Here is a 249987-nt window from a genome sequence, read left to right as displayed (position 1 = left end):
ATGCTGGGAAGTGTAGTTCTGCAATATCTGGAGCTCCTTTGATTGATTGCTTCGGGGCTTCGGCTTCCTAGCTAAAGGAAGGTGAATGTCTAATCAGTGCTCAGTGCACGGTCTGCTAGCACAGATTTTTTCCCCCCGAAGTTGGCTACTTTTAAGCTGTGCGGGCTTCAACTCCCAGAATTCTCTAGTTGGTACACTGCATCCCAGTTTCTGGGAGTTCAAATCCAAAGTTGCCAACTTTGAAAAACTCAGCATTAGCACGTGACTTTGGGAGCTAACCATCCATTCAAATAAGAAGAAAAATAAAAGACAATCAAAAACAGCATAATGTGTTTGAGCGGTGAAATCATGGCTTACTAGAAAGACAATTTAAGAAACAGCCTGGCTTTAAGAAGGGGCTCAAATGACCATTCAGACTCTTTCTGAAAACCTCCCAGGACAAAGGATCTTTAGTTTGAAAGAAGGGTAAAAGAGTCCATCTAGGTCAAGGGTCTGCAACCTTAAATACTCAAAGAGCCATTTGGACCCGTTTCCCACAGAAAAGAAAACACCGGGAGCCACAAAACCTGGGTGGGCGTGGCCAACTCGATGTCACTCACTTCCACCAGTCACATGATGTCCCCCCAGCCACACCTACCCAGCCGGTCATTAGGGCAGAGAACCGGTTGTTAAAAAACACCACCGGGAACCACAAAATCCTTTTGACGTCTCTCTCCCGCGCTCTCTGTATCTCTCTGTCTCAGCCCTGGCCGCTTCTCCATCCACTTCTCCATCCCCCGCCGTCGCTCTTACCTTCTCAGGCCAGGCGAGGAGTGACTGGGAGGGGAGGGTGAGGGGGCGGGGCCAGCCAATGGTGGGATCACCCAACAGGGAGCCACAGCAGAGGTCCCAAAGAGCCACATGCAACTCTGGAGCCACAAGTTGCTGACCCCTGACCTAGGTTAAAATTGAAGAACCCTCCCTCAACAGAGGGGGGAGAATAAGACCCCACCTATCTCCTTTATACAATGCAACCCTTTCAGCAGTTCCACGAAGGTTCCTCCCCCGTTTGTACTCTGATTTAGGTGACCCTGAACCCCCAAGTGGCCTCAGTGACTCTCAGAGGGAGTACTAATGACCAGGTGACTGCAAAGAAATACAATCCTTTCATTTCCCCTCCACCCCCCCACTCCCAACCTTTCTGTGAGAACCTATCCTTCCATCACGACCACCACTCGGTCAGAAGTCATGAAGCTTCGTCTTGGATGAGAAGCAAAATGCCGTCTTCCTCAAGGAAAAGCAGTCCGGTTGACTTTTGAAAAAGCATCTTTTGAGACAACTTGACTGGGAATCTCCATAGAAACTCCCTGGATGAAGAACTCAAGTAGCAGCCAGTTCCACTGGCCAACAATCTAAACAGTGAAGCCATTCCTTCTGCTTCCTCTTTCCTTGTAACTTTAGCCCATTAGTTCTGGTGTTATTCTCTGAGTTAGCAGAGAATAAGTCCGCTTCTTCAGATATTTGGAGACTATTCTTACTATTGCCCACCTCTTTTAACCATTCCTTATCAGTCTTAGTTTCCAGAATTCATAAAAAAAAATGTTAAAGAGAGCCGTGTTAGTTTACAATAGCCAAAATCCAGGAGGCATTTGCAAGCCCTTCTTCTGACTAATAAAGTTGATTGGAAACCAGAAGCTTTTTAAAAAACGAAATATGCTGGTCAGAAACGGCGTATAAGAGTCCTTCCAAATTTGCCACCCATCGCTCCTTCCAACTGTATTCCGCAAACATTGATTCTGTTTGAGAGGGTGGGTTTTGCCAACACACTGGCAATGTGTGTTTTTCTCAGTTGGTAGCAATTGAGCCAAGAGGAGTCATTTGCCCTTCCTATCTCTTTGTCCAGATCTGTTGCTGACATGGCTTCCTTCCCTGAGAACATAAGAAGAAGAAAAAAGATGCCCTCAAAATCCTTGGGATGCAACGTTGCAGAAATATATTGCTAAAAACAGGCAATGCTCCCTAGAATGTAAGGAGGAGGGGCTGCTTTGATAAAAGATGAGAAAGGCTCAGAGGACAGGGAACGCAAAAATGGTACCCACCAAGAAAGCTTTGAAGGCACTATTGGCTCAAAAGCCATTGCATTGCATTGCGTTGCGTTGCAAGTGGTCCTTGATTTAACAACCGTAATTGAACCGGGAATTAGTGGAAAGTCATTGTGATTGTAAGTCAAGGCATCACAGGACCTGACCTAATAAACTCCAGAAGATAGGCTCAAGTTACAGAAAGATCTTGACAGACTTGAACATTGGGCGCTATCTAAAAAAATGAAATTCAACAGTGAAAAAAGTAAGATTCTACACTTAGGCAAAAAAACCAAAATGCACCGGTACCGTATATGTGGTACCTTGCTCAATAGTAGTACCTGTGAGAGGGATCTTGGAGTCCTAGTGGACAACCATTTAGATATGAGCCATCAGTGTGCAGCAGCTGCTAAAAAAGCCAACACAGTTCTGTGCTGCATAAACAGAGGGATTGAATCAAGATCACGTGAAGTGTTAGTGCCACTTTATAATGCCTTGGTAAGGCCACACTTGGAATATTGCATCCAGTTTTGGTCTCCACGATGTAAAAAAGATGTTGAGACTTTAGAAAGAGTGCAGAGAAGAGCAACAAAGATGATTAGAGGACTGGAGGCTAAAACATATGAAGAACGGTTGCAGGAACTGGGTATGTCTAGTTCAATAAAAAGAAGGACTAGGGGAGACATGATAGCTGTGTTCCAATATCTCAGGGGTTGCCACAAAGAAGAGGGAGTCGGGCTGTTCTCCAAAGCACCTGAAGGCAGGACAAGAAGCAATGGGTGGAAACTGATCAAAGAAAGAAGCAACTTAGAACTAAGGAGAAATTTCCTGACAGTTAGAACAATTAATAAGTGGAACGACTTGCCTGCAGAAGTTGTGAATGCTCCAACACTGGAAATTTTTAAGAAAATGTTGGATAACCATCTGACTGAGATGGTGTAGGGTTTCCTGCCTGGGCAGGGGGTTGGACTAGAAGGCCTCCAAGGTCCCTTCCAACTCTGTTGTTGTTATATTGTTAATTGCATATTGTTTTTGCTAAGTGAATGCCACAATCGTTATGAAAATGAGTCCATTTTCTCCCAACGATTGATTCGTGCTAGAACCAGAAAGCAAATGCCAGAAACTGGCAAAAAAAAACCAAACAAACTTCAAATTGAGGTCATGTGACTGCCAGAAGCTGCAAGCAGTAAAAGGCAGTTGCCAAGTGCACGAAATGCAACCACGTGACCTGGACTGGGTGTAACTTTAATCCAAAAATAGATCCTTAAGTAACTTCGGAGAGATCTGTTGTAACTTCAAACTGTCACACATACACAATTTGTACTGAAACTTTTTTAAAAAGTGGTCACGTGATTTACACTTAGGCATTTGGAAACTGACACACATTTATGACGGTTGCAGTGTCCCAGGGTCATGTGACACCCCTCCTTTTGCGACCTCCTGATAAGCAAGATCAACGCTTTACTGAAGTCCAAGTAAATTATATCGACAGCATTCCTCTGGTCTACTAATTTTGTCATTTTGTCAAAGAATGCAATAAGATTAGCCTGGCAGAATGGAGGAAGCCAGATTCACTTAACAACGGTGCTACTGATTTAACAACTGCAGTGATTCACTTAACAAATGTGACAGGAACAGTTGTAAAATGGGACAAAACTCACTCAACAAATTTCTCACATAGCAACAGAAATTTTGGCGTCAGTCGTGTTCGTAAGTTGAGAATTACCTGTAAATGAATGGTTTTAAGTCAAGGATTATCTATATTTACTCTGCTGGGCAGGTTTGGGATTTTTTTAAAAAAAAAACTTTCCTGGATTGGCTTTCCTGCATGCAGATGTTGGCTCAGAAACTCCATGCCAGAAGAAAAGCAAGACAGACAACACCTTTTGCTTCTGACCAACAGTAGCTCACCACAGCTGGCTTGTCAGGTAGCTCAGGTGGTCTTTCCAACTATCCTTGCCTGACCAGCAGAGCCCCTGAAAGAGAAAAAAAATCTGCCCTTGGGGCTCTTGAGGTCAAGAGAAAATATTTGCCCCTTCTGAATAACAGGTGGCCTGTTGAGGTCCTCTCAAACTGGATTCAACTTTTTTACATTTGCACACGCCATTTTTTAGGGGTGATGGTTTCCATCACCTTTCTGACATTCAACTCCAAGGGCAAATGTATCTATTATAGAATGTAAAAGTAGAAAGGGAATTTTGAGGTCATCTAGCCCAACTGCCTGCCCTGTACAAGAATCCATTACTTAGTGTCCATGAGAGATGGCTGCCCATTCAATCATGAGGAATTGTCACTGAATTTGCTGATGTCGCAGATGAATAGAATAGAATAGAATAGAATAGAATAGAATAGAATAGAATAGAATATAGACTAGACTAGACTAGACTAGACTAGACTAGACTAGACTAGAATAGAATAGAATAGAATAGAATAGAATAGAATAGAATAGAATTTTTTATTGGCCAAGTGTGATTGGACACACAAGGAATTTGTTTTGGTGCATATGCTCTCAGTGTACATAAAAGAAAAGAAAAAGAAAAAAAATACCTTCATCAAAGGTACAACATTTACAACACAAATGATGGTCATAGATTGCAATTTAACCCTTAATGATAGCAACAAAAAGTTACAGTCATACAGTCATAAGTGGAAAGAAATTGGTGATGAAAACAATGAGAAGATTAATAGTAGTACAGATTTAGTAAATAGTTTGACAGTGTTGAGGGAATTATTTGTTTAGCAGAGTGATGGTCTTTGGGGAAAAACAACTGTCTAGTTCTGGTGTGCAGTGCTCTATTGCGTCGTTTTGTGGGTAGCAGTTGAAACAGTTTATGTCCAGGATGCGAGAGATCTGTAAATATTTTCACGGCCCTCTTCTTGATTCGTGCAGTATACAGGTCCTCAATGGAAGGCAGGTTGGTAGCAATTATTTTTTCTGCAGTTCTAATTATTCTCTGAAGTCTGTGTCTTTCTTGTTGGGTTGCAGAACCGAACCAGACAGTTATAGAGGTGCAAATGACAGACTCAATAATTCCTCTGTAGAACTGAATCAGCAATTCCTTGGGCAGTTTGAGCTTTCTGAGTTGGCGCAGAAAGAACAGTCTTTGTTGTCCTTTTTTGATGATGTTTTTGATGTTAGCTGTCCATTTTAGATCTTGCGATATGATAGAACCTAGAAATTTGAAGGTTTCTACTGTTGATACTGTGTTGTCTAGTATTGTGAGAGGTGGAAGTATGGAAGGGTTTCTCCTAAAGTCTACCACCATTTCTACAGTTTTGAGTGTGTTCAGTTCCAGATTGTTACGGTCGCATCATAAGGCTAGTCTGCTTCAGATTCTCCAGATCTGCTTCCATATCATTTTAATACAGCAGTTGGAACGATGGCCCCTTTATGACTTGTAGACTTCAATTCCCAGAATTCCCGAGCCAGCCATGGGAGCAATTCTGGAAGCTGAAGTCCACAAGCCACAAAGGGGCTATCATTCCCAACTCTTGTTTTAATGCACAATGTCTTGTCTTGTCAACTTGGAATAAACCAGCTCTGTTTTTTTTGCCTCATGGTCTTTGCAGTCTTTTTGAAAGCGGCAATTCTGTCTTCTTGTGGTCTTCTTTTCTCCAAAGCTCAAGGTTTCAGCAGCTTTTCGTACAACGTTGGTTTGTTCTTTCAGGCAACTTCTAGTTTGTTTGATATCCCTAGCCGCTTCTTAACCCACCTTCCTGCTGGGTTGTTTCTCACATCCAGAAAGATACTAAGCTGTAATCGACTTTTAAAAATCCAAATTCTGCAGAACAGAAAGGCTGTTTCTTCAACTGCCCAGAGCAGGGGTCTCCAATCTTGGCAACTTTAAGACTTGTGGACTTCAACTCCCAGAATTCGCTGGATGAGAAACTTGCTTGAGAGAAGGAGAACAAGTTGGAGTCCAAGCATTTTAAAGCTGCTGAGGTTGAGAAATATTATTTTAAACCAGGGGTCTCCAACCTTGGCAATTTTAAGACTATTTATTTATTTATTTATTTTGTCACAACAGCATATATAAGCATAAGCATGAAATAACTATACAATATATAAGCATATATATAAGCATAAGTATGTAATAACTATATTAATTGGCTATAATGAAAGGAAACAATAGGACAGGAAGGCACGTTTGTGCTTTTATGCATACCCCTTACAGACCTCTTAGGAATGAGGTGAGGTCAATAGTAGACAGTTTTTGGTTAAAGCTTTGAGGATTTTGAGAAGAGACCACAGAGCCAGGTAGTGTGTTCCAAGTAATAATAACTCTGTTACAGAAGTCATATTTTCTGCAATCAAGATTGGAGCGGTCAACATTAAGCTTAAATCTATTGTGTGTTCTTGTGTTGTTGCAATTAAAGCTGAAGTAGTCTTCAACAGGAAGGACATTATAATAGATGATTCTATGAGTTAAACTTAGGTCATGTCATATATACATACACACTTAGGTCATATATACATACACACACACACAGAGTATATATATATACATATATATATACATATACATATATATATATATATATATATATATATATATATATATATATACACATACAGTATGTATGTGTATATGTGTTTGTGTGTGTGTGTGTGTGTGTGTGTATATATATATATATATATATATGTATATGTATATGTATATTTTTTTATTTTATTTATTTGTCACAACATCATACAAAAAGATTATGTAGTGGAGACGACTTCCGGTATCCAGCGGCAACGGACGCCTGGAAGGTTTCTCCTGCCTCAGCGCCCGAATCCGCCGCCGCCGAGGCTCAGGGGCCAGGTGTTCGAAAGGACACCTGCCGACGGACGGCTCGCCAGGGTCTCCCAGCCGATATACAGGACTGTGGGGACCGATGCTGGCGCGTCCTAGGCTTGGCGGGGTTCGAGGCCACAGGCCGCGCCATTATTTTGGTCGCCGCTGGGCCGCTGTGCCCGGTGATACCGGGGCATTGATTTATAACTGCAGCAGCCTGGTGGTGAACAGGGCACGGAGAAGAATTGAGGAGGAGAAGGGAAGGGAATATCGGTAAACGTGAGTGGAGTGCTCCGGAGTGCGGGGGGGTTTTTTCTCCCCTGCGGTTGGAAGGAGCACGAGTTATTCTGGAGAGGAGAACTTAAAATAAGAAGATTACCGGTTTTGTGGAGCTCTGGAGAGAAGAGGTGATGGAGAAATTTAGGAGGGAAGGTTTGAGGCCCCCCCTCCTTCTGGGGAACAGTGGTGGCGTCCAGCTTCCGCCTTCACTATGAGAATTTTGATGACATCACTTCCTTCGCTTCCTGGTTGACTAACTGTACTCTGGACTCGTTGCTCCTGTGAGTGCCCCCTGGTGGATCCGGAGGAAATTACAAGGATACTGTGCTTGCCTGAGGATTTTGAATACTTTTTTTTCAAATGGCAAAGGTTAGAGACCAACTGCTTGAGAGAAGGAGAACAAGTTGGAGTCCAAGCATTTTAAAGCTGCTGAGGTTGAGAAATATTATTTTAAACCAGGGGTCTCCAACCTTGGCAATTTTAAGACTATTTATTTATTTATTTATTTTGTCACAACAGCATATATAAGCATAAGCATGAAATAACTATACAATATATAAGCATATATATAAGCATAAGTATGTAATAACTATATTAATTGGCTATAATGAAAGGAAACAATAGGACAGGAAGGCACGTTTGTGCTTTTATGCATACCCCTTACAGACCTCTTAGGAATGAGGTGAGGTCAATAGTAGACAGTTTTTGGTTAAAGCTTTGAGGATTTTGAGAAGAGACCACAGAGCCAGGTAGTGTGTTCCAAGTAATAATAACTCTGTTACAGAAGTCATATTTTCTGCAATCAAGATTGGAGCGGTCAACATTAAGCTTAAATCTATTGTGTGTTCTTGTGTTGTTGCAATTAAAGCTGAAGTAGTCTTCAACAGGAAGGACATTATAATAGATGATTCTATGAGTTAAACTTAGGTCATGTCATATATACATACACACTTAGGTCATATATACATACACACACACACAGAGTATATATATATACACATATATATATACATACATACATACATACATATACATATATATATATATATATATATATATATATATATATACACATACAGTATGTATGTGTATATGTGTTTGTGTGTGTGTGTGTGTGTGTGTATATATATATATATATATATATGTATATGTATATGTATATTTTTTTTTATTTTATTTATTTGTCACAACATCATACAAAAAGATTATGTAGTGGAGACGACTTCCGGTATCCAGCGGCAACGGACGTCTGGAAGGTTTCTCCTGCCTCCAGCGCCCGAATCCGGCCGCCGCCGAGGCCCTCAGGGGCCAGGTGTTCCGAAAAGGACACCTGCCGTACGGACGGCTCGCCAGGGGCCTCCCAGCCGATATACAGGACTGTGGGGACCGATGCTGGCGCGTCCTAGGCTTGGCGGGGTCCGGAGGCCACAGGCCGCGGCCATTATTTTGGTCGTCGCCTGGGCCGCTGTGCCCGGTGATACCGGGGCATTGGATTTATAACTGCAGCAGCCTGGTGGTGAACAGGGCACGGAGAAGAATTGAGGAGGAGAAGGGAAGGGAATATCGGTAAACGTGAGTGGAGTGCTCCGGAGTGCGGGGGGGTTTTTTCTCCCCTGCGGTTGGAAGGAGCACGAGTTATTCTGGAGAGAGGAGAACTTAAAATAAGAAGATCCCGGGTTTTGTGGAGCTGAGGAGAGAAGAGGTGATGGAGAAATTTAGGAGGGAAGGTTTGAGGCCCCCCCTCCTTCTGGGGAACAGTGGTGGCGCCCAGCTTCCGCCTTCACTATGAGAATTTTGATGACATCACTTCCCTTCGGCTTCCTGGTTGACTAACTGTACTCTGGACTCGTTGCTCCTGTGAGTGCCCCCTGGTGGATCCGGAGGAAATTACAAGGATACTGTGCTTGCCTGAGGATTTTGAATACTTTTTTTTTCAAATGGCAAAAGGTTAGAGACCAACTGCTGGAGAGATGGAGAGAATTCTGGAAAAGTTATCCAATATGGACAAGAAATTGGATGATTTGCAAAGAGGCCAAACGGAAATAAGAGCAGAAATTGTGACTATCCAAAAGGATTTAAAGGATACTCAACAAGTCTCAGCAGAAAACAAGCAGAAAGTGGAAGCTCTGGAGGGTGAGATGCGGGCAGTGCAGAAAGAGAGGAGACGACAGGCAATGCTGTGCTTGGACTACAGATGGATAAAATGTCTTATTTCCTTAGGTTTCAAAATTTGGAAGAAGTGGACCAAGAAGACTTGAGAGATGTTGTGACTAAATTGTTGGGAGAATTTCTTGGGAGAGGTGTTGATTTCATGAATTGGGATGTGGATCGAGTTTATAGAGTTAATTCACATGCACGCACGCATGCAGTTCCCAGAGAGGTTCATGTCAAATTTGTGAGAAGAGAGACGAGAGATGAAATTCTTAGAAAACATAGGAGTGGGGCACTGATTTACAGGGGCAGGGAGATAGCCATTCTGAGGCAGATTCCCAGACAGGTACGTGAAAAAACAAAGAAATATTATTTTTTGTCAAGCAAATTGTACCAGAAGGGAGTGGGCTTCAGATGGCTGATGCCAGAGGGATTGATGATTTTCCGGGAGGGCATTACGAAAAAAATCAGTACAATTGTGGAGGCTACGGCCTATGTGGAGGAACACAAAGCCTTCCTGGAATCAGATGAGCCAGGGATTGAAGAAGGGGAGGTGATAGATCATGGGGCTGAGCGGCTGCCGCTGTTGCGGCCCTGGAGTTGGGTCAGGCTGAACCCAGAGTTCTGAGATCCAAAACTAGGAAGTGATAAAGATATTTGGGATTGTGTTGGTTTTCCTTATTCTCTTTTGTACGATATTCTGATTATTCTTGACTCTTCTTTATTACGTATTTAAAATTTGCAAACTTAGCTACTTCGTGTCACCTGCTTGCCTTATGGCTGTTGTATGTGTTAAAAAATTTGAGTAAAATTCTTATTTTAGATAAGAAAAATGAAAATTTACCATACTTGATATGTATTTGTATAAACCTTTTTTGACTAATAAAAACTTTTTGAATAAAAAAAAAAAAAAAAAAAAAAAAAGATTATGTAGTATATACACATATAAACATATATAGGAAGAAGAAAAGAAAAACAATAGGACAGGAACGGTAGGCACGTTTGTGCGCTTATGCACGCCCCTTATGGTCCTCTTAGGAATGGGGTGAGGTCAATAGTAGAAAGTTTTTGGTTAAAGCTTTTAGGATTATGGGAAGAGACCAGAGAGTCAGGTAAAGTATTCCAAGCACTGATGATTCTGTTGCAGAAGTCATATTTTCTGCAATCTAGATTAAAACGGTTTACATTAAGTTTAAATCTATTGGTTGCCCTTGTATTATTGCAATTAAAGCTGAAGTAGTCTTTGACAGGAAGGACATTACAATAGATGATTCTGTGAGTTAAACTTAGGTCTTGTCGAAGGCGACGGAGTTCCAAGTTTTCTAAGCCTAGGATTTCAAGTCTGGTGGGATAAGGTATTTTGTTGTTTTCAGAGGAATGGAGAACTCTTCTTGTAAAATATTTCTGGACACGCTCAATTGTATTGATGTCAGAGATGTGGTGAGGGTTCCAAACAGGTGAGCTGTATTCTAGAATTGGTCTAGCAAATGTTTTATATGCTCTGGTTAGTAGTGTGGTGTTTTTGGAAAAGAAGCTACGCAAAATTAGGTTTACAATTTTAAGAGCTTTTTTTGCTATGTAGTTGCAGTGGGCTTTGGCACTTAGATCATTTGACATGAAAACTCCAAGGTCTTTAACGGGATGGGGGTCGTCTGTAAGGTAATGTCCATCAAGTATGTACTTAGTTTTAGAGTTCTTTTTTCCTATATGTAAGACTGAGCATTTGCTGGTTGAAATTTGGAGCTGCCAATTTTTAGACCAAGCGGTTAGATGGTCAAGGTCGTTTTGAATGATAGAATATATATGATATATGTATATGTAGGTCTTTGGTTATTCGGGTTTTATCTACATATATATACTTTGCTCACATAAGAACAAAGCCAAAGCCTGAAGATGATGAGTGAGATCTCATCGAAACGTTGCCTAAATACTTCCAATCTTACACAGAAAAACACACACACACTTAGAGCATATGCACCAAGACAAATTCCTTGTGTAGCCAATCCCACTTGGCCAATAAAAAAAAAAATTCCATTCTATGAAGTTAAAATTGAATAAATCGGATTTTCAGTCTTAATCCCACCCACCCCATGCAGCAAAGGCGGGGTTAGGGGCATTATTGACAGCGCCCCAGCCAATAACCGAGACGGCCTCTTTTTCTCCTTTCGCTAATCTCCTCCCATCATCGGTGGCATAAGGGGCGGGGCTTCGCTCGCCGGCGCCATCTTGTGGGTGGCGTCACTCGGGCCGCTCTCCCTCTTTCCAGCGGGGAAAGTTTAGGAGGAGGGACGCGTAAGGAAGAAGAAGAAGAAGAAAAAAAAAAAAGGAGAGGAGAGGTGGACGGGCGGGGTGGGGAGGAGGCTAAGCTTCGAAGAGGGGGGGTGGGAGGCGCCGAGCCGGCGACCCGCTCAAGATGGCGCCCGCGGAGGCCCCGCCCCACCGCGGGGCGGGGCGGCGTGCCGTGCGCGTGACGTCACCGCGCCTGGGCAAGGGCAGGTGGGAAGCCAGACCGGGCGAAGTTTAGCCCCTGGCGAGGCGGGCGCTGCGGCTGTGCCCGGCCCAGCTTCTTCTTCTCCTTCTTCTCGCCGCCCCAGCTTCGGAGACGAGGCTGCCATGGCTGCGGAGGATTCCGGCTTGCTTCCCTGGTCCATCGACAGGGATGACTACGAGCTGGAGGAGGTGATCGGTGAGTTCTGGCTAGGCCCGGTGGGTGGGCGGGTGGGCAGAAGGAAGGGGGCGTGCGTGCCCGGTGCCCGGGGTGGCGGCAGGGACGGCTTTGCACTTGGGTGGGTGGGTGGGTGGGGGGAAGAGCTGGGGTCCCGGCGGGGTTGGGGGCGTCCTTTCTGCAGGCACCGCGCCTGGGTGCAAAAGAGGAGCAGCGCCCCCACCCCACCCCACCAACCACTTTTGCCTGCTGCCCTCCCAATAGTTGGGATGGGGTGGGGGGTAATAGAGAAGAGGAGGAAGACCCTTCCCATTCTGCCAGGTCGGAGGTTGCATGCCCGGGGTGGGAGTGGGTTAGGCGCTCTTGGCAGAGTCGAGGAAGGGAGCGAGGCCGGGGTGGGGGGAGAGAAGGTGGGGAGGTCTGAGGTTGCCATCGGACCCTCGGTGGAGCCAAGGTGACCTCGCTGGTCTGCTGTGTGCTTGGAGGGGTGGAGGTGGGGTGGGGTGGGGGGCTGCCTTTGGGAAGGCAGGGTGTACGGATTGCTACCGGAGAGAGGGATGTTCCTGGTCTTTGGAAAAGGGATTGGGGGTCAAACAGAGCTGGAAGGGGCCTTGGAGGTCTTCTAGTCCAGCCCTCCTCCCCTGCTCAAGCAGGAGGCCCTGTGCAATTTGAGACAAGTCTCTTCTTTTCCAGTCTCTTCTTAAAAAAGCCTCATGGAGCAAATCACAGCTTCTTCAGGCAAAGGCTGAGAGCGTATGCACCAAAGACAAATTCCTTGTGTGTCCAACCACACTTGGCCAATAAAGAATTCTATTCTATTCTATTCTATTCTATTCTATTCTATTCTATTCTATTCTATTCTAAGCCTTTCCAGTTAATTGTTCTCACAGTTAGGAAGTTTCTCTCCTTATTTCCAGGTTGCTTCTGTCCTTGCAGAAGGGTAAGGGGATATGGCAGCCCTGATGGCAGGAAGGGCTGAAATCTATCTGCTGGGAGGCTGGTGGGCTCCCTTGGGCAGTCGACGGGCTCCCGGGAGAAGAGACATCGGACTAAATATCCCATGGAGGTTCTCTGTCATCCAGGTCGTTGGCTGTCCCAAAGGTGCTTTTCCCCCCCAAAAAAAGGCAACTGAGATTTTGCTTTGTTTTTCCTTGAAGACATTTCTGAAGATTGAACCGCACCGAAGAAGCTTCTTGGGTGAGAAGCGAAACGTCTTCAAGGAAAAACAGAAGAGAGTCCAGTTGCCATCCTGGAAAAGCACCTTTGGGGCAGACATCGCAGGGGTGTCAAACTCAATTTCATTGAGAGCCACATCGGGGTTGTGTTTGGCTGCAGGGCGGGGGGTGGGGTGTTGGCATGGGCATGGGCATGGGCAGGGTGGGAATGGTCACTCATGTTGGGGGCGCCTGTGATGGCCCAGGTGGTGTGCCAGTGAAAACGGGCTCCCAGGCTCTGTTTTTGGCTGCACCAGCCTCCTGCAACCCTCTGCCAACGAAAACGGAGCTCGGGAGAGCCACCCGCGGCCCTCCCGAACTCCGTTTTCACTGGCAGAGGCACTGCAGACCGGTTCTCCGTTGTTTTAAGGGCATCCCCACAGACCAGATCTAAGCACCCTGTGGGCCACATCTGGCCCCGGGCCTTGAGTTTGACACCCCTGGACTAGATGGACCAGCGGCCTAATCCAGAGGTATGCCGCTTATGTTCTTCCTTTTTTTTACTCTGAAAGCAACCTGCTGGGAGACGCTCGAACTTCCTTTTGTTGGCCACCAGGGGTACAGGCTGCAAGGTTAGATGGGCCAGGGTCCCATCCAGAGACCCCACTTAGGTCCTGTTATTGCTTTTCTCCTTCACTTCTTCTCTGTTCTCCAGAGCCCATCTGCTGAGAGACAGGTGGGGCTTCCTTAGGAACGCGATTGGTTCTTGGGAGAACAGACGGCTCGGCTAGATGGGTCACGGGTCCCATCCAGCAAGGCGCAGCTTCTGTTCTAAAGTTCGGAGGGAGCAGGGGAAAACCTTGGAAGAAATGCTTTGAAGAGAAGGAATGATCCTCTGTCGTTGTAAATGATGCCTTTTCATCAGCTTCTTGTCCTTCCCTTGAAAGTGCCGTGCAAGAATTAAAAATCCTGCTCCTGGGAAATTTGTCATTGAAGGATTTGTGCTTGTGTTTTGAGATATGTGTGTCTGGTCTTAAACTGAAAGGCATACCAGCTCCGGTTTGTTTGTTTTATTCAAGTGCACATAGACTTTAATTCCATTCCCGAGGCAAGCACTGATAGTTACGATCATGAATGTGTTATGTTTCTAGGGGTGCTGGGATTCCTATAAAATTATGGCCATTTATGCTGGCTTGAGTATTCATTAGGGCAAAGAAAGAGCCTTGCATTTTTTGACCAACTCAGCTTGAAGTCTCTCTCTCTCTCTCTCTCTCCCCTCCCACCCCCCACTCCCCCAATTAATGCTTGAGGGATGAAAAAAAATTGAATACTTGTGGTTTAAAGGCTTTGAGGCTGGGGGTGTGGCTGTGCTCTAATTTTGTTTACAGTTAAGATTCATTGTCCTCAAAACTTTCTCCAGCTGCAATTTTAGAAATACTGCGCATAAGAAAGAATTTGCACTTTTTAAATTTTTTTTGGGGGGGAGCTAGCATGGAAACTGGGCATTTTGGTTGTGGGTATATTTCAATTCCCAGGAATGTCTTGAAGATCAAGGAGTAATGATGTGGAAGATGTGGCAACCTCCCAGAGGTTTGTTACCCAATTTTCAGGGACTGCAGGAAAGTGGGTGCTTGTTTATCTTTCCTAAGTGGAAACTGAGGCTCCTAAAAAGATATTTGGGTTGCTCATCGCACTAATCTGTTGTATAGCCCATTTTTATTGGCTTAGTCGTGTGTTCAAACTCATCTTATTTGGGTCCATTCAAGAAGGAAGTTGAATAAGCCCAGCTGGAGGGATCCTTTTGCAACTGACGTTGGGGAATATTGCGGTTCAAAGATTAGTTTATTAATAGATTATGATCAAATTCACGTTTCCTTAAAATCAGTGTTTCTCGACTTTGACAACTTGAAGATGTGTGGGCTTCAACTCCCAGAATTTCCCAGCCAGGGAAATTCTGGGAGTTGGAAGTCCACACATTTTCAACTTCTGATGCTTGAAAAACACTACCCTAGATCCACACATACCTTAATACCTGAAACCTTAATTTATAATCCATGGGGACCTGATTGTACATCATACTGAGCTGAGATCAAACCAACTTGTCACGGCATTGTGTAAATTGTCAAATTTTGGGCTTTCTCACTGTGGTCGCTACGTTCTGCTTTTGCACTCAAATCTAAGAAGCTATATCTTATTTGCTAGTTTTTGTTTTTTTTAATTTTCCACTTTACCCTTCATTACATGGCCTGCTATCTATCCTTAGCTCAGCATGTGAACTTGCCCATTGTGGCTTAGTGTGATTTGTGAATCAGACCATTATGACGATCTACAGATCCTGGTTTAACCCCTACATGATTTCAGCCATTTGTCTATCACTACCATATTTTTCAGAGTATAAGATGCACCTGAGTATAAGACGCACCTTAGTTTTTGGGGAGGAAAATAAAAAAAGCTGATTGGCAGGTAGATTGGCCTCCGTTTTAGCAACAGGTTCCTTGGGTGTGCCTTGCTTTTTTTTTCTGCCTCTGAAATAGTTTCAGAAAAAGCTTTTTTTCCTGCCTCTGAAAGCAGCTAAAACAGCTTCAGAAAAAAAGGCCTCTGAAGCTTTCTTTGGGGGCTTCTTTCCTGAAGCTTCATTTCTGATACTTTTTTCAGCCTCTGAAACCTCCATTTGAGAAGCTGGACGGGGCTACACCCGGAGTATAAGACGCACCCAGATTTTCACTCTCTATTTTGGGGGGAAAAAGATGTGTCTTATACTCTGAAAAATACGGTATTCACAATTCCTCGGTGTTTGCGGAAACTCAGTACCGTTATTGAGACTTTTAGAGAAATCTGAGAGGGGAAAAATTCAGAAAATGTAAGAAAAATTCAGCATAGGAACACTGTTTCTAAGCGTTACATTCTTGTGCTTCTATTTTTTATCTAGCTGGACAATTTACTGATATAACTTGGTATAACTAGTATAAACCCACCATGATGGTTTATCCAGCAAGCCTTGGATAAACATTAGCCTGATTTGAGAACATAAGCATTTCTTGGTACTATCAACGGGCTAAGACTGGATTAGATTTCTACATCACTGCACATCAAGGAACCTGTGTGTCTGTATAAGGGCACTGCACTGCAGAACAACTAGACACAAGGACAGTTTTCCCCCGAATGCCATCACTCTGCTAAACAACTAATTCCCACAACACTGTCAAACTATTCACTAAGACTGTATTACTATTATTCTTCTCATCCTTCCTATTGCCTATCTCCTCCCACTTATGACAAAAGAATAATATACATCGTTTTGTACATAATAACCGCAGCAATGCTGGAGAAATACAGATATTCTATTCTGGGACAGTTGCATAGGTATTCCATTTGTATTTCTACAAATATATAGACAGTCCTCGACTTACAACAGTCAGTCGTTTAGTGACCGTTCAAAGTTACAGTGCCACTGAAAAATGTGACTTATGATTGCTGTTCAGAGTTACGACTTTTGGAGCATCCACGTGATCGTGTGATCAAAATTCAGAGGCTTGGCAGCTGACTCACATTTATGACGCATGCAGTGTCCCAGGGTCATGTGATCCCCTTTTGTGACCTTCTGAACCAGCAGACGTCAATGGGGATGCCAGATTCACTTAACAACCGGGTTGCTAACTAATCAACTGCAGTGATTCACTTAACAACTGTGGCAAGGAAGGTCGTAAAATGGGACAAACCTCACTTAACAAATGTCGGTGGCGATGCCGAAGTGCCTTTGTAGGCAACTCTAAATCAAGATTTTTGGTGGATCTGTCTTTAAAGAGATCCATTGGGACGAGCGAGGCTTGACAGAACCTCGTCATTTTCTTTGTGGGTAAACTTCTTAAGTATCATTAGACTTGAATAGGAAAAAAAAGTCCTATCAATTCTCGTTCTTCTTCATCAGAACTCCTGACTGACCGGACAGTGTAAGTGAGGGGTGTCAAAACCAAGGCCTGGGGGCCACATCTGACCCATGGGGTGCTTAGATCTGGCGCGTGGGGCTGCCTTGGAAACAGGGAAGGACTCGCCCACAGTGCTTCTGAGAGTGAAAAGGGCAGTGTAATGGTTTCACTGGCGGAGGGCTGCAGGAGGCAGTCGCAGCCAAAAACAGAGCCCGTTTTCGCTGGCAGAGAGCTCGGGCTGCCACAGGCGCCCCCAACACGAGTGACGTCGAGCCACCCTGGCCCTCTGATGCCAAACACAACCCCTGATTCGAATGAAATCAAGTTTCACACTCCTGGTGTAAGTGCTGCCTGAAAACGTCCAGTGTCTTCTGTTGGAGGTGGTCCCCCTCCTGGCTTTGAACGCTGGACTATGCGGGTAGTCCTCAACTTGACAACAGTTCATTTAGTGAACAGATGTTTCACTTAGCAACAGGTTCCTTGGATGTGCCTTGCTTCTTTTTTTTTTTTTTTTTTGCTTTTTTTTTCTGCCTCTGAAATAGTTTCAGAAAAAGCTTTTTTTCCTGCCTCTGAAAGCAGCTAAAACAGCTTCAGAAAAAAAGGCCTCTGAAGCTTTCTTTGGGGGCTTCTTTCCTGAAGCTTCATTTCTGATACTTTTTTCAGCCTCTGAAACCTCCATTTGAGAAGCTGGACGGGGCTACACCCGGAGTATAAGACGCACCCAGATTTTCACTCTCTATTTTGGGGGGAAAAAGATGCGTCTTATACTCTGAAAAATACGGTATTCACAATTCCTCGGTGTTTGCGGAAACTCAGTACCGTTATTGAGACTTTTAGAGAGATCTGAGAGGGGAAAAATTCAGAAAATGTAAGAAAAATTCAGCATAGGAACACTGTTTCTAAGCGTTACATTCTTGTGCTTCTATTTTTTATCTAGCTGGACAATCTACTGATATAACTTGGTATAACTAGTATAAACCCACCATGATGGTTTATCCAGCAAGCCTTGGATAAACATTAGCCTGATTTGAGAACATAAGCATTTCTTGGTACTATCAACGGGGCTAAGACTGGATTAGATTTCTACATCACTGCACATCAAGGAACCTGTGTGTCTGTATAAGGGCACTGCACTGCAGAACAACTAGACACAAGGACAGTTTCCCCCCGAATGCCATCACTCTGCTAAACAACTAATTCCCACAATACTGTCAGACTATTCACTAAGACTGTATTACTATTATTCTTCTCATCCTTCCTATTGCCTATCTCCTCCCACTTATGACAAAAGAATAATATACATCGTTTTGTACATAATAACCGCAGCAATGCTGGAGAAATACAGATATTCTATTCTGGGACAGTTGCATAGGTATTCCATTTGTATTTCTACAAATATATAGACAGTCCTCGACTTACAACAGTCAGTCGTTTAGTGACCGTTCAAAGTTACAGTGCCACTGAAAAATGTGACTTATGATTGCTGTTCAGAGTTACGACTTTTGGAGCATCCACGTGATCGTGTGATCAAAATTCAGAGGCTTGGCAGCTGACTCACATTTATGACGCTTGCAGTGTCCCAGGGTCATGTGATCCCCTTTTGTGACCTTCTGAACCAGCAGACGTCAATGGGGAAGCCAGATTCACTTAACAACCGGGTTGCTAACTAATCAACTGCAGTGATTCACTTAACAACTGTGGCAAGGAAGGTCGTAAAATGGGACAAACCTCACTTAACAAATGTCGGTGGCGATGCCGAAGTGCCTTTGTAGGCAACTCTAAATCAAGATATTTGGTGGATCTGTCTTTAAAGAGATCCATTGGGACGAGCGAGGCTTGACAGAACCTCGTCATTTGCTTTGTGGGTAAACTTCTTAAGTATCATTAGACTTGAATAGAAAAAAAAAGTGCTGTTATTCCCGTTCTTCTTCATCAGAACTCCTGACTGACCGGACAGTGTAAGTGAGGGGTGTCAAAACCAAGGCCTGGGGGCCACATCTGACCCATGGAGTGCTTAGATCTGGCGCGTGGGGCTGCCTTGGAAACAGGGAAGGACTCGCCCATAGTGCCTCCGAGAGTGAAAAGGGCAGTGTAGTGGTTTCACTGGCAGAGGGCTGCAGGAGGCTGTTGCAGCCAAAAACAGAGCTTGGGAGCCCGTTTTCGCTGGCAGAGAGCTCGGGCTGCCACAGGCGCCCCCAACACGAGTGACATCGAGCCACCCTGGCCCTCTGATGCCAAACACAACCCCTGATTCAGCCCTCGAATGAAATCAAGTTTTACACTCCTGGTGTAAGAGCTGCCTGAAAACGTCCAGTGTCTTCTGTTGGAGGTGGTCCCCCTCCTGGCTTTGAACGCTGGACTATGCGGGTAGTCCTCAACTTGACAACAGTTCATTTAGTGAACAGATGTTTCACTTAGCAACAGAAATGTTGGGCTCAGTTGTGGTCATAAACTGAGGACTGCCTGTAATGGTTTTACCCAAGTTGAAGTCAAATCCTCCCAAACCATAGTGAACCCCTTGGTCCTGCAACATGTTTTGGTTTGGTTCTTAGAGACAAAGAAGTCCTTTTAAGATGACATTTGTTTCTATCTTAAGTTACCCTGTCTCCTCTTCCACAGCTACATTCAAATCTCCTTCCGCACAATATGAACAGCCTGGTTCTAATTTTTTTCTCCTTTCGGTTCCTTTAGAATTAGAACTCGGTCTGGTCTTCCAGCCCTTCCAGGAACTGGTAATGGAGTGATGGTTATTGGCAGTCTCCCGGAAAACAGAAATCTCACTGACAGACTGTCGTTCCTTGTTTTCATATGTTTCATATTTCTTTTCAAAGTGTCAGCGGATGAAATGCAAAGATTGGGTCTTTTCGCGTAGACCCTACCACCTCTGTTTCTTTCACCAGCAGTTTAGCTGCTCTTTTTGAAATTTCTCTTCCCCCCCCCCTTCATCCTTCCCCCTCAATTCCCAAATGCTTTTGAACAGCCAGGATGTGGCTAAAATCCTTGCAAAGAACACATGCCGTTCATAGGAAGACAGGCTAAATTACCTATAGATATTTGTATGCCCTTCCGTCCTATTTTAACAAACCACTGTTCTTCCATCTCTCTTTCTGCAATCCCATCTCTTTTCTGACCCTTCAAGAAAGAGGTGCAATTGAAAACGGGTTCGTTATTTTTCTCCTCACTCCTGTTTTCAATCTTGCAGCAGGATACAGGAGCAGGCAGTGAAAGTTACACATATTAATAGTCTCATGCTTTGCCAATAAAACAAAGTCTTGTATTTGTACCAGGAAATTGAGGAGAATATAAGGAAAAAAATGAGATCTGCATCCATAAGGCCATCACTCTGCTAAACAAATAATTCCCTCAACACTGTCAGACTATTTACTGAATCTGCACTACTATTAATCTTCTCATCGTTCCCATCGCCAATCTCTTTCCACTTATGACTGTATGATTGTAACTTTGTTGCTGGCAATCCTTATGATTTATATTGATATATTGACCATCATTTGTGTTGTAAATGTTGTACCTTGATGAACGTATCTTTTCTTTTATGTACACTGAGAGCATCTGCACCAAGACAAATTCCTTGTGTGTCCAATCACACTTGGCCAATAAAAAAATTCTATTCTAAAAGCATGATTATGGAAAGGTTCTTTACTTTGAATGGGCTCAAATCTCTCAAGACCCATTCAGTCACATCCAAGAACTAACTGAAGGTCTGGTTGAAACCTTACGTTTCATTTGTGAGACATCCGGGAAAATTGAGACGATGACTGAAGGAACATACATGCCTATTTTCTAAAGGGGGAGGAGAAAGCTCTAATGCACTGCTTTTCAACCCGTGGCACGCATACCACTGGTGGTATTTCAGAACCTGACAGGTGGTTCACGTACGACGGGTTAAAAAGCACTGTAAAAAAAAATAAGTGTTAAAAAAATTGTAAAAGTGTAGCACCACACAGGCCTGGGCTGGAGCTACGATGTTGCCGGGGCTCTGCTGAGTGTCCAGGATCGGTACACGCGGCTCCCCCCCCCCCCCCGATTGGCTCTTGGGGAGGAGTCAGCCTGAGGTGCGCCAAGGAGAAAAGGAGGAGGAGGGGGAAGAGAGGAGAGGATATAAAAGGAGGAGGTTTTGGGGAGAAAGGGAGAGGGAAAAAAGACGGGGAAAGAGAAGAGGATGGAGAAAGAGAGACGAAGAAGAAATTTCTTTGAGGCAAGCAGAGAGAGGGAGAGAAGAGAAGAGAACTCTGCAAAGATTAATGTGAGAGAAACAGACAAGTTTCCCATTAAAAGAGTGGTAAATGGGTGTACAGATAGTCCTCAACCTACAATTGAGCCCAAAATTTATGTTGCTAAGTGAGAAATTAGTTAAATGAGTGCTGTCCCATTTTACGACTTTTCTTGATGCATTTGTTAAGTGTACCACTGCAGTTGTTAAATTAGTAACACGGTTGTTAAGTGAATATGGTTTTCCTCCATGGACTTTGCTTGTCAGAAAGTCGCAAAAGGGGATTACATGACCTGAGGACACTGTGACCGTCATAAATATGAATCAGTTGCCAAGCATCTGAATGTAAATCACGTGACCCTGGGGATGCTGCAACGATCATAAAGACGAAAAATGATCATAAGTCAATTTAACAGTAATAGTGCGAAGTTTGGTCTACTGGTTAAGGCACCAGGCTAGAAACCAAGTCCCATCTTAGGTGTGAAAGCCAGCTGGGTGAGTTTGGGCCAATCACCCAGAGACCATGAGTTCTAGTCCCGCCTTAATCATAAAAGCCAGCAGGGTAACTTTGGGCCAGTCACTCTGTGTCAACCCAACCCGCATCACAGGGTTGTTGTTGTGAGGAAGATAGGATGAGGAAGATTGGATATGTTTCAGTGGTGGGTTGCTACCGGTTTGCCCCGGATCGGGCGAAGTGGTGGCGGTGGGAGGCTCCGCCCACCCACCTGGACACTTCTGCACATGTGAAGAAGGCTCTGCACATGCACCCACGCGCGCCCACGAGCAAAACGGTAGCGATGGGTTTTAAAACCTGCCCCTGATTATGTTTGTCACCCTGAATTAGTTGTAAAAACAATAATAGAGATAGTCCCTGACTTACAACAGTATATTTAGTGACAAGAGCAATGAAAAAAGTGACTTATAACAGTTTTTCACACTTATGACCGTTAAAGCATCCACATGGTCAAAATTCAGATGCTTGATTACTGACTCGTATTTATGACGGTTGCAGTGTCCCGGGGTCACGTGATCCCCTTTGGCGACCTTCTGACAAGCAAAGTCAATGAGGAAGCCAGATTCCCTTAATAAACATGTTATGTACTAACTTAATAGCTGCAGTGATTCACTTAACAAATGTGGCAGGACAGGTTGTAAAATGGGGCAAAGGTCACTAAACAAATTCCTCGCTTAGCAACATAAATTTTGGGCTCAATTGTCATACATCGAGGCCTACATTTACCGGGAAGGAGTACAGTTGTAAGTCAAGGATTACCTGTAATGGCAGGATGCAAATAAATAAGTAAAAATTTTAAAAATCAGATGCAGAGGTATAGGACGGGGTTATCTGGCTACATAATAGTGACCTAGCAAGATGATCTAGCTATAAAGAAAACAAAAGTATTCTGCTGTTATACTTAAGGTTGTAGTATTACAATGGCATTGACAGAGTATACTGTATTGTCCATATCCTAGAAAATAAAGGGCCCATTAAACAAGTAATCCTGACTTAGGTCCATAATGACAGTCGTAAAACTGATAGTTGTAAAACAGGACTCCGATGTGACTCAATTTTACAACCTTTTTGCAGAAGTCGTTAAGTGAATGCTGCAGACATTAAATGAACCAATTGTAGACTATGATTTTGTTTTCTTGGAAAATGGAAGTAAATGCTGGTGTTTGGTAAAACTGTTGTAAAATGCAAATGGTTGTCAATGCGGGCCACATGACCAGGGGAAAACCATTGTAACTTCGGAACCGGTTTGTAAGTAATCCTTGTGGGGGGCTGTAGTAATTTTAAACGGCACATTATTAAGGGACCGGTCGAAAGTCGAGGACTAGGCCAGTGCTGCTTTTGATCAACCCTGGCTCCATCTATTTCTGGATTCCAAAAGAGTTTGAAAGGGATTAAGATAAATTGGAACAGGGCAGAAGGAGAACAAGAAACTCAGCCCTCTGAAGAGAGATTGAAGGAGGTGAGTGGGTCTGGCCTTGAGAAGATGGCCAAAAAATTGGGGAGTAGGACAGTATTTTTTAAATCAGGGATGGGGAACTATGGCCCTTTTATGACTTACGGACTTCAGGTCCCAGAACTCCTGAGCCAGCCATGCAGCCATGATGGTTCAGGAATTCTGGGAGCTGAAGTCCACAAGTCATAAAAGAGCCATAGTTCCCTACCTCTGTCATAGAGGTGATAAATACCAAGACGTGTTCTCTCTTTTTCCTGATTTCCAGCTGAATCTTTAGAAAAATAATCCAGTGAAGAGCAGTTTAACAATGGAATCAAGTGACCCCAGCCAGGGAGGCCTTCGAGTGTTCAATTATAGTTAGTCCTTGACTTACAACCACAACCGGGCCCGAAGTTTCTGTTGCTCAGCAGGACATTTCTTAAGTGAGTTTTGTCCCATTTTACGACCTTCCTTGCCGTATCTGTCAAGTGAAACACTGCATTGTTAAAACTAGTAACATGGCTGTTAAGTGAATCTGGCTTCCCGGTGGACTTTTTGCATGTTAGCAAAAGATGATCACATAACCCCGGTAACACTGCAACCGTCTTAAATGTGAGTCAGCTGCCAAGCATCTGAATTTTGATCACGTGACCATGGGGATGCTGTAATGGTTGCAAGTGTGAAAACTTTTTTCCGGTGATGGTGTGACTTTGAGTGATCACTAAACAATAATGTTTAACAATTGTTGCAGCATTCCCATGGTCACGTGATCAAAATTCGGATGCTTGAGAACTGGCATGTACTTAGATGGTTGCGGTGTCATGTGATCCCCTTTTGTGACTTTCTAACAAACAAAAGTCTATGGAGAAGACTAACAGTTGCAGTGGTTCACTTAACAACAGTGGCAAGGAAGGTCGTAAAATAGGGCTAAAATTATTCACACGCTCAGTAATGGGCTCGATTGTGGTCGTAAGTTCAAGACTACCTGTACAAGTCAAACAGTAATTGGTTGTCAAGACTTGATTACAGCACTCCGGGAAGGGGAGGTGGGATTGGATGGCCTCAAAGGGATTCTCTGTTTAATAAAGCTTCCCACTTTGTGACTTTTCAGGCATGGGTTGCACTTGGTGTTACCAGAGTGGAAGGGACCTTGGAGGTCTTCTAGTCCAGTCTCCTTCTCAAGCGTCACCTCAGACAAATGGCTATCCAATCCCTTCTTTAAAACTTGCCGTGTTGGAGCATTCACAACTCCTAGAGGCAAGCTGTTCCACTGGTCAATCATTCTCACTGATGGGAAATTTTCTTCTTAGTTCTAGGTTGCTTCTTTCCTTGATGAGTTTCCATCCGTAGTTTCTTGTCTTGCTTTCTGGTGTTTTGGAAAATGGATTTACACACACATGCGCGCACACACACACACACACACACACACAAGGAAATCCCCTTGCAAAATGTCCTTGTGTTATCTAGAGCACAATTGAGGTGTGTATGTGTGTGTGAAACTATTACTCAGCATGATATCTGATTTAATTCCATTTCCAAAGACGGCAGTTATGTCCGTGTCATTAGATAGGATTAACCAAAGAGGCAAATTATGTCTGAGCCTCTGGGGGCTTAAAAGCTGCATGGCCCCCCACCCTTAGAGGCAGCCACTGGTTTAAATGGATTGCAGATTTCGTTCACTCCTAATTTTCTTCCATGCTTTCAGTCCCATGGAAAAGATAATAAATACACTGGACTTAATGACTACAATTGAGCCCAAAATTTATGTTGCTAAGTGAAACATTTGTTGAGTGAGTTCCCCCCCCCCATTATATGACCTTTCTTGCTATAGTTGTTAAGTGAATCACTGTAGTTGTTAAGTTAGTAACATGTTTGTTAATCTGGTTTCCCCATTGACTTAGCTTGTCAGAAGGTCGCAAAAGGGAATCACATATTTCAGGGACATTGCAACCATCGTAAATGTGAACCAGTTGCCAAGCATTTAAATTTTGATCATGTGACCAAGGGCGATGCTGCAATGGTTGTGTGAAAAATGGTCACAGGTCACTTTTTTTCAGTGTCATTGTAACTTTTGAATGGTCATGAAATGAACTGTTGTAAGTCAAGGAACACCTCTAGTGGTATGGGGTTGGCCCCAATCAAACTGTGGAATTTATGTCTATGGAGATTCTCAGTCATCTAGGTCAGGGGTCTCCAACCTTGGCAACCTTTAAGACTTGTGGACTTCAACTCCCAGAGGTCTTGGGAGCAGAGTTTTGCTGACTGAGGAGCTCTGGAGTTGAAGTCCACAAGTCTTAAAGTTGCCAAGGTTGGAGACCCCTGATCTAAGTCATGGTTGCCCCAAAGGTGCTTTTTCCAAAAGGTAGCTGGAGTTTCTTAGTTTTTGTCTCAGATTGTATAGGGTTTCCTGCTGAAGCAGGGGGTTGGACTAGAAGACCTTTAAGGTCCCTTCCAGCTGTGTTCTGACTGATTGATATTTCATGGATGAAGCCTCTCAAGTTGCCACAGAGAAGAGGGAGTCAAACTATTCTCCAAAGCACCTGAGGGTAGAACAAGAAGCAATGGGTGGAAACTAATCAAGGAGAGAAGCAACCTAGAACTAAGGAGAAATTTCCTGACAGAACAATTAATCAGTGGAACAACTTGTTTGCAGAAGTTGTAAATGCTCCAACACTGGAAATTTTTAAGAAAATGTTGGATAGCCATTTGTCTGAAATGGTGTAGGGTTTCCTGCCTGGGCAGGGGGTTGGACTAGAAGACCTCCAAGGTCCCTTCCAACTCTGATATTATTATTATTAAGTACTTTGGAATGTGATTGCCTTGTGAATTTGCCTTGAAATTGAAAAAAAAAATTTGCTACCAATCTGCCTTCCATTGACAGACCTGCACACGAGTCAAAAAGAGGGCTGTGAAAATATCTACAGACCCCTCGCATCCTGGACATAAACTGTTTCAACTCCTACCTTCAAAATGACGCTATAGGTCACTGCACACCAGAACATCTAACACAAGGACAGTTTTTCCCCGAATGCCATCACTCTGCTAAACAACTAATTCCCACAACACAGTCAAACTATTTATTAAGTCTGTATTACTTCCTATTCTTCTCATCCTTCCTATTACCTATTTCCTTCCACTTAAACTATAACCATATTGCTTGTATCTTTACGATTTATATTGTTTTATTTGTTTCCTAGTATGATTTGATTGCTTATTGGTAACTTATGACTTTCACTAAGTGTTGTATCTTATGATTCTTGATGAATGTATTTTGTTCATTTACATACACTGAGAGCATATGCACCAAATTCCTTGCGTGTCCGATCACATTTGTCCAATAAATAAAACAATAACAACAACAACAACAATAATAAAATGGGAGGCCTCTCTTGTCAATAAAAATGAGATTGGATGCCAGTCAAGATGTTATTAAGCCTGTTGGTTCTTCACGTTTGAATCTTTTCTCTGGACATTCAGGCTAGCTCACCATAGCCACAAAGATAATATCAGTAAAGCAGTTTAGGTAATAAAAGGCAGCTCCAATAACCGCAGCAGCAGTAGCAGTACATCTGTCAACAGCCTTCTAATAAACATCTATCTATCAAAACAATATTGTTTAATCTACTGGGTTGGTCCTTTGGTTGCCTCCGAATATGTGATTCATCCTTTCAAATCAATTTGTCTACCTGTCTCTTCGCTGCAAGAACAATTTAGGGATTATGTTAATAGAATCTCTTTTCGCGTGCAAACACATTTTTGGAAGGAGAAATCTACCCCTGATAGAAGGCAATTGATTCTTTTTGAAAAGTTCATTGTCAACCTTTGAATTGTGTAGTTTATGTTGTTGTTGTTTAAGGGCAATAAATGGGGAAGGAATAATATGATTGAGGAATACAGGTAGTCTTCGACTTACAACCACAACTGAGCCCAAAATTTCCACTGCTAAGCCGGATATTTGTTAAGTGAGTTTTGCCCAGTTTTTATAGCCTTTCTTGACGTAGTTCTTAAGTGAATCACTGCAGTTAAATTAGTAGCTTGGTTGTTAAGTGAATCTGGCTTCACCATTGACTTTGCTTGTCAGAAGATCACAAAAGGGGACCACGTGACCCCAGGACACTGAAACGGTCATAAATTTGAGTCAATTGCCAAGCGTCTGAATTTTGATCATGTGACCATTGTAAACATGTAAAATGGCCAAAGGTCACTTTTTTCTGTACTGTTGTAACTTCAGACGGTCACTAAATCAATGGTTGTAAGTCAAGGACTACCTGTATTTGAAAATGTGCTGCAACTTCTTTCCTCTGTTTTTGTGCCTATTCTCCATTTGTTCTTTCTGTCCCTGAGCAATTCTGGAACAACACAGCCACTTAAGAAATTATAGCGATGTCTATATTTACATTTTTCTTCTGCGTCTGTCTGCCTGCCTGCCTTGAGCTTGGAAGACGCATGATATATTTCAGGGGAAGGGAATATATGTGCCAAAGGGCCCCTGTTCATTTGTCTGTGACAGTGCAGAGTATTTTTAGTAAAGTATTTATAAGAGAAGCTTGCCTTTTAAAATTCGCTTTCTTTACAAATTTAATTGAAGGGCTGGCCAGGACAAAAATAAGTTGAAGAGGGAAGGGATGGAAAGATGAGGAAAGGAAAGGAGGGGAGGGAAGAGATGAGAAAGGAAGGGAAGGATGAAAAAAGGGAAGGATGAGGGAAGAGAAGGGGGAAGGAAAGAAGGAAAAAAGAGAGGGGGACGAAAGGAGGGAGGGAGGGAGAGTGGTGGGAGGAAGGGAGGAAGGATTGGACATGCCTACTCTAGGAAGACTGCAAATAGAAAATTAATTGTAATGGCAAAAGAACTTCAGTAATGTCAACATTTCTTTATTTAAGCAGAGAAATAGAATGACTTTGTATAGGCAAAAATGCAGTGGGAGTGGGACTGACTTGATTTCCTGCCGGCTTCACCATTGACTTTGCTTACGGGAAGCTGAATCTTGTGTTGGAAATCATGTGATTGCGGGATACCGCAATGTCCACAACTTTGCAAATGAAACAGAATTGAACATTGTAGGAATTTCAATTCCAGAGAAGTCCTGGATTTTTTTTTTTTATGCATTCTTTTAAGTTAGTGGCTTTTGGAGACCTTTCTGCAACGTGAAGGTACAACGTGAAGGACCGAACAGTTAAAGACAACGAGAGTTTTAATGATGGATGGATGGATTGGATAGATGGATGGACAGACAGACGCTTTTCCTGCTTTTTAACAATTTCGAAGTCAGCCAGTTTGGCCCTTTGGTTGGGAAAAATTGGTGTTAAGCTTGATGATGTATTGTCAAAGCGGGAATAGATTTCCCTTTGATCTATTGTACTGTGCTGATCCGCTTTGTTGAGGGTGTTGACACTGCTTCCCTTTGGTTGTTTCTGTTTCTGTTTTTTTAAGTTTGTTTATTAGCTTTATATTGTTTTGGTTAGCTGCACCAAGAACGATTTTGTAAACAAAGCAGTTCATGTTTAAAATGAAGGGCATTTGAGAGTCCCTTTATGGGAACAGTTGTTCTGCTCGAAAAATATCCTGGGGAAAGAGTCTTTAGTGTGTAAAATTAGTATGTAATTGAAATTTGCACGAGTGGTCAGTGTTTGTAGATGATGTTAAGCTGGCACATTTTGGTTAAGGGCTATGTTTGAATAACAAATAGGTACAGGTTGTCCTTCACTTATGACCAAAATTGGGAGTGGAATTGAATGAGTCATACCAGTTCTTAAGTGACTGTTAAACAAACTCTGTGGGCGCAAGTGCAAACCCATTTTTCCAATGACTGGTTTTTTTTTTTTGTTTTTTTGCTGGAAATGGGGAAAAAAGGTTCCATATCGGGAACCTTTGAAATTGTGCAGCAGGTGTCCAAATGAAGTCAGAGACACTGACACGAGCTTGTCGTTTTATATAAATTAGTATATTTTACATCGATATTTGCAGCAAACAAGATAGTCGGGCAAACAGGAGCATCGTGAGGTAAATCACAGAGCCCCTAATACTCCCCGGAAAAAAAAGGCGGGAAAAAAGGGAAACTCCCCCTCCACATCCACAGCAACCAATCACAGTGCAGATTGCCTCACGCAGGAGCCACCCCTCTCCCATCAATCAACTGTAACGGTCTGGCTGATTTGTACAACTCCATTGCTCCAGCTACAAAATTCAAATTCCAGCTACAAAATTCATTAGGCTGGCCTAATGATAAAGTTTTAATTGAGGGTTTTAGTGGGATTTTAAGGGGATTAATCTATGTTATAAATTTTACTTATTAATTACTTATTACTTATTTACTTATTAATTTTAAATTTTTCAGCTTATTGAATTAGATTTTTAAATCGTTTATTGTATTTTAAATTTTTGATATTTATGTTTTATTTCTGCTGTACACTGCCCTGAGTCTTTGGAGAAGGGCGGTATAAAAATATGAAAAATAAATAAATAAAATAAATAAATATCTTAACAATATCACAGTGATGTGACCACAGGAAGCTGCAACCAGTCATCAATGCGAGTTAGTTGCAAAGTGTCCAGATTGCGATCATGGGGATAGTGTAGTGGTCATACGTGTGAGGACTAGTCATAAGTGCGAGGACCTGGCTTTTTTTCCCCCCCAGCACTTCGAACAGTCACTAAATAAATAGCTGTAAATTAAGGACTCGATGTAATTGTTGCTAGTATTGTCTAACTCCTCCTCTTGGAGAAAATCCGCCTTCCTAATATTGTATTTGTGGTTCTTTTTCAGGGAGTGGAGCAACAGCTGTGGTCCAAGCGGCCTATTGTACCCCAAAGAAGGAAAAAGTGGCAATTAAGCGGATCAATCTTGAGAAATGCCAGACCAGCATGGATGAGCTCTTGGTACAAAAATTCCACCCATGTTCTTTCACACTTAATTTAGGGTCTGTAAATCACTATGATTTGGGGTTGATGGTAATAATTCTCCTTGAGGCAGGGATTGGTTGGAATTTTAGTGGGTCCCTTATAGGGTTTATTTTTTTAATTAATTAAACATTAGATGAGATAACGGTATTACTGCTGATTCACTCTTTTATTGCTTTATTGTTTTCTTATTGTTTGCAAGCTTCCAGTGGTAGCTATATAGACTTTTTGTTAGCTTTCTTGAGTGTTTTTTGTTTTAAATTGCCCAGAGTTAACTTGGTTGAATTTGTTACAGCCAGATAAATATTTTAAATAAAGGAACTAGTGTTCAATAAATTAGTCTCCTGTTTATCCTGTATGAAAAACAAAAAAGGTGAGAAGTATAAGTTCCCTTTTGAAAAAAGCTTGCTAGAGAACAATTAAAAAAAAAGGAAAGGTAGAAGTTCTCCACCTCCTGTGGCAATTAGGGATCCAAGTCAGCAGGCTTTGTGGTTTAGTTCAGACCTCAATGTGAATAAAGTTATTCCTGTTTAAGCCACAAGGAGGATTGTGATTCAGTTCATTTCTATTTTGAGACTGCATAAATGGGATTTGTGTTATCATTCAGGAATAACCATATCTGGCAATCCTGTTTTGCTAATACACCCAGGACAACGTTAGGACACCGGTGCTAGGCTATCTGGGTAACTGCCACCACTTCTGTTCCTTTTTTGCTAAAATAGTCAAAATTACTGGATTTCAAGATTTGCCAATTTAGGGCTGAAAGACTTATTCAACAAGCTCACTTGTTGAAAACGTAGATGGTTTAGAGCAGTGGTTCTGAGCCTTTATAGTGCTGCGACCCCTTTAATACAATTCCCCACGATGTGGCGACCCCTTTAATACAATTCCCCACAATGTGGTGACCCCAACCGTAAAATTATTTTCTTTTTGAATTTATCGCGCCTGAAGTCGTATTGGCTAGCAATCTGAACTGCTTGCGATTGCCTTGAGGATGGAGGCATTAAAGCGGAAACTCCTCCCCTATTAAGTTTATCGCGCCTGAAGCCAGATTAGGCTAGCGATTGGGAGTTGGATTGCAGCTGGCTTGAGAGGGAGACATCAAAGCAAAGATTTCTCTCTTTTTTAATTCATCGCGCCTCAAGCCGAATTCACGATTCTTCGACTCGCAAGTATACTTCCCATATTTCCGATGGTCTTAGGCGACCCCTGGCAAATCGTCATTCGACCCCCAACAGGGTTGCGACCCACAGGTTGAGAACCGCTGGTTTAGAGCAATTCAGTTCTGGGAGTTGAAGTCCTCCAGGCTTAAAGTTGCCAAGGTTGGAGACCCCTAGTTTAGAGCAGTGTATCTCAACCACAGAGATTTAGGATGTATGGATTTCAGCTCCCAGAATTTGGGAAGTTGAAGAGCACCCATTTTTAAAGTTGCTAAGCTGAGAAACGCTGGTTTGATACAGAGATCCAGACAGATCTCTTCATTGTGACAAACTGGACACCCACAATTAATTTTACTTTCTGGGATAAGATGTACCAAGCTTTGCTCAGTCTTGATTTGGCTTGCACAGCACGCTCTGCAAACCATTGATTACTGACCATAATGACTGGGCTCCTACAACGTAGTAAACCAGCGTTTATATCACATTTGGCAATTTTAAGATGTGCTGACTTTAAGTCTGGCTGGGGAATTCTGCGAGTTGAAATCTGCACATCCTAAAGTTGCCAAATTTAAGAAACACCGGTTTAGAATAAGTGGGGGAATAGACAGGATCAAGAAAAAACAAAATCCCTCAGTTTTACAATGTCAGGTGTCAAAAATTCCAGAGGAATTGGGAAAAAAATCCCCTTTCTCTTTTCTTAGAAAGAATTGTGCTCAAGAATATTTTTTTTTCAGGTCTCTGGAAAGCCTTGAAACGTAATCCTTCCTCAGGCTGAAAACTTTCTTAAGAACCAGCGTGACCTCCCCTGACTCAAAACCTTAGTGCTTCTTGAGTCTTCACAATGAGGATGTGTTTATAATTAGCAAGCAGAAATCTCAGGATGAATGCTGTGTTCAGACACACTGGCAGTGTTTTACATTTAAGTTTGGAAGGCTGTGTTTTATGTGTGCCAGGATGAACAAATAGAAATATGCTTGTATAACTGGAGGATGTTCATAAAATCAAGGCTGTTATCTTTGCAGATATATCTCCCCAAATTTGGGGTCTGGGCGACATCAGGTAATAGTTGGGTGTGAAGTTAGAAAACACAGGTAATCCCGAAGTCTTCGGGACTTCCGGTTTGGCACCGTAGGTGATGGCAGTGATCTTTATGATCACCAACCTCTGGATTATGTAGAATCGCGAGGACAGCTTAAATCTGCTGTCCAGCGGTTCGGAAAACCCCCTCTTCGGGAGAAGGAGAAGGTGGTGAGCTGAGGGCAGAGGTTGAATTTCCCTAAAGCCCCTGAGAAAAAAGGGGTTTGAAGGGTTAAGTTCCCTCCAGTAACCCGAAGTGCTCCAGATCCGAGGATTCTTCTGCTTTGGCGGAACCAATCACCACGACCAAACGCCGAGATTTATTTTGGACAATAAAGGATTATACCGGACAGAACGAAAGTGGGAGAACTTTATGCAAGTAGCTAAGCCGATTCCCCGATACTTTGTAACAAGCTTGAAAACAGCAAGAAAATGGAGTTAACGAGTGGAAAGCGAAAGTGATACTTTCAGCGTTCCGTCTGCAGTTGGTAATTTGCATGTTACTTGCTGCTTTAACTCTTTAACTCTTTGCTGCCTGCTGATAGAATCTAGGGAGATTTTTAAATATTGCTTTAAAAGACTGTGTTTCTTAGAAGTTAAGAAGATTTAAAGTGAATATTAAGTTGGAAATAAATAAATAAATAATTTTATAGAAGATGGCAGCCAAACAATTAAAGTCTACTGTAACAAAGAGCTCTGGAACTTTATCAGCTGGTGCCTCTCCAGCTCATACAGCAGAGACTAGAACATTGAATTTAGAGGCGTTACAAGAGAACTTAAAAGGCTTTATAGAAGAAAAATTTAAAGTAATAACTGATGAGATGTCTGAAATGAAAGAGCAGATATCAGAAATTCAAGTGGGAAATAAAGAAGTTAAAGAAGGATTTGTAATGGCAGTACAAAGTTTGGCAACGAATGTGATTTTATTAGAAGAGGAGGTTGAAGAAATTAAGCAACATAATTTAAAATTAGAAAATAAAATGGATGATTTTCAAAGTAAAATGGAAAAACAGAGGATGAAATAGTTTTGATACAATATAGAAATATGGAATTTGCTCTTAGAATTCGAGGTTTGAAAGAAAATAAGGAAGAGAATTTAAGGGAAATTTTTTTCTGAAGTATTTGCTGAGATATTAGCAGCTCGTCCAGCAGATGTGGCTTATCAAATTGATAAAATATATCGTGTGAATTCTTGGATAGCAAGGCAAAAAAAGTTGCCAAGGGATGTTGTTATTTATTTTACAAATAGAACAGTGAGAAATCAGATTTTGCAAGCCTCATATAAGGGGGAGAAGATTCAGATTGCTGGTCAAGATATTTTAATATTAAAGGAAATTCCACCAAAAATGTTAAGGGCTAGGAAGGAATTTGCCTTCCTGGTGAATGAACTTAAAAAACGTCAGATTGAATATAGATGGGATATTCCAACTGGTATAATAGTATATTATGCAGGGAAAGTACATCGTCTCAATACAGTTGGAAAAGGAAGAGAATTTTATGTTGAGGTATTAAAGTTGGAAGTCTTCCCCATTGGAAGCTAGAAGAAGGGAGGCTGAAGTGAAGGAAAGAGAAGTGAAGCAGGTACAAGAACAGATTGTGATGGAAGAAGATTTATTACAAGTGTTGGAAATACCTACGACGGGTTTAGATTCAAAAGAACAAAGGCTGACAAGAGCTGCTGCTAAACGCAAGGAACAAGAGATGAAGGCACAACAACAACTGGCAACTACTACAACGGAAACAGTGGGAGGAGCAAGGCCTAAAGCAAAATGTGATTTGCGGCTAGTGTTCCAAAAGTTTCCTTTGGCCGATAATGGCAATTAAACTATTATCTTGGAATGTTAATGGTTTGAATTCACCGCAGAAGAGAAGGAAAGTATTTCATTATTTGAAACAATTTAAAAATGACATTACTTGTTTACAAGAAACACATATTAGATCTTTAGACCAGAAATATTTGATAAACTCAAAACTGGGGGTACATTTTGTTGCCTCCTCTTTGGAAAAAAAAAATGGTTTAGTTATATATATAAAAAAGGATATATCAGCAAAATTAATTGAGGTGGATAAGCAAGGAAGATACATTGCTATTGAACTTTTGTTGGAGGGAAAGAAGGTATTATTAATAGGAGTTTATGCTCCGAATCAACAACAAGAAAATTTTTTCAAGTTTTTACATAAAAGAATAGTGTTTTGGGATTATAAATCATATATATTAATGGGTGATTGGAATGGTGTGTTGGATACTCAAAAAGATAAAAAAAGTTTAAGGAAGATGTCAAGTAGGGCGAAATTACCAAAGGCTTTTTTTGAAATGATGGAGGACTTGGAATTAAGAGATATTTGGAGAGAACATAATACAGAAGAGAGGGATTTTACCTTCTTTTCTGACAGGCATCAATCATTTTCGAGGATTGATTTTATTTTGATTTCTAATGATTTGTATTCTAGAGTGAAGAAGACTAAGATTTGTTCAAGAACTCTATCTGATCATAGTCCGGTTTGGATTGAATTTGATCGGGAAAAGGAGGCTAGGAGATCATGGAGGTTGAATGAGAATTTGTTTAAATATGAACAAAACGTAAATGAATGTAAAAAGCAAATGAAGGAATTTTTTATTATGAATATGAAAAAGAGACATCTATAGAGATGATTTGGGGGCCTTCAAGGCCTATATGAGAGGAAATCTTATACAAATGAATATTAAATACAAAAATAAATTGCAGAAAAAGAAAAAGGAATTGGAAGAGGAAATTAAAAAGAAAGAACAGTTATTGATAAATAGCCCAGGAAATAGTAAAATAAAAGAATCAATAAATATATTAAGAGGTCAGTTTAACATGTTGATGGCAGATCAAGTAGCAATTAATTTACAATATGTAAAACATGATACGTTTAATAATGCCAATAAGCCAGGAAGATGGCTTGCCTATTTAATAAGGAAAAAACAGAAATCACGAATGATTGATAAAATAGAATATAGGGGTAAGGAAGTTTATCAAAAGAATTTGATTAAAAAAGCATTTCTAGAGTATTATAGTAAGTTGTATACTAGGGATATGATTGATGATATAGAGATAGAAAGATATTTACAACAACAAAATATTTGTGAGCTTACAGAAAATCAAAGAGAAGAACTGAATCAATTAATTACTTCAGAGGAAATTTTGTTAGCAATTAAGCAACTTAAAATTGGTAAAGCACCAGGTACAGATGGCTTAACAGCTGTTTATTATAAAAATTTACAAAATGAGATGGTTGAACCACTTAAAGAGTTATTTAATAAAATTCAAATGGGAGGAGATGTTCCCCCTTCAATCAAAAGATGGAGGTAGTTACCTATAAAGAACTTCTTTGTATGGAAAAGGGGGAATTACAATTAAAATCCAGAGAAAAGATGGGGGAAGAAGGGAAAAATTATACATGGTTCCAATATGGACAATTACAAGCTAGATGGAAATTAGATCAAAAAATAGGTGTTAAGCAAACTGAGGATAATTTGTTAAAACAAATGAGAGATCAAGGCCAACAGCATATTAAGAGGTTGTATAATGTATTAGTAGAAATAGACTCAGAGTCCGAACTAGTTAAGGATTGTATGATTAAGTGGGCACAAAATTTTCAGCAACCAATAATGTTGGAAACTTGGGAAAGAATTTGGGTGAGGAATGTTAAATTTACACAAGCGCAAAATATGAGAGAAAATTTTTATAAGATGTTTTATAGATGGCATTTAGACCCCAAAAGTTGTCATGTATGTATCCTAATGTACAGGCTAAATGTTGGAGATGCGATTGTGAAGATGCCACTTATTACCATATATGGTGGACTTGTAAAAAGTTAAAGCATTTTGGATTAAAGTATGGTGGATCATGCAGAATATTTTGAAAAGAAGATTAAGTTTACTCCGCAGTTCTTTCTACTAGGAATTATTATGGACTGTACAGCTATAGAGACTAAATTGATTTTGAACTTAATAACAGCCGCAAGACTTTTGATTGCTCAGTATTGGAAGAAAGAAGAATTACCTACAATTGAAGAATGGACACTCAAAGTATCAAATCTGGCAGAGATGGCAAAAATCTCCGCTTACTTGAAAGACTATACACTAGAAAAATATATTTTAGAATGGAAAATGTGGATTGATTATATTCAAAATAAGTATCAGATAAAAATATCGAATAGCATATGAGTAAATTTAGGAAATATTTTGTATTAGATATATTTTGAAGGAGAGGGAATTGAGAGTGTGACTAAGTGTGGTGTGACTAGAGATTATAATTTAGGAATTATTTTAGATTATGATTGTTAGTTTTGATACCCTGCATTTTGTTCTGGGAAGTCGGGGTGGGGGTGGGGGTAAGGAGGAGGGAATTGGGGGTTTGGTAGAGATGGAGTGATGGTTAATGTACAGGGATTATTGAAGATGTATAAATATAATTAATGTAGGGTCGGGTCTGCCTAGTTACCATTTTAGAACGGTGGGAGGAGAAAAGAGAGTAGGAGGTAGGAAAGAGGAGAAGAGGAAGGAAGAGGGGTAGAAGAGGGAGAAGGAAGGTGTAGGGTGGAGGGAGGAGCGGATGTAGATAAGAGAAGGAGAGGAAGGTTTGGAAAGTAAAAGAAGGTAGAAGAGGGAAGAGTGTTAAAAAGGGGGGTGGTGACTGGGCAAGCCCGACTAATTGTATATAACTGTACATTGGATGAATTATTTGATATGATTGTAAAAATAAAACTTTTTTTAAAAAAAAGAAAAAAAAAGAAAACACAGGTAATCCTCGACTTACAATAGTTCATTTAGTGACCGTTCAAAGTTACAACGGCAGTGAAAAAAGTGATGTATGACCATTTTTCATATTTATGACCGTTGCAGCATCCCCATGGTCACATGACCAAAATTCAGATGCTTGTCAACTAGTTCCTATTTATGATAGTTGCAAAGTCCCTGTATCTTGAGATCAGTTTTTGTGACCTTCTGACAAGCAAAGTCAATGGGGAAGGCAGGTTCACTTAATCATTAATTAATGCACTAATTCACTTAACTGTGATTCATAAAATGGGGCAAAACTCACTTAAATGTTTCATTTAGCAACATAAATTTTGGGCTTAATTGTGGTCATAACTCGAGGACTACCTGTATAGGAAAGGGATGCAAGAAGAGTATTTTTTAAATCATAACCTACACAACCTTGTGCAACAATTTCATTACAGGTGCAACTTTCTGCAGGGCACTGCTTCGGATCTGAAAGGCCTTTTACAAAAATGTTGAAATTTTTAAATTGATATATACTCTTGACAAGCAGAGTGTGCCAGTTCTTGAATTTCTACTGAATAGTTCATTTGCTCTAGGCTTCAACCGGTCTCCTTGCTTAATCATTGGAAACGCCTCATGTACTTTTTCCTGAAATGAGAAAAACAACAACGAATTATTGCTTTTTAAAAGAAAGACCACAAGCTGTTTCTTTGTGATCTTCCCTCTCCTTTCCTTTCTCCTTCCCTTTCCCTTTCCCCTTCCCTTATTTTTCTCTTTCAAAATTTCTATTGTATTCGTTCTTTTAAAAATTTATTTAGGAACAATTATAATGTATATGTGTCCATGGATCTATAAGTCTGCTTGTTTGCAGCTTTGAATAAAAACATTCAGTTTTGCATCTTAGATGATATTTTTTTGGGCTGCATAAAATCAATTTTACATTACCTAGGAGGTGTGGTAGGTTACAGAGTTGAGCTATGGTTAAGTTCAGGTTCCAAAAATAGTGCCTAATTCAGTTTTTTAGCTTCTTGGCAAACTCCTTTGATTGTAGAGGCACTTGCCAGTTCCTGTTTTTGAGGCAGAGTATGTTTGGCAGCTTGTTAATTTCTGTTTTTTCCTATGTAATCTTTAAGCCTAATGGATCTGTGTCCTCTTTAAAGATTACTGTATTAAAAATCCTCATTTCATTTGTTTGTTTACTTGCGGGAAGTAGCTACTGAGGTTATTGTGTTTTGCATTGAGGTCTGTTTTCCAGGATTGGTGTATATTTTTAATAAATACAGAAAAAGAGGTTGGTTCTTGTTTTATAAATACAGATCAAGAGGTTGGTTCTTGTTTTATAAATACAGATCAAGAAGTTGGGCTTTGGCTTGGCATCTTGCACGAACCAAGTCCAATGAGGTTCATTTAGCCAACCATGGTTAAATAAACCATGATGATTATATTTCCCATATTTTCCAAGCTCTTAGTTCAGGAGAGAGGAGATACTTCTGTGTAGGTGCTGTGCTAGAGTTCAATGAGTTAGGAATAGCAAAAGCACTTATATTTATATATCGCTCCATGGTGCTTGACAAAATTATCTGGAACGTTTACAGAGATAGCATATTCCGCCCAACAATCTGGGTCCTCATTTTACCAATTTTCGGAAGGATGGAAGGCTGAGTCAACCTTGAGCTGGTGAGAATCGAACTGTTGTCAGTCAGCAGAATTAGCGTTGCAATACTGGAGTCTAACCACTGTGCCACCACAGCTCAGTGATGTTAACTAAATCCCATGTCATTAGGCAAGGCTTTCTACAACCAAGTCAGTTGGGAAGCCAGCAGGAAGTTGCAAGTCCTTTGATCTCAATTGGCTCCTTGGTTTTCCGAGGAGCTGAGGGAGATGAAACGCCGGAGAAGACGCCTAGAGAGCACCTGGAGGTCTAGCCATTCCGAGGCTGATCGGACACTAGTGAGGTCTTTCACTAAGGCCTATCTAGTGGCAATGAGGGAGGCGAAACGTTCCTACGTTTCCACCCTCATTGCATCGGCAGATAACCGCCCGGCCGCCTTGTTTCGGGTAACCCGTTCCCTCCTTCATCAGGAGGGACGGGATGACCCCTTACAGGGACGTGCTGAGGAGTTTAACGGTTATCTATACGATAAAATCGTTCAGCTTCGGGATAGTTTGGACCAAAATTGTGATGATCCAAGCGAGATGATGGAGACGCGTCTTTTGAGGTTGTTTGGGATGAGTTTGATTCTGTGGCTCTCGAGGACGTGGACAGGTTGCTGGGGAGGTTACATGCAACTACATGTTTACTGGATCCGTGTCCCTCCTGGTTAGTACTGGCTACTCAGGAAGTGACACGAGGCTGGCTCTGGGGAATTATAAAGGCTTCTTTGGTGGAAGGGGTTTTCCCCGCTGCCTTGAAAGAGGTGGTGTTGAGACCCCTCCTCAAGAAGCCTTCCCTGGATCCAGCTATTTTGGGGAATTACCGTCCAGTCTCCAACCTTCGCTTTGTGGCGAAGGTTGTAGAGAGTGTAGTTGCATGGCAGCTTCCCCAATACCTGGATGAAGCTGTCTATCTAGACCCGTTCCAGTCCGGCTTCCGGCCCGGTCATAGTACGGAGACAGCTCTGGTCACGTTGGTCGATGACCTCTGGAGGGCCAGGGATAGGGGTTGTTCCTCTGCCCTGGTCCTTTTAGATCTCTCAGCGGCCTTTGATACCATCGACCATGGTATCTTGCTGCACCGGTTGGAGAGTTTGGGAGTGGGAGGTGCCGTTTATCGGTGGTTCTCCTCCTATCTCTCTGACCGGTCGCAGATGGTGTTGACAGGGGGGCAGAGATCGTCCGCGAGGCGCCTTACTTGTGGGGTGCCTCAGAGGTCGATTCTCTCGCCTCTCCTGTTCAACATCTACATGAAGCCGCTGGGTGAGGTCATCAGTGGTTTCGGGGTGAGTTACCATCTGTACGCTGATGATACTCAGCTGTACTTTTCCACCCCGGACCACCCCAACGAAGCTGTCGAAGTGCTGTCCCGGTGCTTGGAAGCCGTACGGGTCTGGATGGGGAGAAACAGACTCAAGCTCAATCCCTCCAAGACGGAGTGGCTGTGGATGCCGGCACCCTGGTACAGTCAGCTGCAACCGCGGCTGACTGTTGGGGGCGAGTTATTGGCCCCAATGGAAGGGGTACGCAACTTGGGCGTCCTCCTGGATGGGCGGCTGTCGTTTGATGATCATTTGGCGGCCGTCTCCAGGAGGGCCTTTCACCAAGTACGCTTGGTCCGCCAGTTGCGCCCCTTCCTTGACTGGGATGCCTTATGCACGGTCACTCACGCTCTGGTCACTTCTCGTTTGGATTATTGCAATGCTCTCTACATGGGGCTGCCCTTGAAGTGCACCCGGAGGCTGCAGATAGTCCAGAATGCAGCTGTGCGAGTAGTAATGGGAGCCACTCGTTGCTCCCATGTAACACCACTACTGCGCAGTCTGCACTGGATCCCTGTGATCTTTCGGGTGCGCTTTAAGATTTTGGTTACCACCTTTAAAGCGCTCCATGGCTTAGGGCCCGGGTATTTACGGGCCCGCCTGCTGTTACCTTATGCCTCCCACCGACCCATAGGCTCACACAGGGTCTTCTCAGGGTGCCGTCCGCCAAACAATGTCGGCTAGCGGCCCCCAGGGGTAGGGCCTTCTCTGTTGGAGCTCCTACGCTTTGGAACGAACTTTCCCCTGGTCTACGCCAAGTGCCTGATCTTCGGACTTTTCGCCGTGAGCTGAAAACGCATTTATTTATTCAAGCGGGACTGGCTTAAAAGTTTTAGTAAATTTTAACTGGGGTTATTTATTAATTTTTAGGGTTTTAAACTTTTAAATGTAATAAGCTCGTTTTAATTTCTGTTTTAATCTGTGTATATTGTGGGTTTTATCTTCTGGCTGTACACCGCCCTGAGTCCTTCGGGAGAAGGGCAGTATAAAAATCTAATAAAATAAATAAATAAATAAAAATAAATAAGTAATTGGCAGTTGGCAGGTGAGGGAGGGCAAGTGGGGGAATCAAGGGTGTGAAAGGGGCATGGGGAAGGTCAAAGAGGATATTTAAGATGCATGAATGGTGGTGGTGGGGACACCACAGTCATTTTCAACCCACTGGCTTCCCCATTGACTTTCTAGGGAAGCCCTCAGGGGAGATTGCAAAAACTGTTCACATGATCACGGAGTGTTGCAATTAGTCATAAACGCAAACTGATAGCCAAGCGCCCATCTTGTAGTCGTGTGACTGTAGATCTGCTAGGACAATTCCAAGGACTTGTCGTAAGTGCAATTCATTCGGCACCATCATCCCTTGGAACGGTTGCTGAACAAATGGTTAAATCAAGGATTATGTGTATTCAGCATTGTCTGGTCAACAAGGACCCTCCTCGGAGCCAATTTTATATTTAGCCACAGTATGAATATTTTTCTTTTATGCTTGTGTTTTAGGATCCATAAGCAGATGCATGGTGGCCTTCTATGATTTTTTTTTTTAAAAAAACCCTCATCTCTCCCACCATTTAGAAAAAAAATTGCATGTCCAGTTTAAAAAATGTTTCTCAAACAGAGCTTAGGTACAGGTGGCCCTTGACTTACTACCACAATTGAGCCCAAAATCTCTGTTGCCAAGCAAGAAAATTTTAAATGAGTTTGGCCCCATTTTACAACCTTTCTGGCCACAGTTGTTAAGTGAATCGATGCAGTTGTTAAGTTAGAATAGGGTTGTTAAATGAATCTGGCTTCCCCATACATACACTTTGCTTGCCAGCAGGTCACAAAAAGTGATCACATTCCCTTAGAACACTGAAACTGCCATAATTATGAGCCAGACGCCCAAATTTTGATCATGTAACCATGGGGATGCTGCAATGGTCATACCCTGTTTCCCCGAAAATAAGACATTCCCTGATAATAAGCCCAATAGGGCTTTTGAGGTCATGTGCTAAAAAATAACCCCCCTCCTCTAAAACTAAGTCTTCCCCGAAAATATTTAACCGCATGTACAGCCTATCTGCACCATTTCGTCTGGTTAGGGTTAGGGAGACAGAGCTGGAAATCTGTAAGACAGCAAGAGGAGCCCCATCTTGCTCCACACGACCCAAAATAATAAAACCTCCCCAAAAATAAGGCCAAGCGCTTATTTCGGGGTTCAAAAAAAATATAAGACAGGGTCTTAGTTTCAGGGAAACACAGTAAGTGTGAAAACCAGTTACATTTTTTTTTCAGTGCTGTTGTAACTTTACACGGCCACTAAATGAAATGATGTAAGTCAAGGACTATTTGTATATCCATGTAGCTTGCTGGAAAACACAGTGGCAACATTTTCCAATTGCCTTTTTCCAGGATATTCTTCAATTCCTCAGTCGGTAGTCCTGCATCCCTATTGTTCCCTCTCTACATAACCATCAGGATTGAAGTTTTGGAGATTTGCCCAGGTAGCATGGTGCTTGGGAAAAGGGAATCTTTCCTTCAAGACAAACTCATGTAGCCTCTTCAAACAGCACACCAGCGGTTTATTATTATTTCTTTCCAGGGTATTTTTTAACTGCCCAGTCTAGCCTACAGCCCTAAACCTTTGCATGCTAACCGTAAACCAGATTAGACCCTGTTTATTTTCCCTGCCCAGGAAAAGTTGGCCAGTACTAGCACTTGCTGAGATAGCATTGTTTAGTGAAAGTAAAGAATATATAATAAAATAAACTGGAGAGCCAGTTTGGTTTAGTAGTTAGGGTACCAGGCTAGAAACCAGGAGATGGTGAGTTCTAGTCCCACCTTAGGCATGAAAGGCAGCTGGGTGACTTTGGACCAATCCCCAGGAAATGGTGAGTTCTAGTTCTACCTTAGGCGTGAAAACCGACTAGAAGACTTTGGGTCAATTCTCAAGAGAGGGTGAGTTCTAGTGCCATTTTAGGCATGGGTGACTTTGGGCCAGTTCTCAGGAGATGTTGAGTTCTAATCCTACCTTAGGTGTAAAAGCCGACTGGGAGTCTTTGGGCCAATTCCCAGGAGAGAGTGAGTTCTAGTCCTGCCTTAAGGCATGAAAGCAGCTGGGTGACTTGGGCCCAATCCTTAGGAGAAGTGAGTTCTAAGTGAGCCTTAGGCATAAAACCTGGCTGAGTGATTTTGGGCCAATCACCAGGTGACGGTGAGTTGTAGTTCTACCTTAGGCGTGAAAGCCCTGCTGAGTGACTTGAATCAGTCCCTCTCTCTCAGTCCAACCTAACTCAAAAGGTTTTTCTGTTGGGGAAACAAAGGAGAAGGAAGGAGTATAAGATACTGTTGCTATCTTGAATTAGTTATATAAGCAATAAAGCAGGGATTTTAAAAAAACCTAAAAGAAATGCCACTTCCTTTCTGCTTGGTATGCTGGATGCGGATGAGTTTTTTGCACATTGCACAATGGAGCAAACATCCTGAACCTTTTTGGGGACCTCAGTCAAGTTTGGTATTTGGGGAGCACGTTTTGGGGAACCGCACCTTGAGTGGCCGCAAGCCCTTATGGCTATCACAAAACACCCGTTGACCGGACACCAACCAAACTTTCTATTGCAGATTTCCAACAGGAACTTACTTACTTCCCCCAAGTCACTTTCTTAAGAGGATGGAAACAATATTAGGAACAGAGAGAAAGCAGGGGAGGCCCTAAGGAACATGGTTCCATCTTGGGAACTCAAATAATAATTTACTTATAAATTATTTACAAGTAATTTGTTTACAAATTTACTTGTAATTTATTTGTAAAATAATTTATGAATATGATTTGAAACAATCAATTTGATTTGCTGTCCTCCTGCATCTACAGGTAATTCTTGACTTAAGATCACAGTTGATACCAGAATCTCTTTTACTAGGCAAGATGGTTGTTAAGTGAGCTATACCCAACATTGCAACCTTTTTTTTTTTTGCTACACTTGTTAAACGATTTACTGCAGTTGTTCAGTGAATCACATGGTCGTTAAGCAAATCTGGTTTTTCCCCACTGACTTTGCACGTCAGAAGCTGCCTGGGAAGGTCACAAATGGTGATCACCTGATTTTGCAACTGTCATGAATACATACCAGTCGCCGAGCACCTGAAATTTGATCACTGACCCTGGGGATGTTGTGACAGTTGTAAGTGTGAGGATAGGCCCTAAGTTCCTTTTTTCAGTGCAGTTCTATAACTTTGAACAGTCACCAAATGAGTGATCATAAGTGGAGGATTACCTGTATATCGATCGGAATGCAGACCCATATTTTCCAACACCTGCTAGCAAAGGCTGCATCCCGTATGTTTATGGGAGTTGTAGTTTAATCTGCCTGGGATATCTTCGCAAAGGCTGGGCCTAGAATCCATTCCCAAATCCCACCTTTTAGCCAGGATTCAATTAAGCTGTTGTTCCTTATATATTAACGTCTCCCAACCTGGGTTGAATCCGGGTGGGTAGATTTCAGCTCCCAGAATTCTTAGCAATGACCATGCTGGCTGGTGGGATTCTGTGAATTAAAAAGTCCACACATTGGAAGCTCTGCAAATGAAGGTTTTTGTGTTGGTGTCCTGTTGTGTTGTCTTAGGATGGTTGTATTAAAAGAGAATAGTAACTGCAAGTTGATTTTCCTTTCTCTTTTATCCTCTCTTTCAGAAAGAAATTCAAGCAATGAGTCAGTGCCACCATCCAAATATTGTCTCTTACTATACTTCTTTCGTGGTGAAAGATGAACTTTGGTTAGTGATGAAGCTCCTAAGTGGAGGTAAGATTTTTGTGAATTCTGCTGCTGTTTGATTTGGTTTGTCACTATAAAAAGGGATTTTAAAATGCAGATCTATTTTTTATTTAAGTCAATAACAACACCTTTTCTGAAAGACACCTAAGTAGACTATGTTTTCAGGCTGATTAATTTTAAAGATTTTAATGTTATGCAATTTATAGATCAAACCGGGTATAAGAAAAACATCCAGCCTATTAGGGCAAATACAAAAAACATTCTCTCATGCAGGTATTTGATACATAGGAATATTAATTGGCTACATGAAAACGTAGACACAGCTACACCATAGTCCTCAACTTACAACCGATCAAAGTTATGACAGACCTTCCTGGGCGTACTTAGGGCCCAGTTCTGAAGATCCAACAGCTGTCTCATGCAATCACATGTTGGATACTTAGCAACAAATAGATTTACGTCCACTTGTAGTGTCTGACAGTTACATGACTGAATTTCATGATGGGTTTGCTAAAAACCAATGTTTACCTCTGTTTTTCAGCAAATCTGGACAGTTGGTTCATTAATGGCTGCAGAATTCACTTAACAATTATGGCAACTGCTTTAAATAGTCTCATTCACTTAAAGGCAACTGCAGCAAAGGTGATGAAAATAAATCGGTCATGTGGATGCCCCGATTTATGACCAACACCATCAGATTGTAAATAGAGGACTTCCTGTAAAAGTAATCTGGATTGCTGGGACTCAAACTGAATTTAGGAGATAGGTAGCAATTTATTTGCAGAAGTCTCTCTGACTTAGCAAAATGACCTCATTTTTTATTTTTATGATGGCTGTTAAAATAGAGTTAAAATGGATTCTGAATTTCAGACTTTTGATAATAACGTTATGATTTATTCCTGCGCTGCCCGGGCATTGTTCTTTGATAATTGCTGTTCTTCCTAAGCGTAGGCCTCAGAAGTCCTTTGAGACTGCAACAGAATTCAAATATAATAAGTAAATGGATAAATAATAGGGTATGTGTGTAGTTGTTAAAATTTCAGCTAATCTAAGTGGAGCACTGTGCTTTGAGAGTGGGATGAGGTAATCTCTAATCTCTGAGAATTGAATGGCGGGGAAAACATTTAAACATTAATGTTTTAAAATAAGACAGCTTTAAAACTATCCACAGGCTTGGGGACTAGTAGACTAGAAACAAATTTTGTAGTTAATGTACCAAATTGAATAGGAAAACATACAGGTAATCTTTGATTTACAACAGTTTTTTTTAGTGACCACTTGAAATGACAACGGCACTGAAAAAAGGGACTTATGTCCATTTCCCACACTTACAACCGTTGCAGCATCCCCATGGTCATGTGATCAGAATTCAGACACTTTCCAGCTGACTCATTTATGATGGTTGCAGGTTCCCGGGGTCATGTGATCCCCTTATACAATCTTCTCACAAGCTAAGTCAACGGGGAAGCCAGATCCACTTAACAACCGTGTTACTAATTTAACAACGGCAGTGATTCACTTAACAACTATTGCAAGAAAACGTAAAATGGGGCAAAACTGACTTAATAAATTTCTCACTTAGCAACATAAATGTTGGGCTCAATTGTGATCATATGTTGAGGACTAGCTATAATTCATTTTGTCTTGCTTGTGTCTTTAGATAAGACTATTTCCCCTAGATTCAGGTGCCTTTGCCTTTTATCAGGCACCCTGAATTTTGGAATGGCCATCCCAACAGTGGGTTTTTTTTCAAGAGGCAACTGGACTTTGTTTTTCAGTCAGTCAGAACTGAAGAAGCTTCTTGGATGAGAAGCAAAACGTCTTCAAGGAAAAACAAAGAAAGTCCATGACTTCTCAGCCGTGGAGATTCTCTGCATGACTGAGAATTTCCACAGACGTGCCTTGAAATGGAATGACTTCCCATGACTTCTCTCTGGGCTACTTTTCCTTCTTTCATCTTGTAATCATAGGCTGATTCTCCAGTTATCTGTTTAATCACTCTCTAAAATATTGGTAGACCTTGCAACATAGTTTTGAGTTACAGGTAGTCCACAATTTATAAACTTTCGTTTAGTGACTGTTCAAAGTTACAACAGCACTGAAAAAAGCAAATTATGACTGGTTTTTTTTTTTTTTTTATACTTACGACCATTGCAGCCTCCCTGTGATCATGTGATCAGAATTTGGCGACTTGGCAGCTGGCATGTATTTATATCGGTTGCTGTGTCCTGGGGTCACGTGATCCCCTTTCGGGACCTTCTGGCAAGCAAATCGACCATGGTATCCTGCTGCGCCGGTTGGAGGGATTGGGAGTGGGAGGCACCGTTTATCGGTGGTTCTCCTCCTATCTCTCCGATCGGTCACAGACGGTGTTGACAGGGGGGCAGAGGTCGGCTCCAAGGCGCCTCACTTGTGGGGTGCCGCAGGGTCGATTCTCTCGCCTTCTGTTCAACATCTATATGAAGCCGCTGGGTGAGATCATCAGTGGCTTCGTGTGAGGTACCAGCTATGCGGATGACACCCAGCTGTACTTTTCCACGGACCACCCCAACGAAGCTACCGAAGTGCTGCCCGGGGGTCTGGAAGCCGTAGGGGTCTGGATGGGGAGAAACAGGCTCAAGCCCAATCCCTCCAAGACAGAGTGGCGGTGGATGCCGGCATCCCGGTACAGTCAACTGAGTCCACGGCTGACTGTTGGAGGCGAGTCATTGGCCCCGATGGAGAGGTGCGCAACTTGGCGTCCTCCTGGATGACGGCTGTCTCTGGAAGATCATTTGACGGCCGCTCCAGGAGAGCGTTCTACCAGGTTCGCCTGGTGCGCCAGTTGCGCCTTTCTAGACCGGGATGCCTATGCACGGTCACTCACGCCCTCGTGACGTCTCGCCTGGATTACTGCAACGCTCTACATGGGGCTCCCTTGAAGGGCATCCGGAGGCTGCAGTTAGTCAGAATGCGGCTGCGCGGGTGATAGAGGAGCCTCGTGGCTCCCGTGTGACACCTATCCTGTGCAGACTGCACTGGCTACCTGTGGCCTTCGGGTGCGCTTCAAGGTGCTGGACAATCTTTAAAGCGCTCCATGGCATAGGGCCGGGTTATTTACGGGACCGCCTACTGCTGCAAATACCTCCCACCGACCCGTGCGCTCTCACAGAGGGACTCCTCAGGTGCCGTCAGCGAGGCAGTGTTGTCTGGCCCAGGAAGGGCCTTCTCTGCGGGGGCTCCCACCCTCTGGAACGAACTACCCCCAGGACTTCGTAAACTTCCGGACCTCCGAACCTTCCGTCGCGAGCTTAAAACACACTTATTCATCTGCGCAGGACTGGATTAGATTTTAAATTTATTGGTTTTAAATGGGTTTTATTTTTTTTATATTGTTTTTAAACATTCGGCCTTTTAGAATAAGTTTTTTTAATTGTTATTTTAATCTGTATTTATGTGTTTTTATTTGCCTGTGAACCGCCCTGAGTCCTTCGGGAGATAGGGCGGTATATAAATACGATTAATAAAATAAAATAAATAAAATAAAAGTCAGTGGGGAAACCAGGTTCCCTTAACAACCATGTTACTAACTTAATAACTGCTGTGATTCACTTGTGACAAGAAAAGTGGTGAAACAGGACAAAACTTGCTTAGCAAGTGTGTCACTTAGGCAATTGGACTGGTTCTGGGGTTTGTTTTTTGGCTTAGCAACAGAATTGTTGGGCTCAGCTATGGTTGTAAGTCAAGGACTACTTGCATTGTCGAAAAAGGGAATCAAAGCTCCACTTTTTAACATGGGAAATTCTGCAGTGCTAATCCCTGCGTTGTTTTTCTTTAAAAAAAAAAACTGAACAATTGTGTAATCCCCAGGTTAAATACAAGCCTTGAACAGATACATCTGCTGATAAGGAAGCTCGGTAGGAATTGGTTCTTTGCAGAAACTGGAAACTTTGTACAAAGAATCTGCTCACACCTTACATAGCAGGAAACATTTGACATACATGAGTTGTCATGTGGAAAAGTAATAGAAGGACTTTAAAAATGACAATTTTTGTTCAAAATAAGTGCAAGGAAGACATCTTGGGAAGAAATCCTAATAGAGGGGTATAGGTAATCCTCAAGTTAAGACTGTAAGGGAGAGTGCTCACTATGGTCCTAAGTTGTGACAGTCATAAAGTGAGTTGGACCAGATTTTACCCTCTTTTCTGCATCAGTCGTTAAGCAAAACCATGGTTCATGATAGCCTGATTTTGCCAAAAACTGAATGTGAAGTTTCCAAAAGATGCCCTAATTAATTCATGAGCCTCGAGCCAAAGACGCTGAAAGTAAATGCCATTTTTTTCACAAAACTATCTTAAAATGTGATCATGTGAAACAGGCATAACTGTCAAGCCCCCGAAGTACAATTATGTGACTCTGAGGGGGGAATAGCCGACAGGTTGCAAGTACCCCCTAGTACCCACCATAAGTACCCACCATAATTTCGAACAATCACTAAGCAATTGATCCTAATTCGAAGATTTAAAGGTCCGAAGATTCGGACCTTTAAACGTGAGCTCAAAACTTTCTTTTTTCATCAAGCAGGGCTGGCTTAACGTTTTTATTGAGGGTTTTTAGTGGGGCTTTTAGTATTTTTAGTATTTTATATCTTTATTTTAATTATTTAAAGCATTGAATCAGTTTTTTAACCAATTTTGTATTTTAACTTTTTTGGTATCTATGTTTTATTTGTGATGTACACCGCCCTGAGTCCTCGGAGAAGGGCAGTATAAAAATTTGAATAATAAATAAATAAATAAATAAATAAATAAATAAATAAATAAATAAATAAATAAATAAATAAATAAATAAATAAATAATAAATAGATTACCTACAGAAAGCAGGCAAAAACATTGGTATCAGACCGAAGGAAAAGCAACTGTAGATGTGAACTGTTACATTCACACATTGCTTTAGGAATGCTGGCTAGGGAATTCTGGGAGTTGGAGTCTACACATCTTAAATTAGCAAGTTTGAGAAACTCTGCTCGAGGCCACAAAACACTTTCTGTGATTTGAGGTTAAGAGTGCCAGGAGAACCGGCCATTGTGAACTAAAATCTATCATTTGTGGCTTCACTGATTTGGTAAATTGCAAAGTAAGTCACAATTAAAGAACCGATCCCTCACAGCAAGGCATGAACAAAGCCAAATTAGATTAATGGTTGTGCAGAAGAAGCAGACGAAAGGATATACATAAAAACTATTTGAGACACTGTGAAGCTAACTCGAGGGTGCCAAACTGTATGAGAGTGTTAATGTTGCGAGAATTTTTTCCTACGTTGAAATTGTTTTTTTTAAAAAAGGAAAATAAATGTCTACTGTCAAAGAAAAGGGGGGGGGGAATTTGCTTCTGGCTTACAAACTATCTTCATTAGAAACAAAACTGGTATTTGCTGTAGGACTCTCCCTAAATTCCTACAATGAAAAAAAAAAATCAGCACATATTGGCTGTTCTCTCATTTCTGAATCTCAAAAATCCAGCTCTTAAATCAACCCCTGTTTCCAAAACTGGACTTCCGTTCCATCGCCAGAAGCAACCTGGCTAACAACAGTTTGTACATTTCCAAAAAAACACACCCCCCCCCCCCCGATATATTCATATTTAATTTCATTTAGGCCACATTTTCTTTCCTTGAGCGAAAAGATTTCACCTTTCCTGCCCCCACAAAAGACTATTTGAAACAGCATTCTTGATTGAGCCAAGGAAGAGACACACCTTGAACACCCTGTGGGAAAAAAATTAATAGTAGTTTAACCAGATAAGATAAAAATGCAGTTCAGAGGCGGCAGGACTGAGAGACTAGCTTGGTTTAGAATTCCAGCAACTTGCCCCTTGTTACAAACTCATTCACCGGCTTGCAATCTCTGTGTTTCTATTTTTAAAACCTGCTTTTCAGTGGCACTGAAGATGCTCAGTTACAGAGAAGATGCCTAAAAGGATTTGGGAGACCACAGAAATAACTTTCTTCCAGATAAATAAGTGCCTAGAGAATGTGCTTTAATACGTTTGCTCTCCGAAACAACCCTGTTCTCCTATGCCGTTTCTTTATTTGCCGTCTTAATGGTTTTCAATACTTTTCAAATTTATTTCCAATAAAGCAATACCTGGATAATCAACACAGATGGAAAAATGACACAAGAATGATTGCCGCAAGGAAATACCACCCCTCACACCAATATTTATTTGATTTATATGCCAATTTTTTAAAAACTCAAGACAGCATACATAATATGGGTAGTCTTCAACTTACGACCATGATTGAGCGCAGAATTATGGTGGTAAGTTGTTGCAGTTGTTAAGCTGCTCACCAAGTAACAGCATTCGGTTTTTTCAATCTTTGTTGCAGTCATTCTGAATTCATCCACAGTTAAGCAATTTGATTTTATTCAATGGGTGTTTCTTGCCAAAAAACCGGAAGGAAAAATCAGAAACCAGCAAAACCAAAACAAAACAGAAAACCTCCCCATGCCAAAATTTGCAACCATGTGACTGTAGGACACTGCAAATGGCCATAAATGTGAGCTGGCATCCAAAATGAGATTACATGACCATGAGGTATGCAGGTTATGGTTGTGGAATTTCCAAAACAGGTTGTATTAGCTCTGGAGAGATCTGTCATAACTTCAAAGGGTCACTAAGCGAGGAAAATCTGTACTTCCCTTCTCTTTTTCCCAAAACCACCCTGTAAATGGATTGAGCTGAAACAGGTACTGATCCAAAATCACCCAGTTGATGCACTAATATTCATGGTCTTATATATATTATGTATTCATTGTAGATATATAGATATGACTATATGAGTTTACCACCCCACATAGCCTCCCCCATTAAAACTCTACCTCCTCGCCCTCCAATTCAAACACCACAATGTTTCTACAAGGCTCTACTACTAAGTTAAGTGCTAATTGCAAAACTACACACCACTCATCTTCAAGCTGGTACCTTTTGGTTGTGTTGGACGTCAATTCCCATAATCTTTAGCAGCTGGTGAGAGATTATGGGAATTGAAATTCAACCCATGCGTAAACTGTTCTTGCGTAAGCTGGGTCTTACCCCACTGAAACTGAATTTACCACATAGATTTTAAAGAGAGCTTCTTCAGTTAGCAGTTCTACTCCAGTGAGCAAATCCAGCATGGGTAGGAATATTTGTTGGTTTGTTTCTAATTTATTATCCTCCCATCTTACCATAAGGTCACTCTGGGTGGCTTGCAATCATAAAAATATGCCTGTAGATATATAATTAAAACATAAATAAATTATAACGAAAGTTTAAAATCTAAGGACACCTGGGGAGGGATGGGACGGAGTGGGGAGAGGTGGGATCTGTTGTTACTGGATCAGCCACCTCCACTGTACTGCTCCCCCAATGGAGCCCCAGGCCAAATGCCAGAGCCAGGTCCTGAGGCCCTTCCAGAAGGATAGGAAGGTTGCAGTCATCCTCGCATTGGAGGTGCAGGTGGGGGGCAAAATGTTCCAGAGAGCAGGAGCTACAGCAGAAAAGGCCCTCCTTCTGGGCACCGCCAGACAGAATATCAGGCTAAAGGACCCGCAGCATAGCCTCCTCTGTGGCATGAGTGGAGCGAGACCTTCATAAGAATGAGCCAGTGGCCAAGCATCTGAATTTTGATCAGGTGACCTGCATGGGAATCAGGTGACCTGCACGGGAATGCAAAGGCCATTCAGCCTGCAAGTTGGTCATAAGTCTCTTAATTTTTTCAGTGCCGCTGTAACTTTGAGCAGTCAGTAAACAAAAGATTGAAAGTCGAGGACTGCCCATATTCGTTTCTAAAATAAGATACAGGGCTTTTATCAGCGCAGATCAGAAATTACGTAGTTCTTAAAGTGCAAAAGCATGCAAATAGATAAATAGGTGCCACTTCGTTGGGAGGTGCGTCTCTGTCAGAGATGGGTTTCAGCAGGTTCTGACCAGTTCTGAAGAACCGGTAGCGGAAATTTTGAGTAGTTCGGAGAACCGGTAGTAAAAATTCTGACTGGCTCCGCCCCCATCTATTCTCCGCCTCCTGAGTCCCAGCTGATGGGGAAGAAATGGGGATTTTGCAGTATCCTTACCCTGGAATGGGGATTTTGCAGTATCCTTCCCCTGGAGTGGGGTAGGAATGGAGATTTTACAGCATCCTTCCCCTGCCATGCCACCAAGCCTACTTTTTACCTTTTTAATACAGAATTTTTACAGGTAGTAAAAAATTTTGAAACCCACTACTTATCTCTGTGTATAGCCATGCTGGCCACATGACCACAGAACCATCTTTAGACAATGCTCCTTAGCTCCTTCGGCTAAGAGACAGAGATGAGCTCTGCTCCCTAGAGGCTGGACTGGAGAAACCTTTTATCTTCCCCTTTTTTAAAAGCCTCGAGCCATTTCAAGACCAGATCTTCATGGGAGCTAATGAATAAATTATAATTTCAGTTAAAAATAAACTCTGGATAAGTGGGCTTTATGAAGTTGGATCAGGGGTTTTTGGAGAGAGAAAAGGCCGATGGGAGACAAACAGCGTGTACAGTGTGTTGCAGCTACGGAATTTATTCTCGTATAGCACACTAAGCTAATAAGCTTGATCAACGGAAGGTAAAGTAAAATTGCGACTTGGGATTTAGAAGTTGGATCGTGATGGGATTTTGGCTCTTGAAGCCCATCAAGAAGCTGTTTCAAAGTCTTGCTGGGAGGAGAGTAGAAACTGTCCTTCAGCGCAACCTTTACAATTGACAAGCAGGCTTTAGGGTTGAAAATGTGTTATCTACAATTGCATCTGAGGCAGTTGTTGATGTTTTTGGCCTTCTGACCCAATAGTTGCTGTTGTAAATACTGCCCCTGCTTTGCTTTCTTTCTAAAGCAGGAGTCCCCAAACTTGGCAGCTTTAAGACTTGTGGACTCCAACTCCCAGAATTCTCCAGCCAGTTCTGGGAGTTGAAGTCCACAAGTCTTAAAGTTGCCAAGTCTGTTCTAAAGTGATGCACAATTAGCTCTCCTGCCCCCCCACCTTTCAGAACTGAAGCCTAACTAGCAATTTTATTAATGCAAAGGTGAGCAAATGGGCCTTTTAGGGGATTTTGGAGTCAGAGGTGTAAACATTTCTCTTTTTTACAATGCTGGTTATTCACACAGCCTGTGAGAGAGAGAGAAGAGAAGAGAATAGAATAGAATAGAATAGAATAGAATAGAATAGAATAGAATTTTTTATTGGCCAAGTGTAATTGGACACACAAGGAATTTGTCTTGGTTCATATGCTCTCAGTGTACATAAAAGAAAAGATACCTTCATCAAGGTACAATATTTACAACACAATTGATGGTCAATATATCAATATAAATCATAAGGATTAGCCAGCAACAAAGTTACAGTCATAAGTGGAAAGAGATTGGTGATGGGAACAATGAGAAGATTAATAGTAGTGCAGATTTAGTAAATAGTTTGACAGTGTTGATGGAATTATTTGTTTAGCAGGGTGATGGCCTTCGGGAAAAAACTGTTCTTGTGTCTAGTTGTTCTGGTGTGCAATGCTCTATAGCGTCGTTTTGAGGGTAGGAGTTGAAACAGTTGTCCAGGATATGAGGGATCTGTAAATATTTTCACGGCCCTCTTCTTGATTCGTGCAGTATACAGGTCCTCAATGGAAGGCAGGTTGGGAGCAATTATTTTTTCTGCAGTTCTAATTATCCTCTGAAGTCTGTGTCTTTCTTGTTGGGTTGCAGAACCAAACCAGACAGTTATAGAGGTGCAAATGACAGACTCAATAATTCCTCTGTAGAACTGGATCAGCAGCTATCAACTGAATAGGCAGACAGACAGAAAAAGGGAGGGAGGGAGGAAGGAATTTTAACTGTCTTCTTTGTGGCAGCTTCAGAATATGTTCCATGCTTTGGAACCAATAATACCTTTAATTTATATATATGTACTGTAGGTCTTTGTATGTATACTAAAACCTCTCCTAAATAGCACATTTGCCACAGTTTCTGTTATTCCTCCAGCATCCTAAACTGGATGATTGAAAATATCTGGAAAAAAATATCTAGATTTAGTATTAACATATTAGCGATCCTGTTGGCAATTACTTTAGATACTTCATTTATTGTCTTTTAATACAGTACATAAATATTCACTCTAAATGGTTCTTGCCAGATTAAAACCTCTCCTCTCTCAGGCAAACTGTTTCTTTACTAGGATTTGTACGTTACTCTCATCCAGAGAGACTCAAGTCAGCTTGCATTCCCTCCTTAAGATACTTAAAATAGCAAAACTAAATTACAAAGAGCACCCATCAGCAGTAAAGAAAATTCTAAAGAAAACCAGGCACAATACCCATGCAGAGATAATGGCTGGGTTAAAAATATGTCTTCAACTCCCAGAATGCCCAGCAGCAAAGATTCTGGCTGGGGGATTCTGGGAGTTAAAAGTGTACACATTTAGAAGTGGCCAAATTGGGAAACACTGGATGGATAATCATATTCTTGCACAATAGAAGTGATGTGACTCTTTTAATGCTGATGCAAACCAGTATCTCAGCCATGGCAACTTTAACATGGATGGACATCTAACTCCCAGAATTTCTCAGCCAGAAACTTGTTGAGGAATTCCAGAAGATGAATGCCATACATCTTAAAATTGCCACGGTTGGTAATGCCTTTTTTCAAAAAACTGTTTTTTCCAGCTCCACTAAATTATTTTGAAGTTTGTAACAACTAGAAGCATGCATCAGATTCTAAGTCTGGTGTAATTGATACAATATGTTATATAAGGGGACACACTTTGCTGGCATTGTTATTTTCATCTCCCAAATAACCCTAAGGAGGAAATCAGCTACTCTTTATAGCAGCCACAAAGTACTATATACAAAGTCCTCATCTTTAACGACCATAATGGAGCAATTACAGTCATGATGGTCCTAGAGCAGATCATCCCCTGACTGAACTGATTTTTACAACCTTTTTTGCTGCTATTTTTAAGCAAACCCTGTGGTCATTACATAAACCCATTGATCCCTATTAGTTCAGTTTTTGCTGAAAACGGGGAGTAAATCTTGGTTTCTGATAAAAAAACATTGTAAATTTCAGTCATGGGACTTAGCTGTAAATGTGAGCCAGTTGCAGAACACCCAAAATACAGTCAAGTCGCCACAGAGAAGGCAGTTATTGGGATTTTGGGGCAGTCTGACATTACTTCAATCATTATGTGCTGAGGAGTTTAACGGTTATCTATACGATAAAATCGTTCAGCTTCGAGACGATCTAGACCAAAATTGTGACGATTCAGATGAGGCGTCTGAGGGTGCTCTTGGTGACATTTTCTGGGATGAGTTTGACCCTGTGGCTCCCGAGGACATGGACAGGTTGTTGGGTAGGCTGAATGCCACCACGTATTTACTGGACCCATGCCCCTCCTGGCTGGTGCTGGCCACTCAGGAGGTGACACGAGGCTGGCTCCAGGCGATTACGAGTGCCTCCTTGTTGGAGGGAGTCTTTCCGGCCGCCTTGAAAGAGGCGGTGGTGAGGCCCCTCCTCAAGAAGCCCTCCCTGGACCCGGCTGTTTTAGGTAATTATCGTCCGGTCTCCAACCTTCGCTTCGCAGCGAAGGTTGTAGAAAGTATGGTGGCATATCAGTTTCCCCTGCACCTGGATGAAACTGTCTATCTAGACCCGTTCCAGTCCGGTTTCCGGCCCGGCTACAGCACTGAGACGGCTTTGGTCGCGTTGGTGGATGATCTCTGGAGGGCCAGGGATAGGGTTGTTCCTCTGTCCTGGTCCTATTAGACCTCTCAGCGGCTTTCGATACCATCGACCATGGTATCCTGCTGCGCGGTTGGAGGGATTGGGAGTGGGAGGCACCGTTTATCGGTGGTTCTCCTCCTATCTCTCCGATCGGTCGCAGACGGTGTTGACAGGGGGCAGAGGTCGGCCCAGGCGCCTCACTTGTGGGGTGCCGCGGGGGTCGATTCTCTCGCCTTCTGTTCAACATCTATATGAAGCCGCTGGGTGAGATCATCAGTGGCTTGGTGTGAGGTACCAGCTGTCGCTGATGACACCCAGCTGTACTTTTCACACGGGCCACCCCAATGAAGCTATCGAGTGCTGTCCCGGTGTTTGGAAGCCGTCAGGTCTGGATGGGGAGAAACAGGCTCAAGCTCAATCCTTCCAAGACAGAGTGGCTGTGGATGCGGCATCCCGGTACAGTCAGCTGAGTCCTCGGCTGACTGTTGGGGCGAGTCACTGGCCCGATGGAGAGGGTGCGCAATCTGGGCGTTCTCCTGGATGAACGGCTGTCTTTTGAAGACCATTTGACGGCCGTCTCCAGGAGAGCTTTCCACCAGGTTCGCCTGGTGCACCAGTTGCGCCCCTTTCTAGACCGGGATGCCTTATGCACGGTCACTCACGCCCTCGTGACGTCTCGCCTGGATTACTGCAATGCTCTCTACATGGGGCTCCCCTTGAGGGGCATCCGGAAGCTTCAGTTAGTCCAGAATGCGGCTGCGCGGGTGATAGAGGGAGCCCCTCGTGGCTCCCGTGTTACACCTATCCTGCGCAGACTGCACTGGCTACCTGTGGCCTTCCGGGTGCGCTTCAAAGTGCTGGTGACAATCTTTAAAGCGCTCCATGGCATAGGGCCGGGCTATTTACGGGACCGCCTACTGCTACCAAATACCTCCCACCGACCCGTGCGCTCTCACAGAGAGGGACTCCTCAGGGTGCCGTCAGCTAGGCAGTGCCGTCTGGCGACACCCAGGGGAAGGGCCTTCTCTGTGGGGGCTCCCACCCTCTGGAACGAACTCCCTCCAGGACTTCGTCAACTTCCGGACCTCCGAACCTTTCGTCGCGAGCTTAAAACACACTTATTCATCTGCGCGGGACTGGATTAGATTTTAAAGTTATGGGTTTTAAGGGGTTTTTATTATTTATATTATTTTAAATTTGGGCAATAGAATAAGTTTTTTAATTGTTGTTTTTAATCTGTATTTATATGTATTTTAACTGTCTGTGAACCGCCCTGAGTCCTTAGGGAGATAGGGCGGTATATAAATTTGAAAAATAAATAAATAAATAAATAAATAAATAAATTATGTGACTGGTCATAAATCAAGGACTACCTGTGTCCTCAACTCACTTTCATACCTACTTTCGTTCCTTTAATAGAGATAATCCTCCTGTTGCGACCACAGTTGTGCCCAAAATTTATGTTGCTAAGTAAAACATTTATTAAGTGGACTTACCCCATTTTATGACTTTTCTTTCCACTGTTGTTAAGTGAATCCTGGAGTTATTAAGTTAATAACATCGTTGTTAGGTGACTCTGGCTTCCTCATTGGCTTTGCTTGTCATAAGGTTCGCAAAAGGGGAATGTCATGACCCTTAGGCACGGCAGCTGTCATAAATATGAACCGGATGTAGCATGTCTGAATTTTGATCATGTGACCATGGTCGTAAGTGTGAAAGTCACTTTTTTCAGTGCCTTTGTAATTTTGAATGGTCACTAAATGGATTGTTGTAAGTTCAGAACTACCTGTAATTGTGCGGTTTTTAGAGCTAATATACATCTTGTTTGTTTTGAGGGAGAAGTAGGTTAATTAACCTGGTCAGTGTTTTTACGAGCAAATTAATCTTTAGTGGAAAAGGTCTTAAAAGTAGTATTTCTGGAATGTAAGGCAGAAAACAATTTTAAACTGTGCAAAAATATCCCCTGTAATAGGTCTATTTTAAGTTGGCTATTCTTAGGCTGTCACTTGGGCTTAAGCAGCCATCAAGATAAATACTTTTAAATCTTAATTTTCAATAAGGCGTAGTTGAATGGATTTTAGCTGTCAGGTCACCTATAACAAGCCTGAACATGTTTCCTCCTGCACCCTATGGCTTTAATTGACTACCTCAATTCAGCCGTGGTTGCAAGTTTTCTGGGTTTTTTGTTCAGGGCTTTAATATAAAAAAAATTTAAAATAAACCAATTTTAAAGGTGATGATTCAGCTTCCAAAATCTTTCAGCAAACCTGTTCACTGTTACCAACGTTCGATTTAGGAGCAATAATGGTAGACTTATTATATCAAAATACACAGATTAGAGCTGCGGGATGTCTAAACAGTGCAAGCTGTGTTACCTTAAATGGTAGAAAAAGGTGAAAGGTTTAGTAGCTTAGTCAATGTTGCCTAATCTCTCTGCACGAGAAATTCTTAAATTTCACATTGAAAAGTTTAGGAGGATTGAGAAGGATATTTTTCTTTTTCAACCTGGAATTCCTCTAAAGCAGGGGTGTCAAACTCCAGGCCCAGGGGACAGATCCGTCCCATGGGGTGCTTAGATCTGGCTTGTGGGGCCACCCTGGAAACAGCAAAGGACCAGCCAACGGTGCTCCTGCAGCAAACATGGAGCTCAGGACTGCTGTGGAGAGCTCTCCCGAGCTCTGTTTTCACTGGCAGAGGGTTGCAGGAAGCCATTACAGCCATATTTGCTGGCAGAGTGCTCAGGCCACCACAGGCGCCCCACCAACACAAGTGAGGTCGAGCTGGCCACGCCCATTCCCCGTGCCCCCCCCCCGCCCCGAGGTCAAACACAATCCTGATGCGGCCCTCAATAAAATCAAGTTTGACACCCCTGCTCTAAAAGTTCCCTCCTCTTGTGCTGTCCAGCTGTTTGACGGTAAATGCTGTGTGAAGCCTCAACAATGCCATTTTTATATAGGGAGCACATGTTATGGATGCTCCATCAGTGGAGGATTTTAAGGAGAGATCAGACAGCCATTTGTCTGAAATGGTATGGGGTTTCCTCAGTGGTGAAATCTGAACTGGTTTACTACCAATTCGGTGGCTGCGCATGCGCTCTGTGTGCCAAACACACTGCGTGCGCGCATGCACAGTGCACACCACGCACCAAATGCGAGGTGCGCCCGTGCAGTGTACGCCAAAAGGAAGCATGGGAAAGAAGGTAAGTAGAATGGCACACGCAGGGTGTGTGTGTGTGATCAGCTGTGGCGCATGATCCTCGGAGCCTTTTTAAAAAACTTTTTTAAAGCATTTTTTTACTATCTATTCCGTAGTAAAAAAGCATTTTTTACTACCACGCAGCTCAGCTGTGATCATCGGGGCCCTTTTTTTAACCTTTTAAACACATTTTTTACAACCTATTCCTACCATTCGGGTGGGAAAAGCGAGTGAGCCGGAAAGAAGTGGAAAGTAGGCAACTGGGCGATTGGGTGGGCATGGGCCCAGGGATTTTTGCTACCGGTTCTCCAAACCACCTTCCACTATCGCTATCGGATCAGCAGAAATGGGAGCATTTCACCCCTGGGTTTCCTGCTTGAGCTGGGGGTTGGACTAGAAGACCTCCAAGGTCCCTTCCAACTCTGTTATTCTGTTAACTGAATCATAGGGCTATTAAGGGAATCCTTCTTCTTCCATTGACTTTGCTCATCAGAAGTTGGCTGAGAAGGTTGCAAATGACAACACATGCAGGACGCCATAACTAATAAATAGCAATAGCGCTTGGACTTACATTCACACTTTTCAGTGCTGTTGTAACTTCTAATGGCCGCTAAACAAGTTGAGGACTACCTGTAGTTTATAAACCACAGTTTGATTTTAGGGTTGTATGCAAGCAACCACCTGCTTCAACAAAAGTGATTAAAATCAAGACAAGGCGCAAACCTGTCGGTCTAGCAGCAGCAGTATCAAATTTGGTGTAAGTGGAGAAAAATTACCAGAAGAACCTTCTTTCTTTCGCTTAATAAAACCTTTCCTCCTTATTGACACAGGTTCTGTTTTGGATGTGATCAAGCACATTGTAGCCAAAGGAGAACATAAGAATGGAGTCCTGGATGAGCCTGTAATAGCCACAATCCTCAAGGAAGTTTTGGAAGGACTGGAGTACCTGCATAAAAATGGGCAAATCCACAGGTGGGTCTCAGATGCATGGCTTCAGATAGCTGATACTTCCATGTTTTCCCTATCAACGAAGAACCAGAGCTCTCAATTCTCAGCTGCAATCTCCCCCACTTTTTTGTCTGATGTTAATCCTTTCTTACCTGGGCATTGGCTTCTGGAAACAATGTGTTCTAGCCTTTTTTTGTTTCCTTCCTTGGTTTTTATTGTCTTTTTTGAATGGTGTTAAATGTGGTTTATCTCTTCGTGCTTATTGATGACTGAAGACATAGAATGACGTCTGCCACTAAGGAAACAGGCAAGATTTGACAGCTGCCAGGCATAGAGCCTTGTTAGTGTCTGGTTTCAAAAATGTCAGGAAGGATTTGGGGCAGCCTTTTTCCACTAACACTAGCATTAGTTGTATGAAAAGGGCAGACAATTTGTTGAGGTTGCAGCATCCTCCATCAGGTGCATCACTTTCTGATTGGCTGCCAGTTGTGGGATTCATGATTGACTTGTCAGGAAACACGTGGTCCCTTTTCATCAGATTTATGATTAGCCCCTGCATGGCTGAACCTTAATTCTGGCAAGCTTAAGGATGAGCAATGTTTAAAACTGCCTTGCAGTAGCCTCTCTCAATCTGAAAACGCTACATCAGGCCTGTCAAATTGGCGGCCCGCAGGCTGGATACAGCCCGTGCAAGCCATACCCAACCCAGCTCCGCAAAGGCAAAAAACATCGTGATACATCATGATCCGACCCGCCACACGATCGAGTTTGAACACCCCTGCCTCCTGCATGGTTTGGGTTTCCAGGAAGGCTGGGAAAATCTTGGAGCTTTGAGCTTCCTTCATTGGAAGAAGGAAAGTGATGGTTTAAACCAGGGGTCTCCAACCTTGGCAACTTTAAGACTTGTGGATTTCAACTCCCAATTCTGGGAATTGAAGTCCACAAGTCTTAAAGTTGCCAAGTTTGTAGACCCCTGGTTTAAAACAATATTTCTCAACCTCAGCAGCTTTAAAATGCTTGGACTCCAACTTCCTCTCCTCCTTTCAAGCAAGAGAACCTGTACCATTTCAGACAAATGGTTGTCCAATCTCTTCTTATGAACCTCCAGTGTTGGAGCTCCCATAGCTTCTGGAGACAAGTCGTTCCACTGATTAATTGAGGGGTCCTTGGTGCTCACTGAGCTTGCTTGTTCTCTTGCAGACATTTCATTACCCACACTAGGTAACATCATCAGTGTTATAGTAGGGAGTGCAGTTTGCTGTCAGTGTATATTCTATGTAGTGGCTTGCCATCAGTGTTGATGCCTCAGAGGCTTTTTGGTTGGGCTCTTGGATCTTTGGCAGTTTCTTGACTGGGATATTATTTACTTGACTGTTGGTCTAATGTTAACCTTGGAGTTAATTTATGCTGATCTGGGTGCTGATGGCTGGTGGAGAGGGCCTTTTGGTTTATTTGCTTTTGGGATCATAAAAGGAGAAATCCAGGACGAATAAAATGGGCCAAGAGAAGATTAAGACACCAGAACACAGACCTTCACTTGTGCTCTCTTGACGTTGATTTAAGACCACAACATGCTGAAACTGAATTGAAACCTGGTGTTGATTGACAGCTCTGCTGTTGCCAATTAAATGAAATCTAAATTGGCACAGTTAAATCACTTAATGTGATTATGAGGTTTAGAGGGACAAGGGATCACTTCTTTTCAAGCTGTGACCCTACAGCAGCAGGTTTTCCTGTTAGGTCAGGACCACAGTCTTCATCTCAGCTCTGAATTCCTTCTTTTCTTTTTTTGGAGTTGAACATTGAGCCCCTGTAACAGAATAACAGACTAACAAAGTTGGAAGGGACCTTGAAGGTCATCTAGTCCAACCCCCTGTTCAAACAGGAAACCATACACCATTTCACAAAAATGGTTGTTCAATCTCCTTAAAACTTCCAGGGTTGAAGCACTCACAACTTCTGGAAACAAGTCATTCCACTGATTAATTGTTCTCACTGTCAGGAAATTTCGTTTTAATTCCAAGTTGTTTCTCTCCTTGATTAGTTTCCAATATGTTGCTTCTTATACTGCCTTCAAGTGCTTTGGAAAATAGATTTGATCCCCTCTTCTTTGTGCCCCTGAGATATTGGAAAACTGCTATCATGTCTCCCCTACTCCTTTTTTCACCAAATTGGGCATACCCAATTCCTGCAACCGTTCTTCATAGGTTTCAGCCTCCAGTCCCTTAATTATCTTTGTTGCTCTTCTCTGCACAATTTCCAGAGTCTCAACATCTTTTTTACATTGTGGCGACCAAAGCTGAATGCAGTATTCCAAGTGTGGCCTTACCAAGGCATTAAAAAGTGGTATTAACACTTCACGTGATCTTGATTCTATCCCTCTGTATCTACAGCTCAGAACTGTGTTGGCTTTCTTGGCAGATGCGGCACACTGCTGGCTCACATTTAAGTGTCCACTAGGAGTGAAATCCTTTTCACAGTTACTACTTTTGAGCCAAGTATCACCTGTACTATACCAGTGCATTTGGGTTTTCTTGCCTAAACATAGAACCTTACTTTTTTCACCATTGAATTTCATTTTGCTAAGCAGGGCCCAGTTTTCAAGTCTGTCAAGATCCTTTTGGATCCTGAGCTTGTCTTTGGAATGTTGGCTGTTCCTGCCAAAAAAGGAACCAGCATTGTATTCCTTAGAGAAGCTTCAAAGATACACCCCAAGGGATGCCTCTTTAAAATATCACAGAAGTTGAGAAAGTCTGTCTTGAAAGTGTCCAATCAGCAAGGAGACCATTTTCACCAACAGTTCTAAGCCAACAACAGATTCTAACCCCACTTTGTGGAACAAGCCATAATGTCTTTTTTTTTTTTTAGGGCAAATTTTTTTTATTTTCCATAATAGTTCCCACAGTTTAACCAGTGTACAATACAATCACTTATACAACAATCGATCCTATACTCAAATTATGCTCAATCCGGGCTGCTCGACCGCCACTCCCTCCCTTAATCCTTTCTACCCTTCTCATCCTTCTTCAACTTTCCCCACCATCCTTCTCCTCGCTTTCCTACTTCCCCTCCTCTTCCCCACTTCTCACTACCATCCTTTCTAACCCTCTATCTTCTCCTTTTTCTTCTCCTCCTATCCTTTCTTCTCCCTCCCTTCTTTCCTACCTACCTACCTGCCTACCTACTTTCTTCCTTCTTTACTCCTCTTTCCTTACACTTTCCCTTCGGGAGTGGTTACCGAGCAGTCCCAACTTTACACCATTCCACCTTGTTTAATTCTACCATTATTCCTGTACAATGGCAATCAATCAATTTATAATCTTCCCTTCCCTCCCCATTTCCCCGAGACTTCCCAGAACAGAATACAGGGTATTGTAACTAACAAACATAATCTAAAATATAACATAAAACATATTCCATTTCACACCATCACACTATCAATTCCCTTCTTTCTTAAACTAATACATAGCAATTCCTAACTTCACTCAAAAACTAATTGATATTTTTTAATCTGATACTTATTTTGAATATAATCAATCCACTTTCTCCATTCCAAAATATATTTTTCTTGTGTACAGTCTTTCAAGTAGGCAGAAATTTTTGCCATTTCTGCTAAATTTGATACTTTACTAATCCATTCTCCAATTGTAGGTAAGTCTTCTTTCTTCCAATATTGTGCAATCAATAGTCTTGCAGCAGTTATTAAATTCAAAATCAGTTTTGTCTCTATAACAGTACAATCTGGAATTATTCCTAATAAAAAAAAACTGTGGAACAAACTTGATCTTCTTTTTCAAAATGTTCTGCATAATCCACCATATTTTAATCCAAAAGGCTTTAACTTTTTTGCAAGTCCACCATATATGATAATAGGTAGCATCCTCACAATCACATCTCCAACATTTTGCTTTCACATTTGGATACATACATGACAGTTTTTTAGGATCTAAATGCCATCTATAAAACATTTTATAAAATTTTCTCTTAAATTTTGTGCTTGCGTGAATTTAACATTCCTCACCCAAATTTTTTCCCATGTTTCTAACATTATAGGTTGTTGAAAATTTTGTGCCCATTTTACCATACAATCTTTAACCAACTCCATTTCTGAATCAATTTCAACCAATACATTATATAATCTCTTTATATGCTGTTGACCTTGATCTTTTATTTGTTTTACCAAATTATCATCACTTTGCCTTATACCAATTTTCTGATCTATTTTCCATCTAGATTGCAATTGTCCATACTGGAACCATGTATAATTTCTCCTTCATCCTCAATTTCTCCCTAGATTTTAACTGTAATTCCCCTTTTTCCATAGTCAAAAGCTCTTTGTAAGTGATAACCTCCATTTTTTGTAATATATTTATATTCTCTATCATATGTCTGGGGATAGTCCATATTGGTATCTTTCCATCTAATTTATATTGATATTTTTTCCAAACCCTAAACAATGCACTTCTGACCATATTATTCTTAAATGTCTTATCAATTTTCTTGTCATATATTACATATGCATGCCATCCATATAACAAACCATAATCTTCTATATTCAAAATCCTTTCCTCTGTTAAATTAATCCAATCAGAGATTAAAGCTAAAACAACTGCATCATAGTACAATTTCAAGTTAGGCATTTTTAAACCCCCTCTATCCCTAACATCTTGCATTATTTTTAACTTTATTCTCGGTTTTTTACCCTTCCATACAAAATTATTAATCCCTTTTTGCCATTCTTGTAAATTTGCATCTTTCTTCAATATTGGAATCATTTGAAACAAAAATAACAATCTAGGCAAAACATTAATTTTTATAGCTGCCACTCTTCCCAACAATGATAATTGTAACTTCTTCCAATTCTCCATTTCTTTAATTACTTTTCCCCATAATACCTCATAATTATTTTTATATAATTTTACATTCGATGTTGTAATATATACTTCTAGGTATTTAACCTTTTTAACTACTTCATATCCAGTTATTCTTTCTAGTTCTTCCCTCTGATGTGTATTCATATTTTTAATTATCATTTTTGTCTTCTGTTGATTCACTTTAAACCCAGATACCTTACTATACTGATCAATTGTCTCCTTTAGATATACAGCTGAATGTATTGGTTGAGATAAAGAAACAACCAGATCATCTGCAAACGCTCTTAATTTATAATCTTGATTTTTAATTCTAATTCCTTTTATTCGATCTAAACCACGATATTACTCAATAATATTTCCAAAGTTAGAATGAATAATAATGGTGACAAGGGACATCCTTGTCTAGTCCCTTTCTCAATCTTGAAAGATTCTGTTAATCCACCATTTACTATTATTTGAGCTGTTTGCTTTTGATATATAGCCTTAATTGCTTGAATAAAATAATCCCCAAATTGCATTTTTTCTATTACTTTAAACAAAAACTGCCAATCCAATCTATCAAAAGCTTTTTCCGCATCCAAAAAGAGGAATGCTGCTGAGACCTGGCTGTTTCTTTCCAAATATTCAAGTAAATTTACAATTTGTCTCATATTATATCTCATCTGTCTCCCCTTAATAAATCCTGTTTGATCATTATGAATTAATTGAGTCATCAGTGGCATCAATCTATTCGCTAATATCTTAGCAAATATCTTATAATCAATATTTAAAAGCGATATTGGCCTATAATTCTCTGGTTTAACACCATCTCGATCTTCTTTAGGTATTAATGAAATAAAAGCTGTCCTCCACGAGGGAGGAGCTTCTCCTCCCCTTTGTATTCTGTTAAATAACTCCTTAAGTGGTACAATCATCTCATTTTGTAAATTTTTATAAGTAGTTGTCAAACCATCTGTATCTGGTGCTTTATTCGCTTTAAGCTGCTTAATTGCAAACACTATTTCCTCTGAAGAGATTAATTGATTCAACTCTTCCCTTTGATCTACTGTAATTTCTAAAATACCATGGTCCTGTAAATATCTATCTATATCTTTATCATTAATCACATCTCTAGAATATAACTTAATATAATATTCTAAAAAAGCTTTTTTAATCAAATTTTGCTGATATACTTCCTTACCTCTATATTCTATTTTATCAATTATACATTGTTTCTGTTTCTTTCTTAATAAGTATGCTAACCACCTTCCAGGTTTATTAGAATTATTAAACAAATTGTGTTTTGCATATTGTAGATTAGTCGCCACCTGATCTGCCATTAACATATTAAATTGACCTCTTAATATATCTATTGACTCTTTTATTTTACTATCTCCTGGATTACATACCAATAACTGCTCCTTCCTTTTAATTTCCTCTTCTAATTCTTTTCGCCTTTTGTGCAATCTATTTCTATATTTATTATTCATATCTAATAAAATTCCCCTCATATATGCCTTGCTGGTGTCCCAAACTATCTCTATAGGTGTCCCTTTATCCATATTCAAAGAAAAAAATTCCTTCATTAGAATTTTACATTCATTTACATTTTGTTCATATTTAAACAAGTTCTCATTCATCCTCCACGACCTCCTGGCCTCTTTTTCCCGATCTAGCTCAATCCAAACCGGACTATGATCAGACAAAGTTCTAGAACAAATTTTGGTCTTCTTCACTCTGAAAAACAAATCATTAGTAATTAAAATAAAATCGATCCTAGAAAAGGATTGATGTCTGTCAGAAAAAAATGTAAAATCTCTCTCTTTTTCATTGCGTTCTCGCCATACATCTCTCAGTTCTAAATCTTCCATCAAATCAAAGAATGCCTTCGAAGGAAATATTTCTAAGACTTCTTTTATCTTTCTGGATATCCATCACTCCATTCCAATCACCCATTAATATATAAGTTTTATAATCCCAAGATGTTATTCTTTTATGTAAAAACTTATAAAATTTTTCTTGTTGTTGATTTGGTGCATAAACTCCTATTAAAAGTATTTTTCTCCCCTCCAATAAAAGTTCAATAGCAATATATCTTCCTTGATTATCCGCCTCAATTAATGTTGCAGATAAATTACTCTTTATATAAACAACTAGTCCATTCTTCTTTTCTGTAGCAGATGCAACAAAATGTATTCCCAATTTTGAATTTATCAAATATTTCTGGTCTAATGTTCTAATATGTGTTTCTTGTAAACATACAATGTCATTTTTAAATTGCTTCAAATAATGAAATATCTTTCTTCTCTTTTGTGGTGAGTTTAATCCATTAACATTCCAAGATAAAAGTCTAATTGCCATTATCAGCAATCGGAAATTTTTGAAGCACCAGCCGCAAATCATATCTTTCTTTGGGCCTTGCTCCTCCCACTGTTTCCGTCTTGGTAATAGCAGATTGAGCCTGTTGAGCCTTTTCTTCTTGTTCCTTGTGTTTGACAGCTGCTCTTGTCATCCTTGACTCTTTTGGAAGCTCTGATCCCATCTTAGATACATCCAACACTTGTAAAAGGTCTTCTTCCATTACTATCACTTCTTTTTCTTTAATTTCGCCTTCCTTTCTCCTACCATGCGGAGATGGTGGACTTCCAGCTTTAAGCACATAAGCATAAAACTCTCGTGCTTTACTAACTGTATTAAGACGATGTGCTTTCCCTTCATGATAAACTATTATACCAGTTGGGATGTCCCATCTATACTCAATCTGACGTTTTTTAAGTTCGTTCACCAAAAAAGCAAACTCCTTCCTATCTCTCAACATTTTGGGGGGAATTTCCTTTAGTATTAAAATATCTTGACCAGCTGCTTGAATCTTGTCTCCTTTAAAAGAAGCTTGTAAAATCTCATTTCTCACTGTTCTAGTAGTAAAATAAATAACAATGTCTCTCGGAAGATTTCTTTGTCTTGCTATCCAGGAATTCACACGGTAATTTTGTCAATATGAAAAGCCACATCTACTGGCCGAACTGCCAAAATCTCCGCAAAGGCCTCAGAAAAAAATTGCTTCAAATTCTCTTGTTTATGCTCTTTCATACCACGTATTCGTAAGGCATGTTCCATAGCTCTATATTGTACCAAAACAATTTCATCATCAACTTTATCCATTTTACTTTGAACTATCTCAATCTTATTTTCCAATTTTAAATTATCTTTCTTTATTTCTTCTACTTCCTGCTCCAGTAAAATCACATTTGATGCCAGACCCTGTACTGCTGACACCAAACCTTCTTTGACTTCTTTATTTCCAGTTTGGATCTCTAACATCTGTTTTTTCATCTCTGACATTTCTTCTGTAATTAATGTAAACTTTTCTTCTATCTGAGAAGTTTGCAAGTTCATAGCCTCATTAAGAGATTCTTTCATAAATTCTTTCAGGTTATCCTGAAGTGCTTCCAAATTTAGTGATTTTGTATCTGCAGTATGTGCTGGAGAAGCTCCCGGTGTTGATGTTCCTGGGGTTTTTGTAACAGTTGTCTTTAATTGTTTTGCTGCCATCTCTTAAAATTTCTCTTTAACTTAATATTACGTATAAATCTTCTAAGTCTTTTTTTTTTTTTAAAAAAACAAACAGTCTCAATATCTCTTCTCCCTTCTCATTACAATGTTAAAAAAAAAATCCCCAGCTGGTTTTCGGCAATAAACAGCAAGCACTAAGAGTTGTAATACTTTCGTTTTCAACTGCGTAGCTCATTAAAAAACAATCGCCATTTTCATTTTAAAGTCAACTCCAAAACTTTAAAAAAAAATAACAGGGAATTGATTTAATTACTTGCTTTAATCGTTAAAACTCTCCTGTTTCTGTAAGCCATAATGTCTTGATTTGCAGTGTTGTGCCAATTTCTAAAGAAGCTACGTCTTGAGTTGGAACGTAATTTGGATTGATGTAATGCATCATTTTGTGGCCTTTGGATGGGGGGGATCTTCTAAACAGCTTTGGATGTTCTTTCGATAATGGGAATCTTGACTCATTGATATGGACACTGTCTTGTCTTTAAAGCATGGAGAGGATAAAGGACTCCACCTCCAGGAATAGAATCTCTCTATGCTCTGAAGACAATTGTCCTCTATCCATCAACATCACCCTTGTCATTTGCAATATGAGATGGCACGGAAAAAGGCCATAAGCAGATTCATTCCACTTCTTTGTCAGTGTCAAACATAATCTGGCACAATCTACTAAAGGACCTTAAGGTGTGTTTTTACATGTAGTTGTTGTTGTTTCATGGTAAAAAGCAAATATAAGGAAGAACAAAAGTAGACCTGGAGCACTAATTGGTGGGCATTTTTTCATACTTTCCATTAGCTGGTTGAGAGGGACACTGGCCAAAACAAAGAATAGCAGTGGATTGTGGCACATAAAAGTTGCTAAGAATTTAAAACCAGTGATGGGAAGTGGCCCTATGAAGACTCCTATTTAGTTCTTTGGGTTCTTTTTTCTTCAGTTCACATTAATCCTCCACTTATTGTCAGATAACAGTAAAAAGACCAGGAATGACATGATAGCAGTGTTCCAGTATTTGAGGGGCTGCCACATAGATGAGGAGGTCCATCTGTTCTCCAAAGCACCTGAACATAGGACAAGAAACAGTGGATGGAAACTAATTAAGGAGACAAGCAACCTGGAATGAAGGAGAAACTTCTAATAGTGAGAACAATTAACCAGTGGAACAGCTTGCCACCAGAAGTTGTGGGTGCTCCAACACTGGAGGCTTTCAAGAAGACTGGATAGCCATTTGTCTGAAGTGGTACAGAGTCTCCTGCTCAAGGAGAGGGTTGGACTAGATCTTAATGGCCTCTTCCAGCTCTATTCTGATTGATTGATTGATTGATTGATTGATTGATTGATTGATTTCCTGGTAGTCTTTTATCCAAGTATTAACCAGCAGTTAATCCTGCTTAATTAAAAATTATCCAAGGTCAGCTAGATCCTGCCACTTGTTGAGAAGCCAGGTGCTGAGGTTAGCAATCTTCTTTGAAACCTCTGTTCTAGTAACATTGGGAAACACCAAGTGTATCATTAAATTCAGAGACAAAAATCCAGAATCTTTTGTGTTTTTTTAAAGCTTAAAACTGCCTCTAGTACAGGTAAGCCTCGACTTATGACAATCGAGTCTTAAGTTTCCATTGCTAAGTGAGAAAGTTGTTGAGCGAACTTTGCCCCCTTTTTACAACCTTTCTTGCCCCAATTGTTAAATGAATCACTGCAGTTGTCTAGCTAGTAACCCAGTTGTTAAGTGAATCTGGCTTCCCCATTGACTTTGCTTGTCCGAAGGTCACAAAAGGGGAATCATGTGACCCCCCTGGGACACTGCAACCATATGAGTCTGTTGCCAAGTATCTGATATTTGGTCACGTGACCCCAGGGATGCGGCAACGGTTGTAAGTGTGAAAAACAGCCATAGGTTACTTTTTTCAGTGTTGTTGTCACTTCAAATGGTCACTAAACGAACTGTTGTAAGTTGAGGATTACTTGTACTGTACATTGTTTCTCAACAACTCCCAGGATTCAATTCCCAGCATGTCCACTAGGGAATTTTGGGAATTGAAGTCCATAAGTCTTAAAGTTGCCAAGGTTGGAGACCCAAAGGAAACCAGAGCGCCAGGAAAACAAGAGGGAAGGAGTTCCCCCAGTTCAGCTTCAAAAATGGAATCGCTCTTTCGTTTGACAGCTCCTCTAATCTTTACCAGAAGAGGAAGTACGTTCAGTGACTCACTAGTTGTATGTGTTTCCTAACAGCTGTCTGCTACACAGATAGTCCTCGACTTACAATAGTTCGTTTAGTGACTTTGAAGCTACAGCGGCACTGAAAAAATGGACTTATGGCCATTTTTTACACTTATGATTGTTGCAGCACACACACACACACACACACACACTGTGGCCACATGACTTAGATTTCGATGCTTGACAAGTGATTCGTATTGATGATTACCACCTTTAAAGCGCTCCATGGCTTAGGGCCCGGGTACTTACGGGACCGCCTGCTGTTACCTTGTGCCTCCCACCGACCCGTACGCTCTCACAGAGAGGGTCTCCTCAGGGTGCCATCTGCCAAACAATGTCGGCTGGCGGCCCCCAGGGGAAGGGCCTTCTCTGTTGGAGCTCCTACGCTCTGGAATGAACTTCCCCCCGGTTTACGTCAATTGCCTGATCTTCGGACCTTTCGGTGTGAGCTGAAAACGCACCTATTTATTCAAGCGGGACTGGATTGAAATTTTATTAGGGTATTTATGTTTTAAGATTTTAAATGGTTTTAAAATTTCGGCCACATTATAATATTTCTTTTTAACTTCTTTTTAATGTTTATATATTGAATTTTTACTTGGCTGTACACCGCCCTGAGTCCTCCGGGAGAAGGGCGGTATAAAAATCGAAATAAATAAATAAATAAATAAATAAATAAATAAATAAATAAATAAATAAATAAATAAATAAATAAATAAATAATGAATGAATGAATGAATGAATGAATGAATGAATGAATGAATGAATGATGGTTGCGGTGTCCCAGAGTCACCGCACTGCGACCTTCTGAGTGGGGAAACCAGATTCACTTAATGACCGTGTTACTCATTTAACAACTGTAGCAAAAAAAAAAAAGGCTTAAAATGGGGGCAAAACTCACTTAATGAATTTCTCACGTAGGGACAGAAAATTTAGGCTCAATTGTGGTCGTAAGTAGCTTGTTTTAAAGATTGACCCCTCCAGCTTGCAACATGCAAACGTATTGGCAAACTTAGTTGTTAAGACAACTGACCCATTCAGCCATCGAACTCTGGACCTTGGCCTGACTTGGGTTTTCAAGCATAGCCTTTCCCAGGACAGCTTTCTGCCAAAGGCAGAGGGATGTTGCTTAATGCCTGGCGAACATTATGCTGAGATAATTTCCTGGTAGCAGCCAGAGAAGTCCTGGAGATTTTCTAAGGTGTAGAAACCTCCATTTGGCAGCTTCATCTTCGTCATGACTGATTTGCCCCAAATCCTTTTTTCCCTTTTTGTTGACTTGAAAGGTACAGCTAGCCCTCGACCACCATGCAACCCAAAGTTTCCGTTGCTAAGCGAGACAGTTGTTAAGTGACTTTAGCCCCATTGTACAACTTTTCTTGCCCCAATTGTGAAGTGAATCAAGGCAGTCGTTGCGTTAGTAACCCGGGTGTAAAATGAACCTTGTTAAGTGCTTGTATATTAGAGGTGGAAACCTTTTGAGAGCTGTATGCAATGAAATTTTATTTAATGTATGCCGGTTAGTGTACATTCAAAGTGACCATAAAGTTATTCTAAGTCTAAATCGGACTTCCCTATTGACATTTCTTGTCAGAAGGTCACAAAAGGGGATCGCGTGACCTGGAGATATGCAACCATCATAAATATGACTTTTTTCAGTGACAATGTAACTTCAAATGGTCACTAAACAAATGGTTGTAAGTTGAAGACTGCCTGTACATTGCCAGTTATCAAACACCCAAATTTTGATGCGGCAACGGTCATAAATGCATACCCAAATCCTAAGTCCTTTTTTGACTCTGCTTTAGGAATGCATTGGTTTTGACTGCCGCAATGGGAAGGAAACACAGAATCTGCATCCATACTCATGGCTATATTTTCTTTCTCTTTCTCTTTTTCTCTCCCTCTCCCTCTCCCTCTCCCTCTCTCCCTCTTTCTTTCTTTCTTTTCTTTCTCTTTCTCTTTTTCTCTCCCTCTCCCTCTCTCCCTCTTCCTTCCTTCCTTCCTTCCTTCCTTCCTTCCTTCCTTCCTTCCTTCCTTCCTTCCTTCCTTCCTTCCTTCCCTCCCTCCCTCCCTCCTTCCTTTCTTCCTTCCTTCCTCCCTTTTTCCTAGGGATGTGAAAGCTGGCAATATCCTATTGGGAGAAGATGGGTCAGTCCAGATTGCCGGTGAGTATCCATCAAACCTTTGGAGAGAATCCAAACAAAAGCACAGCTGCAAATTGTCTGACTAAGTAGATTCAACTGAACATGTGTCTCCTTTCCCAGTTCAGGGAGGGAAATTTATTGAGTGTTGGACGGCGTTTCTCCGTGTAAATATTCCCATTTGCTCAATCTGGATTGAGTGGTGGTTATTTTGAGACTGTGCTTTGTTATCAGGGACATCACTTAAATGCAAGGGTGGGGAACTCTATACCCTTTATGTCCTGTGGACTTCAACTCTCAGAATTCCTGAGCCAGCCCAGCCATTCTCAGAACTCTCAGGAATTCTGGGAATTGAAGTTCGCAGGTTATAAAGGGGCCATATTTCCCCACCGCTGATCCTAGAAGAAACATGTTTGCTGCAGCTTTCTTGTCTTTCCCCCTTTTTTACAGCCCATTTCTGCCTCAGTTTCCCTTTGATGAATTTGGAACAGGTTGAAGGATTTTGTGCAGTCATGTTTTCTTTGTCTGGAGTGGAGGACTGCGCTGCACTTCTTAGCTTCTGCTATAGTAATTTCCAGGCTACACTCAACTCTCTATTTCTAACAGCGCCTCATAGTTTCTAGACTTTCCTCTCTCTCACTCACTCTCTGTCATTTAAACAATGTTTGTTAGAGGAGGGAGCCCTGCTGATGTTTGGCTGTGTGGAAACGGGATGCTTGAGCAAAACCACAACTCGGCTGGAAAACGGTTTTAATGGAGGGCAGAAGTTTAGATTTTGTTTATCTCCTATCTCAAGGGAGGGCAAGGTAAGCTATGGGGAAAAGGAGAAAATGGGGGTCTGACGTTGGAATCCTGGATTCAAATCTTGCCTTTGCTAATGGCTCCAAGTGCTGGTGAACTGATACTGTTCCATGATCTAGGGCAGGGGTCTCCAACCTTTGCTGGCTGGGGAATTCTGGGAGTTGAAGTCCTCCAGGCTTAAAGTTGCCAAGGTTGGAGACCCCTGATCTAGGGTTCACTGTGATATTTGTGCCACACCCATTGTGGTCTGTTCAGCAAGCAATAAAGCAAACATCCAGTGATTTAATTGGATGGGTGAATAGTGCTTTAGTGCTTCTGACTTGAAGACTAGCTTTCCCCAATCAGAATTTTCCTGTTGGGTGGGGCTTTCCTTCCTTGCCTCCCTGCCTCTCTCTTCTTTCCTTTTCCTTTTCCTTTTCCCTTTCTTTTCCTATTTCCCTCTTCTCCCTCCTTCCCTCCTCTTTCTTTCCCTCCCTCCCTTCTTTCCCTTACTCCCTCCCTCCCAATCAAAACCAGCTTTGTACATTTCAGGTTTATAACAGAGTCCCTCCACAGATTCTTCATAATCAAGAGCGTATTTTTTTTTAATTGCCTTTCTTTCATTTTTAAACACCACAGTTTATCAACCTAACAGCCACAGGCCTAGGCTGCGGTATAAATTAAGACAGCTTGTCCCTTCAGTTTCATCTATTTCCAAACTTACTTAACTGCGTGAGCTCATCACAATAGGTATCCAAAGCCTTCCGGTTTTATCTTTTTAAGCTGACTCCTGAATGCTTAATGATGTCTTTGCTGGAAATCCATTGTCCCCAGCCTGGAGGGAGCCATGTTGTGTCCAGAATTAGCAACTTCGTCTGCATCTTTTCCTCCCATGCTTTGATATCGTTTCTAAAACCGTTGGGCAACCTCTGCGTGTTGCAGTCAGATAAAACAGGGATCTGTTCATGTTGGATTAATCAGTTGTGTGAAAACCACGATAGATACCAAAGGAGTTGTGAGTTTTATAGAGGTTTTTAGTTCGTCGTTTTAAAGATGGTCTTGATAAGTCTTGGAAGTCTTTCAGCATTGTGTGGTTGGAACATCTCTTGCAGAGTTCTTTTCCTTTTGACAGCGTGGGAAAAAAGGAGCAAAACCCTCTATAGAGGTAGTCCTCGACTTGCAACGGTTCATTTGGTGATTGTCCAAAGTTACAATGTCACTGAAAAAAGTGACGTGGCCGTTTTTCATACTTATGACCGTTGCAGCATCCCCATGATCAAAATTTAGACGCTTGGCAACTGGCAGGTATTTATGACGGTGGCAGTGTCTTGGGGTCATGTGATCACCTTTTGCGACCTAGTAACAAGCAAAGTCAATGAGGAAGCCAGATTCACTTAACAACCACGTTACTAATTTAACAACTACAATGGTTCACACTTAACAAGAAAAGTGGCAAGAAAAGTCATCAAATGGAGCAAAACTCACTTTTTAAAAATTATTTTTTACTAAATTTCTCATTTAGCAACATAAATTCTGGGCTCAGTTGTGACCATAAGTCTAAAACTACTTGTACTGAATTAAAAAGACCTTGCAAATGTGTTTTAACTTGCCCCAGATATTCAGATTTTGCTTTTTACTTGGCAGATCAGTGCTATTTTAATAGACTTATAAAATATGGCAAAATGCCCAGATGAAGACTTGGGGAGTTGTATTTAATATAAAATAAAATAAAGATCCTGTAGTACAAATGCACTTATGCATGATTCTTATTTTATTATTTCTGGAGGCAGGAAGATGGTGGAATGTGCTTCCAATAACCAAAATACAGGTAGTCCTCAACATATGATCGTAATGGAGTCTGCCTATTACAGTCATATATTGTGACTGTCATAAAAAAGGTCAGTCATATGATGACCCAGATTTACAACCTTGTTTGTGGTGGTCATTAGGTGAACTTACCAATTGTTGTTAAGCAAATACAGCAAGTAAAACTTATGACTCACCGTGGTCACAATTCTGCTGAAACCCAGAAATGATGTGTTCTTTTTTTAACAAAGTCGTTGAAAAAGCACAGTCGTGACTATGGGTATGCTGCAAACGGAGATAATTGTGGTTGTGAACTTTGGTCATGTGACTGTGGAGGAGCTTGAGTGTCAGAACCTCAGAACCAGATTGTAAATAGTCCCAAGGTAGATGAGTAAGAACTTTGAATGGTTACTAAGAGGCCAGGTGTAAGTCGAAGACTGCCTGGAGGAAAAACGCGTGTTGGACTTCTTCCTCTCCTCTGAAATGGTATAGGGTTTCCTACCTGGGCAAGGGGTTGGACTAGAAGGCCTCCAAGGTTCCTTCCAACTCTGTTGTTGTTGTTGTTGTTGTTGTTGTTATAAATGATCATATGTCATGCTCAAGTAGAAGTGCAAAATCACATGTTGCCTTAGAGTCATGTCATGTCTGAACTCAGTCATTGGGACTTGCAAACCATTGCTTGCAGTGTTCTGTTATATGTGAGCTGGACCCCTAGTGTTTCTCAGCCTGAACAATGTTAAGATGTGTGGGCTTCAATTCCCAGAATTCAACTCCCAGCAAGCTCTCTGCAGAATTCTGGGAATTGAAATCCACACATCTTGTGGCGGGCTGAGGTCGAGCAGCTTGGACTTAAAGCATGGGTGTCAAACTGGTGGTCTGCGGGCTGGATGGTCATGCGCAGGCCACGCCCACCCCAGCTCCACGAAGGGAAAAACAGTAATATGTCACATGACGGCAATGTGATGCATTGAGTTTAACACCTGTGATGCATCGAGTTAGATCCTTGTGGCTTATTCAACAAACTATATATATATATATATACTGAGGTTTTTGCGGGTGTTTGTATGTAGGTCTTTGGTTATTCAGGTTTTCTCCCGCGTAAAATTGGAAGTGTCTTGGCGACGTTTCGACAAAATCCCATTCGTCATCTTCAGGCTAGGTGTTACAGCTTCGTGCTTCTAGGAGAAATGTGTGATCGCAGCTGTTTCTTCCTTTTAGGAAGAAGTTAAAAGGAAGAAACAGCTGCGATCACACATTTCTCCTAGAAGCACGAAGCTGTAAACACCTAGCCTGAAGATGACGAATGGGATTTCGTCGAAATGTCGCCAAGACACTTCCAATTTTACGCAGGAGAAAACCCGAATAACCAAAGACGTACGTATACACACACACACACACACACACACACACACACACACACACACACCTATACCTATACCTAAACCTATACATATACATATATATATATACATATATACATACATACGTATATACATACATATGTATATACATACTTACATACAGATATATAGATATAATTTTATTTATGATTCTTTTCTTTAACATCCATAAGTACTTGGTAAACAATTTATTATCTGGGTCAATATATTTTGCATACAATTCTGATAATATTACCATTTAAGTATACATAATCATAATTTTTCAACTTCTAATATTTGTGTATATATGGTAATTATAATATATTCTATTTCAGTATACATAATACTGTTTTCCCAATTTCTATTTTCTACTGCTTGTTTCTAACACTTAATAAAATAACCACCATGTTAAAAAATGTTCTACATCTATCTCTTTGGAACAAACAATGGTTAAAACAGGTCAATTGTTCCGTTGTGTGTCTGAATATTCCATGGTATGCCTGTGCAAATTAAGAGAAGATAGGGTAAAACCCTGGTCTCCCTAAGGACATTCTGATCTCTGTTTCACTATCATTTTCCTGTTTTCTTGCACCTACTTGCCAGCCCCTATTTCAGATGGAACTGCATTTTTCCCCCCAAATAAAAAACTGTGAGGAATTTGTAAGATGACCAGGACAGCATATTGGCAGATGTAAAAACAAGCTTGGGAAGAGAAATACAATACTCACATTCCCTTCATATCTTGTGGTTTAGATTTCTGTCTTCCCATCAACAGGTGGCACAGATTCAACAACAGCTAAAGTAACACAAAAGATCCAGAACAGTGAAAATATTATTTTACTTTACTTTACTTTACTTTACTATTTTATTTTTCTATCCAGCCTTTATTATTTTTACAAATAACTGAAGGTGGTGAACATAGTTAATCCTTCTTCCTCCTGCTATTTTCCCTACAACAACCCGGTATGATGGGTTGGGCTAAAAGAGAAGCACTGCACAAAGTCATCCAGCCAGCTTTCATGCCTAGGTAGGACTAGAACTCACCATCTCAAAATCACCCAAATGGATTTTGTGCCTAAGGCAGGACTGGAACTCACCATCTCCTGGTGATTGGCCTAAAGTCATCCAGCCGGCTTTCATGCCTAAGGTGTGACATGAATGTATGTTTATCTCAACTAACTGATGGAAATTGCTGTAACAGGATGGCAGTCAGTGATGTGCTATTCCAACTTTTATATTAGAATCAATTCTAATCATGGCTAATGCCAGCCAAATTTTTAAAACTAATGTGGACAAATCTGTCTTTTATCTTGGCTTTTATGACTTACAGATCAAATATATTTCTGTCACTATATGTTTATAACAGTGCTTGAGCCAAGACAATTCTAAGCAGTAGATTAAATAAAAAAAAAAACCCACCATTTTTAACTGCAATTAAAACACTGTGGTTAAGTTCTTGATTTACAGCCAGTTGCTAAATACTGTCTGCAGTGTCCTGTAGTCACATGACTGCAATTTACAATTATTATTTATTTTTGCTGTAAACTGGCATTTATTTCTGGTTTCTGCAAAAAATTTCCATTGTCTAAAATGGGTTTGCTTAATGACTGATGGAAAGAAAAATTGGGTGACCTGCCTAACATTGGCACAACTTATAACCATAAATCCACACTCAATTATAGTTCTAAATCGAGGACCATGAATGTTTTCTTGACCTTGGCAGCTTGGAAGATTGGATGGATGGATGGATGGATGGATGGATGGATGGACGGATAGACGGACTGTGGGCCGACCTTCAGCCAAAGGAAGTGATTGTGGACCTTTGTCAGGCTATCTTTTACAGTTGGACCTTCAGGCCTGCCACATTTTCTACTGTAGGAAATTGGGAGGGAGGATTGTGTAGAGTATGGGTGATATGTAGTCAAAATAACATTCTTTTCTCAGAGACTCAAGGCCAAGGTACCCTGCAGCTGCATGAGGTGACTGGGAGGTATCTTCAGTTTTGGATGGTGCCTGATTTTTTTTTTTATTTACATTTATATCCCGCCCTTTTCCGAAGACTCAGGGCAGCTTACAGTGTATAAGGCAATAGTCTCATTCTAATTGTATATTTACAAAGTCAACTTATTGCCCCCCCAACAATCTGGGTCCTCATTTTACCTACCTTATAAAGGATGGAAGGCTGAGTCAACCTTGGGCTGGGCTTGAACCTGCAGTAATTGCAGGCAGCTGTGTTTTAATAACAGGCTCCTTATAGCCTGAGCTATCCACGGCCCTTGATTGGTCACATGATTGGTCATGTGATGGGTGCTAGGCAGGGACTTGAACTTTCTTTTGGGTGGGAAAAACCTGGAAGCTTTCAGATTCAGGTTTTCCCAGATGTGCCAATATGATATCTTCAATAAAATGGAACTTTGAGGAAATTCACGTCTCGGAGTCTTCTTTCGTTGGGGGTATTACTGGGAACCCTGACATTTCCCAATTTCCCACAATAGAAAATGTGGCAGGCCTGAAGTCCCTACTGTAAAAGATGGCTTCCAGGTCTGACACCTTTATCGATTAAATAGCACAAGTGATGAAATGCACCTGTTGGTAAACTTGTTAGAGATCCATGGTTTTATTTTAAAATGAAATTTAGTTACGTTCAAACTCTTAAGTGACGGATAAGCTTGTTAAAGATCCCTGGTTTTATTAAAAACGTGATTTAGCTGTGCTCCAGCCCTCAAAAAATACCCGGAGGTTCTCTTCTAAAAGAGATTTACCGCCCTTCACAATCACAAACTCTCTTTTGAGTTGTGGAGAAACAGCAAAGGTTGACAGGAAGGTATTTATCAATTTGTGTTGTATTTTCTTGCTTAAGATGAAGAAAAATAAAAGAAAACCCCAGAGGATTAATTGATGAAATTCAGAGGTCAGAAATACCCCGCATGCCTTTAGCCATTTTCAAGCATCCAGAATATGTTCTGGAATTTCCTCTCATTCCATGCTTGACCTTGCAAGAATTCAAGAAGCTGAAGTCCTCACATCTGATGTCATCCCCAAAGATCGGGGAGGGTGCGCTACGCTGCCCATCCTCGTGGCACAAGGAAGCTTAGCACTACATTTGAAAATTTGCCACGTTTTCCCATCAAAATCAGCCTGTTGTTTTGTTGTGGAAGGAAAATGGAAACGCAAACCTGGTTCTCTAGGAGCAAGGTTGAGATTTGTAAACCAAAAAAAAAGCACTTCAGGTAGTTCTTCACTTACAACCAGTCCTCATGCTTATGACCATCACAGCATTCCCAGGGTCATGTAACTCTAATTCGGGCACTTGGTAGCTGGCATGTAACTGGCCCAGTTGTAGCACCCTGGGTTCACGTGATCAAGATTTGCAACTTTCCCAGCTGGCGTCCAACAAGCAAAATTGACATGGGAACTCAGATTCGCTTAACAACCACATTTAACAGCTATGATTTGTTTAAGAGCTATGGTGTAAAAGGTCATAAAATTGGGTGTGATTCACTTAACAACTATTTTGCTTAGCAATGGAAATTCGTAGGTTACTTTTTTTAGTGTTGTTGTGACTTTGAATGGTCTCGAAAAGAATGGTCGTAAGTCAAGGATTGCCTGTATAGGTAATCCTTGATTTACAACCACAATTGAGTCCAAAATTTCTGTTGTTAAGCATGAGGCACTGGGGACAGATACAGGTAGTCCTCGACTTATGACCACAATTCACTTAACAAATGTGGCAAGAAAGGTTGTAAAATGGGGCAAAAATCACTTAACACAGGTCTCACTTAACAGAAATTTTGGGCTTCATTGTGGTTATAAGTATCTAAAGCTATTGCTCCAGGCTCCTGATAGAAGAGGCAGGATATAAATCTAGCCTATAAATACATAGGTAAATGTAGAAATAAACCTGACTTTAAGGCAGAGAACCCATCCTAATCTCTTCACACCAGTGGCCTGAAAGTGATAGTTGTGCTACAAAACATGGAAAGTGATGGGGGTTGTAGTTAAAAAAACTGGGAAATGATGGGAGTTGTACTCAAACAAATCTGGAAAGTAGCAGACCAAATTTTCAGTTCAGGTCATCTGAAATAAATCTCTGAGATTTCTCTAAATTCTGATATTTTTCTTCCCTCGAAATGTCTCTCTGCAAACTTTTATGCCATTCTTTTTCACAAGCATGTTCTTCATGTCACCTGCGATTTTATGCTTGCATGTACTTTGCTGCTGTGTGATGATAGACTGAGAAGGGGGAAGGAAAGGGGGAATATTTTGGGAAACGAAAGTAAGTGCTGTATCTCCTGGAGATGCTGCTTCAAGGTCACCCAGCTGGGAGAGGGAGGGGGCTGCATGCCAACCTGTGTTTGAATTAACCTTTAGGAGAACATTTTGCCTGAACCTGGTTGGGTACACTGGGGTGAACGATGAAAGATAGCTAAAGGAGGGGAAAATAAGGATTTTGATGCACAACTTTCAGTTCTGACTTTGTACTACCGCAATATATTTGATCTCTAATAAACTATACTTTTCTCAACAAATGCAGCCAAGGATCGTTTTTAACTTTTAGTTTTAAGTTGTGGCATTTCCGACACTTCGTCTATCTTCCTAAAATCCCGGAAAGGGAAATTGAATTTCATTGTAATTATGTTGTGCTGCAGTAATTTCACACGGTTATTTAACTGTATGCCTTGCATGCATGGCAGATAAGAGAGTTGTTTTTATCCTTCTGTTTTTAATCCTCCTTTCAACAATAGTGTCTTCATAATTTTGTACATGATCCGAGAAAATGTGACAGTGTAGAAATCTTGTGACTGGACCTTCGGAGGACATACATGATTCTGAACTAAGGGTAGAACTGAAAAACATGTAGAGACTTGCACCAATTTTGCAAATGTTGCTTAAAGCTTTCAGAAATTTTGTAGTATACAGGTAGTCCTCAACTTGCAACCACAGTTGAGCCCAAAATTTCCATTGCTAGGCGAGATGGTTGTTAACTGAGTTTTGCTACATTTTACCACCTTTCTTGTCATGGTGGTTCAGTGAATCATTGCAGCTGTTAAGTTATTAACATGAACTTGCAAACTTAAGTAAATCTGGCTTCCCCATTGACTTTACTTGTCAGAAGGTCACAAAAGGGGATCACATGAGCCCAGCGCAACCGACATAAATACCTGCCAGTTGCCAAGTGTTTGGATTTTGATCACTTCCCCGTAGAGATGCTGCAACAGTTGTTAAGTGTCAAAAAGGGTCATAAGTCACGTTCTTTTCTCCCAGTTGCTGATTTCAAATGTTCATTAAATGAATGGTTTTAAGATGAGGACTTTCTTTACTGAAATACTTTTCAAATACAGGTAGGCCCCAATTTATGATTACTTGCTCAGTGACCTTTCAAAGTTATTACCTACCTGAAAAAGGAGACTTACAAACTGGAACTGAAGTTCTAACACTCGCCTCCCTCTCCCCACAATGAGCCTTCACTGCAGTTGCAACTCAAGGATTACAGTACTTCTTGTTGGTTAAGCCTAGATAGGAACATGAAACGGTGCCCAGTGCAAAAAGCCTTACTTTTGGCCCCTGGATGCCTTCCAGCAAGCATTTAATCTTTGCAAGTCACAAGGACTTCTTCTCTGCATGTGGCATATGATATCAGCCTTGGCCTTAATGACTTGTACTATTTATTGTTTATTTTCTTAATTTTCATTTTTAGTTTCCATGATTCTAAGTCACAGGTGGATTTCGACTCCCAGAATCCCTGAGTCCACATGGCATGGCTGGCTCAGGAATTCTGGGGTTGGTCTGCAAGTCATAAAGAGGCCCTAGCCTAGCTCCTTACTTCTATTCTAAGTCATAGCTTTTGCTTTAAAAAAAAATGCACGAGAGAGAATGCTTTTTTTTTTTAACCCCTTCTTTTCCCTTTTTGTGTTTTGGCGTTCAGATTTCGGCGTAAGTGCTTTTTTAGCTACCGGTGGGGACATTACACGAAACAAAGTGAGGAAAACCTTTGTGGGCACCCCTTGCTGGATGGCTCCCGAAGTGATGGAGCAGGTAAGAATAAATTGGAACAGGCTTTCATTGAGCATTGAGATTTCAAATGCCAGTAGTCCTCAACTTACAACCTCAATTTGGACTGGAAACCTTTTTTGCTAAGCGAGGTGGTTGCTAAGTGAGCTCCTGATTTTATGACCTCCCCCCCCCCAAGTTATTAAGGGAATCACAGCAGATAAGCAAATCACACAGTTGTTAAGTGAACCTGACTTCCCCTGTTGACTTTGCTTGTCAGAAGGTCGCAAAAGGGGATCAGTGACCCTGGAACACTGCAACTGTCACAGGTACATGCCAGTTGCCAAGCATTCTAATTTTGATCATGTGACTACAGAGATGCTGCAACATTTGTAAGTGAAAATGGTCATAAGTTACTTTTTTCCATGCCGTTATAACGTCAAACAGTCACTAAATGAACTGTTATAATTCGAGGACTACCTGTAAAACTCTCCAGAACATTTATCTGTCTAAGAAACAACTTTCACTTTATTGAGAATGAGTTTCCTTTGCAAGCATTCGTTTACATTGTTCCAGATATATTTCTTCCCAGTCTTCCAGTGATGCCTGAAACAATAATCTATTGACCATTGTGAAGGCCAGGGCAGGGGTGGGATTGAGTTGTGAAACTGCTCGAGAAGGAGGTGGCTATTGTTTATTTTATTTTATTTTATTATTATTTTATTTTATTTTATTGTTATTGTCTATTGTTTAGCCATTAGCTTGGTGACCCGAGTGCATGTCACATCTTGCTCAGTTAACAAAGTATTGCTTCAGTTCATGTCAATGTCTGTGGATGCAAGAGGGGACGGAGACAGCTGGAATGCGAAGAGATAGTGGTCAGTTTAGAATGGAGGCATAAAAGCCACCACTCAAATGGGAAGGGATCAGTGGAACAGAAGTTGCCTTCAGAGGTTGTGGGAGCTTCATCACTAGAAGCTTTCAAGAAGAGTCTGGACTGCCATCTGCTGGAAACAGTGTAGGGCCTCCTGTTTGGGCGGGGTGGGGGCGGGGTTGGACTAGATCAGAGGTCTCCAACCATGGCAACTTTAAGACTTCAACTCCCAGAATTCCTGGGAGTTCCTCAGCAAAGCTGGCTGTGGAACTCTGGGAGTTGAAGTCCACAAGTCTTAATGTTGCCAAGGTTGGAGACCCCTAGCCTAGACCATCATGACAGTACAGGTAGTCCTCAACTTATGACTGGTTGCTTAGTGACCATTCAAAGTTACAATGGACCTCCCCACACTTGAAAGATACTTATGACCTGATTCAGATGAACTTCATACACACACAAACACACACATATACACACACGGACAGACGGACGGACGGTTTTGTGACTGCATTTCTGGTGCTCAGCAACTGGCCCACATTTATGCAGCTCACAGCATTCTGCTGTCTCAGGATCATGATTTATGGCATTTTGTCAAAAACCGGCAATTCCAATTTTCAGCGAAAACACCCCATAGCAAAAAAAGTAAGTTTGCTTAACAATCACAGATTCATGTCTCTGGAAATTCCCAGCAATCCAGTCATGGTTGTCCCAGTGTTGCTTTTTCTGAAAGTCCAGTTGCCTCGTGAAAAAGCACCTTTGGGAAAAATCACAGATTCACTTAATAACTGTGGTGATTTTCTTAGTGGCCACTACAAAACAGGTTGTAGAGTTGACCCATTTCACCACCATCATGGTCTTGAGTTCGGGACTGCCTGTAGAAAGTTTGTGGTTCAACTCTCTCAGTTGGATGCTTTCTGTATGCACAGATAGATACTCATCGATTTAACAGCAGTTCATTTAATTTTTTTTTTACTTGCATTTATATCCCGCCCTTCTCCGAAGACTCAGGGCGGCTTACACTATGTTAAGCAATAGTCTTCATCCATTTGTATATTTATATACAAAGTCAACTTAATTGCCCCCAACAATCTGGGTCCTCAGTTTACCTACCTTATAAAGGATGGAAGGCTGAGTCAACCTTGGGCCTGGTGGGGCTTGAACCTGCAGTAATTACAAGCAGCTGCTGTTAATAACAGACTGTCTTAGCAGTCTGAGCCACCAGAGGCCCATTCAAAGTTAATGACCATTCAAAGTTACAACGGCACTGAAAAATGGCACTGACCATGTTTTTACCCTTACGACCATTACAGCACCCTATGGTCATGTGATCAAAATTCAGAGGCTTGGCAACTGACTCATGTTTATGACAGGATCATGTGATCCACCTTTTGCGATCTTCTGACGAGCAAAGTCAATGGGGAAACCAGATTCGCTTAACAACAGCAGTGAGTCACTTAACAACTGTGGCAAGAAAGGTCGTAACATGGGGAAAAAGTTACTTAACAAATATCTCACTTAGCAGCAGAAATTTGGGGCTCAATTGTGGTCGTAAGTCGAGAACTACCTGTATTGGACCATAATTCTCATTGGGCTCAGCCACAGAGGTGCTGAATGTCTCAGCCATTACAGGAGGTTAGACAGCTTTGGAGACCCAGTCATGGGCTGTAATGAATCCACCCAGGCCAAGAGAGAAGCATATTTCAGACAACTGTTTGTGGTATCTTGCAATAAAATTGAATTTAGAATAAGATCATGTACTAAACGGGTTGTTGAATAGCTGTGTGAATTTTCCAACCAGCATTGTCATTCATTCACTATATATCTTAACTATTTCGGTGGGAATCAGTCCTAGAATTTGTTTAGAAAGTGTGGCAGTCTAACTTTATAATAAAGTTAGTGTATAATCATAATACCTTTATTTATACCTTTATTTATAATAAAGGTAAGTCTTTGATTCTTGGTTCCTCTCTGTTCAAAATGGAAATAATATTGACCTTTGCAGTTGCCAAGGAATTTTTATTATTGTTGTTGTTGTTGTTGTTGTTGTTGTTGTTGTTGTTGTTGTTGTTATTATTATTATTATTATTATTATTATTATTATTATTATTATTATTTGCATTTATATCCTGCCCTTCTCCGAAGACTCAGGACGGCTTACACTATGTTAAGCAATAGTCTTCATCCTATTTGTATATTATATACAAAGTCAACTTAATTGCCCCCAACAATCTGGGTCCTCGTTTTACCTACCTTATAAAGGATGGAAGGCTGAGTCAACATTGGGCCTGGTGGGACTTGAACCTGCAGTAATTGCAAGCAACTGCTATTAATAACAGACTGTCTTACCAGCCTGAGCCACAGAGGCTGTGGTCGTGTGACATCTCACTTTGCAACTGCTTCACTTAACGACTGAAACTATGGTCCCAGTTGTGACAATTGAGCACTACTTGTATTCTGGGAAGCTAACATCTCTTTGCTTTGGAAGAATTGCTTCAATATTCAAGAGCAATTCTGAGTTAACAAGACAGCAGAATTCAGCAATATTTGCAGAGAACATGATTTTCCAATATATCCAAAGGTTAATTTACTCCTCTCATTTGGCTAAAGTCTTTGTAATATTCTCAGTCTTGTGAAGAAGAATACAAATTGTGCTATTTTCAGGAGGCGGTTTGAACAATTAGAAGTCTGTTTTAGGTGCCAGATCATAAATGAACACCAAGAGGTGAAGGAAGGTTAGCTCCAAGTATGACTCAGGCAAGATACGCATGGAATTGAACAGTTACTGTAATAGAAAAGTCAAGTTTTGAAATAAACTTCTCTTGCAATGCAGGTTCGGGGGTATGATTTCAAAGCAGATATTTGGAGTTTTGGTATTACTGCAATCGAGCTGGCTACCGGAGCTGCTCCTTATCACAAATATCCACCCATGAAGGTAAGTTACAGATTTACTAGTTTAAATAATCCCTTTGATATGAAGCGCGTGCACACAGTCTGAAAAATTGGATTGACCCTCTTAAAGAAAACAGTATATCTGAAAAGTTGGTAAGTCCTCCTCCTGAAAACGTGCAAGAAAGTCTGGGGACTGTTTGGACGTTTAAGCATATAACAGAAGACAAAATCAATTGCGGTCGTAAGTCGAAGTGTACCTGTATGGCATTTTGTCCTCTACTGTGGACTTTCTAAAACAGGAACAGCACAATCCTTGGGATGCAGGGAAGCTATTTTGCCTCTTAAGAGCCTTTCCCCAGTGATGGTGGGAAGAGGGCAGGTGAGTTCTCTTCACAAACAACGGTTGTTGCTTATAAAGAACTGGTAGTTATCCATCAGATGCTGTAGGACTTTAGGCCAAAGAGCAGCTAGATCTCAAAAGTTGTTTTCAAATATTTTCATGACTTCACCATGACTTTTTTTTCATTAGCCAATTCATAACGTTCTTCAATGTTTTTAACGGAAGCCATTTTTTCAGGTCTTAATGTTGACACTACAAAACGATCCCCCCTCCCTGGAGACAGGGGTTCAAGACAAGGATATGCTTAAAAAATACGGGAAGTCGTTCAGGAAAATGATTTCATTGTGCCTGCAGAAAGACCCAGAAAAAAGGTAATAAGCACGGCCATCTTAACTTCCTCCTCCTCTCTCCCTCTCTCTCTTAAATTTATTTATATGACTCGCATCTCCCTTTTCTGCCCATGGACACATATAAATGCACATAAGTTGCCACACTTGAACACACATGTGCAAGTTTAAAATATTAGATTTTAAACTTCATTTAAACACTTATTTAAACATTTTTTAAATTTAAACATTTATTTAAAGATTTTAAACACTTCATTTAGTGACCATTCGAAGTTAAAACACCACTAAAGAATGTGACTTCTGATGATTTTTTGCACTTATGACCATTGGAGTGTCCCCACAATCACGTGATTTACATTCATATACTTGACAACTGATCACATTTATGACAGTTGCAATGTCCTGTGGTAATGTGATCACCTTTTGCAACCTGACAAGCAAAGTCAGTGGGGAAACCAGATTCGCTTAACAACCGTGCGGTTTCTGCTAGACAGGTCCAATAGGGAAATTGGAGGCAAACGAAGGTAGAGCTGGATGTTTGATAGCCTATCCAGTTTTAATCGCCAGAATATAAAATATTATATAGAATATAAAGATGTTGAGACTCTAAAAAGAGAAGAACAACAAAGGTCATTAGGGGCCTGGAGGCTAAAACATACAAAGAACGGTTGCAGGAATTCGGTCTCTCTAGTTTAATGAAAAGAAAGACTAGGAGGTGACATGAGAGCGATCTTCCAATATTTGAGGGGCTACCACGAGGAAGAGGGGGGCTCAACCTATTCTCCAAAGCATCTGAAGGCAGGACAAGAAGCAGTGGATGGAAACTAAGGAGAGAACCCATCTAGAACTAAGGAGGATCTAGAACAACAGTGAGAACAATTAATCAGTGGAATGACCTGCCTCCAGAAGCTGTGGGTGCTTCTGTGAACTCTCTTATTTGTTAGGCTGTGCTGTGTGAAGTTCAAAGAATAATGTCATTTTATAATGCACACCAGGTTTAAAAGCTGTTGCAGAATTTCTGTGGCTTCATAGAATAAGATTTTTTGTGTGCATTTTTGTAATCCGTTCAACCGCTTTTTGGTTGCATACAGTTCCGTAGTACAGTGTAAAAAGTTCAGGGAGATTTGCTTTTCAAATAAGTATAGCATTGTATTAGCCTTTCATAGTAAGCTAGGTAAGGAAGCAAAGGCCACGAGACGTATTGGAATTCTATGTTAATGATCTAAGTCAGTGTTTTTCACCCTTGGCCACCTGAAGCTGTGTGGAGTTCAACCCCCAGAATTCCCCAGCCAATATGAATTTGTCTACCGTATATACTCGAGTATAAGCCGAGTTTTTCAGCACGTTTTTTGTGCTGAAACGTCCTAAACTTATACCGGGTCTATCTGACTTATACTCAGTTGTTGTTTTTAAGCCCTCGGCTTATACTCGATATATCTGACTTATACTCGAGTTTTTTTTTTGTTTTTCACATTTTACCGGACGGCGCTGGGAAGCCCTGCGGTGCAGTGAGAGGCGGGCGGGGAGCCGCCAGCCTTCTCAGCTGAGGAGGAGGTTTCCCCAACCGGTAGGTGCCTCATTTCCCACCCTCGGCTTATACTCGAGTCCCCAGTTTACCCCAGTTTTTGGGGTAAAATTGGGGACCTCGGCTTATACTCGGATCGGCTTATATTCGAGTATATATGGTATTTGAAATTCACACAGCTTCCAATGGCCAAGATTGAGAAACCGATGAGGCTATAATAGCAGATATATTGACATCGATAGAAGAGAATGTTTGTAGCTCAGAGTTAAGCTAAGGTTGAACCGAAGATTAGCATTGATGATGTTACCTGGTTGGGTAATGAAACGTCTACAAGAAAATATCCAAGCTCACATATCAAAATATTGAAACTTGATAGCATTTCTCCGCTATGCTAGCATGTCTCTAATCCCAAAAAGATTCAGGAGGAAGAAGTTTTGAGTTTTTTTCTTTCTCCTTCCAGTTTTTCTGGAGTAAGATCATATTTTGCAAATAACTAACTACTCCAAATCATCATATCTATTACAAAACACATTTAAGCACAATCTAGATACAGTTAGTCCTCGACTTACAACACTTCAAAGTAACTGTTCAAAGTTACAGAGGCACTGAAAAATGTGGTTTGTGACTGTTTTTCACAATTATAATTATTGCAGCATCCCCATGGTCACATGATCAAAATCCAGCCGCTTGGCCACTGACCTATGACAGTTGCACTATCCGAGGGTCATCTTTTGAAACCTTCTGACAAGCAAAGTCAATAGGGAAGTCAGATTCACTTAACAACAGTGTTATTAACCACTGCGGTGATTCACTTAACAAGTGTGACAAAAAAGGTCGTAAAATGGGGCAAAACTCACTTAGCAAATTTCTCACTCAGCAACAGAAACTAGGGCCTCAATTGTGGTTGTAAGTTGAGCTCTATGGAAACAGAAATTCAAGAAGGGTAAGTAGATGCTACAAGCAAAGAACTCCAGAGGGTTATTGAATGGGAAAGCACTAAGACCAAACAAAGACAGTATGATTAGTCTTTGGAACTTCCTGCCACAGGATAATGCATCCGCGGATAACTGCCTTATTGATGTTTTAGCAAATGATAGTTTTTGATGCTTGTTTATCTCTGGTTCAGACTTTCTAAGAACTGGTGTTAAGAAGTAAAATAAGAGACCTTTATGAAATCAGTCTGGGCTATGTGATTAACCAGATTAAAACAAATTAAAGCAGGGGTCTCCAACCTTGGCAATTTTAAGACTTGTGGACTTCAATTCCCAGAATTGAATTGGGAGTTGAAGTCCACAAGTCTTAAAGTTGCCAAGGTTGGAGACCCCTGAACTAAAGCATTGTTCCCATCATACATTTAATACTCCTAAATATTTGCATCTGCTTCAGGTAAAATTCTGTGCAAATACATAAAATAAGAATGTGAATACTATGCAGGAAATGTGTATCTTACTGTTTCTGAGAGATCGCACAGGTTTGCTTATGGCCTCACTTTGCCAAAAAAAAACAACCCACCATTTTTATCCAGAATTAACATCTTCTTTGGTTCTTTTCTCTCTCTAATGTATGAATTAAAATGTACAACCTGTGAAAAGCAACCTCTGTTCTGATCTGTGTTCTTATTGTGGGCGATTCTCCTATATGAAATAGAAAAAGCTCTTTAAAAATTCCTGCAATATACCATAGGCTTAAGAAACTCCTTTTTTTCTGTCCATAGACCTACAGCAGCTGAACTTCTAAGGCACAAATTTTTCCAGAAAGCAAAGGTAGGATCAAGTGTTTTTTATCAGGGCAACCTAGTCTACCCCAATTATGGGATGGAGCATACTGCTCCACTTTTGAATCCCAGAAGGGTATGGCTAGCTGATGAGAGCTAAATAGCTTAAAATAGATCTATAGTAGTCTCCCTTTATTTCTTTGTCGGTAAAACATAAATTCAGCACAAAGGTAGGAGGATCTTTGATTGATGCAGTCGCCTACCAACTTGGATGTTGGAGAAATGTATTTATAGGCAAGGAATAAGTAATTTTTTTACATTGTTATAAGCTGCCCACAGTCACTTGATAGTTAGATGGGCGATATATAAATGTAATGATTTATCAGAGATTTTTCCCAACTTCCATCCACCCAGTGACACGTTTGCTTCTCATTTAAGATCTATTCTGATTTTGCCACCCACAATACTAGCAATCCTTTGAGTGTGAAACTGTTCGTGTGGCTTAATACCCTTGCGTTCGTCCTGATTCTTTTTGAGCCAGATTGACTGTTTAATCACTCCAAATACAACTGTCAGTTTTGTGCAACGTTAGTTTTTATCATGGTACCTAGTGGAGAAAGAAAATAGTTGCATATCTTTGCACCTGTCCAGTGACAGAGCATATTACTACTCGCCTGGAGATTGTTCCTCTTTAATACACTACTTTCTTAGCTCTTATGTCAAAGGCAATTTTATTCAGTGTCATATAACTAAAACTTTTCTCTCTCTCTCTCTCTCCCTCTCTTTCCCTCCTTCGCAAAAAGCTTTAGGGGAATATGCAGTTTGAGTGCCGTGGAGTTGGGTGGCTGATCAGTTCACTAACTAACGATAAACTGTAGCTTTCGAAGAGCAGATTTTAAGAACTGACGTTTTCGTTCCTTTTGCAGAATAAAGAATTTTTACAAGAAAAAATGTTGCAGAGAGCCCCAACTATCACTGAAAGAGCCAAGAAGGTATAAATTAATGTGGAAATCTGCATAAAAATGGTTCTGTAAAATTTCTTGCGTCTTTTAATGCATAGCTTCCCTGCAGCCTGAGAAACAGGGAAAATAATTCTGGCTGAGTTCACACATCTTAAAGAAGCTTACCGTAGTTCCTCCTGGTTTAAAAATAGCTAGCCAGCATCCTTGGTAGGTATACAGTTTTATCTAAGCTGACATGGCAGGTTTGTGTTTCTGGTAACAAGCCAGACAGGTGAGCTAAAAACAAAACAAAACATTGGCTTCTGTTTTTAACTTGTTAGTTGAATTGCAAACATTCAGTATTCTTCCAAAGGGAGGGGGGAGGGGATGGTTCCGTGTGAGTGGCAGGTAAGCATGCCTGCACAGTTCCATTTGCATGAGTGGCAGGCACGTGTGTGTGTTGCTGACAGAAATGGAACACACTCACCTGCTGCTCGTGCAAGTGGGGACATGCGGGTGTACACATCCCAGCATTTTTTCGGTACAGAACACCCCAGTAGTGGGTCATGGCCTGGGGGTTGGGGACCCCTGCTGTATGGCTGATAGTGAAACAGTTTCCTACATAAATCAAAGCAATTCCTTTGCTTGTTTTGTTGCGTGGCTTAATTTGCTGGCAGATGGGGTGACAGTCTGCCTGTCTGTGGATACATAAGTACATCTTTCATTGCAAAGACTAAAATATTCAAGCTGTGTATAAATTAGTTTTAAACAGAGGCTGTGACTGTTGATGGATTTCTCAATGTCAGTTTGTTTCTTCCTCTTCTTGCTTGGGTTGGATGGAAAGCATATATATACACACACACACACACACACACACAAAGGGAGGGAGGGAGGGAGGGAGAGGGAGAGAGAGCACAATGCTTTTATAGCCACATTGATTTCTGGATGGATAGTTGTGTCAGGCGCATCCTTTCTATTTTTGTTTCTGCACAAGATAGCAAAAATTGTAACAAGTGCATCTTTTAGGTTTATCAAAGCCTTGCAGGAGATGCTGTATAGATAGTCCTTGACTTATGACTGCTTGAAGTTACAATGATGCTGAGGTCCTCGTCCTTGCAATTGTTATAATGTTTCCATAGTCACATGATCAAAATTTGGGTGTTTGGCAACCAGCATGTACAGATAGTCCTCAATTTACGGACATAGTTGAGCCCAAAATTTATGTTGCTAAGTGAGACATTTATTGTGAGCTATACCCCATTTTATGACATATCTTGCGGCAGTCGTTAAGTGAATCGTTGCAGTTGTGAAATTAGTAATCTGATTGTCAAATGAATCTGGCTTCCCCATTGACTTTGCTTGTCAGAAGGTCGCAAAAGCTGATCACATGACTTTGGGACACAGCAAAAGTCATAAATATGAACCAGTTGCCAAGTTTCTGAATGTTGACCACATGATCATGGGGATGCTGCAGTGATCCTAAGTGTGAAAAATGGTTAAGCTTATAAATGAGTGCTGTAACTTTTTCAGTGCTGTTGTAACTTTGAACGGTCACTAAACGAACTGTTGTAAGTCGAGGATTACCTCTATTTACAAGGTTTACAGTATCTCAGGGTCGTGCGATCATCAATCTTTCCATGGTACTTCCAACAATCAAAGTCAATGGAGGAAACTGGACTCACTTAATGACCATGTGATTTGCTTAACAACCGTGACAAAAAAAGATCATAAAATCAGGTTTTGACTCCATTAACGACCACAGTGCTTGGTTGTTAGCAGTTGTTCCCAATTGTGGTCATAACTCAAGGGCTACCTGTACATACCCTGAGCAGAACTGCATCATTACCACATCTTTTTTTTTTTATTTGCATTTATATCCCGCCCTTCTCCGAAGACTCAGGGCGGCTTACACTGTGTTAAGCAATAGTCTTCATCCATCTGTATATTATATACAAAGTCAATTTATTGCCCCCAACAATCTGGGTCCTCATTTTACCTACCTTATAAAGGATGGAAGGCTGAGTCAACCTTGGGCCTGGTGGGACTTGAACCTGCAGTAATTGCAAGAAGCTGTGTTAATAACAGACTGTCTTAGCAGTCTAATCTTGCTCTTGTTGGAGTGCAGGTCAGGAGAGTCCCTGGTTCCAGCGGACGACTTCATAAGACTGAAGATGGCGGCTGGGAATGGAGCGATGATGAACTAGATGAAGAAAGTGAAGAGGGCAAAGCGGCAATTTCACAGCACAGGGTAGGAGTCAGTTTCACTTTTTAAAATATTCAAAGTACAGTTCCTCATTGAATTCATGCTTTGTGAAGAACTATGGAGTCCTAGGTGTTCTCTGAGCTTGGCTGTTTTCTTGCAGACATTTCATTACCCAACTAGGTAACATCATCAGTACTAAAAGTGCAAACCCCATTCCTTCCTAGCACTGATGATGTTATCTAATTGGGTGATGAAACAGCTGCAAGAAAACAAGCAAGCTAACAGAGCAACAAGGACTACATAGTTCTTGTTGTTCTCCCCCTCTTTCTCCCCTCACCCCCACTGCTGCTGCTGCTCCTCTGCACAAACTCCACTCCCTTGTAGCGCTGATGATACTACCTAGTTGGGTCACGAAATGTCTGCAAGCTCAGAGAGCACTCTCATTTCAACCCTGAACTACAAATATTTTCCTTTATTGAGGCTTTGTATTAGTCTCCTCCTGGTCTATCTTTTTGGCAATAGGAACAGTTAGAAACTGTAGGCAGGATTTATGCCAATTTACAGGCTCATCTTCTGAGTTATCTGTTCTTATCAATGATTGAGTCTGATTGCTGCAATATCTTAATATTACATGTAATATTATTTTCTTTAATATTTTATCGCATTTATTGTAATGTCTTTATATTATATGTTTATATTTGTGCTCATATGTATAATGCATTTTATTAGTGTTGTATATCAGTGATTGCATATTTCTGTAGATGCCATAGTAGGCTAAATAAACATACATTTGGGTCTCATACTTTTGCCAATGCAAAATACTGGCCATCTTCATTTTTTATGGAGATGCATGAAAATAATTTCTACGGCTCTAGAGATTCTTTGTGAATCTACTGCGCAAACTTTCCCTCTTTGATGCAATCTAGGACCAAAATGAAAGTTATTTTGAGAGATCAGGGGTTGCAGAGAATTTGTCCAATGTCCAATCTTTGCTGTGGGTTAGTTATCAGGATGTTGTACATATTACATACACAAAATTTTTCTCACACAATGCACATGTGGATTTCTTTTTCCTCAGCAGAAGTGCTTCTGACCGCAATATTATTCTCTAATCTTTTAAAACAAACCCTGAAATCTTCTAAAGGCAGCTGCCTCTTCTTTTTTAAACAACGGACTGATTTCTGTTTAGTATTCATAGACGTGGCATGCTTATCTTGCAAACTCTCATAATTAACTGTTAAAATTATTAATTATTGAAAGCAATTAGTAAGCCAGTTTATCTCTTTCTGCCCAGCTCCCCCATTATTTCCTGTATCTAAAGCTGTCAGAACTCAATCCTTTGAATCTCTTCTTGCCTCGGGAAGAAATAATGGATTTTAAATGCTTTTGCTAGCATGAGGAGGATATTCCTTTGTAAGGGTGTCTGGTGACTTTCTGTGCTCTGCTCAGGACTTCACCATATTTTAGTAAAAGTGATTGAGATACAGAATTACACCCCAGTAGACTCCATGTGTTGGCATCCACAGGATGAGATCCAAAAAGGCAAAATGGTGAGCATATTAGTGCCATGGAGGCCCATTGTTTTATGTCCATTGAACATAAACATAACGGCGCTATTTGTGGCTGCCATCTTGACTCTTTGTCCCATAATATGCTTATATCGCTGAGTCCACTTGACATCTTTCTTCCCTTATGAACAGTTGTGAACTTTAGGGAAACATCACCATTCTTGCTTCTTGCTGCTTTTATTTTAAGATATAATCATAACTGCCTATAATAAAGGTAGTCCTGGACTTGTGACTTAGTGACTTTCAAAGTTACTATGGACCCCTTGAAAGCTAGTTACGATCCAGATTTAAAGTTACGATGGTACGTCGCCAAGATACTCTCAACCTTACATGGAAAAAGACCTGAATACGCCAAGACATATTTGACAGACAGACAGACAGACAGATAGTCAGGCAAGGAGGAGCATCATGAGGTAAATCGCAGCTCCCACAGAAGAAAAAAGGCGGGGGGGGAGGGAGCCTCCCCCTCCGCACCCACAGCAACCAATCACAGCGCAGATTGCCTCACGCAAGAGCCAGCCCTATCCCATCAATCAACCACGACCGTGTGTTCAGATTTAAATCTCTTAACATATTGCCTGCACCTTTCCAACTTTCAGTAAACAAAAAATATCTGTATATCAGAGTTATTAGCAATCTTGTCTATCTTCAGATAACATGGTTTACCAGAATAAAGTATATTTAACCCCCATACATCATTTTCCAAGGCAGGTGAATAACTTAGGGGGTTTCTGTCCCCTCCAAAATACATTTAGCTTATTATAGAAACTGGACTGTAATATGCTACCTTAAACAGTTAACCATTGTATGCTAATCACAGGTCTCTTTTTCTCTCTTTTAGTCTCCCAGAGTGAAAGAATCCTTACAGAACTCTGAGGTAAATTGTGAATCATGTACATTATATTAGAAATTTTCATTAAAGCAGGGGCTCCTCATCTCGGCAACTTGAAGACGCATGGATTTCCACTCTGACTGGCGAATTGTGGGAGTTGAAGTCCATGCGTCGTAAAGTTGCCGAGGTTGGGGAAACCCCTGCATCTGTTTGCATAACAGAATAACTTGGAACTGAATTGTTTTCAAAATTGATTGATTGTGTGCCATTAAGTTGGTATCAAAGAGTAAGCAACACCATAAGGAGAACTTCTCCAGCATGATCTGCCTCTTAACTTGGTTCTTCAGATCTTTCCAGGACACCCCCAATGCTAATGAGTCCATCCGCCTTGCTGTTGATTTCCTTCCTTCCTTCCTTCCTTCCTCCCTCCCTCCCTCCCTCCCTCCCTCCCTCCCTCTCCTTCCTTCCTTCCCTCCCTCCCTCTCCTTCCTTCCTTTCCTTCCTTCCCTCCCTCTCCTTCCTTCCTTCCCTTCCTTCCCTCCCTCCCTCTCCTTCCTTCCTTCCCTCCCTCCCTCTCCTTCCTTCCTTTTCTTCCTTCCCTCCCTTCCTCTCCTTCCTTCCTTTCCTTCCTCCCTCCCTCCTTCCGTTTCCTTCCTTCCTTCCTCCTCCTCCCTCTCCTTCCTTCCTTCCTTCCTTCCTCCCTCCTCTCCTTCCTTCCTTCCTTTCTCCCTTCCCTCCTTCTCTTCCTTCCTCCCTCCTCCCTCCTTCCTTCCTTCCTTCCTTTCTCCCTTCCCTCCTTCTCTTCCTTCCTTCCTCCCTCTCCTCCTTCCTTTCCTTCTTTCCTCCTCCTCTCCTTCCTTCCTTCCTTCCTTCCTCCTCCCTCTCCTTCCTTCCTTCCTTCCTCCTCCCTCCTCTCCTTCCTTCCTCCTCCCTCCCTCCCTCCTCCTCTCCTTCCTTCCTTCCTTCCTTCCTTCCTTCCTTCCTCCCTCCTCTCCTTCCTTCCTTCCTTCCTTCCTCCTCCTCTCCTTCCTGCCTTCCTTTCTCCCTTCCTCCTCTCTTCCTTCCTCCCTCCCTCCCTCCCTTTCCTTCCTTCCTTCTTTCTCCCTTCCCTCCCTTCTCTTCCTTCCTTCCCTCCCTTCCTCTCCTTCCTTCCTTTCCTTCCTCCCTCCCTCTCCTTCCTTCCCTCCCTCCCTCCTTTCCCAGCATTATAGGCCTCTCCAGAGAGAGGCAGCTTTGCATTCGTTGATGGATCATGTGCTAGCAAATCAGGCTTAACTCTTAGTGACCAGATAGTTAGATGTTCTTTTCCTGGTCTGGTGTTTCAGATCTTCCAGTGATGCACCATGGCTGCTTTAACTGACTTTGTCTACCTTACTGTTGGTCATCTGTTTTCCCCTCCTCTTCTTTTCATTCCTGTCGTCTGTCTCCCACCCCCTCCACCCCCGTATGGTGGATTTTTCAAAAGTGATGGGTCTTTGGTGCATAGCCACATCTTAAGGATGCTTCACTGGTTTTCTAGCACATTTCAGAGGGCTGCAAATGTGGTCCCTTTGAATTCTGCAATTATGTGGTTCTGTGATAACACCCACACTTTTGCTGGTTGTACAAAGGCCATTTGGACTTCAGATTCGCTGATATGTTTTTTTCAGGTACTTGGTGAAGATCCACCATTTGTTCCCCTTACAGCTAATCCTTGACTTAGAACAGTTCATTTAGTGATGATTCAAAGTTACAACGGAACTGAAAAAAGTGACTTATGACTGTTTTTCACACTTAACAACCATTGCAGCCTCTCCACGGTCATGTAATTAAAATTCAGACGCTTGGCAACTGATTCATATTTAATGACGGTTGCAGTGTTCTGATGTTATGTGATCCCCTTTTGCAAGTTTCTTACGACCAAGTCAGTGGGGAAGCCAGATTCTCTTAACGACAGTGTGACTAACAACTGCAGTGATTCACTTAGTAACTGTGGCAAGAAAAGTCATAAAATGGGGCAAAACTCACTTAACAAATGTTTTGCTTACAACAGAAACGTTGGGCTCAGTTGTGATCGTAAGTCGAGGACTACCTGTACTGTGCTGTAGTATTTCAGTCATTCATTCATTCATTCATTCATTCATTTTATTACAGCTGTTTCCATCAGCAGAGCCAGCCGGCCCTTTACTCAACCTCCAAGACCAACCTGCTGCTCAACTACCTCAGCCTGCGGGTCAAATTCCTGCACAACCTCCTGTTGCTGCCTCCGGTCCAGCTTCTCAGACTCCAGCAGCAGCTCCTTCAGCAGCACAGGTAAGGCCCAATGGAGGAGCTTAAAAGGTAAAGGTAAAGTCCTAAGTCTTGTTTTCAGTGCCTTCATAACTTCAAACAGTTGCTAAATGAATGGTCATTAAACAAGGAACTACTTGTAGTAGTACAATAAATAAATTTGTCTATTCCAGACTCCTCCCAGATTCATAATGATTCATAATGCAATATAAAGGCAGTTCTTGATTTACTACAGTTGAGCCCAAAATTTCTTTTGTTAAGCAAGACAGTTTTTAAGTAAAATTTACCCCATTTCACAAACTTTCTGCCACAGTTGTTAACTGAATTGCTGCATTTGTTAAGTTAGTAACACGATTGTTAAGTAAATCTGGCTTCCATATTGATTTTGCTTGTCAGAAGTTCACAAAAAGTGATTACATGACCCCAGGATGCTGCAAACCGTCATAAAGCTATCGAAGTGCTGTCCCGGTGCCTGGAAGCCGTACGGGTCTGGATGGGGAGAAACAGGCTCAGGCTCAATCCCTCCAAGATAGAGTGGCTGTGGATGCCGGCATCCCGGTACAGTCAGCTGCAGCCACGGCTGACTGTTGGGGGCGAGTCATTGGCCCCAATGGAGAGGGTGCGCAACTTGGGCGTCCTCCTGGATGGACGGCTGTCTTTTGAAGATCACTTGACGGCCGTCGCCAGGAGAGCTTTCTACCAGGTTCGCCTGGTTCGCCAGTTGCGCCCCTTTCTAGACCAGGATGCCCTATGCACGGTCACTCATGCTCTCGTGACATCTCGTCTGGATTACTGCAATGCTCTCTACATGGGGCTCCCCTTGAGGAACCTCTAGTTAGTTCAGAATGCGGCTGCGCGGGTGATAGAGGGAGCCCCTCGTGGGAGACACCTCTCCTGCGCAGACTGCATTGGCTACCTCTGGCCTTTCGGGTGCGCTTCAAGGTTTTTGTAACTATCTTCAAAGCGCTCCATGGCATTGGGCCGGGTTACTTACGGGACCGCCTGCTGCCACCGATTGCCTCTCACCGACCCGTCCGCTCTCACAGAGAGGGACTCCTCAGGGTGTCGCCGGCCAGGCAGTGCCGACTGGCGACACCCAGGGGAAGGGCCTTTTCTGTGGGGGCTCCCACCCACTGGAACGAACTTCCCCCAGGACTTTGCCAACTTCCCGACCTTCGAACCTTCCGCCGCGAGCTTAAGACACATCTATTTATTTGTGCAGGACTGGACTAGAATTTTTAAATTTTGAATTTGATTTTTAATGGGGTTTTATTATTTGTATTTCCATTTTAAATATTCGGCCTTATTTAATAAGTTTTTTAATTGTGGTTTTATTCTGTATTTATATATATATATTTTATCTGGCTGTAAACCGCCCTGAGTCCCTAGGGAGATAGGGCGGTATAAAAATGCGAAAGATAAATAAATAAATAAATAAATGTGAGTCAGTTGCTAAGTGTCTGGTTTTGATTACATGACCATGGGGATGCTGCAGCGGTCATAAATATGAAAAGCAGTCATAGATCATTTTTTTCAGTTTTGTAAGTTTAAACAGTCAGTAAATGGTTAGTTATAAGTTGAGGACTACCTGAAATTTGTCCACAGTACTAAACTTGCAATCTATAAACCAACCTTCCAAATAACAATATCAGTAGCAAAAAATAATTATTTTGTATAAAGACTGGAAAGTTCTGATTACATGATATACAATTGCTACTCTTCCCCTCTTCTCCTGACCTTCTTTTTAGCATCACACCATTCAGTGTGTCTTAGCTGTTCTAGCAGGTTCCACTGATACCAGGATTCTAATTTCTATTATTCCCAGCTGACGCAGTGCTTTCTGGCCCAGCTTGACTATTATTTTGCTCTGCACTAGAGGATTCTGTGCAGCCGTGCTACTTTCTATTCACACTGAGTGGGCCTTCTGAAGGATCTGTTAAAAACCAAAATTAATAAAAAGAACATATCGAGGTTCTTCCTGTGCCAAAGGTTAGAATGTGTCAAATCACACACTGCAGCCAAAGAACAGAATAAATAAATCCTGTGTGCTAATAGGGCGCCAGGGTCAAAATCCAGGCAAGTTGAGAATGACGCAACAAGAAAATCCCTTCCTGAGTATTCTTCGAAATTTTATGGATTGACCAGATGCTGGGCAAAACATATTAAATGGGCAAAAAACATTAAAACCCAGGAAGTTTTCATTTGGGCCCAATTGAGAAACTCCTCAATTTATTTATTTCCCAGCCTGCCTTTGAAATGATCAACTTGGTCTCTTTAGTTTTTTGAGAAGGTAAATATATCATTTCAGGCAGTGGTGGGATTCAGCCAGTTCGCACCACTTCGGGAGAACCGGTTGTTAACTTTCTGAGCAGTTTGGCAAACTGGTGGTTGGAAGAAATCATTAGGGCAGAGAACCGGTTGTTAAATTACTTGAATCCCACCACTGATTACAGGTAATCCTTGACTATTTGTTTAGTGACTGTTCAAAATGGCACTGAAAAAAATGACTTATGAACAGTTTTTCACAGTTATTACTGTTGGAGCAGCCTCAGATGATCAGAATTCAGGCATTTGGAAAATAGCATGTACTTATGACAGTTATAATGTCCCAGGGTCATGTGATCATCATCCTCAACATTCCAACAAGCAAAGTCAATGAGGAAAGCCTGTTTCGTTGAGTAATCACATGATTCAGTCAACTGCAATATTCACTTAACAACTGTGGCAAAAAAGTCACAAAATTGGGCACAAATCACTCAACAATTGTCTTGCTTAGCAATGGAAATTTTGGGTTCAGTTGTAATCATAAGGTGAGGTAGTAACTCTTTGTTTTTATGGATTTTTTTAAACAAAATCTCCTTTTCTCTTTTGATAAGGCACCTCCTGCACCTACAGCACAAGAAGAGCCCAAAATTCCAATAAGTCTCGTTCTACGATTGAGGTAAGCAGGCTGGGTATGAGAGAAAGCTGAACTGGTCTGGGGGCAGGGATGCTGGACTTGGAGTGGGAAGATCCAGGTTCTTCTGATGATGTTATCCATTCAATCGTGTCTGACTCTTGGCAATTCAGTGGGCCCCTCTCTCCAATTGGCAGCTCCAAATTTCAACCAGCAAATGCTCAGTCTTACATATAGAAAAAAGAACCCAAAAACTAAGTACATACTAGATGGACATTACCTTACAGACGACCCCCATCCCGTCAAAGACCTTGGAGTTTTCATGTCAAATGATCTAAGTGCCAAAGCCCACTGCAACTACATAGCAAAAAAAGCTCTAAGAGTTGTAAACCTAATCTTGCGTAGCTTCTTTTCCAAAAACACCACACTACTAACCAGAACATATAAAACATTTGCTAGACCAATTCTAGAATACAGCTCGCCTGTTTGGAACCCTCACCACATCTCTGACATCAATACAATTGAACGTGTCCAGAAATATTTTACAAGAAGAGTTCTCCATTCCTCTGAAAACAATAGAATACCCTATCCCACCAGACTTGAAATCCTAGGCTTAGAAAACTTGGAACTCCGTCACCTTCGACAAGACCTAAGTTTAACTCACAGAATCATCTATTGTAATGTCCTTCCTGTTAAAGACTACTTCAGCTTTAATTGCAATAATACTAGAGCAACTAATAGATTTAAACTTAATGTCAACCGCTTTAATCTAGATTGCAGAAAATATGACTTCTGTAACAGAATCATCAGTGCTTGGAATACTTTACCTGACTCTGTGGTCTCTTCCCATAATCCTAAAAGCTTTAACCAAAAACTTTCTACTATTGACCTCACCCCATTCCTAAGAGGACCATAAGGGGCATGCATAAGCGCACAAACGTGCCTACCGTTCCTGTCCTATTGTTTTTTCTTTTCTTCTTCCTATATATATGCTTATACCTCCTTATATTTACTCATATATGTGTTTATATACTATATAATCTTTTTGTATGATACCTACATATATTGTTGTGACAAAATAAATAAAATAAAATAAAATAAAATAAATCTTCCAATCTTTCACGACTTCTTTGAGTTGTTCTGAGCTCTGGATGGTGTCAGCTTTGATGGTGTCCAGCCACCATGTTCTTGGGAGGCCTGGCTTCCTTTTACCACTAACTCTTCCAAACATAATTGCTTTCTCCAGTGAATTCCCCTGAATGACGTGGCCAAAGCAAGTGAGACACCATTTTGTGATTTTGCCTTCCAGTGACATGTCTGGTGTTATGTGCTCCAGGACTTGCTTGTTAGTCACATTTGCTGTCCAAGGAATACGTGGGAGCCTTCTCCAGCTAAAGCAAATCGATTTTCTTCCTGTCTTGATTTTTTAAGGTCCAACTTTCACAACCATAGGAAGCTGTGGTTCTTAGCCTCCCTGAACCATAAAAGCTCATTGGGTCACTCAGGACCAGGTCCCTCTCTTTTACAAAACTGGGAAATTTAAAAATAACAACATCAACCCTATTTACCAGTCTGTGCTGGACCAGGGACCACTTTGCAGTCAGATGATTTGGATTAATAAATTCTATTGATATTTTATTTTATTCACATGCAATAGATTTGCAGCACTCTGATTCTGGATAAGATGTCTAGCACCCAGAATGTCTGCTATGTGAATTCTGAGCCCAGAATAAGATCCCTTGGATTGTGTGGTTTCTTTATGAGCTCAGGATAAAACTAAATGTTTTGTTCCATGTGCCTCTGAATTCCTTGCTAGAGGGAACAATTATCCCTCCCACTGCCATCGTTCGTCCTGGATCACAAAGTGCTGGTAGTCCTTGACTTAAAATCACAATTCAACCCAAAATTTCTATTTCTGAATGAGTTGTTAAGTGAATTTTTCCCCACTTTTGAGGACTACCTACAGTGAATGGGTAGGAGAGTTTGGGCTGGATAAAATTAATTGTAGACTTTCCTCAGATACTGATTCAATAGGCCTGCCTCAGGAGTAAGCGTGGTTTTGTATTCCTTGCAGAATATGATTTAATGTTAGTCTGTAACACAGATGTTGATAATATCTAACTGTGCCTCTCCACCCTGACAGGAATTCAAAAAAGGAGCTGAATGACATCCGATTTGAATTCACACCTGGAAGAGGTGAGGAGGGATGAGAAAACCTGTCTTTTGCAGCCCGTTGGTGCCAGTATTTTGTTTGGTGGTCCTGTGCTGATTGGGTGGGTGAGGGTGAAGTAAATGCCAAATGTCCCAGCTGAAAAGAGCTTCCCTAAATATGGAGCAAAGATCGTGTCCCATGTTAGAGCAGATACGGAAATGTCCCAGATTTTTTGAAAAATGAATCCATAGGTTTGATGGCTCCCAAAATGTTTGAAAGATGGACTGTTGGCTTGAAAGTAAGAGTAAGTCAGCTTGTGCTTGTTATTTCATAACAAAGACATGCACTAAAATCTTCGTGATGTGCCTTTGATTTGGGATTTAATCTGAACGTGCAATTTCTCAGGGAGGCCAAGTGTCTTCCAGATGCCTTACTTGCATGATCGTTTCCCATCTTGGCTGAGGATGATGGGAATTACAAAGGGGGAACTGTTTATCTCAATCCTGCAAATGTTACCTGGTGCTGTGTAGCATCCAACTAATCAAACACAGCTCAGTCTCTCATGAAATACTGCAAACTTCTGCAGTTTCTCTGTTAAAAAAAGGAATATGTTCTCGCTTCCTGCCACAAGATGCCCGAAGTAGATTGTAATAAAATAAGGGCAAGGTGATATACAATATACAAGCAGTCCTCGTTCAGTGTCATTGTAAGTTTGAACAGCCACTGAATGAGTGATTATTAAGACCATTTGTTCAGCTGACTATTCAAATTTACAATGGGATTGAATAAAGAGACTTACAATCAGTCCTCAAAATTGCTACGGTGTGCTATTGTTGTGGTGTGCTTGTAGCCACATGATTGTGATTTGGGCACTTGGCAGCTGTTGTGCAATTTAGACAATCACAACACCCCATAGTCACTTGATGGCCAGATTGTGACCTTTGCTGCCATCCGCATGTCTCACTTAATGACAGCCATTAAAAGTACGGTTACAAGTCAGCAAAGTCCTGTGAATTCCATTCTGCCACTACATTGCTCAGCAACAGAATTGCCAGTCCCAATTACCATCATTAAATGAGGACTATAAGTAGTCCTTGATAACCATAAATTGAACTGAAAATTTATGTTTCTAAGCAAGGCGATTGTTGTGAGTTTTGCCCCATTTTATGGCCTTTTTTGCTACAGTTGTTAAGCAAATTACCGCAGTTGTTAAGCGAATCATGCAATCGTTAACCTAATCTGGCTCCCCCCATTGACTTTGCTTGTTGGAAGTCAGCTGGGAAGGTCACAAAAGGTGATCACATGACCCTGGGACAGTGCAACCGTCATAAATACATGCCAGTTGCCAAGCATCTGAATTTTGATCACATGACCATAGGGATGCTGCATCAGTCACACATGTGAAGACTGGTTAGAAGTCCCTTTTTTCAATGTCATTATAACTTCGAACAGTCACTAAATGAATGGTTGTAAGTTGAGGACTACCTGTAAAACAAAAAATTAGGTAGAATCAGATACCTCCAGTGTATAAATGCTGAAATCAAAGATAGCATCTAGATGACTTATCTGTGTATAAAACAAAGACTATTTCTTAATTATGGTCTTTCCAGACACTGCAGATGGAGTATCGCAAGAGCTCATCTCGGCTGGACTTGTGGATGGCAGAGATTTAGTCATAGGTAATGCAAGCCTTATGAGAAAAAAAAATCACTTATATTTTCAGCCCTGTGCTAGTTTCTGTTGCTTTATTTTGCTTGCATACACCGCAGGACAAGCTGACCTTCCTTTTGCCTGTATATTCTTGGCTAGTGCTGGAGAGAAATTTGTTCATGAAGCTTAGATGCCCAATACTATGTCTTCCCTATTGTTTCAGTTGCTGCGAACTTGCAAAAAATTGTGGAAGAGCCTCAGACGAACCGATCGGTCACTTTCAAGCTGGTATTTATATATTACTTACTATTCAAATCTTTCTAAAAAGTTGCTTCCGCTCTCAGCCTCTTTTGGGCAAAGGCTGCGTTTATTCAGCTCAACAAAAAAATGTTTGTCCTCTGCAAATATTAAGCACTGGATTAAAGCTGGTTTATTTCCGGATATCAAATGTGTTTGGATTTAGTTGAATGCCAGACATGTTTTTATATCTTTTTGTTGAGCTGGTTATTGTTTCTAGATTTGTAAATGTAGATCAGCTTTCCTTTATTGGATGCATTTCAGATTTGTGAACTTCATGCCCTAGGATATTTCAACCACCATTGTCACTGCTGGGGATTCAGTTTGCTGAAGTCCACAGATCTGGATAGTGCCCAAGATGGAGAAGACAGAATAACAGAGTTGGAAGGGACTTTGGAGGTCTTCTAGTCCGGTCTCCTGCTCAAAACAGGAAACCCTGCATCATTATGGACAGATGGCTGTCCAATCTCTCCTTGAAAACTTCCACAACTTGTGGAAACAAGCCATTCCACCAATTAATTATTCTCAATGTCAGAAAGTTTCTCCTTACTTCTAGGTTGCTTCTCTCTTTAATTGGTTTCCTTCCATTACTTCTTGTCCTGCCTTCAAGGGTTTTGGAGAATAGGTTGCTTCCCTTTTCTTTGTGGCAGCCCCTCAACTCTGCTCTCGTGTCTCCCCAGTCCTTCTTTTCATTAAGCTAGGCAAGCATACCCAATTGTTGCAATCGCTGTTCATATGTTTTAGCGTCCAGTCCCCTAATCATCTTTGTTGCTCTTCTCTGCACTCTTTCTAGAGTCTCCACATCTGTTTTATAAAGTGGCGACCAAAACTGGATGCAATATTCCAAGTGTGGTCTTACCAAGACATTATAAATTGGTGCTAACATGATCTTGATTCTATCCCTCTGTTCCTTGGCTTTTTTTGGCAGCTGCAGCACACTGCTGGCTCCTATTTAAGTGATTGTCCCCTTAAGACCCCTGTAGACCTTTTAAAAAAGCTTGTTGATAGAAAGGTCGGCAGCTCAGCGGTTCGAATCCCTGAGGCTGCCATGTAACGGGGTGAGCTCCCGTTACCTGTCCCAACTTCTGCCAACCTAGCAGTTTCGAAAGCACGTAAAAATGCAAGTAGAAAAAATAGGGACCACCTTGGTGAGAAAGTAGCAGTGTTCTGTGTGCCTTTGGCGTTGAGTCATGCCGGCCACATGACCATGGAGACGTCTTCGGACAGCGCTGGCTCTTCGGCTTTGAAACGGAGATAAGCACTGCCCCCTAGAGTCAGCAACGACCAGCACGTATGTGTGAGGGGAATCTTTACCTTTACCTAATATTGCTGTACTAAGTCTTTTCTAGCTAACCACCACTGACAGACTAAACAAAATCGCTGGCTACTTTTGAAGTGTGCTATAGGTAGTCCTCACTTAACACCCATACTTGGGACCAGAAGCTCCATCGCTAAGTGATGATGTCATTAAGTGCAATGTCACATGACTGCGCTACTTAATGATGACAGTTTCAATAATCGCAGTTGTCATTAAGTGAGGGTCTCATGTGACCATGACTTGGGACTTCCCCATTGATTTTGCTTATCGGAAGCTGGCAGGAAAGGTCACAAATTTCAGTTATGTGACTACTGTGGTCACGTTCAGGCACTCAGCAACCACCATGGCAACCACAACTACAAGGCTACCACTACAAGAGACCCCCTGGGAGGATGGGTTTATGAGGAATGAAAAAGGAATGAGGATTGGTCTGAAGCACTTGAACTGGGTTTAATTGGGAAACAGACTTAATGCACTAGAGCAGCCGTGCAAAATCCACAGCCAACAGAAATCGACATCCTCATATAAGAACCCACTGGTCAACAAAGGTTTTTGTTTTAAGTCATCCATTGTAGGAGAAGAGCAAGCAGAGATGAATGGTAGAGATCAGCACATCACCAGCTTAGAGTCGTTACTGTAGGAGACGACCAGGCTGAGCCCGAGGGAGGAGTCAAACATGTCCATCAGTCTCGTGTCCCTTCATGCCCATAAGAGATCTAAGTCCAGCCCATCTTGAATTCTGTTGACTCTTATCTACTGCCAATTTACTTTGATTGTTAATAGTTCAGTTTCTTGTAGTATTCGTTTGAACTGTCTGGACTTCCCGTATTTCCTGTGCTTGACAGTTACATCACCACAAATACAATCCTTGAAATTTCTTGACCTTAGCTGTCACCTATTTAATACTGAGCTTTAGTTGACTAGATTCTTGAGTGTTAAATCTTTGAACTGCAATTTACCATATGGTCATGATCCTTTGCATCTGACTTTAATTTAGTCCTTGGTGCTCTCTGAACTTGGTTGTTTTCTTGCAGATGTGATTTCTTGCAGCATCACTAGTGCTATGTCAGTGCTAACCTCCCTAGTGCTGATGATGTTACTTACATCTGCAAGAAAACAGCCAAGCTCACGTAGTACCAAGGACCCCTCATTTCAACCTTGAGTTACAAATATTCTCCTTTATTAATCTACTCAAATAATTCAAGATGAATATCAAGCACAAAGGATCAGGACCAGGGGTGAAATGCTCCCGGTTCGCACCGGCTCGCCCGATTAGGTAGCGATGGCAGCTGCTGGTTCGGAGGACCGGTAGCAAAAATCCCTGCCCCCCCCCCCCGCCTCTGCTGAGCCGCACCATCAGCAGAGGGTTTTTTTTAACTTTTAAAAGTTTTTCTTCAGCTGAAACATGCTTTGAAAAGGAAAAAAAACCCCTCTGATGATCGCGGGGCTGAGCAGAGATCATCAGAACACTTTAAAAGTTTTTTTTTAAAAACCCTCTTCAGCCGAAGGGGGAAAAAACAAGAAAAAAAACCACGAAGTTTTAAAAGCCTCCTCTGGCGATCCCAGAGGAGTTTCCTGATCCTCACAGGCTTTTAAACCCACTTTTTAACAGACCCCACTTACAAGAGCCCCCACCCATGCCCAGCCAATTCCCCCTCCTTACTTACCTATAATTACTGCTCTTTTGGGCTGGCCATGCTTTCTTCAGCTACTGAAGAAGAAAAAAAGCTTGCTTTGACTTCCTGCTTTGCTGGCTGAGGAACTCTGGGATTTGAAGTCCACAATAAAATAAAATAAAATAAAATAAAATAAAATAATAAAATATTTGTGCAGCTTTCTGAGATTTGGTGTGGTTATGTAGTGTTTCACTCTAACTACACAAACACACAAAATCTCAGAAAGCTGTATGTGGCATTGTGTGTGTGTGTGTGTGAGAGAGAGAGAGAGAGAGTTGTGTGTGTGTAAAGTGTGAAAGTTGGTTTTTGAGCTTTTTGTGGCTGTATGAAGTGTGAAGTGCAGCTGCTTTTACACTGTGTGTGAGTCAGTTGTGTTGTGTTGTGTGTGTGTAAAGTGTGAAAGTTGGTTTTTGATACCTCTTATAGTTTTTTATACTTTGTTTATTATTTTTATTATTTATTGTTATTGGCCACGCCCACCTAGTCAAATGACCCTCCCAAGCCACGCCCACCAATTAAGCCACGCCCACAGAACTGGTAGGGAAATTTTTTAGATTTCACCCCTGATCAGGACCGTACATTAAGTTGCAGTTCAGAAAGAATTTATTCGTCTAATTGAATCTAGTCAACTGAACTTCAGTACTAAACTGGCGCAGAGAAGAGTCAACTAAATTCAAGTTGGACTTAGACTGTATGTGGCAACATAACGATTCTAAGCTGATGACATGCTTAACTCCTCCTACCAGCTCTGTCTGCTGTTCTCCTAAATTCATTGTTTAGGGTGAACATACTCTTGTTAAGAGTATGTTTGAGCAGCTTGGGAAGATGTTCTGAAGATTAGGAAATATTAGTGATAAGACTGAGCCCTAGGGGAGTGCAGACATATTTCACCTAAAAAAAAAAAATCAAAATTTTACCAGGATCTTTGAAGCAAAGATTCGCGAAGGAATTAGTTCCCTGATTCACAAGATAGTTTATTCTTTCGAAGGTAACTCAGAATATCCACTTTAATGGAGACAAACATCACAGCCCGAGTGTAATTTTTCACTTACTATAAAACCTGGGGATTCTTTATTTGTACTTCCGTTATCCCACTGTCAGGATTGCAAAGTCATGTGAATCTGTGCTACTTTTATCTTAACGCAAGTCCTGGACTTACAACAGTTTGTTTAGTGACAGTTTGAGGTTACAATGGGATTTTCAAAAAGTGAATTATGGCTGTTTTTCACACTTAACAACCATTGCGGCATCCCCATGGTCATGTGATCAAAATTTGGATGCTTGGCAACTGACATGTATCTATGACAGTTGCAATGTCCTGGGGTCACGTGATCCCTTTTTGAGACCTTACAACCAATGTCATTGGGGAAACCTGGTTCACTTAACAACTGTGTTACTAACTTAACTACTGCAGTGATTCACTTCACAACTATGGCAAGAAAGTTGGCTTAACAACTGTCTCACTTAGCCACAGAAATTTTGGGCTCAAATTGTGGTCATAAGTTGACTGTAATTATGCAGTCTTGCAAACCTGGATGTGTGTCATCCCTCCCTCCCTTTATCTTTGTGAGAACTAGGCAAGATCTTGTCAGAGAGATTTTCTTAGTTTACATTCCTGACCTGGACTCATTTTCTCTTTTTTACCTGACTCTGGTCTTGATCGTAGCTTTGCCTCCTGTCCCTCAAGGCCATTCTCTCTGTCCTTTAAATGTCCCGGTAAAATAATGGATTCCGTCTCCTTGCCTTTCAGGCATCAGGCGTGGAAGCATCTGAAATCCCCGATGATGGCAAACTTATTGGATTTGCTCAGCTCAGCATCAACTAAAACAACACTCCCTGCTTATGGTCGCAACCCATAGGTGCAACGTACGAATACTCCTGTTGGCCAAAAAAAGCAAAACCACTCCTGCCAAAGAACCAAAACTACAGGCCCTTGTTCTTAGAAGCTTTAACTTTATTTGTTCCCAAGTAGCATCAAGGAGGTTTACAACACTATTGCCTTGGAGGCATTTGGCTTCTGTTCCACCCACACACTGTTTTTGCATTTCCTGCCTCTCAATTTTACCCCTCCCTCCCTTCTCTCCAACTGCCCCTCCCTTCCTTTTCTTCTTTCCTTCTTTCTGTCCTTTCTTCCCTCCCTCCCTTCTTTCCTTCCCTTCCTCCCTCCCTTGCTCTTCTTCCTTCCTTCTTTCCTCCTTCCTTTTTCTTCTTTCCTTCTTTCTGTCCTTCCCTTCTTCCCTTCCCTTCCTCTCTTGCTCCTCCCCTTCCTTCCTTCCTCCGTCCCTCCCTCCCTCCCTTCCCCTGCATGCTTGTACTTATTATTGCCTTAACTCAGCCTTCCCCAACTGAGTGCCCACCAATTAGGCTGTGCCTACAACTCTTGGTTTTATAGCCAAGAGGGCTGGGAATTCCAGGGGTTGTTGGGATATATACCAGAGGACATCTGGTTGGGAATGTCTGCCTTAACTATTTAAAAACTAAACAGAAATAGAAACATTACTACTGAGTACGAAAGAAGGGTTTCGCTGCTCTTAATACTTGTCCTGATGTGATGGGTTGGATCATTTCTGCCTGACTGGTAAACAGTAAAGACATTTTGATTTATGGTCCATCTAACTGGACAGGTATCTTAACAAAACAAAACAAAAAATAATGGAAGCCGTTGTGGAGTGTCAGAATACAGGTTGAATTTACTGTGGAAAACTGAGTGAAGTCTTGAATAAGTGAGATCCCTTGGTTTAAGCAACCTTTTCTATATTTGGGGCGCAGAAGGAATTGCTTGGCCTGAGATAAAACTAGCCTTAATTTTCCCCCTTCTATTTGCAAACATGTTATCGGTGAAGAAACATCATGTTTCTTTGTAGCTGTGTTTCCTCCATCCTCAATTGGCTGTCTCACTGGGCCTTCTTCCCACTCACCCTGTGCTTATAGACTTCCAATATACAGACACAATGGTTGAAACATCTGGTGCCAAAAATGTTTCTGTTCATCATAAACTAAGCAGCTTTGACAATTGCAGGATGGATAGACAGGAGCAATTCTGGTGCAAGAGGCAGAGACCATGCATAGAAACTGGCCGCCCATCAGGCCAAAAAGAGGATTTTGCATCATAGGAACTAAAAGATGTCCCATTCCAAATACCCATATTGTGTACGTTTCATCATCATCACTCTCTTATTTCATTCTGGAAGTTGCTTATGCTCAGTTGCTTATCTGGACAAAAATGGAGAGTGGCACAGCCAGCACCAATATTCCTGAACACGGAACTTTTCTCAGAAAATGAAATTTCAGTCTTTCAGTTTTATCATTTGGTTGTTGGGCTTCCACTCTCCTGCAAATATCCCTCAAAAATCCCTTGGTGGAAAACAATTTTCTCTTGTTTTCCCCCAAGAGAAATCCACCCTTAAATCTGAAGTAATTTCCGGCTTCCTTAAAACTGTTGCAATCTGATGATGAATCCTCAGAAAGTCTGAGGTTCTGACATCCCCCAGAGGTTCTGCAGAAGATTTAGGGTGCAGCCGATCTTATACCGACATCTTGCGGAAGTATCTCTATCGGTCATCATAATTTTCTCATCCTTGCGGTTGTCTCTGCAATTGGTTTTTGGTGAAGGGATTTCTGTGTAAGTAGCCTATTGAGATTGTCTCGCAAGTTGCTAGGAGTAGTTAAAGCTCACCAGATATGGTTTGCTGTGTGACCCTTCATAAAACCCAGATGTCCTTGGCATGTGGACGGAGCGGAAATTGATCGTATGGACTGGCCATTAGAAGGTCTGTAAACATGAGTCTGTCTAACACAGGGCCACTGCAGGTGGTTTCCCGATTCCCATTTTAATCTCCAAAAAATCCACATCCGTTACATTAAAAATCCTTTTACCTTTCTTACGTCCTTCTTCCTTCATTGACTGGTACATATGAAACTGCCCCCATTCGGTTTTTACAGCAATAAATGAAATTGCCAGTTAAAGACATACTTGGCAAATCAATGCTTGGCGCAGTTTTGTCTCTTTGCTGCACTGCTTGGAATCTGCCAATAGTAAAGTTTTGTTTTTAATACTCTTCTCACATATCAAAAGTTTGGTCAACATTAGGGTAACTGAAGCCACTATAACTCATATTTAGTGTTTGTTTTTTAAGACATTATTAGTATCTGGGGTTCTTTTTTTCTTTCCGTTGTTTTGGATTTTTAACCTATAAATTATATATTTAGTTTGGGAAAAAAGAAACATTTATAATGCACTATGTGAACAATAAAATGCTAATGGATTTTTCTCGCCATCCTATAGCAGCCATTTGCCCCCTCCAGCTTTTGTGTATCACTGCTTAGCTTTGAAGTGTTTTGTACATCCACATTGTTTTTGCCTTAATATTAATTTATGTAGCAAACCAATGGAATTAAGTCTCATCCCTGGCTGTAGCATTTCAGTAGGTAGGGTGTGGGCCCCAGTGAAGTGATTATGAACTGTTTTTTATAGCCCTTCCTCCTCCTCCTCCTCCTCTTGTTTCAAATACCGTGGTCGAACCACCATGACACTTAAGGTTCCAAACCTGGTTTCTAACTCAGGTTAAGGACAGTAATAAATGTCCTCATAACATGTTGTGGAAGAGTGGGATGGGAGCTGTTATACTCATTTGTGTCCACATTGAATCTCCCGAGAGGGTTGAAGTTAGCGCCCCACACTTGCTCTCTCAGGGTGAGTGGAAAACGTGGAGGTTGGGATTCTTAAGTCTTCTGATGCAATAAATTTTCCCCTCCAAGCAGCAATGAAAGCTCGATTTCCTTTATTGCTTAATGTATTTATTGTTCACCTCTAATTTTTGTTTTGGCTAGATCTGCTCGTAGGTCATTAGCAGAACTGCTCCAGATGTGGACATCTATTGAAGAAAAGATTTGAAAATGAGAAATGTTTAGACAGCAGTCATGGGGTGGGAAGGGGTAGAGATTGGGGGGGGGGAAGTACTGCTTGGGCTGTGTTACTGTGTCTGTGTGTGTCTATGTGGGACCTCCCAAAACTTCCATATTTTCCTATCCTTGCGCTTGGCAGCTTATAAGCAAGCAAGCTACGGTATATTCTTGAATGAACCTTGGAGGTCATTTTCTCAATTTAAAACCCTTTAGGAGGGGCAGAAGTCAATCATTCTTAGTCAGCTGTTTGGGATAGACCTCAACTGGATGAGGGAAGCGGCTCTCGGAGGCTCCACGAGACGATGGTCTCCCCAAACTTCTGCTTCTGGTTGGCCAGAAATTCTTTGGAGCCAGTGATGTTATTGTCACTACAGTGCACACAGCCCTAGTCCCAATATCCATGCCCAGGTATGATCATGTGGAAAGAGGATCTCTTGCTGAAATGGAGGGTGGCCCTGAATTGGGGTACCCGAGATGGCCGATGAGCAGCGTGAGGAAAAATGTAGCCGTCCATTTTATTTCATCCCATCTTCAGCTACAGAGACCAAATAATTCTGGTACAGTATTAAATCATTTGGCCTGCATGCTGTGCGTAACTTTGAATCCACTATATCTTGATGCAGTATCTTATCTATTTATTTATTCATTCCTTCATTCCTGCCTCTATCTAATCCAGGTCTAGCAGACAAGAGTATCCCTAATGACTGTTCCCGTGTATTATTATAATAATGATTCTTTTAGTGATCCAGAACTACTTTGCTACTAGATTTTTAGACTGATTGTCTCTTAATAATTAATAGTATTTCCTTTTTTTTTCTTCCCCCCACCCCTCTTTGGATACTAGAAATGCTAGACAACTATTTTATTCTTGAGGTTCAAAAGTGCCAATGATTTTTGTTGTTGTTGTTTGGTAGCTTAAAAATTAATTCTAACCTTTATACCCTCATGGATCAGAGGGTTTTTATTTTGGGTAAATTCTGAACTTGAACCTAGAAATCGGTTTGTATTTTTTTAAACTTAGTTAATAGCCTTGAGGAGGGTGGTGTATTAATATAAAAGGAACCTCTACACAATTTGGTGTATTGTAGATTTTAACGAAAGATGTAAAATATTCAGCCTTTTTTTCTCTTTGACTTTGTATTTTATTGCATGTCATTTCTCTAATTTTTAATCAATAAAAAAAACCTTGTCCATTATTTTTGAGAGTTGGTTTGTGTTAAAGTTCTGTTGTCCTTTTTCTACAGATATCACAAGTAATATACGACATAGCACACTCTCGCATGTGGCACCTTATTATAAATAGCTAAATTATAATTCTTTGTCCAAAAGTGCTGCTGTTCTGGTAAATAAGGCATTGGTTAAAATCAGAATATTTATAACTTTTTATTGCCTGTTTCTGCCAAGCAGGAACCATTTAAAAGTAGCCCTGAACTTAACAACCATTCTTTTAGTGACAGTTCGAGGTTACAATGACACTGAAAAAAGTGATATACTTTGTAAGTTTTTCATACTTAACAACCATTGCAGGATTCCCATTGTCACACAACCAAGCTTTGGATGCTTGGCAACTGGCATGTACTTGTGGTTGCATTGATCCAGGGTCACACTTTTGAGACCTTCTGACAAGCAAAATCAAAGTCTATATATACTATATTTTCTGCAAAAATAACACTTTGAATTGTACACATTCAATTACCTGACCTTTAGTTGCATTGATCCAAAATAATTACCACACATCATATCATCCCTGCAACCAAAGAGGCTGACCTACCAGGAGTGTAGGTTGGAGGAATGGCACCAATCATACTATCCTTCCCCAGATTTCCCAATTCGATAGATGTTTCTCAATCTTGGCTGTGGACTTCAACTCCCAGAATTGCCCAGTCACTATTGAAGTCCACACATCATCAACCGGCCAAGGTTGAGAAACAATGCATTAGAGAGCATGGATTGAAGGAGGATGGATGCTCGCAAAACATCTAGGACTGGAGAGAGACCGCTTTGCAAGTCTTTCTAGAGGACTTGCAACTCATTAGCCTCAGCTATTGTAACTGTGTCCTAAGTCTGAACACCCAAGTTTTTCTTGTCCAGGGTAAATAAGCTGAAAATTGCAATCAAGTGAGGGCCAAAGTATGGCATGGAAATTCGTTCTTAGATCATGCTGAAAATTAACAAATCATGGTTCAGACAGGATTGCTTGATGGATTGAGTGATCAAGGTGTCATCTCCAATCTGTCTCCTAACCTTTAAGATTGAAGTCTTCCAACAGTGCAGCCATCACATATATAATTCAATCCCTCCACTTTGCTGCCAATTGTCCCTTTCTTCCTTCTACCTATTTCAGTATCAGACTCCACCAGGTGTTTGCATTGATTGGTTGGTTTATTGATTACGTGCCATCAAGTTGGTGTTAACTCTTTTAAGAATCGCACTTTCTCCATAATGAAGTTTCCCTGGTCCTTCAGTTCTTCAATGGGCACACCCATTGACACTAACTAAGTCACACCCGTTGTCTTTTCCAGTACTATAGACTTCTCCAGAAAGCAGGATCTTCACATCAGTAGATTGATTGGCTGATTGACCATCATCAAGTTGGTGATCACTCTAGCGACATATCCATGTCTAGTCTAGTGAAAAGAAGAACTGGGGTGACATAATAGCAGTATTCCAGTATCTAAGAGGCTGTGTCAAAGAAGAGGGGGTAGACCTATTCCCCAAAGCACCTGAAGGCAGGAGAAGCAGCAATGGATAGAAACTAATCAAGGAGAGAAGCAATTTAGAACTAAAATTTCCTGACAGTGAAAACAATCAGTGGAATGACTGGTCTCCAGAAACTGTGGGTGCTCATTGAAGCATTGAAGGTTTTTATGAATTGATTGGACAGCCGTTCGTCCAAAATGGTATAAGGGTCTCCTGCTTGTTCAGGAAGTTGGACTAGCAGACCTCCAAGATCCCATCCAGTTCTGTTATTCTGGGTTTCTTTTTTTATTCTAGATATAACTTCTCCAGTATGATCTGTTGCCAACCTGATTTCTTCAGGTATTTCAATGGTGTACCAGTTGCTTTTGTAATTGACCCACCCCTCTTGATCCTGGTTGTCCTCTTCTACTTTTCCAGAGATCTAGCATGGTTTTGCAGATAGCCTTTAATATTCCTATCACATGATTTATAATTGAGGTGTGAACCTTGTGACCCCCATATACAGTAAATTGTCCCAGCTTAGTATCCCATCAATTATATTACATCATCAATTATATTACCCTACCACCACCAAAAAAATCCCATCATCCACTCTTCTGATTTCCTTGATTAAATTCTTCAGTCTTGAAAAAATTAAATTTTTCACCTCTGTGAAAAATAGACCTCTCTTCAAATAAATAATCTAATTAAAATTTCGGAAAGTGAGACTGACACCTCTGAGGCTGTCAATTTTTTCCAGTTCGCTTCACTTTTGACGGGTCCATATGAGCTTTGCTCTCTGGCTGTCCAAGCTGCAAAGTTGGCAATTATTCTTTTACACTTTAATCTTTGTGTAATCTTTGTAGTTGTTAAAGTGTAACATGTCATGTATTAAGACGATTAACAAAGAGCTCAATATCGTTCCTGAACTTCACTGAGTGCCATGTCAAAGTTTATTCTGAGTTTAACTATTAATTCCCGAGGCTATTGAATTCCAGAGGGCTATCTGGATAGCCAGTTTAGCCAGAGGATAGCCAGTAGCAGAGACAAAGGCAGAACGAAAACAGCCATGACCGATTTTGGGGAAATTATCAAAGCTCTTAATGATTTTGGCCGATTCCAGCATTGGCTGGTACTGATGATCACTATAGCCTCACCCTTTGCTGGTTTCCATATGTTCAGCCAATTATTCATGGTCATTCCAGTATCTCATCACTGCAACACTACTTGGCTGGACACCATCCACTTGAACTTGACCGAAGAGGAGAAGCTGAATTTAACCATTCCCCGAAATCCTGACGGGACCTTAGAACAATGTCTCATGTATACTCCTGTGGAAACTAACTTAGAGACCATCCTGCAATCTGGATTGAATTCAACAGAGAAGTGCCAAGATGGATGGGTTTATCCTTCCAAGCCACAGCCTTCTCTGGTTACCCAGGTTTGGGAATCTCATTTTCTTCCTGAATTAAATGTTTGGGGTTTTTTGTATAAAACTCAGAAAGTGTGCCAGGAGTTAAAGGCAAAAAAAAAAAAAAAAAGTGGGGAAAGAAAATAAAGCATGATATTTGCAACAGAATCTGTCCCTGGACAGTTGTCTGCAATGAATAAGGAAACTAAATTTCTTCCCACTCACAAGTAGCCCTTTAGAGTCTAAATGTGCCTCGTCTTTAAAGAGCTTCTTGTGATAACTAACAATTAGTGCAATTGATCAATACAATGTGATCTGTGTATCTGCGAACAAAAACCATGCAGCAATCTGAAAAAAACCTGAAGTTCTACAGAACCTGGATCTCAGAGTGACTTCCATCCAATAAAGGAGAATATTTGTAACTTAAGGGTTGAAATGAAGGGCCCTCTGAACTTGGTTGTTTTCTTGCAGATGTTTCATTACCCTAAGGACTGATGATGTCAGCTAGTTTGGTAATGAAACATCTGCAAGAAAACAACCAAGCTCAGAGAGCACCAAGGAATCTTAACTTCCATTCATATACCATTCAAATAGGTGGCTCAGTGGCTAAGACGCTGAGCTTGTCGATCAGAAAGGTCGGTAGTTCGGCGGTTCGAATCCCTAGTATGGGTCTCCTGCGTGAGCAGGGGGTTGGACTAGATGACCTCCAAGGTACCTTCCAACTCTGTTACTGTTAACTTCATCAGGTTTCACTAGATCCATCAACACTGTACTTTTGTCCAGGTTCCTTCGTAATGACTTGTAGAGAAGCCTAAAAAAATGATCTGGCCTGGGTCTTTTAATGTTTTCACATTTTCCTCCTGCATAGTTGCATTATATTAAATCTTGGCCATTTTAAAAGTGTTTGTACTTCAACTCCTAGAAGTCCCCAACCAGCATGTATTTTAAAGTGGTCAAAGTTGAGAACCACTGCATTGTATTTTGGTTCGGTAAAACCCTTCAGAGCAATTCATATTAGGGGATATATCAGTTTCCTAAAGATAAAAAGTTTAGACTATAAGAAAAAGATTCAAAATGGGAGTGCATTTTTTTTTTTTTTTGGCCAACTCAAGGTCACAAAATGGATGAGAAAGCTTTTAAACTGCCAAGAATTGTTAATCAGACACATTAAAAAAAACAAAAAACTATTTGTTGGGAGGTTTGAAAGTTTGCCAGTCAGAGACTGAGATAGCAAGTAAAAAGGGAGGCCTGGAAAGATTCATTGTCGGATAATTCTAGGATAATCAACTACAAGTTATGTTATACAGTTTGGCTGCCTACAAAAGATGTCAGTTTTAGAACTAATCCATCTGGGCCACTAAAATTCAGATGACCTGTAGATGTCAGCAAAGAGATGCAGAAAACATCTAATCCCTTGCTGCTATCTGTGCGTGTCTAGTAGGGGATCTATCTGAATGTTTGCTACCTAAATCTGGTAGCTTCTGCGAAGAAAAAAAAATCATGAAATCCAGCATTTAACTGCAAGCTGACTCCCAGCTTTCTAGAATGGTAGAAACCAAGAAATTCAACTAAAGCCACATGGGCACCTGGATAGCTACCTACATAGACCAGGTAGGGTCTCCGAATTTGACAGCTTTAAAACTTGTGGATCAGCCTGGCTGGCTGAGGAATTCTGGGAGTTGGAAGTCCACAAATCTTAAAGTTGCCAAGTTTGGAGACCCTCTCGCTAAATGCTGAAGAACCTGAATACATGCATCTCTGCTTTTTGCTACTTGCCACCCCAGTAAAAAGTCCTACGCTTGCTGGACATCAGGATATCAGCAGAGCCAGTCCGGTACAGTGATGAAGGTGCTGGACAAGAAACCAGGCGACTGTGAGTTCTAGTCCTCCCTTAGGGACAGAATGTCCATAGACAGTCCTCCCTTAGGCACACAAGCCAGCCAGGAGACCAGGGGTGGGATTCAGACAGTTTGGGTGAAAGGGATGCTAATTTTACATCTGGTTCACCGAACCAGTAGTTGCAAGGACTGGCTGGCCCCACCCACCCTACCCCTCCCCTCCCAGGAGTCTCCATGTGGCCCGTTTTGGATGCCAGCTAAGTGCAGGGTCCACATGGCACTCCGGGAACTCCGGGAACAGGCCCATTTCAGGCCTCTGGAAGGCCTCCAGAGCCCGTGGGAGACTGTTTTTGCCTTCCTGGAGGCTCGAGGAAGCCCACTGGAGCTTGGGGAGGGTAAAACACACACACACCTGCTGTGGTGCAGGAGGCCGACTATGCCACGCCCACCATGGCCACACGCACCCAGCAACCAGGCAGAGAACCGGTTGCTAAAAGTTTTGAATCCCACTCCTGCAGGAGACTTTGGGGCAGCCCCTCTCTCCACCTCCATCTATACTTTTTCAATGGGAACACTCTAGTCCTCCTCAAATTCAGAAGTACCCCGAGACAGGGATCCCCAATCTCTGGGCTGTGGCCCACCAGCAGGCCTCGAGCCTTTGGGAACTGGGCTACGGAAAGCGGCAGACGACCATGTGCGCGTGCATCCCCAATCCTGTGAGCAGTGGGTGACCCCACATGCATGCGCTCCATTTGTGTGAGCAAATGGTTGGAGACCCCAATGACTTTAGAAACTTCTTCCAGGTTAAAAAAAAACAAACCCAAAAAAACCCAAACTACAGAAAGAAAATTCTTACTGCTGAATGTTGGCTCACAACATTCGTGAATGTTGGCTCACGGGATTCTCTATGCATGGTCACTCATGCTCTCGTCACTTCCCGCCTGGACTACTGTAACACTCTCTACATAGGGCTCCCCTTGAAGAGCACCCGGAGACTCCAACTGGTTCAGAATGCGGCCGCACGGGTAATAGTGGGAGCAATTACGGCTCCCATGCACGAGCTGCACTGGCTTCCGGTGGTCTTCCGGGTGCAATTCAAGGTGTTGGTTATCACCTTTAAAGCGCTCCATGGCATAGGACCGGGTTATCTACGAGACCACCAGCTGCTACCAATAGCCTCCCATCGACCCTTGTGCTCCCATAGAGGAGGTCTCCTCAGGGTGCTGTCGGTCAAACAATGTCGACTGGCGACCCCCAAGGGGAGAGCCTTCTCTGTGGGGGCTCCTGCCCTCTGGAACAAACTGCCTCCGAGGATACGTCAACTTCCTGATCTCCGGACCTTTCGCCGTGAGCTAAAGACCTTTCTGTTCCATCGTGCAGGGCTGGCTTAATGAAGTTTTTTATTGGGGTTTTAATATAGTTTTATTATAATTCTTTCAGCCTTTAATTTAATTAGTTTTTTAAATGCTTTTTTAACTTTTTGATTTGTGCTTTTTACCATGGCTGTAAACCGCCCTGATTCCTTCGGGAGAAGGGCGGTATATAAATTAAATAAATAATAATAATAATAATAACAAGTCCAGTAGCACAACTCTTCCTACAGCTTACGTGACATAAAGGAAAAGAAACTTTTTGTAGGCGAGAAGATGCAAGGCGAATTTACTTGTCTCAGGATAATGTTGCAGAATCCAATCTGGGTCGCTCACCGAGACCAGAGACAGAAAACAGAGCACTAGACACTCTGTTAAAGAGAGGTTCCCTGGAGATGGGCTGCAGCACAAGTCTGAAAGCTCGGAAGACAAAACTTCTGGCCCCGCCGACCGACCCAGATTGGATCCCGCAAGAAGATGCAAGCTTACTGCTTAGTTATCTGTCAGAAATGGTGTAGGGTCTCCTGCTTGGGCGGGGGTTGGACTAGATGATCACCAAAGTCCCTTCCAGCTCTGTTAATCTGTTAGAAATCTGTGAGTGTTGCATGACTCCTGCCCTGCTCCCTTTCCATCAGTAGGTGGCACTGCAACGTAGCTGCCTATTCAAAAAGGCAATTATCCTCTTGCAATTTGAAATGCCCAGCCTAATGATTTAATATGGTTTTTCTGAACCTTTCCTTCCTTCCACAGAGTTCTGACTAAAGTCCAGCCTAAACTTCTTAACAGCATCCTCACAACAATCCTGTAAGGTATCAGGAGAGAGATGATGTGCAGAGGATACTAAGCTGGCAGGAATAGCTAACACTCTAGAAGATAGACTCAAGTTCCAGAAGGATCTTGACAGATGTGAATACTGGGCCCTATCTAATAAAATGAAATTCAATGTAGAGAAAAGTAAAGTCCTATACTTAGGTAAGAAAAACCAAAAGCACACGTATAAACTGGGGGAAACCAGGCTAAATACCAATGACTTTGAGGGGGATTTTGGAGTCTTAGTGGACAACCAGCTAAATATGAGCCATCACTGTGCAGCAGCAGCTAAAAAGGCCAACACAATCCTAAATTGCATTAAAAGAGGGATACAATCAAGATCAAGGGAGGTCCTAATACCACTCTATAAAGCCTTAGTAAGACCACACCTAGAGTTTTGGTCACCACACTATAAAAAACATGTTGAGACTCTAGAAAAAGTGCAGAGAAGAGCAACCAGGCTGGTTAGGGGACTGAAGGCTAAAACATATGAAGAATAGTTACAGGAACTGGGAATAGCTAGTTTAGTGATGAGAAGGACCAGAGGAGACATTATAGCATTGCTCCAATACTTGAAGGGCTGTCACAGAGAGGAAGAAGGGGGTCAAGCTGTTTTCCAAAACACCCAAAGGCCAGACAAAGAATAATGGATGCAAACTGACCAAGGAGAGATTCAACTTAGAAACGAGGAGGAACTTTCTAACAATGAGAACAATCAACCCGTGGAACAGGAGTTGCCTTCGGAAGTTTCATCACTTGAGACTTTCAAGAAAAGATTGGACTGCCATTTGTCAGAAATGGTGGTGGGTCTCCTGCTTGAGCAGGGGGTTGGACTAGATGACCTATTAGATCCCTTCCAACTCTGTTAATCTGTTAAATCTCAATTGCCCAAAGTCAACTAGGGTTCTTCTGCACATGAGATGTGATTTGAGAACTGGTTCAGTACAGTATTTCTGGCCCTTGACTCTGTGCCATCTTAATGCATCAGGGCTATTATTTTGGGAGAACTATACCTGAACTGCTCACCAGGATAAGAAGAAGGTTTGCTAGCTTACTTTTTTGCCTCGTCACCATCTTAGAATAGCATCTCTCTTATAGATCCAACAAAAATACAAATCAATATCAAAAGTAAGAAGAGATTGGACAGCCGTTGGCCCAGAACGGTATATGGGCTCTTGCTCAAGCAGTAGGTTGGACCAGAAGAACAAAGATGGTTAGGGGACTGGAGACTAAAATCAGGGGTGGGCTTCAAAAATTTTAGCAAGGGGTTCTCTGCCCGGTTGCTAGGTGGGCGTGGCCATGGTGGGCGTGGCCTAGTTGGCCTCCTGCACCAAGGTGGGGGGGCGGTGTTTTTGCTCTCAAGCCTCCGGGAGGAAAAAAACGGCCTCCCCAGGCTCTGGAGGCCCTCCGAAGGCCCGTTTCCAGCCTTCCCAAATTTCCAGTAGGCCTGTTTTTCATCCTACCTAAGCCTCCATGCGCACCCTGCACTTAACCTGCATCCAAAAATGGGTCACATGGGGACTTCTGGGAGGGGAGGGGTAGGCTGGATCACCCAGGAGTGGGATTTGGGGGTTCTCTGAACTACACAGAATCTTAGCTAGAGGTTCTCCCAAACCCCTGTGAACCCCCAAATGGCTAAAACATATAAAGAATGGTTGCTGGAATTGGGTATGTCTCATTTAATGAGAAGAAGGACTAGGGGTGACATGATAGCAGTGTTCCGATATCTAAGAGGCTGTCTCAAAGAAGAGGGAGTCTAGCTCTTTAAAGCACCTGAAGGCAGGATAAGAAGCAATGGGTGGACACTAATCAGGGAGGGAAGCAACCTGGAACTTAGGAGAAATTTCCTAACAGAATGATTAACCAATGGAACAACTTGCCTCCAGAAGTTGTGGGTGCTCCAACATTGGAGGGTTTTAAGAGGAGATTGGACAACCATTTATCTGAAATGTTATAGGGTTTACTGTTTGAGCAGGGGGTTGGACTAGAAGACCTCCAATGTCCCTTCTATCTCTATTATTCTGTTAAAACTGATGGCAGAAAAAGACCTAGTGGTTCACTTTTAAGGCTTTTTAAAAAAAATTTTTAAAATATTTGTCACATAATGGACGTGTGTTTACCCCAAGCATGTTTAAATTCAGTTAGTAATGATTGGTTCCAATCATCGCAAGTTGGTTCCAAGCTTCCACTATTTCTGGAGTGTAAGACTTTCTAACATTACTTTTGAGCTTCCTTCCTGTTTGAGGTTATGCTCTCGTGTTCTGGATATTTTCCTAACATTGAAAATGCCTTCTGGAACCTTATTCATACCTTTAATATACAGGTGATCCTTGAGTTATGACCACAATGGAGCCCAAAATTTATATTGCTAAGTGAAACATTTGTTAAGTGAGTTTTGCCCCATTTTTTTTGTTTTGTTTTTTTTTTGTTTACATTTATATCCCGCCCTTCTCCGAAGACTCAGGGCGGCTTACAGTGTATAAGGCAATAGTCTCATTCTATTTGTATATTTTTACAAAGTCAACTTATTGCCCCCCCCCAACAATCTGGGTCCTCATTTTACCTACCTTATAAAGGATGGAAGGCTGAGTCAACCTTTTACGACTTTTTACGACTTTTTACGACTTTTCTTGCCATAATGGTTAAGCGAATTCATTGCATTTGTTAAATTAGTAACACGGTTGTTAAGTGCATCTGGTTTTCCCCATTGACTTTGCTTGTCAGAAGGTCGCAAAAGGGGATCCCAGGACCCTGGGACACTGCAACCGTCATAAATATGAGTCAGTTGCCAAGCATCTAATTTTGATCATGTGACCATGGGGATGCTGCAATAGTCGTAAGTGTGAAAATCGGTCATAAGTCACCTTTTTAGTGCCGTTGTAACTTTGAACGGTCACTAAATGAACAGTTGTAAGTCGAGGACTAGCTGTATTTAAAGGTTTCAGTTGTGTCTCCTCTTTTCCTCAAATCCTCCAGGCTGTGTATATTCAGTTCCTTCCATTCTCTCCTGATCTTGAACCGTTTTTCTTGCTCGTCTCTGGACTCGCTCAACTTTATCAATGCCTTTTTTTAAGTGAGGTCTCCAGAACTGGACAGAACTTACAACAATTTGTTTAGTGACTTATGACTATTTTGCACACATTTTGTTTATGAACGTTGTAGCATCCCTACAGTGGCGTGATCAAAATTCTGACTTTTGGCAACTGACTCACATTTATGATGGCCGCAGTGTCTCCCTTCGCGACCTCCTGACAAGCAAAGTCAATGGGGAAGCTGGATTCACTTAACAACCGCGTTACTAATTGAACAACTGCAGTGATTCACTTAACAACTGTGGCAAGACAGGTTGTAAAAAAGGGGGGGGCAAAACCCACTCAACAAATTTCTCATTTAACATAAACGTTGGGCTCAGTTGTGGTCGTAAATCGAGGACTACCAAATGGGGTCTGTCTAAAGTCCTATGTAGCAGGGTTAGGCTCTCCTGTTTCCTGCTGGTGATCCTTCAAATTTATTAATTATTATTTATTAATTAGATTTTTATACCGCCCTTCTCCCGAAGGACTCAGGGCGGTGTACAGCCAAAAAGATAAAAACTCAGAATATATACAATTAAAACAAAAAATTTAAAACAGAACATATTAGAAAAAGGCCGACATTAAAAATTTAAAAATTTAAAAATTTAAAAACCCTAATACAATAAAACCCCAATTAAAATTAATAAAACTATTAAGCCAGTCCCGCTTGAATAAATAAGTATGTTTTTAGCTCACGGCGAAAGGTCGAAATGATGCGCCGTCACTAAAATATCTCGCGTGATCGTGGAATGAGTTATGGTTTCTTTTCATTAAAGTATTTTTCCTTTCCTCCTTTTAAGTTTTCCCTGGTATGTGATAGAAAGGATTTAATTGACATCTCCCAGTCCATCTTCATGTCGGGTCTCCTCGTTGGAGCAATGGTGTTAGGACCACTGAGTGACTGGTAAGACAACCAAAACCATTCCAGGAACTGAAAGGAAACTTATGGGTGACACTGGTTCAAAACACAGCAGTTCAACTCCTGTCCAGTGGTGGGTTGCTACAGGTTTGCACCAGTTCAGGAAAACTGGTAGCAGGGGCAGCGGGAGGCTCCGCCCACCCGCCTGACATCATCAAATATGATCTCGCGCATGCGTGAGCGAACCAGGAGCAAAAGTAAGTAGAACCCGCCCTTGCCCCTGTCGGATTGTAGAGGCAGGTTCCATAAACTAGGCAGCCTTTATGACCAGAGGCTTTGCACATCCAGGCGTGGAACCGAAGCTATCAACTTATAACCGTAACTGAGCCCCAAATTTCTGTTGCAAAGTGAGACAATTTGTTAAGCAAGTCTTGCCCCATTTATATCACCTTCCTTGCCAAAGTTGTTAAGTGAATTGCTGCAGTTGTTAGGTTAGTGACACGGTTGTTAAGTGGATCTGGCTTCCTCATTGACTTTGCTTGTCAGGGGGTCGCAATAGGGGACCACGTGACTCCGGGATAGTACAACCGTCATAAATATGAGACAATTGCCAAGCGTCTGAATTTTGATCATGTGACCAGGGGGATGCGGCAATGATCATAAGTGTGAAAAACGGTCATAAGTCACTTTTTGTCAGTGCCGTTGTAACTTCGAACGGTCACTGAGTGAACTGCTGTAAGTCGAGGACTACCTGTATTCTAAAAAAGGTTGGAGCAGTGTTGGCGAACCTTTCTGACACCGAGTGCTGAAACAGGAGCGCGCGTACACACATTCTGGTTTTCTGTGCGCACATGCGCATGCCTGCAAGAAACCAGAAGATCAGGTGGCTGGTGCGCATGCGCGCACAGAAAACCAGAATATCATCTTCCCAGCACACGCCTGCACACCGGACAGCTGTTCTTCCAGTTTCCAGCATTTCCCACATGCGCACCAGAACCTGGAAGAGCAACGGGTGATGGCTTGCCTGCCTGGAGAGATGGTCCTGTGTGCACACATGCCATAGATTTGCCATCACGGGTTAGAGCAAGTTGTTTGGAACCAGAGTGAATTTGATTTAAATCAAGCCAATTTAAAACACTATTTAGATCACTAATAAAAAGGCTTGATTTAAATCAACTCAATTTAAATCGTATTTTTTAAATTATTAAAATTACCTTTTAAAGAGCAGCTGTCATCTCTGCCCCACAGCAGCTCCTCCTCTCACCCGCTGTCGACCCACCGACTGTCTCATTCACTTTAAGTGACACAGCAAGGTGAGGGATGTGGATGCCCGCTAAGAGGCGCTGCCATGATGGATCTGGAATGACAGGCGCTCTTTAATATTATATTTATAAGCTGCTTAGAAGGTTTCACTTTCATTTTTTACTGCTTTCCCTTCCTCCTCACACTTAAGAGCCTGGTGGTATAGATGCATTTCTCTTCAAACAATCATACAGTTTGTAGTGTATAAAGATTTGCAATGGAATAAAGGAATACTCCTGAACTTCGTTTCATGATTTATCTCATGGTTACTGTGGAATTGTGTCAATGCATCAATGCAATGCAGGTTATCTCAGCTGGCAGAGCTCGGATTCATTGAATGAGTTTACCAAAAATGTAAATATTGCGGAATATACAGCCTCATGCTACATAACTAAGCTCCATTTCATGCTGAATAAACTAAACTATTAATGTATCTTAAATAGAAAATTGTCTTTAGATAGATTTTTTTTACTCCAAAAGCATTTTATTAAAATGAATTTGATAAAAATAAAAAAAAAAATCCAATTTAACATTGCCGTGGTCATGTGATTTATATTCGGATGCTTGGCAACTGACTCATATTTATGACGGTTGCAGTGTGCTGGCGTCACGTGTTCCCCCTTTGTGACCTTCTGACAAGCAAAGTCAATGGGGAAGCCAGATTCGCGTAACAACTAACTTAACAACTGCAGTGATTCACTTAGCAAATGTGGCAAGAAAAGTTATAAAACGGGGCAAGATTCACTTAACACATTCCTCACTTAACAACCCAAATGTTGGGCTCAGTTGTGGTTGTAAGTCGAGGACTATCTGTACAGGCTGGTTGCCAAGTATCTGAATTTTGATCATGTGACTGTAGGGATGATGTGTTGTTGCAGGGATGTTGTGCAAAAACTGTTGCAAGTCGGGTTTTTTCAGCGCTGTTATAACTCTGAACAGTTGCTGAACGGATGGTTGTAAGTGAAGGACCTCCTGTAATAGAGAACATAACACCACCTTCTTCTCCTTCAGGTATGGCCGAAGACCCATTGCTTTGTTATCTCTGTTCTTGGAAGGTGTGTCGGGAGTTGCAGTAGCTTTTGCCCCCAGCTTTTACCTCTACTGTGGACTTCGGTTTCTACTGGGAGCAGCTCTGTCTGGAATAACCATAAGCAGCACAGCTCTGTGTAAGACCTTGACTTAACCCTGGGATATGCATTTACGTACAGCGACTGTTAAGAGCCCTGGTGGCGCAGTGGTTGGAATGCGGTATTGCAGGCTGATTCACTGCTCACTGCCAGGAGTTCGATCCTGACGAAGTTTAACTCAGCCTTCTGTCCTTCTGAGAATGGATAAGGAGTCAACCAAGTGGCTGATTTGATTTTGCTGTCGCTCCCAAGCGGGACGTGAATGGAATTCATGGGTTTTTTTTTAATATAGGGCAGGTTTTTTTTTAAATGTTGTAAGGTGCCCAGAATCATTTAAGTGTGTGTTGGGTGGCTATATAAATTTGCTTAATAAATAATAAATAATATAAATAATATACATTTGACCACCTGCTCACTCGCTGTTTTTGGCAGAAGTATTTTAAAGGTATTGGCACATCATGCTAAGCAGTGTTTTACTTAAAAAAGCCACATGTAGCTTTTTGCAGAGCGCTGATGGCGCAGTGGTTAGGATTGCAGGCTGACTCTGCCGACTACCAGCAGTTCGATCCTGACCGGCTCAAGGTTGACTCGTCCTTCCGTCCTTCCAAGGTCGGTAAAATGAAGATTGTTGGGGGCAATAGGCTGACTCTGTAAACCGCTTAAGAGGGCTGTAAAGCACTGTGAAGCGGTATATAAGTCTGCCATTGTCTGTGATGATGATACTGATGTTGATGATTTGGTTATACCATGTCTTAAAACAGTTTAGATGAAAAGACAGAAGGGGACAGCTCATCAAATTTGCAGACCACACCAGGCCGGGAGGAATAGCAGACTGACCTCTGCATTTTTAGCCCCTCTGATTCAACCTTTCTTTCCAGGCACTGAGTGGGTTGGCATTGCCTATCGTCCACACACCATCATCACCGTTCATGTGACATTTGCTTTGGGACAGATGATCCTGGCGGGCTTAGCTTATGGTCTTCGGGACTGGCGGCATCTTCAGATTGCTGGTTCTGCCCCAATTTTTGTTTTCTTTTTCTACGTATGGTGAGTTCTGTGTTCAAGGAGCACCCTAGCTGTCAACTCCTTTTAAGATTTGGTTGAATGTATAAATGGATGTTTGCTACAATACTAAATATCTTCCAAGTGGTGTGACTAGGAAGCATTGTGTAAATATTATATACAGGTAGTCCTTATGACTACAGTGGAGCCCCAAATTTCTGTTGCTAATTGAGTTTGTTAAGCGAGTTTTACCCCATTTTATGACCTTTCTTGCCGCAGTTGTTAAGTGAATCACTGCAGTTGTTAATTAGTAACACTTGTTAAGTGAATCGGGCTACCCCATTGACTTTGCTTGGCAAAGGTGGCAAAAATGACCATGGGACACTGCGACCGTCATAAATATGAGCCAGTTGCCAAGCCACTGAATTCTGATTATGTGACCATGGGGATGCTGCAAGGGTCATGTGAAAAACAGTTATAGTCCCTTTTTTCAGTGCTGTTCTAACTTTGAACGGTCACTAAACAAACCATTGTACGTCAAGAACTACCTGTATTGACATACAGGTACTCCTTGCTTAATGACTTAACAACTGTTAATGCTTAACAACTGTTTGAAGTTATGACAGATTCAAAAAAGTTACTTGTGACCCATCTTCAAAGTTACAATTGTTGCATACAACTCCTTCAATCTCATGATTACATTTCAGGCACCGGGTTCAGATTTATAGTTGTGATTTGCAAAGTTTTTTTCCTTTTTCCAGCAGAAAACAGTAAAAAAAAAACTCTGCCCATATGCTGGATATGCTGGAGTTGCTTAAAGACCCCTTGGTTTGCTTAATGTCTGCATGATTTGCTTAATGACCATGGTAACTCACTTTACAATCACTGTAAAAATGGTTGTAAAATTGAGCCGGGTAACATGATGACCTGCATAACAACTTAGAATCAAAATTCCAGGTCTAATTGTGGTTGTTGAGCGAGGATTACTTGTATGTACATACATACATACATACATACATACATACATACATACATACATACATATATGTTGCTCTTGGCATATTCGGGTCTTTTCCCATGTAAGGTTAAGAGTATCTTGGCGATGTTTCAACGAGGTCTCCCTCATCATCTTCAGGCTGGTGCTTTCAGCTTCGTGCTTGTGCGATCAAAGCGTGGTCGGAGCTGCCGTCTATAAATACTGGTGTGGAGGTGGGGAGTGTTGCCGTGAGCAGGTTGGTTGGCTGTGTGGTTGCATCTTGATTGGTAGATGGAGTGGGTGTTTGCAGATTACAGGAGGTCACATTCCCAGAACTCAGAATGTTTCCACACAGCCCATTAACCAGGTCGTTACAACACAAAAGACTAGGACCACACCCACACAGGATGCTACGAAACAGCCAACTAATCTGCAAACACCCACTTCATCTACCAATCAAGATGCAACCACAAAGCCAACCCACCTGTTTATAGCAACACTCCCCACCTCCCCACCAGTATTTATAGAGAGACGGCAGCTCCGACCACGCTTTGCTCACAGAAGCACGAAGCCGAAAGCACCAGCCTGAAGATGATGAGGGAGACCTCATCGAAATGTTGCCAAGATACTCTCAACCTTACGCCGGAAAAGACCTGAATATGCCAAGACCTACATACCTATACCCGTGAAAACCATCTTTCTGCCAGGAAGAAAAGAAGGAAGGAAAAGAAAAAGAAGAAAAGCAACTCAGGAGATAGATAAACAACTGTTAATTAAAACTAATTTCATGTAAAACAACCACAATTTATTATTTTTGTGCTAGCCCTCTTCGATACGTCAAGAAAAAGTGGAGTGTCAATCAAAAAAATCAAGATGACAGCAACACAGCCAAGCCCTGCCTTTTTTTTACATGTATTGCATGTGGGCGCATAACAAAAAGGAGGGTCCACCTTTTGGGGTTGACCCCATCGTGACCCCTTTGACCCATTCTCCAAAGATAGCCCTGGAAAATGAAATTAGATCAGTTGGTTTTTCCTTGAGTGGACAGTTTGAGAGATATTTTGTGCCATTTGATAATAATAATAATAATAATAATAATAATAATAATAATAATAATAATAATAATGATGATGATGATGATGATGATGATGATGATGATGATGATGATGATAATAATAATGTTTTAATTTGTATACCGCCCTTCTCCCGAAGGACTCAGGGCGGTGAACAGCCAAATAAAATACAAACAGAAACATACACAATAATTAAAACAACCCTTAAAAAACTGATTCAAATTTGCCAGAAAATTTAAAATAACATTACACCCCATAAAAGTACAGAAATTTAAAACCCATCAAAATTCAATTAAAATTTAAAATTTAGAATTTAAAATCAGGCCAGTCCAGCCATACGAAATAAATAGGTTTTAAGTTCGCGGCGAAAGGTCCTAAGGTCAGGTAATTGTCGAAGTCCGAGGGGAAGCTCGTTCCACAGGGTAGGAGCCCCCACAGAGAAGGCCCTCCCCCTGGAGGCTGCCAGTCGACACTGTTTGGCTGACGGTACCCTGAGGAGTCCCTCTCTGTGGGAACGCACCGGACGCTGGGAGATAGAGGCTGGCAGTAGACGGTCCCGTAGGTAGCCCGGTCCTAAGCCATGGAGCGCTTTAAAGGTGGTAACCAATACCTTGAAGCGCACCCGGAAAACAACAGGTAGCCAGTGCAGTCTGCTCAGGATAGGTGTTACGTGGGAGCTCCGAATCGCTCCCTCAATTACCCGCGCAGCCGCATTCTGGACTAGCTGAAGTCTCTGGGTGCTCTTCAAGGGGAGCCCCATCCCCCTACCTCCCATTCAACCAACCATCTTACCAGCCATCCAACCAACAGCCATCCAACCAACAATCCAACCAGCCATCCAAACAACCATCCAAGCAGCCATCCAACCAGCCATCCAAGCAGCCATCCAAGCAGCCATCCAAACAGCCATCCAACCAGCCATCCAAACAGCCACCCAACAATCCACCCAACCAGCCATCCAAACAACCATCCATCCAAACACCCAAACTACCATCCAACCATCTATACAACCATCTATTGTACACAACCCCCAACCTACTAACACCCAAAACTAGGTATGCACGCCCCTTACCTCTTCAACACCAATCATATCAGATCTCAAATGCAAATTGATAAATGCAAGAAGCATAGTCAACAAATTACCTGAATTTATCCTCTTATTAAACAGTGGCACATTTGATATCATTTTTGTTTGTGAAACATGGCTGAATTCATCCCTTCCTGACTCCATTATCTCAAACAAAGAATATCAAGTCTATCGATCAGATCGGGAAAACCGAAGAGGTGGTGGAGTGGCTATCTTTTACAAAAAGACACTGAATCTAAAAAATATCCAAGTAGCACATAAACTCTCTCTTCCTGAAACTATAGTATGCGACCTATCCCTTGACACTACTCTTCGATTCTTACTATGCTACAGAGCCCCCGACTATGACATTACCCACGCAAATATGTTAACCTCAATGCTAACATGGGCTACCTCTTGCCCATACCCTCTCATCTTCCTAGGTGACTTAAATCTACCTCTCATTAACTGGACAACTAATGAATGTTCAACTGACCCAATCCATACTACACTATACAACGCTGTTACAAACCTAGGTCTTGAACAACTTGTAACTAACAATACAAGACTCAACAACTGCCTTGACTTCATCTTCTGCAACAATCCAAACTCAATTTACGGACTACAAATTAAAGAACCTTTTTCAAACAGTGACCACTGCATGATTGATTTTCGTCTCAATATACGTCCATACTTAAATAGTCATAACAACAGAACTCCCAAATACAACTTCAAGAAAGCCAATTACGACCTTATAAACAACGATCTTTCATTTCTGAACTGGCAAAATCTGTTTGCAACCTGCATAACCGCTGATGACCTCTATAGAGACTTCCTACTTGAAATCAATAGAGTCATTAAATTATATGTACCATGAATGACTACCATGTCCAAGAAAACAAACTACCCATATCAATAAAAAGCTTCAATCAAAAAAATCCTCTGGAAAAGAAACAAAAAGGCTATGTTACAAACTTCAGAAACCGTTACAGAAACATATGCAACCAAATAAAACTGAATGCACAAATTACCACACCAAGCAAGAAGAGAACCTTCACGCACAAATTCCAATCGTGCCTTTTATAATTTTGTCAACAGTAAACTTAAAGATTCAAGATCCATCCCACCACTAAAAGATTCTAACAACAAAGAATGCAATGACGAAACAGTCAAAGCAAACCTCTTCAACATTTTCTTTGGCTCAGTTTTTGTTAACTCCGATAACACATATCCAACATTCCACAAATGAACCAGCAATGACTATGATGATTTAACTCATATAGATTTCACAGAAGACAACGTTGGTAAAGCTCTTCACAACTTAAAACCATCGCTTTTTATTGGACCCGAAGGACTATGTGCATATTTCTTAAAAAAACTTTCCATTAATATAGCTGAACCCCTAAGTATTATCTTTGATAAAGTTTTCACTACCAGTTCTCTTCCCAAACTTTGGTCACTAGCCACAGTCATCCCCATCTTCAAAAAAGGAGACCCCAGCTTAGTCGAAAACTACAGACCGATCTCCCTTTGCTGCGTCACCTGCAAAGTCATGGAATCTATCATCAACCAATCCATTACCTCACACTTAGAAACTAACAACCTACTCTCCAACAAACAATTTGGTTTCAGGAAAAAGTTATCATGTAACTTACAACTTCTCCACTGCAAAAACATATGGACTTCAAATCTAGATCAAGGCAAATCAATAGATGCAATCTACATAGACTTCTGCAAAGCTTTTGACTCAGTAGTACACGATAAACTTCTCCTTAAACTAACATCCTATGGCATCTCAGGACCCCTCCACAAATGGATATCTGCTTTTCTGTCTAACAGACAACAAGTGGTCAAAATTGGCAATGCTTTATCAAATCCTGTTCCTGTCAAGAGTGGCGTTCCTCAAGGCAGCGTCCTTGGACCAACACTCTTTATTCTATACATTAATGATCTTTGTGACCATATCTCAAGTAATTGTGTTCTCTTTGCTGATGATGTCAAACTATTTAACACCACAGACAACACTTCTATCATTCAAAACGACCTTGACCATCTAACCGCTTGGTCTAAAAATTGGCAGCTCCAAATTTCAACCAGCAAATGCTCAGTCTTACATATAGGAAAAAAGAACCCTAAAACTAAGTACATACTAGATGGACATTACCTTACAGACGACCCCCATCCTGTTAAAGACCTTGGAGTTTTCATGTCAAATGATCTAAGTGCCAAAGCCCACTGCAACTACATAGCAAAAAAAGCTCTAAGAGTTGTAAACCTAATTTTGCATAGCTTCTTTTCCAAAAACACCACACTACTAACCAGAGCATATAAAACATTTGCTAGACCAATTCTAGAATACAGCTCACCTGTTTGGAACCCTCACCACATCTCTGACATCAATACAATTGAACGTGTCCAGAAATATTTTACAAGAAGAGTTCTCCATTCCTCTGAAAACAACAAAATACCTTATCCCACCAGACTTGAAATCCTAGGCTTAGAAAACTTGGAACTCCGTCGCCTTCGACAAGACCTAAGTTTAACTCACAGAATCATCTATTGTAATGTCCTTCCTGTCAAAGACTACTTCAGCTTTAATTGCAATAATACAAGGGCAACCAATAGATTTAAACTTAATGTAAACCGCTTTAATCTAGATTGCAGAAAATATGACTTCTGCAACAGAATCATCAGTGCTTGGAATACTTTACCTGACTCTGTGGTCTCTTCCCATAATCCTAAAAGCTTTAACCAAAAACTTTCTACTATTGACCTCACCCCATTCCTAAGAGGACCATAAGGGGCGTGCATAAGCGCACAAACGTGCCTACCGTTCCTGTCCTATTGTTTTTCTTTTCTTCTTCCTATATATGTTTATATGTGTATATACTATATAATCTTTTTGTATGATGTTGTGACAAAATAAATAAATAAATAAATAAGCATTGCAGTAGTCCAGGCGAGAGGTAACGAGAGCATGAGTGACCGTGCATAGCATGAGTGACCGTGATAGGGGCCTCATCTTTCCAAATTGAAATTGTTTGCTTGCTTGCCATCCCAATATTTTTCAGGGTCCTTCCTGAGTCCGCTCGGTGGCTTGTGATGAAAGGCAAAATAGGGGAAGCTAAAAAGCTACTCCTGAAAGCAGCCTCTGTGAACAAGCGAGCCATCCCTCCGAAACTGTTAGAGCAGGTAAGTTTTCGTTTTCTGTTCCTGTAAATTTGTTATTTGCAGAGATCGCTAAGAGTCAAAAATCAAATGTAGCTGGGAACAACTTGGGGATGAAGAAATTGTTAGATGAGGAACAGTGGTAAGTTTCAAAATTTTTTACTACCGGTTCTGTGGGTGTGGTTTTGTGGGCGTGCATGGCTTGGTGGGCGTGGCAGGGGAAAGATACTGCAAAATCTCCATTTCTGCCCAATCAGCTGGGAATTGGGAGGCAGACAATAGATGAGGGCTGGGCCAGTCAGAATTTTTACTACCGGTTCTCTGAACTACTCAAAATTTCTGCTACTGGTTCTCCAGAACTGGTCAGAACATGCTGAAACCCACCTCTAATAAGGAGAAGGTTTTAAGAAAAGACTGGACAACCATTTGAGCCAGCAGTGTGCAGCAACTGCTAAAAAAGCCAACACAGTTCTGGGCTGCATAAACAGAGGGATAGAATCAAGATCACGTGAAGTGTTAATACCACTTTATAAGGCCTTGGTAAGGCCACACTTGGAATACTGCATTCAGTTTTGGTCGCCACGATGTAAAAAAGATGTTGAGACTCTAGAAAGAGTGCAGAGAAGAGCAACAAAGATGATTAGGGGACTGGAGGCTAAAACATATGAAGAATGGTTGCAGGAACTGGGTATGTCTAGTTTAATAAAAAGAAGGACTAGGGGAGACAGGATAGCTGTGTTCCAATATCTCAGGGGTTGCCACAAAGAAGAGGGAGTCAAACTATTCTCCAAAGCACCTGAGGGTAGAACAAGAAGCTACGGGTGGAAACTAATCAAGGAGAGAAGCAACTTAGAACTAAGGAGAAATTTCCTGACAGAACAATCAATAAGTGGAACGACTTGCCTGCAGAAGTTGTAAATGCTCCAACACTGGAAATTTTAAAGAAAATGTTGGATAACCATTTGTTTGAAATTGTGTAGGGTTTCCTGCCTAACCAGGGGGTTGGACTAGAAGACCTCGGAGGTCCCTTCCAACACTGTTATTATTATTATTAAGGAAAAGTAGCAGAGAGAGGGGAAGTCATTTCATTTCAAGAGAATGGAATGCAGAGAATCTCCTTGACTGAGAAGTCATGGACTTTGTTTCTTCCTTTGTTATTTGTCTATGATAGATTAAAGACGCCTGCCTTGGTCAGTGCGTTGGATTAGAAGACCTCCAAGGTTTCCAGGAACCCTAGGATTCTATTTTTATTTATTAAGCCACTCTCAGACACGCATTGCATAAGCGACCTTGCATTATATCTTATGTATGTATTTATTTATTAAGAAATTTTATTATGGCTAGCCAACTTGCTCATGGTGACTCCAGGTGGCTTTCAGAAATAAAAGCCCTGAACAAAATTCACCTCCCTGGTGCCAACAATCAGATCAACACAGAATAGAATAGAATAGAATAGAATAGAATAGAATAGAATAGAATAGAATAGAATAGAATAGAATAGAATAGAATTTTATTGGCCAAGTGTGATTGGACACACAAGGAATTTGTTTTGGTGCATATGCTCTCAGTGTACATAAAATTAAAAAAAATACCTTCATCAAAGGTACAACATTTACAACACAAATGATGGTCATAGGTTGCAATTTAACCCTTAATGATAGCAACAAAAAGTTACAGTCATACAATCATAAGTGGAAAGAGATTGGTGATGAAAACGATGAGAAGATTAATAGTAGTGTAGATTTAGTAAATTGTTTGACAGTGTTGATGGAATTATTTGTTTAGCAGAGTGATGGCCTTCAGGAAAAAACTGTTCTTGTGTCTAATTGTTCTGGTGTGCAGTGCTCTATAGCGTTGTTTTGAGGGTAGGAGTTGAAACAGTTTCTGTCCAGGATGCGAGGGATCTGTAAATATTTTCACGGCCCTCTTCTTGATTCGTGCAGTATACAGGTCCTCAATGGAAGGCAGGTTGGTAGCAATTGTTTTTTCTGCAGTTCTAATTATCCTCTGAAGTCTGTGTTTTTCTTGTGGGTTGCAGAACCGAACCAGACAGTTATAGAGGTGGAAATGACAGATTTGCACCTCTATAATAAAAAAATAAAAAAATAAAAAATTCAAAAAAAGACGCTTCTTGGAAGAGAAGCGAAATGTCTTCAAAGAAAAACAAGAAAGTCCAGTAGCCTCTTGAAAAAAAAAGCACCTTTTGGGGACAACCATGACATGGATAACTGAGGATCTTCATAGAGAACCATAGAGAACCAGATCAACAACTTGATATCATCCTGAAGCCCCTAGGTCTGCTGGTTTTTGGGGGACTTTTCGGAATAAGGTCAAAGTGGGGACCATTCTTATCTCTTCAACACGGAAGGAGCCACCATGGAGAAGGCCTTTCTTCTTGGTCCCAGTAGATGGACCTCCTTAAGGGTGGGAACGTATAACATTCCCTGTTTCCCTGGTCTGGTGGTGGCCCTTCAGTAATTTTTGGCTTCTTTTTTGTATGACGATTCTAAGTCATCCAAGTATTGGTTGTCTCAAAGATGCTTTTTTTAAAAGGCAATTGGACCATATTTTTCCCTTGAGGAAAAAAGAAGACATTTTGTTTCTCACTTACTTTATTTATTTAAATAATTTATATAGCTGCCGACTCGCTCACAACAAATCTAGGCGGCTTATAGCCAATAAAAACACAATGCAGACAAAAATAAATATAATAATAATAATAAACCCCGCCCCTCGGCAATCACACACACTCAAATCAGCCATTTTTTTAAAAAATTTAATTTTGTCATAACAGTATACATAAACATTGTCATAAGTAATGAGCTCCATCTCACTCTGGGTTCTCCAGATGTATATGCAGTGAATTTTGCCCCATTTTCCTTGCCTCAGTTGTTAAGTGAATCACTGCAGTTGTTAGGTTAGTAAAACGGTTGTTAAGTGAATCTGGCTTCCCCATGGACTGGAGGGTAAAACATATGAAGAACGGTTGCAGGAACTCGGTATGTCTAATTTAATCAAAAGAAGGACTAGGGGAGACATGATAGCAGTCTTCCAATATCTCAGGGGCTGCCACAAAGAAGAGGGAGTCAAGCTATTCTCCAAAGCACCTGAGGATAGAACAAGAAGCAATGGGTGGAAACTGATCAAGGAGAGAAGCAACTTAGAACTAAGGAGAAATTTCCTGACAGTTAGAACAATCAATTGCCTGCAGAAGTTGTGAATGCTGCAACACTGGAAATTTTTAAGAAAATGTTGGATAGCCATTTGTCTGAAATGGTGTAAGGTTTCCTGCCTGGGCAGGGGGTTGGACTAGAAGACCTCCAAGGTCCCTTCCAACTCTGTTATTATGTTATGTTATGACTTTGCTTGTGAGAAGGTCTCAAAAGGGGATCACATGACCCTGGGACACTGCAACCGTCATAAATGTGAGTCAGATGCCAAACATCTGAATTTTGATCATGTGACCATGGGGATGCGGCAATGGTCATAAGTGTGAAAAATGGTCGTAAGTTGTTTTTTTTATTGGCCAAGTGTGATTGGACACACAAGGAATTTGTCTTGGTGCATATGCTCTCAGTGTACATAAAAGAAAAGATACCTTCATCAGGGTACAATATTTACAACACAATTGATGGTCAATATATCAATATAAATCATAAGGATTGCCAGCAACAAAGTTACAGTCATACAGTCATAAGTGGAAAGAGATGGGTGATGGGAACGATGAGAAGATTAATAGTAGTGCAGATTTAATAAATAGTTTGACAATGTTGAGGGAATTATTTGTTTAGCAGAGTGATGGCCTTCGGGAAAAAACTGTTCTTGTGTCTAGTTGTTCTGGTGTGCAGTGCTCTATAGCATCGTTTTGAGGGTAGGAGTTGAAACAGTTTATGTGCAGGATGTGAGGGAATGTGAGGATGTGTACTCTTTTCAGTGCTGTTGTATCTTTGAATGGTCACTAAATGAACTACTGTAAGTTGAGGACCATCCTTTAGGCAAAAAAAAAAACACAAAATGCACAGATACCATATATTTTGTACCTTGCTCAATAGTAGTACCTGTGAGAGGGATTTTGGAGTCCTAGTGGATAACCATTTAGATTTGAGCCAGCAGTGTGCAGCAGCTGCCAAAAAAGCCAACATAGTTCTGGGCTGCATAAACAGAGGGATAGAATCAAGATCACATGAAGTGTTAATACCACTTTATAATGAGGCCACACTTGGAATATTGCATTCAGTTTTGGTCACCACAATGTAAAAAAGATGTTGAGACTTTAGAAAGAGTGCAGAGAAGAGCAACAAAGATGATTAGGGGACTGGAGGTTAAAACATATGAAGAACAGTTGCAGGAACTGGGTATGAAAAGAAGGACTAGGGGAGACATGATAGCAGTGTTCCAATATCACAGGGGTTGCCACAAAGAAGAGGGAGTTACGCTATTCTCCAAAGTACCTAAGGGCAGGACAAGAAGCAATGGGTGGAAACTAATCAAGGAGAGAAGCAACTTAGAACTAAGGAGAAATTTCCTGACAGAACAATCAATAAGTGGAACAACTTGCCTGCAGAAGTTGTAAATGCTCCAACACTGGAAATTTTTAAGAAAATGTTGGATAACCATTTGTCTGAAATGGTGTAGGGTTTCCTGCCTAACCAGGGGGTTGGACTAGAAGACCTCGGAGGTCCCTTCCAACTCTGTTATTCTATTCTATTCTTAGTTGTGGTTCAACACATCTGGAGAATCCCACTAACCAGAAGCCTGTGTAGAAGAGGGAAAATAATAAAATAAATGAATAGTAAAAATGAAAAAGAGAAATTCTCCTCCTCACTTTTATTCTTTCAATTTCTCATCTTTTAATAAAGCTAAAGCCTGAACAGAAACCCAACTCTTCAGCGGTTTTGGATCTCGTTAGAAACTCCCAATTAGCAAAGGTGACCCTGGTCATTTCCCTAATCTGGTAAGTATGTTGTGTCTTTCCAGATGGAGTCAAACGCTTTGATAAGAATAACAATTTCCAACTCAAAAGGGCATTTAGAAGATTCGCCTTCCTGGGGGGAAAAACATGTTCATCTAAAGGGTCTAATCGTGCCCAATTCTCCACTCAATGAAAAAATCTAAAGTGACCTTGGATAAGGTATCAAAGGGTTGTTAAGAAGAAACTTGGATAAGAGACAACACCAGTCAGAAACAGGAAGGCAGTGTGAAAAACGAACTCAAAATAATTCCGCTATTTTGATAATGTAAAATGAGGAGGTGACTATCTCAGAGACATTGGTATTGTCCCTTTGATGCTGGCTAAATCAAGAAACGGATATGGGAAGATTTCCAGAAATGCTACATTATTGTTGTAGGGTGAAATAACTGAAAACTGAAAACCATCCTGGAGTTTAGAGATGCTCCTCTCGAAGACCCTCATTAATGCCCCCCCTTACTTCTTCCAGCTCTCTCTGTATACCTTTAACCAATTCCTGGAATTCCCAGGCATAAGTATCCCGTTTAAGTATTTCTAGCTGCCATTGCTTTTTGGCAGGAGAAGCAAATAAATTTGAGGGGTCCTTGGTGGGTCCTTGGTGGTCTTTGAGCTTGGCTGTTTTCTTGCAGACATTTTATTACCCAAATTAGATAATGTCATGGGTGCTAGTGAAGAATGGGGATAATGTTATTTAATTTAGGTAACAAAATGTCTACAAGAAAACAACCAAGCTCAGAGAGCACCAAGGACCCCTCATTTCAATCCTGATCTACAAATATTCTCCTTTTTAAAATAAATTTAAGGTGAAAGTAGATTGAGATAAAGAGAGATTTGCTTATCAAGCCTCCTAATTCATATCAGTAATCCTCAGTTTACGACCACATCTGAAACTGGAACATCTATCGCTAAGTGATGCAGTTGATAAATGAATGATACCTGATTTTACGAACTTTTTGCCGCAGTTGTTAAGTGAATCACTGCACTCGTTAAGTGAATCACATGGTCATTAAGTGAATCTGGCTTCCCTTATTGACTTTTCTTGTTGGAAGCCGGCTGGGATGGTTGCAGACAGCATTCCTATAATTCAAGGACATTGTAACTGTGATAAATACACGCCGGTTGCCAAATACACGCCGGTTGGATGGGGAAAAACAGGCTTTGACTCAACCCTTCCAAGACTGAGTGGCTGTGGATGCCGGCTTCCCGGTACAGTCAGCTGACTCCATTGCTGACTTTAGGGGGCGAGTCATTGGCCCCCACGGAAAGGGCTCGTAATCTGGGCATCCTCCTGGATGCTCGGCTGTTTTTAGAAAAGCATATGACAGCCGTCGCCAGGGGAGCTTTTTATCAGGTTCGCCTGATACGCCAGTTGAGTCCTTTCCTAGACCGGGATTCCTTATGCACGGTCACTCATGCCCTCGTCACTTCCCGCCTGGACTACTGCAATGCTGTCTACATGGGGCTCCCCTTGAAGAGCACCCGGAGGCTCCAACTGGTCCAGAATGCAGCTGCGCGGGTAGTAGAGGGAGCAACTCGAGGCTCCCATGTAACATCTCTCCTGCGCAAGCTGCACTGGTTGCTGGTGGTCTTCTGGGTGCAATTCAAGGTGCTGGTTACTACCTTTAAAGCGCTCCATGGCATAGGACCGGGTTATTTACGGGACCGCCTGCTGCCACCGATTGCCTCCCATCGACCAGTGCGCTCCCATAGGGAGGTTCTCCTCAGGGTGCCGTCGGTCAGACAATGTCGACTGGCGACCCCCAGGGAGAGGGCCTTCTCTGTGGGGGCTCCTGCCCTCTGGAACAAGCTACCTCCAGGGATACGTCGACTCCCTGACCTCCGGACCTTTCATCGCGAGCTCAAGACATTTCTGTTTCATCGCGCAGGGCTGGCCTAATAGTTTTAATGGGGGCTTTTATTAGAGTTTTAATCATTTCTAGCCAAATTGAATCAGTTTTTTAATAATGTTTTAATTTTTGTATTTTTGTTTTTTATTCGGCTGTAAGCCGCCCTGAATCCTTCGGGAGAAGGGCGGTATAGAAATCAAAATAATAAATAAATAAATAAATAAACAAACAAGTGCTTGAACTGCGATCGAGTGACCACAGAAATGCTACAATAGCCATAAGCGCGAGGAGAAGTCATAAGTTTCCCCTTTTCAGCATGGTCGTAACTTCAAACAGTTGCTAAAATGAATAGTTGTAAGTGTAGAACTATGTTTTTAACTATTTAAATGCCTCTCCCACAAGTTTTTCATATATCCCTGTAAAAATAGCATTAATTTGTGGAATAGGAAAAGAAAATGTAGCATTTATCAACTTTATGTTGTGCATTCTCCTTTTAATGGTAACAATTTCTCCCTTCCTTCCTTCCTTCCTTCCTTCCTTCCTTCCTTCCTTCCTTCCTTCCTTCCTTCCTTCCTTCCTTCCTTCCCTTTCTTTTCTTCTTCCCCTTCATTTCTTCCACCCTTCCTTTTATTTTTCTCTCTCTCCCCTCCCTCCCTCCATTACTCCTTCCTTCCTTTTTTTCCTCACTCCTTTTTCTCCTTCCTTCCATGTCTTTCCCCTCTCATTTCTTCCACCCTTCCTTACTTTTGTTCCTCTCTCTCTTTCTTCCCACCCCACCTTCCTCTTTCTTACATTCCTTCCTTCTCTTAGGTTTGTCAACAGTTTGGCCTACTATGGATTAAGTCTGAATGTTGGCAGCTTTGGTCTGGATATTTACCTGACGCAGGTCATCTTCGGAGCGGTTGAAATCCCTGCCCGGATCCTTTCCGTCTTCCTGATGCAGCGTTTGGGAAGGAAGAAGTGTCAGTCACTTTGCCTTCTTCTAGGGGGGGGCTTTTCCCTTCTGATCATTGCTGTCCCCAAAGGTGTGTTTTCAGTTAAGAACGTCCAGGGGTTCCCACATTCCCAGCTCGATTGGTTACCATAGCTGAGCCCAAAGGACCAGGGGAGACAGGATTGCAGTCTTCCAATATTTGAGGGGCTACCATAGAGAGGAGGGGGTGGGGGCAAGCTATTTTCCAAAGCACCTGAAGGCAGAATCAATGGGTAGAAAACTGACCAAGCAGAGATTCAACCTGGAAATAAGGAGAAATTTTCTAACAGTGAGAACAATCAACCAATGGAAGAGAAGTCGCCTTCAGAAGTTGTGGGAGCTTCATCACTGGAGGCTTTCAAGAAGAGACTGGACTTCCATCTGTCAGAAATGGTGTAGGGTCTCCTGCTTGGGCAGGTGGAGGGGTTGGACTAGATGACCTACAAGGTCCCTTCCAACTCTGTTAATCTGTAAATCTGAAATACTGAGATATAGGTAGTCCTCAGTTTACGACCAAAACTGGGCCCACAATTTCTGTAAAGCAAGACAGTTGTTAAGTGATCTTGCCCCATTTTATATATATATATATATTTTGGCCACAGCTGTTAAGTGAATCAGTGTAGTTGTTAAGTAAATCTGTCTTCCCCCATTGACTTTGCTTGTCCAAAGATGACTGGGAGGGTTACAAAAGATAATCTCGTGACCTTGGGACAGTGAAACTGTCATAAATACAAGCCAGTTGCCAAGCCTCTGAATTTTGATCACATGACCATGGAGATCCTGCAACCGTCATAAGTCTGTAAAACAGTCATAAGTCACTTTTTTCAGTACTCTTTGTAACTTCAAATGGTCCCTTTAAAAATAGTCGTAAGTCAAGGACTACCTGCATTTGTAGCCAATCGCTATGGGTCATATCTACTAGTAAACATAGAATGAAAAAGGGGCCCTCTTAAATTCAGAATATTTTGTTGTTATCTCCTCTTTTATTTCGGATTTTCTGTCTCTTCATCTCCGGTTTTCCTCTCCAGATTTACCTGTGATAACCACAATGCTGGCTGTCCTTGGAAAGTTTACCATGGCAGGATCGTTTTCCACATCCTATGTATATTCTGCAGAGCTGTTCCCAACTATTATCCGGTGAGGCTATGTAACAACAACAAGCAAAATTTAAAAATGCCTTAAGTCTAAAAGAATAACAGAGTTGGAAGAGACCTTGGAGGTCTTCTAGTCCAACCCCCTGCGTGAGCAGGAGACCTTCTACCATTCCAGACAAATGGCTGTCCAAACACTTCTTTAAAACTTCCAATGTTGGAGCACCTACAATTTCTGGAGGCAAATTGTTCCACTGATTAATTGTTCTCACTGTCAGGGAATTTCTCCTTAATTCTAGATTGGGTCTCTCTTAGAAAGGTTTCCATCTGTTGCTTCTTATCCTGCCCTCAGGTGCTTTGGAGAATAGGTGGAGCCCCTCTTCTTTGTGGCAGCCCCTCAAATATTGGAAGACTGCTATCATGTCACCCCCTTAAGCCTTTTCTTTGTTAGATTAGACATTCTAAGTTCCCTTAATTATTCACCATGAGGTTTAACCTCCAGCCCCCTAATCATCTTTCTTGCTCTTCTCTGCACGCTTTTCAGGGTCTCAACAGGTTTTTTTTGAATCATGGTGATCAAAACTGAATGCAGTATTACAAGTATGGTCTTACCAAAGCATTATAATTAAGTACTATCACATCACATGTATCTTGAAACTATCCCTTGTCTACCAAAGAGAAGAATTAGGGGTGAAATGATAACTGCCTTCCAGTAAGCAGTCACAAAAAAGTGAGGACTGACTGGTTACCCAAAGCACCTGTGGGCAATGAGTTAAAGAGCGAGCCAGCTTGGAATTAAGGAGAAATTTCCTGACAATGAGAACAATTAATCAGTGGAATGACTTGCCTCCAGAAGTTATGGGAGCTCGATCACTGGAGGTTTTCAAGAAGAGACTGGACAATCATTTGTCTGGGGTAGTATAAGCTCTCCTGCCTTGAGCAGGGGGTTAGACTAGAAGGCCTCCAAGGTCCCTTCCAGCTCTATGATTCTACATTGCATGCTTTATGTTCCATGCACTTTGTTTACTTCCACCAGTAATAAACACAGTTCTGTGGGGCTTTCTTCACATGGACCGAAGAACAATACAGGCAACAATTTCTTCATCTTATATTTTGCCCCAGACCCCTTTAAGGTGGTCTTTAATCTCTTAGGATGAATGTAATAAATTATTTCCCTCCTCAGGCTATATTTTAAGACCATACAGCATCTAGCTTTGGTCACCACCTCACAAAAATATGTTGAGTTTGGAAAAAATGCAGAGAAAAGTAACTAGGATGATTAAAGGGCTAGAGATTAAAAGATATGAAAGACGGTTGCAGGATTTGAGTTTGGCCAGTCTAGAGAAAAGAAGAATTAGGGGTGACATGATAGCAGTATTCCAGTATTTGAGGGGCTGCCACAAAGAAGAGGGGAGGTCAACTTATTTTCTAAAGCACCCGAAGGCAGGACAAGAAGGAATGGATAGAAATTAAGTAAGGAGAGAAGGCACCTGGAATTAAGGAGAAACTTTATGAGAAAATTAACCAGTGGAACAGCTTGCCTTCCGAAGTTGTGGGTGCTCCATCGCTGGAGGTTTTTTAAAAAAAGAGATTAGACAACCATTTGTCTGAAATGGTAGAGGCAGGGGTGGGGTTCAATAATTTAACAACCGGTTCTCTGCCCTAATGATTTCTTCCAACAAGCAGTTTGCCAAACTGCTCAGAAAGTTAACAACCGAAGTGGTGCGAACTGGCTGAATCCCACCACTGGGTAGAGGGTCTCCTGCTTGAGCACAGGGTTGGACTAGAAAACCTCCTAGATCCCTTCCAGCTCCATTCTAATTAAAATTGAAAAGCCAATTTTGCTCAGATGCCAAAAGGATGTGATTCACTGACCTTGATTCAGATGGTATAATCCAGCCAACTGGCCGGTTGCTACTGATCTGTGTAGGCTGCTGAAGAGCGGAATAATTATCTCTAACCTTGATGCGTCCGGGAAAACTAAAAGCATTAGAAAATTCAAATGGTATGTGGAAACAACTCTTGAGAAAAAAAGGGGCAGCCACAGGAATAAGCAGATAAAAACACAACAACAGAATTGTGTTTTTCAGACCTGCAAGATAACCGTTAATGAAACCTTTGTAGAGTTATGTTTCCTATCTGATCTGTCAAGCAACACAACACAGAAACTCCCGTTTCAACTCTATGGCCCCTCAAGAGGCCCAGGGAGAAATTAGGAAAAGACTTTCACATTTCTGCCACAATACCTGACCACAGTAAAGTGGCGCTCCTATAATCCCTGAATTGTGTATTTCTTGACCTGCTAACTGACACACAGGCACCTCCCCTACCTCCCCCTCTCTTTGGGCCTGATCCTGCAAATCATTTGACTTTTCCTACTGGGTTTTTTTAATCATCACTAATCTGAAGAGTAGCTGACCAGTGATGGCAATTGAGTTGGGGGTGAAGGGAGGGGCCCCTCTCTGGGCTTCACAGCACAGACCCCTCCCTCCTTCCCCAATTGGAGTTTTCAGCTACTGCTTGAGTTACCAGCTACTCAGGTTTTAGGGGAGGTAGGAAGAGAAAGTAGGGGGAATTTAGCTATTTGTCAAAACTGCAGAATGTTGCCGGTGCTGTGGTTTTCCAGGTGGTCCTCGATTTATGACCACAATTGAGCCCAAAATTTATGTTGTTTAGTGAGACATTTATTTATTCAGTCTTGCCTCCTTTTACAAACAGTTGCTAAGTGAATCACTGCGGGTGTTAAATTAGTAACACCGTGGTTAAGTGAATCTGGCGTTTCCATGACTTTGTTCATCTGAAGGTCGCAAAAGGGGACCCCGGGACACTGCAACTGTCATAAATATGAGTCAATTGCCCAAAGTCTGAATGTCGGTGGAGATGCTATAATGATTGTGTGAAAAACGATCATAAGTCACTTTTTCCAATGCCGTTAGAACGGTCACTAAATGAACTGTTGCAAGTCAAGGACCACCTGTATTACTTTGTATCCCGCCTTCATTATTTTTACAAATAACTCAAGGTAGAGAAAACATCCAACACACTTTCCTCATCTTAGTTTCCCCACAACAACAACCCTGTGAGGTGGATCGGGCTGAGAGAGAGGGACTCGGCTCAAAATCACTAGCCAGCTTTCATGGCTAAGGCAGGACTTGAACTCATGGCCTCCCACTTTCTGGCCTGGTGCCTTAAGCACTACACCAAACTAATGATGTTAAATAAGGGCAGACTTTCTGCCTTGAAGGCCTTGAAGGCCGCTGTCTCCCACGCAAACTAAGATTGACAAAGGGGAAACCAACATTTATGTTTGATACTTTTTCTGCTGGGGTTTAGATGTTGGATTCAGGAGGAGAACATTTATGGAGAAAAGCTTTTTTGCTGGGGCAGAGGTCAGGTGCAAAGAATCAGGACTATCTATTAAGTTGCAATTCAAAAGACTTATTGCTCAAGCCTATATATGGTCAGCTAAAGTTCAATACTAAATTGGCATCAAATAAGAGTCAAACAGAATTTAGGAACGGTTGGACCATTTGTGGCAATGCAATGACTCTAAGCTGATGACGCACTTAATTCTACCACCTGTTCTTCTTCACAAGATGCTTCTTGCAGCCATTTGTAGGTCATGTTACTCCTCTGCCCTGGTCCTATTAGATCTCTCAGCGGCTTTTGATACCATCGACCATGGTATCCTGCTGCGCCGGTTGGAGGGGCTGGGGGTGGGAGGCACCGTTTATCGGTGGTTCTCCTCCTACCTCTCTGACCGGACGCAGACGGTGTTGACAGGGGGGCAGAGATCACTCCGAGGTGCCTCATGTGTGGGGTGCTGCAGGGATCGATTCTCTCACCCCTCCTGTTCAACATCTATATGAAGCCGCTGGGTGAGATCATCAGTGGCTTTGGGGTGAGATACCAACTGTACGCTGATGACACTCAGCTGTACTTTTCCACCCCGGGCCACCCCAGCGAAGCTGTCGAAGTGCTGTCCTGGTGTTTGGAAGCCGTACGGGTCTGGATGGGGAGGAACAGGCTCAAACTTAATCCCTCCAAGACGGAGTGGCTGTGGATGCCGGCACCTCGGTACAGTCAGCTGCAGATGCGGCTGTCTGTCGGGGGCGAGTCATTGGCCCCGATGGAGAAGGTACGCAACTTGGGCGTGCTCCTGGATGGTCGGTTGTCTTTTGAAGATCATTTGGTGACCGTCTCCAGGAGAGCTTTTTATCAGGTTCGCCTGATCCGCCAGTTGCGTCCCGTCCTGGATGGGGATGCCCTATGCACGGTCACTCATGCTCTCGTTACTTCTCGCCTGGACTACTGCAATGCTCTCTACATGGGGCTCCCCTTGAAGAGCACCCGGAGACTTCAGCTAGTCCAGAATGTGGCTGCGCGGGTTATTGAGGAAGCGGTTCGGAGCTCCCACGTAACACCTATCCTGCGCAGACTGCACTGGCTACCTGTTGTTTTCCGGGTGCGCTTCAAGGTATTGGTTACCACCTTTAAAGCGCTCCATGGCTTAGGACCGGGCTACCTACGGGACCGTCTACTGCCGGCCTCTATCTCCCAGCGTCCGGTGCGTTCCCACAGAGAGGGACTCCTCAGGGTGCCGTCAGCCAAACAGTGTCGACTGGCGGCCCCCAGGGGGAGGGCCTTCTCTGTGGGGGTTCCTACCCTGTGGAACGAACTTCCCCTCGGGCTTCGACAACTACCTGACCTTAAGACCTTTCGCTGCGAACTTAAAACCTATTTATTTCATATGGCTGGACTGGCCTGATCTTAATTTTAAATTTTAATTGAATTGTGATGGGTTTTCAATTTCTGTAATTTTATGGGGTGTAATGTCATTTTAAATTTTCTGGCAAATTTGAATCAGTTTTTTAAGGGTTGTTTTAATTATTGTGTATGTTTGCTTGTATTTTATTTGCCTGTTCACCGCCCTGAGTCCTTCGGGAGAAGGGCAGTATACAAATTAAAACATTATTATTATTATTATTATTATTATTATTATTATTATTATTATTATTATTATTATTATTATTATTATTATTATTATTATTATTATTATTATTATTATTATGTTCCTTTACAGTGGCAAAAGTCAGGAGGAAGCTAGTAGCAACCAAGGTTGACTCAGCCTTCCGTCCTTCCGAGGTCAGTAAAATGAGGACCCAGATTGTTGGGGTCAAAAGGCTGACTCTGTAAACGGCTTAGAGAGGGCTGTAAAAGCACTGTGAAACAGTATATAAATCTAAGCTAGCACATTTTCCATATCTATTTTATTAAAAGGCAGAAGTTTTTGTGAGCTGCAGCTCCTTTTAATGAAATGAGCAGAAAATGTGCTATGGGATTCGTGAACTTAAGACTTTCAAGAAGAGATTGGACTGCCATTTGTCAGAGATGGTGTATGGTCTCCTGCTTGAGCGGGGTGGGTTGGATTAGATGACCTACGAGGTCCCTTCCAACTCTGTTAATCTGTAATCTGTAATTTTGGGATTTTCAGGAAACCCAGAAAAATAACCGTTCACCCCGTTGGATGAAACCATTTCCACTTTCCTTGGTTTCATCTATCCTCTCTTTTGCTTCCATACCAGGCAGTCTGGACTCGGATTATGTCAGATGACAGCCAGAGTAGCTGGAATCATCTCCCCACTGGTTGGTCTCCTGGGGAAATATAACACCTCGCTGCCTGTGGCGGTCTTCGGAAGTGCAGCTGCCCTTGGTGGGGTCTTTTCTCTCCTTCTTCCGGAGACACTCGGCAAGGAACTGCCCGATTGTGTAGACGACCTGACCCACAAACGAAGGCAAGATCCGTGGGAAAGTCTGGCGTTTGCGGTGACACTTTATGCCTGCCTGATCCAGGAGAAAGAAACCTGGGCTGAGATTGTAGGATCCTTGGCGCTCACTGGGCTTGGTTGTTCTCTTGCATACATTTTGTTGCCCAAATATCATCACCATTCCTTACTAGCATTGATGATGTTATCAGTTTTGGTAATAAAACGTCTGCAAGAAAACAGCTAAGCTCAGAGAGCATTAAGGAGCCCAAAGGAGTGGAAGTTTTGAAGATCTTCACAGCTTCTCCTTTGCAGAGAGCCCAGACTATGCCTGTTAGACAATGCCATCTTCAGCTGGCACAATGCATGCAGGGATTAAGCCAGAGGTGGGTTTCAGCAGGTTCTGACCAGTTCTGGAGAATCGGTAGCAGAAATTTTGAGTAGTTCGGAGAACTGGTAGTAAAAATTCTGACTGGCCCCGCCCCCATTTATTCTCTGCCTCCCGAGTTCCAGCTGATCGGGAGGAAATGGGAATTTGGCACTAAACTTCGCCTGGACTGGGGTGGGAATGGATATTTTACAGTATCCTTCCCCTGCCATGCCCACCGAGCCATGCCATGCCACGCCCACCAAGCCACACCCACAGAACCGATAATAAAAAAATTTGAAACCCACCACTGGATTAAGCGTTTTGCATCCGGTGATATCCGCGGGATCGATGCTTTCATCATAACATCAGGCAAAAACCGTCACTGTGTAAACTCTGCACCTACAAAGTTTGAATTGACATGACACACATCTGATTGCAGCATCAGAGAAAAAGCTGGTGCATCTTCCTACTTTTCAGGGGAAAATTTACACATTTAACTTCCAGGCAAGCAGCAGTCCTGCGATGGATATAAATTGTGCCTTAAAAATTAGCAGTGGATTTACATATGTTTAGGCACTGCAGTTATCTAAGGATGAACATGTAGCCCTTGACATATGACGAGAATTGGGTTCTGTTGCTAAGCAAGGCAATTCTTAAGTGACTTGTACCCAATGTTACGACCTTTTTGCCACAGTTGTGAAGTGAATCTTGTGGTCATTAACTGAATCCAGCTTCATCCATTGACTTTGCTTGTCGGAAACCAGCTGAAAAAAAAATGTAAAACATGGAAGCTGCAACTATTGTAAATATACATGCTAGTTTTGCTAAGTGTGTACACTTTGATAACAAGACTTTACGGATACCGTCACAGTTGTGAGGACTGGTTGTTGGTCACCTTTTTCAGTGCTGTTGGAACGTCAAGCATTGTATGGGTAGTCCTTGACTTATGACCATAATTCAGTTCAAAATTTCTGTTGCTAAGGGAGACATTTATTAAGTGAGTTTTGCCCCATTTAATGACTTTTCTTGACATGGTTATTAAGTGAATTACTGCAGTTGTTAAGTTAACAAAGCAAAATCCGGCTTCCCCATTGACTTTGCTTGTCAGGTGGTTGCAAGAGGGGTTCATGGGACCCCAGGATACGGCAACCGTCATAAATGTGAGTCAATGGCCATGCTTCTGAATTTTGAACCCATGACCATGGGGATGCTGCAATGGTCATAAGTGTGAAATATGGTCATAAGTCGCTTTTTTCAGTGCCGTTGTAACTTTGAACGGCCACTAAATGAACTGTTGTAAGTCGAGGACCATCTGTATTATGTATAATGAAATCTAACTGTTTTTAATTTTTCTCATTTTTAGGAAGAGCAAGGACACCAATGACAGTGTGGAAAATGGATGCACCAAACCAAATAAAGACAGTTGTGTTAGTGACAGGATAACAACCACACATTTCTAAGTCAATGATGGATTGACTCAGCATTTCAAGGATACAGATTGGAATAAAAATGGTAGATTTCTCTGTATTGTGAGCAGAGCAGGTAGAGAGTAAATTTTCACACATTAGGCTACAACATAACACAATTCATGGCTTAGTGTGATCCAGGCCATAAAGTGATGGATAAAGTCAGCTGCTGCTGGTTTAAACAAGAAACCACGGTTTATCATAATGTATACATTGAGTACTTTCAATGGGACTTCTTACTTACTTTCAGTGGGACTTCTTTTGTTAATAATGATTAATCTATTCTTACTGTAATTGCCAATTCAGTGATTTTATTTAAAGTACTTTTTTTAGTTAGAATTGTTAGCTTTTTTTTTTTTAAAGGAAATCAGTTTAAACAGTAGTTTATCATTCGCGGCTTAATTCTGTAACGACATGCAAAGCAGAGGGGGGAAAAAAATAAAAACAAACCAAGTTTAAATCTATCCAAACACAGCCAGCAATTCTTCCGAATTCAGAAACCCTTTTTCTATTTTGGAGATTAAACCTGGTGTTTTGGCATGAAGTCTTTCAACTTTACCTTTAAAATCTGCACCTCATGAAACCAAATAGGCAATTAGCAATTGCAGAGGTAGTTTTCTTCTTCTTCTTCTTCTTCTTTTTTTTTTTTTTTTAGGAAAATTGTAGGTCAGGACCTCCCATTTTGAAACGGGACCATGAGTTTCTATGTTGCTCATTCTTCCCAGATATTCCCAATCCAAATTATCTACCCTTTGTTCCAGTCTTTGGCTCTCTCTTTTTTTTTTTAAAGGAAGCAACTGTTCATATTCTTCAGGTCCAAATCTCTGGAATTGTTTGATTCTCTTTTGTCTGAATCAGTGGTGAAATTCAATTTTTTTTTACTACCGGTTCTGTGGGCGTGGCTTGGTGGGTTTGGCAGGGGAAGGATACTGCAAAATCCCCATTCCCACCCCACTCTGGGGCCAGCCAGAGGTGGTCTTTGCCAGTTTTCCGAACTGTTCAAAATTTCCACTACTGGTTCTCCAGAACCTATCAGAACCTGCTGGATTTCACCCCTGGTTTTAATGTCACCAATAACAAAAAACATTAAAACATTTTACTACTACAACTACTTCATTTTAAAACATTTTACTACTATTACTACTACTACTACTACATAAAGGTTCCTTTAGGGGGGAAATGTTTCTTTAAAAAGAAAAACAGATGGTGAATCCCAACAAAAATGAAGCTAAGAAATGCAGGTTTGGTGGTGGAGGAGGAGAAGTAGAACAGAAATATCAAAACAATACAGAAATATTGGTTGTCCCAAGCTGATGGGGAAACCTGCATAAAACACCCCATGGGAAGTTAAACATGATCAGTAGCTCACGAATGAAGGCAAATATACCTGTCCTAGGATAATGTTGCAGGATCCAATCTGGGTCGATCCCTGCGTCCAGAGGCTTTGTCTCCTGATCAAATGATCAATAGCTGTCATTTAAGACAGCAGAGGGACAAGAATGAGTTGGGGAATGGTCTTGAATGGGACAATTGTAAGACCAAAAAAAACTTAGCAAAGTGTAGATTGTTCAGTTGAGAGGTCAAGTTCTCAGAGCAGGTCTTTAAGGAGGCAAGCACAATTGCTTTAGCGTGTCAACAGTTCTGTCTATGGATGAGGAACAATAAAGAAAATTGCTCAGAAATTGTGTCTCTTTCTTGTTTTTTTGGGGCGGGGGAAGGGGGCTGACAATAATAAGAATATAAGTATACAGCTGTGTTGATGGTCATCCGTGAGTCACTAGCCAGGAGGACATCTACAATGTAAGGTGAATCCTGATGGACACCACTGGCAATATAAGAACAACTCATAACCTGAGGAGCCACAGAGAGCTCTTATAAGCTTACTGCTTGGTCTGGATAGATCTTATCTTTTATTGAATTGTTCCCATGAACATATTATTGCCATAGCTTTCACTACTATGACTGTGCATCCACCATAGTGAGGTTTCCAAGAACTTCTCAACCAGCTACTGGATCAGGGTTACGTGGTGATGAATTAGATTCAACAGATCTACATCTGGGCTAGAGTCCTTTTGAGTCATTGTCCATCCTTCCATAAATGGTATCGTACAAGTACATTTTGAATTGATCCCCAAGAATAGGACTGGTTGTATGATGGAAACTGCTTCTGAATTACATCCAAGACTGTTTAGAAGAACATCAAAAGCTTTTGAGAAATAGAATCACTAAGATCTAGTTTGGTTCAGTGGTTAAAGCTGAAAGTCAACCCAGGCAGCTTTTATGCCTATGGTGGGACTAGAACTCACAGTCTCTCCTAATTTTTAGGCCAGCACTTTAACCACGGCACCAAACTTGCTCTCATTTCATGTCACATCTTCAGCATGGCATGTGGAGATATACCAAGGTGAAGCCTTAAAGGTCTTGCCAAGAATTTCCTTGCACCCTTAAGTTGTACAAATAGAACAATATTCAGCGTATCTGGCAAGAAGTTCTCCAAGTTACATCAGTTGGACTTGGAACCAATTATTATATCCATATTGTCATGGAAGTGATACAAGCAATTCCATCTATTGGAATTCTGGGAATTGAAGTCCACAAGTCTTAAAGTTGCCAAGGTTGGAGACCCCTGATCAAGATGACTGTATGATGGCTTTGCAACCTTCTGAATCATTGTTCTGTTTTCGAATGGACTCTGAACTGTATCCCAAATATTCGCCCAGCTAATTATGGTGACTAGTTGACAAAGGGAAAGGGTTTTTAGTGACATTTGTTTGTCTAACCTGGTTTAGGAGGCAGAAGAGTGAAGGCCCCCTCCCAAGATGCCTTCAAAAACACAACATTGACTATTTTGACCAAAATAGCCTGCTATTCTCCCTTTCTCAAATGCATGAGCTAATAGTGGCATACCCAAGATAGCTTCCATTAATATCCCAGCTCTAGATATAAAAGTAGTCTTCCACTTATAACAGTTCATTTACTGACCATTCAATGTTACAACCATGCTGAAAAAAGCGACTTAACCATTTTTCACACAACTGTTGCAGTATCCCCATGGTCACGCGACCAGTATTCAGCTCAGAGGTGGGTTTCAGCCGGTTCTGACCAGTTCTGGAGAACCAGTAGCGGAAATTTTGAGTAGTTCGGAGAACCGGTAGTAAAAATCCTCACTGGCCCCTCCCCCATCTATTCTCTGCCTCCCAAGTCCCAGCTGATCGGGAGGAAATGGAGATTTTGCAGTTACCTTTCCCTGCCACACCCACCAAGCCACGCCCTCCAAGCCACGCCACGCCACGCCAACCAAGCCACACTCACAGAACTGGTAGTAAAAAAATTTGAAACCCACCACTGATTCAGATGTTTGGCAACTGGCTCATATTTATGATGGTTGCAGTGTCCCAGGGTCATCCCTTTTGTGACCGTCTGACAAGCAAAGTCAATGGGGAAGCCAGATTCACTTAACAAACTAAGTTAACAACTGCAGTGATTCACTTAATAACTATGGCAAGAAAAGTTGTAAAATGGAGCAAAACTCACTTAACCAACATCTCAGCTTAGCCACAGATATTCTGGTCTCAGTTGTGGTCAAGGACTACCTATATTAGACCATTTCTGTAGGAGTTTCTTTTAGGAATGAGAAAAAACAAAACAAAATCATGATTCTGAAAAGCAACCTCCTTCAGAAGTTACGGGTTTGCTAGTAAGGCAAAGGCAATCTGTATTACTCTGAAGTAAATATCACCAAAGCATTTGGTTCAACCAGTACTTTGTTCTAATTAACAGCGGAACCTCTTAATTTCTCAAGGACAGGCTTAATTCAGGGTGTGTTGCCTTCTTACTTACTCCATTTCAATTAAAACTGTTTTTTGCAAACTAAGTTAGCTACTTCTCAAAAGCAGCTTTCTTTTGAGTAGCTTTGTATAGCTTTCTTTCCCCCTGTTGTTTTTATTATGGTATCAAGAGAGAATGAATGAACAGTGATAAGATATTAGGTTGGAAAAGTTCATCTCGTGGCTAATGCAACATGTGTGGGTGGGTGTGTGTGCATAGGCGGGACTGAGTCTGCGCACACAGGTGTTTGCAACTGAATCAGAGGCAGCTAATTAATTGAGGAGCTATAAAAGTGCTGGGAGGGGCGTTTTTCTCTTCACTTTTGAGCGTATGGTGAAACTCTTCCAGCGGCGAGCAGGTAAACTTTTATGGCTTGTGTTACAATTTTTCTTAGGAAGTTAAGTTTCTTCACGTTATTTCTTTGAGAAAATAGTTTGAAGGTGGTTTCGTGAATTGACTTACTTTTTTTTTCTTTGCCTTTATCAAGTTTAGTTCTCATTTTTACAAATGTCCCATGTTTTCTTCGTTTCTCATTTTTGCAGATGGGGGGAATTAATTTCTTTTTTTTAAAAAAAGCATTTTTAACAACGTTTGTATTCCTCTTGCTCTTTATGTCTTCAAATTTATTTTAAAATGCTACCTAATATATAGTCTTTGCAACCATTTTCTGTGATAAATTTTACATGTTACTTTTAAGAATATTTGTATTTTTGCACAGACTTTTCTCCTATCTCGCTTTGTCAACTGAAATGCAAAATTTGGATTATTGCATATTCCGAGAAATGTTTTTATTCACTTAGCTGTACAAGTAAAACAGATTCGTTTCTCCTGCGAAATTTGCTGAAGTCCGTTTGTTTTTTCAGTGCCTTTTCTGGTAATTTAAGAACATACGGGACTTTCTTAAATTATTTAAATTTAATTAATCTTAATTTCCAAACCAGGTTAATCTCCTTTTGTGTAGATATTTTATCAAACATGCAATTTATATGTCTAATATGAAGCCCAATTGTTTTACCGCTTGCTCTTCGCTACGGGTTCATTTGATTTGATTTGAAGCCCTTTAAATTAAAAGCCGCTCATAGGTAAAGGAGCATTTCTCACGTTCGGCGACTTTAAAACGCGCGGACTTCAACACTCCGAAGTTGCGTCTAATTTAAAGAGCTTAGTCAAACAAGTTAAAGCTGCGTTTCTCACGTTCGGCGACTTTAAAACCAGCGAAATTCGATGCTCGGAATGTCACAGCGGAGAAATTTAAATCCGCTCGTTTCAAAGTTGCCGGGCGTGGGTGGGAAAAAAGCGCCGCTTTAGCGCTGAGGTAGGAGTCGCGCGCGTAATTTAAAGGTGCTTATTCAGACAACAAGCGAAAGCAGCGTTTTTCAACCCTGGCAGCTTTGAGTGGACTTCGGTGTCCGCAATTTTAAAGCCATGGAATTGAAGTCCACTCACTTTAAATTTTTGGCGAGGTAGAAAAACGCTGCTTTTGCGGCTATGCTAAAAACTGCGTGCAATTTAAAGCGCTTGGTTCAGACAACCAATTAAAGCCGCCTTTCTCAATTTTAGCAACTGTAAAATGAGCGGAGTTGGAATTTCATAGCTATGGGATTGAATTCCACCCATTTTTCTATCTTGCTTTCTTGCTCTCTCTTTCCCTTACGTATTGCTTTATTATTATTGCTGATTTTGTTTAAATTTTATTTTCAGGCTTTCAATTAAATCTCCTACATCGAATCTGACATTGAAGCTCACAATGTCGGGTTTTGGGGAAATTCTGAAAGTCATCGGCGAGTTTGGAGCGTTTCAGAAATATTTGATCCTGTTACTTTGCATCCCGAGCTTCTTAACTCCTTTCCATATGTTTGGCCAGATTTTTGTCAGTATTGAGGTGCCTCACCATTGTAATACTAGTTGGATCCGGGCAATTAGCCCCAATCTAACTATTGAAGAGGAGCTGAATCTGACCATTCCCAGAAAACCTGATGATTCTCTGGAGGAATGTTCTAGATTCACTCCAGTAGATTTGGACATCCAATCGATCAGAAAATATGGCCTCAATTCCACCCAGGGCTGTGAACAGGGATGGGTGTATCCAACCACAAAAGTTCCAACACTCGTTACCGAGGTACGTGCTTCACCGCGTTCTTTTTAAGTGCAAAACGATTCTGTTTTGAAATCTTGCACCACCCCATTGAAAGCAATTGACGGAATTGGTGCAGCTTTCCTGTTATCCTAGAATGGTGGTGGGTGGTGGTGGTGGGGATTCAGGAAGTTAACTAAAACAGAATTTATCTTTCTTTCTTTCCGCCCCCCGCCCCCACCTTTAGTTTGATCTGGTCTGCGAACGAAGATACTTAAATGACATCGCCCAAACCATTTTCATGGGTGGCCTTTTGGCTGGATCACTGATCTTCGGCTCACTGAGTGACAGGTAAAGTAAATCTCACACACAAGCTGTGGCTAGAGGGGGGGGATGACGGGGGGGGGCGTTCCTGGAATCCACGTCCTGCCTCTTTTTACACAGGTTGAACTTCTGTTCCCCACCTAGCCATTCACCTTTTGCAAAAGTAAACCCATTACTACTTTAATGAGTCCATTCTGCTTTGTTGCTGGTGGTTCTCTTTCCTTCAGTTTTTCCAGCATGGTGGAGACCTATGTCTTTACATCATGTGCCCCACATTTGACCATCAAGAGGGTTGTATCCACATCCATGGGGTTAAAGCACTGTCTGTATATTCAGGATAGAGCTTTAATCCTGTGTTCATGGTTACCATCTTGGCTTCTTTTGAACCAACTTCCTCTGGCCCAGATTTATTTGCTAGGGGAAAAAAAAACCCAGCTTTGTTTTACTCTAGGAAAAACAGCTGGTAGATTTTTTTTTTTTAAAAAATGTGTGCATTTTCATTCTGAGTGTTACAATGGAGTCTTCTTGTTTTCTCCAGGGTTGGAAGTCAAATGTCCATTCTAGTTGCCTTGTTCATAATAGGATTCATCGGCACGGGTGTAAGTCTGGCTGAGCACTTCTACATGTATATTGCCCTGAGATTTATCGTGGGAACAGCTCTGGCTGGTATTAACATCAGCGTGGCGACTTTGAGTAAGTCCTAGAACCCCAAACTTCAGCCTCTAAGAGATTGCAGCCTTTGCTTTTCATACAAATGTTCCATAAATTGATTTTTTAAAAAAAGATTTCAGGAAGTTCTCTGTATATTTCTTAAGACTTGGAGAAACTGTGAAACATCAAAATGTAAAGATGCCGAGTGCAGACTTTTTTAATCGCAGACTGTAAAATGGGCCATTTATTCAACGCCCATGGATGGGAAAGGATTTCTGAATGGAAAATGGAAAAGTTTCTTTGTGAATTGAGTTTTGAGAGTTTTCCATTTCTCTTTAGGTTCAGAGTGGGTTGGCCCGGCTTACCGTCCACAGGCACTGATCACCATCCATTGTGCCAATGCGGTGGGTCAGATGGCTCTAGCTGGCATGGCATATTATATCCGTGATTGGCGTCTGTTTCAGATCATGTCCTCTGGCCCTGCCTTTCTCATATTTTTCTATGCATGGTAAGTCTCCTGCATTTATGCTAGAAGGAATTTGCATCTTCAGCTTTTTGTGGGCATCCAAAGCCTGATTCTGGGATTTGAATTTGACTTGATTCAGGTCAGTTTGATTTTTTAAAAAATGCTTTTATCTGTTGCAGGGTCCTTCCAAGCTCTGCCCGATGGCTGATAACCAAAGAGAGAATAAACGAAGCGAAAAATGTAATTCGAAGAGCAGCTGAAATCAACAAACGAACTGTGTCGGATGCTGTCCTTAATCGGGTACCAAATGCATAATTATTTTAAGGCTCTTTTTGAGGAACATTTTAGAATGGAACACTTTAAAGAAGGAGATTAAAATTGGCTTTATTACTCCTTTCCAATGCTATAACTTCTAGTTTCCCCCCCCCTTCTTGGGTCCTTTACTTCTTTTTCTCCCTAAAGAGGTCTTTTGAACAAAACTTCTGCCTTTTGTCCTCCCTGCTTCTTTTTATATAGTCATGACTAAAACTTCTGCCCAGCTTTACAAAAACAAGGCTCAAAAGCTGTTTTTTTATCCAAAAAGCGCACAGGTATTCCTCCACTTGCAGGCATCCCTGTAGTGACTATTCAAAGTTACAACAACCCTGGAAAAAAAAAGTGACTTACTACTTGCACTTAGGACTGCCACAGGATCCTAACCAAAATTTGGGAACTTGGTAGCCGGCATATATTTACAAAACAGTAACCATGGAATGTTCTGCCTTCCATTTTATGCTCATTCCAGTTGGCTCCGGAAAGCACAGTGCCACGTCGATACCTCCTGGACTTTTTTAGACAATCGTACCTGAGGAACAAGACTTTGATCATGGCTTGGATGTGGTAAGTCTTTTTTAAAAAGCATTTTAAGAAAGCCCCACAAAGCAGATGTATTTTCAGTGTAATGTACGCGAAACCGATGCAATTTCTCAGCGGAGCCTCGTCTTCTGGTTCTATCTTCAGGTTTGTGGACAGTTTGGTGTATTACGAAGTGAGTCTCCATGTTGGGGATTTCGGATTGAACATCTACTTGACCCAATTCATCTTCGGACTCGTGGAAATCCCATCTCGCATCCTCTCCATTTTTCTGCTGGAATGGATCGGAAGGAAGAAGTGTCAGTCTATTTGGTTCACCCTGGGCGGAATCGTGTGTATTATCATCTGCGTGATTCCCAAAGGTACATTAGATATTTGGGACCCAAAAATAGCAAAAAAATGATCTTGGGAGTTCAAAAGATGGTGGGTGATTTAATTTTAGCAGGATTGATTGTCGAGGAGCCGTAAAAGCTGTTTTTGACTCTTAACAGTCACATCAATTGTTTTTTCCTCCTCCAAGATCTGTCCTTCAAAGATCTGTCCAAGACCTGGTCCTTCAAAGATGCAAGACTTTTTAACCAGTTTTTCTCTTTCCTTCCATCTTTTCCAGCATTAGAGCCTTTTTTTCAGAGGAAAAGTGAGAAGTGCAGGCCCTGACTCAAACTCTTAAATTTATGTTTTCCAATTTTGTATTTTCTCCTCCGTGGCATCTCATGGGTGACTAAGCCTTCGCGATTAGTGCAGGAATTCAGTAAGTGACTAAAACTTTCTCCTGAAAGGGTCACAGAAACCAACCTAAATCCACTCATGGATTTGTGTGAACCTAGAACCCAGGTTTGAAGCTTTCAAATGTTTTGTAACCTCTCAAGATTCTTCTGTGCTCATTCTCACCTCTTTGGTTTTTCTCCTCCCCCAGAATTTCCTCTGATTGTGTCTGTGTTAGCCATAATTGGAAAATCTGCCATGGCTGCCTCCTTTTCGACCACCTATCTGTTTTCTGCTGAATTATTTCCCACCGTTGTAAGGTAAAGATATTATCTATGTATTTATATTGTTTATTTACTTACTAATTTGATTTATAAAGGCATCCAGATCGAGCATTGTGACTCTGGGCAGCACAAAACAACAGAATAACCAAGAAGTGTGCCAGTCGCAGATTTAAAATGAATGCAATGTATAATTTAATGGTTAGCAGTGTTTTTCAAACTTGGCAACTTTTAAGGTATGTGGACTTCTTCAGCTTCCAGGATTCCCGGAAGAGAAGAAGTTCATATTATTTGCTTTCTCATTTATTTTAATCTGAAAACTTTTTAGGTTGAGTGACTCAATTTCTTTTATTCTATTTCTTCCACCAGACAATTCGGACTTGGCTTGTGTTCCATGTCTGCTCGTGTCGCGGGCATCCTTGCACCACTGCTTGGCATGTTGGCCACCTACCACCTTGCTATTCCTATGTTCATCTGTGGAAGTTCATCTCTGGTTGCTGGTATCTTGTGCTGTTTCCTTCCTGAGACACGCAACAAAGACCTTCTGGATGTGAGCCCTGAGCTTGAAGCCCCAGCAACTCGGGAGTGAGTTTATTTAAATTTATTTGTTTCTTGAATTTATATGGCTGCCAAACTCTCAACCTGCTGGGCAGCTGACCATATTAATGTGTTTATGGTTGTCCCAAAGATGCTTTTTCAAGAGGCAACCGGACTTCCTTTGTTTTTCCTTGAAAACATTTTGCTTCTCATTCCAGAAGTTACTGCTCCTTCTTTCCTTCTTCCTTCCTTCCAACTCTGTTATTCTCTGAAGCTTCTCAAATAAGAAACAAAATGTTTTCGAAGAAAGACAAAGACAGTTGCCTTTTGAAAAAGCACCTTGGGGACAGAGAGAAAGAGAGAGAAGAATTCAAGTGAAGACTCCAACTTTCTTTAAGATGGGGACTGCTCCAAAGATTTAGTGAAGTCTGTCTATTGCTCTGTTTCTCAATCTTTGCCCTTCACCCTTTTAGATGGGTGGACTTCAACTTACTGTTTCTTTCTTTCTTTCTTTTTTAGGATCGTGGCGATTTACCATATTGAACGTGATCTGGAAACCATTCCAGAAGAAGAGGAAATCGTGGATGAACGATTTGTCAGGAAAAGTTATGTGTAGAAGCAAGAGGTTTGCCATCTTGGCCTTGCACTCCCTCAAGTTGTGCAACTCCTTTCTATCTTCTTCAGAATTATTCTAATCATAGTTATAGCATTGACATAATATTTTCACATTGGGGTATTATTTTAGATTTGGGGTGCACAGAACCTTTGACTAATGGGCTAAAACCGCCCTCCAAGGTTCAGTGGGATTAAATAGTGACTTTCATGTCTTTGTATCTGCATATCAATAAAAACTGCATATAAAAATTGCTGCTGCCTAATGTTTTATTTTTAAATTTTCTATTTATTAAAATATTGCGTTCATTACTTGGTGTGTTGTGTCTGCGCCCCCCGAGCCGGGCCCCCTGCCAGAAAAAATGGCTTGGAAAGTGAGGGGACAGAACATGGTAGATGCTTGGGGTTGGAAACTCAGTGGATCAGAATTATTTCATATTTGGTTTCCAGAAATCTCGAAACAATCAGAACATCCTGGAACACGGTTGGCTAACAGGATTTTATTGACACTGCCAAATCTTTGTGTGGATGATGCTGAAAGGCACACGTGGACACATACATAGTCCTCAGTTTAAAAACAGCAAAGCTGGCTGGGGAATTCTGGGAGTTGAAGTCCGCCAGGCTTAAAGTTGCCAAGGTTGGAGACCCCTAATTTAGAACGTTCCTTTAGTGATTGTTCCAAGTTACAAAGGTGCTGGAAAAAGTGACTCACTGGCACTTAGGGTGTCTATGGAGAATCACCAAGGTCATAGAACATAGAATAAGAGAGCTGGAAGGGGCCTCAGAGGTCTTCTAGTCCAACCCCCTGCTTGAGCACAGACCCTATACTCTTTCAGACAAATGGTTGTCCAATCTCTTTTTGAAAGCTTCTAGTGAGGCAGTTCCACAGCTGCTGAAGTTTTTCCAGTGGTGCTTTGCAGACTTCATGGTTTTCAAACATCAAACCATCTTTCCAAGCTTCATGGTTGTCCCAAAATTGCTTTTCAAAAGGCAACTGGACTTTTATTTTTTTCCTTAAACATTTCGCTTCTTACCCAAGAAGCTTCAGAGAATAACATAATAACAGAGTTGGGAAGGGACCTTGGAAGTCTTCTAATCCAGGGGTCCCCAACCTTTCGGACCTCAGGGACTACTAAATTCATAATTTTAAATCCCAGGGACCACTAATATGAACTGCCTAATTACCAGCTGGGTGGGGGTGGCTAGGTGAGCATGCGACTGGGTGGGCGTGGCCAACTAGATGTCACCCACATCAAGGGGTGCCTCACCGGCCTCTACTCACCCCTCCCCTCCCAGCCCCTCCTCCCCTCTCCACCTGGGCTCCGTAGGGCCCCAACAGGAGGCAGTTGCTGGAGCTAAGCAGCCACCATGAGAAAGAGTTTCCAAAAATGCTCAGCTCAAATTGGATCTGACTGGGAAGGAGGCTCAGCAGAAGCACCTCACTGAGGACTAGGAGCATAGGGAAGACCTGAGGGAGTGCAAGGCCAGGTACAGATGCCTGGAGGCTCAGCGGGCTGAGATGGTAGCCAGTTCCAGGCCATGATGCAGTCCCACTGGAACAAGGTTCTGGCTCTGGCTCCTTGCCACCAGCGGCACTTCCCTCCAGCCTTCACCCAAAGCCCCACAGCAGGAGGCTGAAGCAGACCCAAGTCAGAATTTCTGTCCCCCTTCAACCCACACAAAAAGACCCTGAAGGGGGAGACTCTTTGCAGCAACACAAATGTTCATTGCATGTATCCAACCCAGGGGCTGTAGTTTGAGGACTCCTGATCTAGTGCAATATATATAAAAAGTGCAGATAATTTTTCTGCGTGTTGGAAGAAATATCCATCTGGGTTCAGTTCCAAGTGGGGACAAAGACACTGGAAACATGGAGGCTGCTTGGAAAGATGGTTTAATGGTGGTCAGGATCACATGGCTTGAGTTTCTGAACAGAAAAGGACTGTACACTCCCTGGCTTTATGCTTTCTCTGAGCTTTGAATTTCCTGGGGCACAAGAAGAGTATCCTGATTGGCTGTCAGACTCCCAGGGGGTGGGGGTCTTAGCTAGCCTTGCTGGCTGATGTAATCTTCCCAGGTGTCATGTGGTGAGTTTCTGTTGCTAGATGGGTCCTATTATGTTGCAGATGATGATGGCCTATTGACATAGGTGGGGAGAATGAGTTTCTGTCTCTGACCCATTGACAAAGGTGGGGGGAGTCAGGAAGCTGTTTTGTCTTTAAAACATGTTTCTCCATTTCTCATCCAGGGAAATATATTCTGCCTTTTAAATATTTTCTAAAATGTTTCATTCTGCTAGGAGGGGGGTGGGTGCTAAATTCCTACATGCGGACCACCAAAATTTTCTCAGGGACCACCAGGGGTCCACGGGCCACCAGTTGGTGATCACTGTTCTAGTCCAACTCCCTGCCAGGAAGGAAACCTGATACGATTTCAGAAAAATGGCTGCCCAATCTCTTCTTAAAAAGCTTCAGCCTTGAGTTTTCAAGGTAAAAAATCAAAACAAATAAGGAAGTCCAGTTGCCTTTTGAAAAGGACTTTTGGCATTTAGTGACCATTGCAACTTCCTTGCAGTCACATTATTGTTGGTTTGGATGCTTGGAAACTGGCATTTATGCCATATTTAGCATCTGGGGAGGTGTGTGTGTCTTGTGATTGCCATTGTAACCTTCCCAGGAGGCTTCTGATATGCAAGGCATACAGGAATTTATTTATTTAACCAGGGTAAAAAAAAAAAAAAGTCTTAAATCAAGCACAATCACATGGTGATTCACCTAATGACTGCATCACATGGTGACAGAGGTTCTGGTCCCAATTGTAGTCATATGCTGAGGAATATATAATCATAATAACAGAATTGGAAGGGACCTTGGCGGTCTTTTAATCCAACTCACTGACCAAGGCAGGCGTCTTTAATCTATCATAGACAAATAACAAAGGAAGAAACAAAGAAAGTCCATAACTTCTCAGTCAAGGAGATTCTCTGCATTCCATTCTCTTGAAATGAAATGACTTCCCCTCTCTCTGCTACTTTTCCTTAATAATAATAATAACAGAGTTGGAAGGGACCTTGGAGGCTTCTAGTCTAACTCCCTGCCCAGGCAGGAAACCCTACACAATTTCAAACAAATGGTTATCCAACATTTTCTTAAAAATTTCCAGTGTTGGAGCATTCACAACTTCTGCAGGCAAGTTGTTCCACTGATTAATTGTTCTGTCAGGAAATTTCTCCTTAGTTCTAGGTTGCTTCTCTCCTTGATTAGTTTCCACCTGTTGCTTCTTGTTCTACCCTCAGGTGCTTTGGGGAATAGTTTGACTCCTTCTTCTTTGTGGCAGCCCCTGAGTTGTCTATGGCGATTCTCAGTCATCCAGGTCATGATTATCCCAAAGGTGCTCTTTCAAGATGCAACTTTCTGTTTTTTCTTTGAAGATGTTCTCATCCAAGAAGCTCCAACTCAGAGCTGAGGAAGCTTCTTGGATGAGAAGCAAAATGTCTTTTAAGAAAAACCAGAAAGTCCAGCTGCATCTTGAAAAGGCACCTTTGAGACTGAGGATTATTTCTACATGTACACTGGGGGAAGAGAACTTTAAGACAAACTTGCTGACAACTTTTAGGTGAGTGGAAGACATGGATGCAATGTTCCCAGTGAACTAGACCCAGGGTCTCCAACCTTAGCAACTTTAAGACATGTGGACTTCAACTCCCAGAGTTCCTCAGCTAGCTTTGCTGAAGTCCACAAGTCTTAAAGTTGCCAAGGTTGGAGACCCCTGAACTAGACAGTCTTGCACAGGTAGTCCTCGACAGGTAGTCCTCGAGGGTGTGGCCATGGTGGACGTGGCACTATGGCAAAGGGGGTGTTTTTTCCCTTCCTGGGCTCCGGAGGCTTTCCTCGAGCCTCTAGGAGGGTGAAAACAGACTCCCCAGGCTCCATAGGCCCTGGGGAGCTCGGAAACGGGCCCGTTTCCTGAAGTTCCGGTAGGCCCGTTTTTCACCCTCCCCAAGCCTCTGCCCACGGAGCCTCATGGGGACTCCTGAGAGGGGTCGGCTGGACCAGCCAGGAGTGGGATTTGGGGGTTTTCCGAACTGCACAGAATCTTAGCTGGAGGTTCTCCTGAACTCCTGCGAACCCCCAGCAGCCCCAACCCTGGGTCTAGGGAAAATGTGGCCTGGTAGAGTGTCCCATAGAGACCTTGAAGATGGCTGTCAAATTAAAAGAGCAGCATTCCAGCTGCAAAATAATAATAACAATAAAACAGCCTGCAAGAAGGAGTAAGCTTTTGGAAATAGTGGGGAGAAAGAGGAGCTCGTTGGCCGTTTCTGAAGTTAATTTTGCACAGTGCAGACGGCAACACAATACGTGTGAAGCCGGAGGAGGAAACTTGCAATTTGCAGCAAACGGGCTGGTGCAAACGATGGATGTTTGGGGAAATTCAATCAGAGATCAGATATGGCAGTTAGAGGAGGACGCTGAGCAACAGAATATAGGTAGTCCTTGAATTATGACCACAACTGAGCCCAACATTTATGTTGCTAAGTGAAACATTTGTTGTCAGTTTTGCCCTGCTTTACAACCTTTCCTGCAACAGTTGGTAAGTGAACCACTGCAGCTGTTAAGTTGTTAAGTGAATCTGGTTTCCACCGTTGACTTTGCTTGTAGAAGGTTGCAAAATGGAATCACATGATCTTCAGGATATGCAACGGTCATAAATATGAGTCAGTCGCCAAGCACCTGAATTTTGATCACATGATAACGAGGGTGCCGCAGCGGTCGTTAAGTGTGAAAAATGTCAGTCACTGTTCTCAGTGCCATTGTAACTTTGGCCACTAAGTGAACTCATTCATTTTGTTGTTATTAATTGCGAAGTCGTGTCCGACCCATCGCGACCCCATGGACAACGTTCCTCCAGGCCTTCCTGTCCCCTACCATCCTCTGGAGTCAAAATAATAAATATTATAAATTATTATAAATATTATAAATAATTCATTTAGTAACAGAATAATGCTGGAATTCCTAAAGGAGTTATTTTTATCTCTTTCCATTTTCCTTTCTAGGGTTTTACAAGGATAGGGTCAAAAAAGTCAAGATGGTAACCACAATTATGAAACTTTTCCTTCCCACCCCAAAGGCAGGATTTGAATTCATGCTTCCGTTTTGAGTTTTTTGACTCTATCCCTACAGACACTCCTGCTAGGATTGAAAAAAAGCACAGAAGTGAAGACACAGGAAGAAGCTACAGGTGAAACAATGGGAGGATTATGGATTATGGATTATGGATTACAATGGATTATGCAGAATGTTTTGAAGAAGAAGATAAAGTTCCTGCCACAATTTTTTTTTTTTTTTGGGAATGATAACAGATTGTACAGTGAATGAGACTAAATTGATTTTGAATTTAATAACAGCAGCAAGACTGTTGATTGGACAATACTGAGGAAAAAAAGAAGTACCCACAATTGAAGAATGGATATTGAAAGTTTCTAATTTGGTTGAATGGCTAAAATCTCAGCCTTCTTGAAAGACAGTACTCAAGAAAAATATCTAAATGAATGGAAGAATTGGATTGACTATATTCAAAATAGATATCAGATTAAGAGATTTCAGATTGCCTTTGAAAGAAGGATGTTGTTTTTGATTTTAATGGAAGAAGTCAGGTTATGTGAAAGAGAAGGATTATAATTGTGTTAGATTCCAAAAATTTAATGTATGAATGTTTGTTTATTGAACTATACCTTGTGTTTGCTCCGGGAAGTCGGGGAGGAGTCGGGGGTAAGTCGGGGGGGGGGAAGTCAGGGGGGTTCTGGAGGGAGGGGGAAAGGGGGATGGGAGGGGAAAATTTATTTGGTTTTGTAAAAATTTTTCAATTAAAAAAAAAAAAAGAGACGCTGATTCTTCTTTAAAACCAATACCAGGGGGAGATTTTTTTTATAATAATTCCTTTATTAAAGCATTGAAATAAAGAGAATAAAAACTTATGTAAATGAAGAAGATGAAAGGAACACTGCGGATAAAAGATTACACATCACTAAATGACCAAAGCATTTGCAAGTATGATAACATTTGAAGTTCTACCCTTTCCTGATTTGTATTTGTTAAATTTACAAAACTCGGTTCATCCATTCATCATAAGAAATCACCAGCAATCTCTATAAAACACTAACCATAATATTTTGATATATGGTTATTTTGTGATTATGATTAAAAATCAAAAGCAGTGGAAAAGGAAGAAAAGGGGAGGAAGGGGAAAAATTCAGAGAAAGAGGGGGAAAAGGAAAGTAACAATTAAAAAAGAAGAAAGCAATAAAATCAATATTAAAATCCCTTAGTGGGAACTTCTTCCAAATAGCCATGCATTGTTTCCTGGAGAGAAATAGCACAGGTGCGACATATGCTATTTGGGCCAGCACTTTTTAACCCATCAACTTAACGATGGAAAATCTTGTCTGTCTTCCAGGATTCAAATTCGACTTACAGCCACAGTTGAGCCCCAACATTTCTGTTGCTAACTGAGACAGCTGTTAAATGAATTTTGACCCATTTCTTGCCACAATTGTTAAGTGAATCCAGGTGTTGGGGCTGCTGTGGGGTTCGGGAGAACCTCTAGCTAAGATTATGTGCGGTTAGAAGAACCCCCAAATCCCACTCCTAGATGGCCCCTCCCGCCCCGCCCCTCCCTGGAGTCCCCACGCGGATGCTAGTAAGTCCAGGGCACATGTGGAGGCTCGGGGAGGGCGAAAAACGGGCCTACCGGAAGTTCAGGAAGGCCAGAAATGGCCCGTTTCTGGTCTCCAGAGGGCCTCCGGAGCTTGGCTTTGGAGCCCAGGGAGGGCAAAAAGACCATCTCTGCTGTGGTGCAGGAGACTGAGTAGGCCATGCCCATCATGGCCACGCCCACCCAGCAACCAGGCAGAAACCCCCTTGCTTAAATTTTTGAAGCCCATCCCTGAGTGAATTCAGTGCAGTTGTTCAGTTAGTCAACACAGCTGTGAAGTGAATTTGGCTTCCCCATCGACTTTGCTTGTCAGAAAATCACATCGAAAAAGGGGATCCCATGACCCCGTTATATTTCAGTGGCCAAGCGTGTGAATTTTGATCATGGGACCCTGAGGATCAGTGGTGGGTTTCAAAATTCTTTACTATCGGTTCTGTGGGCGTGGCTTGGTGGGCGTGGCTTGGTGGGCGTGGCAGGGGAAGGATACTCTAAAATCTCCATTCCCACCCCACTCCAGGGGAGAATACTGCAAAATCTCCATTTCCCCCAATTAGCTGGGACTCGGGAGGCAGAGAATAGATGGGGGGACGGGGCCAGTCAGAATTTTTACTACCGGTTCTCCGAACTACTCAAAATTTCCGCTACCGGTTCGTCAGAACTGGTCAGAACCTGCTGAAACCCACCTCTGCTGAGGATGCTGCAACTGCCATGAGTGTGAAAAGGGGTCATAAGTCACTTTTTTTCCGTGCGGTCATAACTTTGAATAGTCACTGAATGAACTGTTGTAAGTGGAGGACTAGCTGTAAAGGAAAAATAACTGTATACAGCCCCGACGGCATCTCCCCAAAGGATACTGGAGAGATAGAAAATATTATCTCTGCATCCTTCATGTGTGTAGAATTATGTCCCAGGTATTCTCTTTTTTTTCCTGTGTCTATTAAGGCAAGATGGGAGAACATATTGTTCCTAGTTTCTCAGCATACAATCATTTTCTTCATTTTAATTGACCCCCTTTTCATTTTTATTTTATGCCCAGGGAAAAAGGAGGAAATTGAATGGTGGTGTGATTTCCTGGGGTTAGTAAAAGCAATTTCCTTTCTTCAGAATAATGACAGTTCAGGGTTTTTTCCCTACCCTATAAAGAGGAAAAACAACTGAAATGGATGAAACAACCTGCAGTTGGGCAGTAGTCTAAATAAAAGTGGATGCTATTTTCAATCTTTTTCAGGTTTTTTTATGGGCTAAGAAGGAATGTGGATAACACAAGTGAGGTTTTAAGAGAGAGGTAGTTAGACTAGTTCTTGTTTAATGTCACCACCTATCATGCCACTAGGCCCAAGTGAGGACTGGAGGATTAAAATATATAGGTAGTCCTGGATATATGGCCACATATCTGGGGGTGTTCCTTGGAACCCTGACAACTTGTTTAATGACAGTTCAAAGTTATGTCAAGTATAGGTAACCCTTGACTTACAACAGTTCGTTTAATGACTATTCAAAGTTTCTATAGCGTTGGATGACCGTTTTTCCCACTGCAACATCCCCATGGTCACATGATCAGAATTCAGATGTTTGGCCACGGACTCGTATTTGTGATGGTTGCAGTGTCCCAGGGTCATGTGATCTCCTTTTGCAGTCTTCTGCCAAGCAAAGTCAATTTAACTTTATAGGTTATCTAGTCCAACCTCCCACCCAAGCAGAAGACCCTACACCAGGGGTCTGCAAATTTGGCTCTTTTAAGACTTGTGGACTTCAACTTCAAGACTTGAAGCTGACTTCAAGCTAGCTCTGCTGGCTGAGGAACTCTGGGAGTTGAAGTCCACAAGTCTTAAAAGAGCCAAGTTTCCAGACCCCTGCCCTACACCATTCCTGACAGATGGCAGTCCAGTCCCTTCTTGAAAGCTTCCAGTGATGAAGCTCCCACGACTTCTGAAGGCAATTTTCTGTTCCGTTGGTTGATTGTTCTCGCTGTCAGGAAATTTCTCTTTATTTTTCAGGTTGAATCTCTCCTTGGTCAGTTTCCATCCATTATTCCTTGTCTGGCCTTCAGGGGCCTTGGAAAACAGCTTGAACGCTTCCTCTATGTGGCAGCCCCTCAAGTATTGGAACCCTGCTATCCTGTCTCCTCTGGTCCTTTTCTTCACTAGACTAGCGAAGCCCAATTCCTGCAACTGTTCATCGCATGTTTTAGACTCCAGTCCCCTCATCATCCTGATTGCTCTTCTCTGCACTCAATGGAGAAGCCAGAAACACTTAACAACCGTGTGACTTACTTAAAAACTGCACTGATTCGCTTAGCAACTGTGACAAGAAAGAAAGTAAAAACAGGGCAAAACTCACTTAACACATGTCTCACTTAGTAACAGAAATTTTGGGCTCAAAAGTCAAGGGGGAAGCTGGCAAATCACAATTACATGACATGTCTTGCAAAAGTCGCAAATTGTGATGACCCGCTATGACCATGGCAAAAAAGTTTATAAAATCAGATATTGATGCCTTGCTTAAGAACCATGTTGCTTAACGATGAATTTTCTGGTCCCAATTGTGGTCATAAGTTGAGGACTAGCTGAAGTCTGATCCACATCTCCTAGCTAAGTAATGTGGGTCTCTCTTGGAGTCCCCCCCCCACTTACTACAACTACCTCATTTAATTCAATGGATTTTATCTCGGACTGCAAGTTTATGACTCAATGACCATTGCACCATGTACCATGGTCATGGGATCAAAATTTGGACACATGCCAACAGGTTCATATTTATGACGGTTGAAGTGTCCCAGGGTCATGTGATCCCTTTTTGTAACCTTCTAACAAGCAAAGTTAATAGGGAAGCCAGATTCACTTAATAACCGAGTTACTAACTCTACAACTGCAGTGGTTAATAACTGTGACAAAAAAGGTCGTAACATGCGGCAAAACTCATTAACAACTATCTTTTTTTTTTAGGATAACAGAGTTGCCAGGGGCCTTGGAGATCTTCTAGTCCAACCCCCTACTTCGTGCCTACACCACTTCAGACAAATGGTTATCCAACCTCTTCTTAAAAACTTCCAGTGTTGGAGCATTCACAACTTCTGGAGGCAAGTTGTTCCACTGATTAATTGTTCTGTCAGGAAATTTCTCCTTAGTTCTAAGTTCTCTCTTTGATTAGTTTCCACCCATTGCTTCTTGTCCTGCCTTCAGGTGCTTTGGAGAATAGCTTGACTCCCTCTTCTTTGTGGCAGCCCCTGAGATATCGGAAGGCTGCTATCATGTCTCCCCTAGTCCTTCTTTTCATTAAACTAGACATACCCAGTTCCTGCAGCCGTTCTTCTTATGTTTTAGCCTCCAGTCCCCTAATCATCTTTGTTGCTCTTCTCTGCACTCTTTCTAGAGTCTCCACTTTTTTTTTTACATTGTGGCGACCTCTCTTAGCAACAGATTCAATTGTGGGCCAAAGTCAAGAGCTACCTGTATTTCTTCAGTTACCTTGGTTTGATTTCTGTTGGGTTCAGCATTGAGCCGTAAGCCACAAGAGAGACAACTGCAATAGAAATAATTGCATCCAATCTAAGCTCTCTTATGATTGCAGGAAGAAAGTTCTGATAAAAATTTATGGTTCTCTATTTGCAACTGCAACTGTGACCAAGTTTCCCCCCACCCCCCTAAAGAAGGGGTTATTAAGTTAATTGCGTTAGATTTTTCATTTTTTTTTTGCCATGGTTGTTAAGCAAATCACTGGAGTTGTTAAGTGAATCATGTGATTATTAAACAAATCTTGCCTCATCCATTGACTGTTGGAAACTGGATCGGAAGATCACCAATGGAAGATCACATAACTCTGGCACACTGCTATCATCGGAAAACACAAGCTAGTTGTTCAGTGTCCAACTTTTGATCATGTGATCATGGCGTCGTAAATGTGAGGATCAGTCATGAGTCACCTTTTTTTTAGTGCTGTTGTAACTTAGAACGGCACTAATCGAATAGTTATACCTGTGTTTGGGTGTCTACAGAGTGGTTTTCCATCAGTTTGGTTTAGATTTAATTGCAGTTGTTTTTAAACCCAGTAAGCCTCTATAGGCACCAGGTTTCAAAGGTTATAGCAATTGTTCTTGTAGATATCTACTCTCCGACACTTATATTTGGTCCTCTGGTGGACTTGTAACTTCAGCTGATCTTCCTGTAGCCTTGCTCTGGAGGGTGTCTCGAAGGAGCTCGGGCATGGATTGAGATGGAATAAGCACTGGGTGGAAGTGGTCCTCTTTAATGGAGTAATTCTCATTTGTGGTTTGTTCAACGTGCAGAGTTAGTTCAAAAGGATGATCTGAATTAGACTCCAGTGCCTGGAAATTTCCACTTTCTGGAAGCTGACTGTTCTCTTTGATCATCATATTTGGCTCCAACTCTGTAAATTGTGGATGGCTGAGCCCCAGAAAGTTTTCTGAAGACCCTGAGCAAAAATGACCTATCATGGGTACAAGTCCTGTATCTGATCCAGGTGAGGATTCTACATTCTCTTCTTCCGTCCTTGCTGATACTTCCGTCCCCTTAAAAGTTGAAAGCCTATCAGGGACCCAATTTTCCTCATCTAATGCCTGGGTTTCACCTTTTGCCAAAGGATCTAATAATGAAACATTTCTTGCCTTTAGCTCTAAATCCTGACTATTCACATTGTCCAATTCCTGCTCAGAAAGGATATTTCTGCAAGAAACACTTGTCTCCACTGAAGTATTTGCAGAACATTGTGACATGTTCTCTGTAGATATCTCACAACTCTGAGAACTAGTTAGTGGCAATGATTTTTCAGGTTCCTCAGCTGCGTGTTTTGTATTTGATTGCCTGGGAACATCAAGGCACTTTGATCTAGACTGCATTCTTGTGGGGCTTGAAATCTCTCTTCCCAACTCCAAAGAAACTGTCAAACTGTCCAAGGGTGGAGAATTCCTGCTTTGATTTCCTTTTGAGCCAATTCTATGTGTCACCTCTGATACTTGTGGGCCTGCCTCTGAATTCCTTGTCTGGAGAACTACTCCAGAGTTCTTGTCTTTCTTGGGAAAATCGGGTTTTGATAGGCTTGAGAAATGTGTAGATTGTAAATTTACTTTTCCTGAAAGTTCTCCTAAATCTTTTCTTGGCCATTCCTTTTGACTCTTGTCTTTATTCACTGAATGTCCAAAGAGTGTGAGCAGAGCAGACTGAGCCTTGGGTGTTTTCTTGGTTCCTGAAATTGGCTTTTGGCTGGGAATACTTCTTTGTGTTTTGGATGCAAAAAACTGAGCAAAAGGGTCGTTGTTTTTTTTTAACAGTTGTTTTCTGGAAGACTTTGCTATAATATCTTGACTTGTCTTTATAGCTGGGACACTTTCATGTTCAGCTTTGATTTCCATAGTTACATGTCCTGTCTCCTGTTTTTCTATCAAATGTGGGACTTCACAGGAGGGAAGTATTTCTGGATCTTTGGCAGAAGACAGAAGACTGATATCTCTAGAGGTGTCTTCTTGGAATGGAAGTTCTAGGTTAGGTCCACTGCTGGCTTTTGCTTGTAGCTTTTCGTTTGTGTTTTTGATTTCAGGTTCTGTGTTGCGGGTCAAAGTGGCGTGTTCTTGTAGGCTGTTTCTTGATAGAACTTCCCCATTTTCAACATCATCTGCTTGTGAATTGGATAATGAGCTGCCATCTTCTATGTTCCCATCAGTGGCTGAAGAACTGGTTCTACCTATAGCTTCAGTGTCCAGAGACACTGAAAAGCATGTTAGAGTCACAAACTTGTCTGAAATTCCTCTTGGGCTCATTTCATTCTTTTTATCTTCTTCATTTAAAGGGAGGGTTTCAGGAGAGAGTTGATAGTCCATACTTGGTCGCTCTTCAGGTGGCAATATTTCAGTCACTTCTCCAAGGAACTCATTCCTGCTCATCCAAGATGCCTTTGGTTTCTGATTAGTTTTTAGGCAGGGCTTCTCGCAATGTTCTGTTTGATCGTTTTTCTTTTCTTCATGCCCAGGAGAAGATACCAAACCTTCAGGCATAGATTGGGAGGTTTCCGTATTTTTCAATGGTGCCACCATGGTGTTATAATTTGGTTCATCTACATCTTTAGTTTCTAGCATGTCCAGTGTATTTTCCTGGCTGGTTTTTTGGAGTTTCTTCTTTGATCTCTGCTCCAGTGGTGGCACCAAAGCTGGTAACATTGTCCTGCCTTTAGGAAGAGGTATGGCCACCTGCCTTGGATTCTTTCCATCAGATGTGATCTTCCAGGAGGAATCTTCACCAGGTTTCTTTCCCTGGGAATGATTTTTTGCAAGTTGAGGAGCACACAGTGTTGCAGCTGCAGGTGTTACTGTGGTATGTCTAAGTGCTCCTTCAGAAGATAGAAATGGACCACCAAGGGAAGACCTTTGAAGGTTTAGCGATAAAGGCGTGACCTTGGAAGTGCTTCTTTCAACTTCAGATGTGTTCGATTGGAATCTCCTGGCCTTTTCTAATATTCTGGATCCTATTTTTGTTCCTACTTGAATGCCTACAATTCTTTCATCCCCAAACAATTGTCTGCTTTCCAATGCTTCCTGTTCTTGACTTCCATATATTTTTTTAATCCAATGCAAAACTTGGTCTCCACATTTTGGGCCAATGACTCTTGGAAGTTGGCTCTTCTTCTGTTCCCCAAAACTTTCTGATGTTGAATTATCCACCCAGGTCTTGTGACAACTCCTATCTGACCTTTGCAGAACTATTGGCAAATCTTGTGGCTGTGTTTCCTTTGTTCCACATCGCTCATGTTTTCTGCAGATGTAATTTTTAGCACCTTTCTTTAAAGGCGAGCAGATGGTTTTTAACTTGTCTTGTGAGGTCACAGTGCTCTGGTTATCCTGGAGGTGTAAATTGGAAGGTCTCTGTGGCATTTTCTCTCGGGCCAAAATCCTTCCAGTGGGTCCACTCTTAGTTTTAGATTCTTGTCTTGGATTTGGCTGAGTGCCTTTCAGCAGGAGTTGCTGATGGTTTGGGCTGAGGGTGGTGTTGGGAGTTCTTTTTCCTATAACTTCAGCAAGCAGCTTGGAACAAACTTTGCAATAGAAAGCTCCTTGGAAGACTGAATAGTTGAGCAAGCTGCAAAAAAACACATGGAGATACATGATTATTTCTATTATTTTGACAGCTTAAATACCATCATTTGAAACAAGAATACCACAGCAAGAATAATAATATGCAGTTCACTAGGTGAGGATGAAAGGGACGCAGTGGCTCAGGGGCTAAGACGCTGAGCTTGTCGATCAAAAGGTCGGCAGTTCAGCGGTTCGAATCCCTAGTGCTGCTGTGTAATGGAGTGAGCTCCTGTTACTTGTCCCAGCTTCTGCCAACCTAGCAGTTCGAAAGCACGTAAAAAATGCAAGTAGAAAAATAGGGACCACTTTTGGTGGGAAGGTAACAGCATTCCGTGCGCCTTTGGCATTTAGTCATGCTGGCCACATGACCACGGAGACGTCTACGGACAGTGCTGGCTCTTCGGCTTTGAAACGGAGATGAGCACCGCCCCCTAGAGTCGGGAACGACTAGCACATATGTGCGAGGGGAACCTTTACCTTTAAGTGAGGATGAGCAGACAAGGATTAAGTACTTTATCAATATCAAAGGTTGCTTTTTTTTTGGAAAGGCAACCAATGTGATTTTTTTAAGGAAGAAATTGCCATTTCAAAAATAAAACCCACTTTTGATATCACTATGTCCTGTCCTGGATGACTGCGAATTTTCATAGACATTTACTTTATCAATAACGCCCTGTGTTTCTTGGAGACAAAACCAATAATCTAAACACTTGTGGATAAATGTCAATGGAGATTCTCCATCATCCAGGTCATGGTTGTCCCAAAAGTGCCTTTTCAAGAGGCAACTGGACTTTCTGGTTTTTTTTCTTTGAAGATGTTTCGCTTCTTATCCAAGAAGCATCTTCGGCTCTGATTGAGAATGGAGAGAGAGGACTGCTGGTTTGAAAGAAGGGTGAAAAGAGGCCATCTATGTCAAAACTGAACTGCACCCTCTCAACAGAGGGAGAGGGATACGACATCATCTGTCTCCAATGGACAACACAGATCCTTTCAACAGTACCAAAAAAGACTCCACCCCCATTTGCACCACTCAGGTGACTCTGAGGACACAGGTAAACCTCCAGGTAGCCTCAATGACTCGCTAAAACCATAACCATATAATAAATAATATTTATTTTTAATATAATATTTATTTTTATTTAATAAATATAATATTTATTATATAATAAAATATAACGCGAGCATACAAAACATTTGCTAGGCCAATTCTCGAGTACAGCTCATCTGTCTGGAACCCTCACTGCATATCGGACATTAATACAATTGAGCACGTCCAGAAATATTTCACAAGAGGAGTCCTCCACTCCTCCGCTCACAACAAAATACCTTATGCCACCAGACTTGAAATCCTGGGTTTATAAAATTTAGAACTACGCCGCCTTCGGTATGACCTGAGCATCGCTCATAAAATCATCTGCTACCATGTCCTACCTGTCAATGACTACTTCAGCTCCAACCACAACAATACAGGAACACGCAATAGATACAAACTTAAAGTGAACCGCTCCAACTCGATTGCAGAAAATATGACTTCAGTAACAGAATTGTTAATGCCTGGAATGCACTACCTAATTCTGTGGTCTCTTCCCAAATTCCTCAAAGCTTTAACCAAAGACTATCTACTATGACCTCACCCATTCCTAAGAGGTCTGTAAGGGGTGTGCATAAGAGCACCAGCGTGCCTACCGTCCCTGTCCTAATGTTCCCTTTGACTGTATCCAATTCGTATGGTTTATTTCATGCTTATACTCAGTGGTGGGACTCAGCCAGTTCGCATCACTTCGGGAGAACCGGTTGTTAACTTTCTGAGCAGTTTGGCAAACTGGTTGTTGGAAGAAATCAATAGGGCAGAGAACCGGTTGTTAAATTACTTGAATCCCACCACTGCTTATACTTATATATATTGTTGTGTTTGACAAATAAATAAACAAATGAATGAATAAAAGTAGAAATAAATAAATAAAAATAAAAGAATGCAAATGACCAGCTGTCTGCAAGGAATGTAAATCCTTCCATTCCCCACCATCCAGTCAGAACTGAAGAAGCTTCTTGGATGAAGAAGTGAAACATCTTTTAAAAAAAAAACATCAGAAAGTCCAGTTGCCTCTTGAAAAAGCACCTTTGGGACAACCTGCTGATGAAAAGAAAAAAAAAAAACCTCCCTGAAAGATTTACTAGCCTTGAATGTTAACCAGTTGCCCTCTCCTGATTCTATAGTTAGTTTTGCAAGCCCAACTTTACTATGGACACTGATCATGATCTTTCTATTTGAAAAAGTTGACACCATAACGTGACTCTCCACCTCTTTGAAGGAAGTTGAGGAAATTCTTTCAAATTTTCCAAAAATGGACAAACAACTTCATGGTCAGTTCCCCCTCCAATCATATATCAGTGAGGTCAGCAATCGTTTTATTTATTTATTCATACCCCAGCTTTATTATTATTTTTTGTAAATAATTCAAGGTGGTAAACATCTGTAATACTTTTCCTCTCGTTCTTCCCATGTTCCTTTCTATCCTCGTGAATTGGGCTGAGAGAGGGGGACTGGCCCAAAGTCACCCATATCTAAAGTAGGACTAAAATCCAGAGCTTCCTGGTAATTGGGCTCAACGTCATCCAGCTGGTTTTCATGGCTAAAGCAGGATTATAACTTGCAATCTGCTTGTGATTGGTCCAGAGTCTGCGTACATGGCTAAGGCAGGACTGGAACTCACAGTCGGCTAGTGATTGGGTCAAAGTCACCATGGTGGTTTTCATGATTAAGGTGGGGCTAGAACTCAGATCTCTTGGTGACTGGCCCGAAGTCCCTTAGTCAGCTTACATGGCTAAGGCAGGACTAGAACTCACAGTCTCCTACCTTCTAGATAGCAGTCCTCATGTTGTGACTGTACATTCAGCCACTATGTAAAATTACAGCGATGGTGAATGAGGAAACTTACTAGTGGCCCCATCAGCTGTAGCATCCCCACGTTTGAATTGATTGCAAACGCCTGGCTTGCAATTATAACGTCACAGTGAATCATGGTCACATAATCACAATTTCTGATGTTCTGTGCAGACTTCCGGCAAGTAAAGTCAATGGGGCAGCCAGCAGGAAGTTTGAATTCATGCCACTTTCTCACCACCCCAAAAGCCTGCACTCAGTAGCACCTGCCCATAGCTCTCAACCACAGTTGCTGGGATTCCTGCCTCTTCCCATGTGAGGTCCTCCTTTAATGACTTGCACAATCCTGGCGTTTAAATCAACAACCAGGACTGCTGGAATTGCTATTGCTAACCGATATGGTCACATGACCTCAAACTCTACAATTGCAATGCTTAGGAATGGAAATTCCAGTCCCAACTACCGTTGTAACTTGAGGACTACTGTACTTATATCATTTCTCACCCCCCGCCCCAAAGTTGGCTAATGATGATGTCAACTTTAAAATGTTGTGACTCACCTTAGATTCCTTCTACAGTGCTGGCAGCAGAAACACGTCTGGTGCATAGGAATATTTTGGATAACCAGGCGCTGTGTTGAATAGATCGGCATGCAACATAATGCACATATTTCCTGTGGTTCTACCTGAAACAAGAAGGCAGCAGCAAATCCGGATGTTCAATAAACGATTGGAATTTTTATTGGGCTGATCCATTAAGAATAGGGCTGATAAATTGCACCGCCACCAAAACTGGTGGGGCAAACCACTGTATGTAAACAGGAAGCAAACTCCACACCTATTTGCATTGGTGATGTTACTTATATGGGTAATGAAATGTCTTTAAGAACAACCAAGCTCAGAATCACTGACTCATCAGTAGTGACTCGATCTGTAGATTTACGGAATGCAAAGGGAATAAGGATAGGAAATACAGCTGCTATCAAGGCAATGTTCAGATAAGAGGGTCTTGAACCCCGGTCGCTAAAGTAACTCAGACCCCTCCTGGTTCACCAAAGATAAAGGGAGGGAAAAACACATTCAGATTCCCAAAATTCTGTTTTTTCAACTGTTACAATAAGAGAGACCTATACAGGAAATCCTCAACTCAACTCATCTTATTTAAGACCACAGTTTTGGCCATTTTGTGATCGTCATATAATGAGTCATCACACGGACACACCCAATTGTACAATTTGTTTGCAGCAGTTGTTAAGTGAATGCAGTGGCCATAAAGTGATCGTGGCAGTTGTTAAGTGAGTCCATTATTGGCTATGGGGTGTTTCCCCTCCCCACCCCAAAAACTGGAAGTAAATGTTGGTTTCCAGAAAAAAAAAATTAATTAGTGATATAATGTCAGTGTGGAATCCAGATTCACTTAACACCCTTGTTCTTGACTTAACAACTGCAGTGATTCACTTAACGACTCTGGCAAGAAAGGGAGCAAAAATCACTTAACAAATGTCTCACTTAACAACAGAAATTTGGGGTTCAGTTGGGATGGTGCTGGTAAGTTGAGAACTTCCTGTATAAAGAGGGGCTGGTTGCAGAATGCCCAAATGTGATCATGCAATTATGGGCACGAGGCGAGGAATGCGAACGCTGGATCTTTGAATTTGAATTGTAAGCCCCCTTTTCCAGGGTCTGTAATTTCAGAAAAATAGCTAAGAAACAGCTTGTAAGTCAGGGACTACCTGTATGGCATTTAGTCTTGTTTATCTTGTAGAGAAAAATCACATTTCACTTATTTTGGCCATGTCATGCAGGGGAATCCATTGGAGAAAGGAATTGTGCTTAGAAGAATTAATGGTACAGTTAGTCCTTGACTTACAACATTTTTTTTTACTGACCTTTCAAAGTTGCAACAGCACTGAAAAAAATGACTTATGCCCGTTTCTCACACTTATAACCATTGCAGCATCCCCAGGGTCACATGATCAAAATTCAGCTGCTTGGCAGCTGGCTGACATTTATGATGGTTGCCGGGTCCCAGGGTCAAGTGATCCCCTTTTGTGACCTTCTGACATGCAAAGTCAATGGGGAAATCAGGTTCACTTAATGACCGTGTTACTAATTTAACTGCAGCGATGCACTTAAAAACTGTGGCAAGGAAGGTTGTAAAACAGGGCAAAATTCACTTAACAACTGTCTCACTTAGCAACAGAAATTTTGGGCTCAATTATGGTCATACGTCGAGGTCTACCTAGTGAAAGGAAAACAGGCCATCAAAGAACACAGTGACTGGACACCATCAAAGCTGACCCCAGCCAGATCATTGAGCAACTCAAAGAAGCATGGCAAGATCTGGAGTTCTGGAGAGACGGGGCCTATCTAATTGCCAAAGAATTGGACATAACTGAATGGATAATGTCGTTATCATTACTACTTTGTAGAGCTGACATCAAGAGAGGCACGGACATAAAAGTCGGGATAATGGCTGGAACAGTGCAATTGAAGTTCCTGCTGTTTTTTTATGTGCAGCACAATGCACAAAGGAGAGCTGGAGATCACAGGGCTGGGTTAGCGCCCTGAAATTGGGATCTCCCACAAAGGCAGACGGCCAAATTTCCATGACTTTCCGTCAAATTTGGACAATTCAAGAGTGAATAATGGATTGTCAGTCATGTTAGCTAGGAAGTAGATGCATGTATCATGATGTTTCAGAGCAGGAGTTGGACTGGTCTAAGCCACCTGAGGTCCTTGGGCCAATCATTAGGAAACAGTGAGTTCTAGTCCCGCCTTTGGCATTAATGATTTTGGGACAATCAATAGGAGATGGTAAATTCTAGTCCTGCCTTAGGCATGAAAGCTGGCTGGGTGACTTTGGGCCAATCACCAGGAGACTGGGAGTTCTAGTCCCATTTTAGGCATGAAAGCCGGCTGGGTGACTTTGGGCCAATCACCAGGAGACTGGGAGTTCTAGTCTCACCTTAGATATGAAAGCCAATTAGGTGACTTTGGGCCAGTTGTTCTTTCTAAGTCCAACCCACCTCACAGAATTATTGTTTGTGGGGAAAATAGGAGGAGGAAGGAGTATTATTTACAGATCCCTCACATCCAGGACATAAATTGTTTCAACTCCTACCCTCAAAACGATGCTATAGAGCACTGCACATCAGAACAACTAGACACAAGAACAGTTTTTTCCCGAAGGCCATCACTCTGCTAAACAAATAATTCCCTCAACACTGTCAAACTATTTACTAAATCTGCACTACTATTAATCTTCTCATCGTTCCCATCACCCATCTCCTCCCACTTATGACTCTATGACTGTAACTTTGTTGTTGGCAATCCTTATGATTTATATTGATATATTGACCATCATTTGTGTTGTAAATGTTGTACTTTGATGAAGGTATCTTTTCTTTTATGTACACTGAGAGCCTATGCACCAAGACAAATTCCTTGTGTGTCCAATCACACTTGGCCAATAAAAAAATTCTATTCTATTCTATTCTATTCTATTCTATTCTATTCTATTCTATTCTATTCTATTCTATTCTATTCTGTTCTATTCTGTTCTATTCTGTTCTGAGGACTCAGATTGTTGGGGGAAATATGCTGACTCTGTAAACTGCTTAGCGAGGGCTGTAAAGCACTGTAAAGCGGTATATAAGTCTATGTGCTACTGCTATTATGCATTTTTATTGCCTCAAGCTACCTATAAAGTGAAGGCAGAATTCTTTTTTTGTTTGTTTGTTTACATTTATATCCCGCCCTTCTCCGAAGACTCAGGGCGGCTTACAATTCTTCCCCTACTCTTGGCCCTATTGAACTGCGGGTGAGTCCCATGCAAATCAAAGGCTCTAGCCTGTTTTCAGATTCCCGGTCCCGCAGGAGGCAGCAATGGGCCTGGTTATCATTCCTATCTTTTGACTGGAGATACTTGGTCCCCATCAGTGCTCCTTTCCTCCTCACGTCTCCCCTCTCTTCACGTTCATGGATTTTTTGGGGAGGGGAAAAAAAGCAACTCTTATACAGGTAGTCCTTGATATACAACAGTTCATTCATCGACTCATATTTATGACAGTTGCAGTATCTCAGCGTTACGCAATTCGCTTTTGTGACCTTCTGACAAGCAAAGTCAATGGGGAAGCCAGATTCTCTTAATAAGTGTTACTAAGTTACCGACTCCAGTGATTCACTTAGCAACTGTAAAGTGATGGGAAGGTTGTAAAAGAAGAAAGGTTGTAAAATGGGGCAAAACTCGCTTAAGAAACGGGGCAAAACACTGCTTAAGCTGCAAAATGTGCCAATGCTATTAAAATACTTCTGGTGAACAGCAAGTGAGCAGATAGTCAAATATAAACCTTTTATTTATTATCTAGTAAGCAAATTTATATTGCCACCCAACTCATACTTAAATGACTCCGGGCAGCTTACAGCATTTCAAAAAATCCACCATATAATTAAAAAAACCATAAATTCCACCCCGATCCCCCAGGAGGCGCAACAGTGTGGGAGCCAACCGTGCCTCAGCGAGAATGGCGTTCCATAAAGAAGGAGCCACAGCTAAGAAGGTCCTTTTTCGTGGTCCCACCATATATAACTCCCTAATCAATAGCACCCCTTAACATGCCCTGACTTCCCATCCTGGTTAAGGTAGATAAGGTGGATCTAATAGGGGAGAGACAGTCCTTCAAATAGAACTGATCCACTCCAAGTCGTGGAGGCTTTAAAGGCGATAATTCAGCTCCTTGAATTGTAGCCAGAAATACAGCATATCAATAGCAAGGGCCTCTGTGGCTCAGACTAGTAAGACAGTCTGTTATTAACAGCAGCTGCTTGCAATTACTGCAGGTTCAAGCCCCACCAGGCCCAAGGTTGACTCAGCCTTCCATCCTTTATAAGGTAGGTAAAATGAGGACCCAGATTGTTGGGGGCAATAAAAGTTGACTTTGTATATAAATATACAAATAGGATGAAGACTATTGCTAACATAGTGTAAGCCGCCCTGAGTCTTCGGAGAAGGGCGGGATATAAATGCAAATAAAAAAAAAATCCATCAACTTGATCTTGAGATTCATGGAAAACAGCTCAGGATATAGAAAATGGGGGTGGGGGGGCGGGGAATTGGTTCTATCTTTTTTTTTTTTTTTTGACTTCTGGCTCCAGTTAACTTCGTCTATGGTTCTCATGTACTTTGCAAAATCAACCCTGAATATAATGTGGGTGACTTCAATTTTCTGGAAGAAGATTTACTGTATGAAAACAGAAAAACCTGCTTTATTTTATTTTTGCTTTATTTTACTGGCTCGTAACATGCCCCGGCATGTTTCCTGGCATTTCTAAACCAGTGCTTCTCGAAGCTTTTGACTTCATTATCGTAAACCACTTATCAGAAAGACCTGTCGTAAGTCCTTTCCTCAGCAGCATCATAAAATTGAACAGTCGCTAAATGAAGGGCCCAGTTGCATTATAAAAAACATCATGGAACGATCTTTATGTGATTTCAATGGCCCGGTCATAAGCCATTTCTTTCAATGCCATTGTAAGAACACAATAGTACACAACAGTAGCAATGTTTCTCTGCCTTTGTCACTTTAAGATATGTGGACTTCAACACCCAAAATTCTCCAGTCATTTATGCCGAAGAGAAACTTCTGGGAGCTGAGATCCACCTATCTTAAAGTTGCCAATGGTAAGAAATGGTATTCTACAGTAGGTGATCACTGATAACTTTTTATTGCCAAATGCCAGGAAAAACATTTTTTCTGTGTGCTAAAATTTACATAAAAGAAAAAGGATGGGTAGAGGCAGTGGTGGGATTCAAGTAATTTAACAACCGGTTCTCTTCCCTAATGATTTCTTCCAACAACCAGTTTGCCAAACTGCTCAGAAAGTTAACAACCGGTTCTCCTGAACTGGTGCGAACTGGATGAATCCCACCACTGGGTAGAGGGATTAGTACCATAATTGTTGGTTTTGCTATTAACTATTGGCTTTGTTTGAATGGATATACCCAGCCATATTTTATTCAAGAAGTGTTATTACCAGTCTGAACCAATTCATGAAGATAAAAGGAGAATTCAGAGGAATCTGAACCCTTCCAGCCAAAATACAGCAAATAATCAACACAAGAAAAACAACTACAGACTAATTTTCAGAAGTCATTGTTTATCTTCATATGGGGGTTAAAAAAATACCCCACAGGATATCTAAAATGTTTGGTTGAGAATATACAAAAAAGGCATAATAAAATTTATATAATTGATTTAAACATGGTTGCAAGAGGTAAAGGAAGCAATGCCTCTAGAATAAAATACATACTAACATTCAATTAATTACAATCCTAAAATAAAAAAGAGGATAATAAAATCATAAATATGTTTAACTGCCTTCCTCATTTAATTAGACAAAATGTTCCCTGTTTTTCATCGGGGGAACTGCAATGAGGAAAATTCTTAAAATTCTGTAATTACCCCTAATATGTAACTCTTGCTAAATAGTGCTAACAAATCTGCCCCCCCAAAAAGTGTAATAAAACTAAAAAGGGATAAACTCTCTACTTTCATTTGGGGAATATCCCCCACACTCATTTTGTGATGTATCTCTATCAGAGAAAGAATTTGGGAAGAGAAAACTCCCTGGACATACAAAAAGGGAAACAGAGAAAGAAGCAAATTGTCAGGCTAATAATAAAATGGGCCAGAAAATTAGTATACTTCTCAAAATGACAGCCAGTTTGGTGTAATAGTTGAGGCAAAAGGCTAGAAACCAGGAAACCATGAGTTCTAGTCCCACCTCAGGCATGAATTCAGCTGGGTGATTTTGGGCCAGTCTATCTCTCTCAGCCCTGGGAAAGAGGCAATGGCAAACCACTTCCAAAAATGTTGCCTAGAAAAATTCAGTGACTAATCCAGGCAATTGCCAGGAATTGAGACTGACCTAAAGACACACATTTAAAAAAAAATCAAAACAATCTTCAAAATATTGCTTGAGGACTCTAATTTGCCACTGATCAGATGAATGCCCTAAGGCAAACATCTTCAGCTGCGATGATTGGTGTTGAAAGAACCCAATCTTGTATTTGTATTTTTATTTTGTAGTTTTGGCTATTTCTTTTCTCTCTGGAACTGAAAACTTGGATTTCTACTGAAATGGAAGTCCTTTTAATCTTCAAGAACCAGCTTTGAAGGGATATCTTCTCGCCTCTCATGTCCAACGTTAAGACTATTATTCAGAGGGCAAAGAGAGGTGGGTTGTTGGTTTTTTTGTTCTTTCTTTAAAAAAACAGTAATGGCCACAAGAACAATAACACTGCTTATGGGTTTCAGTCCTTTTAAAATCCAATCAAAGTGGTTGAACGCTGAATTGTCAACATCAACGATCTTGTTGACGTCAACAGCTCTGCTCAAGGACGTTTGCTTATTTCTTCACTGGCTTAGAGTTGCTAAAGGTGACAAAAACCACTCCTGTTTCTTGGTGACCATCATCTGAAGGGAAATTCACTGGGCTGTTGAGATATTGGCGAAGTATCGGAGAAGCTGTCACTTCATATCTGGTTGGGCAAGACGCCATGCCGCAAGTTGAGGAAGTCTGAGTCTCTGATTGCTTGGTGACGGTTGTGGATGATGTGATGATTTTGTTTCCAAATTCATCTACCTCCTCGTACTGCTCAGTCACTGTCCGGGTAGCCCCATAGAGTTTGGATCCATCATGGCTCGTTTGCAATTCTAGAATACTTTTCTGTCTCCTAGGATTGGAGGGACTTAAAGCACTTAAAGAAGTCTTGGAGTTGTAATCAGAAGCTCCCTCTTGGACTGCGTCCTTCTCCTTGGTACCATTACTATTGAGGTGTTGAGCCAACTGCCTAGGGCTGCTGAGCTGTTGTTGTTTAATCAAGCTTCCTCCTTTTTTAATTTGGATGACCTCCTGATCCCCTTCACCAAAAGTCCTTTCGTAGCCATCGGATCTCATTGGTTTACTTGGCAAGGAGCTGAAAAGATTTGGGGAGAATGCCTCTCTTTCAGTGGCCACTTCCATAGGGTGGGATGAAACTAAAGGCACAATCTGCGGCGACTCTGTATTTTTCCGTGCAGCAGATTGAATGGAGATGTAGGACGGAGAAGAAGGAGAACTTGACCGAGGCTGAATCACATGTGGAACTACTAGGGACAGTTTGGGTACCTCGTGCTGATCAGCCACCTTGTCTCCTTCCCATGATGGATTTAGTGTCCCTTTTTCTTGTTTGGCTTTGCTGGATATAATACTGATTTTGCGTATATTGTTCCCTGCTGCAAGGCTTTGAGAACTTCCAAGAGATTCCTTTAGAAGACCTGAAAGTCCAGCTATGTCTGATTCAGACTTGAGGTTAGAAATGGAATATAGGGCTTTCTTAATGGCGTCTTCGATATCCAGAAGTCTGCTTAGGGTCTGCTCCTTCAGATGAACAATCTCAGCACTGGCTCGCTCCAGATCTTCAAAAGCTAACTCCACCGATGAGACACTCTCTGAATCTTCTTTAGGTTCCTTCAGCTGTTCAGGTTTCTCTACTTTGGGCTGTCTTGTCTGCTGAGGCTTTTCATCTACCACCCAATCGGCCACATTCTCAAAGAGATTTCTCAAGGCTTTGACGTCCACCTTTGAGGTCTCCTCTTCAAACTCCTTTACTTGTGTTAAGATTTCTTCAAGAGCCTCCTGTTTCCGTAAGTTTTCAAATATCTCCATGGCTTCCTCGACATTTCCTTTCATGATCTCCTCTTTATGGACGGATAATCTCTTGCGACGTTCTTCTTCAGTTTCTTTGCCAGCCTTTTCCCTCATGACCACCCCAAGATTTCTCTTCTCTGTATCCCAGTCATTCTTCGTTTCTGGATCTCTTGAGCCACCACTGTGTGCAATCTGATGTCCTGTAAAGACCTGTTTGGCTTCTAAGTCTGAAGAAAGAGCAGGTGCTGATCTGTCTGCCTGCAATTCTATGCTTGTTTTTTCTGACTTTGATGATGGGACATGTGTCACAACAGCTCCTTTCCTCAGGACATTGGCATGGCATTTTGCAGACAGATATGGCTTTCTCTGAACTTCTACATTAGGAAGATTCATTTGGCATTCAAAAGGTGTGAGAGAATCTTGCTTCTCAGGTAAGGAACATCGAGTTTCTTCTTGGAGTGTCTCCTGGAGCCCTTGAAGGTCTTTGGTTAGATGACAATTTCCTCCTTCAGGGCTATCCAGTCCAGTTTTTATTGCCTCTAACAAAGAGCTGTGGCTAATCAAATCCACTCTGGCCCTCTCCTCTTTCCTGGCCTTAGATTTCTCTTCTTCATCCTGCACAGGCAATTTGATGGCATCTTTTATTGACTTCTTCCCAACACTGATGTCCTCAACATCGGTCACTTTGGGTGAAGGACACATAGTGGAATCCCCTCTACATTCCAAATGTCCCCATATCTCAGCTCCACATGCTTGGTTTATTGTAGGCGAAGTGTTTGGCTTGTTCTGTTCAATCAAGATGGGAGACTTGGAAGGAGAAGGAAGTGGGGGTGCTTTTCCTGGTTGTCCTCTGTTGACACCAGCAGGTTGGGGGAGTCCCTCCTTCAAAAGGAATTCTGGTTTTGGGGGGATAACAGGCTTTTTCCTTGGTGGGGTGATCACATCAGGCTTGGGTGGCAGTTGGGGCTTCTCTGATGGTCTCTGGTGGCCTGTTTTGGTTGGGGAAGACAAGGGAGTTTTGAGGTCACATGGCTGCATGGATGGGGAACAGCACTGAACTTCAGCCTGTCTTGGTTGGGATGAGGCTGCGTGGACATCAGGTCTCATCAATGAAGCTGGAGGAAGAGGAGGAGGAGGAGGAAAGTCATTAACACCTAGTGAGTTTGTAGGTGCCATAGCTACAGTAACTGCCTGGCCACTAAGACACTCAACCTCCTGTTTCTTTTTACCCATGGAATGTGACTGCCCTGCGTTTCTGTATATCATGGCTGCCTTAAAGTCCCCTTGGGACACATTAACGTTAGACTTCTCCAGAGACTCGAGCGCGGCTTTTAAGTTGCCACGGACCACGTCCTCTTTCTCGACTTGTCTCTGCTCAGTTGCAGCATTCTGCAGAGCTCTGATCGCTGTCTTTACATCCCCTCTGATTATAACGTCTTGCTCACGTTCTTCAGGAACGGAGTGCTCTTGGTAGTCCGATTCAAGGAATGGATTTACATAGGACATCACGGGCTTGGCTGTGTAAAGGCCATCTTTAATACTAAGATCTGTCCTAGGTAACACTTGGCCAGCTTGGTGGGCCACAAAAGGCTCTGTCCCTCCCTGTCTTTCCTCAGGGTCACTGACCTTTAGGGGCAAGGACGCCGGGCTCTTCTGAGATAGATTGACACCAGGCTCGAACACCTCCTGCGATCTAGAAGAGGGCACTTTGCTACTCGGCAGTCGCTTGCTGGGCTCACAGCCTTCTTTGGGCACTGGGCTTTGCATCATTGCATCGCAGGGTTGGGTGCCGCCCGGTTGCGTGTTGTCAGTCATCTTTTGCAGCTTACTCTGCACTTGCTGCTGCAGAGTTTTGGCTTCTGCTGTGGCTTTCCTTAGGCTGTGCATTGCAGCTTGAAGATCGTTCCCAGGAACCTGCGTTGGGGATTGAACTGTTGTTGAGTTGGCTTCTCCTGCCTTGAAGCTGTGGAGAACTTCAACTATCTTCTGATCTGCCACTTGCATGGATGTTCTTCCCTTCCCATCTTCCAGGATTATTTGTTGTCCTGGTGTTCTTTGGCTACTATTTTGGGCTCCTTCCACCCAGTGGAAGGGCAATGTGACAGCTGGAGGAACTATGCTTTCTTTGGATGAGGATGAGGTCCCACATTGTGCCGAATGAAAGGGAGTACAACCTTGATGATTTGTGTGGGGGACTTCTCTTACTGACATACCTTCTTTGGTCTTCCACAAGAATGCTTGCTCAGAGCAGTCATGATTCCCTTGGACCACATCTGCGGTCATCACACCTTCCTTGTTCTGCACCATGGTTGGTGCCACGACCTCTTGCCCGATTTTTGGCGGTTCTTCTTTTGCTTGTGTAGAAACCAGCGATTCTATCTCTGACTCCCTCTGGAGGTTCTTTAAGTAGTCAAGATCTCCCTTCTCAATGCAGCGAGTATACAGTTGGACGTTCCCCTTCTCATTGTCCTCTCGTCTGATGGTTGCTGTGGTTCTCTGCTCTTGTGAAGAAGTCAGAAGATTCCCGATCACTGACTTTACATCGCCTTTCACAAATGTAGGCTGTTCAGCCACCCACTGACGGAGGGAATAAATAATCACCTTTGTTGATCCTTTGTCTGTCTCCTGCATAACTATTCCTTTCTTAACTGAGATCTCTTGGTTAAGAAGTTCTTGAAGATTCCTTGCTATGTTGTTCCTCATCTCCTCTTTGCTCTTCTCAGCTTTGTCAAAGTCCAACAGCTGTATGGGATTAATTTTGATACCGCCATTCTCCTCTTCTTGCACTAGCAACCCCCAGGCCTCCACGTTAGTATTCTGAAGGAGTTGTAACAAGACCATTTGCAAATTGTCTTCTACAACCAATTCCTTTTGAACTTTGGGAGTTTCCTGGTTACTAAAGTGGTATGCCGCCATCTTGATGCCCTTGGTATTATTGGCTTCAATAAGGATGCCATTTTTTTGGATCAGTTGATGGGAGAATAACAGTTCCAAAGTATCTGATGATGTCCTCTCTTTTGCCTCTGTCTCTCTGCTGCATTGAAGAGAGCTGAATTTATCCAGAGGGGTACTTTCAAACAACCATGTAGTGCTTTTTACACAGGCCTGAGGAATTCCTTCCAGGGACTCTGTGCTTGCTGAAGCCTCTGTGTCTTTGAGACTGTCCATTGGTTGAGTCTCAAAGAGCCAAGTGCAGCGTTTGACGGCTCCTTTCTGGATATCTTCTCTCTGGACTGTGGTCAAGCTACAGGCACTTTCAGAATCTCCTTTTAAGGAATCCATGGGTTGATTTTCAAAAAGCCAGGTGGACGTCCTTACATCTCCTTGCTGGACATCACTGACGCTAACCATCCTCACGTACTTCTTTTGGCTGAGTTGTTCTGACTCGAAAAGTTGCTTGTTAGATTGGACATCTCCCTTCTGTACATCCTCAACACTCTTCAAGGTAGGCCTCGTTTCTTCAGCAATGGAATCGAGAGGCTCTGTTTCAAATCTCCATCTAGCTGACTGGACATCTCCCCTCTTGAAATCTTGTTGCGTTACAGCTCGGATCACAAAAACCTCTTCATCTTTCTTGATTTTATCCAATGGTTTCGTCTCAAATTGCCATCGGGCACCTTTCACATCACCTTTTATGACTTCTTCCTTTTTCACCGAGGTGACTTCATGGTATCCCCCGTCTTTGTCCTGAATAGCATAGAGGGGCTGGGTCTCGAACAGCATAATGCATGAGTTGACATTGGCTTTTCTTGATGTTTCCTCACAGACTTTTTGGATTTGCGCCTCATTCTCTTTTTCGTGGATCTGATCAAGAGAGAAGGTTTCAAAAATGAATCTTTTGCCCCCAACATCTCCACCTTGAATGTTCTTTTCCAGAGTGGCCTCTTGGAGACCCTCGACATTGCTCTTCAAAGTATCCATGGGGCAGTTTTCAAAGAGCCAAGTGAACTTGGGCACAGCCCCAGGTTCAATGCTTCCATCTACTGGGCTTTCTTTCATGACTGCCCTTGATTTAGCTGCTGTATCCAAAGGTTTGGCTTCAAAGAATTCTTTTACTCTGGACACCTCTCCAGACTGTATCTCCACCCTGCTGGAGCATCTGATAATTTTCTGACTATTTCCAGGGATATTACTGGACAGAGGTTCAGTAATTTCAAAGAGGTGCCGGACAGTTTTCACGTCTACCCCTTGTAATTCTTCCTGGTGGAAGGTCTTTCTGACTTGTAAGTGTTGTTCTTCTTGACCTTTCAGGCTATCCAGAGGTTGAGTTTCAAACATCCATGTATATGATTTGACATCAGCTTGAGGCACAGGCTCTTCTGGGCTCTCCTTCATTTCATCTTTTTCACATAGGGCATCAATCGGTTGTGTCTCAAACAACCATCGACAAGTCTTGACATCTCCTCCTTGAGAAACTTCCCTTTTCTGCTCTGCTTGGTTGACTTGGCTGTGGATGACATCAATGGGTTGGGTTTCAAAGAGCCACTTGCCTGTCTGAACATCTCCAGCCATTATCTCTTGCTTAGTGATGCCCTTGATCACATCCACTTTTTGGATGCTCCCATCAAACTCATCTAAAGGTTTGGTTTCAAACATCCATTTGTAGTTCTTCACACCTCCGCTGGTCACTTCCTCGTCTCTACTCACAGATGTGACCTGGTGGAAGTGGCCAAAGCAGTCCTTAATGGCATACAAAGGTGTTGTTTCCAACAGGAGTTGATTATTTTTCACCTGCCCAGAAGGGATGTCTTCTTCTCCCTTGGTGACCTCCTCAGTGCTGACTTGCCTGATGCAATCCAGAGGAAGTGTCTCAAAGAGGCTCTTGAATGCTTTCACATCCCCTTTCTCTACCTCTTGGACAGGTGTAGTAGAGCAATCTTCAGCTGGAGCTTTTGAGATGCTTCCGAAAGGGCAGGTCTCAAAAAGATGCTTTGTTTGCTTCACAGCTCCTTTCTCATCTTTTGAAAGCTCTACTCTTTTTAAATGCCCAACTTCAAAATGGTCCCTCAGGGTTTCCATAGGTTGGGTTTCAAATAACCAGAGAGTTGATTTCACGTCCCCTTTGATAACTTCTTCCTTAGCTGGAGGGCTGTTGGAGGATTCACCTTTCAGACTGTCAAGAGGTTGAGTCTCAAAAAGTAGGCACTGTTTGCTGACATCAGCTCCCTGGATAAGATCTGGAGAAGCTTTGAAATCTTCTTCGGACACTGTGAATTCCTTTATGGCATCTAGAGGCTGAGTTTCAAACACCCATTTTGTTCCGCTGACATTTCCCTTGGCAGCTTCCTCTAGAGATATTCCACGAATAACCTGTACTTTGGAAGTATCTTTGTTGATGGTATCCAATGGCTGGGTTTCAAACAGCCACCGAGCCGTCTTCACAGAGTTGGTGTGTATTTCTTCTCTGCAGATGGATTTGATCTCATGAATGCTTCCTGTCTTATCCTGGAGAGCACAGATGGGTTCAGTCTGGAAAAGCTTGATGGTTTTCTTGATGCCCCCTTTGAGTTCCTGAATTTCTGACTTGAGCTGTAAGATGTTCTCCTCTTCCACAGAGTTGCAGTGACCCAAAGCTTCTAAGGAATGAGTTTCAAAGAGTTGTGCTGCTCCTTTCACATCCCCTCTCTCAACAGGTTCTTTCAAGAGTACTTCTTGCACATCTGTCTCATCCAGGTACATTTTTTTTAAAGAATCTAAAGGTTGAGTTTCAAATAACCACCGAGCTGTATGTACGACTCCTTTCATTTCTTGTAGCTCCGATGCTTTGGCCGAAGTGAGCAGCCCGTCTCCGTTGGAAGGCTGGCTTTCAAACCTCATGGACCTGTTCTTTACATCTCCACTTGGGATGGCTTCCTCCTCAGACATCTTTTTAGCAGCTTGGCGTTCCCCAATGGAGTCCAGGGACCAGTTCTCAAAGATCCAACGCATGGATTGAACTTCGCCTGGAACCACCGCATCTGGAGTAGCCGTGACTGGCTCATTAGGGTCATCTGGACTCAAAATTTCTGCCAGGTCTTCTGACACAGCCTCTTCCAGATTTTTCCTTAGCTCAGGATGCATGTGGCGGTAAAGTCTTTTCAACTCATTCACTTGGCGTTGCTGGTAGAACTTGGAGAAAGATTCTTTAGGCGGAGGTAAAGGAAGAGAACTGGAATCCTGTGTCACAGGGACAGCGGGAGAGTCCTGGAGGTGAGGAAGAGGAGGAGGAGGAGGTGATGATGGCAGATCTTCCACTGCTTTCTTCATATCTGCACTGGAAGTCCTTTCACTCTGAGTGTCTGCCATCTCTAAGGAAACAGGGTTTTCAGCATCAGTATTATGCCACCATCAACCACCCTGTTAGTGTCCAAACTCATGCAACAGCTTGGGTTAATATTGAAAAGAGGTCTCTTCATTTCAGACTTCTCACACATACACACACACTGCATCCTACACCACCAATTCCACCATCAATACTACAGGTAATCCTCGACTTGTCATTACAATAGAGCCTGGGATTCGAGTTGTAAGTCATTGAAGTTGTAAGTCGAGGCACCACTTAACGGGAGTTGATGTTTTATGACTGTCATAAAGCAAGTCACCATGGTCGTTAAGTGAATAACAGGGTCATTAAGTGAATCTCGCACATCCAATGTACGTTTTTGCCGTTTTCTGCTGGAAAACACAATTGTAAATTGTGATTGCGTAGGCGTGGGACTCTGTAACGGGTCGTAACAGAGATCTGGTTGCCCACCACTCAAAATGCAGTCACATGACTATAGGGCTGTGTATGTCCGCCGCAACTTTGAGGATAGGTAGCAAGAAGCTTTTTCGAAATACATTTTAATTTTGAATAGTCATTAAGCAATTGGCTGCTAAGCAAGGACTACCTGTACTATGTATGTGTCAGGCCTTGCTATGCGTCAGGCCTGGAAACCATACTAGGCCATAGGTTTCCAGATGCTGCCACATTTTTCCCCTGAGGGGAAGAAGGGGGGTTGAGGGGTACGGTAACATTCTTCAAGCGGTCAAGGTCAGATGGTGTTCACATCTGCAGAAGGAGTGGCATGAGGAGGTTTCGAATAAAGTGGAAGAACGTTGGACCATGTGACCGGCAAAGGGGTTAGTGGGGTGGACTCTTGGGTTTGTATAACTGGGAAAAGAATCCGGAAGTTTCAGTTTTGGAATAATGTCAAGGTTCCAGAAAAACCTCTTCTGCATAAAAAAAAACCTCAGAAGCCATTGTCTTTCAAAGTTCTTTACTAGCATGAGGAAACTGGCACACGATGAGTGAAATTCCAAAACCGAAACTTCCGGATTCTTTTCCCAGTTATACAAACCCCAAGAGTCCCACCTCTCTAGCCCCTTTGCTGGTCCAACGTCCTTCCACTTTATTCGAAACCTCTTCCTGCCACTCCTTCTGCAGATGTGAACATAATCCGACCTTGACCGCTTGAAGAATGTTACCGTACCCATCAACCCTGATTTTTTAGATTTTTTAAATTTCTAAATTTTAAATTTTAAATTTTTAAATCTTCTGTAATTTTATATGGGGTATTTTAGGTTGGTCAATTTGACGGTTTTAATTCGGCCACTATTGAATAGGTATTTTAAACTGATTTTTAACTTTGTATACTTATTGCTTTTTATCTTGGCTGTACACCGCCCTGAGTCCTTCGGGAGAAGGGCGGTATAAAAGTTTAATAAATAAATAAATAAATAAACCCTTCTTCTTCCCCTCAGGGGAAAAATATGGCAGCGTCTGGAAACCTACGGCCTAGTATGGTTTCCAGGCCTGATACTGTGTTAATGAGTGGGGTGAAGATATGTCTAACTTGACACTGAAAGTCAAGGTGGTACCCTGGTGTTTAATGCCTTATTCAGATATCCCAGAAGGTAACAAGGGTCATCTAATCTGGTTGGCATCAGATATGGGTAGCAGGGACAGAGGTGGCAAGGAGAGGGCAGTCTCATAGTACATAACTGCTTGCATTCGCCATCTGTTCCTTCCTTGTGAATGTATAAATCCCCTTTCTCAAGAACCTCTTCTGCTACAGGCTCAGATATCCCCTATCCTAGCTCTATTGATGCTACATGATAGCTGAAAAAACAGAATTCATAATGTTCAGCGAGTAGCTATAGCAAATGAACTATTTACATGCTATAGATCTGGCTCAAGATGAAGCATTATACCCAAAAGCTTGGAATGAATGGTGTCTATTCTTTTGTGGGGAATTTGGAAGAGACGTTCTACCGTAGTGTCTAAAGATGCCCTGTTTGACATTATTTATTGGCTTCCTCTAGTGAGCACATCTGAAAAGAAGAATTAAGGGTGACATGAAAACCTTTGATCGCCGTAATGTAAAAAAGATGTTGAGACTCTAGAAAGAGTGCAGAGAAGAGCAACAAAGATGATTAGGGGACTGGAGGCTAAAACATACGAAGAACGGTTGCAGGAACTGGGTATGTCTAGTTTATTGAAAAGAAGGACTAGGGGAGACATGATAGCAGTGTTCCAATATCTCAGGGGTTGCCACAAAGAAGAGGGAGTCGGGCTGTTCTCCAAAGCACCTGAGGGTAGAACAAGAAGCAATGGGTGGAAACTAATCAAGGAGAGAAGCAACCTAGAACTAAGGAGAAATTTCCTGACAGTTAGAACAATTAATCCATAGAAAGAGCTTGCCTGCAGAAGTTGTGAATGCTCCACCACTGGAAGTTTTTAAGAAGATGTTGGATAACCGTTTGTCTGAAGTGGTGTAGGGTTTCCTGCCTGGGCAGGGGGTTGGACTAGAAGGCCTCCAAGGTCCCTTCCAACTCTGTTGTTATATTATATTATTATAACCACCTTTCAATATCTGAGAGGCTGCCACAAAGAAGAATGGGTCAACCTATTCCCCAAAGGAAGGCAAGATGGAAACTAATCAAGGAGAGATCCAACCTAGAAATAAGGGAAAACTTCCTGACAGTGAGAACAATCAACCAGTGGAATAGCTTTTGCCTTCAGAAATCGTGGGTGCCCCATCCCTGGAGATTTTTAAGAAGACATTGAAAAACCATCAGTCTAGAATGGTATAGGGCCTCCTGCTTCAGCAGGGGGGTTGGAATAGAAGATCTTAAAGGTCCCTTCCAACTCTGTTATCCTGTTATTTTTGCATGTTTGAAAATTTCTGATCATTTTCATTTTTTTCATGACTCAGGAAAACCAAGAAATAAGAGCGTGAAGCAACTCCAAAGATTAGAAATCTTCCAAAACCATCCCTTACGTTTCAATCCATTGTGTTAAAATGATCGATCGATTGATTGATTCATTGTGACCCAACAAATCAGCATCAAGAAGATCTTGTCTAGAAAGAATCATTTGGGCATCCTATTGTTCAATGGTTTTAGCTGGAGAGTTGGAATCTCAGTGGTTCCAATATTTCCAGCAACAATCTCAACGTTCTAATATTTGAGAGGTTCCTACAAAGATGAGGGAGTCAAACTATTTTCCAAAGCCCCTGAAGGCAGGACAAGAAGCAGTGGATGGAAACTAACTAAGGAGAATTTGTATTAGATATATTTTTGAAGGAGAGGGGAATTGTTTTATTTTTTTATTTTATTTATTTTGTCACAACATCATACAAAAAGATTATATAGTATATACACATATAAACATATATAGGAAGAAGAAAAGAAAAACAATAGGACAGGAACGGTAGGCACGTTTGTGCGCTTATGCACGCCCCTTATGGTCCTCTTAGGAATGGGGTGAGGTCAATAGTAGAAAGTTTTTGGTTAAAGCTTTTAGGATTATGGGAAGAGACCACAGAGTCAGGTAAAGTATTCCAAGCACTGATGATTCTGTTGCAGAAGTCATATTTTCTGCAATCTAGATTAAAGCGGTTTACATTAAGTTTAAATCTATTGGTTGCCCTTGTATTATTGCAATTAAAGCTGAAGTAGTCTTTGACAGGAAGGACATTACAATAGAGATTCTGTCTCTTGAAGTTTTTCTATCACTTCTATTTCGACTTTCAAAACTGTAGAAAGAAAATCCTTTGCCTTTAAAACCGTGTCAATTCTATATCTCCTTCCTTGATAGAATAGTGTCAGTCCAACTGGCACCTCCCATCTGAATTGAATCTGATGTTTTTTAAGTTCTTGTGTAAAAAAAGCAAATTGCTTCCTGTCTCTTAACATCTTTGAAGGAATCTCTTTCAACACCTTCAACTCCTGTTCTCCAATTTTTAAAGTTGTCTGATATGAAACTTGCAGAATTTGATTTCTCATAGTCCTTTTCACAAAATAAACCACAATGTCCCGAGGAAGCTTTCTCTGTCTTGCAATCCAAGAATTAACTCTATATATTTTATCAATTTGGTAAGCTACCTCTTGGGGGTCCGCTTCAATAAATTCAGCCAATGCTTCTGATATAATTTTTCTTAAGTCTTCTCCACGCTCTTCTCGCATACCACGAATTCTAAGAGCTCCTTCCATAAGTTTATATTGTAATATCACAACCTGATCTTCATTTTGATCCACTTTTTTCTGAACACCTTTCATTTCATCTTCTAAATACTTATTTGACTGAGAGATCTGTTGCATTTCCAACTTCAAGAGACTCAAGAAGGCGTGGTGACCCAAGAGCCTTTATTGCTGCCAGTATTAGAGGAACCACAAGAGCAAAGGGTGACAAGAGGAGCCCTTAAGCGTAAAGAAGAGCAACAGTCTCAAAGTAAAAGTCAGGATCCCATTATGGAAGCTGTGGGAGGAGCTAGACGGAAGATACCGGAGGAGGAGCTTCCGTTGTCTGCTTCAAAGCTTCAGGAGGCCAGTAATGGCAAATAGAATCTTGTCATGGAATGTTAATGGCTTGAATTCAGCTCAGAAAAGAAGGAAAATATTTCACTACTTGAAACAATTTAAAAATGATGTGATTTGTTTGCAAGAGACACATATAAAATTATCAGACCAAAAATATTTAGTTAATTCAAAATTGGGTAACCATTTTGTTGCATCAGCTTTGGAAAAGAAGCATGGAATTGTTGTATATATCAGGAAGGATATACCAGCTAAGCTAATTGAGGCAGATATTCAAGGAAGATTTATTGCTATTGAACTGGTGATAGATGCAAAAGACTTTGTTGATAGGTATTTACGCACCTAATCAGCAACAAGAAAAGTTTTACAAAATGTTACATGAGAGGTTGACCCTCTGGGATTATAGTTCGTTTATTTTATTAGGAGACTGGAATGGAGTAATTGATACAAGAAAGAGAACTTCCTCCAAGAAGATACCTATACATGCAAAATTACCAAAATCTTTTTTTGAAATGATGGAAGACTTTGAGTTTAGAGATATATGGAGGTTACGGAATCCAGATGAGAGAGATTTTACTTTTTTCTGATAGGCATCAATCTTTTTCACGCATTGATTTTATTTTAATTTCTAATGACTTGCTTTCTAGGGTGAAGAAAACGAAGATATTTTCGAGGTGTTTAACTGACCATAGCCCAGTATGGATGGAATTATTACAAGGGAAAAAAGGTGGTAGAACATGGAGGTTGAATGAAAATCTGTTTAGATATGAGGATAATGTAACTTATTGTAAGAAACAGTTAAAAGAATTTTTTGATTTTAATATGTACAAAGGGACACCTATAGGAACTGTGTGGGAAGCGAGCAAAGCGTTTATTAGAGTGATATTGATTTTATTTGGACAACAGGCAAAGGAATAATAAACAAAAGCAGCGTAGATATTTGGAAGAAGAAATTCAAAGGAAGCAACAGTTATTAATTCAAAACCCACAAGATCATAAACTTAAAGAGGCTATAAAAATATTACAGAGTCAATTTAATATGTTAATGGCAGACCAGGTGGCAACGAATATACAATATGCTAAACATAATACTTTTGTAATGCAAATAAACCTGGGAGATGGTTGGCATATAATTTAAGGAAGAAACAGAAAGCACGTGTCATACAAAAATAGAATATAAAGGTAAAGAGACATATCAACAGGATAAAATTAAAAGGCATTCTCAGAATTTTATACTGCACTATATGCAAAAGACAAAATATTGGATAGGGATATTTATGATTATTTGAAAGATTATAAGGTGAATATTCTAACATTAGAACAGAGGAGGAGCTGAACCGCCGATAGCTACTGGAGAAATAGTGGAGGCAATTAAACAATTAAAATGGGAAAACCCTGGTACAGATGGTCTTACAGCAACTTATTATAAAAAACACAGGATGAAATATTAGGCCCACTTAAAGAATTATTTAATCAGATACAATTAGGGTGGAATACCCCGTCATGGAAAACATCTTTTATTTCACTGATACCGAAGAGGAGCAAGACTGCTCTAAACCTGGTAACTATAGGCCGATTTCACTTTTAAATAATGATTATAAGATTTTTGTAAAAATAATAGCAAATAGATTAATGTTAGTTTTACAACAAAGAATTCATACTGATCAATCTGGTTTCATAAAAGGGAGGCAGATGAGGAATAATGTTAGACAGATTATTAATATATTGGAATATTTGGAAAAGAAGAATACTTCAAGCGGCACTTATTTTTTGGATGCAGAGAAAGCCTTTGATCGATTGCATTGGGATTTTTTATTTAAATTAATAGAGAAAATGCAATTTGGAGACTGTTTTATTAGAATAATTAAAGCGATTTATGGAGAGCAAACAGCACAGATTATAGTAAATGGTAGTTTGACAGAAGTTATTAAGATTGCGAAAGGAACAAGACAGGGATGTCCCTTATCACCATTATTGTTTGTTTTGACTCTGGAACCATTATTAGATAAAATACGAGAATTAATGAAAATAGAGGAATTAAGATTAGACAATATGAGTACAAAGTTAGAGCTTTTGCAGATGATGTAGTGGTTACGTTAATGAATCCTATAAATTCAAGTAGATTTTTGTTGGAAGTAATTGATAAATATGGAAAGGTATCAGGATTTAAAATAAATCAGAAAAAAACAAAAGTGATAATTAAAAATATGTCTATACAACAGAAACAAAAACTAGAGGAAATGACAGGATTTGAGGTAGTAAAAAAGGTTAAATATTTAGGGGTCTATATTAGCTCATCGAACAAGAAACTTTATAAGAATAATTATGACTTGCTATGGCAAAAAGTTCAGAATGATATGAATGGCTGGAAGAAATTGCAGTTATCCCTATTGGGAAGGATTGCGGCTATTAAAATGAATGTGTTACCTAGATTTTTGTTTCTGTTCCAGATGATACCTATAATTAAAAAGGATAAAAATTTGGAAGATTGGCAGAGTGGGATTAATAAATTTATATGGCAGGGTAAAAAGGCGAGGGTTAAAATGAAAATAATACAGGATTCACGGGAAAGAGGTGGTTTAAGAATGCCTAATTTTAAACTATATTATGAAGCAGTAACCCTCTCAGTAATAAGTGACTGGTTTAACTTAACAGAGGAAAGAATTTTGAATATAGAAGGTTATGACTTGTTATATGGATGGCATGCGTACTTATTTTATGGAAAAAGTGGATAGGGCTTTTAAGAATCATGTGTTGAGAAGTGCTCTTTTGGGTCTGGAATAAATATTCCTATAAATTAGATTATAAGATTCCTATATGGGCGAGCCCTAGACATGCAATAGAGAATATAAATATAGAACAGAAACAGGAAATGATTACATATAAAGAACTTTTGTATGCTGAAGGAGGTAGATTGCAATTAAAATCATTACAGGTATTAAATGAAGAAGGGAGGAATTATACTTGGTTTCAATATGGGCAAATAAGTGCTAGATGGAAAGAAGATCAAAAATTGGTATAATGCAAAGGAGGAAAATTTAATAAAGCAAATTAGAAATCAGACCCACGAGCATATAAAGAGATTGTATAATGTGTTGCTTGAAATAGATTCGAAAAGGATTTGGTAAAGGATTGTATGATAAAATGGGCACAGAATATTCAGGAACCAATAATGTTGGAAACATGGGAGAAAATTTGGGTTAGAAATGTTAAGTTTACACAAGCACAGAATTTAAGGGAAAATTTTTATAAGATGTTTTATAGATGGCATTTAGATCCCAAAAAATTATCATGTATGTATCCTAATATCCAAGCGAAATGTTGGAGGTGTGATTGTGATGATGCTACATATTTTCATATTTGGTGGACTTGCAAGAAAATTAAGGTCTTTTGGATAAGAATTTGGTGGATTATTCAAAATGTACTGAAGAAGAAGATAAAGTTCCTGCCACAATTTTTCCTTTTGGGAATTATAATGGATTGTACAGGGATTGAGACTAAACTGATTTTGAACTTAATAACAGCAGCAAGACTGTTGATTGGACAATACTGGAAGAAAGAAGAGATACCTACAATAGAAGAATGGATATTGAAAGTTATTAACTTGGCTGAGATGGCTAAAATCTCAGCGTTTTTAAAAGACAATACGCAGGAAAGATATTTAATTGAATGGAAAAAATGGATTGATTATCTACAAAACAGATATCAGATTAAGAAATATCAGATTGCCTTTGAATAATTAGAAAGTTATTTTATGTAATGGGGAGGGGGTTGGGAGACGAAAAGCTTTGGATGTGGTTATTTGGATTGGACTTTACCTTGTGATTGACCCGGAAGCCGGGGTGGGGAGGAGGGGATGTTTTGTTTTTTTTTTTTTTTTGGGAGGGAGGGGGAAAAAAAGGGGGAAAATGTTTTTGTTTTTTTTAAAACTCTTTCAATAAAAAAAAAAAAAAAAAAAAAAAAAACAATAGAGATTCTGTGAGTTAAACTTAGGTCTTGTCGAAGGCGACGGAATTCCAAGTTTTCTAAGCCTAGGATTTCAAGTCTGGTGGGATAAGGTATTTTGTTGTTTTCAGAGGACTGGAGAACTCTTCTTGTAAAATATTTCTGGACACGTTCAATTGTATTGATGTCAGAGATGTGGTGAGGGTTCCAAACAGGTGAGCTGTATTCTAGAATTGGTCTAGCAAATGTTTTATATGCTCTGGTTAGTAGTGTGGTGTTTTTGGAAAAGAAGCTACGCAAAATTAGGTTTACAACTATTTTGTGATTATGTGTGGAGTGACTGGAGATTATAATTTAGGATTTATTTTGGATTATGATTGTTAGTTTTGATACCCTGCATTTTGTTCTGGGAAGTTGTGGGGGCTAAGGGGAGGGAATTGTGTGGGGGGGTTGAGGGTAGAGGATGGAGTGATGGTTAATGTACAGGGATTATTGAAGATGTATAAATATAATTAATGTAGGGTCGGGTCTGCCCAACTACCATTTTAGAATGGTGGGGAGGGAGAAAAGAGGAGAGAGTAAGGAGGTAGGAAAGAGGAGAAGAGGGGGAGAAGAGGGAGAAGAGGAAGGAAGAGGGGTAGAAGAGGGAGAAGGAAGGTGTAGGGTGGAGGGAGGAGAGGACGTAGATAAGAGAAGGGGAGGAAGGTCTGGAAAGTAGAAGAGGGAAGAGAGTTAAAAGGAGGGGGTGGTGACTGGGCAAGCCTGACTAATCGTATATGACTGTACATTGGATGAGTTGTTGGATATGAATGTAAAAATAAAACTTTTTTATAAATAAAAAAGGAGAGAAGGAGAGAAGAAACCTAGAACTAAGGAGAAATGTCCTAACAGTGAGAGCAATCAACCGACAGAACGGATTACCTTCAGAAATCGTGGGTGGTCCATCAAAAAGAGACTGGACCGCCTTTTATCTGAAATGGTATAGAGTCTCTTGCTTGAGCAGGGGGTTGGACTAGAAGATCTCCGAGATCCCTTCCAAATTTGTTATTCTATATTCTATGTTGTTGAAGTAATTAATATTGAAAGAATTATAGGCCCTTGGGGTCTGTGTGGTGCCTTATGGTTTTCATATAGGTAGTCCTCAACTTATGACTAGCCACTTAGTGGCTGACTGAAGTTCTGACAGATCCTCCTATGGGATACTTATGACCTGAATTTGAAGTTCTGACGGTCAAACTGTCCCCTCTTTGGGGGCTCAGCAACCGAGTCACATTGATGGACATTTGCAACTGAATCTCAGTCTCAGGTTTCAGAAGTATGGACTTCAATTCCCATGACTGGCTGGGGAATTCTGGGAGTTGAAGTCCACACGTCTGAAAGCTGCCAAGATCGGACTTTTCAATCTCACAGTTTAGTCTATAGCTCTATGATTCGCTGGTATACAGGTCGTCCTTGACTTACCACAGTTCATTTAGTGACTTCACACTTACAACGGTACTGAAAAAGGTGACTTACAACTGTTTTCCACACTTTCTAGCATCCCCACTGTCATGTAATCAAAAATTCCCCTGCTTGGCGACTGATTCATATTTATGACGGTTGCGGTGTCCCAGGTCATGGAATCACCTTTTGCAAACTTTGGATAAACAGAGTCAATGGGGAAGCCAGATTCACTTAACAACCTTGTGATTAACTTAACAACTGTGGTGAGAAAGGTTGTAAAATTGGGTAAAATTCACTTAACAAGTATCTCACTTAGCAACAAAAAAATTGAGCTCGATGGCCATAAGTCGAGGATTACTTGTATCTCTCATGCAGGTATTAATAGGCCCGATCCGCCTTAGCTTCATAACCCAAAGAAGGTAAGAGATGTCAGCTTCTATAGCAGGCAAAACTACAGGAGGAATAGAGTGGAGGATCGCTGAATTATTTGCCTTTTATTCCTTGTTCTCAGGACCTGATGGATCATGAATGGACTTGCGTAATGTACAGAATCAAAGAGATCCCTGAATTAAAACATATGAATCCACTCGCATCTCCTGCACATTTTTAACACGGTGAGTTCCTCAGTTATATGCATGAATGTATTGTTTTAATAAGCAAGAAGCTACTATGTGAGTAAAGCTGGAAGAAGTAGAAATGAAACAGCATTTGCAAACTAGTTTGGTATTAGTGGAGTTCCAAAAAATGCGATTATTTTGCACATCCTGAATCACACAACTGCAGGCAGTTGACTGCAGAAATTGGGTTAGGCAACCATAGTCTAAGAATTTCCTACCTGCTTACTTACTGGTTATCAAGAGTATTATAAGGAATCTGGTGTATGAAATTCTGAATAGAACATAGAAAAACAGAAAAGAAGTTTAGATGGTGCATGATTTATACACGGGTAGTATATGATATAAATTGAACAATAATTTCTTTCTTTCTTTCTTTCTTTCTTTCTTTCTTTCTTTCTTTCTTTCTTTCTTTCTTTCTTTCTTTCTTTCTTTCTTTCTTTCTTTTTTCTCTCTCTCTCTCTCTTTCGTTCAGACACTTGATAACTGACTCATATTTTTGACGGTTGCAATGTCCCGAATCATATGAATCCCTTTTGCAACCTTATTTATTTTTTATTTTTTATTTCATTTTGTCACAACAGTATATACAATCATCAACATAAACAATAACCAATCATAAGAGAAAAAGTATATATAAGTAAAAGTAAAAGTAAAAGTAGGCATATAATACTATAATGAAGGAAACAATAGGACAGGAACGGTAGGCACTTTTGTGCTCTTCTGACAAGCTAAGTCAATGGAGAAACCAGATTCACTTAACAACTGTGTTACTAACTGAACAACTGCAGTGGGGGGGAGGAGGAAGGAGAAAGGGCGGGGGAAAAGGGAAGATTATAAATTGATTGATTGCCATTGTACAGGAATAATGGTAGAATTAAACAAGTTGGAATGGTGTAAAGTCGGGGCTGCTCGGTAACCACTCTGGATGGGAAAGGGTAAGGAAAGAGGAGTAAAGAAGGAAGAAAGTAGGTAGGCCGGTAGGTAGGTAGGAAAGAAGGGAAGGAGAAGAAAGGATAGGAGGAGAAGAAAAAGGAGAAGATAGAGGGTTAGAAAGGATGGCAGTGAGAAGTGGGGAAGAGGAGGGGAAGTAGGAAAGCGAGGAGAAGGATGGTGGGGAAAGTCGAAGAAGGATGAGAAGGGTAGAAAGGATTAAGGGAGGGAGTGGCGGTCGAGCAGCCCTGATGGAGTATAATTTGAGTATAGGATTGATTGTTGGATAAGTGATTGTATTGTACACTGGTCAAATTGTGGGAATTATTATGGAAAATAAAATAAAAATTAATTTTTAAAAAAACCTGCAGTGATTCACTTAACCAATGTGGCAAGAAAGGTTGTACAATGAAACATCTTACTTAACATAACTTATTTCTTTAGCAATGGACATCTTGGGCTTAATTGTGGCCCTAAGTTGAGGACTGCCCATATTTGCTTGTTCATTATGATGCAGACTCCCCCTTATGCCAAACCATAATGCAAACACACTGTATTTGGTTCACTTTTCTGTTGTTTCCCTCTGGTGCAGTGTTCGCCAATCTTAGCCATGTTAAGATGTCTGGACCTACAGAACACAGCAGGCAGCATTGCTGGCTGGGATATTCTGGGAGTTGAAGTCCACACAGCTTAACATGGCTAAGATTGGCGAACGCTGCTTTGCTGGGTCCTTCGTCTCCTCCCCAACTTAAGAGTGAGTCAATCTTAAGTGGTCATTAGTTGGATCGACATTACAGTGGCATTTTTCTCCTTTCCCCCCCATTATTGAGAAAACACAGCATCAAAGTATATAAAATATTTCGGTTTTATCACCCATTCATCTGGGGGAAAGTCATGTTAAAAAGGCAGAGAAAACAACAATGGGGTCGTAACGATGTAGTTTTCTGTCAAATCAAGTTCAGTCACTAAGAAATGAGTAAATGTCATAATTAATTTCAGGCCGCAGAATTAAATGAATCGTAACTGGGTATCTAGGAATAAATGGAGGTTAGACTTCTAAGTGAGAATCTGTATTTCCCTCTTTCCTTCTTTCCTTCCTCCCTCCCTCCTTCCCTCTCTTTCTTTCTTTCTTTCTTTCTTTCCTTCCTTCCTTCCTTCCTTCTTTCCTTCCTTCCTTCCTTCCTTCCTTCTTTCTTTCTTTCTTTTCTTTCTTTCTGTATTTCCCTCTTTCCTTCCTTCCTCCCTCCTTCCCTCTCTTTCTTTCTTTCTTTCTTTCCTTCCTTCCTCCCTCCTTCCCTCTCTTTCTTTCTTTCTTTCCTTCCTTCCTTCCTTCCTTCCTTTCTTTCTTTTTCTTTCTTTCTCTTCCTTCTTTCTGTATTTCCTCTTTCCTCTTTCCTTCCTTCCTCCCTCCTTCTCTCTCTCTCTCTCTCTCTCTCTCTCTCTCTCTCTTCTTTCTTTCTTCCTTCCTTCCTTCCTTCCTTCCTTCCTTCCTTCCTTCCTTCCTTCTTTCTTTCTTTCTTTCTTTCTTTCTCTTTCTTTCTCCTTCCTTCCTTCCTTCCTTCCTTCCTTCCTTCCTTCCTTCCTTCCTTCCTTCCTTCCTTCTTCCCTCTCTCCCTCCCTCCTTCTCTCTCTTCTTTAGTTACTTACTTACTATAGCTGCTGATTTCATCCAAACGATTCTGAACGACTTACAAATCTAATACCCATCTGATTGTCAGCTGGTTATAATGATCGTTCCCTTGGACAGTAACATCACCCATTTGTAGTAAAGTTCACTTTTTCTAGCTCAAGGCTTTGGGGATCCATATCCCATGTTTCTCAGCCAATATGGCAAGGAACTACGAGCAGTGAAATCTACCATTTTTGACCTGCAATTGAAAAGCTGGTATAGACATGCCTCTAAAACCCTCCTTTATATATTTTGATGCCACCTGAACCCAGGATTTCTATTTTTGGCACTTGGGAGTCTGCAAATTTTTACAAAATCCCTTGCCCATTTCTGCTTCCTATAGCATTCAGATACATGAAATATGCAGTTAGTGACACAAGGGGCAGTTTTGCCACTAAAGAGCATCATGGCACTGAACAGTAAATATATGTATATATATAATTTCCATCCAAATGAACATTTGCTGGAGAAGGACATTGCTAAAATAGTTCTAGAGAGGCAGAAACATGGCAGAAATGCAAAACATGGGACACTCACCCGCTCTGTCCGACGGTTGGTGGAATAAACAGCAGCAGCTGCTACTCGGGAGAGATAGAGAGCAGAGCGTTCCTTGGTGGAGAGAGATGGAGAAAATCCCACTCCTTGAGGAAGCGCGTGACTTCTTTTATCAGATGCAGCTAAAACCCCTGGGAATTTTTCATCTGAAAGAGAAACAGAAAGAGATTCCAAAAATTAAGAGACATCTCAGGACACCAGCCAGCATCAGTAGGCCAAGGTTTACTCCTGGGTGGCGAAGAACAGTTTTAAGATGCAATTCTGAGTCATGCTGGAGGACAGCGATTCTGGCAGAATGAGAATGTTGGACTCACAGTAAGGATACCCCAGCTCAAGTTTATCATTAGCTGTGGGGGTGCTTGGAGAACTTTGGGCCAGTACTTGTCTTTTTGACCAACCTACATCGCAGCACTGATGATGTTACCTTGTTGGGTAATGAAATGTCTACAAAGAATAGAATAGAATAGAATAGAATAGAATAGAATAGAATAGAATAGAATAGAATAGAATTTTTTATTGGCCAGGTGTGATTGGACACACAAGGAATTTGTTTTGGTGCATATGCTCTCAGTGTACATAAAAGAAAAGATACCTTCATCAAGAAACTAGCCATGAAAGAAACTAGCCATGAAAGCCAGCTGGCTGACCTTGGGCCAGTCAGTCTTTCTCAGCCCAACCCAGCAACTGAAACCAGAATTATGGTTGTAAGTTAGTGCTGGTCATTAAACAGGTCATCAGGTGACCCTGACTGATTTTATAATTTTTAGTGCAACAGTTCTTAAGCAAACGCTGCATTAAGTGATTCCATCGTTTGCAATGGGTGTTTTTGGGGTGGAAACCAGAAATAAATGCAAGTTTTCCACACACACACATACACACACACATACACACACAAAACCCCATTGTAAATTGTGGTCACGTGACTGCAACATGCTGCAAATCAGTGGAAGGACTTGCCTCCAGAAGTTGTGGGTGCTCCATAACTGGAGGTTTTTAAGAAGAGATTGGACAACCCTTTGTCTGAACTATCATAAGGCCTGAGCAGGGGGTTTGACTAGAAGACCTCCAAGGTCCCTTCCAACTTTGTTATTCTGTTCTGTTACAAACAGCCATGAATGCTGGCCAGTTTCCAAGCATCCAAAATGCAGTTGGATGACTTCAGGAAAAGGGGCTGGCCTTCAGAACTTCAGAACCAGGTCATCAGTAGCTCTTTGGAGGGGTCTGTCATAAATTTGACCAGTTGCTAAGTGACTGGTCGTTAAGTAAGGACTATCTGTGGCGGGATTCGCAGTGGGGAAAACCAGGGTGAAGTCTACTTTTAATCATGGAATCCTCATTGAGGATTCTGGTCAGTCTTTCCCTTTCAGATCAACAGCCAGGATAGTCTAGTCCAGGGGTGTCAAACTCAAGGCCCATGGGCTGGATCTGGCCCGCAGGGTTCTTAGATCCAGCCCGCGGGGCCACCCTGGAAACAGCAAAGAACTGCCCCATGGTGCCTCTGCCAGCAAAAAGGGAGCTCGGGAGGGCTGCACGCGGCCCTCATGAGCTCCATTTTTGTTGGCAGAAGATTGCAGGAGGCAGTCGCAGCCAGAAATGGAGCTCGGGAACCTGTTTTCACTGGCAGAGCGTTTGGGCCGCCACAGGCGCCCCTGACACGAGTGACGTCAAGCTGACCACGCCCACCTGGCCACACCCCTCCAAGGTCAAACACAACCCTGATGCAGCCCTCAATGAAATTGAGTTTGACACCCCTGCACTAGTAGAAAAGATGCTAGACTTAAAACAGGAAGATTCAGGTTCCAGTTTTCCTTTAGCCATGAAATCTCACGGGCTGGTTTGGGCCGGTCCTCCTCCTTATCCCAACAGCTAAAATAGAATAGTGGTGAAGGTGGCAGACTAGGAGCAAGGAGATCTGAGTTCTAATCCCTCCTCAGCCACAAAAGCGCCTTCTGAGACATTGTCCCGTGCACTCTCGCACATCTGACCTCCCAAAGTTATTGTGATATTGAACGTGGGACTGACTTTCTTTGATTAGAGAAAAGACTACATTTACTGGTGACCCCTGATGGACATTTTGCACAAAAACAAATCAGATGTGATTTAAGGTTTTGAGGATAGATTATAGACAGAAAGACAGTTGTGATGTAATTTTAAAGGTAAAGGTAAAGGTTCCCCTCACACATACGTGCTAGTCGTTGCCGACTCTAGGGGGCAGTGCTCATCTCCGTTTCAAAGCCGAAGAGCCAGCGCTGTCCGAAGATGTCTCCGTGGTCATGTGGCCGGCATGACTCAACACCAAAGGCGCACGGAACGCTGTTACCTTCCCACCAAAGGTGGTCCCTATTTTTTCTACTTGCATTTTTACGTGCTTTCGAAACTGCTAGGTTGGCAGAAGCTGGGACAAGTAACGGGAGCTCACCCCGTTACACGGCAGCACTAGGGATTCGAACCGCTGAGCTGCCGACCTTTCGATCTACAAGCTCAACGTCCTAGCCCCTGAGCCACCACGTCCCTTTGTAATTTTAGAGATAGGTTAATATATAATCGTACATGTAGTCCTTGACTTACAGTACAACAGTTCATTTAGTGACCTGATTCAGTTCAAAGTTACAGCGGCACTGAAAAAAATGAGTTATGACCATTTTTCACCCTTAGGACTGCTGCAGCATCCCCATAATCACGTGATTTAAATTCAGATGCTTGATAACGGATTCACATTTAGGACGATTGCAGTGTCCTGGGGTCACATGATCCCCTTTTTGGGACCCTCTGACAAGGAAAGTCAATAGGAAAGCCAGATTCACTTAACAGTTGGATTACTAATTTATCAGTTGCAATGATTCACTTAACAACTGTGGCAAGGAAGGTTGTAAAATGGGGCAAAACCCACTTAACAAATGTCTCACTTAACAGAAATTTTGGGCTCAAGTGTGATCATCGGTTGAGGACTAACCAGTGGTGAAATCCAATTTTTTTTACTACCAGTTCTGTGGGCGTGGCTTGGTGGGCGTGGCAGGGGAAGGATGTTGCAAAATCCCCATTCCCACCCCACTCTGGGGCCAGCCAGAGGTAGCATTTGCCGGTTCTCCGAACTACTCAAAATTTCCACTACCGGTTCTCCAGAACCTGTCAGAACCTGCTGGATTTCACCCCTGCTTAGAAATGTTGTGAAGAAAATTAGAAGCCCCTTTTAACGTAGTATTTATTTATTAAATTTGTTTGCCACCGATCTGGCTGCAACTCTGTGATTCTGCGTGGCTGACAAATGAAAAGTAATAAAGCTATACAAAAAGTACACACTTCTTTATGTCGTGATGTTTTTCTCTATATCTTGGTCTTTCTTTTGTATTTTCGTTTCTTATTGGACTTTTAGCCTTTTGTAGAGAGGGAATCCTTGACCCATATAAACCCCGTTCTGTACAGAGTCCCACGCTCACATGGTTGGGTTTTACAATGTTTTTGCCAAAAACCATTATTTAGTTCCAGTTTTTGGCAAAATAAAGAACAATTGTTTAACCACTGCAGTGTTCATTTAATAATCACCACAAAAAAGGTCATAAAATCAGATTGGTTTCATGGATGATTAGCTTTACAACCAGCCTGACTTATGGGCATGCTACATTGTTGTAACTTGAGGACTAGCTATATCTACTGTATCAGTGGTGGGTTTCAATTTTTTTTTACTACTGGTTCTGTGAGCGTGGCTTGGTGGGTGTGGCAGGGGAAAGATACTGTAAAATCTCCATTCCCACCCCACTCCAGGGGAAGGATACTGCAAAATCCCCATTTCTTCCCAATCAGCTGGGACTTGGGACGCAGAGAACAGATGTGGGGTGAAGCCAGTCAGAATTTTTACTACCGGTTCTCCGAACTACTCAAAATTTCCGCTACTGGTTCTCCAGAACTGGTCAGAACTTGCTGAAACCCATCTCTGTACTGTATATAAAAATGAGGCTCTTTGAACACAAGATACTTGCTCATCCATCTGCACCCCATTCCATCCTAATATAGTTTGCTCTGAGTAAGGCTTCTGAAAATAATCCAGGAAAAGCAACTAAAATTCAAGTCTAAAAAAAAAAAAAAAGAACCGCAAAACTAGAGAAGAAGAAATTCATTTCACCACAAAATCTATGAAGAAAAATATTTCCATAGAAACATTGATGGCAGAAAAAGAATTCGTGGTCCATTGAATCTACTCTTTGAATCGGTTTTGGTTTTGGTTTTAATTAATTAATGTTCTTTTTTTTTAAAAAAAATTGTCGGATGATGGTTGTGTTTATCCCAAGCATGTTTAAACTCAGCTATTGATGATTGAGTCACTACCTTGAGATCAATAGGGCTCTTTCTGTGAGGTAAGACTTTCTAATATGACTTTGAATTCTCTAAATTCCATGCTGCTTACGAACCCATTTTGAGAAAAAAAATGAGAGAGGAAAAATTGGAGTATATGTATCTATCTATCTATCTATCTATCTATCTATCTATCTATCTATCTATCTATCTATCTACCTACCTATCATCTATCTATCTATCTATCTATCTATCTATCTATCTATCTATCTATCTATCTATCTATCTATCATCTATCTACCTACCCACCTACCCACCTACCCACCCACCTACCTACCTATCTATCTATCTATCATTCATTCATTCTATCTATCTATCTATCTATCTATCTATCTATCTATCTATCTATCTTCTATATCTCTATATCATATCTACTATTTAATATCTATATCACTATATTTGTATACTTTATCGTCTATCTACCTCTACCTATCATCCATCCATCGATCTATCAGCTATCTATCTATCTATCTATCTATCTATCTATCTATCTATCTATCTATCTATCTATCTATCTATCTATCTATCTATCTATCTATCTATCTATCTATCATCTACCTCTATATCATATCTACTATTTAATCTCTATATCACTATATTTGTATACTTTATCGCTCATCTACCTCTACCTATCATCCATCCATCGATCTATCAGCTATCTATCTATCTATTCATCTATCTATCTATCTATCATTCATCTATCTATCTATCTATCTATCTATCTATCTATCTATCTATCTATCTATCTATCTATCATCTACCTCTATATCATATCTACTATTTAATCTCTATATCACTATATTTGTATACTTTATCGTCTATCTACCTCTACCTATCATCCATCCATCTATCTATCATCTATCTATCTATCTATCTATCTATCTATCTATCTATCTATCTATCTATCTATCTATCTATCTATCTATCCATCCAGTGGTGGGATTCAGCCAGTTCGCACCACTTCGGGAGAACTGGTTGTTAACTTTCTGCGCAGTTTGGCAAACTGGTTGTTGGAAGAAATCATTAGGGCAGAGAACCGGTTGTTAAATTACTTGAATCCCACCATTGTATCTATCTATCTATCTATCTATCTATCTATCTATCTATCTATCTATCTATCTATCTATCTATCTATCTATCTATCTAAGCATCCATACTTACCTACCTACCTACCTACCTACCTACCTATCTATCTATCTATCTATCTATCTATCTATCTATCTATCTATCTATCTATCTATCTCTATATCATTTCTACTATTCAATCTCTATATCACTATATTTGTATACTTTATTGTCTATCTACCTCTACCTATCATCCATCCATCGATCTATCTATCTATCATCTATCTATCTATCTACACATACACACACAGCCATTTTTGACACCATCCAATTCTGGAGACAGATAGACAGACAGACAATATATATATTAACATTCCTCTCTGGAATATACTTACAAAACTTGTATGGCTTACATACTGTATATATATATATAGCCTCTACAAGTTTTGTAAGTAGAAGCCAGAGCATCTGAACTAAAGCAAGGCAGAAAAAATATTTAATTGTTTTAAATATTGCTGAATATTTAAAATTGCTGATCCTGTTTTCCCTCCTATCTCTAATAGCTATAGTTGGCTTTTGCATGTGCTTGCTTTTATCTGCACTTCCACAGTCACAATTATGGAAACAAACACAACTGCTAGATAGTAGGACAATTTGAGCAATGCACACATTCAGGAAGGCTGAAAAAATATCATACAGATCTGGTTTAAAATGGAAAGGGGGATAAACCGTAGTTCTTAACTAAATTGTTCATAAAGGATAAATCTTGAGTCAGGAGAAAAATATACAGGTAGTCCTCAACTTACGACCACAACGGAGCCCAAGATTTATGTTGTTAAATGAGAAATTTGTGGGGTTTATCCCATTTTACAACTTTTCTTGCCACATACGTTAAGTGGATCACTGCAGATGATAAGTTAGTAACACAGTCATTAAGTGGATCTGGCTTCCCCATTGACTTTGTTTGTCAGAAGGTCACAAAAAAGGATCACGTGACCCTGGAGCACTGCAACCGTCATAGATTTGAACCAGTTGCCAAGCATCCAAATTATGATCGCGTCACCCTGCAGATGCGGCGATGGTCATAAGTGTGAAAAACGGTCATAAGTCACTTTTTCCAGCGCCGTTGCAACAGCACTGAACGGTCACTAAACGAACTGTAATTCAGTACAAGGACTAGCTGCAAAGGGAAAATAACTGTATACACCAGTTCGCTTGTGGGCACTCGTGTGCTCACACACACACACACACACACACACACAACACTTCTGAACATGCAGAGAAGCATCTGGGCGGGTGGGCGGAGCCTCCCACTGCTGCTGCTACTGGTTCGCCTGATCCGCGGCGAACTGGTAGCAACCCACCACTGCTGGAGGGACAGAAAACATCATCCCCAAATTAGTTTGACGTGGTATCTTCATGATCAAATCCCCCCTTTTTACATCTTTTGCCTGTGTTGCTAGTTAATATACTCCTGATTTCTCACGAAGGGATTATTCACCCCTGAAAGCCAGCTGGGATAATGCCAGAAGATGGAAAACACTACAGGTCGTCCTCAACTTGCAACCATTCGCTTAGTGCCCGTTCCAAGTTACAACCGCATTGAGAAAAGTCACGACCGTTTCCCATACTTACAACCGCCACGGCATTCCCCAGAGTCATGAGATCATGTGACCGGTATGTATTCACAATGGTTGCAGGATCCTGGGGTCACGTGATCACCTTCCCAGCCAACTTCTAACAGGCAAAGTCAATGGGGGAAGGCCTTTTATCTGAAATAGTATAGAGCCTCCTGCTTGAGCAGGCGGTTGGACTAGAAAATCTGCAGGATTCACTTAACAACTGCTGCAGTTCCCTTAACAGCCATGGCAAAAAAAAAAGTTTGTAAAATCAGGTGTGACTCATTAAAACAATTGCCTTGCTCTTCGTTAATCGATTGCATGAATACTGCAGGGGCTCCTTGGAGACCAAAGGGCATGACTTTGAAGTGAAGCTACCTAATGGGCAGTTGAAAGCAGTCTTCCATTCAATACCTTCCTTGGAAACTCTGTTCCCAATTGTGGTCGTAAATCGAGGACTCCCTGTACTTCAATCCTGTCACGGTTAAAGAGGACAAGAAGCTCATGGGTGGTGAATGGGATAAAGACAACATTGTGGAGACAAAGTTTTCACTAGGCGTGGACGTGGCCAAAGCCTTCCCTGTGACTCCCGATGACCCTATGAACATGTCTGTATCTTCCTCGTAGCAATATACATAGTCCTCGACTTATAACAGTCCATTTAGTGACTGTTCAAAGCTACAGCGCCACTGAAAAAGTGACCAATGACCAGTCTTCATACTTTTGACCGTTGCATTATCCCCATGATCACATGATCAAATTTCAGACGCTTGGCAATTGGTTCATATTTAGGACAGTTGCCGTACCTCGGGGTCATGCGCTCACTTTTTGCGAACCTCTGACAAGCAGAGTCCATGTGGAAGCCAGATTCACTTAATAACCACGATACTAACCTAACGCCTGCAGTGATACACTTAAAAACAGTGGCAAGAAAAGTCGTAAAACGGGGCACAATTCACTTAACAACTGCAATGCTTAGCCACACCGATTTTGGTCTCGGTTGCTACACAAATGGTCCGCCATTGCTCTCCTAGGTTCTTCCACAGCTCTCAATCTTGTGGTTAGATCTGAGAGTGAATTTTAATTACGTCCAGATGCGTTCTGTAACATCCAAAGGTGCTTTTTTTCCAAGAGGCAACTGGACTTTCTTCGTGTTTCTCTTTGAAGGCGTTTCGCTTCTCCTCCAAGAAGCTTCTTCAGTTCTGGAGATGAAGAAGCTGCTTGGGTGGGAAGCGAAACATCTTCAAAGAGAAACACGAAGAAAGTCCAGTTGCCTCTTGGGAAAAAAGCATGACCTGGATGATTGAGAATCTCCATTCTGTAAGACCCTTTGCAGCTTTTCTCCTCCCCACCCTCTCCCCTCCCCTCGCCCTACAACACAGCACGACTTAAGAAAAGGAAACCGGCAGAAAGAGAAGAGAGCTAACCCATCTGAATTAAGGCTGTTTTAATGCACCCCTTCTTAAGGCAGCTCTGACGCTCTCCCCCTTCTCTCCACCCACCCTCCCGACTTTGGCTACTGGTGACTCAGGCCTCAAACAATGCGACCCACCTGTTCAGAGCCATCTTCTCCTGCCCCAAGAGTGGCGAGCTGTTGCATTCACCCAGTTGCTATCATCGGGGAAAGAACTTTTCGAAAAAGTTGCAGCCGACTCGCCTCAGTGTTGGAAGTGCCCAAGAGCATTTCGTCCACTTTAAAAGGGACATACTCTGCCCTAAACAAATATGCTTCCCTAAGCAAAACGTCTATTGTGTCCCTGTGTAAGCTTGGTGTCAGCCCGGTGCCAATTCCATGATAGTAGAAATATGCGGTGCAGGACAGCGAGTAAGTCCCTTTCTGTCCTCTCCTTCCTCCTCTTCCTCCTCCTCCTCCTTTGACATCTTTCTCCCTTAGATCTCAGAAGCCGTGGATTTCCACATGACTTAAAATCATCTGAGTTCTAAACGCTTCACTCCATCTTTATCGTTGCTATAGGCAGGCACCCTGCAAGTCTATGGAAATTCTCCTGGTTGCCTCAAAGGTGTTTTTCCAAAAGACAAACAGAATTCCACACACACCCCTCCACTTTGAATTTTTTTTTTTTTTTTTGCATTTATATCCTGCCCTTCTCCGAAGACTCAGGGCGGCTTACACTATATCAAGCAATAATCTTCATCTATTTGTATATTATATACAAAGTCAACTTATTGCCCCCAACAATCTGGGTCCTCATTTTACCTACCTTATAAAGGATGGAAGGCTGAGTCAACCTTGGCTTGAGTCAACCTTTTTAGAACTGAAGAAGCTTCTTTTATTTTATTTATGTATTTAGTTATTTAGTCGAGTACATATTAGATAATATATATAAGTATAAGCATGAATTGAATGCATAAAGTGAATACAATCAAAGGGAACATTAGGACAAGAACGGTAGGCACGCTGGTGCTGTTATGCACGCCCCTTACAGACCTCTTAGGAATGGGGTGAGGTCAACAGTAGGTGGTCTTAGTTTAAAATTTTGGGGGTTTGGGGATGAGACCACAGAGTCTGGTAGTGCATTCCAGGCAGGGACGAGAAATGAAATGTTTTCAAAGGAAAAAAAAACCAAGAAAGTCTAGTTGAGAAATTCCAGCAACCTCATCAAAACTCTTTTTAGATCTTTTAAAACAGTGTTTCTCAACCTTAGCAACTTTAAGATGTGTGAACTTCAACTCCCAGAATTCCTCAGCTAGCCTGTTGGTTGGGGACTTCTGGGAATTGAAGTCCATGACAGTAGCTGGCAAATTCTGGGAGGTTTTTATTTTATTTTATTGGCATCTACAGAGGTCATGCAATTACTGATATACAACACTAATAAACGCATTATACACACAAACAGAAATACAATAGACAAGATAAAATATTAAATTAGGGTAAAGCCATAATAGGGCAACATTGAGTTGCAATAGGATAGATGTCATAGTTCAACATCTAAAGAAGCTAACCATCTAACTTAGAGGTGGATTTCAGCAGGTTCTGACCAGTTCTGGAGAACCGGTAGTGGAAATTTTCAGTAGTTCGGAGAACCAGTAGTAAAAATTCTGACTGGCTCCGCCCCCATCTATTCTCTGCCTCCCAAGTCCCAGCTGATTGGGAGGAAATGGGGATTTTGCAGTAATTTTCCCCTGGAATGGGGTGGGAATGGAGATTTTGCAGTATCCTTCCCCTGCCATGCCCACCGAGTCACACCCACAGAACCAGTAGTAAAAAATGTTGAAACCCACACTGATCTCACTGCTTGTGGTGTGGCTGTGATGAGGTCATCCCAGGGGCCTTAAATTTCCTGAGGAGACATTCTCTTCCACCTAAAAGTGTTATAGTTTGTTCCAGAGCATCACAGTTGCATTGCGGGCTCTCAGCCATTCCCCACTTAAAAAGCTGTGGCCAGTTCTGTTTCTATTCAGCTGTCTCCATATTTTTTGGGGCAGCTGCGTTTCTGCTGGTGGTTTTGTTGGATTTGTTTGGCTGCGTGGTTATTAAAGATTGCCCATTTTGATCGCCATTCCTCACGTAGATCGTAAGACTGTGGTCTGTTATCCCAAGTCTGGGAGTTGAAATCCATACATTTGAAAGCCCCTGGGGCTGAAAACATTGAATAGAAATAGAATAGCAGAGTTGGAAGGGACCTTGGAGGTCTTCTAGTCCGACCTCCTGCTTAGGCAGGAAACCCTACACCACTTCAGACCGATGGTTATCCAAATCTCTTCTTAAAAACTTCCAGTGTTTGGAGCATTTACAACTATTGGAGGCAAGTTGTTCCACACGGGTTAATTGTTCTAACATTGCTTTACAGTTTTTCTGGTGGTATTTGTGCCAAGAATATTGTTTATTGAACAAATGAACTGGATGAGACCACTTAAGGAATGTCTGTGGAGATTCTCAGTCATCCAGATAGTCTTTTCCCCTGTTGGCACAAATTCAGCTTGGCAACCTCTTTGTTCTTCTGTGTTCCATGTTGCTCTTTACCTCATCCCCAACCCTTCCGGCTCTGTCCCCAATTATCTTGGGGAGGGGTGAATTATGGAGACTGGCGGGGCAGGGAAAAGGGACAACAGAGGCAGGAGAGGAACCAGCCATGAGGTTGGCACAACCATACCAGTCTCTATTGACTGAAGATGGGTGAGGGACACTAGATGCCTTTTCCCACTGTATCTGTCCGCTGCATCTATCACTTCTACCTCTCCTCTGCATGGTCTCTTAACCTCTTTCTTGGTGCCACGTTCCCATGATATCCTTCCGCTCACCCCCACCCTGGCCAACCAGCCTCGGTTCTTCCGGTGTGAAAGTGGTGTCTTTTTGGACATTTGTCGTTGCCAAGTGTCGAAGACTACCTGTGACTTTAGTTCCTACTCTGATCTATCTCGAAGGAGTGGCTTATTTTAAGGTGGCCTTGAAGTTCACACACAAGTTGGAAAACAGAACCGGCTTTGATTCTTCCAGTTGTGCTTGCTCTTCAGACAAACTAGATCTTTAACAACTAGCTCGGCTCTGCCCTTGCCACAAGGCATGCTGGCCTCTTGACCGATGACCCTTCCAGCACCATCCCGGTCTTTAAATGGCCTGGGGAATCTGTTGCTGGAAGGTAAGGAATTCACTTGTGTGGCCTGTCCCTTAATCCTTTTGCCGTTGCTTGCCTGGTGGATAATTTGAGCCCGACACAAACCCACTGACTGCTGGCGCCGTTTATGCGCCTGGTGTTGTTGACTTCTCATAGATGGATAAGCAGTAATAATAGCTGGAGGAGAAGCCAATGTGGCAGCCGAAGGGAGGTGGGGAGAGGGCTGGCTGTCTGCAGGCCCCATTCATTTAAGGACTATAAGCTCAATTGCCTTTTTCCCATCCTGTCCTTTCTGCACGCGAGTTGCCTATTGTTTGCGGCTTCCAAGCCCTAATCCTGTCTACATTCCTGGTCCAGCAAGTCCTCGCCTCTTCCTGACCACCAGTCATGGTTAGGAACAGATGGCAAAAAATTACAGGCCGGTAAAAAAGAGATGGGTTGACTTGAAACATCTCATGGAACCGTGGTGGCGAACCTATGACACGTGTGCCACAGCTGGCGTGCAGAGGCGTCGCCCAGCTCAGCTCCACAACATATGCGTGCGCCTCCTGCCAGCCAGCTTATTTTCTTGATGCGCAGGAAGCAGGGCGCATGTGGGAGAAGCGTATGCATGTGCAGGAGGTCGGGGTCGGAGTGGGGGAGGTGCCCCCCCAGTCTGTTTTTGGGCCCAGGAAGCTGCAGGGAAGCCTGCTAGGCCAAAAATGGGGGGGGGGTGTTTTATACATGCATGCACAGGGTGGCACAGGGGAGCATGGGGAGTCATGCGTGTGTGCGCAGGGGGGCACACACATTCCATTATGGGCAGTGGTGGGATTCAGCCAGTTCGCACCACTTCGGGAGAACCGGTTGTTAACTTTTTGAGCAGTTTGATGAACTGGTTGTTGGAAGAAATCATTAGGGCAGAGAACCGGTTGTTAAATTACTTGAATCCCACCACTGATTACGGGTGACGGCACACACGTGTGCTGTTGCATGTGCACTTGCACGCTTTTGGCACACGACAAGAAAAGTTTAGCCATCACTGTCATAGAACGTAGAATAACAGAATTGGAAAGGAGCCTTGGGGGGCTTCTAGTCGAACCCCCTGATCAATTTCAGACGTCTAGTCTCTGTTTTTTCAAAAGCCTCCAGTGATGATCTCAACCAGCTTTCTCCACCAGGTGTTCCTTTCAGCGCTTTTGAAATAGCAGCCTTGGGAATTCTCCTCCCAGCCCAGCCTTTGATTGAGACTCAGTTTTTGGACCTCGCAGGTCCAAAACTCCCTTGGAGGCCATGGGTCCAGGTACAATTCGAATGTAAGGTTTGGACCTAAGTAAGGAGAACTTCCTAATGGTGAGAACAATCAACCAATGGAATGACTTGCCTTCAGAACTTGTGGGTGATCCATCAAGCCTATCAAGAAAAGATTGGATAGCTATTTGTCAGGAATGGTGTAAATTCTCCTTCTCAAGCAAGGGGTTGGACTAGATGAACTCCAAAGCCCCTTCCAAATCTGTTACTCTATGCTCTTTATTCTTTTCTGATCTTTGGAATAAAAGAGCTTTGCATGTTGATGTGTAGCTGCGTAGCTCTAAATGACAAGAATAACAGAGTTGAAAAGGTCATTGGAGGTCTTCTAATCCAACCCCTGCTCAGGCATGATCTATCTTGTCTATAGGCCTATGGCTGATTCTTATACAAGTAGTCCCCGACTTACGACCATTCCTTTAACAACCACTCAAGGTTATGACAGCCCTAAAGAGTGATTTACTACAGGTCCTCCCACTTACTTTATTTGTTGATTAAATTTATATGCTGCCCATCTCACTACCCAAAGCAACTCACTTAAAACCATTGCAGCTTTATGAGATCAAAATTCGGGCACTCAGCAACTGGCATGTATATATATGATAGTTGTGGTGTCTCAGGGTTATGTGATTGCAAATTCCCAGGGAGCTTATGACAAGCAAATTCAGTGGGGGAAGCCAGATTCACTTAACAACTGCAGCAAGAAAAGTCATAAAATAAGACACAACTCTCTTAACAATTGCTCCGCTTAGTAATGGAAGTTCCCAGTGCCAATTGTGGTCACGTGCTGCAGCATCCCACAATGGGGGGGTAGGAGCTTAGCAGTTCCCAGTTCACGCTTGTACAGATAGTCCTCAACATATGACAGCAATTGGGACCAATATTTCAGTTGTTAAGTGAGTCACACCTGATTTTATGGCTGTTTTTTTTGCCAAGGTAGTTAAGCAATTCAGTGCAGTCATTAAGAGAATCATGTGGTCAGGAAGCGAATCTGGTTTGCGCTGTTGACTGTTTTTTGGAATCCAGCTGGAAAGTCACAAATGGTGATCACATGACCCTGGGATGCCGCAGCTGTCATAAATAGGTGCTGCCAAATGCTCGAATTTTGATCACATAAACATATGGATGCTGCAATGGCTGTAAGTCTGAGGATAAGTCATAAGTCACTTTTTTCAGTGGCATTTTAACGTCGAATGGTCACTCAGTGAACGGTTGTAAATCGAGGACTACCTGAGACTGCAATCCCAATTGCAACATAAAAATGATACATTGCAGTTTTGTATTTCGGAAGTTTAAAAGGACATCACTTCCTCTTGATGTCAAAATTATGGGTGATTATTCAACTATATTTCAGATCCCGGAATTAATTTTAATTTTTCTTTTCTCAAAGGCATGAGGTTCTTTTGATCCCAAATATCAGAGAAGGCATGTACACATTGCGTATCCATAGCAAATATTGAGACCACATATAAATTTCAGCAATGTATCATTTTTATGTGTATTTTTGCAAATTTTTCAATGTGAAAAGGCATTTGGCCCAAGGTTTCCATTATTTATTTATTTTTTAATCATTGTTTTCAATCAAACTCTTTTTCAATCTTATTTTCTGCAATGCTAAATTTGGAAAGAAACCAAGATGCTTATCTTGGTTTTAGCTCCATTCCCCATTCGGCTGCAGCAGGGACCTCCCAAATAGCAGTGGATAAATATAGACGTAACCATCCGACACATCAATTTTATCAATTTACGTGAGAGGAATTGATCACGCAGGAAAATTGTGCACCCAGATCAGGAAATGTTTGATCAAGGCAATAAAAAGACCACGATTGCCAGACTGAACAAATTTGAAGGGAGGATTAAATCCAGTGGTGGGATTCAAATAATTTAACAACCGGTTCTCTGCCCTAATGATTTCTTCCAACAACCATTTCACCAACTGCTCAGAAAATTAACAACCGGTTCTCCTGAAGTGGTGCGAACTGGCTGAATCCCACCACTGATTAAATCCATTCTGCATTTGGGAGGTCATTTAATCTTGGACTCCATTTAGAATGGACTTCGCAATGAATGAAATTTTGGTTGTGCATTTGAAGTTGAGAAGGGCCTGGAGAGAGTTGAAGTCAAAACAACCTTCTCTGATATTTGGGATCAAAAGAACCTCATGCCTTTGAGAAAAGAAAAATTAAAATTAATTCCGGGATCTGAAATATAGTTGAATAATCACCCATAATTTTGACATCAAGAGGAAGTGATGTCCTTTTAAACTTCCGAAATACAAAACTGCTTTGTATTTGAGGCATTTTCATTGGGCAAGTTATCTTTGAACCAAAGAGAATAAGAGCAAGTTTGAAATAACACAGCCCTTCTATTTCTGACTCAAAAATTCAAGGGTAGCTCTGCCAATGACAGCTGCTTCTGGCATTTGGAGTAGGGGGAAGGATACTGTCTTTCAGCGGGCAGCTGGTGGTGAGTGAAGGCCACTCGTGGGGGCTTCATTCCCAAGGACTTCTGTGAGCGCTCCAACTTTTTGGAATAGCAAAAGAATGAATGCAAACTCAAGGAATGGCCACCTCAAAGGACAGGTGGGGACACAAATGACTTCCCTGAAACTGTTATACATTATGCAAATTCCTTGTGTGTCCAATCACACTTGGCCAATAAAATTCTATTCTATTCTAGCAGTTAAAAGGAAGAAACAGCTGCGATCGCACATTGCTCCCAGAAGCACGAAGCTGAAGCCTGAAGATGACGAATGAGACTTCGTCGAAACGTCGCCAAGACACTTCCAATTTTACGCGGGAGATTTGCTCAATATAGGTAGTCCTCGACCACAACTGAGCCCAAAATTTCTGGTGCTAAGTGAGACAGTTGTTAAGTAGTTTTGACTGATTTTATGACCTTTCTTGCCAGAGTTGTTAAGTGAATCACTACATTGGCTTTGCTTGTTAGAAGGCCGCAAAAGGGGATCACATGATCCCGGGTTATTCTGCAACCGTCATAAATAGGAGCCAAAGTAAAGTGTCTAAATTTTGATCATGTAACCCTGGGGATGCTGTAGTGGTCCTAAGTGTCACTTTTCTCAGCGCCTTTCTAATTACAAATAATCATTAAATGAATAATTATAAATCACAGATTATCTGTAATCTTGCTATCCTTTATGGTGCACAATTGATCTTACATTTAAGGTAAAGGTAAAGGTTCCCCTCGCACATAAGTGCTAGTCGTTCCCGACTCTAGGGACAGTCCGTTTCAAAGCCGAAGAGCTAGCGCTGTCCAAAGACGTCTCTGTGGTCATGTGGCCTGCATGATTAAAGGCCAAAGGCGCACAGAACGCTGTTCCCTTCCCACCAAAAGTGGTCCCTAATTTTCTACTTGCATTTTTTAGGTGCTTTCGAACTGCTAGGTTGGCAGAAGCTGGGACAAGTAACGGGAGCTCACCCTGTTACATGGCACTAGGGATTCGAACTGCTGAACTGCCGACTTTTCGATTGACAAGCTCAGCGCCTTAGCCACTGAGCCACTGCGTCCCAATCTTACATTTAGAATGTGGCTAAATATCATCATTTGATCCAAGCAAAGTGGTAAATACCTTAGCCTCTCTTGATTGATAAGTTTCAAAATGTTTAAAATAGCTCCTCCCAAGGCAAGCAAACCCCCCCCTACAGTTCCAATAATACAGATCCAATAATAAAGAATAATAATAATAATAATCATGGAACCAAACTGAAACATTTTTTTCAAAAGTATTCCAATTAATATGCAGCAGAAACCCTTGTTTTTATACGACAAACTCAAGTCACCCCCAGGATTGGCTTACAAAAAACCAAAAATTCACCACTTCACTTTGGATTATGAAGTTGTGCCAAGAAACTCCAATCTTCATATATACAGATAGTCCTCGATTTATAACTATTTGTTTAGTAACTATTTGTTTACTAAACAAATAATTATAAATCGAGGACTATCTGTATATATGAAGATTGGAGTTACAACAGCACTGAAAAAAAGAGACTTATGACTATTTTCATACTTAAGACCATAGCAGCATTCCCATGGTCATGTGATCAAAATTCAGACATTTGTCAACTGACTCATATTTATGACGGTTGCAGTGTCCCAGGGTCTTGTGATCACCTGTTGTGACCTTCTGAAAAGTAAAATCAATGGGAAAGCCAGATTCACTTAATAACATATTACTAACTTTACAACTGAAGCGATTCACTTAACAACTGCTACAAGAAAGGTCATAAAATTGGGGGAAACTTACTTAGCAGCCATGTTTTCTTAGCAACAGAAATTTTGGGCTCAGTTGTGGTCTTAAATTAAGGACAATCTGTATTTAAAATTAATCTGTAGGTTTAAATTTGTAAGCCTGGCTCCACACTGGACAGAAGATCCTAGAATTTCCTAGACAACAATATTTTCAATTTTTTTTCAAAGAAACAAATGCTATAATACTGGGTTAATAATAATAATAATAATGGAAGGGACCTTGGAGGTCTTCTAGTCCAACCACCTGCCCAGGCAGGAAACTCTATACCATTTCAGACAAATGATTATCTAACATCTTCTTAAAAATTTCCAGTTTTGGAGCATTCACAACTTCTGCATGCAAGTTGTTCCACTGATTAATTGTTCTAACTGTCAGGAAATTCCTCCTTAGTTCTAAGTCGCTTCTCTCCATGATCAGACCCATTGCTTCTTGTTCTACCCTCAGGTGCTTTGCAGAATAGTTTGACTCCCTCTTCTTTGTGGCAACCCCTGAGATATATTTGAGAATATTTTCATGCCCCTGGAAGGATGTTCTGTTTAATCTCAGCCACACTTCTTGAGATAAGAAACTCCATAGACAAGCAACTATTGATTAATTGAAACGGGGAAAATATCTGATCTCAAATTCCAATCTCAGATGTCCTCTTTCTACCAGAATGTTCTTTTCAGCCTGTTATTTCAATGTTAAAGGAGAAACAAGCGGTTTGCTGCTCTGTGTAGATGTATATATAGCAATGGGGGAGCCACAATCTAAATTTCAATTCCGTATGAGTGGAACAACTTCCCTCCAGAAGTTGTGAATGCTCCAACACTGAAAGTTTTTAAGAAGAAGTTGGATAATCATCTGTCTGAAGTGGTGCAGAGTTTCTTGCCTGGGCAGGGGGTTGGACTAGAAGACCTCCAAGGTCCCTTCCAACTCTGTTATTATTATTATTATATTTTAGTCTTTCATTCCTATAATGTTTTGGTGACCTCTGTCACTTGGAAGTCATTCCCAGATATGCCTCTGAAAATCCACAGAAGAGTTTCACCAATTTTTAAGACCAGAAATCACAAATCATGTGGGGGGGGGAGGGAAAGCCTATCACCTACCCACCTACCCCCAAGCTGGGGGAAAAACAACCAGACCGACCCTCCATAGCCTTCCATCAACCACCTCTTTTGCATCATCACTTTTCCCAATGCAACCTTCAACATGCTAAAAAGGGAGAGTCTTTTAGACAGCCAAAGTTGCCTACAGGGTGGGAGCAATGCTCCACTTTGCCAACTACCTCACTTTCCAAGTCTAGATAGTCCTTGACGTACAACCATTCATTTAGTGACCATTTGAAGTTACAATGTCATTGAAAAAAGTGATTTATCACTGTTTTTCACAGTTACGAACTTTTGCACCATCCCGATAATCGGTGTGGTCAAAATTCAGACACTTGGCCACTGACTCAAATTTATAGTTGCAGTGTCCCCTTTCATGTGTGACCTTCCGACGAGCAAAGTCAATGGGGAAGCCAGATTCACTTAACAACCATGTTCCTAACTTAACAACTGCAGTGGTTCACTTAACGACTGTGGTAAAAAGAGGGCAAAACCCACAATTAACAATTGCCTTGCTTAGATTACAACCAAACTCAAAAGTTGTTCAAGAGTTGTGTGCATTACAAAACTAGTTCAGGGAAAAAAAAATATGCCAGTGAAGACTGATTCTCAGTCTTCCAGGTAGAAATTGCCTGTAAGTTGAGTCATAGCAATTAGACTTATCTTCTTACTGATTTGGAACGTTCTACTGTTCTCAGAGCAAGTTAGTTAGCGGAGAGTTGTTGGAATGTACTGATTCCTCCTTCTCCTCCTACAACAAAGCAGCTTTCTCAGTCAGAGCCAGTTACATAGGCAGAGAGATTTTGGGATGTCTCAACCCCTCCTCCACCAAACCGCAAGATTTCTTCTCCAAAGTGTGCAGCAATAAGTATAAGAAAATAAGCCCAGTTGCCATGGCTCAGCTTACAGATGCCTCTATATCAGGGGTGTCAAACTCAAAGCTGGGGGGGGGGGAGAATCTGGCACACAGGGTGCGTAGATCTGGCCCGTGGGACTGCCCTGGAAACAGCGAAGGACTGGCCCATGTCGCCTCTGCCAGCGATAACAGAGCTCGTGAGGGCCATAGGCACAGCCAGAAATGGGGCCCGGGAGCCCGTTTTCACTGGCATAGCGCTCGGGCCACCACAGGCGGCCCTGACACGAGTGACGCGGAACTGGCCATGCCCCACCCCGGCCACGTCCCACCCCCCGATATGGCCCTCAATGAAATCGAGTTTGTATGGATGACTGAGAATCTGCATCGACCTATTGCCATATATATGTGAAATGAGTACATTTCGACAACTCTGCTATTCTATTCAGCTGGCTTCGACTGAGGAAGCGGCTTGAATGAGCAACTAAGCGATTAAAATCAACAAAAAGAGAAGTCCAGTTGCCATAACTCAACTTACAGATAGTTCAGGAAAAGTTCATCCGTGCAAGTAGTCAGACATTTAAGACTGTCCACGTGTACAGAAGGTCTCTTGGCTATGTAGGGCCACTTGCTCTTTTTTTCAGCTGAGATCTGACTGGGTTATAATATGGGGGTAGAAATGGAGAAAGAACTGCTATGTACGATGCCTGGAGCTCCAATCTGAAAGCAGGATACTGGTAGGATACTTGACTTACAACCATTTGTTTAGCAACCATTGGAAGGATGGAAACCAGAGTTGGGTTTCAGCAGGTTCTGACCAGTTCTGGAGAACTGGTAGTGGAAATTTTGAGTAGTTTGGAGAACCGGTAGTAAAAATTCTGACTGGCCCCACCCCCATCTATTTTCTGCCTCCCAAGTCCCAACTGATCGGGAGGAAATGGGGATTTTCAGTAACCTTCCCCTGCCATGCCCACCAAGCCACACCCACAGAACCAGTAAGTAAAAATTTTTGAAACCCACCACTGATGGAAACTAATGCTTCTAATCAACTAATCAAATACTAATCCAGGACTAATCAACTAATCAAGGAAACTAATCAAGAAGAAAACCAACCTGGAATGAAGGAGAAACTTCCTAACAGCGAGAACAATTAACCAATGGAACAGCTTGCCTCAAGAAGTTGTGGGTGTTCCATCCAGTGGTGGGCTACTGCCGGTTCGGACAAGTTCAGGTGAACCGGTAGCTCCGACGATCAGCTGGCCCTGCCCACCTGCCCTCAGCCTATCCTGTTCTATATTTCCCCTTTCTGGCTCAGTTGATTCACAAGCCTCCACTGTTCCACTTACCTGGGCTGCCTTAGAATGTAAGTGAACTGAGCTTCAAATTGCTGTATTTTGAAAGCTGTGCACAAGTGTGTTAGGCGCACACACACACACGTGAAGTTGCGTGTGCACGCAATATGCGCACTCACAGAAACAGTTGTTAAACTGGTTGTAGCCTACCACTGGTCCTATCACTGGAGGTGTTTAAGAAGAGGCTGGACAGCCACTTGCCTGGAATGGTATAGGGTTTCCTACTTGATCAGGGACTGGACTAGAAGACCTCCAAGGTCCCTTCCAGCTCTATTCTGAATTTGAATTTGAAAGTTAACAAATGCACTAAAATAAATGAGTTTTGACCAGTCCTCGCATGTACAACCATCGCAGCGTTCCAAAGGTCACAGGATTAAAATTCAGGTGGTTGGCAACCTACATGTATTTATGATGATTGCAGCAGGTGGATCCCTATTTATGATCTACCCAGACCAGCGAAGTCAATGGGGAGAGCCAAGTTTGTTTAATGATTGCAATGATTCAGTTAACAGTTACTGTGATTCATTTAACAACAAAACAGGTTGTAAATTAGGACGTGACTCACTTTGCAACCAGATTGTTTAACAATGAAAATACAAGTCCCAATTGTAATCGTAAATTGAGAACTACCTATCTACAACTCACAACCGGTTCACACCAATTGCTTCAAAGCCATAATGGATCTTTTAACATCTGAATAGCAAAGTTGAATTACAGTCAGGAAGTGAGCTGAGCTCACTTCATTGGGGCCAAAGGATATTTCATGCATGTCCATCAAATCCTCATAGTTCAACAATTGGAAGATTGAATATCTTAAACCAGCATTACAAAGTGAGATTTTTTTCAGCAATCCGCAACTCTGGCTTTGATTTGGCTCAGCGAGCATGCAGTTCAGTACAGGTAGTCCTCGACTTACAACTTAGAGACCGTTCAAAGTTACCACGACACTGAAAAATGTGACCTATGACTGTTTCTCAAACTTATGACTGTTGCAGCATCTTCATGGTCACATGATCAAAATCCAGAGGCTTGGCAACTGACTCAAAATTATGACGGCTGCAGCGTCACAGGATGTCATGTGATTCCCTTTTGTGACCTTTTGACAGGCAAAGTCAACGGGAACTAGCATGGCTTCCAAAGCTGACAGCCAGATTCACTTAACAGACATGCTACTAACTTAGCAGCTGCAGTGATTCACTTAACAACTCTGGCAAGAAAGATCGAAAAATGGAGCAAAAAATCACTTAACAAATGTATCACTTAACAGAAATTTTAGAATCAATTGTGGTCGTAAGTCGAGGATTGCCTATACTGAGAGAGTTTTTTTTTTAAAAAAAAAAATCTGGCTCCAATTTAACCACCCTTTCCACCATCACACCCTGAAAACTGACTTACAGAGGGGACCCAGAAATCTGGAACGGAGTCGCTTAGTCCCAAATCCCAGCCTGGCTCTTCTGATGGTCTTGTTCTCAGCGTCTCTCTAAAGAGGAGTCCTGCTCCACTCTTCTATATCTTCAGCCTGGCTCAAATCTCTTGCTGGCCCCTTGCAAGCGGATTATATCTGGGAGCCCTGAGCTATGTTGGGAGAATGAAAAATGTGGTCTATTTTTAGAGGATAACTGAGTTGCTATTTCACCAGGCTGAGTCAATCATAGCTCCTTGTAACCTTGATGGGAAAAAGGAGAAGATATTTTGGAGATATACCGGGAGCAGAAGCCCACCCAGGAAGCTTGCAATACCCCCAAAAAATTAAGTCATGTGAAAGCCCCATAGGGAAAGGGGCCAAATTTCAAAGTAATCAGTCCGGGGAAAGAAACCCTGAGTCACTTGAGAAGGATTCACGGTCATGGTGACATACCGTGATTGTTGGATGATGGTTGCTATGATGTGATCTAAAGCTAATAACGGGCCTGTCTCTTGTTCCATGAAAATCCTTGGGCTTCCTCCAGCTCATCCCATTGACATACGACGCTGAATGGTGGGCGTATCGTATCTGTATTCGTGCTTTTCTATTTCTGTCTGTCTGAGTCTACTCACCTTCTTACATTTCTCTCTAAGCTAGTCAACCTGTCTCTCTCGCCCACCTATTAAGTCATTGCTGACTCTTAGTAACCACAGTTTTCTCAGGTATCTATAAATCTGCTTAGCTTACAAATCTAGAAATCTTTTCTTTGTATAAGTGGGGCATAATATCCTCCCCTCAGTGTGACTGCAGGGTCTCACATCAAACTATACAGTATGTCACATTGTGACGAGCTGTAAACTGAGAGAATATAATAATATAATATAATATAATATAATATAATATAATATAATATAATATAATATAATATAATATAATATAATATAATATAATATAATATAATATAATATAATATAATATAATATAATATAATATAATATAATATAATATAATATAATATAATATAATATAATATAACAACAGAGTTGGAAGGGACCTTGGAGGCCTTCTAGTCCAACCCCCTGCCCAGGCAGGAAACCCTACACCATCTCAGTCAGATGGTTATCCAACATTTTCTTAAAAATTTCCAGTGTTGGAGCATTCACAACTTCTGCAGGCAAGTCGTTCCACTTATTAATTGTTCTAACTGTCAGGAAATTTCTCCTTAGTTCTAAGTTGCTTCTTTCCTTGATCAGTTTCCACCCATTGCTTCTTGTTCTACCCTCAGGTGCTTTGGAGAATAGCTTGACTCCCTCTTCTTTGTGGCAACCCCTGAGATATTGGAACACTGCTATCATGTCTCCCCTAGTCCTTTTTTTTATTAAACTAGACATACCCAGTTCCTGCAACCGTTCTTCATATGTTTTAGCCTCCAGTCCCCTAATCATCTTTGTTGCTCTTCTCTGCACTCTTTCTAGAGTCTCAACATCCTTTTTACATTGTGGCGACCAAAACTGGATGCAATATTCCAAGTGTGGCCTTACCAAGGCATTATAAAGTGGTACTAACAATTCACGTGATCTTGATTCTATCCCTCTGTTTATGCAGCCCAGAACTGTGTTGGCTTTTTTAGCAGCTGCTGCACACTGCTGGCTCATATCTAAATGGTTATCCACTAGGACTCCAAGATCCCTCTCACAGGTACTACTATTGAGCAAGGTACCACATATACGGTACCTGTGCATTTTGGGTTTTTTGCCTAAATGTAGAACCTTACTTTTTTCACTGTTGAATTTCATTTTGTTAGATAGCGCCCAATGTTCAAGTCTATCAAGATCTTTCTGTAACTTGAGCCTATCTTCTGGAGTGTTGGCTATTCCTGCCAGCTTGGTGTCATCTGCAAATTTGATGAGTTCCCCATCTATCCCCTCGTCCAAGTCGTTGATGAAGAGGTTGAAGAGTACTGGGTGTAAAACAGAGCCTTGGGGTATTCCACTGCATACTTCCCTCCATGTGGATGTAGTTCCGTTGAGGACTACACGTTGAGTGCGATTGGTCAGCCAGTTATGAATCCATCTGGTGGTGGTGCTGTCTAACCCACATTTTTCTACTTTATCTAGTAGTAGGTTATGGTCTACTTTATCAAATGCTTTACTGAAGTCCAAGTAAATTATATCTGGTCTACTAATTTTGTCATTTTGTCAAAGAATGCAATAAGATTAGTCTGGCATGATCTGTTTTTGACAAACCCATGTTGGCTTTTGGTTATTTCTTTGTTTGCTTCTAGGTGTTCGGTGATTTGTTGCTTGATTATCTTTTCCAGAATCTTCCTCGGTATTGAGGTCAGGCTGATAGGTCTGATATACTGCCCAGTATTTGATTTTTAATATAAACGATGCTATGCTTCAATAGTTAGATGGCTTAGACATCGGCATTTGAACATAGATGTTTTAAACACTTGTATTTTATCGTGTTTTACTGATCTAGTTGAAATGTTAATATATATTGCTAGTCCATGAACGATGTGCCATATGTAGGACAAATAAATAAATCTGCCTAGCTATTTAAACACTTATAATATTTTTTAAAAAACACAATTGTAAAGTTTTTAAATAACAAAACCAACTTTGTCCGATTTGCTCCGGTTTTTTCCCCCCAACCATTCTGCATATACAGGTCATCGTTGACTTACAACAGTTCATTTAGTGACCATTCGAAGTTACAATGGTGCTGAAAAAAGTGACTTATGACCAGTTTTCACATTTACGACCATTGTGGCATCTCCATGGTCATGTGATCAAAATTCAGATACTTGGCATTTACTTATGATAGTTTCAGTGTTTACTTACGATAGTTTTAGTGTCCCTGGGTCATGTGATCACCTTTTGTGACCTTCTGACCACCAAAGTCAAAGGGAAATTCACTTAACAACTATGTTATTAACTTAACAATTGCAATGTTTCGCTTAACAACTGTGGCAAGAAAGGTAAAATGAGGCAAAACTCACTTAACAACTGTCTCACTTAGCAAACAGAAATTTTGGGGCCAGTTGTAATCGTAAGTCAAGGACTACCTGTTAATTCCTATCAGTTTAGTTCTTAAGATGGCTTTGTCAGGTATTAATCCAGGCCAAAATGACCTTGCAGATTCATTGGGTTGTGGACAACCCAACTTTTGATTTTGTAATGAAGAAGTTCATCCCATTACATCATCATTTGTTTGGACATCAGATGTGTTGCAAACAAAAGCATTGCTTTTTGCTAACCTAGATTTAAGGTTCAGGAGCTGGAGCCTTCAAGTTCTTGGATCAGTTCCTGAAGTAGCTTTGATCACATCAAGACTGGAAATGCCCTTTTGTTAGAAACGCAATAGTCATTAGCTGGTGAGACTCCCACTTCCCTACCAAAGATCCTAATCTTCAGGTAGATTCAAGGAGCTCAAAGATATATTACATCAGTATCAAAAATACCAGATGAAACTTGTTGTTGTTAGTTGCGAAGTCGTGTCCGACCCATCATGACCCCATGGATAACGTTCCTCCAGGCCTTCCTATCCTCTACCATCCTCTGGAGTCCATTTAAACCCCCTTTCATGGATTACTGCCTTGTTGTGGCGAAGGGTCTTGCGGAGCTCAATGAAGCTATGAGCTATGCCGTGCAGGGGCACCCAAGACGGACAGGTCATAGCAGAGAGTTCTGACAAAACGTAATCCACTGGAGAAGGAAATGGCAACCCACTCCAATATCTTTGTCATGAAAACCCCATGGAAAGATGAAGCTAGCCTGATCTTTATTCTTCTCTATTTATACGTATACTTTATTTACTTGGTCAAGAGTGATTAGACACACAACAAATTTGTCTCCAATATGGAAACACTCAGTGTACTTGCAAAAGAATATAATAATACTAAAGTGTAGAGCCAATAGCAATAGCATTTAGACTTATATACCACTTTACAGTGCTTTACAGCCCTCTCTAAGCGGTTTACAGAGTCATCTTATTGCGCCCAACAATCTGGGCCCTCATTTTACCCACCTCAGAAGGATGGAAGGCTGAGTCAACCTTGAGCCTGGTGAGATTTGAACTGCCAAATTGCAGGCAACCAGCAGTCAGCATAAGTAGCCTATAGTACTGTACACTAACCAGTGGTGGGATTAAAAATTGTTTACTACCGGTTCTGTGGGCATGGCTTGATGGGCATGACAGCAGAAGGATACTGTAAAACCTCCATTCCCTCACCACTCCAGGGGAAGGATACTGCAAAATCCCCATTTCCTCCCGATCAGCTGGGACTTGGGAGGCAGAGAATAGAAAGGGGCGGGGCCAGTCAGAAGTGGTATTTACTAGTTCTCCGAACTACTCAAAATTTCCGCTACTGGTTCTCCAGAACTGGTCAGAACCAGCTGACGCTAACCACTATGCCAACTCAATAAAAGGGAAAGTTAATAAAAATAAAGGGGATAAATACAGGTTGCTTGTCACAAGGTTACAAAAGATGATCACATGACCCCGGGACACTGAAACCGTCATAAATATGAGTCCGTTGCCAAGCTCTGAATATTGACCGCATGGCCATGGAGATCCTGCAATGGTGATAAGTTTGAAAAACTGCCATTAAATCACTTTTTTCAGCTCCATTGTAACTTTGAACGGTCACTAAATGAACTGTTGTAACTGTAATAATATTGCAACCACACCTTATGGGTTAATACACATTAGGAAAAAGAAAAAATTATAGTCACTGAATTTTGTCAGCTGCGAAAATTAGGCGCTCAGCAAAGTGACTGCACGAGGGGGAAAAACACTCTTGTGTTTCCCCGTAATAGGATCTCCTGCTTTAGTAGGCGGTTGGATTGGGAGACTTCCAGCTCTGTTCTATTCTATTTGCATCTGACTGCTTTTGAACTGCTAGGTGGGTAGGAGCTGAGGCAAGGAATGGGCGCTCACCCCATTATGCAGGGCTTGGGTCTCTAACCTGTGCTGTCAGCTTTCCAGCTGACAAGCTCAGCATCTTTATCCGCTAAGCCATCATGGAGGCAATGGCAAACCATTTCTGAAATCTTGCCAAGAAAAACTGCAAGGACCTGTCCAGGTATTTCCCAGGAGTCAAGACTAACTTAAATGCACCATCTCCCAAAAGACATTACGAAGAATAACCAAGGTGTTCAAGACACCCAGCAAAAGTGATAGTCATGAATTTATTTATTTCCATCATTTGTTTATTATCTTTTGGAATAAACGTTTCCCAAAGAAATGGGTAAACTACAAAAGAACTCTTAGGGGGTGCCTGCCAAACTGTGGGCTGGATGCGTCACGTGCAGGCCACGCCCATCACGGCTCTGCAAAAGCAAAAAATGTCATGATATGTCGCGATATGTCACGTGATATGATCGAGTTTGACACTCGTGTCTTAGAGGCTGAGAAAGAAAGACGAATACCAGTGGACCTCAATTTATGACTGTAATTCAACTTGAAATTTATGGTCATAAGTTGTGGGGGTTGTTAAGTGAATTACCATGTGACCAAATCTGATTTTAATTTTTTTACAGTGGTTGTTAAATAAATGTTGCTGCGATTAACACCATGATCGTTAAACAAATCCATTATACCCAAAGGGCGGGTTTTTTGCCAGACACTGAACGTAAAACTGGAAATTGGCACAAAAAAAACCATTGAAAATCTTGGTCACATGACTGCAGGATGCTGCAAATGGCCACAAATGTGAGCTGATTGTCAAGCACCCAAAATATGATTACGTGACCATAAGGAGGAGTGCGGCTATCGTAACACTGAAATCAGTTCATAAGTACCTTTTGGGGGGGTCCATTGTAAATTTATTAAGTGACCAGTCATTAAACAAGGACTACTTGTATTTCAAGCCATAATAAGCAAAGCACAGATGGATGTCTAATCCGGCTGTTAGTCCTTTATTTAATTAGACTAGGAGAAAGGAATTCATGTTTTGTCCGATTTTGCTACTCTTTCATTGCATTTTTTTAATTACCAGAGTAGGTTACATCATCAGTGCATGGGGGAGGTAGAGCAGTGGTTCTCAACCTGTGAGTCGGGACCCATTGGGGATCGAATAACAATTTGCCGGGGTCGCCTAAGACCATCAGAAATATGGGAAGTATACTTGTGAGTCGAAGAATTGCACTCCAATGGTTGACTCCACAAGCCAGCTGAAGGCTCTTCAAATCGCTAGCCAAATTCGGCTTCAGGCGCGATGAATTAAAAAAGAGAGAAATCTTTGCTCTGATGTCTCCCTCTCAAGCCAGCTGCAATCACTCCCCATCGCTAGCCTAATCTGGCTTCAGGCGCCATAAACTTAATAGGGGAGGAGTCTCCGCTTTAATGCCTCCGTCCTCAAGGCAATCGCAAGCAGTTCAGATCGCTAGCCAATACGGCTTCAGGCGCGATAAATTCAAAACGAAAATAATTTTATGGTTGGGGTCGCCACATCGTGGGGAATTGTATTAAAGGGGTCGCCACATCGTGGGGAATTGTATTAATGGGGTCGCAGCACTATAAATGTTGAGAACCACTGAGGTAGAGTTTGCTGGCTTTTTATATATAGTACCTTGTCCTACTACCTTACTTGGAATATGGATTCTTCTTCGTCATACCTTATGAACCAATACCAGCTAAGCATCAACAAAAGACAATTTCTGAAACACAGGATTGATCTATGAGGTCCTTGAAGATCTTTGACTTTGGTAGGTTTTTTGCAAATGTTTCATTACCCAATTGGGTAACATCATCGGTACCAGAGGGAAGTGGGCTTTGCTCTCTGTTTATATACAAGTGGTTTGCCCTTTACCAGTGCTGGTGGTCTTGGTAGTTCTTTGGTCAGGCTATTGTTTAATATTAGTTTCTCTGTCTTAGTTGTAGTTCCTTGTGCTGTTTATTGCTTGATTATTAGCCTAATGTTAATTAACATGCTATATTAATCTCTGCTTATTTAGGTGTTGATTGCTTTGACAGGTTTCCTTTTAAGCTTTTTGATCGTCTCCTTTGGATGGGATGAGGATCTCGTTTATTTCTATGCCCGTTGATTTGTCTGAGCATGTCAAGCTTCAGGAATTCTCAGACAATCAATCAAACAGTATAATAGCAGTTTATTCAAGGAACCATCAAGACAACCCTGGCCACCACTGACAAGCCAAGTCATTTGTATATAAAAAGGGAGCAAACCCGATTCCCTTTTACCTAGTTGAATAATGAAGCATCTGCAAGAACATAACAATGCTCAGAGAGCATCCAAACCGCAGATAAGCAGGAAGGAATTGCAGATAAACAGGAGCCATCAAGAAGAAAATATTCCAATTAATTTTCTCTTCCTCTAGACTCCAGTCCAATGTCCTTGACTCTAAAGTCACCTCCGCTTTTAAAGCTAAAGGAAACATCATCCCAGGGACCGAGATTTAATAATGTACTCACAGTTGTTGACTTGTAACGCAGGATAAGACAACGTGAGTTTTGTGGATGGTGCTGCCTTGTTGATTCTTTTGCATGGGGTCAGCTGGAGGTGAGAGACAGGAAGGAATGAGACGAATATTCTGGAAAGTGGTGAAGAACATGAGCTATGAGCCATGAAGATACTGGGTCAAGTTTTAACAGAGTTGGAAGGGACCTTGGAAGTCTTCTAGTTCAGGGGTCACCAGCCTTTCGGACCTAAGGGACCACTAAATTCATAATTTTAAATCCCACGGACCACTAATATGAATTTTTAAAAAGATAAATAGTATTTAGTGCAATATAAAAAGGCAAATAATTTTTCTGCGGACCACCAAAATTTTCTCACGGACCACCAGTGGTTCATGGACCACTGGTTGGTGACCACTGTTCTAGTCCAACCCCTTGATCAGGCAGCAAACTTTATATAACATTTCAGATAAATAGTTGCTTCTTAAAAACCTCAAGTGTTAGAGTAACCACAACTTCCGGAGGCAAGCTGTTCCACGGGGTTAATTATTCTCAATGTCGGGACATTTCTCCTTAGTTATAGATTGCTTCTCTCCTTGATTAGTTTCCATCCGTTACGTCTTGTCCTGCCTTCAGGTGCTTTGGAGAATAGGTGGAATCCTTCTTCTTTGTGGCAGCCCCTCAAATATTGCAACACTGCTATCATGGCATCCCTAGAGCTTTGGGGGTGCAGTGGTTAGAGTGCAGTACTGCAGCCGACTTCTGCTGACTGCTGATGGCCAGCAGTTTAAGTCCTACCAGCTCAAGGTTGACTCAGCCTTCCATCCTTCCGAGGTGGGTAAAATGAGGACCGAGATTATTGGGGGCAAGAGGCTGACTCTGTAAACCGCTTAGAGATGCCTGTAAAGCATTATAAAGTGGTATTTATACCACTCTAAAGTGCACTCTCAGGGATGCGGTGGCTCAGGGGCTAGGATGTTGAGCTTGTTGATCGAAAGGTCAGCAGCTCAGCGGTTCGAATCCCTAGTGCTGCCATGTAACGGGGTGAACTCCCGTTACTTCTCCCAGCTTCTGCCAATCTAGCAGTTTCGAAAGCACGTAAAAAATGTAAGTAGAAAAATAGGGACCACCTCTGGTGGGAAGGTAACAGCGTTCCGTGCGCCTTTGGCGTTGAGTCATGCCGGACACATGACCACGGAGACGTCTTCAGACAGCGCTGGCTCTTCGGCTTTGAAACGGAGATGAGCGCCGCCCCCTAGAGTCGGCAACGACTAGCACGTATGTGCAAGGGGAACCTTTACCTTACCTAAAGTGCACTCTAAAGTCTAATTGCTATAGCTAGTCCTTTCCCCCCCCCATTGAAATAGACAAATTCAATTCCTGCTACCATTCTTCGTTTATTTTTGCCTCCAGTCCCTTAGTCATTTTTGTTGTTTTATTTATTTTTATATTTTTTTAAAAATAAAACTTTGTTTTACATGGCCAAAAGAGAGATGAGCATATTTTGCAGGTCAATTAGTCCTAATATGTAGTTTAATCTTTTGTTTTTCATACTGGCTGGGGAATTCTGGCAGTTTGAGTTAATACATCTTGGAGTTTGGAAGAGTGAGAAATATTTGCCTGATCTATGTTTTGATTCTTCCATAGCACTTTTGGCAGTGAAAGGATCCTAGAAGCAGAGTGTACAGGAAAGCCTCCAATTACAATGACAAAGTGGGCCCAAAATTTCTGCTGCTAAGCAAGATAGTTCTTAAGTGAATTTTGCCCCATTTTTCTTGCCCCACTTGTTAAGTGAATCACTGCAACTGTTAAGTTAGTAATACAGTTGTTAAGTGAATCTGGTTTCTCTACTGACTTTGCATGTCAGAAGGTTGCAAATGGTGATCACATGACACCCGTCCCCGAAGACATAGCAACCGTCATAAATATGAGTCAATTGCCAAGCATCTGAATTTTGATCACATGGGAATGTTGCAATGGTTGTAAGTGTGAAAAATTGTCATAAATAGATTTTTCAGATGCTTTTACATCTCCAGATGGTCACTAAACAAGCTGTTGTAAGTTGAGGACTACTTGTATAATGCAGTGATGTGTTGGCTAGATCTGAGTTCCTATTTCAGTGTAGGGATAACTTCAAAAATTCAACATCTTCATAAACAATCTAGATGAGGGGATAGAATGGGAACTCATCAAATTTGTGCAGTGCTCTATAGCATCGTTTTGAGCACTGCACACCAGAACAACTAGACACAAGAACAGTTTTTTCCCGAAGGCCATCACTCTGCTAAACAAATAATTCCCTCAACATTGTCAGACTATTTACTGAATCTGCACTACTATTAATCGTTTCATAGTTCCCATCACCAATCTCTTTCCACTTATGACTGAATGACTATAACTTGTTGCTGGCAATCCTTATGATTTATATTGATATATTGACCATCAATTGTGTTGTAAATGTTGTACCTTGATGAACGTATCTTTTCTTTTATGTACACTGAGAGCATATGCACCAAGACAAATTCCTTGTGTGTCCAATCACACTTGGCCAATAAAATTCTATTTTATTCTATTCTATTCTGTTCTATTCTATTCTATTCTATTCTATTCTATTCTATTCTATTTACAGACAATACCAAAACTGGCAGGAATAGCCAATGCCCCAGAAGATAGGCTCAAGACCAAGAAGGATCTTGACAGACTTGACCACTGGGCCCTATCTAACAAAAGGAAATTCAGTGGTGAGAAAAATAAGGTTGTGCACTTAGGCAGAAAAACCAAATGAACAGGTATAGAATAGGCAGTTCCCAGCTATGAGGGAACTGTGAGGGGATCTAAGTGAATATCACTTAAGTATGAGCCAGCAGTGTGCTACAGCTGCCAAAAAGGCCAATCCAATTGTAAGCTGCATCAACAGAGTACCATTTTATACTGCATTAGAATAGAATAGAATAGAATAGAATAGAATAGAATAGAATAGAATAGAATAGAATAGAATAGAATAGAATAGAATTTTATTGGCCAAGTGTGATTGGACACACAAGGAATTTGACTTGGTGCATAGGCTCCCAGTGTACATAAAAGAAAAGATACGTTCATCAAGGTACAACATTTACAACACAATTGATGGTTAATATATCAATATAAATCATAAGGATTGCCAGCAACAAAGTTACAGTCATACAGTCATAAGTGGGAGGAGATGGGTGATGGGAATGATGAGAAGATTAATAGTAGTGCAGATTTAATAAATAGTTTGACAGTGTTGATGGAATTATTTGTTTAGCAGAGTGATGGCCTTCGGGAAAAAACTGTTCTTGTGTCTAGTTGTTCTGGTGTGCAGTGCTCTATAGCGTCGTTTTGAGGGTAGGAGTTGAAACAGTTTATGTTCTGGATGTGAGGGATCTGTAAATATTTTCACGGCCCTCTTCTTGATTCGTGCAGTATACTAATGAAGCCACATCTGGAATACTGCATTCAATTCTGACCACAATACCAAAAAAAAAAAAAAAAAAAGATGCCAAGTCCCTAAAAAGAATGCAGGAAAAAGCAACATAGATGATAAAAGATCTGGAGGCTAAGTAGTGTGATGGATGGTTAAGGGAACTAGGTATGTCAAGCCTAACAAAAAGAAAGTGTAGGGGGTAACAGTAACAGAGTTGGAAGGGATCTTGGAGGTCATCTAGTCGAGCCCCCTCTTCATGCAGGGGGAGATCTATGCTAGGGATTCGAACCGCTGAACTGCCGACTTTTCTGATCGACAAGCTCATCGTCTTAGCCACTGAGCCACCTAGCCAGGTTATTATAGGTTATATAGACCTTTAGTCCAGTTTTGTGATGGACTTCCTTGTTACTAGAAATCAAATGGTTGGTTATTAGAGAGAAAAGGTGACATGATATCTGTCTGCCAATACTTAAGGGAATATCAAAGAGAAGAGGGGGTTGACTTATTTTCCAAAGCACCGGAGGGTAGGAAAAGAGGCAATAGGTGGAAGCTCGTTAATTCTGTGTTCCAACCTGAAAGTGAGAACAATCAATCCATCAGTGGAACAGGTTGCCTCCTAGAGTTGTGGGTGCTCCATTACTAGACATTTTCAAGAAAAGATTGAATAGCCATTTTCTGGGCTGGTATAAGGTCTTCTGCCTTGGGAAATGGGTTGGGCTAGAGCAGGGGTCCCCAACTTTCGGACCTCAGGAACCACTAAATTCATAATTTTAAATCCCACGGACCACTAGTAGGATCTGCCTAATGGACTAAGTGAGTGTGGCTATGTGGTCATGAGACTGGGTGGGCGTGACCAACTCAATGTCACACATCAAGGAGCATCTTGCCGGCCTCTCCTCTCCTTGCCCCTCCCCTCCCAGCCACTCCTTGCCTCCCCACCCGGGCTCCTTAGGGCCCCAACAGGAAGCAGTTGCTGGAGCTAAACAGCCACCACGAGAGAGACTCGGCAAAACAGCTGGCTCAGTTCAAATTGGATGTGACCAAGGAGGAGGCTCAGCAGAAGCACCTCACTGAGGACTAGGAGCATAGGCTTTCCAAGCAGAGGGAAGACCTGCGGGAGTGCAAGGCCAGGTACAGGCACCTGGGGAGTCAGCGGGCTGAAATGGTTAGCCAGTTCCAGGCCATGAGGCAGTCCCACTGGAACAAGGTCCTCCGGTTCCTTGCCACCAGTGGCACTTCCCTCCAGCCTTCGCCCAAAGCCCCACACCAGGAGGCTGAAGCAGACCCAAATCAGAATTTCTGCCCCCTTTCAACCCACACAAAAAGATCCCGAAGGGGGAGACTCTCTGCAACAACACAAACATTCATTGCACGTATCCGGCCCAGGAGCCGAAGTTTGAGGACTCCAGATTTAGTGCAATATAAAAACCGCAAATAATTTTTCTGTGGACCACCAAAATTTTCTTGCGGACCACCAGTGGTCCACAGGCCACCCGTTGGTGTCCGCTGGACTAGAAGACCTTCAAGGTCCCTTACAGCCAGTGGTGGTATTCAGCCAGTTCAATCCAGTTCCGATGAACCGGTAGCGGAGGTTGCGGGAGGCTCCGCCCACCCACCCAGATGTCATCACATCCCGCTTTTGACGATCTGCGCATGCTCACATTTGCGAACTGGTAGCGAAGATAAGTGAATACCTCTCCTGCTTACAGCTTTATGATTCTATTATTTTAATTCTGGAATGAAAACCTGAAAATCCCAAGCTTCTTGGAAGAAGAGGCGGATGTTAATTTAATGGACAAAAAAGGTGCGAAACATTGGATTGACACAACACACATCCCTGATTACCAAACTAACCTATTTTCTGGATTTTCACACTGTACTCATAAACAGAACAAATGGGTGAATATTTGTATTTGTATTGAAACACAACCTAAGCAAACGAACTGAGGTTAAAACGAAGGGAAACCAGCAAGTCACAAAGTTGTGACCAGTAAGACATTGTCTGACTGGTGTGGTATGGACTGGGCGACTTGGTGTTATCTGAAAAAAAAATGCTGATAAAGTTGTTTTTGTATTAGTGATGTATTTCCGTGTGCAATAAATTAGAACAGGTTTTACCAACGGTGGCAATTTCCAGGTATATGGACTTCGACACCAGAATTCCAGAACTAGCACAGCCATTGCTGAGGATTCTGGGACTTGAAGTCCACGCATCTTAAAGCTGCTAAATTTGGGGCTCCTCTTTGGTTCCTCTATCCCAGTGTTTCCCAAGCTTGGCCAGTTGAGAATGAGTGGACTTCAGCTCCTAGAATTCTCAATAATGGCTGGAGTTTGGAATTCCGGGAATTGAAGTCCATATGCCTGGATATTGACATGGATGGGAAAATCCGCTGTACCACCCCATTCAGTTTATAGCCATGATAATATACTTTTGCTAGGAAAATATAATTATTTCATGGTCCTGGTTTTCATAGGTGTTTCTTTTCGTGAACAGGGAGTACCCCTGCAAAAATCAAGGTGGCAGATGTGTCTAAGGGAGTAAAGCTGAAGCCTTTTTTAACATGCATTGCGCATGTGTTGTACTTTAAATAGGAACAGGGCACTGTTCACATAGTTGCAGCTACCATTTTGACTTTTTTGACCACTCTTGGTTAACTATGCTCATATTTGGGAAGTACAAGAGTTATATACTTCTGATTCTGCTTTAAGGTTATCATTCTTTGCACTTTTATTTAGATTTTTAATCCACCCATGAATCAGAGTTTAATGGACAGGCCCCAAAATATTTTAAATATTAAATCCAGTGCAAACAACAAGGGCAATAAAATATATTATAAAGAAGCACAGGAAAGTTAATAAATGCTGTTACCTAATATGGTGAAAATCTGAACTGTAAAAAAAAAGAGGACAATCTGGAGCAAAGAGTTAGTGCTGTACAATTAGAAAATAATTTTATTTATTTATTTGTCCTACTAACCTCACCATGAAGTTGGAAGTTTCTAGATAATGTTGAACACAAAGAAGCTAAACAAAAAAAAAAAAAGGTGGGGAAGATAAACGAGAATAGGAGACAGTCAAGAAGGGGAGGGGGAGACAGAAATGAAGGAGAAAAAAAGGAGGAGGGAAAGAGGAGGGGAAAGAGGAGGAGGAAGAGGAGGAGAAAGAAGAGGAGAAAGAGGAGGAGGGAAGGAGGAAAGGAGGAGGAGAAAGAGGAGGAGAAAGAGGAGGGAAGGACGAAAGGAGGAGGAGAAAGGAGGAAAGGAGGAGGAAGAGGAGGGGGGAAGGAGGAGAAAGAGGAGGAGGAGAAAAAGGAGGGGAGGAGGAAAGGAAGGGAGGAAAGGAGGAGGAGCAGGCAAGGAGGAAGAAAGGAAGAGAAGGGGAGGAGGGAAGAAGGAGGAGAAGATGAACAAGGAGGAGGAGGAGCCAAAGAAGGAAGAGAAAGACAAGAAGATGAAGTGGGAGGAGTGGGAGGAAAAGGTGGATGAAGGAAAGAAAAGAATAAATGGGCAAGAAGGAAAAGGGTAAAGGAGAAACCAACTTCACAATAAAAAAGCAACCAGAAATAATAATAACACGCAAGAAAAAATACCCTCAAACAATTAACTGGTACCAAAGTCTCAATGAAAGAGCAAATCTGGGAAGCACCAGATTTCAAGAGCCCATTCGAATAAAATCAGGGGGAGAGTTGTATTCAGAGAGTCCACACCGTATTACTTGTGCCCCTTGGCGGGTGGGGGGGGGGAGAGCAATGCCACAGAGTGGGGACAAGAAAGGCTTCAGTCTTGCCCCAAAGTCATGGACCTCATAAACAGCAGGGGTTGGGCTGACCCCCAGCAGCTTCTTCTAAACAAACAGACTGGGTGAGCAGATTCATCCTGGCAACAATATATATTTATCTTATGGGATGGGATTACCAGGTGGTGCCTTGTCCTCTTTGGGATGCAACTTCTGTTTAACTTGACTGCTCTTTTAAAGCGGAGGAAGGCAGAACTGAAACTGGGGCTTTCTGGCACAGCCCTTCTTCTCCCTCTCCTCTGGGTTTAGGAAGAAGGAAAAGGAGAAAAAGAAGAAGGAGGAGGAGGAGGAGGAGGAGGAGAAGGAGAAGGAGAAGGAGAAGAAGTAGGAGAAGGAGAAGGAGAAGGAGAAAGAGAAGGAGAAGGAGAAGAAGAAGACCCACCTTTTTGCCTGAATTACCATCAGGCACAGCGAGGGCACCCGTCCCTTCTCCTTCCCTCCTGTTGGTGCTGAGCGAAGAGGAAACCAGATGCTGCGCCCTAGGCTCAAATCTGATTTTGGGGGGATGCAAGGTTTCCGTCTTCTTCCCAGTCTTGGTTAGATGAAAGTTGGAGGTTTTGTTTACATGTCCCACCATATCTGGTGAAGATGGATCAGATCTGCTCTGGGAAACTTGCTTGGTTTTTGTTGTAGATGGGCTTGCTTGCCGGAGAGCAAACTTCTCCCTCGATTTCTTGTTCATAACGTCAGGGTGGAGGTTGATTCCTGGTTCAGCAGCTTCCCTCTTCTTGGGATAATTTTTCTCCCAGGTCTGAAAAATGCATCAGAAGCAAAACATCAGATGGACTGGATCCTCTGCGAAATATAATAAAACACCACTCTGCTATTTCAGCTCATGCCAGTCCTGCAATGTTTAACCTTCTTTGGCTTTAAACTTTGCCCTACGGATGCATGGCCTTTTACACTTGAACGACCTCACAGTCATTGTAAAAGCCCCTTATTTCTCAAAGGTTGAATTGAAGACGTCAAAATTGGATTTCACAATTTGGATCTCCTGATTCTCCTATTACCTTGAGTTCTGGGGAACCCACAATTCTTGAAATATGTACTTTGTAAGGAAATGGAGTGGCCAAAGAAGCAGAGGTCAGATGGATGGCTAAATTTTAAAAAGTAAACCAGCACACACACACACACACACACACACACACACACACACACACACACACACACAAAGACCCAAAGTCAGGACTGCAATTCATAATAACATAACATAACATAATAACAGAGTTGGAAGGGACCTTAGAGGTCTTCTAGTCCAACCCCCTGCCCAGGCAGGAAACCCTACACCATCTCAGACAAATGGCTATCCAACATTTTCTTTAAAATTTCCAGTGTTGGAGCATTCACAACTTCTGCAGGCAAGTTGTTCCACTTATTAATTGTTCTAACTGTCAGGAAATTTCTCCTTAGTTCTAAGTTGCTTCTCTCCTTGATTAGTTTCCACCCATTGCTTCTTGTTCTACCCTCAGGGGCTTTGGAGAACAGCCCGACTCCCTCTTCTTTGTGGCAACCCCTGAGATATTGGAACACTGCTATCATGTCTCCCCTAGTCCTTCTTTTCATTAAACTAGACATACCGAGTTCCTGCAACCAATCTTCATATGTTTTAACCTCCAGTCCCCTAATTATCTTTGTTGCTCTTCTCTGCACTCTTTCTAGAGTCTCAACATCTTTTTTACATTGTGGCGAACAAAACTGAATGCAATATTCCAAATGTGGCCTTACCAAGGCATTATAAAGTGGTATTAACACTTCACGTGATCTTGATTCTATCTCTCTGTTTATGCAGCCCAGAACTGTGTTGGCTTTTTTGGCAGCTGCTGCACACTGCTGGCTCATTCATGCAATTCATGCAATTTGTGCAATTTGCGCAATTCGTGCAACGTGCAGCTGCTTTTGAATTCTGGTGCAATGTCAGGGCCTCATCTCAAACAGGCAGCAATGCAATCTTGAAAAACTGCAGAAATGGGCTGTGGCTTGTAATTTCTTCAGGAGATTTTCCATGCATCTCACATAAAATGCATGCACATGTAGTCTGATGCACATACAGGTAGTTCTCGTCTTACAATGACAGTTGAACCCAAAATTTCTGTTGCCAAATGAGCCATTTGTTAAGTGAGTTTTGCCCCATTTTATGACCTTCCTTGCCACCATTGTTAAGTGAATCACTGCAGTTGTTAAGTTAGTAACATGGTTGTTAAGTGAATCTGGCTCCCCCAATGATTTGCTCGTCAGAAGGCCACATAGCCGATCAAAAGACCCTGGGACACTGCAACCGTCATAAATATGAGTCAATTGCTAAGCGTCTGAATTTTGATCATATGACCATGAGGATGCTGCAACAGCCATAAGTGTGAAAAAATGGTCATATGTCACTTTTCAGTGCTGTTGTAACTTTGAATTGTCACTTAATGAACTGTTGTAAGTTGAGGACTACCTGTATTGCATATTAAGGAAAGACGAGGTTCAAAATTTTGCAGGAGCAATACTCAGTTTATAGTAGTGGGTTTTTTAAAAAGAATGTGCCAGGTATCTCATTTTATTTTTTTAATGAGGTTCTTGTATTTCCTTTACAGGAAATTTACAACCATTGGTTTAGTGACTTGTCATCTTGACCCATGGCAACTCTATGGTACTTTAAATTATACATTTTATGGCTGATTCCAATGAAGGCCAGCATCCGGGTTCATACATTTAAGCAGATCAGATAAATGCCCAGCAGATGCATTCATACGCTTGTTAATCATGGTGACGATTATCATGGTTTATACGCTTGTTAATCATGATGTGGTTTGTTTGTTTTTGGTTGGAGAATGCCAGCTCCTGCGTGAGGCAATCGATGCAGTGATTGGTTGCTGTGGATGTCAAGGGAGCGCATCCCTTTTTTCCTGCCTTTTTCTTCTGTTTGCTCTGCATACTGTCTAAATTTACCTCATGATGTTCCTGTGATCCTGACTGTCTTGTCTGCTGCACATATAAATGTGAAATAAATTTATTTATATAAAACCTGAAGTTTGTGTCAGCGTCTCTGACTTCATTGGGACACTTGCTGTGCAATTCCCTGACAAACTGGCTTAGTTCACCTAAACCGTTTGGTTAACTGCTATTTAATCAATTTTACGAAGCCGGAAAATGGGTCAAATCAGTTGTGTGAATGCAACCCAGTTTGTAAACTTTTTAACAGTCTGCTTAAAACGCTACTATTTTCTCACCTTGGTCTTCCGATCAGCTGGGGAAGGATTTGCACAATCAAATATATTTTGATACCTATAAAGAGAAAAACGGATGAGGGTCTAGGAAGTGTGAGGAAGAAGTGTGGATTGGAAGTGAAATTAATTGGAGGGAAGGGGCTATGTGTGAATAAATTTATACAACTTCATTGAATGAAGCTGTTATGGATATTTTGAATTCCCGTTAAGAGAGATGGAGAATTTGTAGTCCTCTGCTTACGATACAGTGGAACCCAACATTTCCATTGCTAAGTGAGATAGTTAAGTGAGATTTCCTCCGTTTTATGACCTTTCTTGCCACAGTTGTTACCTGAATCACTGCAGGTGTTAAGTTGGTAACACAATTGTTAAGTGAATCTGGATTTCCCATTGACTTTGTTTGTCAGACGATCACAAAAGTTGATCACATGACCTTAGGACATTGCAACCGTCATAAATACCTGCCAGTTGCCAAGTGTTTGAAATTTGATCATGTGACTTTGGAGAATGTGAAAACTGGTTATAAGCCATTTCTTTCAGTCCTGTTGTAACTTTGAATGGTCACTAAACAAGGCGAAGACCCCCTGTAGTTAGAGCGACATCAATATGCAAAGGATGCAAATGACGTCATTTGCATCATTTGCTAAATTACAGACCTTCATTGAAGGACCCCAAGTCACTTGTTGTAAAAGCTCTTAATAACTCAAGGTTTGTTTCACTGAAATGCATTTTAATTAAATGTTGTTTACCGGGTGACTAATTCAGCAACTGAACTCCTTCCCTGGAGTGTTGTGACTTGAGAATAAGATTTTCTCCGTGGAGATCCAGACATGCTAGAAAAAGATTGCAACATAAATCAATTTTAGCGCAAGAACACACTCTTGCTAAAAACAACCACAACAACCCTGCATTACTTCTTTTCACTTGTGAGCTGGTTAGCATGAAGAGGAAACTGAGCTTAAGATGTTTCTGGTGGTCAATAAACCAAGCATTATTTATTTATTTATTACATTTTTAGCACACTGTTACTACTTTATAAATAATTCAAGGCAGCAAACCAAACTAATCCTCCTTCCTCCTCCTATTTCCCCCATAACAACAACCCTGTGAGGTAGACTAGGCTGAGAGAGAGAGAGTGCCTGGTGCAAAGTCACCCAGTCAGCTTTCCTGTCTAAGCTGGACTTGAACTCACAGTCTCCTGGTTCCTAGGCAAGCATGGAATAATTTGGTGTGATATCCTGAGGGGAAGAGTATGGTTTTATAGTTATGTTTGAACTATGGTTTGTGAGCTATCTACAGTCACTAGGCTTAAGTTCCTGCAAATAGGTAGGTATGTAGGTATGTAGGTAGGTAGATAGATAGATAGATAGATAGATGATAGATAGATAGATAGATAGATAGATAGATAGATGCTTGTGATGGAGTTGCAGTGGCTTTGAAAAGTTAGCAGGCAAATCAGGTGCAATAATTTGAGGTACAGGTAAGCCCTCAACTTACGACCACAGTAGAGCCCAAAATTTCTGTTGCTAATTGTTGAGACATTTGTTAAGTGGGTTTTGCTCCATTTTACAACCATTCCTGCCACAGTTGTTAACTGAATCACTTGCAGTTGTTAAGTTAGTAACACGTTTGTAAAGTGGGTTCCCCACTGAATTTGCTTATCAGAAGGTCACAAAAAGTAATCACGTGACTCGAGCACTGTACAACTGTCATAAACGTGGGTCAGTTGCCAAGCATTCAAATTTTGCTTGTGTGGCCACAGAGATGCTGCAGTGGTCGTAAGCACGAAAAACAGTCATAAGTCACTTCTTTCAGCATTGTTGTAACTTTGAGCAATCACTAAACGAACTGTTTTTAAGTCAAGAACTAACTGTATATGCTGTGTTTTTCCTTAGGTGTACATACTACTTATTTAAAAGGCCAGAAGGGGAAGTGAAGTGCATAAAATTTCTACCTCTAATTTTATCCCTGGAGTGAAATATGTTGGATAGAGAAAGAGAGAGAGAGATAAACTGACCCGAAGATATCTAGTGAATTTTGCTGGATGAAGAGAGATGTCAGCTTGGGTCTCCCCACATCTAGTCCAACATTTAACCAGGATTCCACCCTGGCTGTTTTTTCTATTAAAATTGCAGAGCACTTCCCAAGGGAGTGGGAGTACTTACTTTTCAAGATTTCCTTCTCAGCCAAGAGATAATCTTGCAAGAAGAGTCTCTTTCTATGCAAGGTCCGAAATTCCTTGCCTTTTTGTTCTGCTTGCTCAGATCTTGCTATAATGTGGGCAAAGTCCAACTTCGTTCGAATTAAATATTAAAAGTTATGCCTTGGGCATCTTGGCTGGACATGAACAAGTCCAGGCTGGAATTACTAAAAGGAGAGAAGGAAATTCAACGGATTCTGCAAATTCCAGGTGGCCACCGTCTGCGTTTGAGACACACTAGGTTGTCTACAGCTTTCTTACGTCAGTTTAGGTAATCCTCAACTTACAACGTTCATTTAGTGACCATTTGAAGTTACAACAGCAGTGAAAAAAAGGGACTTATGACCATTTTT

At 41.6% G+C, this 249987-nt stretch overlaps 5 protein-coding genes across 6 annotated transcripts; 3 read left to right on the top strand and 2 right to left on the bottom strand.

The window, feature by feature from the left end:
- The first annotated feature begins 11745 nt into the window (after positions 1-11745).
- On the top strand, positions 11746-115015 carry OXSR1 (oxidative stress responsive kinase 1). The gene is made up of 18 exons (XM_058180920.1): positions 11746-11954; positions 29955-30067; positions 44717-44825; positions 60572-60713; positions 73437-73492; positions 83360-83469; positions 87129-87230; positions 87765-87898; positions 91114-91162; positions 92040-92105; positions 94180-94302; positions 96667-96702; positions 98791-98949; positions 101802-101866; positions 103965-104017; positions 105584-105652; positions 105847-105911; positions 113745-115015. Exons 1-18 carry the CDS (start codon positions 11882-11884, stop codon positions 113754-113756), a joined length of 1536 nt encoding a protein of 511 aa, XP_058036903.1. The 5' UTR covers positions 11746-11881; the 3' UTR covers positions 113757-115015.
- A 2552-nt stretch (positions 115016-117567) lies between these two features.
- Positions 117568-152719, top strand: LOC131197550 (solute carrier family 22 member 13-like). The gene is made up of 10 exons (XM_058181767.1): positions 117568-117939; positions 125802-125905; positions 128174-128328; positions 129168-129336; positions 135478-135598; positions 140434-140528; positions 143201-143415; positions 144392-144500; positions 150040-150249; positions 151953-152719. Exons 1-10 carry the CDS (start codon positions 117568-117570, stop codon positions 152047-152049), a joined length of 1647 nt encoding a protein of 548 aa, XP_058037750.1. The 3' UTR covers positions 152050-152719.
- Positions 152720-156236: 3517 nt separating this feature from the next.
- On the top strand, positions 156237-162389 carry LOC131198282 (solute carrier family 22 member 13-like). The gene is made up of 11 exons (XM_058182769.1): positions 156237-156241; positions 157585-158002; positions 158205-158308; positions 158820-158974; positions 159272-159440; positions 159578-159698; positions 160183-160277; positions 160398-160612; positions 161167-161275; positions 161606-161821; positions 162293-162389. The coding sequence occupies exons 2-11, from the start codon at positions 157631-157633 to the stop codon at positions 162387-162389; spliced, it is 1653 nt and encodes a 550-aa protein (XP_058038752.1). The 5' UTR covers positions 156237-156241; positions 157585-157630.
- Positions 162390-168385: 5996 nt separating this feature from the next.
- Positions 168386-182201, bottom strand: LOC131198709 (uncharacterized). Its single transcript, XM_058183640.1, has 2 exons — positions 179621-182201; positions 168386-176181 (listed from the first exon to the last, which is right to left on the bottom strand). The coding sequence occupies exons 1-2, from the start codon at positions 179710-179712 to the stop codon at positions 173214-173216; spliced, it is 3060 nt and encodes a 1019-aa protein (XP_058039623.1). The 5' UTR covers positions 179713-182201; the 3' UTR covers positions 168386-173213.
- A 2046-nt stretch (positions 182202-184247) lies between these two features.
- On the bottom strand, positions 184248-229694 carry XIRP1 (xin actin binding repeat containing 1). 2 transcript variants are annotated; one of them, XM_058180917.1, is made up of 4 exons: positions 229554-229694; positions 207674-207837; positions 204756-204808; positions 184248-194040 (listed from the first exon to the last, which is right to left on the bottom strand). In XM_058180917.1, exon 4 carries the CDS (start codon positions 194036-194038, stop codon positions 186470-186472), a length of 7569 nt encoding a protein of 2522 aa, XP_058036900.1. In that variant the 5' UTR covers positions 194039-194040; positions 204756-204808; positions 207674-207837; positions 229554-229694; the 3' UTR covers positions 184248-186469. The 2 variants fall into 2 exon arrangements, with proteins under 2 accessions (XP_058036900.1, XP_058036901.1); XM_058180918.1 differs by having other exon boundaries at positions 204768-204808.
- Positions 229695-249987: the final 20293 nt, after the last annotated feature.

This window comes from Ahaetulla prasina, chromosome 4 (genome assembly GCF_028640845.1).
Source record: "Ahaetulla prasina isolate Xishuangbanna chromosome 4, ASM2864084v1, whole genome shotgun sequence".
Lineage (NCBI taxonomy): Eukaryota > Metazoa > Chordata > Lepidosauria > Squamata > Colubridae > Ahaetulla > Ahaetulla prasina.
Note: the sequence above shows the minus strand (reverse complement) of the source record. Positions and strands in the feature narration are given on the sequence as shown.

Excerpts from the sequence above, each read along its gene's own strand:
- LOC131198282 (XM_058182769.1), top strand. The coding sequence starts at position 157,631 with ATGTCGGGTTTTGGGGAAATTCTGAAAGTCATCGGCGAGTTTGGAGCG. Across the intron at positions 160,278-160,397 it reads TTGATCATGGCTTGGATGTG|GTTTGTGGACAGTTTGGTGT; the intron begins GTAAGTCTTTTT and ends TTCTATCTTCAG. Across the intron at positions 161,276-161,605 it reads TTATTTCCCACCGTTGTAAG|ACAATTCGGACTTGGCTTGT; the intron begins GTAAAGATATTA and ends TTCTTCCACCAG.
- XIRP1 (XM_058180917.1), bottom strand. The coding sequence starts at position 194,038 with ATGGCAGACACTCAGAGTGAAAGGACTTCCAGTGCAGATATGAAGAAA.
- LOC131197550 (XM_058181767.1), top strand. The coding sequence starts at position 117,568 with ATGACCGATTTTGGGGAAATTATCAAAGCTCTTAATGATTTTGGCCGA. Across the intron at positions 117,940-125,801 it reads AGCCTTCTCTGGTTACCCAG|TTTTCCCTGGTATGTGATAG; the intron begins GTTTGGGAATCT and ends CCTCCTTTTAAG. Across the intron at positions 144,501-150,039 it reads CTGTTCCCAACTATTATCCG|GCAGTCTGGACTCGGATTAT; the intron begins GTGAGGCTATGT and ends CTTCCATACCAG.
- OXSR1 (XM_058180920.1), top strand. The coding sequence starts at position 11,882 with ATGGCTGCGGAGGATTCCGGCTTGCTTCCCTGGTCCATCGACAGGGAT. Across the intron at positions 30,068-44,716 it reads CCAGCATGGATGAGCTCTTG|AAAGAAATTCAAGCAATGAG; the intron begins GTACAAAAATTC and ends CCTCTCTTTCAG. Across the intron at positions 92,106-94,179 it reads TCACTGAAAGAGCCAAGAAG|GTCAGGAGAGTCCCTGGTTC; the intron begins GTATAAATTAAT and ends GTTGGAGTGCAG.
- LOC131198709 (XM_058183640.1), bottom strand. The coding sequence starts at position 179,712 with ATGCCGATCTATTCAACACAGCGCCTGGTTATCCAAAATATTCCTATG. Across the intron at positions 176,182-179,620 it reads CACTGTAGAAGGAATCTAAG|CTTGCTCAACTATTCAGTCT; the intron begins GTGAGTCACAAC and ends GTTTTTTTGCAG.